This window comes from Dasypus novemcinctus (genome assembly GCF_030445035.2).
Source record: "Dasypus novemcinctus isolate mDasNov1 chromosome 19 unlocalized genomic scaffold, mDasNov1.1.hap2 SUPER_19_unloc_1, whole genome shotgun sequence".
Taxonomy (NCBI): domain Eukaryota; kingdom Metazoa; phylum Chordata; class Mammalia; order Cingulata; family Dasypodidae; genus Dasypus; species Dasypus novemcinctus.
Genome location: NW_026688134.1, coordinates 658,969 through 879,470, shown reverse-complemented (window position 1 = coordinate 879,470; position 220,502 = coordinate 658,969). Strand labels below are relative to the sequence as shown.

Genomic DNA, 220,502 nt, shown 5'->3' with positions numbered 1-220,502 from the left:
GGTCTCATTGTAACACTTTTATACACTGCTTGCTGTGGTTTAATATATGAGACACTGCGTCATAGTCTGGAGGTTCAAAATTACCACGAAGTAATCATTTCCTAGAGGGCTGGTAGTAAACATTCTGTCACACAGCTATAGATTGTCTCCTGTCATCATCAATCAGCCCCCAGAGAGATATTAGTGGGCAATCAGGAGAGAATTGAGAACCAGTGAGTGCACGCATCTGCAGGCCTGTGCCGACAGAAGCAGGCTTGGTGGCCTGTGGTGGGCTGGCTTTGTGGGTGGTGGGCTCCGTCTGCACCAACGAGCCCAAGGGGGTGGGTTTGAGCCCTGGGTCCAGGCTCCTGGATCCTTTAACCCTACCAGAGCACTCAGATATCTTCCCGACACACTTTGTGTTTGTAAAGTAGTGATTGTTGCTATTTGTGAGTACTCACCCTGCCTCAGGGTGTCTGTGACTTGTTTTCATGCATCATCTTTTAATCCTCAGAGTGACCCAAAGTGGAGTTACTATATTAGACTTATTTCTCATCTGAGGAAGTGAAGCCTCAGGGATGTCAGGTGTCTTGGTTTCCTAGGGCTTCCATAAAAAAGACGGCTTAAAACAACAGAAATTTATCATCTCAAAGTTACGGGGGCTGAAAGTCCAAATCAAAGTGTTGTCAAGGCCATACTTCCTCTGAATTCTTTAGGGTTCTGGTAGTGGTTTTCTGATAATCCATTAACATACTCACCCTCTATCACGTGGCTGTCTCCCCTCTTTGTCTGTCTGTGTCCAAATTTCCTCTCCCTTTAAGGATACTGGTCATATTGGATCAGGGCCCAACATAATTCAGATTGGCCTCATCAGAGTTCCTGTTTTCAAATAGGATCACATGCAGAAGACCTGGGGTTAGGGCTTGAACATGTCTTTTTGGGGGACACAATTGGATCTATACCATTGGGTGGCTTGTGTGGTCACCCAGCACCTCAGAGTGAACCCAGTTGCCCGGTATATTCTGCCTTCAGAGGCTAAGTGCTGAGTCACTATACACAACCTCTCTGTTGAACATCAAGGTCTGTACGGCATCCATTTGCTCATGTCCTCACTAAACTTATAAGGATTCTGTTTTTGCTTCCATTGTACAGATGAAGAAACCGAGGCCCTGAGAAGGGCAGCTGTTCATCCAAGTTCAATGAGTGGGTGGCATTGCTGAGGTTCCACTCGAGTGCTCTCTGGTTACACCTCTAAATACCCTGGGAAGGCAGAGAGAGTGTAGATAAGATATACCTAACTTCAGAGCTGCAGGATGTGTGCAGGTTCATCTAGCGGCTCTAATGCCCAAGTCTTCTATAGGGGGTAGATTTGGATTTGGGAGGCACCGAAGCTTATAAAATTTAAGGGGACCTCCCCAAAATGGGAGGAATGTTTTAGGAGGGATGTGTTCAAGTGAGGGGTCCTGAAACATGCCTCATGAACCTCATGGTAAATCTGCTCTGGTCCCTAGTCTCCTGTGGGGTCCCACACTGCATGCCAAATCTCTAACAACCAGAAGCCTTTTCTTGATGAAGGAAGTACAGCAGTATGACTATTGACTTTGGGGAAGCTGAGAATGAAAAGAAACATGATGTGGATGATCTGGGGATATGCAGGGTCTCGGCATCATTTGCAGTCTCTTCCCCTGGACTGCAGCTGTGAGGGGTGAGGGCCACTGCCTGACTCTAAGCCAGTGCCCCTCAAAATGTAGTCTGCTGAGCTGTTCCAGTCTGTGACTGTTACCTGTCCAGGACAAGATAAGTCAAAACCTGAGAGCTAGCAGTTAGAACCTTTTATAGCAATTCAATACCGCACAACATCCAAGGGCACAGTCAGGATACCCGTTTTGTTGAACCGGGTATAGAGCAGTTCAGGAGTTGCTGCAACTCAGTAGAGAGCTGCTTGTGGTGTGAGCTAGCATTAATCATGCTCACTAGGACCACAAATCCATCTAGGATGTATTGGAAAGAAAAACAGAGCTGGCCTTCACCATAAACAGTTTCAGCACTGGTCTAAGCCTTAGCAGGGATGTTGCTATTTGAATATACCTAGTAATCAGCAATTCATTTCTCAATTAACCTCAATCTAAGCCAGGACAACAATAACAACACAACCCTAAGCCTATCTCAATAATAATTTTTTGAGGCCTGGTTTAGTTTTGATCTGGTTAATTTCATTGGCTCCCACCTCCAAACAGGCTTAGAGGAACGGAGTTCCAGTTTCTCTCAAGTAGGGCCCAAGGAAAATTGCATGGAAAGCCATGTTAGTTTCTACCACATTTCTACCACAAATTACCACAAATTTAGCTTAAAACAACATTAATTTATTAACTCACCATTTCCAAGGGGGCAGGAGTGCAGGAGTCTGGGCACAGGTTAGCTGGGTCCTGTGCTTTGGGTCTCACTAGACTGAAATCAAGGAGTGGGAGTCTGCTAGAAATGAGTCTCACATGAGGTTTGGGTTCTTCTTCCAACCTCCTGGTTATTGGAAGTATTCATTTACTTGAAGTTGTAGAACTAAGGCCCTCAACATCTAGCAGCCACTTGCTGTTCTATGCCTTGTGTACCTCTTCATAGCATTACAGTGTTTTTTCAGAGCCAAGTTCTTCTGTCTGTGACTTCTAGGCCCTTTAGTATAAGACCACCTGGTTAGGTCAGGCCCACCCAGGAACATCTCCTCTTAGATTAACTTAAAGACACTTGATTAGGCATCTTAATTATATCTGCAAAATTCTTTTACCTTTGCCATATAAATATAACCAAATCACCAGGGTGAATAGTCATCTATTCACTTGTTCCATCCAGACTCTAAATGAGTGGACTATGTAGGGTGTATACATCAGGGGCTGGGGATCTTGGGGGCCATTGTAGAATTATGCTCACCACAGAAGCCAGTTAACAAGACAGGTTTATTGTTCCGTTCCCTAGAGAATTGATTTAGTAGGCTTAGTGGGACCCAGGAGTGCACATTTTTCAGCAAGCTTCCCAACTACTTTGAGACTCTTGAGTTACACAGATCTTGCCTTGAATCCCAGCTTTGCCACTTTCTAGCTGGAAAGCCTCCAGACAAGTATTCTTTGTCCCCTAGACCCAGTTTCCTCATCTGTAAAGTGCAGTCGTTAAGGCTGACCATATAGGATTATAGAGATGTGGTAATGTGATAATGCAGATTGGTGTTTCCCAACACTGGCTGACATCTGAATCAGAATCTCTGGGATGGGCCTAAGCATCAAAATTTTAAAAGATCCCTAGGTGATTGTGATGCATGGTTGATGTATTAGTCAGTTCCTGCTGCAATAATGCTGTGAAACAAATAACTCCCAAAATAAATAACAAACATTTCTTCTTCTCACTCCTGTGCCTGTAGATGGGCTAGGGTTTTACTGATCCTAATTGAACTTGTTTCCAGGTTGTGGGTCTGTTCCATGTATCCTGTTCTGGAACCACTAGCTTTCTGGAGCATGTCCTTGTTATGGTGAAGGCAGAAGTGCAAGAGGGCATTTGCCAATATGTGACACCTCTTGAAGCTCAGATTGGAACTGTCACACTATCACTTCCTCCCACATTCCAGTGACCAGTGATCATAGCAAGTCACATGACCAATTCCAAAACCAATGAGATGGGAAGTAGGCTGCATCTGTGTGAGAAGCACTGCGAAGTCCCATGGCAAAGAATACATCAGTATAGTTTTGTTGAGGGAAGAGGCGGAATTGGGAAATATAGTCTAATTTGCCGCAGCTGAGAACCATTGATTAGGAAGAGCACCTAGCAGGTGCCTGGCCAGAGTAGATGCTCAAGAAATGTCACATATTCTCTTAGAGAGCAGATCCCAGAATTGCTCTGAGACTGCTGTGTGAGACCAGTCCTTCCTCCATGTTTGATTCCCAGGGTGAGTTCACGTTCCACCCTGACATTAAGTCATTCTCCAGGGGAAAAAGACTGTACCATAAGGATCCAAGGGCTTTGAGTTCCTAGGAAGAAAGATCCCAACTGGAAGCCACAAGAAATATTATCAGCCATTTAAATATCCATTTTTCCACCTCCCACTCACAACATGTTCTATTTATTTGCACACTCACAGTAATACAGTAGCAGAGAGAGAATTCATTAAGGCAAATTGTGAAGGTAGTTTTAAAAAATCATGTCTCTTTTATGCAGTGCGTAGTTCTCTGTTTAATGAGAATCCAACAAGTCCATTTTCCTTAAGGGTTTAATAAAAGTATAATTTAAAAAATTAAGACAGATGGGGAAAGTGCCGAGGAAAGTTATTTCCCCCATTAACTTGCACAGCAGACCTTCTCGATACTGCAAGATGGGTGGGGACCAAAAAAGACTCCAGGAACTATCAAGAGTCCTTTAAGGTTCCATAAACCTCCAGCCTGTGTTTATGTGACCCGGGGATTCCTACCGAACAGATAGGAAGTAGATTTATCGGTTGAATAATGGGAGTGTTACAAGCTGGCAGTTTAATTAATGCTGATATAGGAGCTTTGCTTTTTCTTAGAATTTTTCCTACAGAGTACTGGAGAAGGAGACATTTACATTTTTAAAGCTTCTGAATAATCTTGGTTGCCTTTGGAGGAGAGAGGAGAATGGGATGTTTGAGGGAAGCAGAGTCTTGTGGTGGTAGCTGATATCCAGGCAACTCTCAGCTCAGCACACAAAGTAAATTGTATTTTTATTAATTTCCACTGGGAGCCTGGTAGTGTTATTATCATTCTCATTTTATAGACCAGGAAACCAAGGGTTAGTCACACATACAGAAAATGGCAGCGCTGGGCCTGAATCCTCTGTCTTTGTTCTTAAATCTTGTGCTGTCCACCCATGAGACAAATGGGCCAACTGAGGCTCAGAGAAGTGAGTAAAATTCCCATGGCTGAATAGCAAGTGAGTGCAGAGTAGGGACTTGGTTTCTTATCTAGCAGCTTTCACCACTACAACTCTAGCATTTGATATGGGGCCTGCTGACTTGTTTCCTTATTAGTCTGCGTAACCCTCATTCAGGAAGGCAAATATGCTTCCCTCATCACCAGTGAGAAACAGAGCTCCTGCTGATAGTGGACTCACCATATTGCAGGCCTTCTGCTGGGTACTATCTCTTCATGGTTTCATTTAATCCTCACAATAAGTGCTAGGAACAAGATATGGTATGAGCTCCACTTTATAGATAAGGAATTTGAGGCTCAGGAGAGGTAGAATGACTTACCCAAGTTCACACAGCAGGAAGAGGGTGAGACAGGGTTTGGAATAGGTCTGTCTGAAACTCCCAAGCCTTTGCAGAGAACTCCAGGCTAAAAAGGAACAACTGTTGGATTTCTTCCATTTGCTTTAGCTGTGTCCCAGGCTGCCTCCATCTGTGATAATTGAAGTTGACTGATGCAGTTTATCCTTTCACATGTGGAAATTATTTTTGGCAAGTACCTGTGTAAATCCTTCTTCTCCAGGTAGGAAGGAGTCTGCTTTCCCCAGCTGGCATCTTGTTTTATGGTCTCTTTGTTATGCCGTGTTGTAACTTATGAGGTTCTCAGAACTTGTTGAAATGGAAGGGTCCCTAAGTGTGAAATGTGTAGGTCAGCAGTTTGGACAACACTCTTATCTGCCTTTCTTGGCTGGCCATTCATTAAGTGATTCTCAAGAAAACCAGATTCCTTGCTAACTAGGGAATTGTCTCTTTGGTTTCCTGCTATGTTCAATTCAAAAGTTGTTGAAAAAAATTTTTTTTGTTTCTTTGCCATATTGTCAAAGATACTTGCGATAATGGATAAAGGCCAAGTACTAGCTAATGTCGAAAGAAGGAAAGAATGAAGAATGAAGGAAAGAAGTTCCAGTTTACATTATCTAAGTCAGTAACTGGTTTCAAGTAAATTGCTTTCTACCTTGATCAGAGAAAATAAGTGAACATTTTCTGTATCCATTTAAGTCTAGCAAAAGTTACTTTTGCATCACAGAGGGCTCTGCTCTCCACATCTTCATCCACACCAGACAGCACTAGTAGATCATGGCACAATTGCCTCTTCAGACCAGATGTCATCTTAAAAACCTTTTTCAGTGGAGGGCTCCAGGCTCCCATTGCCTTTGGTTTTTCAGAATTGGATTGGGAGGTACAAACTTTTTGCCAAGATTGACTGGATGATCTTTTACATCCTTTTTGAGCCTAGGATGCTGTTTTATCCCAGCAGACAGGCTCAAATAACAGCCCAATTGGATTGAATTAAGATGCTAATCAAGTCTAAAGGGAAAACAAATGAGATTCCAATTCTTCGATAACTGGAAATGAAGGCTTAGAGCATGTCTTGCCAAAGGTCACACAGCAAGTAAATGAGGGTGGAAGTTTCATAGATTTAGGAGTCAGGTTCATATTCTGGCTATACCACTTCCCAATATAGTGATTTTGGACATGTTACATCAATTTCCTGAGCCTTAGTTTCCTCACCTGTAAAATGAGAATAAAATGTCACCTACTCATTGAGGTATGGTGAGGATTAAATGGCACAATGCATATAAAATGCCTAAGAAGGGCCTGGTAGGAACTAATGCAAGTTAGTCATTATTTTTTCAGTTTTATTAAAGTTGCATCTTATACTCAGACAAGGCTCTGCCATCCTGGTGCTGACCATCTAGATGGATTAAATACAAAATTGGCAGCGGATCAAACTGGATTAAACTCCCACTGCAGCCACCTGTGAACATGAAAAAAACCTACTGAACATTCCTGGACTGGATATCTCAAATGCGAAGTGAAGTTAATAATAATATTAATGATTATTACTAAATAACAATCAGATGAAATACAGCTAATATAGGTCAAGTGTCTTACCACATGTTAAAATATAAGGTAAAAAGGAATAGTCATAGTAATGATAATGGCTGCCATGTATGGAATGCTTAGTATGTGTCAGGTCTTTACATTCATTCTCAATTAAAAAGAAGAATGAAAAAGAAAACTCTTCATTCAGAAAGTACTTACCAAGTACTGACATGGTGCTCATCATGTGCTCAACATTGTTTTAGGCTCTTTATCATATTAACTTATTTCATGCTTACAGCTCCCTTATGAATTACGTATAATTATCACCCCTCTTTTACAAAGGAGGAAAGAGAGGCTCTGAGCAAGTAAGCAACTTGTTGCCTGAGGTCACACAGTAATTGGCAGCGCTGGGATTTGAGCCCATGTTTGCTTGGCTCTGGGCCTGTGCTGTTTAACTGCCATAATATGTGGCTTCCAATGGAGAGAAATGGCTATGGAACACACAGGTAATTGACGGAGAGGATTATGAACCCAGTGAAGCCTTCACCCAACATACCTGCAAACTGAAGATCTCTGTGCAAATTCCCCTGTGACAAAAAGATGTCCAGACTTGCCTAATTCCCACTGACTCCACACCCAGCCAGCCTTACCAAGATTCCTACAATGCAGGAATTTGAAGAGCCCCTTGGAGAGATTTTTTTTTTTTTTTTTTTTTTTTGGATGGGGGAAATTGTTTTCATTTTATTCTTTTTTTTTTTTTTTTTTTTAATTTTTTTATTTTTTATTGACTTTGTAATAATATTACATTAAAAATATATATGTGAGGTCCCATTCAACCCCACCCCCCCACCCCCCCTCTCCCCCCCCCCCCCAACAACACTCGTTCCCATCATCATGACACATCCATTGGATTTGGTAAGTACATCTTTGGGCACCTCTGCACCTCATATACATTGGTTCACATCATGGCCCATACTCCCCTTGGAGAGATTTGACTTCTCTAATCTCGCCAGGCACAGGGAGAGTTTGGGAGACATGAAAGGCAGCAGTTATTTATTTCATGAATAGATAAAGGCAAGCCATTTAGAGGGAGCAGTGGCAGGAAGATGAAAAAGCTATTAATACAGTTGGGAAGCTCATTTCTTTCAGAGTGGCCAGCAGCAGCAAGAGAGGACAAAAAATGAGAAAATACTGCAATGGACACTACTGACAACACAAGTTATTCAAGAGATATTAAAGTGCCTTGTTCACCATCATAAACATTTTTTTATGTTTATGAGATCTGTTCAAAGGCATCTTGATGGATGATGCCCAATAACATTTATAGGGGTTTATGTGTGTGTGCATGTGTGGGTGTGTGGATACTAACAATTCTTTTGTTCTGGTGTCCTTTGTAAATCATTTCTTTCAGCTGATGCACTCAACAGTGACTAGCCTGGGCTTATCTAATGCAAAAAGAAGTCCATGTCTCTCTGGTTCCCTGGGTAATTGTACTATTCTTGGTGTCTGCTGTGCTGCAGATGGGCATGCTGGTAGCTGATCAGACTTTGACAGATGGGGACAAAAGAAATGCTCTAATTCAGGGAAGAGAGAAACCAGGAGGATTATAATGGTGAGAACGACACTGCAGTATTTCCCAGCATGTGTTCTCAGGAATAGAGTGTCCCCACTCAAAGAGGGGCTCATGGGGATGAATATGAGGGGCAAGATGGCAGAATGAGATGTTCTAGAATCCTGTTCCTCTACAGAAGATTTAAACAACAAGCAAAATCTAGCAGAACCACTTCCTTAGAAATCCAGAAAACAGTTAAATGGTTTCAGTAATAGGGTAAGTGCCAAATCAAGAAAAAGTCAACTTAAAACTGGTAGGATGTAGGAGGTCCAGAGTTCAATCCCCAGGGCCTCCTGGTGAGGGCAAGCTGGCCCGCGTGGTGAGTTGGCCCATGCAGATTCCTGGCCCACTCAGGAATGCGGCCCCACATGGGAGGGCCACCCTGCATGGGAATGTTGTCCCATGCGGGAAAGCTGTTCCACGCAGGAGTGCCAGCCAGTGCAGAGAGCTGACGCAGCAAGATGATGCAAAAAGAGACATGACGGAGAGAAGGTAAGAAGACATAACAGAACAGGGGAACTAAGGTGGCGCAAGAGAGTAATTGCCTCTCTCCTGCTCTGGAGGGTCCTGGGATCAGTTCCCAGAGCGCCTGATGAGAATACAAGCAGACACAAAAGAATGCACAGCAAATGCACATGGAGAGCAGACAATGGGGGGAAAGGGGAAATGGGGGGGAGAAATGAAAAAAAAACTTGTAGGAACCTTCTCCTACCCACTCCCTAGTTCTGTGCAGAGCTGGCCTGCTTTCCTAGTGGGTCCATGCGGTCACCCCTCAGGCTGAAGTGTGGTTTGCTGGCCTGGTGGAGGAGCAGCCATGGCAGGCCAAGCCGCTGCCCCCATAATAGGGTGGCTGGTCGGACTCACCGCCACCCCTGAAGGAAGCTCGGCATGGGCGCAGAGTGCCCTCGGGTCTCCCCTTCTCGACAGCCATGCTTCCGTGGCCGCCCCTCCTCCCAGATGGCGCCACACGATGCCTTGTGGGGCGGCACCCTTCTTCTTCTTTCTCCCTGCGCAGGCGCAGAGCGGAAAAATCCAGTCTGCCCTTTTCCCCTCCCCCGACAGCAGCAACAGCCAGGCGTGGGCGGGAATCTCAAGTCTGCCCTCTACCCCAGCAACAGCAGCCACCAATCCCTAAACCCTGCCCCTTCCCCCAGCAACAGCGACAGCCAATCCCTAACCACCACCCCTCCCCCGTCCAGTACCGCCCACTGACCTTTCTCTGGCAACCAATCAGAACAGGGCGGGGCTTCGACCAATCAGCCTTCCCCAGCCCCTATAAGACTGTTGCCTCTCCCTCAATAATGTGGACTTGCGTGTTTACCTTGTCTCCGCGGTAGTTCTTCTGCCGTGCGCCCTCCAGTCCTGAGAGCCCCCGACAAGGGCCTGGCCTCCCTTGTCCCCAGTTCGTCGCCTGCTTCTCCGGGCAACCCCATCAGCCGAACCGCGCAACCCCTGTGAGACCGATCCCTCGTCTGCTGCCGGACCGACCCCTCGTCCCAAGCGGGACCGACCCCTTGTCCAGAGCTGGACCGACCCCTCGTCCGCAGCCAGACCCCACCTCTACCGACCGAGCAAACCGCCGCAGGTCCACAGTCCTAGTTTTGTAGGAAACATGCTAACTCTTGTGCACATACTCCAATGCATGTATGTCTTTGCTAGTCTCTCTGATGGCAGACTGAGGGTCTGAACCAGGACACTTGTTTCAGCTTCACCATCTCAGGTCTGGCCCTATACATAGAGGTGGCTCTCAGGGCAGCTAGTCTGTTGCAGGAGAACAGTGAAATCACAGCATCCTTGGGTAAACATTTTCCAGCTGTGGAACATATGGTGCAGAACCTGGGACTGGGAGGAAAGACTGTGTCCTAGGGGAAAAGGGACATTTGGATCCATGTAAAGGGAGAATTCCTAGGACCACAAATGTATTCCCAGGATAAGATCTAAGTCAGAAAAGACTAAGGAGGCTGTTCTTTAAACTTATTGTAAGGCAGGCTAAGCTCTGAAGGAAAGCACTTGCACAGACTAATCTGCAAAGACTGGGAAAGCTGTTTTCTTTTTCTTTTTCCCCCTGCTTTTCCTGGTGTTCAAGGAACTCTCTGTAATAACACTAGCTGGATACAAACTAAAGGGACAGATGCTTCCGTGACTAAATTTCAGAAATAACACATTAAAATGTCAAAATATCCAGGGTGCAATAAAAGATTGCAAGACATACAAAGAAACAGGAAATGAGGATCCATGCAAAAGAGCCAGATAAAGCATTGTAAATCATAAGTGAGGAGTACCAGATTCTGGGCATACCAGAAAAGACTTTAAAAATGTTCTAAATATGTCCAAAGAAATAATGGAAAACACCAACAACTGAAGGCAAGCAATAGAGGGACATAAAGAAAAGACCAGAAAAGAGATAAAAATCATAAGAAAGCAGCAAACACAGCTGAAGACCACAGTAACAACAACAACAAAATATTCCCTAGAGGGGTTCAGAACAGATTGTAGTAGGTAAAGGAAAGAATTAGTGACCTTGAAGATTAGAAAATTGAAATTATTCAGTCTGAGGAGCAGAAAGAAAAAAGAAAAATGAAGAGAAGTGAATAGAGCCAGAGAGACCTGTGGGATACTATCAAGCATACCAAGATATGCTTTATGGGAGTCTAAGAAGGAAATGAAAGGGAGAGGGGCAGAAGAAATAATGACTGAAAACTTGCAAAATTTAATGAAAGACATAGTATACGCATCCAAGAAGTACAACAGACTCCATTCAGGAAAGCCCAAATAGACACACACCAAGATACATTATTATCAAACTGTTAAATACCAAAGACAAAGACAAAATGCTGAAAGGTTTAAGAGAGAAATAACACCTCATGTACAAGGGCCTTCAATAAGATTAAGTGCTGATTAATCATCAGAAAGCACAGAGGTAAAAAGCAGTGGGATGACATATTTAAAGTGCTGAGAGGAAAAAAATTGCCAACCAAAAAGTCTATATCTGGCAAAACTGTTTTTCAAAAATGAGAGAGAGATAAACAAAAGCTGAGGGAATTTGTCACCACTAGACCAACCCTGCAAGAAGTGTAAAAGGGAGTTCTTAAGTTGAAAGAAAAGGGCACAATGGATGTAATCTGCATGAAGAAAAAAGATCAGTAAAGGTAATGGCATGATATACTATAAATATAAATGCCAATGTTATTTAAATTTTGGCTTGTGACTCTGCTTTTTACTTCTTACAGGATCTAAAATGCAAATGCATAAAAAATTATAAATCACAGGTTTGGGGTGTATGAAAATAAATATGTAATTTGTGAGAACAACATAAAAATATGACCCAACAATATGCTGTCTATAAGAGATTCACCTTAATTCAAAGACAGAAGTAGATTAAAAGTGAAAGGATGGAAAAATATTCCATGCAAATATTACAACTAAAAGGCAATGGGGTGGTTATATTATAATAAGACAAAATAGTAAAAAACTATTACAAGGGACAAAGAAGGGTACCATATATTTATAAAAGGGTATTCATCCAGAAGATATAACAATTTTAAATATATGTGTAACTAACAACAGAGTTCCAAAATATATGAGGCAAACACTGACAGAGATGAAGGGAGAAGTAGAATTCTATTGATATAGAATTATTATCAATAATATAGTTATTGATATAATTGTATACTCAAGAATTGATAATACTTGGATATATCACCTTCAATAGTGGGTTAAACATCTATACATAAGTTCAAGGGGGAATAGAAGACGTGAACAATACTATAAATCAACTCGACCTAAAGGACTCCTGTAGAACGCTTCACCCAACAATAGTAGAATGTACATTCTTTTTAAGTGCACATGCATTATTCTCTAGGATATACCATACAGATTACAAGTCTCAGTAAGTTTAAAAAGAGTGAAATCATACAAAGTATCTTCTTTTACCATAGTGGAAGGGAGCTAGATATCAATAACAGAGGGATGACTTCAATATTCACAACTACGTGGAAATTAAATATACTCTTAACCAACCAGTTGGTAAAAGAAGAAATCGCATGGAAAATTAGGAAATATCTTGAGCAAATAAAAAAAAAATACCAAATTTTATTGGATGCAACAGAAGCAGTGCTCAGAGGTAAATTTATAGCTATAAATGCCTGCACTGAAAAAGATATCAAATCAGTGACATAACTTCACACCTGGAGGAATTAGAAAAAGAAAAATCTAAACCCGAAGTGAACATAAGGAAGGAATATTAAAGATTAGAGCAAAGATAAATGAAATAGAGAATCTAGAGAAAATCAACAAAACTGAAAACTTGAAAAGAGCAATTAAATTCTGTATCATATATGTCTTTGTATTTTTCCCAGAAACCTTCCAGTTCTTTCCCCTTTTAGTCAGCATTTCATTTCTTAATAATTACACAGCAAGCCTTGAGAAATAACTGTTTGTGAACTTATAACTGATAAAGGATGCTTAGACCTCTCTCCCAGGAAATATAAGAATAATCTGATTTGTGAACTGCTTGATCGCTTTTGTAAATGCTCATTTTACATAATTACTGTGAAAGTGCCTGCTGGGGAACACTGTGAATGTCCCATCTTTGATTATCCTCCCTGAGCACTGCACTTTCTAAATCATGCTCCCCCTTCACGTGCCCTCCCCATCCACACATGGACATGAGGCATAAAAGAATCCTCTTGCTTTGTGGCAAGGGTGGTCTTGAACCTTGGGAGTCCCACATTCCCTGCCCAGTGCCACAGAAAGGTTTTAGGCCATGACCAGGCCTGGATCTACCACTGTGTGATATACCACTTAAGCCCCCTATTAAATGTTCTTTTGCTCCCCAAGCTGTACTTGTCTGAGTCTTTGTTCTGACATAACACTCTGTTTGGTGGGAAGCTGTCATTTTTACATGGCTCCCTGCTCTACTCAGAAGAAATTCACAAACCTTTATCTAGACTGACACAGGGAAAAAGAGAGAGAACACAAATAACAAAAATAAGAAAGAGGGAATATTACTACCTACCTTAGAGAAATAAAAGGGACTATAAAAGAATACTATGGGGAAGCAGACTTGACCCAGTGGTTAGGGCGTCCATCTACCACATGGGAGGTCTGCAGTTCAAACCCTGGGCCTCCTTGACCCATGTGGAGCTGACCCATGTGCAGTGCTGATGTGTGCAAGGAGTGCCGTGCCACACGGGGGTGTCCCCATGTAGGGGAACCCCACGTGCAAGGATTGCGCCCCTTAAGGAGAGCTGCCCAGCACAAAAGAAAGTGCAGCCTGCCTAAGAATGGTGCCGCTCACATGGAGAGCTGACACAACAAGATGATGCAACAAAAAGAAACAGATTCCCATGCTGCTGACAAAAACAGAAGCGGACAAAGAAGATGACGCAGCAAATAGACACAGAGAACAGACAACTGGGGTGGGGGTGGGGGAAAGGGGGAGAAATAAATAAATAAATCTTTAAAAATAAAAGAATACTATGACCATTTGTACACCAAAAACTAGATATCATAGATGAAATACATAAATTCCTAGCAATATGCAAATTACCTAAACTAACTCAAGATGAAATAGATCTGTATTAGTCAGCCAAAGGGGTACTGATGCAAAGTACCAGAAATCTGTTGGCTTTTATGAAGGGTATTTGGGTAGAAGCCTACAGTCACAAGACCATGAAGTGTAAGTTACTTCTCTCACCAAAGTCTGTTGCCACATGTTGGAGAAAGATGGCCGCCGGTCTCTGTGAGGGTTCAGCTTTCCTCTTCCTCTTAAGACTCCATGGCCCCAGCTTCTTCCCATCTCAGCTGTGGGCTGACATAAGGCTCATCTCTCATCCCAGGGCTTGTCCTTCCAGGCTCAGCTGCTCTGCTGTAAACTATCAGGCAAATGGCTCAGCTCTCTCCCTCATGCTGCAGCATCAAAACACAGCTCTCTCCTCTGCCATGTAGTTTTCTGTGTGAGTGTCCGCCTGCCAAGGGGGTGGGGACTCAACATCCTACTGATGTGGCTGAATCAAAGCCCTAATCTTAATTTTACCAAATAAAAGTGAAACCTGAATGTAATACAATCAAAGGATTATCACACCCAAAGGAAAAGACGAGTTTATAAACATAATCTCTCTTTTTGGAATTTTTTAATAATATCAAACTGCCACAAGATCTAAACAGACAAACAAATAAAGAGGCTAAATCAGTGTCTAAATGCCTCCTGACAAAGAAAAGTCCAGGACCAGATAGTCTGACAAATGAATTCTAACCAACATTCAAAGAAGAATTAACACCAATCCTTCTGAAAATCTTCCAAAAAATAGAAGAAGAGGGAACACTTCCAAATTCATTCTTTGAGGCCAGCACCACCCCAACGTCAAAGCCAGATAAAGAAGTCACAGGAAAAGAAAATCATAGACCACTATCCCTTATGAATATAAATACAAACATCCTTAAGAAAATACTAGCAAACTGATTCCAATAGTGCATTAAAATGGTTGTACACCATGATCAAGTGGGATTTATCACAGGAATACAGCTGTGGTTCAGTATAAGAAAAACAATCATGTAATGAACTTCATTAATGGAAGGGGAAAAAAGCTACATAATAATCTAAAGTGACCCAGAAAAGGGATTTGACAAAATCCAGTACTCTTTCTTCATAAAACACTCAGAAAACTAGGAATAGAAGGGAACTTCCTTAACATGAGAAAGGGCATGTATGAAAACCCACAGCTGACATCATACTCAACAGTGAACAGCTGAAAGCTTGCCCTCTAAGCTAAGGAATGAAAAGGCAAGGATGTCCACTTTCACAACTCCAACTCAATGTTTTCTGGAAGTGCTAACCAGAGCAATTAGGCAAGAAAATGAAATAAAGGTCATCCAAATTAGAAGGAGATAATATCCCTTTTTTGCAAATGGCATGATTCTATATATAGAAAACCCCATTGAATCTATAAGAAAACTAATCAATGAATTCAGAAAGTGAGAGCATACAGGATCAACAAACAGAAATCAACGGTTTTTCTATATACTAGCAATGAGCAATCCAAAAAGGAAGTCAAGAAAACAACACCATTTACAATAGCAACTAAAAGAATAAAATATCTGGGAGTAAATTTAACCATGGATGTAAAGATCTTATACACAGAATACTTCAATTCATTACTGGAACAAATTTTGAAAGGTCTAAATAAATGGGAAGATATTCCATGATCAAGGATTGGAAGATTTAATCTCATTATGATGTCAGTACTACCCAAAGCAATTTACAGATTGAACACAATCCTTATCAAAATTCCAAAAGAATTTTTTTAAAAAATGAAAAAGTTAATCATCAAATTCTTATTGAAGGGTAAGGAACCCCGACTAGCCAAAAACACTAAAGAAGAACAACAAAGCTAGGGGACTCATATTTCCCAATTTCAAAACTTATTAGAAAACTACAGTAATTAAATAAGTGTGGTATGGGCACAGGGACAGCCATATAGAGCAATGGAACAGGACTGAGAGTTCAGAAATCAACCTAGTTGATTTTTGTTGTTGTTGTTGTTGTTTAGGAGTTACCGGAGATTGAAACCAGGACTTTGTATATGGGAAGTAGGTGCTCAGCTACTCAGCTACATCTACTCCCCCCTCCCCAATTATTTTTTTAAAAAGATTTATTTATTTCTCCCCACTCTTCATTGTTTGCCCTTGCTGTGTCTGTTCGTCCTTCTTTGTTTCTTTATGAGGCTCCGAGAACTGAACCTGGGAGCTCCGATATGGGAGGGAAGTGCCTAATTGCTTGAGCCACCTATGTTCCCTGCTTTGTTGTGTCTCTCATTATATTTTTCTTCTTGTGTCTCTTGTTGTGTCATCTTGTTGCATCAGCTTGTCATGCCTGCCTGCCACACCAGCTTGCTGTCTTCTTTAGGAGGCACTGGGAACCAAACCATAGACCTCCCATGTGGTAGGTCGGAGCTCAGTCGCTTGAGCCACATCCACTTCCCCCCTCAGTTGATTTTTGATGGGTGTGCCATGTCCACTTAATGGGGAAAAAATAGTCTCTTCAACAAACAGTACTGGGAAAACTGGATATCCACAGGGAAAAGAATGAAAGTAGACCCCAACTACCATTGTATACAAAGATTAACTCAAAATGAGTCAACAACCTTTAAGAACTAAAACAATAAAACTTAGAAGGAAACTGATGGAAATATCAAGACTTGTGTTAGGCATTGGATAGACTTGATACCAAAAGCGTGGGCAACAAAAGAAAAAGAAATAGATCAATTGTACTTCATTAAAATGAAAAGCTATTGTGCATCAAAGGATGTTATCAAGAGAGTGCAAAGACAACAAAACAGAATGAGAGAAAATATTTGGAAGCCACAAACCTGTAAAGGGTTTAATATCCAGAATATTTATATTTAAATACTACTCAACAACAGAAAGACAAACAACACAATTAAAAAATGGCAAAGGTCTTGAATAGACATTTCTCTAAAGATATACAGATAGCCAGTACATCCATAGCTATGAGGGAAATGCAAAACAAATGAAATAGCCCCTCTCCTCCACTAGATCAGCTGTAATTAAATAAACAGAAAATAACAAGTGCTGGTGAAGATGCTGAGAAATAGGAGCCTCATTACATTGTTGGTAAGAACCGAAAATTGTTGAGCCACTTCTGAAAACAGCTTTTAGTTCCTCAGAAAGTTAAGTCCAGAGTTATATGAACTGGCAACCCCACTTCTAGGTATATACCCCAAAGTATTGAAAGCAGGAACTCAGATATTTATACATCAGTGATCATTATGGCATTGTGCACAATAGCCAAAAGATGGAAGCAGCAAAAATGATCATCAGTAGAAGAATGGATAAACATAATGCATTATATACATATAATGGAATATTATATATCTATAAAAAGGAATGAAGTTCTGATACGTGCCACAACATGTATGTACCTTTAAGATATCATTTTGAGTGAAATGTCATACCCAAAAGGATAGATATTTTTGTATAATGCCACTTATATGAAATAACTATAAATGCAAATTCATAGAATTGGAAAGTAAAATACAGGTTACCAGGGGTTGGGAATAAGGGAAAATAGGGAGTTCATGCTGAATGGCTGCAGGATTTCTGTTGTGGCTGATGGAAAAGTTTTGGTAGTGGATGGTGGTGAGGGAAGCAAAGCATTGTGAATGTGATGAATCTCACTTAATTGTATGCTTGGGAGTGGCTGGAATGGAAAATTATATGTTGTATATATTTTTCCCAATTGAAAAAAGAGAGAGACTGAAGAGACAATGAAAATTAAATGGAATACATGATGGATCCTGAACTGGATCTAATAATATCTAATAATATAGGAGTAATGACCTAGAGGTCATTACCAGGACAATTGAAAACATTGGAATATAAACTGTATAGTTTACATGAATATTAAATTCCTGGGTCTTGATAACTATGTTTTATGTGGTTATATAAGTGAATATCCCTGTTCTTAAGAAATTTACATGGAATCATTGAGTGTTCAAGGAGCATGATGTATGCAACCTATTCTCAACTGTTTAGAAAATAGATGAGATAGATAGATGATAGATATAACATGTGGCAAAATATCCCTATTTTTAAGAAATTTACATGGAAGCATTGAGTGTTTAAGGACCATGATGTATGCAACCTATTCTCAACTGTTTAGAAAATAGATGAGATAGATAGATAGATAGATAGATAGATAGATAGATAGATAGATAGATAGATAGATAGATGATAGATATAACATGTGGCAAAAGGTAAAGAGTTGATAAATCTGGGTAGGGGGTATATTGGAGTTTTCTGTATTAATTTTGTATTGTTTTTGCACCTGTCATGTAAGTTTGAAATTTGATATTATTTCACAATAGTAAGTTAAGAAGGTTCCCATGGGGCAGAATTTTGGGGGTCCTTGAACCTCTGAGGCTTGTGGGAGATTCACAGTGTATAGGGTCATGTTTGGGGCTGTGCTATTGAGAGGCAAAGCCGTTCCTTACATGGCTTTGGTCCTCTTTTCCCAATCGCTGACCATGGTCCACCGCCTACAGAGCTCTGGTTTCTTAGAGAATGCTTCCAGGAATACACCTTGGAAGTGATAAAATTAGGCAAAGCTGTTAAGCATTGTAAGTCAGCAGTGGTATCTACATACACAACTAACTTGTCAGCTAGTTAATTAACTGACCAAATTAAACAATATATTGTTTTGACAGATTTCTCCCCCTGAACTGGTTCATTTTTGATCTGGGACTTGTGCACGTAACAGTCTTAACTATTAGGGATGAATTCATTATTGAGTCTATTAACCAGTTTTGTAGATTGATTAGAAATACCAGTTTGGAAGTCAGACACACTAGGGTCAGATCCTGGCACCTTTACATTCTCGCTGTGTGACTGGGAAACCACTGAACTTCCTTATTTAAACTTAATTTCCTCATCTGTATAATGGGAACAATAACAATTGAAACTGTTTTATTGGGTTGTGAAGATTAATTGAAATAATGCAGATTGCATGGACTGGCACATAGTGAGTTCTCAATAAATATTGGTTTGTAGTAGAAGCAGTAGCAGTAGCAGTAGTGGTAGCAGTAGCAGCAGTAGTAGTATAGGGAAGATGTAACAGCTGGACTGTAAATCTTTCTTCCATCCTCAAGGATGCTTGAGGAAAATTCGACCCTTTGCAATATCAACTAAAGGAATGCATTCATTAGAGATAAATGACAGTCTTCCTGGGTCGGTTTTATGCTGATTACTGACCCAAGAATTTCTCCAAATAGGCTGTACTTGTTGTTGGGTTTGTTTATTGCAAAATCTGTCGCTGTACCAAAGGATGGGGGTTTGGCACATACCCTGCAGGCATTACATCATTAGAAAGGTATTTAAGCTGAGGAACCCAGGACCCCTAGCTACCCTGTGCTGATGTGATGCTTGGACACACAGAACTCATCCTTTATGGCCAAAACTGTCACTGGGACATTGAGTCTGGTGTGCAAGGCCTTCATGTTGCTGTTAGACCAACCTGCTGTTTTACTCCATTCTGCACCCTTTGTAAAGTGATGTAAACCTGTGCTGGTGAGTTTCAGTTACACTCCAAACCTGAAACCTAGTCCAGTGGCTTGAAATTCTTGGACTTGGATCAGCTTTTCCACTTAGTTGCTACATAACCTTAGACAAGTCAGTTAATCTCCCTGAGCCTTGGGTTCCTCTTCTGTAAAATGGGGATAAAAATACTTCATAGAGTTGTGATTTAATTAAGTGAGCTTATGTATGCCAAATAGCTAGAATAGTGTCTGGTCCCAAAGCTTCAACAGTGATTGATGTATACTCAACACAGTGCCTTGCCTGGGTCTGGGTAAGGGGATTTTCTAGACTTCTGCCCTGCTCTTGAGGGGATCTTCTGGGCCAGGATTCAAAACCCCAATTAGTTAAAAAGTTGTCCCTTGCCCAGCATTTAGCTCTCTGGACTCTCAATGGGGGATATGTCTTACACTTCAAATTGAGTGTGAATTATTTGAAGTCAGAGAAAGTCTAATTCATGTCAGGGTCCTGCTAGTGTTTGGTAAAATGCGGTAAATACCTACATTTTTTGTATGGTTGAAATGAAGGACATAATGTTGGAGAGCTGAAGAAATAAGACTTGTATAAAGGCAGTGGGGAGCCATGGAAGGTTTTTGAGTATGGGAGTGCTATGATCAGAACCAAAAATTTTTATAATAAAGATAATGATAATGACAGTGGCACTTTGACCTCTTACTTTGTAATAAGAACAGTGCTAAGTGCTTTACCTCCATCATGACACCCAGTCCTCACAGTGAACTAGAATATTGGCTAATTGGCTGTGTGCTGGATGCATTGAAAAGCAGACTTATTAGAGTCTTTTGAGACTTGATATAATCCTCATTTATGGGAAAGCAGTAAAAATGACCCCAGACACATAGCACATATTTGTCAGTTTTTTCCTGCTCAAACATCTCCTTAGTTCAGGAAAAGTTCAAGCAAATCCATTTAATCCCTTGGGGTCAGAACACCTGAAGTAGTCATGGCTTGTATAGAAAAACCTTCATTAAGTTTAAAGGGAATGATGGGACTTACTTGTAGCTGGGTCATAATGTGCCCAGAAAGGACATTTTAAGAAGTGTCTGAACGGGCTTTGCCCTGTGATGCATGAAGGAGCTGATTTAGGACAATTTCCTTCCAGTTAGAAGCCGTACTCTCCTGACTTGACATTTCACTTTCTCTGTGAAAACTTGCTTGGAGACTATACTGAGAATTCCAGTTGGCCATTGAATATATTGTTTCTCTTCTCCAATTCCAGTTCTATATGCTGCCGCCTTTCTCTCATTGACTTAAGTCAGAAACCGCTGCCATCCTAGCAGCCATTTCTGTCCAGTTCTGTTACCCAGCATGCCGATACCAATTCCCTAAGAGCTCTTCCATCAGTCACCCCTCCTCTCTGCATCCCACTGCTGCCCCATCCAGGGTGCCATTATTGTTCATTCCAAGGACTGCTTCAGCCTCCTAAACTGCTCTCCTTGTCTGTTGTTTTGCCTTTCCATACTCTTCTCCACACTGCAGCTAGAGTGCTGTTTCTCAGATTTAAATCTGGAGTACCACTCCTTTGCTTCAAAGCCCAAACTGCGCATCCTGGGATTCAAGACTGGTTAAAACCTACCCGTTCCCGGCTCCTTATCCTCAAGCTCTCGGCCTGAGCCTGTGAATCCCTGTAAGGTGACCCCATATCTCCTCAGGCTCTGTCCTACCTCCCCTTCCCTTTCTCATGCACCCATCAGCCGGTGGGAGTGGTAAATGAGAACTGAATTTCCTTGGAAGTCTCCTCAAGGGTATCTCTACAGTTCCAGCTGAGATTGACGAACTTTCAAATGATGAGGTTTCTGAGGGCATTTGTTGACATATAAATCAAAATCCAATTTATGTGAAGTTTACATGTATGGTTTACATGATGTGATTATGAAACTTTATTTTTTCCTCGTGCACAGCCTTTTTTGCAGTGTGAAATGACTTTACCTTCCATGAGGAGGCTTGGCTTTTTGTCTTTTGCTGGCATTTTCCTCGGATGACCCTGGTTCTTGGCTGCTGGCTTTCATTTGAACCCTTCCCATATGCATGTCATTCTGAGGTTACCAGCTTATGACACTGGGTTAAGTGAGGGGAGGAAGTGGCCTAAAATTTGAGTACCTACTGTGTGCTACCATATCCCTACAATATCCCATTTTAACTCTCAAAGCAGCCTGTGGGTACTTGACATTATTACTGATGGCCTTGCTCTCAGTCACATGTTTGTCTTTTCATTCTTTTCCTCTGTTCCTCGAAATTAGGAAGCCTTTGACTGAGAGAATGCATTTGTTGTCTTTGCTGCAAAACAAATTACCACAAATGTAGCAGCGTACAACAGTTCATTATCTCCGAGTTTCCATGGGTCAGGAGTCTTGGTCCTCTGCTCACGGATTCTCTAGGTTGTCCTCAAGTTCTTGGCCAGGAGTCTGATCTCGTCTGAGGCTCAACTGGGGAAGGATCTGCTACTAAGTGGGTGTTGGCAGCAGTCCATTCCTAGTGGGCTGGTGAGCTGAGGATCTCAAGTTCTTGCTGTCTTTTGGCCAGAAGCCACCTTCAATTTCTTGCCAAATAGGCCTTCCCAACATCGTCACTTTCTTCTTCCAAGCCAGGTGGAAAAAGAGAATCTACAGTCAAGATAGATGTAACCATCTAATGTGACACTATCCCAGATGCCATAGTACATCATTTTAAAAATTAATTTTACTTTACACATACTCCATAGGTACCAAACATATACTTCCCCTTCCCTTTCCCCCCATGCCCTGGTAACTTCTAATTAATTTTCAGGCTCTACAGATTTGCTATTTCTAGCAAAATTTATACGTGATATCGAACAGTATTTGTCTTTCTATGTCTTGCTTCTCTTACTGACCATAATGCTTTCAGGCTTCTTCCATATTTCAGCATGTCTCAGAACTTCATTTTTTCTTATTGCCAAGTAATATTCCATCATGTCTATATACCACAATTTGTTTATCCTTTCATTTGTTGATGGATACTTGGGTTGTTTCCACCTTTTAGCTATTGCATTCCAACATTTTTGCCATATTTCTATTGGTTATAAGCCAAACACAGGTCCTGCCCACACTCAAGAGGAGGGACTCACAAGACATGAGCACCAGAAGGTGGGGATCATGGGGTCTCCCTTGAATCTGTCTACCATAGAGGGGCTAAGACACTCAAGGTCACTAAGCTGGTTACTTGTGGAGCTGGAATTTTACTTCAGAACTGACACTTAACACTATGCTGTCTTGTCAACTGATTTCACAGCCTGTGAAATCCAAAGCCTTTTCTGGGAGACTTACCCTGACCATTGAAGCTTGGGTCATTTATCTGCCTCTTTGTCCCATCCCTGGAACTGCTAAAGCACCTAAATCATAAAAACTGAGAGTGGAGGTGAGGCATTTCTTCCAAAGACAACTGGGATGCCCACTCCTGATGGAAAGCTCCAAGGGCTGACATTCTCTGATGAACAAGCCCACGTGACCATGATCCAGTATGACCTTTGGGGAAAACTCACTTGGCTGCTCAGGGCTGAATGCTGTCTCAATTCTCACTCCTCGCTGCCATCCTTCACAGAAGAGGCCTGTACCAGCTGGATTATTTAACAATCTTGTCATTGTGTTTTCATTTTTCTACCAATACCAGTAGCCTCCAATTTGAAGTTTGGAATTCTTCCAACTCTTAAATCGCAACAAGACCTGTGATAACTCCTGCGTGGCTTCCATATTTAGTTGTATCAGTTGTGCATTGTACGAGAGGTGCCTGGCTAGGAGGGTGAGTGGATCACATTAGACAGTTAGAATTTCTTCCCTTCTTTTAGTAACAACATCCCTATTTTTTGTTTTGTTCTGTTTTAGGAACCTTCTCCCTCTACTCTCCAGCCTGCATACCACCCATCAAGCCAGGCTGAAACAGGGCTGTTTCTGCTTGATGGAAGAGACATTCTTTTCCAGTTCACTTGTAGATGCCCATCAAAGCTTGCAGCAACCTTGATACTATTTTCAGGGCACAGAGCCTTCTGCTGGGTGGGTAGTGGTATAATCTGTCCAAGCCAACTTTGAGAGCAAGCGAGTAACAATTTTTAAAATGAACTGACAGCTACCCAACATCCTGCTCCTAAACTCTTAAGTCCATGTGTAGAATCATTTAGCTGAAGAAGGAGCAGTTCCTGCTGTTGTGTGTCTTTAAACCTTACAGTCGACAGCCAAGGTTGGGCTCAATGCTGATTTTCAAACAAAGGCTGTGCTAGGGGAGTGAGTATTGAAAAAAAAATGCATTAAAAAATATGCAGTCAACACCAGCTGTGGTCCAATTAAATTCAGCGATCACAGGTATTTATAGAGATTAGCTACACATACACATACAACTTTACCTAACCAATCACTTCCTTTGAAATGCAGTTTGGGAAACACAAGGAGAGTCTATAGATCATTTAGAGAGACTCACCAGAAGTTTTAAATAAAAATGCAGTTTATTGGTCCCCACCCCAGACCTAATGAATCCAAATGTTTTAGGAGAGGGAGGCCCAAGAATCTGAATTTTAACAAGCACCCAAAGCAGTTTTAGTGTCCAGTACCATTGAGGGTCACTGCTATGCAAGGCTGGACGGTATTTTTCGAATTCCTGGAATCCTGGGGTGCAACTGTTGTTAACTCTTAAACTAGAGTGAACTGTTTTGACTGGAGCAATCAATGTTTTGGTGTCCTAGGGAGATCTGTGCATACCCTGAGATGTACTACATCAGGGCACTTGCATTTCTGGCTGTATATCAGATTATGAGAAACATTTACAAGTGATACCTACCTCGACCCTGGATTTGGAGTTAGCCGGTGCATCAATTTGAATGCATTTGGCTCTAAGTAACAAAGAACATAACAGTGGCTCAAACCACTAGCACAGTTACCTCCGTTAGCAAGAGTTCTGAATGGAGATGGTTCCAAGATTCATTCCTGATTCTGGAGTAAGACCTCTATAATTCTCCAGCTACTCTCCAGTCTCCTTCTCATAATGGTGAGCTAGCTGCAGCAGCACCCTAACCTCATAGCCTCATGCAGCTGCTTTCAAAGGTAGGCAGCAGAGATTGAGGAAGCAATGGGAAGATGGTGACCATGGTAGTAAAGGGCCTTCCTGGGACCCTCTCTCCTTTTACTAGTAAGGAAAATTTTTTTTAGGAATCATCTAGCAGCCTTTAGTCTGTCTCATTGACCAGAACTGTGTCACATAACCCCTAGCTACAAGGGAATCTAGGAGAGTAAAGATCTGTCAAAGGGCCATGGGATTGCCTTGCTTGGCTTCAGCCAAACAGACACCAACTTCTGGGGCATATCCAGACAAAATTGGGTTTCTGCTAATAATGAAGAAAAGGGAATGCCCCAGTTGCCTTGGGATGGGACCAAGCTCCCGATGATTCTGATAGTCAGTGATGGTGAGGGGAACCTTTAGTCTAAATGCCATACGATATTTTTTTATTTTTTTTAAGATTTACTTTATTTACTTCTTGCCCCATTCCCTGCTCTCTGTGTCCATTCGTTGTGTGTTCTTCTGTGTCTGCTTGTATTCTCATTAGGCAGCTCTGAGAACCGATCCTGGGACTTTCTGGAGTGGGAGAGAGGCAATTACTGTCTTGTACCACCTCAGCTCCCCTATTCTGCTATGTCTTCTTATTTTCTCTCTTCTTTTGTCTCTTGTTGCGTCATCTTGCTGTGCCAGCTCTCCATGTCAGCTGGCACTCATGCACAGGGTGGCTTTTCCCACTCAAGGCAGCATTCCCACTCAGGGTGGCTCTCCTGTGCAGGCCATATTCCCGCATGGGCCGGCACTCCGCGTGGGCCAGCTCACCACATGGGCCAGCTTACCCTCACCAGTAGGCCCTCGGCATTGAATCCTGGACCTCCTATATGGTAGATGGGAACCCAATTGGTTGAGCCACATCCGTTTCCATCCATACATTTTTTAAGTCCGAGGTCAAGGTCAGAGTACCATCTCTTTCATGAAGTCTCTAACAGATTATCCAACAAGAAGTAATTTTCCTCTTTGCTGTCCCCCTAGCACAGTGATTCACAGTCCTGGCTACAAATATGATTCACTTTTTTAAAAGCCAGCAATGCTTAATGTCCGACTCTAGGCCATTTGAATTGGAATCTTTAGGAGGGGGCCTAAAGCATTTGTGGTTTTTTTTTTTGGTTTTTTTTTCTCTGTATTTTTTTAATGTTACATTAAAAAAATACGAGGTCCCCATATACTCCCCACACCCCTCACCCTACTCCTCCACCCATAACAACAACCTCCTCCATCATCATGAGACATTCATTGCATACATCTCTGTGTACCGCTGCACCTCATGGTCAGTGGTCCACACCATAGCCCACACTCTCCCACAGTCCACCCAGTGGGAGGCCATGGGAGGACATACAATGTCTGGTAACTGTCCCTGCAGCACCACCCAGGACAACTCCAACCCCCAAAAATGCACCCACATCACATCTCTTCCTACCACTCCCTACCCCCAGCAGCCACCATGACCACTTTCTCCACACCAATGCTACATTTTCTTCGATTACTAATCACAAATATTTTTCATGAATAAAATATCAGTAAGTCCACTCTAATCCATTCTCTATTCCTCCATCCTGTGGACCCTAGAATGGCCATGTCCACTCCACATCTGTATCAAGAGGGGGCTTAGATTCCGCATGGATGCTGGATGCAATTCTCCTGTGAAGCATTTGTTTTTGAAAATATCCCCAGCCTATTTGAATGCAGAGCCAGAATTGAGAGCCACTTTCCTAACATGTTTTATCTCATTGCTTAAAAAATAATGATGTTCTGGTTAGTAAAATTATGATTATGATGCAGCAACAAGCATCCCCAAAGCTCAATGGCATAACACTCAAATGTTTCTGTCTTGCTTATGTTACTTGTTACCTTGGCTTGGTTGGTGAATGATGCTCTGTTAATCACTCAGTGCCTCAGATGACAGAACCTTTCTCTCCACACACGTTTCCACAGTCACCTCAGCAGTGAGAAGGGATGGTTGACACTGAGCACTGGTGACTAAATTCTTCCATTCCAAAGAGATCTATCACTTTCACTCCCATTTCACTGGCTACAAAAAGTCCCATGGCCATTCCTAACTTTACGGAGACAGGGAAGTATAACCTTCCCTTAAAGGCAGAAAGCTGGAATTACTTTATGGCCAGCACTAATGACTGCCAACATAAGGTTCATGAAATGAACAGTTCACTTGTATAAGAAATAAGAAATACAAATATAAACAAGTGATAGGAATTCATTGTAAAAAGTTCAAATTGTGCAGAAAATAAAAAATACATTGTTTTGTGCCACCACTGCTTCCCACCACTAGATACGACTTCTCTCAATGGTTGGTGTGTATTCTTTCAGAGATTTTCTGTACATATAAAAATACACACACATAGTTTTTCCTTTTCCCAAAATAGGGAATTCTTTATGAGTGGTCAGTATTTTTTTTACAAGATCCAGGTGATGCTAATGTGCAACCACCAGTAGAATTTTGATGAACATGGACGTGGAGCTCAGTGCATTACTGTTAAAAACTGACCTACCCAGTAAGCTCCTCCAAGGCAGACACCATGTCTGATTCCTTTTGTTTCTCTAAAGCTCAATAAGGGTTGAATGAATGAATGATATAAGTAATGAAGTGGAAGCCAGTGCTCATTTGTTAGAACAGACCAGCTGGTACATATTCTAGATTTTGTAGATAGCTACACATTCTTTGTCATGCCTCCCACTGAGAGGTGGAAACTAACTCCCCTCCTTTTAGATCTGGACTGGGTCCTGTGACTTGCTTGGCCTACAGAATGTGCTGGAAGCGATGCCATGTGGTTTCTAAGACTAGGTCATGAGAAGTTTACCATTGCTGCCTTGGGCTCTTGGAATGCTCACTCATAGGCTACTCCCTCTGGGAAGCCACATTTTTCTTTTTGTGAAAAGCCTGAGACACGTAGAGAGGCTCTATGGAGGCAGCTAATCAATGCCCCCACTGAGTTTCCCGCTAACATCCAGCCCAAACTCCCTTGTGAGTGGGCCATCTTGGATGGTCCTGCCTAAATGAACCTCTACATGAGTGCAGCCACCCAAAGAGCTGACCTCACGTGGAGCAGAAGAACCACCCAGGGAGGTTTAAGATTTAAGCCACTAATTTTGGGGGTGTTTATTATGCAGCATAGATAACAAGCAGGCCTCCAGGATATTGGTGTTTGGAAACCTTTAGATGATGAAGGAGGTTCGCCAACTTCTTGCAGTCATTGGTTAATAACTGTTCCTGGGACAAGTGAGTGGGTGTTTATTCCCTGGTATTTTCTAACTGCCCTGCAATGAGACTGTCTCCACAGGCAGAGGGAGGCGGCACACAGGAAATCACAGGTGCAGGCGGTCAGGAGTTGCTGGGAGGTTGGCCTGAAGTAGGCCACAGTCTATGGCAATTGTTAGGGGGTGTAGCAGTTTGATATTGTTTATGAATTCCAAAAATAGATATTTGATTATGTTTGTGAACTGGTCTGGGCATATTAGATTGTACTGGATTCAGAGGTTTCACTTTTACTTCATTGATTTGTGATTAGGGCTTTGATTGGGCCACATCAGTTGTGGGCAGGACCTCACAGAGAAAACCACGTGGCAGAACAGAGAGTGGAGTTTTTGAGTTTTTGATGTTGGAGTTTTGAGCTGGAGCCCAGGAAGTGAACACACAGGAGAAGAACACAGAGAAATGGAGATGGTTTCTTAGACGCAGCAGAAGCTCTGGTGAGAGAGACAGAGCTGGTCTCCTGATAGTCTACAGCTGGCCTTATGGAGAAATCACAGCAGCTGAGCCCAGAGAGAAACAGAGCCCCGGGAAGAGAGGAACCCAGGAGGCCTGAACTCTTGGCAGATGTCAGCAGCTGTCTTCCTCCAACATGTAGAAATAGATTTGGTGAGGGAAGTAAATTATGCTTTATGGCCTGGTAACTGTAAGCTTCTACCCAAAATAAATAACTTTATAAAAGCCAATAGATTTCTGGTATTTTGCATCAGCACCCCTTTGGCTGACTAATACAGAGAGTAGAGGGAGATGGGGGAACAGCAGCATCTACTGTGCCTTGTTTACCAAGAAGCAGCCACTTAATTCTGGATCGTTGTAGCCATGCAGGAATATGGGCCTAGTGTACAGAATCTCAATCTTTATATCAAATAAATGAAATAAGTCTGACCTTTACATAAAATTTCATTACTTTTGAAAGTTGGCAACTTATTCAAATTTAAAATAATATTTGTGTACAGCTAAATCATGCAGGCTAAACAAAATATGACTGTGGGCCAATGCAGTCTAGCTTAAGACAAGAAGGAATGCAGAGAGCATTGAGCCCTATGACCATGTGTTCTCTGTGAGTCCACTGCTCTGCCATAGGCTGTGGGAGGTTGTGGTGGAAAAGATGCCCTTGAATCTAGACACGCTTGTATTCAAGTGCAGGCGTTGGGATTCATGGACTGTGTGGCCTTGTGGAGGCCGCTTTCACTCTCTGAGATATGGGGAGCTGCCCATGCCTTTACCTGTAATGTGGGAATGTAGGATCTTGGGGGTCTGAAATCAGGCAGGCACAGTGTAAATTCTGCTCCTCTACTCATGGGCTTTATGACTTTGGGCAAAGGATATAACCTCTCAGAGCCTCAGTTTCCCAACCAGAAAATGGGATGATGATAATAAAAGAACCTACCTCAAGGAGTAGTTGTGAGATTGAAATGAGATAATTCCTATGAACAACTAAGTGATGGGCTCACAGGAAGTCCTCAGCAAGCAGTGACCACCAATTGCCCTGTTGAGGAGTTGTTTTCAGAATTAAAGTTAATAAACAGAAAGAGACCGAGAGTAGATACACATACAAGGAATAAGACTAACAGACCTGAGACAATTAAAATGCCAGTGCCTCTGATGGCATGTATATCTCACAGAGACACTGGCACAGGGGAGGTCCCCAAAGTATATATGGAAGTAAGAGAGGGAGGAAAGGAGGAAGGATGGATTTATTCCAGACAGCAAAATAAATGTAAATTCTTACAAACGTGAGTTGTGAGATTTTCTAGAATGGGAAGATACAGTAAGAGAGAAGGCAGTGGGTCCTGAACTTGACCTTAAATGGCAGATTTGGATGGGGTGACTCTCTGATAAGGGAGCTCAGGAGGTGGTGAAGTTAGTAGGACTGCAGGGAAAGTGTCTCATTGACAGTGGAGGGTAGTTAATAGTAGAAACTAGTAGAGAAGTGTTGTGCTAATTGGCCACATTAAATGCATGTTTAATTTTCCCTTCTTTACTCTTAGGAAATAGAATGCTTATGTCTTGGCAGAAAATGTGCATTGAAGATCACAATCTTAGAAAGAAAAGAGAAAAGAAGCTGTATGTTTATTGACTGGAATCCTGTTTGTTCTTATACTGACTAGGCTAATCTTTTAAATGTGATACTTTATCTTTATTTGAATCCATAAGTAAACAGAAATATGTTAAATGAGGTACTTTTATTTAATTTCCTTCCATTTCATAGCAGGGGATCTGGTTAGGACTATATAGCCTACACTCAAAGCATATGGTTTTACTTAACCTAGCACACTGGCTGCATGACCTTGACAAATTACGTAACCTTTCTGTGCCTTTGAATTCTCACCTGAAAATTGGAGATGATGATGAAACCTACTTTATTGGGGAGGATGAGAGGGTTAAATGAGAAAAGAGTTGTAAAGTCCTTAGTATGGTGCTGGCATGCAATAAGTCTTCTGTAAACAACGGTGCTTATTATTGGCTCCTAACAAATCTCACCCTTGGTAAGTGAAGTCTAATTGGAACCACCAATTCATCAATTTTCTCTTTGTGCCTTATGCAGACCCTTACTGTTCATCTTTGCTTCTAATCCCAGAAGATCGTGTGAATTGTTAATATTTGAAAATGGGAACTGGTTCTCTCAGTTCTTTCTATGATTAATTCTTAGAAAGGACTGCTTAGTCTCTCTTTTGATTTAACATGATTGATTCATCCATCTATCTATCTGTCCTCCGTCCATATCCATCTGTCCATTCTTTCCATCAACCAATATTACTGAGCACTTAAAATAAGTCAAGACCTGTGGTAGGCACAGAGATGAAAGGAGTAGCCCTTGCCTCATAGATCTTATGGTCTAGTGGGGAGAGGGTGGACAGAAATGGGCATTGACACCTCTCGAGGTCATGGAAATATCCAGGGAGCTGAGGACTGCAGAGCAGATGCCTCCACTTCACACAACCTGGAGTCAAGGGAGGAGATCATGATATCTAAGATAAGTCCTAAAAAGAGGAAGAGAAATAGGCAGGCCACAGGACAGGGAGCAGGGAGACTATCCCAGCTCAAGATTGTCCCATGCCTGGGGAGCTGTAAATGTTTCAGTATTGCCAGAAAAACTATGTTTTGATAAAAGCTGGGAACAGGAAGAAATGAGGTGCAAAGTCAGCAGAGGACACATGGACCTTGAGCCCCTGTTCAGGAGTGTACCTCTGATTCTGAGGACAATGACAAGCCATTGGAAGCTAGCACAGGAGGAACACTCAGATTGGTGTTTTGGAAAGATTGCACTGGCTGCTCTGGGGAGAGTGGAGTGGAGAACATGAGGCTAATTAGGAGACCAGATGTGATCATTCAGGTTTAAGCTACTGTGTGGCAAAATAGATTGAAGATATATTTACATGCCCAAGGAACAGGGCACGGGGATTGAATGAGGGGGCAGAATGAAGATGGGATGTCAAGAATGACACCAGGATTTTAGGTAACTGTTCAAATGGTAAACAGTTCAATTTTGTGGGGCAGGAAGTATGTGTGGTAGATATTTTAACTATTATTTGGCTCTTCTTAACCAGGTCACACATCTCTTGAGGCTCAATTCTATGTGCTCATGTGATCTTTCCAGATACTCTTACTGAAGCTAGAATGAGGGTGATAAGAACTCCAAGAGACAAGTTGGGAAAAATCTCATGAAGGCATCCTTTTGAAGATGCGCAATTTTCTGCCTCATATTCAAACTTAGTGCAAAATTTATGGAGCCCCTGCTTTGTGCCATTTTCTGTGCCATAGGATTTAACCAGGAAAACATGGTTTCTGTCTTCCTGGAACTTATACTCCAACATAGAGTTCTTATGTCTTCTCATCAAAATGCTCAATGTCCTCCTGTCCTCTAGGGGTACTTGAACAAGAAGAGGAGTGCATCAGGTAGTTATTGCGGTGTAACAGAACACCCTCAAAACTTAGTGGCCTAAAATAACCATTTATTTAGCTGCAATTATACAATTGGTAGTTTAGGCTGGGCTCAGCTGGGTGTTTCTCCTTTGCCAGGCACATTCATGCATCTTTGTTTAGCTATAGGTTGGATAGTAGCTGTACTGATCCTTCTTGACTCCTACATTGCTGAGGCCTCAGCTGGTAATAACTGGTCTCACGTGACTCTAGTCCATGTGTTTCTCATCTTCCCACAGGTGAGTCCAGGCTGTTCATGTTGTATATGGGAGGCCTAGGCTTAGAAGTGGCACAGTATCACTTCCACCACATACTGTTGGCCAAAGCTACTCATGAAGTCCTATCCAGATTCAGGGAGTAAGGAGATAGTTTCCATGCCTTGATGGAAACAGCACCAAAGTCTCATTGCAAAGGAGTATGGACACAGGAAAAGGATGAATCGAGGTAATTTTGGCCATCTACCTGAAGGATTTAGACATTCCTAATTCTTACCAGGTATAAAAGTAATCATAAAAGAGAGCTCTGGTGAGCAGAAGATGGCAATGGTCCTAGTTTTTATCTTTCCAAGCCAAAGAACAGACTTACTGAAATCTGCCCTTTCCCATGAGGGAACTCACTCAGTCCCCTTTGACTACTGTGTCAATCAACTTTTTCTGTTTTAGTTTTCTGAGAGCAGAGATCCTCTCCTTTTCATTTCCTAGGACAACAGCCTGGATTCTCTGCACAGATGTCAAAGAAATGAAATGTCAGCAGAGTTCACTGTGACCCTGGAGGCTACGCACTCCCCCTCGCTCTCCCATCTCCTCAGAGTTGCCTTTGGCAGCTTCGTCTGCACTATTAATAAACCTCGCCCTCAGCACTTTCTCTCAAGGGGATGATATCAAATTGGTTCCATCTATCTCCCAGCCCCAGTCACACAAAGCTGGAGAGAAGATCTCCTGGTGTGGAGATAAGAAATCCCAGACACAACTGCCATAAAGGGGGAAGCTGGGGGTTCCATTTTCCTTATGAAAGGTCAAATCACTTCTTTTCCAGTGTTTGGAAAGAAAAGAACCAACATAATGTGCTTTCTAAATGCCAGTGGTCTTAACTTTCTTGATAAGGAGAAGTCAATGAAAGAGAAGAATGGCTCAGGAGGAGAAATGACTTCTAAGTGGCAGTGGGAGAAGTAAAGCATTTTTAATAACTCATGTTAAATGCTGTTACTAATTCAATTGTGGGTTAAGGCAATGCAATTATTGCTGCTTTAGAAAAAATCCAGCCTTGTTGCGTTGAATACAAGCAACCATGATGTTTCCCCCTTAAGAGGTTTGGGAGGTAGAACTGGCCCTTCATAAACTCACCCAACCTATTTTTCATTCGTACATTCATTCATTCATCAAATGTTTATTGAGTGGCCAGTGTGTGCCAGGAACTGTGCTGGGTGTAGGGCATACAGAAGTAGTGAACGACACAACTTCTTGATCTTAAGGAACTCACAGTCTAATCAGAGCAGATAACAAGTTGACAGACAACTTCTCCAGAGAGTGATGGGTGCTATCCATCACTGTTATGGATGTTATGGGAGCATATCCAAGGGAAGATCGGGGGGAGGAGGCATGGCATCTCACCTCCTTAAGTTCCCAGTAGAGGCTCCAGGAAGTTATGCGTGTCCACTGCTGTATCCCCAGTGCTTAGCACAGTCCCTGGCACTTAGTAGGGGCTCATTACCACTTGTTGGTTGACTTACTGGCTTGAGTCCCATGAAGTCATCATCCCTTCTACAAATACCCCATGCATTCCTAAACCTGTGAGCCTTGGCAAATGCAGCTTCTTCTGTCTGTAATCCTTTCCTCACCATTTCCATTTACCACCCAGAAAACTCTTATGCATCCTTCAAGACCCAGACCAAATGTCTTCTCTTCTGTAAACCTTTTCTGATATAAAGATGTAGAAGCCACTCCCTTTCCGTAATGTCCCTAAGACCCTTCTTTATATATGAAGTTTCGTCCTTACTTAAGAGCTATTTTGTTATAACATTATGGTTTTCATATGTTTCTATCTCCATCAGACCATGAGCTTCTTTGGGGAAGCTTCTAGATTTTAAGTACCTTTTATCATCTGTGCCTGGCCCATGATAGCAGCTCAGTAAAAGTTTAATGTATGAATAGAAGAATGCATGTTATGTTTCGGAGCATGGATCTGTGACAGTCTCTTTTTTTAATTCCTGGGGAAAATGGGACAGAATGTTTGACATCTGGTCTAGAAATTCCAGGATATGTGGTTGCTGCATCTAACCCTGAGAGGAGCACTGGTAGGAGAACCATCAGTAGAGCCTCCTTTCCTTTGTAAGAATGGTATCTCCTATCTTGTCTAGTCTTGGGGCCAGAGGGGAGACCAGGGCTCATGTCTTAGTGCTATGGCCCAAGTCCAGAAACTGGTGCAACAGTACCCTCTGCATAGACTGCGAGAAATCCTTGTTCACAGCATACCAGATCTCCACCCTTTAGCCAGGCTCGATGGTAGCCATGTGTTTTGTTTGCATCATTCTCACAATGCACATTAACAAGACCTGTCCACCCTTCTTTCATGATATTTCCAGAACACCACCCCTTCTCACCCCCTCTGCTGGTGCTGCCTGGTCTAAGCCCCATTACAGCTGGCTTGGATGATTGTAATAGTGCCCTCATTGATCTCTCTGCCCATGTCCCCTCCACTCCTTTCCCCTTCCTTCTAACCTAAACCTAGCAGTCAGAGTGAACTTACGAAAATGTAAGTCAGCTCAGGGCCTTCCTCTGCTCAAACTTTCCCATGGCTCCCATCTCAAACAGGGAGAAAGCCCAAAGTCCTCACAAAGGCCCTCAAGGCCCTGCATGTCAGCCCTCCTCCTGGTCTCAGTTCTGATCATCCTCCCCCTCATTCACTCTGCTGTGGTCACACTGGACTTTGTGCTGTTATTCCACTATGTCAAACATGCTCCTGCTTTGGAAACTTTATACTTGCTTTTCCCATGCCTGATGAACCTTTGCCCAGCTGCCCACATGGCTCATCCCCTCATTTCCTTCAGGTCTCTAGAAAGATCATGTTATCGTATAAGCCTCTCCTGAACACCTTGTGGAAAATAGCATGCACATATACATAATCCCATCTCTATCCTCTTAATCTGCAGTATTTTTAATCACAAGGCTTATCAGCACAGGCCTGCCTATGTACTCTTTTGTTTGTTTTTTGTCTGTCCCCTCCCTCTAGGGTGTAAAGTTTACAAGAGATGTAGCTGGGGTAGGCCTGTCCACTGTTGGATCTCTTCCACCTGGAATAGCACTTGGCATGGAGTAGGCACTCACTATTTGCTGAATGAATAAATGCATGAATAAATGAGTTCATTGAACATTCACATGGCTATTTAAGGAGATACGGGAATTATCTTGCCATTTCCTCAAGGAGGAGGCAATGGAAGCTCTGGGTTGGAAAGGCTGGTTGGAGCTACTATCTTTGTCAAAATGAGCTGCCAGTACTGTAGGAAAGAATTCATTCAGTTTGACTGAAGCAAATGTGGGAATTTAGATGGAGGCATGGCATATCTAATAAAGCCTGGATCATGAAGGAGAACTGGAAGCATGAAATGTCTGTCAGGAACCTCAGAGAAGGGCTGCCTCTGGGATTTGCGGGGCCTGGGATAATGTTTTCTGTGGGGCCCCACCTATATAATTATGTGAGTCACCCCAAAACAGTGTGTTGGTACTATTCTGTGAATCAATTTCACACAGTATCATGAAAGAAAGACTGATCCTGCCTGTAGAATTATCAACTCACCAGACCACCCCAAGACAATCCCCAATGCTTGGGTCATCTGGTCAACCACAGGCATGGGGTAGCGGGTGTGAGAGTACCCTGAAGGAGAGACACAGGGGCTGGGCTGGTTTTAGGGTACCTCTCCTTGATGGCACTGTCAGCACTGGCAGGTTCTAGACACCAGAGAGGGGACTTAGAATATTTCCAGGAAGGTGCTCCAAAGTCTAAAGCTCTCTGAGGCATGGGGTTCAGCAGAGGCCCAGCTACCTCAGCTCTAAGGGTTGTATTAGTGAGGAGGGGGGTCTCTCTTTCTCCATTTCTCCGTATCTCTGCAAGATGCTTCTGGGTCCTGTCTCTATTTCCTGCTTCATTTGTTCATTTTTTCTCTCTTGTTCTGTCTCTTTCTCCTGGCAAACTTACTTCCCTGTGAAAGATATCCCCTCTGCTCTCCACAGCAGCCTCAACTGCCCTGCTTGTGCCATTGCCAACACACAGCACAGACTAACCAGCATCTGTCAATCTTAATTCCAACCTTCTGGGATGGACAATCTGATTAGCCAAACTGCGATCTGGTGTACACACCTGGTCCAGTCGCCAGTGGCAGGGGGCATGACATGGTGCAGAATAACAGCCCATACATGAAGGAGGCAGTTCTCAGAAAAGGGAGGTGATGGGTGGGGCAGATGCCCTTAAGGTGTTCACTGTATTTTATCCAGTAAAAGTGAGGCCCCACCCTGGATGATCCAGCATCCAGACCCCCATAAACAACAGTGGAGTGTGTGAACATCACCTTTCTTAGACCTACCTGAAGGCCTGACAGGACCACAGGATCCTGATGGCAGCAGCTTTAAGGGACTTTATTAAGGGAGAGCCACATACTGGATTGCACATCTCCTCAGCTTCTTCCCTGGGAGTTGGAATAGAAGCTCTGAAGAAAGTGGGAGCATTCTTTCTGTTGACAAGCTGACAAGAACTGCTCGTTGAGCACATACACCTGCACTTTCATAAAAATGGGCAAATTATGCTGAGACAAAAGCAAGTTAATTGGGTTCTTTGCTCTCCTAGGCCTATTACAGACTCCTTCTTGCAGACTCTAACTGGGTGGGACTTGGAATGGTTAGAACTGAACATCCAGATGTTGTCATTATCCCAGACTCCTGTCTCATCAGATCCACCTCAACCTCTGTGGGCCACATGATGCTTAGTCAGGATGGGCCGATGTAGCACAGGATCCCCAGGGTAACTGGGGTTGACTGAGCATCTGGTGGGTGTTGAGTCTGAAGATGCGGTCATTTGTGTGGGTGGGGAGAGTTAGCTTTAATTGACTGAAGGGCTGCCATGTGGAAAAGGCAGCAGAAATACGAATAGAGGTGATTGTTCCAAGAGAGAAGACTGAGTCTAATGTAAGAAACGTTTGAAAACCAGGTTCTTATAATAGAGGAAATAGGTGATAATACAAAGTTATGAGTTCCTGTCACTTGTAAGTATGTCCTCAGAATGGCTCAGGGTAGGTAATTCTATTTCCCTGAAACTGTGAAAAAATAAAGTCTTCATCAAAATAGAAGTAAAGCTACAGCAACAAGAAATACAAAAATACCCACGTGTACATTGATATAGCTTATCCAATGGCGATGCTTACTTCCTACCATCGATAGCAGGCTGCCTTTCTGATGTCCTCTGTCTCTTTCTTTCACTCTTCTTTTGCTCCTTCTCTTCTGTTCTCTACCGTCCCACCTCTCCCCGCATCTCATTCAGATATGCTAAGCGAGTTTGGATGAAGTCCCCAGAGTCTCAGTGTTAGGAGGGAAAAACTGTGCTCAGTGATGATTTTGGACCATGGATATTCATGTTTACCTCCCCCCAAGGGCTCAGGTTACACTTCGTCCCAGGTTATCAGGGGCCAATTTTAAGCAGAACTTGTGTGGCCACCTGCCTTAAGTGATGCACCTGGGTGCCTAATATTCACCTACTCACTTATTATTCATCCTCTCCATTCATTCATTCATTCATTCATTCATTCATTCATTCATTCATTCATTCATTCATTCATTCTACCATGTGGCTCCAGAGAGAGGAAGAGAGTGGAGGAAGAATGGAAAGCATAGGTATATGATGACTTCTAGTTCTTACAAGGTCCAGTGGTGCTCTTCACCTTTGAGATCTACGAAATTTCTCTTTACCCTTCCGATGAACATCTTTTCATATGAGTCAATAAAGGTGGTTTCCTTTCCTTGCATCCAGCGATTCCTGAGAAAGGTAGCATCTTTGGATTAGAAATCCCCATAAAAATGTGACCAGGCTTGTCTTTCAGCCACACACAGGGCTTTGGACTTGTCCAAATTCTGATAGCATGGATGAAGGGCAGAGTGTGGCCACAGACAGAAATGGGCTTGCTTTTTTCTGCCCATGTGGGCAGAGGCACACCAACACTTTTGGGAGACACATGTCAAGCAGCACCTATAAATTGGACCCCAATGGTGCTTGCTTTACTAAGGCCCTGAGTTTAATGAGTCTTGCTTTGACATGCAAAATTCTACTTGCTCCATCAGCAATTGTTTGGTGTGAATAATTCAGTGTTTTGCAGGGGTTCTGACTTCCACTGAGAATGCAGCCCTGTCAAAGATTGTTAACTAATCCTATGGAGGAGAACTGACTTCTGGTTCACCTCTGAGCCAGAAAACACTTGGGAGAACAGTAAAAAGAAAATTAAAAAGAAAAATACTTCCCCAACTAACAACAGAAGCTCCTCCCCACTGCTGCAACACACACAGAAAACCTTAAACCTATTTTGGGGAGATTTTGGTCCCAAAGAAATTTCTAAAGATGCATTTGCATACCATACAGGTGATTTTCAGTGGAAAAGTCCAGCGCTAGATGAATGCATTGGCTGTTTCTGGGAAAATGAGAGAGGTGTAACAACTCACAGCCCAAAGAGGGGTTCCCTTTCCCTTCTGTCTTTCTAGTTGTGATCTTGGGCACATTTTCCCTTTCTGGCCACAGGTTGTAAAATGACAGACTTGGATTAGAAATCAGTGATTCTTAAAGAGACCTTGGAATGGTCCATGTGTGGTCAGTGAAGTTTTTGAAATACTTTTCAAGTGAATGTGTGGGGAAAGGGGGAGGCTCTAGAAGCTTCTATCAGATTCTCAAAGGTGTCTGTGACTCCCAAAACTAGAGAACTCCTGGGTTAGATGATTGTTAAGTCTTGGTTCAGTTCTGCATCAGGCTATGATTCTGATCAGCCACCCTGAAACTGGATAGTTGTGTTTCTGTGCCTGGAGTATTGCTAAGGAGAGCTGTCACTGTTTCCATCTTTCAAGATTTAAAGCCAACTTAGGGAGCTCAATCATTGGATGAAGCATGTACGTTCTTGTGGTTAGGCTTCTATGTGTATGTGTTTGAGAGGGGTGAGGATGTTAATGAATTCTTTCATTTATTTATTCATTCCACATATATTTATTGAGGCTTTGTGTTTACCAGGCCCTCTACTGCCGACTGAATATAGAGAAGAGAACAAAGGGGACATTGTTCCTGCTCTCCTGGAATTTGCAGTCTAGGAGAGAGACAATGGACAAGTAATTGTGATTACAAAATTTGACAAGGGCTCTGAAGGGTCAGTAAAATATGTTGATGAGGGATTATATAAGGGACCCCCATTTTCTTCACCTCCACACCCCATACTTCCAGTGACCAATACTACAAAATAGTTCACCTCTCCTGGTCACCTCTTGCCACTACCCTAGCCCAAGCCACTGTCATCTCACGCCTGAACCCCTGAAACCCATTTCTCCTTATTTGCATTCTTGCCCCTTGAATGGAATGAGAGGAACGACGAAGGGGGGTGTGGGGATGAGTAGGATCCAGTCATATGCTACGTGTAAGGATATAAATTAAACCAGCACAATTCCTCCCTAGAAAAACCCTCAGGCTCTCATGGAACGAATGTTGCCGGGATGCTTCATGTACTCAGAGAAGAGTGGTAGGAAAAACTTGAACCTTCCTAAGATGAGAACTTTGAAAATGCTCACTTGTTGAAAAACCAAAATTATTCCATTGGATTCATGCCTGGAGTTCCATAGAACACAATAGAATAGAGCAAAAGTAGTTAGGCTGAGGTTGTTGACTCTCAGCCCTCAACAGGATCGCTAATAGTCTAAATAAAGCAGGCAAGCAATCCAAACCCATAAACCAGGAAAATTAGGGGGTGATTACATCCATTTGTGTTTCAAAAGCACTCTTTGGTTTACAAAGGGCTGCCTTTAAATAGCATCATTGGAAGGTTTACAGATCTGTAACTGCCTGCTGGAAGGGCTGTAAGATGGGGAGGGAAACCTAAAGCAAGAGGTTTAGAATCTCTGGCTGGATGAAGGTCATTCCAAGGAAAAGTGTGGCCTGACTTAAAGGTACTGATGAGGAAAAATCTATCCTTTATGCAAAGAGAAATAAGCCTCCTGGGAAGGGGTGGGGTTTTGGGTTCTTATCTGAGGAAATGCACATGAAAGGCCTCATATGCACCTGGCACATAGTAAGTGCCCAATAAATGTCAGCCACCATCATCATTCCCTCTGGCATTCTGCCTCCTGTAGAATAAGGTTGACAGGAGACCTGAGAGGACAAACAGTCCATCCCTCTGCCTCCAGGTGAGCCTGTATTCTAATCGTTGAAGAGAGTTGACTATTCTTTTCAGGAAAAATCAGCAACAAAATCTCACAGGCTAAACAGTCCCCAGTCAGTTCACTGTGATCACACATTTCCAGGGTCTCAGGAAGACCTTGCAATGGGGAAGCTCACAGTGAAGACTGGCCATTTCCTTCCTCCAGGTCTTCTGTTTTGCTTAAGCCTCTCAAATCTCCCCCATCACCAAAAAGAATAGTAGACACCAACGTGTTCATTCTTTGGAAAAATCCCAGACACGCAGGAAGGTGGTTCCAAGCTTCCATTGCATTAGGATACAGGTCTCCATTGTACGTGGTTTTGGCTGTTCCTAGGATGCTTCACACCCATGAAGGTCTGTGTCTGGAAGGGTTTTGGATTTATTACTTCTGCTGAAGGTTTCTGCCCATACTTGAATGCACTTCACTTTCTTAACCTGTAATTATTCTGAAGTTGTACAGTCAGTGGTGCATATAATCACAGTACTGTCACCCACAGGCTCCTCTCGACATTCTCAAGGGGCTTACTGGTTAGGGCCTTCTCTCACTGGAAAGCTTGTTTTCCCTTAAATTTTCTTCTTATATATTTTTTTTCATTTATTCATTCAGTCATTCACCCCTGCCTTTCCATGAACTACTCTTTTCACATTGTCTAACTGGTAAACTCCTACTCAGCCTTCAAGATCCAGCTTAAATGTCACCTCCTCTGAGAAGCCTCCCCTGATTGCCTTCAAGTCCTTCTTCCATGCTTCATCTGTGAATAAGACATCAATCTTTACCTCTATCACAACCTATGATTATGTTTGATATATGTTTGACCCAGTTCTACTGGATTGAGAGTCTTTTGGGAGTAGGCTCTATGTCTGGTTCCTTTGATGCCATAGTGCCTGTTGTGGCATCTGGCACTGAGTAGTTGTTCCAGAAATCATTCTTGAGAGATTATGTTGAAGAATCTTGACCTACATTAAGCATTACCCATTCCTTCTGTAGCAGACAGTTGGTTTCCTACTGAACAGCTACTTCTCCCTTCTTTCTTGCTAACAGAGCCCCAATTTAGATCAGGTCCTGGGCATTGATGTGTCCCACGGACCCCTTCCCAAACTCCCGGGTGATGAATGTTGGTTATTTCAGTACAACCATGATCATTTCAGTTCTCCTGCCAGTGACTGGTTTAGGTGTGGGAGCAGGGGGTGTGCACATCTGGGTGGGAGATCTGGGGAAGGGTTTCCTTTTTTGATAAATGAGTTGCACCATGAGACATGCCTTTTCCTGCCTTTGGATGGAATTCCGGGAGGCATAAGCAGTCATCCTGAGGCCATGAGAGTGACAGCATAAAAAGATGGAAAGCACATGGGATCTGGATGCTGCTCCTGTGCCACTGGGTTAGCACTGGGCCTATCACAGTGCATAGACTTATGTTCTGAATTTGGTCTCTTCCTGAAGGGGTAAGTTTCAGGTGTCTGTGGAAGGGGGACAAGACCTTGGAAATTTCTTGCACTTAAAAACAAACCAAAACAAAAAAAAAGCCAGTAAACTTATGTGAATGGTTTCCCTCTGGAGACAAAGCACATATTTCCTTCTTAGATTAATTCTTTTGGGACAGTATCACTCACCATGGCAAGCGCTTTAAAAAATAGGGTGATCAGAATTGCCTGAGTCCCCCTTGTCTGGCTTATACTACTTCCTGGTGCAAGAGAAAAATATACTTTGCAGTGCCTTACCATGTGACCAACTCTAGACAGTGAATTGTCTAGGTGATCAGGTGGACAGGTAGCCAGACTATCCAGAGGAGGCAGGGAAGAGGGGAGGCCTGGGGAGCAAGGATGAGAACCTTCACTACAAGCGGTGAATGCTCCTAAAATAGTATCATTGACGGCTATCACCCTCATGGAGAACTTTGGACAAATTGAAAGCCATAGGGAAGTGGATTTGGCTCAACTGATAGAGCATCCATCTACCATATGGGAGGTCCAGGGTTCAAACCCAGGGCCTCCTGCCCCGTGTGGTGAGCTGGCCAATGCACAGTGCTGATTCATGCAAGGAGTTCCATGCCATGCTGGGGTGTCCTCCGTGTAGAGGAACCCCACGTGCAAGGAGTGTGCCCCATAAGGAGAGCTGCCCCATGTGAAAAAGTGCAGTCTGCCCAGGAGTGGCGCCGCACACATGGAGAGCTGACGCAGCAAGATGATACAACAAAAAGAGACACAGGTTCTTGGTGCTGCTGACAAGAATGCAAGCAGACACAGAAGAACACACAGGAAATAGACATGGAGAGCAGACAATGGGAGGGTGGGGCAGGGAGAGAAATAAAAAATAAATCATTAAAAAACAAAACCAAACCATATTTCTATCTGGGAGCGGCTGTTATTTTGTGCTTCATATAACTTTGCCTAGAGTTTCCATGTTCTTTCCAATAAAAGAGATTTTATATTCTTCTGCTGGACCAGTTTTGTCTTTCCATCAATGAGAATGCATTATTATTCAAAGATGATCCTGTATGAGGCATTCATTTTCTGTAGTATATCTTTTCATAATTTCATAATTTACAATTATGCCATAGTATTTATCCTATATTTATAAAAATGGAATCATATTGCCCATGCAGTTCCATAACCTGTTTTTTTACTTACAATATTATGAACTTCTTTCCATGTCATCAAACATTCCACAGTATCCGTCTTAATGCCTGCCTAGAATCGCAACATCTGGATGTATCTCATTTATCTGACATATCCCCTGCTGCTGGATGTTTAAGATGTTTTCAATATTTCATTATTGTAAACAGCACTGTAAAAATGTTCTTGTCACTAATCTTTGCCCATATCCATTATTATTTCTTTAGAATAATCTTTGAAAGTGGATTCTTCCAAAATGTGTACAAAAAATTAAAGCTTCTGATCCATTTTGGTAACTTGACTTTTCTAGAAAAGTTGTACCAGCCTACAGTCCTATAGCCAAGAGTGTCCTTTTTGTGACTCCTCTGCATCACCTCCTTAAAACTGGAACACAGAGACTAAACAGGTGATAATACAAAGCTTACCACATAAATCACCTTCATGTGGCTTTGTTACTTGTGATTAATGCTTAGCAGCCACTGCTGACTTCATTTTTCTTTCCTTTATTTTACTGAACATACACAACAACCTCAAAGAGACTTTTTAAAAAGGTCTCCTGCATATAGCTTCTGTGGTTTGAAATCTTTCATTAGTTGTATCTGTGATTCACATGGGCACTTGGTTTCTTTATAATTTTTATCTGTGGACTCATCATCAGTGGGAATTTTACTTTGGGATTCCCAGGGGCTCATGACTGAGAAAGCTCATGATACAGTCTTGATAGTTGAATTTTTCCCAGTGATTCATTTTCCACCCATGGTCTGGGGTGATTGACCCAGTGGGGGAAACTTTCTTTTGGCCCTTTCATGAATGAAAAGCCCTTTGTGGTTCCCTGTGTTGGGAAGGGAGCCCTTCATCAGCCCCCTTCCTGTGGCCTCCACTCTGCTCCCCAGACATTGAAATTCTGACCCACTAAGTTCAGCAGTTCTGTAGCACATGGACTATTTCGCTGATTTAGTTTTCTGTTACTCTCTGATACCTGGGTCCTCTTTTCCTTTTTCTATTTTCACTTTTGAGCCAACCTATGCATTTGATGTTTTCTGTGTTATATTTTATCCATTATATCTCTGCCTGCTCAGCTACCGTGTTGACTGGAGTTCTCTGAGCTCTCCCTACACTCTCAGGATTGCTTTGATACTCTTTGGTGATGGCCAGAGGCAGGGGAGCAGTACCTTCTTAGCTGCAATTGCTAAGTCAACTCAGGTAGAATACTTGCTACTACATGGGCTCGTGAACATGGAGCTTATTTGCAGAGTTTCTACCATTCCATTGGGGGTAGAAAAGAAGCAGACCCTGTGTCAAGAAATCTGTAAGCTCCTGGTTCAGTCATGCCTTTTTACTTGCCACCTTGTAACCCAAAACAACAATTAATATAGCTACCCATTGCTGAGTGCCAGACATGGCTGTAAATATCCACATGGATAAACTCATTTGATCATAACAACAGCCTTGTGAGGTACATGCTGTTGTTATCCCCATTTTGCAAATGAACAAACTAGTCCAGAGAGGTTGAGCATTGTGCCTGAAGTCCTGTAGCAATGAAATGTGGAGTTGGGATTTGATCCCAGGATGTCTGTGATGGTTTAGAGCCGTATAGACCTCAGAAAAGTATGTTTTTAAAGTTAATCCATTCCTGTGGGTGTGAACCCATTGTAAACAGGATCTTAAAAATGTGACCCACCTAATTCAGGATGGGTCTTAATCATCTTACGAGTCCTTTATAAAAGAATGAAGTTCAGACAAAGAAAAAAAGCTGCTGAACTAAGAAGCTGAAAACAACAAAATCCAGAAGAGAAGGGAGAGACCAGCAAACACCATCATGTGCCTTGCCATGTGACAGAGGAGTCCAGGATCACCAGTAGCCGGTCTTCACAGAGAAAGCATTGCCTGATGATGCCTAGATTTGGACATTTTTCTCAGCTGCAAAACTGTAAACTTGTAGGTTAATATTAATAAAATTCCCACCTTAAAAAGCTGACCCATTTTATACCATTTTATGGTATCTACTTCAGCAGCTTTAGGAAACCAGAACAGTGTCCAACTCCAGATTCCATAACCCTGACTACTGTGTCTCTGGAATGATCTTCCCTTGTATCTACATAATATCCTCCTAAATTCCACTCTAGACCCCCCTTTCCCTTTATTGTCGGGCCATTTCATCTAATTCTGCTGATCCAGTGCATTCTGTTCAAAAGATAACACAATCACACACTCACATCTCCTCTTCTCCTCTCCCCTCCACTTCCCTCCTCCTCTTCCTCCTCTCTCTCTTCTACAGAGCTTCCTATAAGGTCTATAAGGTACTTTCCCTATGCTTATTGTTTAACTCAATACATCCCCTCCCCTTGTAATATGTTAATTTCCCCTCCTAAGGAATACACCCATCAGCCTCTACAGAAGCTGGTTGAACCCCAGCCAGGCTAAACTATCTGGCTGAATTTCTTTTTTTAATCTTTATATTTTTATTTATTTATTTATGTTTTAAATTAATTTATTGAAATATATCACCCCCACACAAACATACATAAAAAGTAAGTGTATAGTAATAGTTGTGAACTTACAAAACAAACATATATAACATCATACAGGACTCTCACAACTCACCCTACCACCACCTTACATTGTTGTTAAACCTTTTTAACTAATGATTAAAGAGCATTGTCAAAATATTACTACTAAACAAAGTATTTTCCCCAACGATCCCTATTGTTATTATCTTCGTATCATTTATATATGAACATACATAAACAATTAACTGTATAGTAAAACTTGTGAACTTACAAAGCAGACATGCATAACATCATACAGGGGTCCTATACGTCAACCCTCCACCAACACCTCGCATTACCTTGAGACGTTTCTTACAAATTATGAAAGAATAGTGTCAAAATCTTACTAATTTATTTTATTTTATTTTATTTTAATTTTTTAAAAAAATATTACATTCAAAAAATATGAGGTCCCATTCAACCCCACCGCCCCCATCCCCCACTCCCCCCACAGCAACACTCTCTCCCATCATGACACATCCATTGCACCTGATAAGTACATCTCTGAGCATCACTGCACCCCATAGTCAATGGTCCACATCATAGCCCACACTCTCCCACGTTCCATCCAGTGGGCCCTGGGGGGATCTACAATGTCCCATAATTGTCCGTGAAGCACCACCCAGGACAACTCCACGTCCCGAAAACGCCTCCCCATCTCATCTCTTCCTCCCATTCCCCACACCCAGCAGCCACCATGGCCACCCTTCCCACACCAATGCCACATTTTCTCTGTGGACATTGGATTGGTTGTGTCCATTGCACATCTATGTCAAGTGGGGGCTTAGATTCCACATGGATACTGGATGCACTCCTCCTGCTTTCAGTTGTAGACACTCTAGGCTCCATGGTGTGGTGGTTGACCTTCTTCAACTCCATGTTAGCTGAGTGGGGTAAGTCCAATAAATCAGAGTGTAGGAGCTGAAGTCTGTTGAGGCTCTGGGCCTGGGTGTCATATTATCAGTCCAGAGATTCAAATCCCCTAGATATATCTTAAACCCCAGCACCAACTACAATTCCAGTAAAGTAGCATGCAAGTCTTGTGAAAAGAGATCCCCTCTGAGTCCAGTTCCATCATGCAGAAACACCAGCTCCAAAGAAGGGCCATCTGACATGGCAGTGAACCCCATCTGCCATGACCGTAGAACCCATGGGTCTCTTTATCCCTCAAAAGAACCAATACCTGGGGTTGTATCTACTTTATCTGTCTCTTAGACTCTGCTCAGTTGTGCATAAGGGCATTCCTTCTGACAACCTCCAGACTCTTTTTTAGAGACTTGTAGCCTTATAAACTCATTTCTCCTTTCCATTTCCCCCTTACATTAGGTCAAACAGCATTTTGAAGTCATGTTATTATATGTAGACAGGGATATTCTGCTGATCTGCATTGAACCTTTAATTCAAGGTCATTTTCTAGTTGCATCTTCAGCTGGTATGTGGTAGTGATCCCTCGGTGCCAGGGAGGCTCATCCCCGGGTGTCATGTCCCACGCTGGGGGGAATGCACTGCATCTACATGCTGAGTTTGGCTTCGAGAGTGGCCACATTTTAGTAACATGAAGGCAGTCAGGAGGAAACTCCCAGGCACAATGCTACTCTAGGCCTTGTTCTTATTGCAGGTGTATAGGCTCACAAGCATAGCCATTAGTATCAGGAGCCCACTATTGGGCCCTCATTCCTTCCTGGTCCCTACCGTTGCACCTAGGGGACTGCCGCTGCTCCCCCAGGGACCACGACAGAGCACCCCCGGCCAGGAACCCAGTACCCCCCCAGCTGTTGTTTTTAATTGTTTCCACTATGAGTATATCTAAACATTACCATGTACCCTGGACATATGCCCTGTATAACTCCCTGTCAACCATATATAGCCTGTCAATAACATCCCATATCAGTATTCCTCCACCGCCATTGTTGAACCACTCTGTGATCCAAAACTTCCTGTAAAGTGAATCCCAACATAATGTCAGTTTCCCTTTCTAGTAAAATGGAATATAGCAATGAGTTTAAAGGTTAGATCTAGAGTACATATTGATTTGGAAAAATTTCTACATCCTATCTTTTCTTTTCTTTTTTTTTCTAATTATTGAGCTTCTCTTCACAAGAGTCTTAGATCACAGTAATTCATATATACAATATACAGTACTCCCACAGATTCACCATAAAACCTTTTCCCTTCCACAGCGATAATCTTTTAACTTATTCATATCATATTTCCTGAAACTGATGTACAGATTCCGAAACAATAGCTTTCAAACAAGGTGACATCTGTGCTTACAATGTGGTCCATACTTTAGGATGTACAGTTTTCTAAATTTTTTAGTTATCCTATGTTTTGCATTATGGTTTACATTATTAGTCTGTTGTCCCCTATATGTTTTTGGTGTAATATTACATATTTTATATTCATCCTCGTGTACTCTCGCAAAACTCCTCTCTTGCCCCCACATTTACCTTGGTTCCATCCATTCCACATCAATTTTCCCCTGCCCTTGGGGCCCACAGTGCCAGCTAGTCTCCATTTCCCGAGAAGCCACGTCCAGAGATACTTGCAGCAGTATTCAGGGCCTGACTTTCTCAACTGCCATAATGCCCTGGGAGCCACCCTTTCTCACAGGAGATACAGTTTTCTCTATTTGATGGTATTAGTCCTCCCCAGGATGTGGGTCCACCCCCACTCTCACTTCTTGGGTCTCTACCCAATGGTACAACCCACCCTGGCAAAATGAGCCTTCAGCTATTCCCCCGGAGTCCGTCCCGCATCAGACCATCCCCCCTGAGCATCCTAAACAGGTAACCCTCCTAATTATATTTTGATGCGATTTTCTCAGCATTTTACTCTCAACGAACACCTGACACTCTCCTATGTTCGTATGTTGCCCCTCCCTCCCCCCAATTTTTGGACAATATTACCCCTCCGCCCATCCCCAGCCCCCCTCAAACCCGCAAAGCCCCACCCGAAGGCAACCCCTTGCCCCCATTTTGTCCCTTCTTTGTACTCATACTTAATGCCAGCTCATCATAGATTCCACCCCTGCAGACGTCGGCTTACATCCTTCCTCCACCCCCCGATTTCCTGTAAGCCTATCGTTCAGTCTCTAGCTCTCTGAGGCAGGTTGCTTATTTCATATCATTGAGGTCATGTAGTATTTGTCCTTCAATGCCTGGCTTGCTTCACTCAACATAAGGTTCTCAAGATTCATCCGTGTTATCACGTGTGTTTGTAGTGTATTTGTTCTTACAGCTGAGTAGTATTCCATTGTGTGTATATACCACATTTTATTGATCCACTCGTCTGTTGATGGGCATTTGGATTGATTCCAACTTTTGGCGATAGTGAATAATGCTGCTATGAACATTGGTGTACATATATCGGTTTGTGTCCTTGTTTTCAGTTCTGCTGGGTATATACCCAGCAGTGGTATTGCTGGGTCATATGGCAAATCTATGGTTAGTTTTTTGAGAAACCGCCAAACTGCCCTCCAGAATGGTTGGATCCTTCTGCATTCCCACCAGCAGTGGATGAGTGTTCCCCTTTCTTCACATCCTCTCCAGCATTTGTATTCTTCTGTTTTTTTCATAGCTGCCAATCTTATGGGAGTAAGATGGTATCTCATTGTAGTTTTGATTTGCATTTCCCTGATAGCTAGAGATTTGGAGCATTTTTTCATGTTCTTTTTAGCCATTTGTATTTCTTCTTTGGAGAAGTGTCTGTTTAAATCTTTTTCCCATTTTTTAAATGGGTTGTTTATCTTTTTATTTTCAAGATATATAAGTTCTTTATATATGCAAGTTATAAGTCTCTTATCAGATATATGGTTGCCAAATATTTTCTCCCATTGTGTGGGTTCCCTTTTTACTTTCTTGACAAACTCCTTTGAGGTGCAGAAGGCTTTAATTTTGAGGAAGTCCCATTTATCTATTAGTTCTTTTGCTGCTCGTGCTTTTGGTGTGATATTCATGAAGCCATTTCCTATTGCAAGGTCCTGTAGATGTTTCCCTACACTGCTTTCCAAGGTTTTTATGGTCTTGGCTCTTATATTTAGGTCTGTGATCCATCTTGAGTTGATCTTTGTATAAGGTGTGAGGTGGTAATCCTCTTTCATTCTTCTACATATGGCTATCCAGTTCTCCAGGCACCATTTGTTGAATAGGCCATTCTCTCCCAGTTGAGAGGGCTTGGTGGCTTTATCGAATATTATATGGCTATATACATGAGGTTCTATATCTGAACTTCCAATTAAATTCCATTGGTCTGTGTGTCTCTCCTTATGCCAATACCATGCTGTTTTCACTACTGTAGCTTTGTAGTATGTTTTGAAGTCAGGAAGTGTGATTCCTCCTATTTCGTTTTTCTTTTTCAATATGTCTTTGACTATTCTGGGCCTCTTTCCTTTCCAAATAAATTTCATAGTTAGTTTATCTAGTTTCTTAAAGAAGGCTGTATTGATTTTTATGGGGATTGCATTGAATGTGTAGGTCAGTTTTGGTAGGATAGACATCTTAATAATATTCAGTCTTCCTATCCATGAACAAGGAATATTCTTCCATTTATTTAGGTCTTCTTTGATTTGCTTGAACAGTCTTGTATAGTTCTCAGTGTATAAGTTTTTTACCTCTTTAGTTAAATTTATTCCTAAGTATTTGATTTTTTTATTTACTATTGTGAATGGTATTTGTTTCTTGATTTCCTCCTGATCTTGCTCATTATTGGTGTACAGAAATGCTACTGATTTTTGCGCATTGATCTTATAACCTGCGACTTTGCTGAACTAATTTATGAGTTCTAGAAGCTTTGTTGTAGATCTCTCAGGGTTTTCTATGTATAGGATCATGTCATCTGCAAACAATGAAATTTTGACTTCTTCCCTTCCAATTTGAATGCCTTTTATATCTGGTTCTTGCCTCAGTGCTCGAGCAAGTACTTTCAAGACAATGTTAAATAGGAGTGGAGACAATGGGCATCCTTGTCTTGTTCCTGAGTTTAGAGGGAAGGATTTCAGGTTTTCGCCATTGTAAACAATGTTGGCTGTAGTTTTTTCATATATACTCTTTATCATGTTCAAAAAGTTTTGTTGTATTCCGATCTTTTGGAGTGTTTTTATCAAGAATGGGTGCTGTATTTTGTCAAATGCCTTTTCTGCATCTATAGATATAATCATGTGATTTTTTTTCCTTCAATCTGTTTATATGGTGTATCACATTGATTGATTTTCTTATGTTGAACCATCCTTGCATACCTGGAATAAATCCCACTTGGTCATGGTGTATAATTCGTTTAATGTGTTGTTGAATACGATTAGCAAGTATTTTGTTAAGTATTTTTGCGTCTAGGTTCATTAGAGAAATTGGTCTGTAATTTTCCTTTCTTGTGGTGTCTTTGTTCGGCTTTGGTACTAGGATAATGTTGGCATCATAGAAGGAGTTCGGCAATGTTCCTTCTGTTTCGATTTTTTGGAATAGTTTCAACAGGATTGGTGTTAGTTCTTTCCGGAATGTTTTGTATAATTCACCTGTGAAGCAGTCTGGCCCTGGGCTCTTCTTAGTTGGGAGATTTTTAATGACTGATTCTATCTCTTTGCTTGTGATTGGTTTGTTAAGATCATCAATTTCTTCTTTCATCAATATGGGCTGCTTATGTGTTTTTAGGAATTTGTCCATTTCCTCTAAATTGTCATTTTTGTTGGAATATAGTTTTTCAAAGTATCCTCTTATGATAGTCTTTATTTCTGTGGGGTCAGTGGTGATATCACCTTTCTCATTTCTTATTTTGTGTATTTGCATCTTTTCTCTTTTTCTCTTTGTTTGTCTCGCTAAAGGTTTGTCGATTTTGTTGATCTTCTCAAAAAACCAGCTCTTGGTCTTGTTTATTTTTTCAAGTGCTTTCTTATTTTCTATTTCATTTAGTTCTGCTCTTATCTTTGTTATTTCCTTCCTTCTTCTTCCTGTTGGGTTACTTTGTTGTTGTTTTTCTAATTCCGTCAAAAGTGCAGTTAGTTCTTCAATTTTTGCTCTTTCTTCTTTTTTGATATGTGAATTTATGGCTATAAATTTCCCTCTCAGTACTGCTTTTGCTGCATCCCATAAATTTTGGTATGTTGTGTTATAATTATCATTTGTTTCAAGGTAGTCATTGATTTCTTTTGAGATTTCCTCTTTGACCCACTGTTTTTCTAAGAGTGTGCTGTTTAATTTTCAAATTATGGTGTGAAGTCTGGGCCTCCGTCCCTTGGAAATTTCCAGCTTCACTCCACTGTGGTCTGATATATTGTTTTGTATGATTTCGGTCTTTCTGAATTCATTAAGCCTTTCTTTGTGGCCTAGCATATGGTCTATCTTGGAGAATGTTCCAAGTGCGCTTGAGAAAAATGTATATCCTGCTGTGTTTGGGTGTAATGATCTATATATGTCTATTAGATCCAGCTCTTCTAATATACTGTTCTAATGTTTTGTTTCTTTAGTGATTCTCTTTTGAGATGTTCTGTCCAGAGTTGAGAGTGGTGTATTAAAATCCCCCACTATAATTGTAGATGCATCTGTTTTTTCACATAGTTTTTCCAGCGTTTGTCTCACGTATTTAGAGGCACCCTTGTTAGGAGCATACATATTTATGATCGTTCGATCTTCTTGACAGATTGTCCCTTTCACTAAAATGTAGTATCCTTCTTTGTCTCTCACAATTGTTTCACATTTAAAGTCTATTTTGTCTGATATTAATATAGCTACTCCTGCCTTTTTTTGGTTGTTGTTTGCTTTTATGATTGTTTTCCAGCCATTCACTTTCAACCTCCATGAGTCTCTGGGTCTAAGATGTGTCTCTTGTAGACAGCATATAGATGGGTCATATTTCCTTATCCAGTGTCCCAGTCTGAATCTTTTGACAGGTGAGTTTAATCCGTTGACATTCAGTGTTATTACGTTGAGAGAATTATTTGTGGTAGCCATATTTTGGTTGGATTTGTTTTTGTTATATTTTGTTTGTATTATTTTATTTTCCCCTTCTATTTTTGTCTTTTTTGTTGCTCTTACACTCTCCTCCATCTCTGACTGTCCTGTTTTTTCCTTTCTTCCTGCAGAAGTCCCTTAAGAATTTCTTGAAGGGGAGGTTTCTTGTTGATATACTCTTTCAGTTTCTGTTTACCTGTGAGTATTTTGAACTCTCCATCATTTTTGAATGGTAGTTTAGCTGGATAGCGTATTCTTGCTTGGAAATTTTTTTCCTTTAGTACCTTGACTATATCATACCACTGCCTCCTTGCCTCCATCATTTCAGATGAGAAATCAGCACTTAATCTTATGGAGCTTCCCTTGTATGTGATGGTTTTCTTTTCTCTTGCTGCTTTCAGAATTTTCTCTTTGTCTTGAGCATTGGATAATTTGACAAGTATATGTCTTGGCGTGGGCCTGTTGGGGTTTATGACCAGTGGAGTGCACTGTGCTTCTTGGATATGTACATCTGTCTCTTTCAGTAGATTTGGGAAGTTTTCAGTTATTATTTCCTGCAACACTACTTCTGACCCCTTTCCCTTTTCTTCTCCTTCTGGAATGCCTATAATACATATGTTTGAGCGTTTTGCATTATCACTCAGGTCCCTAAGTCCTATCTGGATTTTTTCTACCTTTTTATTGACTACTTCTATTTTCTGTTTGATTTCCAGTGCACTGTCTTCCACATCACTAATTCTCTACTCTGCCTCTTCTAGTCTGCTGATATTTGCTGCAAGTGTATTTTTGATTTCTTGAATTGTGGTGTTCATTTCCTTCATATCTGTTATTTTTTTGCGCATTTCTGCAATTTCCCCTCCAAGTGTTGTCTTCATGTTGTTAACCTCTTTCATTACTTCATCAAATTTGTCAGTGATAAATGTTCTGAGATCTTTCATTGCTTGTTCGAAGTTCTGCTCCCCTTCCTGATTTTTAGTTTGTTGATTGGATTCAGCCATGTTTTCCTGATTACTGGTTTGGTTTGTAGATTTTTGTTGCTGTCTTGTCATCATTTTTTCTTGACGGGTTTAATCAGTTCCTTAGCTTCTTTGTCTAGTCTTGGGGATTAATTAGCTGTTGTTTTTGCGTAAGTGTTATATCTTCTCTTTGTCACTTTGTTCTTCTTATTCCAATTTCTTACTGCTGGTTAAGTTCACTTTAAAGGAAAGTATTAGTGCTGGGGAAAGGCAATTGTGTAAGGAAGAAAAAAGTGTAAAGTAGTATTGGTGATATATGTTAACAAAGCAACAATATGAGTTCTGGGAGGATGGAGGTTAGATCATGTAAATTGTGTAGAGTTATAGTAGTAGGAAAGTACCTATAATGAGGTAGACAACTGAATATGGAAGGAATATGGTACCTACTAACAAGCTATTGTTTTCGTGAGAGAGGGACAGAGAAAAGAAAGGTAATAGTTTCAAGGACGGATACCAGATGGAAAACTAAACAAAGGTATTAGAAATTAAGAGTTAGACACTTTGTGGATCAAAGAAAGGGAAGTGGAATATAGGAGAGATAGCAGATGGTGGAGGATATCAAGTTGTAGGGGAAAGGGGATAGTGTAGATAGTCTAAATCTATTCACAGAGAAATGAGGCAGTGGAGGATGAGGAAACCCAGCAAATGTGAGGTGTTTCCTGGAGGACCTATTGTATTGTTAAGATAAAATAGAATAAGAAGAAGATCGAGGACAAGAAGGAAAGGATTAAAAAAAAGAGAGAGACTTTGGGGGATACGCTAGGAGAAAAGACTAGTTGATAATGCTATGCCAGGAATCAGAACATTAAAAAACTAGAATAAAAAATAGAAATAGAATAAAAATAAAAACAAAACAAAGTAAAACAAAGAAGAAAAAACGCAAACGTTGAGGGCTAGGACATTCAAGGGCCTCAGATGAACCTCAGGGCGTGGTGGATTCAGGGAGGGACAGTCTGAGGTATTGAGGCCTCAAGAGGTGTGAGTCTCTGGCGAGTGGGCCGCCAGAGTCCAGGGAACTGAGACCTGGCAACCTCGAGTCCAGTTAACAGGAAGCCTGGGAGCACCACAGTGCATCACAGCCTTCAGGGATCCCCGCAGCTGGGTGCCAGCCCTATGGGTGAGGTCTCTTCCACAAGCTCTATCCTGTGTTCTGTGTCCTACAATTCACTCACTTACTAGGGTCTATTGTGTGGATATATCACCAATTGACTTCAGGAACCCTCCCACCCTGTGGTCCCTGGGAGCGTCCACCTGGGGGCTCCTCTAGGCTGCAGCCAATTTAATGACTGAGATCAATATCCAGGTCCGAGGGAGGGGCTCAAGCCAGAAACGCTAATAAGAGAGTCCAAACCCGAAATTCCCACGCTTCGCAAAATATTCCCCTAATCAGCTTCCAAACGTCTACCACCTCGCGAGACCCTGGTAGCGTCTCTTTGTTGCTATCACTTTGAGACTGCTGTAGGTCAGCAGCCGGGCTTGGGGGTGGGGAGGGGCGTGGCTCTAGGCGGAAACGCTATTGTTTGTGTCCGCAATAAAAAATTCCCCCCGCTTTGCCCTAAAACCCCCGTCTGTCTGCCCAAATGGGTCTGCAAGCCCCTCCCTTCCCACCAACCCCCCAATAGGCTGCCCAGGGTCCTCGAACTCCCCAGTACTGCAGAGCCTCCAAAAAAAAACACCAAAGAACAGAAACCCTGCCGCCGGGCTCTGCTCGGCTCTCCCGGCCGCCGCGGCTCGGCTCGGCTCCCCCCGCCGCCGCGGTGCTAGATGCCTTGGCTCCGCCTACCCAAGGAGGGAATCCTCCACACATAGCTAGGATCTCCGTGTATATTTCACAGACGGATCCTCTCTGTTACCTTCCCTCCAAATCGATGTCCAGACAGCTCCGGACCAGCAAAAATCCCGAAACAGCCCGGTCCCAAAGAGTCTCCAACGCCGCCCATCCGACTCCCTGCAGGAGATACTAACAGTGAAGTTCAATCAGCCGCCGTCTTGCCCCTCGTCCTCCCTTGAACAGTCTTGTATAGTTCTCGTTGTGTAAGTTTTTTACCTCTTTAGTTAAATTTATTCCTGAGTATTTGATTTTTTTATTTACTATTGTGAATGGTATTTGTTTCTTGATTTCCTCCTGATCTTGCTCATTATTGGTGTACAGAAATGCTACTGATTTTTGCGCATTGATCTTATAACCTGCGACTTTGCTGAACTAATTTATGAGTTCTAGAAGCTTTGTTGTAGATCTCTCAGGGTTTTCTATGTATAGGATCATGTCATCTGCAAACAATGAAAATGAAATTTTGACTTCTTCCCTTCCAATATGAATGCCTTTTATATCTGGTTCTTGCCTCAGTGCTCAAGCAAGTACTTCTAAGACAATGTTAAATAGGAGTGGAGACAATGGGCATCCTTGTCTTGTTCCTGAGTTTAGAGGGAAGGATTTCAGGTTTTCGCCATTGTAAACAATGTTGGCTGTAGGTTTTTCATATATACTCTTTATCATGTTCAAAAAGTTTTGTTGTATTCTGATCTTTTGGAGTGTTTTTATCAAGAATGGGTGCTGTATTTTGTCAAATGCTTTTCTGCATCTATAGATATAATCATGTGATTTTTTTCCTTCAATCTGTTTATATGGTGTATCACATTGATTGATTTTCTTATGTTGAACCATCCTTGCATACCTGGAATGAATCCCACTTGGTTGTGGTGTATAATTCGTTTAATGTTTACTACTAATTTTAATCCTTATCTTACATTTGGTGTGTTTCTCCCCCCCAACCCATCCTATTATTTTTTAAATATATTTTTTATGACAGAAGTTGTAAACTTATACAACAATCATGTACATGTGCAGAATTCCCAAACAACACCCCTCTGTCAACATACCACACAGTGGTGGAACATTTGTTGCAGATAAGATAATATCATCTGATTGTTACCACATCCATGATATATATTTGGCTCACATTTTCCATACTGCCCCATTATCAACACAGTACATCTTTGGCATAGATGCAAGAATATTATATTATTACTGCTAACCACAGTTCATAGGTCACTCCAGTTGTATTTTCCCATGCATTCCCAGCACCCTGCGGTAGTGATGTACATTTGCTCTAGCTCATAAAGGACACTCTTGCATCTGTACCATGAACCATAATTCTCATCTACCTCTTGGTTTACTGTGCTATTCAGTTCCTAGATTATTCTCTATTATTCTGTCAATTGGCATTCACATACCTGGACTATCATTTTCAGCAACCTCCCCATTTATAAACCAGCTATTACTCACTATTTGTTATACCATCCATTCTATACATTTCCACACTTTTACAGTAAAGCTAATTAAAACTTATACATACATTAAACATCAGTAGTCCATCTCAGTCCTTCTCTTATATCCTTTAAGAATCCACCACCTACCAAGAGGTCTTGAAGATATTTTCCTACAATTCTTCTAGAACTTTTGTGGTTCTTGCTTTTATTTTTAGGTTTTTGATCCATTTTGAGTTAATTTCTGGATAAAGTGTGAGAGAGGTGTCCTTTTTCCTTCTTTCAGCTATGGATACACAGTTCTTTCTGCACCATTTTGCTGAATTGACTGTTCTGCCTGAACTGTATGGGTTTGACAGGCCAGTCAAAAATCACTTGCCATACACATGAGGGTCTGTAACTGAACCATAAATTTGGGTCCATTGGTCTAGTGTCTGTCTTTATGCCAGTACCTTGGTGTTATTACAACTATAGCTAGGTAATATGATTTAAGTCTGGAGATGAAGGTTCACTTTTCCTTTTTATGATGTTTCTAGCTATTCAGAACTCTTAACCTTCCAAATAAATTTGATAATATGTTTTCAATTTTTTTTAAATGCTGGTGGAATTATCAGGGTTGCTTTGAATCTGTACATCAATATGAGTAGAACTGACATCTTAATGATATTTAGTCTTCCAATCCATGAGCATGAATGATTCTTCCAGCTATTTAGGACTTTATTTCTTCTTACATTGGGTTGCAGTTTTCTGAATACAAGTGCTTTACATTGTTGGTTAAGTTTATTCCTGACTATTTGAGTTTTACCTGCCCTAATTTATTTTCACCACTCTTTTGACACTTGTAGTTACTTTTCTTAATATAATCTTCATTTCTAGACTCTCTTCCAGGTCTCTCTCTCCTGTCTTTTCTTTTCAGGCTCTAGCACACCCTTTAGTATTTCCTGAAAATCTGGTCTCTTGCTTAGAAATTCTCTTAGTTTCTGTTTATCTGTGAATATTCTAATCTGACCCTTATTTTTGAAAGACAGTCTTGTTGGATATAAAATTCTTGGCTAGAAATTTTTCTCTTGTAGTATCTTTAATATACCAGACCACTGTCTTCCTGCCTCCATGGTTTCTGGTGAGAAATCAGCACTTAATCTTATTGGATATCCCTTATATGTCATGCATTGCTTTTCTCTTGCTGTTCTCAGAATTCTCTCTTTGTCTTTGGCATTTGACATTCTAGTTAGTATGTGTCTTGGAGTTGGTCTATTCAGATTTTTTCCAATGGGAGTATGTTGTGCTTCTTGGAGATGGATATCTATGTCCTTCAATAGGGTTGGGAAATTTTCTATCATTATTTCTTCAAAGATTCCTTCTGCCTCTTTTCCCTTCTCTTCTCTTTCTGGGACACCCATGACACGTATGCATGCCTTTTGCTGTCATTTAATTTCCTGAGTCCTTGTTTAATTTTTTCCATTCATGTCTTCATCTGTTCTTTTGTATGTGCACTTTCAGAGGTCATTTCTTCGAGCTCACCTGTCTTTTCTTCTGCCTCCTCAAATCTGCTATCATATGATTCCAGTGTTTTTTTTAATTTCATTTATTGCACCTTTTATTCCCATAAGATCTGCTGTTTTTCTGTGTATGCTTTCAAATTCTTCTTTGTGCTCATCTAGTGTCTTCTTCATATCCTTAATCTCTTTAGCCATCTCATTGAATTTATTAAGGAGATTTGTTTGAACATCTATGATTAGCTGTCTTTTTTTTTTAAAGATTTATTTTATTTATTTATTTAATCCCTCCCCCCCCAGTTGTCTGTTCTCTGTGTCTCTTTGCTGCGTCTTGTTTCTTTGTCCACTTCTGTTGTTGTCAGCGGCATGGGAAGCGTGGGCGGCGCCATTCCTGGGCAGGCTGCACTTTCTTTCGCGCTGGGCGGCTCTCCTTACGGGTGCACTCCTTGCGCCTGGGACTCCCCTACGCGGGGGACACCCCTGCGTGGCAGGGCACTCCTTGCGTGCATCAGCACTGTGCATGGGCCAGCTCCACACGGGTCAAGGAGGCCTGGGGTTTGAACCGCGGACCTCCCATGTGGTAGACGGACGCCCTAACCACTGGGCCAAGTCCTTTTCCCTGATTAGCTGTCTTAACTCCTTTATGTCATCTAGAGGCTTATCCTGTCCCCTTAACTGGGCAATATCTTCCTGTCTCTTGGTGTGGATTGTAATTTTTTTGTTGGTGTCTTGGCATCCGACTTATGAGAGTATTCTGGGTGCAATTTTTCTCTTTAGTTTAGGGCTTCCTGCCCTTTCTCCCTGCTGGTAGTGGAGTAGGAGCCAAGCACCAAAGTAATTGGTGCTTTAAGCTGTGGAGGCTCAAGCTGCCTTCATTGTCCCAGGGACCAAAGAAGCTTCTCCCAACTTTGTCCTTTGCCAGAGGTAGGGATAGCATCACAGCTGTGTGGAATAATCCAAGTCATGCAAGCCTAGATTGTAGTTGCCCAGAGAGACTGATGAAACTTCACATCCCTCTCTCCCCTGCCTGGGGTAGGGATGGAGCTGCAGGTGTGCAATCTATATAGTGCGGGTCCAAGATGACCGCAGTTGACCCAGTAGACTTCTGATGATTCAGTTTGTGCCCGCCAAAGGTAACCACAGTTAACCTGGATAGGCTGATGCAGGGCTTACCAGCCTCGTCCCTGCCAGAGGTGGGCCTGAGGCCTAGGCTAGGGCTGCAGGCTGATCTGGGTCAAAGACATCAGTTCCTACCCACACTGCAATTTTCTTTCAGTCAGCTGGGTTTCCCCTCATGCTGGGGTGTAGTCAAAATGGCAGCACAGCCTTTTTCCAGCTTGGGCAGATTCATACCCCAGCTGTTCCCAGGGTTATATTTAAGCCAGCTGAGTCTACCAATCAGTAGCCAAAATCAGCAGCCAACCATCTCCTCCCCTGTTTTGGGGAAATGGAGCTTCCAATTCCAGCCACAGAATAGCTCCTGGGGCGGTTCGTGCTACCAGAGTAGGATAATCACCAGTCTCCAAGGCTTGTACAGGTCCCCACAGCTTCTACACTCCATGCCTCCCTGTTCCTGCTTTCCTAACTTGCCCTTGGAGGTCTTGTTCAAATCCTTCCTCCATCTGTCCTTCTAGGACTAACCCAGCTGAGTGGCATCTCTTCCCTCCTCTGTGCTCCAGAGCGTTCCTTTGCCTCGGCACCTCTCATGATAGTTGGTTACAGGTTTAGACTTGGAAAGATGCTCATGGTCTAGCAGTTTAAAACCTTATCTTTCAACTGCTTTTTCATTCAAATGAAATTTTATTCCATGTTGCAATATTAAAAAAATAGAGAGGAGGTGGGGTTAGGAGAGTAAAAACTTGATTGCTTGTTTTTCCCTCTGGAGTACTGAGGTACTTTGGGAAACCACTTGGGTCTTGGGGAGTATATTAAAGATCACCCATGTCTGAGCCTCATTTCATGAGGTTCAGATGAGGAAACTGAGACTCAGAGAGGTGAAGTGATGTGTCCATCCACTGAGTAGTGTCGACCACCACCTCTGTGTCAGGTGCAGTGCCAGATCCTGGGGATAGTGAACAGAATGGATGTGCCCCTGCCCCCATGAGTTGTTATTCCAGCTAGGGAGACAGTGAATAAGTAAACATAGACAAAATGATCACAGGTTGTGATAAGAGCTAAGAAGGAACCCAAAAGATGCTAAAAATCCTATGAGCTCCAGGAAGGCCTCATGAGGTGACCTTTGTTCTGAGTCCCAGAGTAAGAAGAAACCAGCTATAAGAGCAAGGTGGAGCACTTCTGGCAGAGGGAACAGCAAAGGGCAAAGGTCCCAAGATGGGAAAGAGCTTGACATGCAGGATGTCAACAGGATCATGAGCCAAGGAGAGGATGGCAAGTTCTGAGGTTGGAGAGGCACACAGGAACAGATCCTACAGAGCCTTGTTTGTAGCTGCAGGTAAGAGTCTAGATTTTATTCTCAGTGAGATGGAAAACCATTGAAGGGATTTAAGCAGGGGAGTGACAAGATCTGATTTCATTCCCCCTGTTATCTCTCTCCTTGAAGAGGTGGACGGGCATCAGTCTTCTATTTTTCACGATTGCAGAGGAGGTACTTGAGTGCTGAGAGCTGGAAGTCAACAAGGGTTTTTAAACCATTTTCTATGTAGCTTCCCATCTTCTACACCAGTGTTTCTTAACTTATTTTGGATTTAGAACCCCTTCAAGTGTCTGATCAGAGCCAAGGACCTTTCTTGAGAAACATTCATGTGTGCTATGGTGTTCATAAGAATTCATGAATGCCCTGAAGCCCATCCTAGGCTTCTACAGCGGGATCCCCTGCTGTAGAAGCTGTTGTCTGGATAGGTTTCCACAGAAAACCAGTGCCTTAAATGGTGATGATTGTTATCCAGGATTGAGAGTCAGAATAGCTTGATATCTTTAAACCCCAGTTTTCATTCTGGGCTGATGCATATGTTATAGTAGGACTTTAAGAATTAAATGAGATAAGATGGAAACCTGCCTATCTCAGAGGTGCCTGGTTGATATTACTTTCCCTCCTTCCTTGGAGAGAAAGAAAATACCCTTTGTGAGTCAGAATCACACTGTTTTAAAGAACCTGGGCTCTCGTGGTAGATAGATAGGGATTGAATCCCAGCTCTATATTTTACTCGCAAGAGAACCCTGGACAAATAATTTATCCTCTCTGCACCTCAAGTTTTCTCATGTGTAGAATGGGGATAAATATGTAAAAACACCACATACTTCCTGGCACCTGGCAAGACAATTAGTTTCTGCTAATTTTGGTAATGATGACATGAACTTGATGCCTTCTTGGGGAAGGAAGAGCAAAGCTTTAGGACAAATTGAAATATATTCTTGATGCTAAGGAGGTTAAATTTGGGGGGAGCTCTGCTGTTCTGTTGAAAACCCTCCCAGAGTGTTGGCTAATTAGAATTACCTTAGCTAAAGATGATCTGATGCTCTTGAAATTCATGTCCCTTGCACACCTCTACCAGCTTTCTGAACCAGGGAAAATCAGAGTGGAGAACAAAATTCCTCAGACATGAGAGATGGAACTGTTCCCTACTAGGTATACTTGGTAGCATGGAAAAGCTACAGCACCAGGAAGAAGCATAAAGACCAATGAAATGAGGCCAGTGCATAATGCAAGAGCAGGCTTCCTCCCTAACTTAATTCTATTTTGTTAAGTAATGAAGGAATAAAAATTCAGGATGGTGGAAGATGAGATTTGTGACTCTTTTTGATCAAATGCCTATTGCTGTCAGTTTCAGCCAAACAGGTTTCTTCATAAACAGATAAATAAATCAGATGTCAATGGGAAATGAAAAGTCATGGTCAAGAATGAAATGAGATATCAGTCCCAGCCGTGTTGTTCATTTGGGGCATCTCTGATGGAGAAGTCACACCCAGGCTGCAGCAGGAGCCCCAAAGTGGCCAGCTTTGTGCTTACTATAGACTGAGGATCCAACCCTGATAAGCAGTCCTTTATTAGGGAGCACTGCCTGCCTACGTCAGGATTGTCCCGGGGATTGTGAAAAGCCAACAACTGATCCTCCATCATGAATGCTCCACTTGAAGGATTTGCTGGGCCGTGTGGATAATAATTTATGGGGAATCATTAACCTAATGATATTGGTTCTCTATAAACTGCTTTGTCTGTCTCAGGGAAAATGGATTTCATAAATCTAGGTGGCAAATTCTGAGCAACTCATGGAAGCCTTGTCGGTAGAGTGGGGATGGGTCACCAGACAGCAAAACTGTGTGTTCTCGGCTTGGACAAAGGGCCTTGAAGTTGTCCCTTCATTTTCTTTTAACTGTCAGTCCAGATAGTCACTCAGATGGAAGCAGGATGTTCTCAGGGTTAAAAAGTACAGGAGAGAAAAGGGTGTGTGGATTCCCCTTGTTTTGAGCTTTAGCTCCTGCATGCAACCTGGTCTGTGGACTCGGGAAAAGGAAAGAAGCTGGTGTTCCCTGTGTGAGGAATTCCTTGGCCACAGAAATCACATCTTTCCACATCTGGAAAAGAATCAACCTTGTTTAATCAGGTGAGTTTCTACATCTTCCTTGTGCTAGGCTGGAGGTTTCACCGCTTTGCACAAGAATGTCAGGGAAGCCTCTGAGCATGTGACTTAAGAGACTGAAAAGGAAATGGACCCAGCCATGCTAGATCTTGGAGAAGGGCATTTTGGAATAGAAGAAAGAGTAGGGCAAGTGCACAGACCCTGAGATGGTAGCAAGCTTGGCCTGTTTGGGGAACAGAAAATTTATTACTCTAGTCTTGGTGGGTAGGTATGTTTATCCCATTTGAGAGATGAGGAAACTGAGGCCCAAGGCAATTAGGTATCTCCATCCTGCCCCATCCTGTCCTAGAAGATGGGTGAGCTGGGGCTTGCAGCTGATGTTGATGGATGCCAGCTTGTATACCACTAGGCCAGGCATCAGAAAACTGTGGCTCAGAAAGCAGATGTTGGCTCAAGTGATAGAGCATCCGCCTACCACATGGGAGGCCCAGGGGTCAAACCCAGGACCTCCTGACCCATGTGGTGAGCTGGCCCATGCGCAGTACTGATGTCCACAAGGAGTGCAGTGCCGCTCAGGGGTGTCCCCCACGTAAGGGAGACCAACACGCAAGGACTGAGTCCTGTAAGAAGAGCCACCCCCTGCGAAAAAAGTGCAGCCTGCCCAGGAGTAGCACCACACACACAGAGAGCTGATGCAGCAAGATCAACAAAAAAGAAACGCAGTTTCCCAGTGCCACTGACAAGAATACAAGCAGACACAGAAGAACATACAGCGAATGGACACAGAGAGCAGACAACTGGGGTGGGGGTGGGGAGGGCAGGAAGGGAAGAGAAATAAATAAAAAATAAATAAATCTTAAAAAAAAAAAAGAAAAAGAAAAGAAAACTATGGCTAACGTCCCAAATAGGGCTGGCACCTGCTTTTGTGGGTAAAGTTTTATTGTAACACAGCTATTCATTTATGAATTGTCTGTGACTGTATTCATGCTACAGTGACAGAGTTCAATACTTGCCATAGAGATTATATGGCCTGAAGAGGGAAAATATTTTCTGTTTGTCCTTTTATGGGTAAAGTTTGCCAAGACCTCCCTTCACTAGGCAATAATGCCTCTCTTACCTTCTTTTGCCCTTAATGGGAACAAGAGACAGTTAATATAGCCCCTGGGTGTATGCATGTCCAGTCCATTCTGTGCATCCCAGAAGGAAAAGCAACACCTCTGAAAATTACTTTCATAAACCAGGGAAGAGAGCTGGTTGAGGGAAGGAAATTCCCTTTCAAATGGGCAGAAGTTATTGATATCCAAGGAGAAGCATGTGATTCTTAGGCTCCTGGGGTTATCTCTAGTATGGCCAATACAGGATAGCTACTTTAAATCATACTGGGTAAGAAATAGTGTTTGGGTTGAGCAAGCCAGACAGTGTCTCCAGCAGCAGCAGCTAGGTCTGTGGGGTCTATCCCTGCACACAACACATGCAGCATCTTGACATTTCCCCCAAATATTGTTGGGAGTTGTTTCACATTACAGAAGCCACCCTCTTTTACTTCCCAAGGCAGGCTGATAGGGAAGCTGTGATTTTCCCCAAATGCATAGGAGCAAGGCTGAATTACTGGGTGGACTGAGGGAGAGTGTAAACTATAATGTGAACCATTGACCATGTGGTGCAGCAGTGCTCAAAGATGTGTTCACCAAGTGCAATGAATGTCCCATGATGATGGAGCAGGTTGTTGTTATGGGAGGAGTGGGGTGAGGGGGGTGGGGGGGTTAATGGGGACCTCATATTTATTTAACATAACATTTAAAAAAAATAAAGACAAAGAAATTAAAACAAATAAATGCATTAAATAGTAAAAAAAAATAAAAATATAGATACCTGTCCCATAGCGAAGGCCTTGTTTAGCAGAGGGTTCTCTCTCCTGCCCTCTGCTGGTGTTATAGCACCGAATAAGGAGGAGAAAGCATAGATTGAAAGAAAACCCATCTCTGCATGTACTGGCTATCCTGATTTCAAAGCAAGCTGTGTAACTCTTCTTCGTCTCAGCTCCTCATCAGTAACATGGAGATATTAGCCCCCGCCGTTGGTAAGATTAAGTTAAATGAGAAATAATAAAGCACCTGGCACTTTTATGGCAAAGGCTATGAGTAGGTCCTCATTACTCATTCGTCCTGACTTCTATAATAAGAGAATCTCTGAATTTGAATTAGGACTAAGGACTGTATTTCCCAGTCTCCCTAGCTGGACATGATTATATGAGTAAGTTAACAGCCAATGAGATATAAAAGTAAGTGAATATAAGAGAATACTCTTTCTTTTACTTATTCCCAAAGACTAGGATGGTATATATGATGGCTGGAGTGGGAGCACCCATTTTGAACCATGAAGTGAAAGGATTCTGATGAGGTAGAAATCAACAAGCCAGAAGGACCCTGGGTGTCTGAACTGCTCAACCCTAACTATTGAGCCATTTAAAATTGGGGGGCTTTCTTTTTTTGGAGATTAATTTTCTCAGAATTAATCCTGACGTAGTGGTTATGTGACCTTGAACAAGTTTTCTTCTCTCGGACCCTCAGAACCCTCATCAAAAGATGGGTATAAAAATCTCAACCCTCAGGGAAATGGACTTGGCCCAGTGGTTAGGGCGTCTGTCTACCACATGGGAGGTCCGTGGTTCAAACCCCGGGCCTCCTTGACCCGTGTGGAGCTGGCCCATGCACAGTGCTGATGCGCAAGGAGTGCCGCGCCACGCAGGGGTGTCCCCCGCGTAGGAGAGCCGCACGCGCAAGGAGTGCACCCCGTAAGGAGAGCCACCCAGCGCAAAAGAAAGTGCAGCCTGCCCAGGAATGGCGCCGCCCACGCTTCCCATGCCGCTGACAACAACAGAAGTGGACAAAGAAACAAGACGCAGCAAATAGACACAGAGAACAGACAACCGGGGGAGGGGGGGTGAAGTAAATAAATAAATAAATCTTTAAAAAAAAAATCTCAACTCTCAGAAATTTTGTGAGAATTAAATGACATAGTGTGGTGGTTTTCTGCTGCCTTCAAAATGTTTTTATCACACCTTATTGCAGTGTCTGAATTAATAGGTCTAGGGATGTGCATTTTTGTCAAGTCTCCTAGGTGATGTGATGCTGAGCCAATTTGAGGAAGCACAGAGACAAGAGATTCAACCTTTTTCTCTGCTTTCAAAATTACAGCAAACAAAATGAGATGTGGTGTGCACACATCTCACAAAGAGGCTCACCCTCTCAGAGGCGGTATTGCAATGTCACCGGCCTTTTGCAAACACCCCTCAGCCCCGACAGCATGGCATGTGCCATCAGCAACCACCAGCTGCTCCATCTGAATCATTTGCCTTGATTTCTGTTTAAAATGCAATGGCGTCTGTGGATTATAGCTCTCTGGTTTACATGCTCCTGATGGATCTTTTAATCTAATTACGGGAAAGCATAGATTTTTCCCTTGGGGCTTTCAGCTGCAAAGAACTCTGATTTTAGCCATAGTGTTATGGCCAAGAGGCTGGCTTTTGGGTCAGGAAAGCCTGATGCTGGCTCTGTGAACCTAGAGAGATCACTTGACCTCTGTAAAGACACAGTTCCCACTTTTGACTGAGCCAAGACCTTTGCACGCACAGAAAATCTTCCAACAATCTAATGAGGTAGGTGGCTTCATCATCCCCATTTTATAGGTGTGAAAACTGAGGCTAAGAGGCTAACCAACTCACCAGATCTCACAACTAATAAGTGGTATGCATTTGATAGAACATCTGTCTGATGGACTGTTCTGAGGATGAAACAACTGAGTGATTTCAAGGCCGGTACACAGGAAATGCACCACTTACTGTTTTAACAGCAGCTGCTTGTTATTGTCATGCTAACTGGTATTGCTGTTGATGGAGAAGGCAGGGGAAGCAAGGAGCATGGGGCTGCACCCTGAGAAGCAGCACTCCTGTTGCAGGTTAAGAATCCCTGATTGGCCAATCGTCAGATCCTTCAGGCCACCCAGAATTGTCTGTCTTGGTGTGGACATGAGTTGTTTCAGGTGACGGACATGTCATCACATTCCATCTCCTGACCCTAAAAGGCTTGGCAGTGGAGACCCTGGTTTCTCGACATCCTCCTCAGTTGCCTTGTTTGTTTCTTTTCAGGCACATTGGATTCCCCTTGTTGATTCAGACATGTCCATTCTCTCTTTGTTGCTTATTTTCTAGTCAGGAGTCTCAGGGGAGGAAAAGAGAAATACTGGGAGAGGGACTCTGAAGAAAGAGTGGGGACCTCAGAGGACCTAGTCATTTCCTGTCTTTCTCTATGAAAAGTTTCAAAGTTGAAGGAATGTTACAATGAAAGACCATAAACCCACCACCTAAATCCTACCATTAGTATTTTACTATACTTGCTTTAACATACCTATCTATTTATGATGCATTTCAATATAAATTTCAACCATGAGTAACAAATACTGCAGCACTTTCCTTTTTTAAGCTTCAGAATCATTTGTGCAAATGAAACCTGTCCTGTTGCATTTTTTAAGAACACTGAGCCCCTAGATGGACGTGGATGTGAGCATCTAGGACCTTTCACAACTGAACCACCTTCTCATCTTCTAAGTCCCCAGGACTTAAGACTTCAGAGAGTATAATTGTAAAATCATTACTGTGGTCCAAACTGCTCATTTTGTGAAAGAGGCTTGGTGAAGGGAAGGGACCTGTCCGAAAGCATTCATTCATTCATCAAATATTTGTTAAGCACTGACTTATTGGAGGTCACTGTCCCCTTTAATAATTTGGTAGACGTAAAGGACCTTCCTCTGGAAAAATGCACGTATGAACCTCCAAGGACCCAGTGGACTAGGGCTGGATCTTTCAGCCATGTGGCCTCCCTAATATGCAAGGTAGAGGGGAGGGTTGCTGATCTGAAGGTCACTCAGGCTCCTTGCTGATGAGAATGTGAGATGAGAGATGGAGAGAAAAGAGAAAGGGGACAGAGAGTTAAGAGAAAGAGAAAACAGAAAACAGAAAAGAAATACAAAGAGATATCAAAGAGATTGGAGGTAAGATGAGAGAGACATGGAGAGAGAGCAAGAGAAGCCTCCCTCTTGCAGGAGACTTTGGTCTGGCAGGGAGGAGCTGGGCTCACTTGGAAAGCAGCTGCCTGTCTAGCCTGCTCCTAGCCCTCCTCTGAACCATGCACACACTGCCAGCTTCCTGCAGATGCCAAAGTAAATATTGTCAGGAGAGTGCTTGAAGCCTGTAAGGAGGGAAGAGAATGCCATCTCCAGTAGCAGCCCAGCCACTGCTGAGTTCTCAGAAGCATCCTCAATTTCTCAACTCTCTCCATCTTCCATCTACACTTACCTCCCTTGAATCTAGGGGCTCCCAGGGAAAGTGGACTTGTCAATGGTAGAGGCACTGACCTGTCACTGGGGGGCTCTGCTCCAAAGGGCAGAGGCTGAGATAGCAGGTGTTTCTTGGCAGCCCTAAGTGAGACACATGGAGAGAAGGTGTCAGGGTTCAGGAGACCATGGGGATATCCCACAGCCTGGGACCAGGATCCAAATTCCAGAAAAACAGGTGAGATCAGGGGCAGTAAACAGGCTTCTGGTCTGAGGAGCTCTGCCCTCTCAAGCTGAAAAGCACAGAGGATGGAAGAAAGGGATAGAATGTAAGAGCGGTAATGAGAGAGCAAGAAAATAAGGAAGAATCATGAAGGACAGGGAGGTAGTTAAGACTTGAGCTGTGGAGTTCTTCCATCCTTCCACCCATCTATCCATTTATCTGTCCATCTACCTACCTGTCCATCCAGTCATCCACCCATCTGTCCATCCATTCACCCATCCATGCATGCATCCACCCATTCATTTATTCATCCATCCATTCATCCACTCATCCTAGGCAGGTAAAGTGCCTCATCACTCTATCCATCTCAGTGTTTTTTAAATCATCAACGAATATTAAACAACCTAAATGGTCCACCAAAGGGAATTGGTTAAATAAATAGAAATATGGAAAAATGGGACTAGTATGCATAATCCTGCAAAATAAATTACCAAAAGCAATGCAAAATGTTGCTGGAGTCTCTCAGAGAACATCAAAAGGGACTCAATTTTGTAATCCTTAGCAACTCTTCCCCAAAAACTCTTTTTCCATTACTGTTTTTTCATGTCCCTGCAGTTTTCCTGAACCACTCCCTGTCCATGCTTCTTAGGATCTTGACTCTCTCCCCCTAGCCATTTCTTTCCATCTTTTTTTTTTTTCTTTTTACAAGACCAAGAATCCACTGTCCTCATATATCTAATTTTTTCTATACCCAGTTTTGCATCATGAAAGCTCTGGAACCAAGATAAATAAGACAGAATTCTCCCTATTGTGGGTAAGGAGAATGCTAAACAAGCAACCACGGAATTATCTTCAGCAGGTCGAGGAAGGGAAAGTTATAAACAATCAAATGTGTTTTTGTTTTGTTTTTTGTCCTCCATCATGCTTACATTTTAAAAACTTAGTTATTTTTGAAGAAAGTATCTTTCATAAAATGTGTGACAAAATGGCAGTCCTGTAGCCACATGAGCATGTCAGGAATCCTCTCTGATTTTTAAGGCTCTCGGGATAGATGTTTCTGAACTAGAGAAAGAATTCTGAGAAGATATGAAGTTAGTTGCCCTACCATTGGCTTTGAGAGAGAGTTGGAAAGAGCCATGTCCCAGACTGCTTCCCTCCCTTTGGAAGAATTGAATGGGAAGAAGTTTTCCTGGGTTTGGCTTCTAGATGAATGAAAATGAATCATTTTCCTGTGGCACCTGCTACAGGAAGGAGGGGCTCCGTGATCTTTTCTCTATTCAGAATCAATTTAACAAGTTATTGACATCCCTGGGTGGAGGGAAGTGAATGAAGCCAGATTGACTCAGCAAGCTCTAAGGAAGACTGCAGTTTCTATTTCAAGCAGTTGCTGGGGAAGGGTGCTCAATGGTTTCATCCACATCTGTCTTGGGGAAGGTCTGAAAAGTGGGGTTTTAAGACGTGTTTCTATTGGAAGTATACCAGCTCTCTTCTTTTGGCATCTAATCCCATTTCATGCGGCTTGGTTGGGGGCTGACTCCCCACTCCCACCAACCACAACTGTGGACATGTAGCCATGTGTAGTTAATCAGGATGTCTCATCCTCTGGTTGTAGTGACTGATTAGATGGTGAGTTCAAGAACCACGGTGGGGAGGTTGATGTGACTCAAGCGATTGGGCTCCCGTGTACCATATGGGAGGTCCAGGGTTCGATTCCTGGGGCCTCCTGGTGAAGGCAAGCTGGCACGCACAACATTCTAGCCTGAGTGGAGTGCTGGCCCACTCAGAGTGCTGACCTGCGTGATGAGCTGGCCCAAGTGGAGTGCTGACCCATGCAGGAGTGCTGGCCTGTGCAGGAGTGCTCGCCCGCTCAGGAATGCTTGCCCGTGCAGGAATGTTGGCCCGCATAGCAAGCTGGCCTGAGGGGAAAGCTGGCACAGCAAGATGATACAACAAAAAGAGACACAGGGGAGGGAGAGACAAAAAGAGATGCAGCAGGACCAGGGCGCTGAGGTGGCACAAGAGATTGAGCACCTCTCTTCCATTCCGGAAGATCCCAGGATCGGTTCCTGTTGCCACCTAAAGAGAAGAGAAGCAGACACAAAAGAATGTACAGCAAATGGACACAGAGAGCAAACAACAATGGGAGTAGGGGGTAGATAAATAAATAAATAAATCTTAAAAAAAAAAAAAAAAGATCCAAGCTGGCCAGTCAGAACCTCTGTAGCAGTTTGATGTAATTGATGAATTCCAAAAAGAAATATTGGATTATACTTGTAATCTGATCTGTACCTGGGCATGATTGAGTTATGATTTAGGGTGTTGAGTCCCCACCCCTTGTTGGGTGGGGACTCATGGATAAAAGGCATGGCAAAGAACAGAGCTGAGAGCTTTTAATGTTGGAGTTTTGATTTTGGAGTTTGATGCTGGAGACTTAAACTGGAGCTCTGGGAAGTCAGCACACAGAAGAAAGAGAAGCCAGCCTCAGGAAGGAAGGAACCTTGAAGTCAAAGTAAAGCAAGCCCCAGTGACATAGGAATCCAGGAAGCCTGACCCCTCACAGATGTCAGCAGCCATCTTGCTCCAAATAGACTTTGGTGAAGGAAGTAACTTGTGCTTTGTGGCTGGGTATCTGTTAGCTCTCACCCCAAAAATACCCTTTCTCAAAACCAACCAATTTCTGGTATTTTGCATCAGCATCCCTTTGGCTAACTAATACACCCTCCCTGGAATTTTTCTACTGGAGCTCTTGGGAAAGATGTCTTCTCTGATGAGGTGGTTTAACCGGACATTGAGAGTTCAGAGCTGCCTCTGGCCATGTTCCCGTCACATTTTGATAGCCAAACAGAGAAGAGAGATAACAAGACAGAGTTCCTGGACAGAGTTCCATCTGAACTCCTGGATCCAGCTGTCCCTGAATCCCAGATCCAGCTGTCCCTGAATCCTGAACTCACCCTGGAATTCCCTATTTCATGAGCCAGTATATTCTTATATTTATTGAAGTACTTTTGAGTTAGGTCTCTCTCTATCACTTGCAACCCAAAAGAATCCTGATTAACACAAATCTAATATGCAAGGGGTGTGCTTGCTTCAGCAGCACATCAACTAAAATTGGAAAGATATAGAGAAGATTAGCTTGACCCCTAAGCAAGGATGACACACAACTTCATGAAGTATTCCATATTTTTCTTGGTGGTTGCCATGCATCCTGAGGGGAGAGGAAGGGGGATATAGAATAGATGGAACATGGGGACCTTTGGGGGTGATGGAAATGTTCTACATGATCTTGCAGTGATGGATACAGGCAATGTTAAATTTCATCAAAATCTATAGAAGTGCATGTTCCAAAATGTAAACCATAATACAAATCATTGACCATAGTTAATAGCAATGTTTAAATAGTTATACATCTATTATAACAAGAAGGGGAAAAGGGAGAGGATGTTGGGTATATGGGAATACCCTATATTCTGTACGAGACTTTTCTGTAACCTAAAGCTTCTTTAAAGACAAAATGAAAAAAATAAGACACTAGGGGAATAAACAGAAGAAAATGTCACTGTACATACAAGATAACATCTTACAGTGATGAAAGACAAAATGTCAAAAAATTAATTTTATATTTTTAATTATTTTTCCAAACTTTTTAAAGTTTTTTGTATTTTATTTGTTATTTTTTGAACTATCGTTATTTCACTTTCTTATTAATAGTAATTGGTTATTTCCTTAGCTTCATTTTTTAAGAAGTTTGGATGACAGAAGGTTTACAGTTGTGGGAGGGGAGGACCATTTATGTGGGGTATCAGTGATGGGAGATACATGGGAGGAAGTTCATGTGGTCATACATATAAGGCATATAAATGTGTTCACATGTTCATGGGACATTGTCACAGCAGGTGGAGATTCACACAATAACCAAAAGAAAATCTAGTTCCCATCCTGGGGAGCTCTGCCACATTCTCTAATGAGACAGCAAGAATCCCCTGAGTACAGGGGCAGTGACTAGAGAAGGAGGATGGTCCATTGACAGGCCCTTGATACTGATGAATGTACTTATGAAACTTTCCTTTTGAAATTGAAATTTAGCCTAGTATTAAAGGGTGCCTAAGAGTTACCTCCTGAGAGGCTCCTTGTTGCTCAAATGTGACCTTTCTCTAAGGGAAACTCAGCATATAAATGCATCACCTTCCCCCCAGTGTGGGACATGACTCCTGGGAATGAGCCTCCCTGGCACCAAGGAATTACTACCAAGCACCAACTAGCAATTCAACTGGGAAAAAACCTGGACCAAAAGGGGAAAAGGGTAAAGTAAAGACAAATGGGTTTTTCTGGCTAAGAGGCTTCAAAGTGAGTCGGGAGGTCATTCCAGAGGTAATCCTTATGAACATCTCAGCAGGATCTCATTGACTGCTAAAGTAAATATTGCCTCAAATAGCAGAGACTTCCAGACACTATAAGCAGGGCAGACAGCTCAGGAGTTTGGTGCCCTGCTAGTGGGCCCTACTTGGGAATTTATGTTTTCCAGTGTGACAGAGTTGGACTCAGTTGTAGTTTCCCTACACAAGGCTCTTCTACCCCTTCTATTTGAACCTATGATTAGTAGTAGAGTTGATAGGTGTATGTCCAAGAGACATAAATCTTTGGTCTGTCCATGTGCCAGCTGTACCCTGAGTCTCAAGAGAATTGCAACAACTACTCTTCAGTTCATTGGATTCACCCAGACAACTAACAAGGATATGATGATGGACAACGACCATCATCTGCAACTGCAAGCAAGATAGTCCCATCCATCTGTCCCACGGGATCTAAGCCCCCTCTCAATTAAAGGTGGAGTGGTCATCACCATCCCAGAATCCTCAGGATTAGGGAATGAATGATGGACTAGAGTAGATTACTGTTATTCTACTATACAGGTATTGTGATTCTAGCAATGGAAGAACTTTTATCATGGATGTAAAGGCATTCACTACTGGAGGTTCTGAGGGGAAGGAGAGGGAAAACAGGTGTAATATGGGGGCATTTTTGAATTGTCTTTGAATTGAATGGGGGGACTTTAGAATTGTCCCAAATGACGTTGCAATAACGGATACAGGCCATTATATATCTTGTCATAACTACAAAATTGTGTGGGAGAGAGTATAAACTACAATGTAAACTATAATCCATGCTTATTGGCAGTGTTCCAAAATGTCTTCATCAATTGTAACAAATGTTTCATACTACTGAATGATGTTGTTAATGTGAGAAAATGTGGGAGGGGTTGAGAGCTGGGCATATGGGAATCCCCTATATCTTTATGTAATTTTATGTAATCCAAGTATCTTTTAGAAAAATTAAAAAGTGTATTTAAAAAAATAAGAAATAAATAAAAAATGAAAGGAAAACATGCAAGGGGTGATAGTGTTTTGTGCCATCTCTCTGAGCCATAATCTCAGCCTCTACTTGGTCAGAGTTCAGCTCAATTCCCTTAAATTCATTTAAATTCAATTTGGTTCTGTTTGATTCTCTTTCATTCCAGTTGACTCCTTTCAATTAGATTTTATTCAATTCACCTAACTTGTGTGAAGTTACTGCTATATATGGGGCTTTTACTAGGTTCTAAGGATATGGAAGAACTGCCTATCTTTGCTCTTCAGGAAATTAGAGTGACTTATAAACTGTCATTGACCAGTATGATAAATGCTCTTATGTACCAAATGCAATGAAACCAGAGAGAGACAGAGCGTCTTGCAATTTTGGTTTTTGTTTACTTTGTGTCTTTGTACTTGAAGTCGAAGACTCTGGGATTGGACAAATTAATCTTCTACCATTTTTTAGCTGTGTAACTTTCAGGTAAGAGGCTTCACCTCTTTGACCTTTAGTTTCCTCATCTGTAAAATGGGGATGATAATAGAATCTCTACAGGCTTGTGAAAAGTCAGTGGAAGAATGGGAGGTAAAGTGCCTAGTTCAGTGCCTGACACACAGCAGGTCTCAGTAAACGATCATTACCCTCATTTTCTCTGCCTGAGCCTGAGTGAGACAGAGGGTGGGGATCAGTAACAGAACTCTCCTCACACCTCCTTTGACACCACAGCCCTGGGACCTTGGGTACCGGCCAGCATATGAAAGGTGCTTAAAACAAATTTAATGAGTATATGTTGAATGAAAAATGTAGACTGGCAGCATTGAAAACAGACTGAGGTCCAAACCCTCTACAGTGGGCTCAGGGCTAGCTTCAGAATTCCTTTTGGGGAGGGACTTAAGGGAGCAGTTGCCTGGAAGGTTGGACTAAGGTATAACTGGAAGCTGCACAATGGACAGAATAAACCTTCACCTAATTTAAGAAAATGTTAATTTATATCAACAAGCAGATTCAGGTGATGGAGAGTTATGTATATGGTGGTGGGGGGCATCTAAAGAGATTTTGGGGACTTGGTGTTGTCCTAAATGATATTGCAGGGACAGATGCTGGACATTATATATCCTGCCATAACCCACAGAATAGTCTGGGGGAGAGTGTAAACTACAATGTAAACTATAATCTATTCAGTGCAGCAGTGCTCCAAAATGTATTCACCAAATGCAATGAATGCACCACAATGATGAAAGAGGTTGTTGATGTTGGAGGAGTGGGGGGTGGGGTATATGGGAACCTCTTGTATTTTTTAACTTAAAATTTTTTGTGATCTATGTATCTTTTTAAAAAAAGAATTAAAATAAATGGATAAATAAAACCTAAAAAAAAAGTTCCTAGTTGATTGGCATGTACAGTTATCTTCTGTTTTGCTAATAAAAGCCATTTAGTCTTGTATAACTTTACATCCTTCCTTGTAGATGTGCACTTAATTTCTCATCAGTCAAGGTACATAAATACATAATAAAATTGTTGGTTCTAATGAAAAAAAAAAAGATATTACGGAGGGTCGCTCTGTCCCTCTACAGAGCTCAGAGACCTCTGGTTACTCAGCCTCCTCCTTGGGATAAGTGACAAGTAGCTATAAGGAAGCTCGGAGGCCAGTTACCCAGTGCAGCAACTTCACTTTACAGAAGGGGAAACTGTGGCACAAATGAACTTGTCCAGGCTGACCTATCAGGTTAATGGTGCTGGGCAAGGACCCATTTCTCCTGCCCCGCATCCTGGTGCTCTTTCCACCCCACCTCCACTCTCAGATTTTCATGAGAACCCAGTTCATTTGCATTCGAGGTGGGGGAAGGTTGCGACCCCTCTGATTGGTCTTTCCCTCATTCCCCATGAGGCCTTCCCCTCTACCTGTGGTCTCCTCTTCTTCTTGAGAGGTGTCCCCTTTGGTCTCACCGCCTCTGAATGGTCTATGGGCCATTGCCTCAACTTCCTGCCTCTTCCTTCATCGCCTCTCATAGCCAGTCTTGCCTCCACTGACCCACTCCCTGTACTAGGGGACCAAAACTCAAGTCTCCCAGGGGCCAGACCCATCATAAACAAGAAAGCCAGGCACAGTACAGTAGGGCCTGTGGCAAACTGTGGGGCCTGTGGCAAACTGAAGGGTCCTCACCTGTCTGAAGGGGCAGCTTCTATACAGTTTATTCTGCTGCTGCCTGAAGAAGTGAGCTCAGTGTGACCAGATCTTGCAGTTTTCAAGAAAAGCCAGAAATGGAGGCTTTGCTATGCAATCCCCTGCTTAGAAGGACACATTTGCTAAGGGGGGGAGGGTAAGAGGGGGATTTGCCTGGGGCCCTCAGTATATAGCCCTTTGTGGTATCTCCAGCCCATTTTTTGCCTGAGGTCTTGTAGCATGTAGGTCAGCCTGAGGACAGAATGGGAAAAGTGGAGCCAGTCAGAGACCTTGGCATGAAATCAGCAACTGAGAGGAAGGGACCTCGGCAAAGTTGCTGAGTTTCTGAAATCCCAGGCCCTTGCTGGTGTGATTTTTTAATCTTTCTGCACAGAGCAGCCCTCTTCCTGGCTCCTGGATGCTGACAGCCTGGATGTGAAGTTTATTTTGAAAAGTTAATCATGGGGGATAAATGATATTGATGTTGCCAGTTAATGAAGGCCTGGCCTGGTTTAAACTTCTCAGGGCTCCTGCCTGACTCCCACCTTGGTGGGTGATGGGAAGGACGCCACTTTTATTAAATCTGAGAGATGGATCAAATGGCCTAAGTGGACAGGGAAGTAAAGGGTGTAATCAAAATAGTGTGGAGACCTGTGAGTTCTTCACAACTCATTTGTGGGCATGGCAGAGACATGGGTCTCAGATCATTAGCCCCAGAGCTATCCGCCTTCTAGAGTCGCTGATGGTGGCTGGGGAACAGTGTAATGGGTCGGGTGATAGGGATTGGCTTTATTGGAATTGAAAGCGGCACAAGCTGCCTGATTAGTGTGGTCAGCTGTGATTTACAGAAGGACTCATTTGCAGATTCTCTCTTCGAGGTCTGAATTACACTTGGAGACTGTACAGAAATAGTAGCTGCCAAGACAATGGCATTTACAGTCTCTGGAGGCCAGTGCCCTGGGAACAAGGAACACAGGGTCTCAGGGCCATCTCCCCACTGCCTGTGCACAACTGATGGTCTCTGGATCCCTAACGACAGCTGAAGCTTCACTGCAGGCTGGGAAGATGATGCACTTACCATTTCATTTGACACATGAGGAAACCTTGAGTTTGAGAAGGTCACAGAGCAAATGAGTGGCAGAGGTAGAATTCTCACTGCAGGATTCAAGGTCATAACCCCTAAACTCTGCTGCCTCTTGATCTCTGCCCAACGTCTGGCACAGAGGATATGCTGAACACATCCATCCTTTCGTTTTACTTGTGTATCCACTAATGCATCCATTCATTCACTAAGTTGTGATGAATAAGTCATCGTATCTCCCAAGGGCGTGGCCAAGGAGTCTCCTTCCCATTCTGCAGATGATTATGTTGAGGTTGAAGCATGCTGACTCAGCTGCTGAAGGTCACCAGAGGTGTCAGCATTGGAGGCAGGCGTCACTCCTCAATCTTCTGGCCCTGATTCCAGTATTCCTACTACTTCAGAGTGTTGTGAGAAAAGCCCAGAAGGCAGGGATAGGATGTCATACTGATGTTTCCATTCCCCAGGGAGCCTGATACAAAGCTGAGCGTGTTCATTCATTCATCAAACTTGTGTGAAATGAATTTGTGTCTATCCGAGTTGGTGGCACAGCTGTGAGCCAGGTAGACATGACCCCTGCCTCGTGAAGCCCTTGTTATGGTAGAGATGACAGATGGGCGAACAGGTGATTACCAAAGTGAGGGACAGCACTGTGACAGGAGTAGGACGGGATGATGAGACCCACAGAAGGGGCTTTCAAATGAGCTTGTAGGCCCCTCACACCCAGTGCAGTGGTTAGAGAAGGTTGGAGAGAGGATTAAATTAGGCCAGCTGGAACCCAGGCCAAGGGCACAGGAGTCTGAAAATCAGAGAAATCTCCCAGCATATTAGAATGGTTACAAGTATAGACTTTGGAACCAGACTGGCTTGATGGGGATCCTAGCTTCTCCATGTCCTCAGGAAAGGGCCCTCCCCTCTTTGAGCCCATGTCCTCCTCTTAAGCATGAACATCTTGATACCTACCTCCTAGGACTAAATGAGCAGAGGTATATGATATGCCATGGACAGGACCTGGCCTGTCAGAAGAGCTGTAAACTACCACTGGTGCTGTGGTCCTCATTGTCACTGTCACCTGGGCCTGTTATGATACATCCTTTATTGATGCTGCTGACTACAAGCCTACAGCAGCAGGCCTTGGTTCTTCTGCCTTCTTCCAGCACCTCACCTCCATCTGTGTACATCATCTGGACGCCCGTCTGTGTCTGGCCCCGTGCTGGGCCCAGTGAGGGCCAGATAAAGAATAAGCCAAGGGTCTAAGTCGTGACAAAACTTCTTTTAGATTGTGCTTTAATGAATTCTGGGCCCTAGCACAAAGTAGGTCTGAGCCAATGTGTGTTGCTTAAAGGAAAATATGAAATACTTAATACATGAGAAACATTTTTTTTTTAAAGCCCTTCAAAGTGGCCTCTAACCCTCTGGTAAAGGAGGGTGTGCTGGGGGCGTTCAACCTCCAGAAGACATTGGAGGTCTAGGCGCTCAGAGGAAAGAGAAGCCAGGGAGGGCTGGGGCAAGTAGAGCAGGCTCCCTGGAGGGAGAGGGGGAGATTCCAGACCTGGAAGAAGAATTGGGAGTGGGGAGGGCTTTCCAAAAAAGGGGGAGCTTGAAGGAAGCTCACGTGGAAGGCTCCTGGTGCATTTGCAGAGCTGTGAGGCTGTGGGCCTGTCTAGTGAGGAAGGCGTTTGTGGGGAGTAGTGGGAAGTGCTGAAGGCTGGGGCAGGCAAGGTCAGGTCCAAGAGACCTTGAGGACTGGACAGATACTGGGGTGGGGACATACATAAGGAAGCTAAAGCCTCAACTTTCAGGGCAGAGAGTCAGTAGGTATTTCTAAAGCTATAAAGTCAAGAAACTGTGGTATACTTCTGTTTTTTAGACTTGTGGAGGTAACCACCACAAGAATTAAAAACTTCTGGGACATGGGATTGGGGATGAGGGAGAAGATGCTAGTTTCTCATCATAAGCTTTTCTGTACTACTTCATGCTTACATTGTATGCATATTACTCTGATAAAAATAAACCAGTTAAACAACACACACACAAATTTACTCTTTCTCCACATTATCTTTTTTCTCTCTCTCTCTCTTTCTTTCTCTCACTAACTGCCTGTTACTCTTCTGTGTTTCACCCTGGGTAATAAACTCTCTGAGGCAGGCACCACATAGCCCCATCATATCTTCATGCTGTAGAGGAGGCTCAAGACAAAAAGAAAGGGTGTGTGTATGTGTGGGGAGCTAAATGCCAAACACATGGGTTCAGGTCTTCAAAATGAGGGGTCGGCTCAGACCAGCATCTTTTAAATACATTTCTTAATGTTTACCGTATCCATGCACCACCTGAACCATCACTCTTCAGTATTTTTCTTCATGGTAATTCACCTTTGAAAAGCTCAAATACATTTATTTAAAAATAAATCTCTGCAATATCAATACTCTAAATGAAAAACCAGCATCTGTTGCTATAAATGAAAGGGCACCATAAAAACAAATGAAAGGAAAACAAAAAAGTTACTCAATTCAGGCTAGGGACTGTTTTACCAGGTTGGGAGTCTGACCTGGGGCCTGGTCTTTCTTGCTTAAATTAGGAAAAGTTAGCAAGTGTTAGATGTTGAAGACCTGTTATCACCAAATAGAGAATTCCTCCGGAATCAGGAGGATTAAGGGAGTTAACAAAGGAATGATCCTCTCCAGACTATTGAACCCTGAAAAGGAAATGACTTTCTCTCATTGTTATTTAATTCCCTGCTCCTGAAGAACCACCTAAGTGTGAGCAGGGCACCCAGGAAGGATCTCCTGTAAATTCTAGCACACTGTGGCTATTGTATTTTTTGGGGAGTGACTCATTTGTATGTCTGACTCCTACTGCCCTTAGAATGACTGTCTGCCCAGCCTCTGAACTCTCCATCTGGGATTCCCTGCCTTCCCTTCCCAGGACTTCCACTCAGGAGGCAGAGGATAGTATTTTATGGCTCAGTGGCCAGATGGAACTGGAATGGTCTGTAGCTGAATTTAGTGGCCAGTGAAAAGTCAATGGGGCTCAGAGTTCGACAAGTGTCATTGAAATTGCAGTTTTGTTGCTCTTGTCCCACAATAGATATTTCCATTTTGTGCTAATTACATCAGTTTCCTGTGAATGCACCCACTGGCTCCTGCAGGCAGGAAGACAATTGGTTGCACTGGAAAGAGATGTGCTCATGACATTTCCAAACCAGGAACATAACTCAACCATCCAAGCCATGCAAAGGATGAGGGCTTTTGGGTTTGGGCATCCTCCCCATCTTCCCTCTCTCCCATGCTGGACAATTTTCTCTTGAAAATACATGCCGGATATGAATGATGAGGATCGTTCCCTATCTCCCTGCTGCTTGGGCCAGACACCTTTTCTCAGCAGTTGGGAATGGGCTCCCAATGGAAATTTAATCGCAAGACGTGAAAGGCATGGCTTTTCAATGCCATTGGGGATATGCTAGGGGTCTGGCTTGGGCAAAATATTTCTCTTTCAAGGTGGGTTCTCTGACATCCTCTCCCTTAGGTCATGCTTTAGGTCAATTTGTAACTTATTTTCCTTTAAACAAAGTTATGTCACGTCAACATGAACTTTACTTTGATTGACAGAGATCTCTGCTTGAGCCAAGGTGTGACCCCTAACATCATGCAGACTCAGAATGAACTGAGACTCAGAGGGAGCCTCTTAAGTGAGGACTGCCACGAATAAAAAATCAATTCTGTGCTGGGGTGATGGAAGGAGAACTTTACCAGCTCCAGCTGCCATGTGCTTAGAACGCTTTCCAAACCCATTCCTGCTGCTAAGCATGGAGCGTCTCCCCCAGACTGATACACCATACTCTGTCAGGCACTTCCGCGGTCTCAGATCACATCGTTCACCTCTCCCTGGGGTCATGGTTAAGAGGCAGTGCTTCCTGGGTCCAAATCCTCTTTCCACCTTTTTTCTAGCTTTGTGATTTTAAGCTTCAGAAAGTGGAGGATATAAAATGGAGTTTAGGATTATCTACCTCAGAGGGCTGTGAGATTTAAACAAGGTAATGCTTGTAAAACATTTTGAACACTACCTGGTGCATCATAAATAAAGATTCAAGAAACAGTAGCTGATAAGTATGGTTAGTTGAGGTTGGCGCTCATTGCTCCTGGCCAGTTACTTTTGAAATTTTCTTGTGGTTCTTTCAGACTGGGGAACTGGAATGCCTTAATTTGTGTCTCCTTACTTGCAACTCTGGCCCGGATCCTCAACCACTGTTTCTGGGTGGCAGGAGGGTAAAGTTTTGAAATGCCCACACACTTTGATTTCTCACTAGAGAGGCCGCACAGATTTTGGGAGGTCAATGTCAAGATTTCAGGAGGGTGTGAAGCATGGCTTTCCAGGGAGGTTCACATCCCAGGTCCTGGCACTGGCCAAAGGCCACAGAGAGTGGGGTCAGTTTCTGAATATCTTTTTAAAGCTGGATTCTTTCCTTGAGTCTGAATATAAAAGCCCACTCAGCCGGCCAGGTTTGTAAACACAGTCTGGGTGGCTGGAGGATTGCATCAGCCTGAGCAGAGGAGGAGGTACATCCACTTCACTTTTCCTGCTTCAGCCTTGAGGGAGAAGGGCTGCCCCCTCACCTTGCCCAGGTGGCAGTGGCTCATTCTCTAAAACGAGAAGATTGTGGAGGTTCTGTCAGTGTGTGTGCTGTGGATGGAAGGGTGCTTGGGACATGCTACTTGCCAAAAGTACAGAATTGTCCCAGTGGGAGCGTAATTGAGAAAGAAATGAATTTTATCTTCCTACTGTATTTCATCAGTTCTAAGATGTGCATTTCCCCCACATCCTAACATCTCTGAAATCAGGATGGTTCTTACTGTCAACTGACCTGAAAGTGTTATATCATTGAGTAGTTGACAGCATATTTTTCTTTCTTAAGGTTCAGGAAATAATGATTTGTTTTACAAAGAAGGACATTTCAGATTTTGTTTTACAATCAGTGGCATCTCAGATTTGATGAGATATAGTGGGGTTTTTTTTGTTTTTTTTTTTGTTTTTTTTTTAAACAGCTCACATTTATATAGATTTACTCTGTGCTAAGTCCTATTTGGGCTTTACATGGATGGTCTCATTACAGAGACTCTGGGAAAGGAGTACTAGTATGATCCTCATTTTGCAAATGACAAAACCAAGACCAGAAAGGGTTGAGGTCATTTGCCTAAGGTCACAGAGCAGTGTAGTGTAGGGCTGGAATTCACACCCAGGTGTCTGCCTCCAGAGTCCCCTCCCTTAAACATGCTTCACTCAGAGGGCAGAGTTAGTGGAATGATGGAAATGTAACTTATAGTTTCCCCTCCTCCAATTCATTTAATCATCATCATAATCGTCCTCACTCTCATCACCATTACCATCATCACCATCATCATCACTGCTCCTATTTGTTGAATGCTACTACCTTCCAAGCACTTATCTCCTTTAGTGCTTACAATGCTACAAAGTAAATGTTATTGATATAACTATGCAACTTAGAAAACTGGTATTCAGAGAGGCCACAAAGTTGTCTTAAGCCACAGAATGACCGGAACTTGAAACTAGGTCTCACAGACTAATCAAATGTAATGTCCTCAACTAAAGGTCTAAAATTGGTTCAGAACAATTTTTAATTTGCGCAAAAATATTACTATTTTCAAATTAAATTTATTTTTCACATGAAAGTTGATGTGCTTTGAAGGAAAGGAGAAAATTAAAAAAAGGTAAAATATTACATATCATTGTACCATTTCCCAATGGCAACCTTTGTATTTCTAAAATACCTTTCGTTCCATGTGAAATGGAAAGTTTTCTCCTCCCTCCTTCCTTTCTTCCTCACTTACTTTCTTCCTATCCCTTAAAAAGTACTTATTATTGTGAGATGCATACGGAAAAGTTCATAAAAACACTAACACAGCTTAATGAATAATTACAAAGTGCACACCCACCTGGTTCAAAAAACAGAACATATTCAGCAATCCCTGGAGCCCACCATGCACCCTCCCCAATCATAATCTCCTTTCTCCCTTCTAAGCGCAGCTATCCTGACATTTGTGATTTCCATTTCCTTGTTTTTCCTTAGAGCATCACCTTCTACTGTTGATGGACATTTGGGTTGTTTCCAGAGTTTTTCTTGCATTAAAAATTTCTGTGGCAGTGGACTTGGCCCAGTGGTTAGGGCGTCCGTCTACCACATGGGAGGTCGCGGTTCAAACCCTGGGGCCTCCTTGACCCGTGTGGAGCTGGCCCATGCACAGTGCTGATGCGCACAAGGAGTGCCCTGCCACACAGGGGTGTCCCCCGCGGAGGGGAGCCCCACGTGTAAGGAGTGTGCCCCTTAAGGAGAGTCACCCAGCATGAAAGAAAGTACAGCCTGCCCAGGAATGGTGCCGCACACACAGAGAGCTGACACAAGATGACGCAACAAAAAGAAACACAGATTCCCATGCTGCTGACAACAACAGAAGCGGACAAAAGAAGATGCAGCAATAGACACAGAGAACAGACAACCAGGGTGGGGGGGGAAGGGGAGAGAAATAAATAAATCTTTTACAAAAATTTCTGCTCTGAACTTTCTCAGCCTTTCTCACATTGCACACACACAAGATATGGGCAAGAGTGATAGGACTGAGTCATGTCCCTCCAAGAGTCATGTCAAGCTGTAACTCCTGTCTCATGAATGTGATCCTATTTGGAATAGGATCTTTGAAGATAGTTAGGATGAGGCCAAACTGGATTAGGATGGGGTCCAGTCCAATAAGTCTGATTATAAGGAGAGAAAATTTGATTTAAAAATACTTTTTATTAGAGAAGTTGTAGATTTATGGAAAAATCATGCAGAAAATAACAGAGTTCCCCTAGTACCTGCCCCCATTATTAACATTTTGCAACAAAGTGGTACATTTCTTACAATTCATGAACCATTTGTATTATAATTGTGCTATTATCTATTGTCAAGTTTACATTAGGGTTCACTGTGTTGTACAGGCCTATGGTATTTTTTAAAAAATTATTCTAACACGTACAACCTAAAATTTCTTTTAACCACATTAAGATGTATAACTTAGGGGTATTAATTACATTCACAGTGTTGTGCTACCATCACCACCATCCATTTCCATCCCCCAGTCAGAAATTCTGTACCAATTAATCATTAACTATCCATTCCTTACCACCACCCCAGACCCTGGTAAACTATAATCTAGTTTCTGACTCTATAAATTTGCTTATTAGTATTCCATATCAGTGAGATCATGTATTATTTGTTCTTTGGCTTATTTCATCAACATGTTGTCTTCAAGGTTCATCCATGTTGTCACATGTATCAGAACTTCATTTCTTTTTATGGCTGAATAATATTCCATTGTGTGCATATACCACATTTTATTTGTCCTTTCATCTGTTGGTGGACACTTGAGTTGTTTTCCACCTTTTGGCTATTGTAAATAATGCTGAAGTGAACATTCGTCTGCAAGTATCTGTTCAAGTCCCTGCTTTCAATTCTTTTGGGCATATACCTGGCAGTGGAATTGCTAGGTCATGTAGTAATTCCCTGCTTAGTTTTCTGAGGAGCTGCCAAACAAGGAAAGGAAATTTGAACATAAGCAGACAGGGAAAGAAGACAGCAGAGACTGAGCTATGACACAAGCCCTAGAATGCCAAGGATTACTATTCCCTGCCAGAAACGTACAGACTTCGGAGGTACACAGCCCCACCAGCACCTGGATTGCAGGTTTCTAGCCTCAAGAACCATTCCACAACACATTTCTGTTGCTTTAAGTCACCCAGTTTTTGGTACTTCATTACAGCAGACCTAGGCAACTCAAAAATAGTCAAGCAAGACTGGAATCTCAGAAAACTTCATTCTGAAGGCCTCTTCTCTTTATACCTAAATGAAGACATTTCTGGAACTTGTTACCCCATGAAGATATGGAGTAATGAGATAAAATATATGGAAAGATCTGAGGATTTGGGTGCTGTGAGGAGCCAGGCCTTCCCCTTTGGGGGCAGGTGAGAGAGGGATTAACATCCCATTAGGCCTCACTCGGGGTGGCACCCTGGCTTAGAGGGGAAGGATCTGACTTGGAGTTATCTTTCCAAAATATATACCCCATCATTTCCAACTTCCAGCCTTGCCTCTCTACCCCTCTGCTTAGGCTGGCAGACAGCTCCTGTTGAAGAACTGCGAAAACTCTCATCTCCTTTGCAAGCAGTAAACACAGCCCCACTGAGAGGCTGGGAGGGACATGTCATGAGGGAAGAAGATCACTGACATTCTGCTGAGCCACAGCCTTGACCACATTGGGAGTCTGTTTGTGCTCTCTAGGAGTGACAGCAATAATTTGTGAGCCAGGCCTGGCAGGAGTCAAGTTCTTACTGTCAAGCTTTAAGTCTGTTTCTTTTACTCCCTTCAAAGGTAGTAACTGAATATCTCCTCCAACCTCTCTATGGAACTTGTTTCTGAGCCTGGGGCTTCATGGACTACTCCTTCCTTCTGACATCAACACCCTCTTTCCACAGTCCTGGAGGCTTGAGGAGCTATCGGGGAAGAACAAGAGCAACCATGTCCATTTCCTGACTCATTTATCCAGTTTCCAACAAATTTCTTGAAGCCAGATGTCATTCCCACTGCTGGGGATTGGGAGAAATGGTAAATCAGAAAAACAAGGGGCCTTTGGATTTAGTGTCTGATCTTGGCCAAACTGAGGGAAATTTTTGTACTTGCAGAACCTCTCCGAGCAACCTCTCACATTTCTTCATTCTGTGCATTTGCTACTTCCAGAAGGAGAAAATGAACATCCTTTTGGAAATTTTCACAAGGGTTTACACCATCAACAGATTCTCATGATGGCTGGGTGGAGCCTCACAGAGCCATCAAGAACAGTGAAAGCCCCAGGAACCAATCAGCAGCAAAAGAAAGTTGGAGAAGAATCCACATTTGGTCCCCAAAATTGTTCCAGGCAGCAATTTTGACAGAACCTAAGGATGTGCAGTGGAGAAAGAAATGCAATTGACTGTGGTTTACGTCTTCTTATATTTTTTATACTGCGTTAGAATTAGCTTCCTTTGCCCCTCTCTCACTCACTTGAAGAGAACTAAACTCTGATAATTAAGCTCCATGTGAGCTTGATGGTCTCCGCCACATCATTTAAGAAAATTTCTGGCTCTTGCTTCTGTTATTTAAGATAAGTGCAATTATTTATATTAGATGATAATATATTTCTTTGTTCTCTGATGCCTCTTCAACCCTAAAGCAGAAAAATTTCTTTAATCAAAATTGGGACAGTGCTCCCTCAAAGCTGAACAGCTTTATTATTAGGAATCATAGAGTGGTTGAAGTTTGGAATGTTCTAATGACTCGCCTACTATTTCTTTTTGTGGGACACATGTGATTAGTAAATGTCTGTTCAATGAGAAAGTTTGTTTATTTCCTAATTAGGTTTAGGATTGGCTATCTTGTTGTTATAGAAATTATTGTTTGATTAATGTGTGGGAATGTACATTTTCATTACACTCTTGAATAAGTTCTGTCCCAATTAGCCCCATGCCAATTTGGGGCACTAGAATTGCAATTTTTACCCATTAAGTAATAACTGTTATATTGATTGGTGATAATTGGGTGTAGATAGTAAACAAACATTAGCAGAATTTAAATTATATATCAATGGGTTTTTTCAGTTTCCATCCAGCATAGCAAAATTCTAGATATGGGCACCCATTGGTTTGGAAGGAGTGGGACCTTACATACTTGTTTATGCTTTTTTTTTTAAAAAAATGATTTATTTATTTATTTAATTCCCCCCCCTCCCCTGGTTGTCTGTTCTTGGTGTCTATTTGCTGCGTCTTGTTTCTTTGTCTGCTTCTGTTGTCGTCAGCGGCACGGGAAGTGTGGGCGGCGCCATTCCTGGGCAGGCTGCTCTTTCTTTTCACGCTGGGCGGCTTTCCTCACGGGCGCACTCCTTGCGCGTGGGGCTCCCCCACACAGGGGACACCCTTGCGTGGCACGGCACTCCTTGCGCGCATCAGCGCTGCGCATGGCCAGCTCCACACGGGTCAAGGAGGCCCAGTGTTTGAACCGTGGACCTCCCATATGGTAGACGATGCCCTAACCACTGGGCCAAAGTCCGTTTCCCTGTTTATGCTCTTTTTGATCTTCCAAGAAGAGCCCTAAAAATCAGCCATCTGCTGGAATTGGATGCTTGAACTTGAGCCTGAGTGCCTCATTTGTCTCTAGGTCAGGCCTTTTTCCTTATTAAGAATCCACAATGGCTCCCTCATTGTCTGCCAGTTAGGTGTAAATGCTGCTGGCTGGTGCCCAAGAATTTTTAAAATACAAAGTACCTTCATATTCATCCATTTTTTTAGGCTTTCCTGATGTGAGTAATGAGACCCAATCAAGTCGGGTGGGTATCTTGAGTGGGTATCTCAGGGAAAAATCAGTATCCATCATAAGAACATATGTGGACTGGATGTAGAATCAGGAAGTGATCACGGATGTAGGAAACTCAGGGCATCTCCATCTGTTTGTTTCTCTCTCTGTCTTTCCACTTCTGTGTCTATTGCTGTTTCACTATCTCACTATCCTCCTTCATGAACATTTATTTAAGTCTTCTATCTTACCACCACCCATTTCTCTATATTCTTTGTTATTCTCTCTCCCTCACAACTGCAACCAGGATATGGCTTTGATTTTCTGTGGTTCCAATTCAACTCCAGGCCCTTCACCCTCAGCTTCTCAGCAAATTACCCACCCTCTCCTTTCCCTTGTTTCCAATTCCTGAGAGAGGAAATATGATCTTAACAAGAGGTGTCAATCATTAACCTGCCACCCATGCAATATTTGTCAAAGACTTATACAAACTGGGCAAAAATTTACTTAATACATTTTAGATCAATTAACTGGAAGTTTTAATGTATTTAATAATCAAGTGAACTTTGTATCATACCTGGAAAACCAACATTTTTCTGATATACCTTAAAATAATAGCATAGCTATTGGAAGACAGTTTGGTAATTTCTTTTTTTTTTTTTTAAAGGTTTATTTTTATTTATTTAATTCCCCTCCCCTCCCCTCCCCCGGTTGTCTGTTTTCTGTGTCTTTTTGCTGCGTCTTGTTTCTCTGTCCGCTTCTCTTGTTGTCAGCAGCACTGGAAGTGTGGGCGGCGCCACTCGTAGGCAGGCTGCTCCCTCCTTCACGCTGGGCGGCTCTCCTTATGGGTGCACTCCTTGCACGTGGGGCTCCCCCACGCGGGGGACACCCCTGTGTAGCACAGCACTCCCTGCACGCATCAGCACCGCGCATGGGCCAGCCCCACACGGGTCAAGGAGGCCGGGGCCTGAACCGCGGACCTCCCATGTGGTAGACGGACGCCCTAACCACCAGGCCAAAGTCCGTTTCCCGGTAATTTCTTACAGAGCAAAACATAGGCTTACCCTGGATGGGATCCAGTAATCACATTCCCAAAGGAGCTGCATAATTATGTTCACTCAAAAACCTGAACATGAGTGTTTATAGCAGTTTTATTCATAACTGTCCCAAACTGGAAGCAACTAAGATGCCCTGCAATAGGTGAGTGGATAAACAAACTGGTACATCCATACAATGGAGTATTATTCAGCAATAATAAAAAATGAGTTATCAAGTCATGAAAAGACATTGGTAAGTGAAAGAAGTCAGTCTCAAAAGGCTGAATCACTTGTATGATTCCAAGTATATGACATTGTGGAAAAGGCAAAATACAGAGACTGTTAAAAAGGATGGAGGAGGAAGGATTCATAGGTGGGGCACGGAGCATTTTTAGGGCACTGAAACTATTCCGTCTGATACCATAATGGTGGATACATGATCTTAGGCATTACACTTAGAGCTGTACAACACAGAGAGCAAACCTAATGCAAATGGTGGACTTTAGTTATTAATAATGCTATTAATATTGGTTCACCATTTGTAACAAAGATACTGTTAGAAAGAAAGGTACACCTGTAAGAGAACAAAAGCTCACCTGATTGTGGAGGAAAAAAGAATATTATTAACAATCTTGCAAGAATGGGTGCACAACCTGGATAAAATGGCTGGTGTACCAAACAACAAGAAACAATGACATTTATACCCTAAGCTTAACTCGCAGATCCCACTCCTGTTCCCCATTGATTGGGTACTTCAGGGGATACAGCCTATCCGAGAAGTCTAATTAACTTATGTGGGTACCCTCTCTGAGTTGCCGCTCCCATTCCCTGCATTCTGGTGGATTGGCACCACTTTCAAATTGGGTGCCACTTTTCACAATTGGCCTGCCCTCGCTTTGGTGCCACCTTCGGCTTGGTGCCACTTTCAGATTTTGGCAACAAAACTGCTAGAACTCCTTTCCCTCCTTCCTCCAATTGCAGAGCCAGTTTCGGCTTCACCTTCATGTGAAAACTAAACCTAACCCTTTTCTTACAAATCCCGCCTCTTTCTTTTAGACTCTAGTTTTTACAATTTAGTTTCTGAAATCTACTAAGAGCTTCCTCACATTCTTCATCATAGAGATCTCCGTCTTTAAGGGGGCATGAGTTGTTTCACTTATTCTGTATAGGTATCTGTTTGATTACGGCCATTTCAGTAAGTTTTTGAGCTAACTCTCGGGCACATGGCTTGATGCAACATCCAACTGCTGTGAGTAACCCAGCCACGACGATAAGGGAAGTCAGGTCAGACAGTGCCACTGCTTTCCATTTTCCAAACCAGCTCTCTAACCATCCCTTGAGTGGGTTGTCAATGCCAGATTTTTCTGCCAACTCTTCAGATAAGGCTGTTAAGTCTTGCAGGGCTTAGGTGATAGTCCCATCTGTGACTGTATTATTGGGGATGAACGTATAGCAACTACCTCCAATCATAATTCAGATGCCTCCTTTTTCTGCTAGCATCATGTCTAAAGCTATCCTGTTTTCCCAGGCCATTCGGTTAGTAGCAACCAACTGTTCTGCTATTCCCTTAACTGCATCCCTGGTGTAATTGATAAATCTTTGTTGATTATAATATATATGATTAATCCGACTCACATTTTTTTAATGGTAACCCACCAGCACAAGAATGACTCAAATCCCTCAGCTACCTGATTTCTAGCTTTAAATTCACTCCCCAGGAAACTCCTATATTATCTAGATAAATTTGGTCAGCAAAGGAATCAGGTAAACTTCTTTCCTTTCTCTTTCCCTGGTTTTGTTTCTTCCTCTTTTTCAAATGCCAGGGGAAAAGGAATGGCCAGTTGAACCAGAGCACAGGTTCCTCCCCACTTCTCAGGTAACACTGGTCGGAGGACATCCTTTCTGCAGTACCATCAAAGATCTCCTCGGGTTATGGCCAAACTGGAGAAATTGCCAGTACTGTCCTCACTCACATTTCATACTTGTGTATGCAAGGCCATGGTCTCAAGGTCCTGGAGTTCTTTTCCCCATCTAGAGAGATAGGCAGAGTGACTTCCTGGACCAAAGTGGGAATCCAATGTGGCTTTGATGTTTCCCTTTTGAGAGGAGGGAAAAGAGAGGACAATGTACTACATTCTGGAAAAGGAACACCATGCACTGACTCATTTTCAGGTTCTTCCATACTTAATGGAAAGGGTACGATATGAGCAGTGGGCCACTCTGTTACACAAGCCTAAAGTTGCTTTTGTTCAGACTCTGGACTCTATATTTGACCCATTCTACCCAGATATTTACATCCCCATATCCTGTCTCAATTTCTATGGTTGCTTTAAATCTTCTCCTTAAGTATTCTGACTGCTTTGGGATCATTCTGAATTGGGGAACTGGCCTTTGGTTGGTTTTCCCTGGTATCTGTGAAGGGTAGGCTGGCAGGGGCACTGTTTATGTCATATCCACAGGGGTAGGAAGGACTCGAATATGGAACCTCCCCAGAGGATCTTTACCTGTAATGTCCACTGTCAGGGGAAGAATAATGGTTGTTGTTGCTGAATTTGTCTGCCTTTTTAATGGTTATTACCACCGGGTTACACTGGTGCTTTTTCTAGTCTCGTACAGTATTACCTTTCTAAAAGGTTGTTTTGTCCTCCACTGGTTTCCACAGAGTATGGCCTCCACCGTTCCTGGTCATCCACCCCTTGTGCTTGGTAGTCCCCCACACAAAGTTCCAGTTGAGATGGGGGGGGGGGGAGGTTGAGATAACCTCTTGGTGACTCTAGGCATAAATATATATTTTGCCTACTCAGCCACCACTGATGTCCTAAATCCCCACATTTTATCACTTGGCCAGCATCAAACTACACAGTCTGGACCCTAGGCCTTCAGTTACATTTACTATCAATTTAATGGAGCTTGGCATACCTGATCCTGAAACATCATAGTCAGTATACTTATTCTCATTTTCAGAAACTTTAAAGCCTTTATTTGCTAATCTCTCAAGGCACTAGACAAGGTGGATATGGGTAATAGCCTGCTCTCTAAGGGGAGGGATGCCTTCCCACAAAGTTCCCTGATACAGAGTCCGACCAGTCCCTCCCCCTGTCCTGCTATGCCTTCCCAACTATTACCTTCTCAGAGTGATCCTTAAGGGATCCAAGGTTGGAGTTATTTCCCAGGATTTAGATGGTATTGTTGGGTACTTGTCATCCATTTTGGGCACTGGTTCTTTTTTTCACTGTGGTCTGTTGGGTTCAGCCTCTTTCTACTATCTGGACTGCAATATTAGTTGTCAACAAAACTTGACAGAGTCCTTCCCAGGTTGGCTGAAGTTTGGACTCTTTCCGCAACTTGATTAGGACACAACTACTGGGTCGGTGTGCATGGACAGTGAATTCAAGTGTCAGGATCTGGGCTAGCAAACCACGATGCTAGAGGGATGGCAAAGTAGAGGACAAAGCCAGTATATAATTCTTAAGGAAGAGCTCCTTTGACTCTGAGGAAGGGAGGTGTCCAGTCCTCCTAGAAAAAGGCATTTCATAAGGGGAGATTCCAGTTCTTTCCTATGGGCAGTTCTAATCCTCAGTAGGGCTATGGGTAAGCACTTAACCCAGGTTAACTTTGTTTCTAACAGCAACTTAGAAAGATGCTTCTTTAAAGTTTGATTCATTCTCTCCACTCTCCCTGAAGATGGCAGCTACCAAAGTGTATGGAAGTTCCATGCGACACCCAGGCTTTGCATAAAATTCTTCAGTACACAGGAGGTAAAGTGGCTACCATTGTTTGAGTCTATATTTTGCACTAACCCATAATGAGTAATGATTTGTTCCAGGATAATTTTATAAGTTCCTGATGCTGTAGCTGAGGCCAGAGGATATGCTTCCACCCATCCTGTCAGATGGTCTATAATAACCAGGACATACTTTAGCAGACCCACTAGGACATTTCTGTGTAATCAACCTGAATACCCTGATGGCCTGAGGCCCGCTCCCTTCCCCCTTGTTCTTGCTTCCTTAATACTGTCTTATTGACCTTTTGACAAATTATGCATTGTTCACTTATATGTTTAGCTATAGTATAAAGAACATTCAAAATATTTAAGAACCAGATCACACATGGCCTGTCCCCTGCAATGACTCCCTTGATGTAAGGCTCCTAATACCTCTCTCATCACTTGTTTATTCAACATTTGCCTACCATCTGGGAGGAGCCATCTCCCTTGATCATACAGGGTCGCTCCTAACTGCTCCAGCTCTTTCACCTCCTTTTCAGAGAATGTGGGGACCCCAAATTCTTTGGGAATAGAGAGTATCGGGACCATCAACTTTAGAGGGGACTAAGGGAGGTTTCCCTAGCCTCTTCATCTTGCTAACCTATTGCTCTTAGGTCACATGCCCATCCCTGTCCAGTCAGCTGTGTCTGGGGTGAGGGCCGGGTCACGTGATCTAGGACAGTTCCTCAGGTGCAGGGACTCCCTGCAGGTGAATTAGCAACAACTGGCCCCTGCAGGCATGTGGTAGACATGTGCCACCACAGTTCCTCCTCAGAGCCACTCCATGAAGAGGACATTAGCAGCACCATTTTTCTGTCCTTTAAAGCCTAAAAGAGCAGAATAGCCTCCCCGAAGAGTGAAAAGGAGGCTGGACTTGGGGTCCCGGGCAAGATACTCCATTTTGGACCATCCACAGAGAGTTCCATCCAGGCCTGCATTGCTCTTCCCCACAACCCAAGGTCAGCCCCAATGGCCTCCCAAAATGCAACTCCTCCTCTTTAAATTCCTGAAATGTGGAACTGCAGTGAGTGAGGCCATTAGCCATCTGCCATGGAGGCTTTTTGCTGAGCGGAGAGGAAAAGCATTTGGGGAGTGCTGAGAACGCTGGGAGAACTGCCTCACACAGAGAGCTGCCTCAGTTCCTGATTGCTAATGACCACGCAGTCAGGATTGCAGCAGGCAGGAGGGCTGCCCAGATTCTGGCCAGGGGAGCCAGGAGGCTGACTCAGCTGCAGAACTTGCTGCCTTTCCTCCATCTGTGGCGGGGCTGAGTCCAGCGCAGCTATCTGTCCACTACATTTAACCTCCCACTCTTCAGATTATATGGAGAGTGTTTCCTGCCCACCCTTTTTTCTCCCCCTCAGCCCCCAAAGTTTAAGAATGTGATGCTTTGGGAAGCGAAGCGAAATTACAGCATAAACCTTCTAGAATCTGGAGTCCTGAGGAAGAACTCTAGCTGTGTTGCTCATTGCAGTACCCAGTGTGGGACACAGCACTTGACTCTACCTGGGTCCTCAGTGATGGTTCCTGAATGGAAAGATGAGACAGAATGGGAGGTGTAGCTAAATCAAGTACAGCCATGATAGCCAATGGGAGAGAGGATCTTTCATTTTTAGTAAGAAGATGACCAGAAAGGAAGGGGGTCCAGAATGGAACAGAGATCACAACCAAACATCTTTTCTGATGGTAAAAATATCAACTATCCCTGACGGAAACAAGAATCTTTTTTAGTTTCAGCAGAGATGCTCTCTTGGAGGCTCAGCTAAGAATGGTATAGCATGATGTTGTTTTCCAAGAGAAAGAAATTCCTAATTTCCCTTAGTGTATCTCCTAATGGTCCCCAGACTCATGGGGGAGGGGTGATGACAGTGGGGGTGTGATGGTGGCAGCGGTGGTGCTTGGCCCCACGCAGTGTGGAGTACAGGTGAAGAGGAAAGTTCTGCAGTCAGACTCCCTGGCTTGAATCCTCCTGGCTCTGACAGTAGCTGGCTGTGTGAGCCTGACTTATGTGACTTCACCTTTCTGATCCTCAGTTTCCTCTGTCAGTACATGGGGGCTATAATAGAAATTACTTCATAGGAATATTGTGAAGAATAAATGAGGAATGATTCTGTGTAAAATATTCAGCCCATGTAAGAGCTTGATCACTGATGATAAATTCCTATTTCTCCTTCTGGTGCCTGTGTGAATTTCTGGATTTGATGTACTCATCTAGGGGAGGAGAGTGTTATACTGTAATGCTGCATTGCAAGGTCACTGGCTTAAATGGGGGAGGGAGTTAGACATGGTGCAATGGGAGGGTAGAAATAAAGTTCTATGCTGGTTTGAGACTGCCTGGGCCCTGTTCCTATACAATCCAGGCAACATTGGTGAATAAGGGCTATGAGAGAAGCCCAGTGTTGGATAAACAGAGCTGAACAGAGTGTCTCTGCCTTCCAGGAGCACAGTCTTCTAGAAGCAGAGGTTAAGCTTCTAGCGTCTTGTGATTAAGCAAGATGGTGACCTTTGGATAGTCCCAGCATGCTGGGCCACCTTATAATTTAAGGTTTGACAGTTATACAATACCTAATACCCCACCCTCATATTAGAAGCAGCCTTTTGACTCATATTTGGAGTGAAGGTGACTTTCTAGGAAGAAGAGGACAATTCCCCTTTAGGAAAAAGTGGTCGGTTTTTGTGTTCCTAGAGACTGGGCCCTCCCTGGCTTGTCTTGGCATGGGTTTCTTTCAACGTTTTATTTCTGATGTGCCATTAAATATTATTGTAGCATAAAGGAATTTTGTGTGTGAGCTTAAAGATGGAAGTGGCAGAACCCAGGACAAGAAAAAGGATCTGGGGCTGGAGACTTGAAAGCTTGTGCTCCTTTCCTGAAAGGATCATCATAGTAATCAGTGGGCAGCAGAAGACCAAGCTCGTGGCCGTGAGGGACAGTGTTTAAACCCAGGCACCCTGGGGACTGACCCAGTGTTTTGGGGTTGGCTCATGCTCACCCAGCCTGGATATCCTGCACAGAAAGGTAACTAGCCCCTTCCTGGGCATCAGGACCTTTGTTGCATCAAGGCCATCCTGGTCATCCACCTTGTGAGGTTCTCTCCTGGAACAACACCTAAGGTCCCTCATTAACCCTCATCAGACCGTCTGAAACTCCAGAAATGGAGGCATGGGGCCTTCTAACCAACCACTGAAGCTGGAATGAGCACCCTAAGCCATTCTGAAATGGGAGCCATTGACAGGAGCCACTCCTGTTACAAACATAACATTTACTCACTAAAATCAAAGAAATGTATGGGCTAATGTAACCCAAAAGTCTAACATTGAGTGTGAAACTGGGTCAAGTAGCTGTACATTGTCACCAAGGATCTTTCCCTCCCCTTCCTAGTTTCTCCTCTCTCTCCTTTTCATGTGTTGGCTTAATCTGAAGTCTGCTTTCCCATATTGTAAAAAAAAAGATCTGTCAAAAACTGTCCTGTGGACACAAACTTCCTTATTCTCCTTATTCACGCCCAAGGGAGAAAGAGGAGACTTCTAGAGGTATCCATATAAACCTTGAGTCTTGCTCTCTTTCATTGACCAAATTCTATGACATGTCCATCTTTTAAACAATTCCTGAGGGTGAGGAGATGGGATTCATTGATTGGCTCAACCAATCCCCACCAGATCATGTGATTGCTACATAATGGGGAGGAGACAAATCACCCCCTCTCAGAAGAGAATTCAGGAGGAAAGAGGGCAAAGCAGGTATTTAGGGAGGTGTCTTTGTTTGGGTTCCCCCAAAGGCTTATCCTGAGACAAGGATTTCAGTGCAGGTGGTTTATGCAGAAGGCAGCCAATCAAGGGAGTCTAATCAGACAGCTCTAACAAAGGGCAGCTGGAGCCTAAATCCAGGGGAGACCCTGGGAAATGGTGTAGAACCCACAGTTACTCCCCTCAGGGACAAGAGAACTGGGAGATTTAGACATCAGCTCCCCTCAGGGCTGCTCCCCCATGAATTATCTCTAGTACTTCTGGCCAGCAGCAAAGCAGCCCTGAAGTTCAGGAGAGCCCTGGGGTAAGTGATGCAGATGGTGGCATGGGAAATCATGGGGAGCAGATTGGAATGGTAGGGTGGGAGGGATGTTGGTGGGGGGTTGAGAGCATCTGCTGCAGGAGGCAACCTGGAGGCACCCAGTAGAGTCTCCCTCCTGCACCTAGTTCAGCTGAAGAATACAATCTTTATCTTGGGGGCAATAGGGAGCCTTTGAGAATTTTTTAAGTGGATGGCAGAGTGAGCTCCGAATTTCAGGACTGTCACTCTAGAGACTGAATCAATCTCAAAGTGTGTATCAGCCTCCATTTGTGCAGGAATCATGTGTGCTCCTTGCTATGTGGTAGTTTCAGAGACCTCTGAGTGATGATCCAGATTAAGAACAAGGGAGCTGATGTGGCTCAAACAACTGGGCTCCCATCTACCATATAGGAGGTCCAAGGTTTGATTCCCAGGGCCTCCTGGAGAAGACAAGCTGGCCTATGCAGAGTGTTGGTCCACGCAGATTGCTGACGTATGCAGCATGCTGGCCCATGCAGGAATGCTGGCCCAGGATTGGTTCCTGGTGCCGCCTAAAGAGAAGACAAGCAGACACAGAAGAACACACCAGTGAATGGACTCAGAGAGCAGACATTGGTGGGGGGTGGGGGATGAAATACATACATACATACATACATACATAAATAAGTCTTTAAAAAAAGAAAAAAGATTAAGAACATGTTTTTCTGGAGTGTATGCTCCAAACCACCATACCAACTAAATCTGCAACATCAGGTATGTATTTCACACTTATAGCACATCTCCATTCAAATTAACCACATTTCAAGTGCTCTGTAACCATGTGACCAGGGGCCATTTTATTGGGTGACTCGACTCCAGGGCAACACAGGTCCTTGAATTTAGATCATGGGTTTCTAAGATGGCCTGTACTTTTGTTGCAGCAAGAGAGATGTAGAGTAAATACGGCAACATCTCCTTGTGAAGGTGGGTTTTTCATATGTGGACATGGACTCTCCAAAGAGGCTGTGGAATTTTTATCCCACTGGAGTCAGACAGAGCTGGGTTTGCATCGTGGCTCCACCACTATTGGCCAACAGACTTTGGGCAGGTCACTTTAGCTCTCTTAGTCTAAATTTCCTTATGTTTCAGATAGGTTTGATGATACCTTAGGGCAGCAGTACAGATTAAATAAGAGACTACACATAATCAGTGCCTGGCATGTTTTAAATACTTAATTATGAGAGATACTCTTATTCCATTGAAGCAAAAGAAAAATCAGAATTTGGTGTAGAAAAATAAATGTTTCTTCCTTTTTCTCTCTGTAATACAAGATATTATGGGTTCTAGCCCTTAAAACAAGGATGACAAATTTGTGGTACTTGAGTCTCATCTTTTCATGTGCTTGCAGACATCACTAGTCAATCACAGATTCTCTTTAAGCTAAGCCCTGATGAAACCTCAGGAGCATTCTCAACCCAGGCAGCCCCTACCCATCAATCTGAACTGGCAAAAGGATGAAATTTATGTGCAGTCCTGCCTTGGATCATTAGTGTCGTGATAAAAAAAAAAGGTGTCAGAACCCCAGAAACTCCAAAATGATAGAAAATGGCAAGGAAAGAGAGAAGAAGAGCTTGAGAGCAGAATTTCCAGCAGGCGGGGTTAATAGGGTTAAAGTGACAGGTCAGATATGGGACTTTTTCTTCTCTGAGTGTTTCTTTCCTCTTGGGGGAGGGGCGACTGAGCCCGCACAAATCCTGTTTTGGCTGGAGCTGAACACTGGCAATCTCACTAGACGGCCTTCCAGGGCTATGCCTCTAGGCTGGGATTGAATCCTGGCTATTTCACTCTGGGAAGCAGGTTTATTTAGAATTCCAAGGGCCCAATTTATCTTGTGCCATGCAGCTGGCCTCCTCCACGGGCTGTAACGAATTGCCAGCCATCTCGCCAACTGCCGCGCTTCCCAGTCATCACTCTCAGCCCCTCCGTCGTCGGGGAGGGTCTCTCACTGGAGCGTGGACAGAAATTCTCCTCGCCCCAGCCCCGAGGCATCTCTCACAAGATAATGGAAGAAGAGCACAGGTGACAGTCCTTTCCCTCCAAGATGATGCAGCAGAACCAGGAGGAAGTTTAAGATGAATTCAAAGAAACAAGTCCATCCATCTTTCCTTTGTTTCTTTATTCATTCAGCAAACATTTGTGGGGCCCTGGGCAGTATCTTAGACCCTGGATGCAAGAGGTTGAAAAGATGAATCAGGTATGAATTCTGCTCTCAGAGTTTACAGGAGAGAGAGGAGGCTCAGGCAAGTAACTGTAACTGCTGATAAAAGTGATGGAAGTCACTTCACCTCCTCTTCAAAATCCTCCAAAGGTTTCCTGAGTCCTTTGGATCAACTTCTGACATTGGCTCATAAAGTCTGATATACTTGGCTGCAACTATCCCTTTGACCTCACTGTGATCCACCTTTGGTAGTGGCCAATGGTCCTTGGTTACTCCACATTCCAACCTCAGGGACATTGCACCAGCGGCCGGCGCCCGAGGATACCCTCATCCTGATCTACTCTTTGTTGGCTCCTTCTTATTGTTCAAGTCTCAGCCTGATACTTCTCCCTCAAGAGGCCTTGTTGACCCCCTATGGACAACTACCTCTCCTCAGCCTTTATCACACTGCCCTATTTAATTCTCTGCACAGCACTTCTCCCATCTGAGATTTCCTTGTTTGTTTGGTAGAGCTGTTTCCCCTCTAGAATGGAGACTCCAGGAGGGCAGGGGGTTTTGTGTTATGTTCTGGACTGTGACCTCATGCCTGGAACATTGCCTGACACATAGTAGATGACCAGTAAATATATGTTTAATGAATAAATTAAGCTGACAGGTAATGTTTTTGAGGACCTACCAGGCTCAATGAAGTTCACTTGACATGAAGTATTTTCTTTTGTTTCGTAATGACCCTAAAAGGTAGGTGCTATTATTATCTCCATTTTGCAGTGAGGAAACTCTTAACTTGGGAAAGGTTGACTCACTTACCTCAGCTCTCAAATCTTGAAGTCAGGATCTAACCTAGGTCTGTGACAACTCAAGCCTCTACCACGCTCTTCCTTTTCATGTAGATATATGTATGTTTTCACTCAGTCCTCAACCTTTCACTTGCTCAGGAGCTCCTGCCTTCCTGTAGCCTCAGCCACCTGGAACTCTAGGTTCAAGTCCTGACTAGGGTAAGAAGATGGGGCTTAATCTCTCTGTGCCTCACTTCCCATAAAATGAGGAGGGGCGGCAGCTCTGTTTATCTGGGCTTCTGTGTCAGCCCTCTTTTGAAGAAAGGGCTCCATGCCAGTCTGCATGAAAACCCCAGCCTTTGAGATTCCTCTCACCCCTCACTTCCCAGCATCCTCTCCGTTCTGTTTTGCATCATGAACATAGCAGTATAAGAACAATCCCATCTATAGGAAGCTTTATAGTTTAAAAACCAAAAAATTTTACAAACTTTATCTGAGTTAATTCTCAACAAAAAATAGGCAGTGTTTTTTAAGTTCTTTATTTAATCTCAGTTAAAAATTCTTTTTCAAATATTTAGAGAGTAGGTCAAGATGAAGGACCTATACATTTCCTTCCCTCTTGCCCCAAATTCCATAAAAATAAAAGGAACATGGCTTACAAATTATCCTAATCAATCTACAACTTTGGTGGTATTGGAGGGGGATGTCATTCATGGACCAGGCATTTTGAAGAAAATCAGAAAGATTTCATTTAGATACCTGATGTAAGGAGAAGAAACTCTGGAGGAAATAATATCCCCAAACCCAGCTCCAAGCTTAGAGGAACAGACAAAAAGTGATGATCGGGATTATTCAGGGGCTATGTTCTGCCCAGCAAGGCTGGCTGGGTCCTCTCCTCCCACTATGTAGAGGGGAGAAGTGTAGATGTTTGGGCCCAAGTGGAAGGCTGCTCCCTGGGGAGCTTCTGGCCCCAGAAGGGATGGGAAACCAGAAGCCAAGCTGCTGACACTCTTCAGCCTGTAGCACAGTCCTCAAAGACAGGCAACAATCAATAGAATTATCACTCATAGGCCTCAAACACAAAGATGAACACAAACCAAGAATCATCAAGAAATAGAAAATAAAAACCCATTCCAAAAGAGAAAAATGAATACCCAACTATGCAGAGATAAGGGAGCAAACAGAGGAAAACTAAACATGATGAATATATTTAGAAGGGGATGAGAGGATATTGCATTCATAAAGCAAGAGCGAGGTTTTACAAGATAAATGACAGTGTGTAGAAATTTAAAAACATGGCAAAAATATTTTTTCTCTTACAAAAGCATATATGCTAATTGTAGAAAATATGGAATAGCAGAAAGAAGAAAATTAAAATCATTTACAGTCACAACATTGAAAGAAAGCTTTTATTTTAATCTATTTTCAGTCTTCAGATCTATGTACACATCATATTATTTTTCAATTTTTTTTTTTTTTTTTGTAGAGGGGACAGTCTGAGCACTGCCTGCTACTTTTCCTTGTGCTTTGGGTTAGATGTTAGCCTGGTTTCTAGGAATGATGGTAATTGTGAATTGACTCCCTTCCCATGCCTGGAGATAAAAACACATCCCCTAGTAGACAGCAGCCTATTGACACTTTCCTTCTCCTTTTACCCTGAGAGTATTTAAATATTCCCTGGAGACTTAGCTTGGGGTGAAGAAAGGGCCTTTAAGGCACCTGGCTCACCCCTCTGCTCTATCTGTTCCCAGCTGGGAGTGAGTGGGGTCCCTGACCTGGAGTGTATGGGAGAGGGTGTGTGTAGACCACCTCCCTGCACCGGCTGCTCCCGAGGCCTGCTGGCCATGGGGGGCTGATGCCCACTAGGGAAGCTGACCTTGCCTAGTCCCTTCTCTATGTGAGCAAATGTTGTTCCGTCCAGCAACTCTGTAATTCACGCTTTCGTGATGACCCTGACACCAGTATTGGAGTGGGTTGACATCCCTTTGCTGTCCCCATTCTGTAGGACCCCTCCCCTGAAGGCTGTAATGGCTGTTTCTTCCAGACATTTTATGCAAACACTGTTCTGTTGGTAACCTCCTTTAAATAAAAAACAAAAACAAACAAACGAAACAACAAAAAACAAAAGAAACCTCTGAAACCTAATGATATATCCTGGATTTTCATCCGTACCATTAAGCACTTACCTACATCTGGTTTTCAACACATGCATGTTATTACACTGTATGGATCCACCATCATTTATGATGTATTACACCAGTTCCTTATCTTTAGGTATCTAGATTGATTCCAGCTTTTCACAATTATGAATAAATAAGGCTGGGATAAATGTCCTTGAATGTGAATCTTTTCCCATATCTCTGAGTGTTTGAAGTAAGTAGTCTTATTAAGCCCATTTTAATAATATCAGTAATAGTTAATGTTTATTGAACATTTGGGCAAATGACTCTAAACTACTTTCTCTGCCTCCAAATTCTGTTTTTGGTTTGCTCAGTGGTGTTTCTTTTATCTACTATTTGGAATCTGGATTCCTGGTTTTGCCCCCCACCAGCTCAGTTTCCTTACCTGAAAAGTTGGGATATTCACACTGCCTAGCTCATAAGGTTATTGCAGGGAAGAAGGAGAATGTACAAGCAAAGGGCACAATGCTTGGCACATGGTAAGAGCTCAGTAGGTATTATCTACTCTTAATTGTCTCACTGTGAAGCTAATCAGTAATTAGCATTACTCTGTTATACAGACAGGAGGAGTTGCTCAGCCAGCCAGTCCTGTTTGCCAACCACCCTGCAACTGAGATTTTGTGGCCTTTTAAGTGCATCTAATCTAAGGAGGGAGTTGGGGGATGAGAAAGACCCCAGGATTCCCTCTGGCCTCCTGCTGGTTGCAAAAATCCCACAGTAATCTGCTTCTGAAGGGGTTTTCCATCTGGCTGCAATCACCCACCCGCCTGCCACCCAAAGTGCCAGCACCTCACAAATTAGGGAAATCAGAGGCAGCCACTTCAGACAGTGCTCAGGCAGCAGGATGCCAAGTGGCGGCAGAACCACTTGCCACAGCTAAAATTAACAAGCTTCTTGGGTGGAGGTTTTAATTAAAAATGCTAGAGAATTATTTCCTTAATTCAGATACTTCTTCTTAGTAATCACTTCTTCCTGTGCTGCCCAGAGATTTTATCTACAGCTCATTTAATGGATGGTCTCAGCAGCCCGAGTGCACTGGACCAGAGGCTAGAATTTGGGGAGGGTGCGTGGAAGGTGGCTGGCTGCGACGGTCTGGAGGCACTCTTCAGGCTCTGTCCTAGGGCCCATCTCTTCACGCTGCTCCTCTCTGGGCCATTGTGTCCTCTCCCATAACTTTAGGCACCAGCCGTATACTGTTGGCTCCTGTATCCTCATAGCCTTGTCTCCCACATGATCTGCAGCCCATATGCCAGCCAGGTCCTGGGAATCACCCTCAGCACCAATGGATCTAAAGCGATCTCTTGCTCCTCCTTTCATCCTTCAATTCAATATGTCTGGATACCCAAGCCACAAAGCTGGGACATGCTTGATTCCCATGGGGAAATCTGTCTGTGCTCTGCCCATATCCCTCATCCTTGCATGCCAGATGGACTTCCATCTGCCAGCACCTGTGTTTTATGACCTGAAGTCTTGTCTTATCATTAGAACCCACTCTGCCACCCACATGGCGGCTCAGAAGTGCTGGGGAAGTAACGCCCCCAGGAGCAGCCTTCAACTAATACTGCCAGGGGTTGATGAGTAAATACCCCAGCGCCCTTGCTGCTCGGGTGGGTAACTTTGAAGCATATCTTCTACACTGTCTCGCAGAGCTCCCTGGCAGGATTAAGCTCCACTTGTCCACAGTGGTAGCTAACCAGGTAATAGATCCTTTATTGGCTGCCTTCCCTTCCTGCTTCACTTTCCCACTCTTCTACCTCCCCCTCCTAAATGAATTTCTCAATCTCCAACTCCTATCTCCTGAAACAGTTTTCCAATCTGATCCCCTCTCTTCCTTCCTGTGGCTACTGGCTGAGTCCAAGCCACTACCGCCTCTTCCTTGGACCACTCCCCAGCCTCTTAAGTGGTCTCCCAGCCTCTGATCTTGCCTCTGAAGTCTATCATTTGACTGTAGCCAGGGTGATCTCTATAAAGTGAAGCCTGATCATGCCACGCCTCTGCTTCATCCCCCCAGTGGCTCCCTATTGCCTCCAGGAAAGACCACATTTTCTAATTTGGCTCACAGGTTCCCCATGATTTAGAACTTTGATTTTCTTTTCCTTGTCGTTCCTTGACTCCTCCTACCCAGGTACTCTCCACAAAACACTAGTCTAAGGACTTTGCACATGCTGTTCCCTGTGCCTGGAACCTTCAGCCTCTCGCCTCCCCCTTTGTCAGGCTCTCTCCTACACATGCTGAGCCTCAATAATCACCCTTCTGGGAAGTATTCACTGACTTGTCCTCCCAGTCTAATTAGGTGACCCTTCTTTTTGTACCAGTAGCCCCCACCCCAGCTCTTTCCTCTATCTCATAAATGATCACTTTCTACAAAATTGGATGGATATTTCTCTTTCTCCCTAATCAGACTGCACATCTGAGGGGGCCGGGACTAGATCATGGTCACTGCTCTATCCCTAGAATACTGCCTGCCCCATAGTAAGTAGGTGACAAATATTTGTAAAGTCCATGAATATAGGTGCTCTTTTGGCCACCCATAGAATTAAATGAGGTAAGAAGGAAGACTCACGCTCCGCTGGAGGCTGACCTGTGGCTGGAAGGTGGAGGGGGGCTGTTGCTGCTCAGTTACGGCTTTGGAACCTCACTCCTGGGCTTTCTCTTCCTTAGCTGGCCACCCTGCCCTCCCCGTGCTCACATCTCGCTCAACCAGCCTAGGGGGCTCAGTGTATCCAGCAGGCCTCGTCATCTCTGCCCTACCAACAGGCTTCCTTCAACCATAACCATCTCAGGCAGCTCAATAGGGACCCTTTGCTTAGCAGTTTCAAGGAAAGGAGCACTTCATTTTGTCCAGGGTGGGTGGCTCATCCCTAAATTTAAAGATTCGGGTAGGCATGGTGACATCTATATTGTTTCATGTCCAATTTTGGCAAATCAAGTGATATTTTCTGAACAACTTAATGTGAACATTTCAGAGATGACTTTTTTCCCTCATTGATACTCTTTCCAGCTGCCACCACCCTTTAATTATAATTCCCCCTTCCCCCAGCATCTCTGACAAATAGATAATAATGACCTGTAAACAAACATGTACGTGCTCTTGGGAGCAGCTCTTGAAAAGAGCTCTGCGTGGCAGGAGGTAGGCAGGCAAGCAAAGCATTGAAGTCACTCAGACCCAAGTCAGAACCACGGTTCTTCCTCATTGTAGACCAGCTCCAACTGATAGAGCATTCTGTGGTGACAGACACGTTCTATGTCTGTGCTGTCCAATAGCCACTAGCCAGGTGGGGCGATTGAACACTTGAAATATGGTGTGTGACTGAGGAGCTGAATTTTTAATTTACTTAAACTATAATGAATTTTAATTTAAATATCTGCTTTTAATTTAAATAGCTGCACTTGGCTAGTGCCTACTTGTCCTGGCTAGTTATGTGACCTCTGTAAGCCTTAACTTCCTCCCCTGTAAATGGATGTAATAATCTCCATTGCACTAGCTCAGCACTAGCTGCTGTCACGAACGGACTTCACAGTGCAGTGCCTCCAATAAGTCAGAAGTTTCTTTCTTACCCATAATAACAGTCTAAGGAATGTCCCCTCCATGGAATCATGCAGGGATTCAGGTTAATGAACTCTGCTATCTCCAACACATGTAGTCACTCCAGTCATCTCCATCATAGTCAGCAGAGTGGGGAAAAGAGCAGAATTCTGGGACTGGGGATTTTCCCTTAAACAATCGAGGCAGAATTTGCACACATGATTTCTGCTCACATTCTCTGGGCAAGAGCTCACTCATATTGCCACACATAACTGTAAGGAGAGCTGGGAAACTTAGTCCCCTGCTAGGCAGCTGTGTCCCAACTAAAACTCTATTGCCGTCGAATAAGGAAAGAATGCTTTTTTTTTTTTTTTTTTTTTTTTTGAGGACAGATAACTGATTCCACCACACCTACTTTGGAGGGTTGTTGAATAGTTTTAATGATATTATGTCTGTAACACAGTCCTTGGGTATCAGTCAGCTTTTGCTGGGTAAAAAAAACAACCCTCGTACTTGGTGTCTTAAAACCACCAGCTAAGCTCACAATGCTGAGTTGGCAGTGTGGGCTGGGCACACCGGAGTCCTTGTAGTCTCAGCTGATCTCAGCAGGACTTACCCGCTGCAGTCAGTTGTGGGGTTGGCTGGGGTCTGGTTGATCTAGGATGAACTCAGCTGGACCATCTTACCCCTACTCCCCATAGTTTCTTATTCTCCAGCAGGCCACCCTGAGCTGGCTGGTGACAGGGATCCATGATGGTGAGGAAGGCACACAAGGCCTTTTGAGGCTCGGGCTTGGAATGGCACCCCACCACTCCCAGCACATCCTATTAGCCAAAGCAAGTCAAGATCCAAGGGGCGGGAAAACAGATGCCACTTCTTAATGGGAGGAGATGCAAAGTCACATTGCAAAGGGGCATAGATACACGGACAGTCTTCCAAAACATGTTACACAATTTACTCAATAAATGGGACCTAGTATTATTAATCGATGAGGGCAAATATATTTTTCTATATTGCCCACCCAATTTATTCATTCAGAAATATATGTTGAGCATTCACCTTGTGCCAGGATCCATGTTGAAAAGTTTGGTGTGCTGGGCATTAAACTACTACAAAGAAGTTGTGTTTAATTTCTGTATCATATAAAGGGAACAAATAAATTCCAGAAGAGATGCTGGTTTTCCACCCTTCAGTCCTTAACTGGTGCTGGTGTCTTCTCGCCATTTCCTCGGTACCTCTGATGTAAAGGTACCTTGTTCACCACGACTCTGTTACTTTGACTGGTATGGCCTTCTCCCTGTACTTGTGTGAATTACTGGCAGGGTTAGCAGCAGCTTGCGGCCTTGTCTGCTGGACGAGAAACACTTTGGGATGAACCTGGACGGATCCCACATTTTCTGCCAGAAGCCTTTTGGAGAGGGAAGAGACAGTCCACGGATTCAGAGGGCTACAAAAGAAGTCTTTCTTGCTACAGCATAAAACGGTTTATCTTGCCTGCAAATTGAATCAGAAACATAAGGGGTGAGGAGTAGACATGATTTCCAAAGCCGTGAGAAATATAGCAGGCCCCACGGTGAAGTCACATCTGGTGGCTGCAAGACACATCTTGTGCCCAGTGACATTCATCTCTGTCTCTCCCCCAAGCACCACAGCCCTGCTCCCCCTATCATACCACCAGAACCAGCACTCTCAGCAGAGAACCCTGTTGGAACACCCTCTCTTGGCCCGACCACTCCCAAACAAAATACAAAGAGAAGACTGAAATGCCCAAGACAGGGTCCTGGCAAGAGATGCATTTCAGGCCCTTGCTTTCTATAGCGTCTCCTCTCCTCTGTTTTGGGCATCAAAGTGACTTGTGAAAGATGCAGACAGGAACTGTTTGCAACACGAAATGTGTCAGAAGACTTTTTCCTCCATTTTATTATGAAAAGTTTCAAGCCTATAGCAAAATTGAAAGAATTTTTTCTAACACTAGATTCTACCACAAGCATTGTATTTTCTTTTATTTTTGCTTTACCACTTACCTATCAATCAACCCATGCTTGCTTATGTATGTACGTATATATGAATGTATATGTATTTATTTTTGGCACACTTCAGAATATACTGGCGGCATCAGTATGTTTTGACAGGGGATGTTTTGAAGAATGCACATGTCAGGAACACACATCCAAGCCCCTGAATCACTAGCCAGATAATTTGTCTTTTAAATAATTTTTAACTCCATTTTACAAATGAGAAAACCGAGGCTCAGGGAGGTGACGGAATCTGCCCAAAGCCACACAGCAGGTAGGTGCTGAAGCTGGGATTTGAACTCGGAACCTTGGTTCTCTGAGCTCTACTAGGCCATCTCTGCTCATGTCTCCTGCTTCAAAGGCTGCCCCAGCCCAGAACTGGTTGTGTTGGAGGAGCTTGGGGCACCCCATCCTGAAGGCTGTGCCTCTCAATCCCCTCAGTGCTTCAGCTCAGAGCAGGGGCTTTAGCCAGCCCCAGGCTTAGAGTCAAGATAATAAAGGAGTCAAGTTCCTGCCTCCTGAATTTTGAAGTCTGGACCCCCTGAATCAGGATCTCTAGACAGTTGGCCTGAGAAAACCTATAGTTATAGGTTATTCAGTTCCTCAGGTGATTGTGATGTATGCAAATATTTGTGTAATCCTGGAACTGAGAGTCAATCAGTGAATCACTTGAAACCTATAAAATGGGGATAACAATGGTTTCCCCATTGTTATGAATCACTTGAAATCTATAGAATGGGGATAACAATGGTTTCTGATTCATGAGTTTAATAAGATCAAGGAAATGTACAAGTGCTAAATAGAAGTAGCTTTTAGTATACACACTAATAACAAGTGATAAATCTCAGTCTGTAAACTCCGACAGGCATAAAAATGTAACTTAAATTTTTTTTTTCTAAAACTAAACGTTCCTGTTTATATTGGATTCCCCAGAAACAAACACTGAGATGAAGACTCACATCAAAGTGACTTATAAGGAAGTTTTTCCAGGAAAAACTGATTAAGGAGCAGGCAGGTGAGACCAGGAAGGGAAGTGGCCAAGCCAGGTCCCAACGAGGGTCACCTTCATTCAATCCTGATTGGGAGCAGGATACAGAAGCTGGAGAATTTACATTCTTCTCCCCCTGAAACTGTCAGGCATGAGTTAAGGGTTGTCCTGTGGGGATGTGAACCCCTAGACGTTTCAGGCTTAAAGGAGGTTCTGGAAGGCTGAGGGCAGCATCCCTATCTCAAGAGAGGTCGGTGCTGGCCATCGGGAGTTGGCGTGCGTGAGAACGGTAAAGGGTCTGAGAGTTGTCGGTGCTCCACATCCCATCCTATCTCAGCAGAAAACGAGACTAAGTCCAATTGGTGATTCCCTGGGGTGTACATCTTATCAGAGTAGGCCAGTGGGGTGGGGACCAGTTCCTTCTGTCCTAGTCCAGTCTCTCTGGCCACAGCTCAGCATTCTTGACCCGGCTACTCTTCGTGCATCAGTGTGTAGGTTTTCATTGAATGAGTAGATATTTCTGGCCATAGGAATCCTGCTGCTGTTCTCAGTCTGGTATTTAGAAAACTATCTCAAGGAGCCTCTTGGGAGTGTAGATTCTTCTTCTGTTCCCATGCCATGGTACAGCATGGAGGTCTCAGAGGGATGGGTCTCAGGGTCACCTATCAGAAGTTTCGCCACCTTTCCTCCCAGGTTCTACCCAAGGGTAGAGATGGCCCAGGTGCCTGCTGCTCTCAGATGCCCAGCCTACCTGAGGGTCCTTCATCACCCCCAGAATCAGGAGTGGGTGGGTGAGTAGCATGCTTTCTCAGGGCCCTATCACCATCAGAACACTTTGATGGCCTCTTACAACTCTTCTTCCTCAAATTCTATTTTCTCAAAATAGAACACCTAGCTTTACTAATAACATTCTTCCAAACAGTTTATCTGCAGCACAAACTTTAGAATACATCAGAATCACCCAAGGAACTTAATAAAACTACAGATTTCCTCAGGCCAAATTTCCCAAGATTCTGATTCAGATGGTCTAGACTTCAAATTTCACAAGGCAGGCAGTTGACTGTTTTATCATCTCGAATCTTCTGTTATCAATGGCTCCCTGGTTGTGGGGTGGGGGAAGGTCCTGAGCTATGAGGAAATGCAGTGGGGAAAACAACTTCAGCTGATATTCCAGAACATTATGTTATTTCACAGGTCTTTATTCAAATTTCTGTAGCCCCTTTGAAAACTTACTCTAAACTCTTAGACTGTTTTTAGTCTCTAGGTGTCCTCCTGACTTCTGTTTATGTGTTCTCATGACAGATACCCATTATGATCTCTGTAATTTCGGATGAGTCTTCTCTTCCTGTAGCAGTCTCTTGTCACCAGTTCCTCCCTGGATATTTTTTCCTATCTTTATGATGCACATAGGGATAGACAGAGATCTACTTGGCTATGGTTACTCTTAAAATTCAAATTGAAAGAGTGTTGTGTATAAAACAGACCACTTGCTTGGGGCTTGGAGGCAGCGGAGTGCTGTGGTCAAGCCTGTGGACTCGGGTGGTGTCTTGTTTCTGATACTCATTAGCTGTGTGATTTCCAAGCAGATACTTAACTTCTCTGAGTTTTCATTTCTTAAACTGGAAAATGGGGATATAATAATCTACCAGGGAGGGGGGCTGTGAGATGAGGACTAAATGAGCAAAGGTATATGAAGTGCTTAGTACAGGAAAAGCTATGGCTGTTACAAGCATCTACAACAGCAGATGTTTGAGACCAGGTCTTAGCTTAGAATTTGTCCTGGAGACTTTCCTAGTAACTACCAGCTTCATTCATTTGGGTACTATTCATTCCCGTTGGGCTGCAGATGGGGAAGGAGGGATTGATAGGGTTTCAGTAGCCGTGGGGGTTGGATAAATGTGAGAATGAGGGTTCTGAGCTGTTGTAGGAAACATCTGCTTGATATTACACCGGAGGCATCTTTTGATCCCACATTGGCTTTGAACTGGCTTTGTGAAAAATGACCCCAAGAGGTTGTTGATGTGGGAGGAGTGGGGTAAGAGGGGAATGGGGGGTACATTGGAACCTCTTATATTTTTTGAATGTAATATTTAAAAAATAATAATAAAGAGATCATAGAACCAAAAAAAAACCCCAAAAATAAAAAAACAAAACAAACAAACAAAAATGACCCGTGCGAGGAACAGTGAATAGTGCAAATGATAAAGGGTGAGCTTAGGTGCTTTTTAATTTTACATTTAGAGCAATCCCAGTTTGGGATTGGGAGAAGAGGGCTAGAGGATAAAGAAACCAACTTTATAGCAGCTATGATTCACCGAGGGCATCCTCTTCTCTAAACTTTACACATATTATCTCATTTAATCCCACAATAACAACTCTATAAACTAGATATTATGTTGGCATCATTTTAGGGACAGTGACTTAATTCGCTGAAGTTTACACTGCTATTTAATGGTGGAACTTGAATTTGAGCCTAGGTGTAGCGCCATATCCCACATCCTGCTCACTGCATTATGTAGCACTTCCCATCAAGATGTGAACCCCTCTTCTTCCCCCAAACACACGTTAAAGCAGTAGGTCTTACTACTTGGAGAGTCTGACAAACACTGGGGATCCTCTCCTCTGAAAGCACACACAGTGCCAACTCCAGGTAGGAGCACCCTGGTCAATGCTGGGTTCTTGCAGCTCAGATGTATCTCTTGGGGGGTCATCCTTGCCTTACAATCCCTGGGGCATGTGTGGGAGAGAATCAGCAACAAACTATATGTACAGGAAAATTCACAATCCTCCATTCACTGGGGTTGGCCCAGTAACTTCAGCCAAGTCTTTTTATCTCTCCTAGCCTCACTATCCTCATTTGTGAAACAAGACGGTGATAATCACTATTTCTAGGGTTTTATGAGGCTTTAAGGAAATCCTGAATGTACAGCTCTTGAAACAGTACCTGGCACATTGTGCATTTTTCACTGAGTATTTGTTGTAATAGTATTAGTCCAGACAATAGACCCACTGGCTTTCTCCCTTGTATTTATCACTACATTTTTCTTGGGTATGTTTCTTGTCTCTTCTACAAGGCTCTTGAGAGCAGCCAGACTGCTTGGGACTGAATCCCAAAAGTACCCCCTTCTCAGCTGCGTGGCCTTGGGCAAGTGCCTTCATGTTTCTGAGCTGTAGTTTCTTCTCATAAAGTGGGAGTAAAATAGAGTCTACCCTTCAGTATTGGTAGTGTCTGAGCAACATGCTAGTATATGCACAGTGAACACAGTAAGGGCTAAGCCATCATTAGCTGTTATTGTTGTTATGGTTACTGGGATTATCAAGAATAATTTCCCCCCTGAGAGCAGAGCCCACATATGGAGCTCAATAAAGGATGCTCAATTGACAGTTGACCCCTTCCAGGTCAGATAATCAAATTACAAGCAGTGGGTTCCTCTTACCTGGAAGGAATGCGGGTGCCGCTGTAATAGGTAAAGCGGCCGATCCAACACCCCGCCACGGCTGATCTGGGAACAAGGATCCCGGGTGGAAACAGACACTGAAATATGATGCTCCCGGCCCAATAAAATTGTCAGATGTGCTGCTCTGAGCAAGTGCCTGATTAAGCGAATCTAACTCCAGCGTAGTTTTCTTGGCGGTAGCTTTGATAAGCTGAGAATTGATCGTCCCAGCTGAAAGCAGAGGTGGTGTAGGGAGCTGAGGGTGTCCAGGCCAGGAGACAGTTGGCAGAAACAAATGAATTGTATCTCTAGGGCTGCCCGACAGAAAGGCCATAAATCATGGCAGCAGTCACTTCCTTGGGGAGTAGACAACCCTGAGCGGGGTGTGGGGGTTCCAGAGGAGGTGGAAGGACCCTGTTTCCAGCGGAACCATATTGAAACAAGCCAGACAGCCCGCAAGATTGTTCAGCTCCTTCTAATTGTGTGAGCTTGGCCAAGTCACTTAACCCTGCAGAGACCATTTCCTCATCTACAAAACAGGATTATTAACACCTCACGGGTCTACTCCATTGCACTGTCCACTGCAGAAACGTGGAGATTCCAAAGAGGTTGAAATGTGCTGTAAGTGTAAAATTAAACACCAAATTTTGAAGACTTAGTATGAAAAAATGAACATAAAATATCTCATTCATACTTTTTTCTCTATTAATTGCATTTTGAAATAACGTTTGGATAGATTAGGTTACATAAAATATAGTATAAATTATAAATTACTCTCAACTGCTTCTTTCTACTTAAAAAAAAAATGTGACTACAAGAAAATCTAAAATTACCTCTGTGGCTTTCCTTAGGTTTCTATTGACTGGTGGTCTCTTTCTTGGGAACCTGAATGTTGAGTGGCTACAGAGAGGGATGGAAAGCGTTTGTTTATTTGTCCATAGCCAGCTCATCCTCCTGCTGCTCAGGTCCTAGGCGCTCTGCCTGCTGGCCTGTTGAGGTCCATTGTTTAGCTTCTGCTTCAGTTTGGTGAGCTACCCAGTAATGTTCCAATTTACCCTCCCCTTGCTTAAGTTAAATTCAGTCTGTTTTTGTTTCCTCATTGAAAGGCTCCCTAATGATACAGAGCTGGCCATCGGCAGGGAGGATGTGCCCCACGTGTCTGGAATGTCTGCCTTGGGAGGAGGATTTGAAGGGGGGATTGGGTAATTTTACCAAAATGCTAGCTGAGCAATGGCCTGAGGATTTCAGAGTCCTCTTCAAGACTTCTGCCAATTATCAGAAGGATTTATGATTCCATGGTCCTTTCTTCCATTCTTTGTGGCCCCACATCACTCCAGATGTGAAACCTGGCTTCCTCTTTGAATTCCATTAAAAAAAATAGAAAGAGATCTAATTGTGCTAATCATTTGTGAGGATAGCATAATTGTCTGCAGATTTCAGGACTGGGGGTATATGTCAGAAGGGGGCTTACTTGCTTTAACACAAACAATTCAAAATGGAGCACTAGGCTCCATGGTTCTTAAAATGTCCTTTGATTAATACTCTTTGAGGTTGGTGGTGACAATGGCGTGATTCAACACCTGATTCCCTCACCTACTTCCTGTGTCTTGCCATCTTGCTTGTTTTTCTCTTCCTTTCCTCTCTCCAAGCTTTTCCAGTCTCCCTTCCCCAACTTCACCCTCGAAGAAAAAATAAATTATTCTGTGTCTAATACAGAGCTGCTGCATCCTTTTCACTAAAGCCTTTAGGAGGTTTGGCACCCAGGACCTTATAACTTACCTTTGATTCCTAACCCTGAGATTTCAGAGGCCAGCTGTTCAGATAATGGTACTTTATCTGCCTTGTCGCAACGATTATTTTTGGACATGGCCACAGGTCAGCACAGTAACTGCTCCCAATGACTCCTTTCCTTGCCTTCCAAGGCCACCATCCCAGGAACCAGGTATCTGCCCACAATTCCAGGCATCTGCTAAACACATGGTAGTTGATGGTGTTCAATGGGAGGTAGGGAAGGTTTGGGTCCAAAAATAAAATAGAGTGGCTCCCATTTAATTGAGCACTTATTCTGTGCCAGCCCCTGAACCGAGTGCTTTACTGGCCTAGGAGGTAGGGCACCAAATGTGCCCCCCAACCCCCCAATTTCCAGACATGGAACTGACATTTGGAGAAGCTAAGGGGCATCACAGTTCCCAAACCGCCATGACCTTACCTGACCCAATGCCTTGGCTTTGGATGAAACAGAAGTCTTTCAGTCCCTCAGTTCAACCCCCCACCCCTGACGTGGCCTGGCCTGCATTTGTTAAGTCCATTTTTGGATCCTTTTTGCCTTCCAAATGGCTTGGTAACAGCGAGAACCTAGATTCCTGTTCTTCACGCTCCAAATTGAATTACATCCATCAGCCCTGGCGCCAGCACTATTGTTCCCAGGGCCTTCCCAACTTTAATTAGAATATTTTTATTTTCCCTGGGAGAGGGAAGACAACTGAACTCTGCTTCAGTAACCTTGCCGGGGGCCAGAACCTGGAACTGCAGGGCTGTGAGGCTTCAGATGGAGCAGCCAGCAGGGGAGGGAGAAGAGCTGAGTGACTCTGTGCTTGCATGAGGGGCCTCTGCCTGTTTCCCCTTGCCACTGATGTGGTATGATGTTAAAAGTGGTCACAGCAGGAAGAGATGAGAGGTGGAGGGGTCTTTGGGACATGGAGCTGCCCTGGATGGTGCTTCAGGGGCAGTCACCGGACATTGTAAATCCTCACAGGGCCCACTGGATGGAATGGGGGAGAGTGTGGGCCATGGTGTGGACCGTTGACCATGGGGTGCGGGGGTGCCCAGAGATGTACTTGCCAAATGCAATGGATGTGTCATGATGATGGGAGGGAGTGTTGCTGGGGGGGTAGAGGTGGGGTGGGGGTGGTAGAGTTCAATGGGAATTCATATATATATATTTTTTAATGTAATATTATTACAAAGTCAATAAAAAAAAAACATTAAAAAAAAAAAGTGGTCACATGGGAGCCCAGCAGGAAATGTCTTTGAAGAGGACACATACTCATTCACACACACACACACATCCTTGTATACACTCAAGTGGGCATGAGAAACAAGGGAGTCCAAACAAAGAAAGGACTGGGAGCAAAGCGGTCATTGTGGTTTTCGGGCAGCGCTGTCCAGTAGGAATAGAAAGCAAGTCTCAAGTGCAATTAAAAATATCCTCATGGCCACATTTAAAAAAGTAAAAAAGAAATGGGTGTCATTAATTTTAATCTTTTATTTAACCTGGTATATGCGGGCACTATTGCGTTGATGTGTTATCAAATCAATATGAAAAATTATTAATGAGCTATTTCAAATGAAGTCTTCAAAATTCAGTGTGTATTCTATACTCACAGCACATCTCAGTTCGGACTCCACCCTCTCATGCTCAGTAACCCAGGGTGGCACGTGGCTGGGGCATGCACCGCGAAGCCTGAGTCTCTAGGTTCAGACCCTACACTGGACATGTTGTGTTTCTCTCTTCTGTCAATTAAAACAGCAAATCCAAAAAGCAGTTTTAATATATGATCCTACATGTAGGCTGAGATATTCTGCTGGTCTGAGTTGACCCTTTTATTCAAGGTCTTTTTTAGTTACATCACCAGCTGGAACTTGGTAGTAATCCCTCAGCACCAGGGAGGCTCATCCCCAAGAGTCATGTCCCATGCTGGGGGGAAGGTAATGCATTTACATTCTGAGTTTGGCTTAGAGAGTGGCCGCATTTGAGCAACATGGAGGCTCTCAGGAGGTAACTCTTAGGCACCCTGCAGCTGTAGGCCTTGTTCAAATTTCAGGCACACAGGCTCATAAGCATAGTCATCAATATCAAGGGCTCACCATTGCAGGATCCTTCTTCACTGGTCTTTGCCCTTGCACTTGGGTGATTGTTACTGTTCCATTGGGATCTCAGCACTGTTCCATTGGGATCTCAGCACTCTCTCAGTTGTCGTTTGTAACTGTAACTACTATGTAACTACTATGAAAATACCTAACATATATCCAAACACTTTAATGTACCCTTTACTCATGCCCTGGAGAAATCCCTCCCAATCATGTGCCCCCCATCATTAACACCCCACACCAGTGTTCCTCCCTGCCTTAGTTGAACCTCTCTGTGGTCCAAAACTTCTTCAAAAATTGAATGAAAGGGGGAAATGGCAAAGACAAATGAATTTATATAGCTAAGAGTCTTCAAGAAAGAGTTGGGAGGTCATCAGAGGAGTTGCTCTTACACATGACTCAGCAGGACCCGAGAGACAGCCAAAGTAGATACAACCCCAGGTACTACTTCTCCTGAGGGCTACAGAGACCCCCAGGTTCTATGGTGATGGCACATGCCTCTGGAAATCAGTGCCATGTCAGTTGGCCCTCCCTTGGAATTTGTGATCCTGAGTGTGATGGAGTTGGACTCAGATGTCACTTTTACTGAACCTGTGGTTGGTGCTAGGGTTGGTGTATACTCAGGAGACTTGACTGTCTGGACTGTCCATGTGCCAGCTGGGCCCTGAGCCTCAGCGGACTTGCAACTCCTACCCTCTGGTTCATTGGACTTACCCAGGCCCGCTAACAGGGAGGTGAAGGTGGTCAACCACCACACCAGGGAACCAAGAGGGCCTACAACTGCATGCAGGAGAATTGCATCCATCATCCATGTGGAACCTAAGCCCCCTCTCAGTATTGAGGTGGAATGGACATCACCATCCCAGGATCCACAGAATGCAGGAATAAAATATGGATTAGAGTGGACTATTCATATTCTACTATGGAACTATTGTGACTAGTAATGGAAGAAAATTGTAGCATTGATGTGGAGAAAGTGGCCATGGTAGTTGCTGAGGGCAGGGGGAGGGAAGAAGAGATGTGATGTGGGGGCATTTTGGGGACTTGGAGTTGTCCTAAATGATATTGCAGGGACAGATGCTGGACATTATATATCCTGCCATAACCCACTGAATGGACTGGGGGAAAGTGTAAACTACAATGTAAATATTATCCATATGGTGCAGCAGTGTTCCAAAATGTATTCACCAAATGCAATGAATGTGCCACAATGATGAAAGAGCTTGATGTGGGAGGAATAGGGTGTGTGTGGGGGTAGGGTATTTGGGAACCTCTTATATATTTTTAATGTAACATTTTAAAAATCAATTAATTAAAAAATAAATCATAATTCAGTCACAAACAAAAAATAAAAGCAAATCCAGACTTGTAAGGAGAAACTATATTTGAAAGGATTATTGCAAAGGGGCAAGGAAGGGAGGAGGCTGCTGCATTAAGGGAGGAAACTGTCACAATGCAGGGACAACTCTGACCAGAAGCTCAGCAAGCTCTCAAGGGCTGGGCTAAAGGGGTTTTTCTTTTATAGAGAGGAGTAAAGAACCAGGTGAGAGGAAGTGGGGAAGTGGGATAAAAGGGTGGCTTGATCGGATTGTAGTTTAGAGAATGTTTCAAGCTGAGGCCAGCCTATTTTCCAGGAGGCGCCCTTCATGGGAGGTCTGTGTAGTAGCTCAGACTGAGGGTGCTCTAAAGTTCTGGGACCTGGAGGAAGGAGAGAAGCTTCACCAAAATTTGATAACTTCATTTTGACTGATCACTGGGACAAACAGTTCAGCTTGAGGGTCTGCGTCTGTCCTTGACATAGGTAAACAAAGGGGCATCTGTGAGTCTTAACTAAGTCATGTGGGCCAGGCAGTGGGGTTCTTTGCAGTAAACCATTTTCCAGAACATGAAGGATTGGGGGTTTTCTCCACCACACTTTTCCAGGATCAGGGCTGGGGTAAAATTCAACATGGCCTCTTCCTCACTTCCTGGCCTGTGGGAAGATGGTGATGCTAATGACACCTAACTCGCAGGCTGCCTTGTGATATATGCAAAGAACCTTCAGCAGGCCCTCCTATGTTAGCTATGACATCCTTATTGCCATAGAATAATAGTAGCTAATCTGCAGGATGGCTTAATACATCCAGGCCTTTTGCTGGGTGCTGTACATTCCTCAACCACTCTGAGCCCTGTTAGAGCTTCCGCCTTACAAGGTTTGCAATGGTTAACAGGTGATAAGGCTGTGATTCCATTCTGAATCATTAAGCAAGATGCCTAGGTGCAGAGGACAGCGTGTTTCCCCCAAGAATGGCCATATCACATGGGAGTGGAGCAGATAAGGACCCTCATCCCTTCCAGACCACCAGATGCCTACATTCCAAAAATACCCTACCTCCTAGCCCACTACCCCCAAGCCATGCACGAGAAGAATTTACTTTTACAGCCCCTTATTATCCACGGGCTAGACTCGGACTCTAACCCCCACCCCAGAGACTAAAGTTTTGCCACCCATTGGAGTACTATGTAAAGTCTTATCCACCACCTTCCACAAGCGGGCTCAAGTCCATTCTTCAGACCCCCTCTGTTGGGAGAGCTTCCCAATAAACCTCCTGCCTGCCTGCATCGTGTCAGTCTCTGTGTCCCAGGGAAGGCCATTTTCTCTAAGAAGCCCCTTAACGATACTTTAAGGTAGAAACTTTTGACACCCAGGCTTTGTGTGAGGAAACTGAATCGCAGAGGGAGTGGAGGAATACCCATGACCTGTGGGATGAAGCCTATTATGGCTGATTAGTCCCTTTGAGATCTGGCCTTCCTCACCCACTGGTTGTGCAGCAGAATCTCTGCGAGCACAGGTTCTAGATCAGCTGACCAGGGTTCAACTCTTATCTCTCCTACTTACCAGCTGTGTGATCTTGGACAGGCTACTTTGCCTCTCTGAACCTCAGTTTCATCTTCTGCAACATGGGACAATAATATTATCTACTTCATAGGATCCTTGTGAGGATTTAATCAGTTAATAAATGAAGCATGCTTGGCACAGAATAAGTGATGTGTAAGTGGTAGCTACTTCCATTATTTTTATTAGCGGCCCCTCTCATTACTTCCTATCCCCACATTAAGGACCGGATTAGTTGCAGTTCCTTCCCTACATGTACCACATTCTCTCTTTCCTCACTTTGGGTCTTTGCCCATGCCATTCCTTATGCCTGCCTATGTTCCTTCCTTCCCTTGTTTCCTTCTAGCTTCACTGCTTCTCCTCTAGAAAATCAGAATTCCATTCCCCTCCATGAAGTGTCCACTTAATGTCACATGCTGCCCTGGAATGTCTGCTTGTCCTTCTGTCCCCCAGGCTAAATGCTTCTTTGGGACAGGGCCATGGTTGTCCTGCCGACTGCTACACCACCCCAGCGCCGGGACTGACGCAGGGAGCATGCTCAGGAATACATGTGTCCGAATCCTTGGGAAAAGGTTTTCCTTTCACCACTTGGTTCAGGCTGGCTGTTGGTTGATGGCACAGCTTAGTCATTTTTAAGGTGTTTGATGGGGCAAGTCATTTCACCTCTTTATATAGTTCTCCCTTCCTTATATAGGTTCCCCTTTATATAGTTCCCCATAATATTCTATTATGGCATAATTTACAGACAGCAAAATGTACCAATATTAAACCTATAGTGAAATTAATTTTGCCAAATGCACACACCCTTGTATCACCCATATCAACCTATATGACAATTTTATAACTCCAGAAGCTTCCTTCTCCTCCCAAGTGACTGCTCTTCTGATCTCTATCACCGTAGATTAAGTTCGTCTGTTCTTGAACTTCAGATGAATGGAGCCCTACGGCACATATTCTTTTGGTTCTGGCTTCTTTCACTCAGCATAATTTCTTTGAGCTTCATCAAGCTGTTGCATGTATCAGGGATTCGTTCCTTTTGATTTCTGAGTAGTATTCCGTCCATCCTCTTGTTTATTGACATTTGGATCATTTCCAATTTTGAACCATCATGAATAGAGTTTCTTGGCTATTCCAGTACAAGTCATTTTGTATACATTTGTTTTCATTTCTCTTGGGCAAATACCTCACACTAGAGTTGCTGGGTCGTACAGTAAATGTGTGTATTACTTAATTAGAAACTAATGAGCAGAATTCCAAAGTGGTTGTACCATTTGTCTCAGTCTTCTCTCCTGTAAAATGGGGATAATGTATGTAACTCTCTCACAGGGTCATTGCAAGGAGGAGTCAGGTGTTTTTATGTGGGGTGATTGAACTTTAATTATTGAATTTTTTTTCATCTCCTCCCCTGATTTGCACCAGGATAGAGGGGGAGAAGGAGGGAAACTGGCTCAGTCCCATGGACACCTGCAGGCAGCGATCAGGATCCAGGGGCCCAGCACTTCAGTCTTGCATAGAATAGTTCACCTTGGAGGTGTCCTTCCTTGCTGACTCCTCAGCAGGATGTCATTTTCTCCTCGCTCTGTGAGGTGATTCAAATATCCACGATTATTTGCACAACTTCAGAGCCGGAGAGGGAAGAAGACAAATGGTCTACCTTGGGGAGGGTTGATCGGATGTCCTCTCTAAGCTGAAGCAAACCTCCCTCCCCCCACCAGGTCTAACGTGGAGGGGAGGGACCTTCTAAAGGGAATCTGTGGCCTGTTTTCCTGCAGCCTGCAGAAGTGGGGTTCCTTGGGCTGCTGTAATTAAGACTGTCACAGCCTCGATTGCAAATGACTGTTTCCTGGGGATTTGGATTCACTTGTCAAAATGGCTCCAGTTAGTCTGGAGGCTGGCAGAAGGATTGCCCTCATGCACAACTGAGCAGAGTCAGAGAGACAGATAAAGCAGATACAACCCCCAGATATTGGTTCCTTTGAAGGCTAAAGAGACCTATGGGAGTTATGATCATGGCCGATGGGGTTAACTACCAGGGCAGATGGCCCCTCTTTGGAAATGGTGTTTATGTGTGATGACTCTGGACTCAGATGGGATCTCCCTTCATAAGACTTTCATGCTAATGTGCTGGAGGTGCAGTTAATGTTGGGGTTTAAGATATATTTAGGGGATTTGAATCTCTGGACTGACAATGTGATAGCCAGGTCCTGAGCCTCAACAGACTCCAGTACCTACAATCTGATTTATTGGACTTACCACACTCAGCTAAGATGGAGTTGAAGAAGGACAACCACCACACCATGGAGCCTAGAGTGATTACAACTGAAAATGGGAGGATTGCATCCAGCATCCATGTGGATTCTGAGCCTCCTCTTGACATAGAGGTGCAATGGACACAACCAATCCAATGTCCACATAGAAGAGGTGGCATTGGATTGGGAAAAGTGGACATGGTGGACGATGGGTATGGGGAAAGGCAGGAAGAGATGAGAGGTGGAGGCGTCTTTGGGACATGGAGCTGCCCTGGATGGTGCTTCAGAGGTAATCACCGGACATTGTAAATCCTCACAGGGCCCACTGGATGGAATGGGGGAGAGTATGGGCCATGATGTGGACCATTGTCTATGAGGTGCAGAGGTGCCCAAAGATGTACTTACCAAATCCAATGGATGTGTCATGATGATGGGAACGAGTGTTGTTGGGGGGAGGGGGGAGAGGGGGAGTGGGGGGGTGGGGTTGAATGGGACCTCACATATATATTTTTAATGTAATATTATTACAAAGTCAATAAAAAAAAATATGAAAAAAAAAATGGCTCCAGTTTGAAACTCTGTATATAAATCCCAGCCCTGAAGGCTGTGACTTTGAAGGTGCATCCCTGTGGGGTTCTCCTGTTTGTGGAAGTTCCCATCTATATCTTCTTATATAGATTTCAAAAGACCCAATGGCTCAGAGTCAGACAGACTTTGGCTCAAATCTTGACTCTGCTACCTGCTATTCGGGTGGCCTTTGGCAAGTCCCTTTCCTGTCTCTTAGCCTCAGTTTCCCTATTTGAAAAGCAGGATTATTATTAATAATAATGGCACAGTGGCCAAGATCACAAGGGTCCTCATTCTACCCAATAGGCCTTCCCTTGTTTTCTTCCCTGGTTTTTCGTTGGACCGTGGATGGTGTCCTGTACTGAAGTCTTCATTTCCCAGCACTCCTTGCAGCTAGGGTAGCCACAAGCCTGTGTTCTGCCCAGGGGTACATAAGCATGTTTCATGTGCAACTGCCTGGAAGTACTTGTATTAGTCAGGGACAGCGGCTAGACTGGGATGGTAAGTCTACCCCTTGTCCCTGTTTGTTCAGCTAGGACTTTTTATCTGGCTGCAGCAGACCCCACATCCTCAGGCAACTCTGCTTTACATTTGGAATCCCATTGCTGCACTTTTTTTCACAGGGCTGGAGCCACGGTCTGGAAAGTGTAGGCTGCACTATACTTCCCTGTCATTTCACCATTACACAGGGCTAACACTGATGAAATTGGCCCAGATGATCATTCACCCTCTATTTTATGCAGGAATTAAGCTGTGGAGGAGGCTGGGGAAGGACGAAGAGCCAGCCACCCAGCTTTAATTCTTTTAAAGTAGAAAACTGAAAACAAAAGCCCTGTGGTACTGTGTGCAGTCCCGCCTCGTGCCTTTGTCGCTGCTATTCCCCTCACCCGAGGTGCACCCCTGCCCCCACCCACAAGAACAAGAGTGTTCCTTGTTGAGCACCTGCTCTGTGCTGCGCACGGCACTTTCTGTGCATTGTCTCATTTAATCCTGATGAGATAAATAGCTGGTACTATGGCCAGGGTGGATTGAATCACGTCCCCCAGAAAAGATGTGTTCTTAATCTTAAAATTCATGTCCCTGTGAGTGCGAACCCATTGTAAATATTATCTTTAAATATTTCAAGATGGGTCAGGCTGTGGCCCCCTTTTTCAACAGGGTCTTTGGAGGTATGGCCAGGTCCCACTGCATCAGAACCATCCCCACTCTCTGCTTGGGATCAGTTTTGAAAAGGTAAATTTTCAGTATTCTGATGTAAAGGGCCTAATAGCTGTGCAGTGTCGGTTACGTCTTCAGAGTTACTGGCCTGTCATCCTGGTTGCCCTTGCTTGACTAGGTCATCCAGAAAGTCAACAAAGCAGGAACCGTCAGTAGACCTGTGCTTGAATCCTAGCTCTGCCAGTTACCAACTGTGTGCCACTGGGCGAGTGGCTTCACCTCTCACAGCCTGAGCATCTTCATCTGTAAAATGGGAACATACAGGACAATGTCCTGGAAATGGAATTGTCCTACATGACATTGCAATGACAGATACAGGCCATTAAACATTTTGTTATAACCTATAAAATTGTACAGGGCAGAGAGTAAACTATAATGGAAACTATAGCCCATGGTTAGTAGCAATGTTTCAAAGTGTGTTGTTCATCAATTGTAACAAATGTACCACACTAATAAAAATTTGTTAATGTGGGAAAGTGTCAGAGGGGAAGGGGTTGCGGCATATGGGAATCCACTATGTTTGCTATTTTTTAAAGATTATTTATTTATTTCCCCCACCTGGTGGCTTGGTCATAGTCTGTTCTCTGTGTCCATTTGCTGCAAGTTCTTCTGTGTCTGCTTGTCTCCCTTTGTTGCATCATCTTGCTGTGCCAGCTATCCAGGGGCATGGGCCATCAGCTTACCATGGGTGCGGGCCATCAGCTCTCCATAGGCGCGAGCCAGCTTGCCTTCACAAGGAGGCCCTGGGACTCGAACCCAGGGCCTCCCGTATGGCAGATGGGAGCCCAATTGGTTGAGCCACAGCTGCTTCCCTCCCCTATGTTTTTTATGTAACATTTATGTAATCTAAAGCTTCTTTTTTTTTAAATTTATTCCTCCCCCACCCCCAATTTTTGTGTGTGTGCTCACTGCTCTCTCTGTCCATTCATGTGTGTTCTGCATCTGCTTCTCTTGTCTTTAGGCAGCACCGGGAACCAATCCTGGGACCTTCCAGAGTGGGAGAGAGGCACTCCATCTCTTGCGCCACCTCAGCTCCCTGTCTGCTGCATCTCTTATTGTCTTTCCTCTGTGTCTCTTTTTGTGGCATCATCTTGCTGCACCAGCTCTCTGCTCAGGCCAGCACTCTGTGTGGGCCAGCACTCCCTGTGGGCCAACTCTCCATAATGCTTCTTTAAAAATAAAAATAATTTTTTAAAAAATGGCAACATAATAGTAACTGCCTGATGGGCTCTTGTAAGAACTGAGTGAGATCCTGCACGAGGACCTCTTAGCGCCATGCCTGGCACTACATGCCAGCCATTCTTATTGCTGTTGATGTTGATATTGATAATGGTTGTGATAACAGCAGGAACAACAGAGCTCCGAGTTTGATCATCGACGATCCAGTGATAATTGTGGTGGCATTATTGACTGACTGCCTTTCACCATCCCTGCACCTTCACTGTACCACCTGGAGGAGGCAGTGTTCCGTGATGGACCTGTGGTCTGTGCAGTGGCTTTCAGAAGATTCATCCAGTCTCCTCTGCTGAATCTCTTTCTATGGGTTCAAACCATGCATCTTCCTATTGGATTTCTTTTCTATGCTTTCCCCTGTCCTTGCTGCTAACATTTTCAAAGGCTGATGAGTTGACCAACACATTTTCTTCAGCAAGTGCCAGTCTTTGATCTAACTCCACCAGGTTTTAGCTAGGTTGACATTTATATTTACACTCAGTTTTCATTGTTTGCCATCCATCTAGGCCTCACTCTTATGAAACAGTATATCTCACTTTTATGGAATGGCTATATGACTGACTGTGGATTGACTTTTCCTTAAATCATTTTCCAAACTGGATCCAGGTTTTAGTATAGTCATGTATTGGTATATTCAACAAATATTTGTTGTGCAACCACTATGGGCTAATCTGGAATAAAACACATACTATTCTGAAACTTATAGAACACAGGGAAAGAGAGATAGTGGACAACTAATTACACAAGTAATAAGTCGACTCTAATGGTCATAAATGTCTTAAGAAAAGTGAGTGTCATGATGGATTACAAGGGCAGCTGTGGTTAATGATATACTCACATAAATAGTATAGAAGGAGATATTCTAAATGTGAATGTTGATTTTCTTTGACTGATGGGTGCCTCGGATAAGAATATTGGAAAAGTCTAGGGGTTATGACTTCAGGTGTAGTTGGATCTGGGTTCTCAGCCTATGTCAGAAATCCTTCTCTCTACATCCCTTAGCTTTCCTTTCTTCTGTAGAGTTGGCTTTATTCTCAGGCAGGTTCTCCTCAGGCTATGGCAAGAATGGCCATCATCTGTTCCCGGACTTTGCAGCTTAGGAAAAGCAGAGGGGGAAATCCTCTTTCCCAGGGACTGCAGTGCAAGTTTTGGCAGGGCTGTTATGGGCTGGCGTGGTCATGTGCCCTTCCCTGAACGTCATGGAGGCAAGGGCTGGGATGCTGTAATGGCCATTTCTGGGTCATGTCCCCCACCACCACCACCAGCCTGGGGGTGGGGTCAACCCTACCCTAATTCACAAGTGAAGAGTCAGGGGTGTATGGTTTCCCAGAGCAAAATTCGAGTACTGTTTCTAGATGTAGGGGGAAGAGCTGTTGGTAGGGATAAATCTGACATGTCTACCTCAGGGAATTTTTGGGTGATTCTTAATATTCTTTTTATTTATTCATTTATTTTTTGCCTCTCTGCATTTTCTAAATTTCTACAATGAACATGAATTACTTGCAATTTTTAAAAAGTTATTAAAAAGAAACCCAAACCTATTGAGAATGGAATTTGGACATGAATGTGGCCTGGCTTTATTCCAGGCTGATAATGGCTTTCTGTGTTATCCCTTCCAGGGACGATTTGCATTTTAACCAGAGTCAAAATGCTGTGCCTCCAAGGAGAGTGTAATGAAGGAATTTAGGGCACTGAGTAAGCCATGAGGTCCCAGGGCTGTTGTCTGCTTCGCTGAGGCTACATTGCCATGAAATCTTGTCAGCCTCAGAGTTTTCCTGAGGATGAAATCAACACCCTTGCAAGGGGCATTTCTGCTCTGAATCTCAGTTTCCTCACCTGTGAAGGAGGGGTGCTCACAGAACCTTCTTTACAGGGCTGCTGGGGGCACTAGTCAGATAAAACCAGGACAGCAGTGCATCCCATGCAACAGTTACCCCCTTCCCTTCCTTCACGAGGGCACTCTTCCCAGACAGGCCTTGTGGGGAAATGGTTTTGGGACTGAGACCATCTCAATTCAAAGCCTGCTCTGCCATTTACTAGCTGTGTAGATTCAGACAAGACATGCAACTCTCTGCGCTCCAGTTCTCTCTTCTGTAAAATGGGGGCAGAATTCCCTATCTTGTAGAGATGTTGAGAGGCTCTAATAGGATAACATTTAATCAAACAACTTGATGTTTAATGCACACTAAATTAATACTTGTTCTCATTCACGTTCCAGTTGGTTTTGTCCCAATGCTTTCATGGAGGCATCAATAGAAACCACAACCATGTATTTCAAAACTGTGAATTTCATAAATATATTTACACGCATAATTGTAATCATTACATAATACAAGGTGAAGAGATCAAATTCTCACAGTCAGCGAGTTCTTAGCCTATGAGTTTTTAAAATACTGATTGAATTATTTTCTATTTAAGACAATATAATACATCTGGCTATGCTAAATTACCAAAGGTGTTCACTGATGGAAATTTTCTTATCCATGACAAGGGGCTGACACTTGACCATGATTGGTTTGTCTGTCCATCCATCCATCCGTCCAATATATAATGACCACTGTGTGCCAGGCCATTGTCCTGGATCCTGGGCACACAGTCAGCCCCTTTGTTCTAGAGAACAGAGATGAAAGAAAGTTACTTTGCATAGCTCATAATAGAATGATCATGAATATTCCCCTCCCCCCGGCTGTGCCTCCATTGGGGTGACTGCACTGGCGACAGCCTGGAGTGGGGCCGTTTTCTGCAAACAGATTACATCGTGACTGTGAGAGAGGTTTGAGTCGTGAGGATAACAGTTTTACGGCCCATAGACCCCCCACAACTGGAACCATTTGGACTTTTAAAAGCTTGGTAATGCGGCTTCGTAAACAACCCTCCACATGAGACACACAGGGTGCTGAGATTTAGAACAGACATTTGCCGTGGGGAGACAGCAAGGTCCAACAGCGCCTGGGTGTCCTGAGGTCTCAGACTAGGTGATTATGGTGATTGCTGTGCAACCCCAGGCAGGTGGCTCCCCTTCTCTGTGCTCACCTTTTCTACCTTAATGACCCTGGTTTTCCCAGTGCAAAGCAAAGGGAAACTTGGAACTAGAGATTGTCCACGTTCTTTGATAAATGCCACCCCATGTTCTTTCAAACTCCTCGAGCTTCCTGCTGTCCCCCATCCTACCTGCAATGGTGGAAGAGCAGGCTCACCAGTGACCGGGGCACAGTGTGGTCAGAGTGACAGGAGTGACACCAGTGACAGGTCACAGTGAAGCCCTGCTTGGAGGCCCTAAGTGATTTGTGTAAAGGGAAGAAGCATCTGCAGAAAGGCTGAGGCCCACCAGGGGCATGAGCAAAATATTCTCAATGGCCGCTTCTGTCTTGCCTCCAGCTCAGGTTTTCAGTATCTGACCTGTGAGAGAAGTTGTGACTGGGAAAGACATAAAGAAGGTCCAAGGACCTTTCCATCTGTGGCATGTTGCAGTGGGGGCTGGGGGTTGTTTCAGAGGTGAGCTCATGGAGGGAGGGGGCTTAGGGGTGATAGATGTAGTTGATATCATTGAGCTCAAGCGGCTCTATGGCATCACTCCACAGAGAAAGCAGATTAAAAAGAATAATAATATGAACTCAGGCAATTGCACATACATGGCCACTCCCGTGCTCTCTTCTGAGTCTGGTAGGGAAATTTTGCAATATGCATAGAAAACCTTGAAACATACATAGACTTTGATCAAACAATTACATTTCCAGAAATTCATCCTTGGGCAAAAATTGGACAAGTGTAAAAATTACATATGCGTGTCACTTATAATAGTGAAAACTTGAAAATAACCCAAATGTCTGACCAATGAGACTAGTTGAGTAAATTACAGTAGAAACCCCATGCTGGGATATATTAGCTATTTTTTTATAAGCATGGGATCCAGTCAGAAAAAAGATAAAAGGCTATTTTAGTTTTCAGAAGTGGAATAAAATATCAGAAAACTAGCTTCACATTCACAGAATTCCTTTTTCTTTTTTTCTATCTCTGTGTTTTTACCCTCAGTATAGGGTTTCCTGTTGTTTGTGGACCTCATTTTGCACAATGTCAACATTTCCACATCTTTCTAGGGTTCCAAGCCCAGCTGGAAATCAGTGCTCTGTCTTCTGAACTGTGCACTCTTTTATATTGTTTTGTTTTTTTTTCATTGTCTGCCAGGTATTAGGGTGAGCTGTGCCTGTGATTTATGTAACTTCTTGGACTTGGAACTTCCTGAGGGCTCTGTCTATGTATTCATGTCTGAGCCCAAAGTATGGGTGATGGTGGGGGAGGAAGTGAAGTGATGTCTGGTAAATTCTCTAGATGAGAGAGAAGTTTATGTGAGGCACTGCAGCCAGTGTCTACAGCAAACATGTGGCCCTTGCTCTGATGTTCTGGCTGATATTTCCTTGTATTCACTTTGTGTGCTGATCAAGGTCAAGGTCAGCACCACCACCAGCTCAATCTCTAGGAACAAACACCCTCCTAATGCCAGGTCTTGGGCTCAAGGAAATTATCACTAAGGTGGCCTCAAGGCAGGGAGTAGGGATGATGATTTAGAAGTGTTGGTTGAAAGTGAGAGAGAACCCTCTCTGTCTGCTTAGATGAAAGTCTTGAGTCCAGGCTGAGGATTCACTCCCAAAGACCCACCAAGCACCAGAAAAAGCCTCAGAAGATTCCAGAGAAGCAAATGTGGTATCTCCAGGTTGGAGATGGTGTGTCCCTTCTGCAGGGAGGCAGAAGAGGAGTGAGACACCCCCTCTGGGCTGGGTGAGGGGCAGATGCGGGGCAGTACCCTTGGGGGAGAGTGGCAGATGTCTCCAAGCCCCACAATAAACTCTTACTCATCTGAAGACAGTTCCTAAATCCATTCCTGCATTCTTTTTAGTTGTGCTCTGTCATGTTTATATTCACTGTAGAAACTTAAGAAATCACAGAGAAGTAAAAGAGGAAATTTTTAAAAAATCATAATCCTATCACCCAGAGCCAACATTCTATTTCATTTTCTCTACATGTTTATATACACAGAAGTATTTACATTTTATGTAACCAAAATATTCCCATATTGAATCTAGTCTTGCTCTTTATTTACTTTAAAATACATTATGAACATCTTTTCATGTCATCAAGTATATGTCAACACATTGGTTTTAATGACTGGACGGTGTTCTCTTGAAGCCAAGAGGAGACCCTGAGCTCTTTGCATTCCAGGGAAGATGCCCCATCCCCAGTCTTAATCACCATGGGCAGGAGTGAAGAAGGGGCCTTGGAACTCTGCATGCTCCCAGCAAGACCCCCACCCTTTTCTTCTGCCCCATTCCCAGTGTTCACAGTCTCATTACCAGTCTCTGCCTTGAGAATCTCAGAAATAATTTCATTTTTCCCTTTATACCTTTTCACATACCCTCTTCCCTGAGAAGCCCAGGCAGAACCCTCATGCCCTGCTTTAATCCCACACGTCTGTGAACAGGGAGGCAAAGCACCCATCAACCATGTAGGCATTGCCTAATGCCCTTCTTGCATTATTTTCTCCATAGTTCTTATCATCATCTGAATATATGTTGTATAAACGTGTGCATATATATGTGTGTCAACCATTAAGATATAAGCCCCACAAGGGCAGAAATTTGAGTGTGTTTTGTCTAGGTTCTGTGTTCCCTGTATCTAAAACAGTGCCTAGTACATGGCAAATGTAAAATAAATATTTGTTGAATGGATGGATGATTTCACTATGATAAATAATGTTGCCATAAACATCCTCATCGCAAAATCTTTGCACTTATCTAGAATTTTGTCCTTTTGATAATTTTCCAGAAGTGGAATTTGCAGGGTCAGAGAAGAAGCATCTTTAAAAAAAAAGGGGGGGAACATTTGAGCCATGGATGGGCAAAATGAAACATGCAGCATAACAGATGGCCTATTTGTTCATATCCTCAATAGTACTAATAATTGGCATTTAAAATTTCAATTGCCCACTCTGGAAAAGTAAAAGTTATAGAGATATTAAAATGAATAGTGGATGCTAGGGACTTGGGAGGAAGAGAGAGGATCAATAGGTGAAGCATGGAACCTTTTTAGGGCAGTGAAATTATTCTGCATGAGACTGAAATGGTGGATGCAAGACATAATGCATTTGTCAAAATCCATAGAGCTGTACAGCACAAAGAGTGACCTTAATGAATGCAATAAAAAATCATTTAAGAAGGAATGCAAACTGTGACAGGAGAACCTAAAAATATGAACCAACCTTACGGAAGGAGGTTGGGATAAAAGGTGCTGACCTAAGTAACTCTGGAAATAAGTGAAGTTTGTAAGACTAAAGGCACATAAGCACTGTACTCTAGTTGATAGAGTTGTTTTGAGCAGAAGTAGGGTTAGCAATTATAATACTGTTAAATGTATATACTAAGGTAGAAAAATTAAATAAATGATTGGCAGATGGTGGGAGCCAAGTTTTTCACTGTTGGATTGGGAGTTTGCATATAAGCAAGGGAAGAGGCAAGAATGATCCATGTTGCAATGGATTAGAGTTGGAGACATCAGTATAAACTGCTGTTTAGCTTAATATCGATACATGTTGTTACATATAGAAATATGTATAGATATGTGTATATACATATGTGAGTACAAACACATTTTTTGCCCGGCCACCTGAGAGGATCTAAATGAAATAACATCCCAGTGTGAGAAGCCCAGATTTTGGCCTAATGCTATTCTCCAATAGAAGAAACCAGTGCTCCTTGGAGAAATGGCTGATTCTATGGGTCAGTAAATATATATACAAGGTAAGCCTGAAGCATCTTATAGGGCTACTAAGTAAAGAAATAGGGAAGGAAGGAAGTGCTTAAAACAAGTGAAGGGGGTGTGTTTTGTTTCCCTAGGCTGCTCAAGCAAACACCATGAAATGGTTTGGGTTAAACAATAGGAATATATTTGCTCACAGTTTGAGGCTGGGAAAAAGTCCAAATCAAGACATCACCAAAGTGATGCTTTGTTCCTGAAGTCTGTGGCCTTCTGGGGCTGGCTGCTGATGAATCTTGGTCCTTAGCTAGTCACATGGCAAGGCACATGGTGGCATCTCTTGGTCTTTACCTTCTCTTCTGGGATCTGTTGATGTTCAGTTTCTTGCTTCTTCTGTGGCTTTCTGTCACTCTGTCTGAAATTAATTCTACCTAAAAGGACTCCAGTAGGGGAGCAGACTTAGCTCAGTGGTTGAGCACCTGCCTTTCACATTTAAGGTCCCAGGTTCAATCCCCGGTACCTCCTAAAAAAAACCACAAATGGAAGTAGAATCAAGACCCATCTTGATTGGGCTGGGCCACATCTTAACTCAAGTAACTTTATCAGAAAGTCCTCCTTACAATGTTCACACCCACAGGAATGGATGAATTTTAAGAACATGTTTTTTGGGGTATAGGTAGCTTCAACAGGGTGTTTGGCAAAGGAGCACAGGCACTACACGAAAGAACTACCAATGGCCAAAGCTGGAACAATTTGAAAACAAAATAAACAAAGTAGCATTTGATTATAACCCAAAGTCTAAAATAAATATCCATGAGTCTATGCTGATACAATACATGACTGAAAAATTAATGAGTGGGGAAGAAGAGACTAATCTCCCATGCAGAAGGATTCCAAAGAATTTATGTAGATTTCCCACACACAGAAGGGAGCATAACTCCCATTCCTTAGGTGTGAGCTATACCTAGGGTCTTCCTTCCAAAGTATATGGTATGGGGAAGGGAGGAGAGTAATGTTACAGTGGAGAAACCTGAAAAACACTGCCTCAGCCAGATGATAAAGGCCAATATCAACAGTCACAAATCATGTTGATAGTATGTACTCTTGATATGTGATGAAAATTACATTTTACATCTCTAGTCTTCCTCCCCAAAATCTGTAACCACAGTCAATTTATGGGGGAAAAAATCAGACAATTCCCAATAGAGGGACATACTACAAAACCCCTGACTAGTACTATTCAAAATTGTCAAGGTCAAAACAAGGAAATCTATGAAATTGTCACAATCTAGAGGAGCCTGAAGAGCTTGACAACTCTTTGTATGTGCTGGATAGGATCCTGGACCTGAAAAAATACATTTGGTCAAAAACTAAGAAAAAATGAATAAAGATTGGACTTTAGTTAATAATAATGTGTCAATATTGGTTGATTAGGTAAGATGGAACTAACAGGAGAAAGTGGATGTGGAATATATGGGAACTCTCCATAATAGCTTCTCAATTTCTCTGTCACTCTAAAACTGAACTAAAAAATGAAGTCTCTTTTAAAAATGTCATTTCCAATTGGATATAGTTGAAATATGGTATCTTGAGATTTCCTTAATTTCCCTTTCTTTGTTTACTAAAACATTGAAGCCTTTTTATGTTCTTGTTGGCTACTTGTATTTTTTCTTGTGTGGATTGCCTATCATCATGTTCCAATAATGCTTTCTGATTATTTGTTATGTGGCACTATTTTAGTCATAGCTAATGATACAATCTCATTGAATTATCAGTCTTGTGACGTGAGTACTATTTACTATCCATTTTACAGATGAGGAAATAGAGGCTCAAACGGGCTAGATATTTACCCAAATTCACAGAATCAGTGAGTGGGATGCCCAGGCTTTGAACACACATGTTTGGCTCCAGAATTCCCTAACCCCATGCTATACTGTGAAATTGCAAGTGATGACATTGGCAGTAGTCGGGGACAAAATTTGGGCTCTTAGCTGGTGTCTGGTTGTGACAGTGCTCCAAAGAGGGGCACCATGGGCAACCAAACGACATGCTGGCCAGGTTCATCCCAGCAATCCAAGCAAGCCATAGCCAGCGGGCAGAGAAGTCCCCCGAGTGGCCGCTGTGAGAAATGTCTTGTGAGGGCACTAAACTTCTTGTCCTGAGCTGAGGGACTCGAGTAGGTCACTCCAGACTCTGCCGAGAACAGCAAAATGGGTTCTCTGGAGTCGTGCCTGGAACAAATGTAATTGGCAGGGGCTAGAAGGCAGCACAACCCCGTGTCATTCATTATCATAATTTAATGTTGATGCTGTGATAACTGAAGCCAGGAAGGAGAAACTCCTGTCTCCAGAATGCTTAAACAGCATCCAAGCATCACCAGTACCTGCCTGATCAGCCTTGACTTCAAGGAGCTGGGGTGTAATCCAAAGGCTCTGGAGTCAGGCAACTGGGCTTGACCTCCGGCTCAGCTCCTTACTGTTATGCCACTTAGACAAGTCACATCACCCCTCCGGGCCTTAATTTGTTCTTAACTAAATAGGAACCATAGTCCTTGCCCTACTGACCCTACAGACTTTTCCAATGGATGACTAATAGTCCTGATGGCTCTTAGTTACTGTGCATGCTCTACAGGCCAGGCACTCAGCATGCCCCATCTTGTTTAATTCTCACAATGATGTCTGTGGGCATATACTCACATCATCCTCATCTATAGATGGGAAAGCAGGTTCAGACAGATGATGATGCTTGTCTGAGGTCACCCAGCTCACAAAGATTAAGCCTGAACTCAGAGCCTGTGTTGTTCACCAGTGCATTCTACCCTTAACCACATTCCAACTAGACACTAGATGGAAAGAACATTGTGAGGCATTTCAGTCTTCTGGGAAAGAGTTTTAGGGGCAGGCTGGAGGAGCTGGACATAGATGGGTTTGTCTAGTAGCTGGGGATTGATATTGCCGGGTGGATGGGCATGCTGAAAGCACACGGGGAGGTCAGGTGGATGAGTAAAGGAGAGAGAAACAAGGTTGACTGGAGGAGGCTGGGCAAGAGAAAGAAAAGAGTGGAGTCTCTCTCTTTCTGCCAAAAGAAATGGAAATCTGGGGAAGACAGACACTTGAAGGGGATTTTTAGGAAGCTTTGTTCTCTGATGCTTTTTTTTTTTTAGTTTTCTTTTTTTATTTTTAAAGGAACTTTACATTACATAAATGTTATATAAAAATTATAAGGGATTCCCACATGCGCTACTCCCTCCCTCTCCCACACTTTCCCACCTTAACAACATCCATCATTAGTGTGTTACATTTGTTACAATTGATGAACTCATATTGAAGCATTGCTACTAACCATGGACTACAGTCTACATTATAGTTTATACTTTGTCCCATGCAATTCTCTAAGTAATGATAAAATACACAGTGACCCATATCTGTCATTGCAGTGTTATGCAGGACAAATCCAGTGTCCTGGAAATGCCCCCATATTACACCTGTTCTTCCCTCACCCATCCCCCAGGACTTCTGGTGGCCAGTGCCTTTACATCAATGATAAGAGTTCTTCCATTGCTAGAATAATAAGTCTGTAGTAGAATAATAGTAAGTCTACTTTAGTCCATTTTTCAGTCCCAATCTTGAGAATTTTGGGATGATGATGCCCACTCTGCTTCTAATTGAGAAGGGGCTTAGATCCCATGGGGCAGATGGATGGAGCTGTCTTCCTTTCAGTTGCAGATACTCTCTGTTCCTTGGAATGGGCGTCGTCCATCATTATCCCTTGTCAGTTGTCCTGGGTGAACTGAAGAGCAGGTGTTGCAGCTCCACTGAGATTTAGGGCTCACCTGGCACATGGACGGACCAAAGATTTAAGTCTCTGGGACATGTATTTATAAAGTATAGTGCTAATTATTGGTTCAATAAAAAAGGGCAGAAGAGCCATGTGTAGAGAACCTGTAAATGAGTCTAATCTCCATCCTTTGGCCCCCACTAAACTTTCAGTAAGATCTAGGTCATCTGCCAATGCCCTCAGAGATAGGTTCGGGTATAGTTTGGAATTTCATAGCCCAAGAGGCTGGTCACAAGGAAGGCAGTGGCTGAGGGGCAGCTAGCCCAAGGAGACATCTCCATTCTGCTTCCTAGGCTCACACCAAGCCTGGGGCCAAGGCTGCATTTTCCAGGAGCTCTGGCTTTGGGTTCCAGGGGACCACAGCTTTTAAAGGGCGTTCACTGTACAAGGTGTAGTGTTCTAGCTTGATTCTTATACAGGTATCTTCTTAGTGATTTAAATGGAGGCAGAATCATCCCTTCCTTCCCTTCTTGCTTCTCTTTTCTCTTTCCTTCTTTCTCTCTCTTCCTGTCATTTTCTTCCTTTCTCTTTCTCCCCTCCCTCCTTCCTTTCTTGTCTCTCCATCCCTCCCCCCGCCCAACCCCTTCCATTATTGATCTTTCAGTCACTCCTTGTGAGATACTGTGCTCTGCATGGTAATCAGGGGTGGGTGGCACAGACATCCTTTCTTCTCCACCAGGCAACAGGGCTAAGGGCTAGTCATAAAAAGAATATGACACAGTCCCTGCTCTCCAGTGGTCCAAGTCTAGTGGGGAGACAGACATGCAGGCCGATTACCACAATACGGTCCCCTCTGGATTCAACTCAGCTGCACTCCAACAAGGTAGGCTGTGAGTGCCCCTGGCCAACTTAGAAGCAGCAGGCCTGACAGATTATCCTGGCTCCCCACCCATGCATTTACCTGCGATTTCTGTCTTCCAAAGGACTTTGAAGGTGACAGCCACCAGCCCCAAGCATGGTCAAGGGGCAAGGAGCCATGGTGTGTCCCTAACAAGGTTGAGATACCCGATCCCCCAGGCTTGGGGCCATGCATAGGACGCCACAGCTCCCTGTCCCCAACCTTGCCCCATTTTAACCTTCTACTAAAACAATATGCAAATAAATGAAAGGAAATTAAAATAGAGATAAAATCACCTTGATCTCACAGTGCTGAAAGAACAGTTACTTTTCAAGATCCTACCTCATCTATCAACTTCTGTCAGGTGCAGGAATAGATCATTTTCAGGTCCTCTTCAGATTTATTCCATTTTATCCTTTGATAAAATGTGGTTTTTTACCTTCCATTCCTGGCATTATTTTGTAATCATCTTTTCCTGCCTTGCCCCACAAGCTTCAATGGCTGCCTAATGTTCCACTAAGTAGCCTAGTTTATGTAACTGGCGTCCTATTGTTGGACATTAGGAAAATCCTTGCTCTCACTTTTATAGATAAAACTATTAGTGTTTCAGGGCCTTCCCTTTCTGTGGGGCTCGTGGGCCCCATTTAAGCAGGAGGATGGGAGGGTTTGCATGTCATGGTTTCTCCTGGGGAACCTTCCTGCCCTTTTCTGTCCCCAGGGCAGCTGTGCCTATACAATAATTGCTTCCTTCTGGCTGCCTGAAGGATGCCTGTTCAACCTCTATTCTAGCAGCTTCCACATGGCCTCAGGACTCTCTATTAATGTTTTGTCTCCCCTACTAACTCCTGACATTCTTGTGGCCTTTTCCTCTCTATACCCCAGTGCCTGGCACCAAGAAAGCCTTCAGAAGTGGAAGGGAAGGAGGAAGGAAGGAAACAAAGAAAGGAAGAATGGGGTGAGAAAGAGGTTTCCTCTTTTACTCTGGCCACCCCCTCCTCATAGGGTCTGGATTGCTGTGGGGCATCAGTGACTGAACATGTTGACATTTTGTAATTTATTGTCCTGAACTATACACATTACACCTTTCCCCCCAGGACTCACCCACAATGGAAGCTGCTTTTCATGAGTATATCCTGGGACCTAAATAAATAGGCAGAGACAAAAACCTCATTAATTTTTTAAAGCACTTATTGGAATCAGGGGGGGAAATCCTGCCATTCTGAGTTAAGAAGTATCCAGTACATGAGCGTTCATTGCTCTTTACTCTCTAATCTTTTTTAATCCTCTTGCTTGCTAGCATTAATCCTTGTATTCCCCCTCAATTCCCCTCTACTTCAGATGATCACAAGAGCAATACCAACCCACGAAAACCCTCTGCCCGCAGCCCCCATTGCACTGGAGGAAGCAGGGGGCCCAGCTCCAAATGAAGGTTGGCCCTCAGAGCTCCAGAGGTGCCTGAAACTCATTCCTCTGCCTGCACCTGTTTGGGGGTGAGATTAGAAGTGTTGGATTCACAATGCTGTCCTCTTAAATGAAAAAAAAACCTTCTGGGCTGTGAGCAACACCCAAGCTTATCATCCACCAAATGGCAGCCTTGCTGAAAGTTAAGCGCTTTACAAGGTCTTGCTGAGAAATTCCATGTCCTAGAAGCTAATAGAAGGTCAGCATTTTCCATTTCAATGTTTTCCCTTCTCACTGCCCAGGGTCTCTGTAATGCTCCCTTCAGCATTTTGAAGAAGTTCCTACAACTTCTGACAAGGTTGCTAAGCATTTGATGTAGTGTCGTGATTTTATCCTTCCCACAAGCTTGTGACTTGAAGCTTGTTGCTATTCTCATTTTGTAGACGCAGAAATTAGAGTATGAACAGGGGAATATCCCCCTCTCCCCAACCAGGTTCCCCCTATGCAGATTCCAAGTTGAAGAATGGGGATCCTGTGTAAGTGCACTGTGAGAGTTCATCTTTGCTTCCTCTGATTTCCTAGGGCAGAGGTTAGCAGACTACAGATTGTGGGCCAAATCTGGCCCACTGCCTGGTTTTATAACAAAATTTATAAATACAGCCATGCTCGTTCATTGACATCTTGTTTATGGCTGCTTTCACACTACAACAGCAGAGCTGAGTAATGCAACAGGCAACATATGGCTCCCAAAGGCTACAGTAAATACTACCTCACCCTTCAGAGAAAAAGTGTGCTGAGCCCTAGAATCGGGGATAATCGTTACCCAGTACCCCAGAATCCAGGGTAACAGACAACAACAACAAGAATAGGCATAGTTCACATTTATCAGGTGCTGGCTATGAGTTAGCCAGTTGTTGAGCTAGTCACTCTCTGTGGAATATCTCATGGAAGCCTCTAAAAACATGATCAGGCAGGTGCTCAGGGAGAGGAGTAACTCTGCCACAGTCACGGATGGTGCTAGAAAGTGGATCTACTAGAGCTGTCTGATGAACAGTTTATAAACTGCAGAGTGTGCTGCGATTTTAAGGGCATAATTTTTAACCAGGCTGTCTACCCAGTGCCTGGCTTTGTGCTTCATGTTGGGTTGAGAAGTGATAGCAAATGAGGAAGGGACAGTCTCAATCCTCAGGAAACTTGTGGACTTGTGGGAAAGACAGACCTCGATCTAGATCAGACAGTGAGATGGGCTGTAATAATGGTCAGAGAAGAGAGGAGTGGGGATTGGGGAAGGGGTCAGAAGGCAACACTTGAGTTGGCTCTGTAGTGAGGAACATAATTTAATAAGTGAAATGGAAGGTGGGGAAGAGCGTCTCAGTCAGCAGGAACAAGTTCAGCCAAGGCCTGGAGGCAAGCAATTCCCATGTACCCGAGTCTGGGTGTGAAGTGGGAAGGAAGCTGGAGTTTGTGGTAAATGACAACAGAGGTTCGTTCGAAGCCAGAATGAGAAGAGCCTGGGATGTGAGGCTGAGGGCTTTGACAGTGTATTTTGTTCCCTTAGGCAGACAGAGCCTCTGTTTTCTCCTGCCATCCCATTTCTGACTGGTAGTAAACAGGTACTCAGTAAATGCTTGCAGGAACACAGTGCCACCACCAGCAGTAGGGAGTGAGCTTGCTCTTGGCTGCCCCCTGAAGGATGCTCACATAACAGCAGCGTGCAGACTTGTCCAGGACGACAATGACGCATCTGTGGGAACCGCTTCCAGGCCTTCTGAAGAGCTTCAAGTCTGAGGTTGGCTCCACTGGCTCTCTGGAGAGAAGCATTCCGGAGTAGGCTGCAGTTCCCCCTCTGGTGCTCAGATGGCAGAGCAGGAATCACACTTGGATTTTTGATCACTTAACTTCAGTAAAGCAGAGAAGAGGGAAAGGCCCAGCCTCTGGAGCCATTCAAATCTGAACTCTGCAGCTTTCTGGTTATGTGACCTGGGGCAAGTCTCCTGATTCCTGAGAGTCTCAATGTTCTCGTCTGTAAAATGGGAAGGATGATTCCTGTCTCATGGCGAGTGCAGCCTTCCACATAATTAGTGCCCATTGACTATTGTTTTTTTTTGTTGTTAATGACAAGATTTGTGTATGAGTTGGTTTTTGCTGCAATAATGCAAAAAATGACAGTAGTTTACACGATCAAACATTTATTTTTCTGTGTCACATGTCTGTGGGTCAGCCATGGGTGGCTCTGCAGGTCAGGTTTAGTTGGCTCCCCTTGCTTTTCATTCTGGGACCTGTGGCCCCCGAGAACATGCCATTCTAATGGCTGGGAACATAAGCATCAAGAGGGGTGAGTGGGAACATGGAACATTGCTTTGTTTAAGGCTTTGGCTCAGAACTGGTCACAGTTACTTCCTTCAACACATCTCCTGGCCAAAGCAAGTCACATGGGGTCCAGTCCGGTATCAGTGGGGCAGAAAGTGCAGCCACCCTGAGCCATAGTAAGGGTGGAGAGGGAAGGAAGAACGGTAAACAAATCACACCAATGCCTCAGTTGCCAAAACTTATAGCAAAAATGTGGGCCATACAATCCTAGCATCCAACCAACATTGTCTTCCATGGTTCACATAGTTTAGCAAGTCACCTGAAGGTTTCAGTGGCTGATACTGAGATAAGCCCATTTCCATGGTTTGTCTCCATTCACAGAGGGTCTTGGTGAGTGAGGGGGAGTTCCAGTAAGATTCTGTGTTTCTTTATTCCCTTAGGGTTCAGCTCCCTATCCTCCAGCAGGAATTCCCAGAGAGGGCCTAATTTATTGCTGGAATGGGAAGGCAGTCCCCCCTCAGGCCCACTGAGGCTCCAATGTGAGAGAAAATAGCCAAATGGCCCCCCATGTTGGATAGCTACCACTCATAATCTAATTAGCAGTGGCCAACACTGCCTGTTCCCATTTACTCTGGTAAAAATTTCTGAGTGTTCCTCTGCCAAAACCATATTTGGGACACCAATGGTAATTATTAACCATGTTGATAAACAAGGCTTCCAAAATCATCTCAGAACCAGGAACTGTCATTGAAAACAACAGCAGCCCACAAGAACATGACAACAAAATTGCCCAGTGGTCATGCAGTGCCCCCCTATCCCAGGGGAGCTGGTGGAGGCAGTTGATTAGTATTTTTTGGACATAGGGAACTTAATCCTGGCCCAGATCCACTCATTTCTTCAGCAGAATATTCTGGGGAGTTCAAATTACTTCTTCATTTGTTCCAAATACATGATCTTTTTTGACTTTTCTTGGGCATTGAGGTCATTGTGAGGTTATTGAATTGGGCAATGGAGAATGTGAGGGAAGGAAAGAAACCCTTCCAGATATTCACTCATTCACTCACTCACATGCTGACTCACCAGGTGTTGAGTCTCTGCAGTGCCTTAGCAGCTGGGGACTCAAAATTGAAAAAGACAGAGATGAACCACTGTTTGGCCACGTAACAGAGCAGATTCTCACTAAATGTATTCTTTCAAGGTCACACTGGGCTTCCCATGAGCCATTGCACTGCAGATTATTAGTTTAAGCTAATCACAGAAATCCTTTTCCCCTTGCAATGATTGGCTTAGGGGTGTGCATATGACCTGGTTTTGCCCAATAGGATATGGAGGGAAATCTGTTAGCACTCCTCTTCACTGCTTGTAGCTGTGTGTAGCTGTGACACCTGCAAATTTAACAGCCACCTTGCTACTTGCCAGAACAACGAAGTCATTGCTAACAGCTGCTTTACCTGGGGCAACTTGGTACAGCGAAATAACTCTCATTTTCAAGTCAGGCAGACTCAGTTTCTCCCTGCTCCTTCCTAGCTGTGTGACTTTGGATATGTCTGGTCACCTCTCTGTCTCAGTTACCTCATGTGTAGTTGTTGTGAGAAGCCAACAGTATGATGCCTGCAAATTGCTGGACATGGAGAAGGTGCTGTCTAGGTGAAGACTACCATGATGATAATTATGCTGGTTAGAAAGTTATGTAGTATAAATAGCTGATCTGACGGCAAGAAGACCCAGGTCCTAGTCCCAGCTCTGCCATGATGTGCTGTGTGACTTAAGCAATTTTAAGTCCTCTCTGGGGCCCATCAGTTGGCTGGGCATGACTGATGGCTTTCGAACTGAACTCACTGGAGCTTGAGATGTGATGGAACAAATTCTGTAATGAGGAGACATAGAAGCAGGGACTAGACTGACCCCCACCCCCAACTTCAAGTACAGCAACTCTTTTGTTATTTCTTTTATAGATTGGAATTTTCTGTTAGATATTCTTTGAAGAGAGTTTTCTGTCCTAGATGGCTAAGTTCCTTCCAGTTATTCAGTGGTTAATAGCACGAGCTTTGAGCTGGATCCTCTAGGTTTGAATGATGAGGCTACCATTTACCAGCTGTGTTAACTTGGGCAAGGCAGATGACTTCCTTAGGCCACAGTTTCATCACCTTCCAGCCATTCATGAAAGTCCCCTTTCCCCTCATCCCTGCCAGTAGGAGGTGTTACAGCGCTTTAATTTTTACCAGTTCAGTGAGTATAATATGGGGTTTCATTGTTACTTTAATTTGCATTTCCCTAACTTATAGAGAATTTGATCATCTTTTACTATATTTACTTGTTGGCCATTTGGATTTCTTCTGTGATTTCCTTCCCTTTTCTCCTTTTTCTCTTGGATCATTTGTCATTTTTCTTGTCAATTTTGAGAGCTCTTTAATATAGTATGGATATTATCCTAATATGGCATCAATGTTTCTCTTTTACCTCCATTAAAGTTTTTTTAAATAACTATATTTTGTCCTTTTTCATTTTCTTGTGAGGATTACCTAATGTATGTAAAACATTTAGCAGAATTCCCAGGATACAGTTCAATAAATCATTTCTATTATCGCCAAGTCTTTAGGGTGAGTACGTGGTTCTGGAGTTATTTGGAAGTGTGTTTGCAGATGACTTTAGTTCAAGCTGTAGGGCCCGAGAGGGAGTAGTTTGAATTTGTACCTGTGAACTCCCAGGAGAAGGGAGAAAGAATGTTGCTGTCAGTGTCCACGTGAGGGGGCAGGGCAGGAGACCTTGTCACCAAGGTCAGTTCTAATATGTGCCTGACTGATGAGTGGTGGGATTGACAGGGCTCCGTCATTTCCTCTGTGACAGAAAAAATAGTACTCACACTTGGGAGATCATAAACACAGAAGGTATCTGATACATCAGAAAAATAACTAAGGTGGGGGCTATGAGCCAGTTCCACTGGAAAATCCTGCTAGGAATATCCCTCTTGTCGGAGACAGACTCCCCCCAGAGATGAATCCGAGTCAGGGGACTCCACTCCTAGCTAGTTTCCTGGAAGACACTTGCATGAACTGGTCCACACTTGTATCATTTACTTATGACCAAAATCATGCCACATAACAAACAACCTCAGTAACATAAAGCAAGTCAGAGAGAGAGCAAGAGTGAGAGAGAGAAAGAGAGAGCGAGAGAGAGCACTGTAGTCACATGCCAAGGACATGGACACGGGGAGAGGTGAAGAACTGGGGCCATGATTCCAATCTGCCGCAACCGTCCATGTAGAGGTTAAGGTTATGGGCTTTGTAAGCAGAAAAACCTGGATTTTGTTGCCTCCTGTGCTGGGATTTTCCTTACTCCCCCCATTCTCCCTCAAGTGTCTAAAGTGGCTTTTCCCCCAAGGCTTTGCTCTTAGCTAGCTGCCACAGCCAAAACTCCCATTTCAATGTTGCCCTCCAGCTGTTTATGCCCACCCCGCTCCAAGAATATTTGCATTAAAAGATGCTCATTGCTTGTTCTGGTTACATGGGAACACACGCTCTTTACACACTATAAAGCAATACCGCTAGTCATGACCAGCCTCTGCAGCTCCCCTCTGAGTGGGAACTTTCCACTGTTAACATATTTATCCAGATTTTTTTCTGTGCCTATTCGAGATCTCTTCTCTTTGTCAAACATGGGGTGATGCTTTTATCACTTAACAACAACCGACAATGTGAGTATTTCCATTAATGACGAAGTCAGTGGCTTGTGAATCAGAATCACCTAAGGAGGAGAATATTAAAATGCAGATTCCTAGGCCTTGTTCCTAAAGAGTTGGTTTTAAAAGAATCTGCACTTTTCACTTTGTAGATCCATGGTATTTGAACGGGGTCTCCTTGTCTGATGCTGAATTTGCATGGTGGTGGTAGAAAAAGAAAGACCCAAAGAAAGGAATGAATAATTAAGGGATTCCAGGCATTTTGACAGCAGTGGGAGAAGAAAACCAGCATCCAATCACATGCCCTGAGGAGGCCTACCTTGCCCAGAGAAAAGAACCCACATTGGTTATAATCCTCAGTTTCTTTGGAACCTGTGCAAGGATGGACCTTAGTTAACCAAGTAACCATTAACCTGGGCTTTGGAACTTTCCAGCTCTGTATCCTTGTGCAAGTAACTACCTTTCTGAGCCTCACTTTGCTCATTTGTAAAATGGGAATCATAATATCTACCTTGCAAGACTGTTGAGAAGAGCAATAGTTTCACACACATCAAACACCCACCGAAGAATTGGGTACATAGTAGGTCTTCAAGAAACAGTAGCACACTTTCCCCCTGGAGATGAGGAGGCAGGGACTCACTGGGTAGCTTGGGAGAAAGCCAAACCTACACCCCCCCTGCCCCCCACCACCGAGAGCACCAACCACATCAGGTGTTTTGACTAGTTAATTATGGAAAAATTAGGGCAAGTCAGGTCTGCCTCCTGGATTCTCATTTTAAGTTCTGGACAACAATGAAGACTTTTAATCATTCTCCAGGGTTGGGAACAAGAAAGACTCTTCCTGCTGGGGTGGATGATAAGTAGGGGAACCAATCAAAATGTGTAAATACAGCAGAGGAAGAGGCCAGAGCTTTTTCTGGATGCTGGCTGTCTGGGACCCTTTCCTGGGCAAGCCCTGAATGGGGCACTAGGGTCTTCTGGCTTCATATGTGTATGGTATATAGCAGGCAGAAGCACAACTGGCTGCAACCCTCTACTCTTCCCTGTATCCACTCTCTTTTCAACGTCACTTTGTTGCTTCTCCCATTTAAGGGATTCGAAATCCCTTGAATCTGTACTGGCCTTGTCTCTTGTTTGGGGCTATAGAGTGGGGCTGAGACAGTTCCTAGCTGAGGGATCAAGGGGACTAGGGTACTTTGCTTTCTCTTTTGAATCTTGCCCAGCCGCCATGAGGAAGACCCCAGGCTAGCCTGCTACAGAATGAGAGACCCTGTGGAAGACACCTAGTAGTCTCAGCCAAGACCAGCCTAGACCAGCCTAAACCCAGTCGACCCCCAAATACGTGAGAAAGCCCAGCTGATACCAGCAGAGCCACCTACCTGGCTGCTAGCTGCAGTCAGATGCATAAGTGAGCCCAGCCAAGGCCGTAAGAACCAACCAGCTGTGTGACCCGTAGACAGTGAGCACAGTAATTGTTTATGGTTTAAGCTATGAGTTGTGGATGGTTTGTTAGGCAGCACTAGCTAAATGATACAGTGTGTGCCTGATGATAATGATATGAAAATAATAAAATCATAGTAGCAGTAAGAGCTACCATTCACTGTGTTCCAGGGACTAGGAAAAGGATTTTATATGCTTTACCTTATTTAATTCCCACAGTGTCCCTCTGTGGTAGGTATTATCACCCCCATTTTACAGAGAAGGACACTGAAGCCCCGGAAGGTTTATATTGTCTAATGCAGATTGCTTTTGTGTGGGGAGAACAAGGTTGGAACTCAGGCCTGTCTGATTCCAGAGTTTGCCTTGTACTGCCTCCTGGAGAATCTCACCTGATGTGCAGGGAAGCATGCTCAGAGTAAGGCCAGATTCCCCAGCCTGGCATCACAGGCACTCTCCTGGACTTCCTGCCTGGAGGTCTGGACCAGTGTTCCCTTGGTGACACTTCTCCAAACACACCCATGCCTTTGTCCAGAATGTGTCCAACCCTCCCCCTGGGTTGGCTTTTCCTCTCTTTACCTGGAAAGCTCGTTCTTATCCTTCAAGACCCAGCTCAGGTTTCACCTGTATCAGCTTGTAGCAACAGATAAGAGAAACCCCTGATTCAAATTAGCACAACCCATAAGAAAATTCAATATATTGTAAGTGGAAATCCAGAGGTAGGGCTTGGGGGAGGAGAATCCTGGCTCTGTTGAGGCAGCAGTCCAATGGTATACTCAGGGACCCAGATTCCTTCCCCTTCTTTGCTTTGCGAGCTTCATCCCAGATGGGCTGTAAGGTGGCTGCAATAGACTTGCCATCATATCCAAACCCAGCCACATCCAGAGAAATAGAGTTTTTTTCCTTGCATCTCATTTTCAGACTCAAGGAAACCTTTCCCTGTAGCTTCCCAACAGACTTTCCTCATGTCTTCCTGGGTGGGATTGAGTCACGTGCCCCTTCCTGAGCCAACAGCTGGAAGTAGGAGGATTATATCACCATCCTTAGCTTTGACAAATCCAGTCATCTCTGGTGAGGTGGATGTGGGAGGGTCAACTACCATGACATGGCACACCCCCTCCAGGAAGATGCCTCTGACTTTTCCAGGCAGGATCAGCTGCCTCCTGTGGGTTCACACAGATTTCTGAGCTTTCCCATATGCGTCACCATGTGTTATAATGGCCGGTTCACTAGTAGACTTCCCTTCCATCTTAGCTCTTTCTGTTATTCTCACCCACTGTTCCCTTCACCACCCCAACACTCTCCACACTTAGGATTACTTCTTTTTTCCACCTAGAACATGAACGTCTCAGTTCTGCTCCTCTCACTGTCTGTGTGCCCCTGGGAAAGTTACTTCCCATCTCTGAGTCTCTGTCTCCCAAGTTGCACAAATAATCCCTGTATTATAGGGGTGTGGTGGTGATTGGAATGTGAGTGGACCTGAAGAGTTCTTGGAATTCATAGGTACTCAGTAAGTCTCTTCTGTGCTCCTCACTCAGTCCTTTCTAATTATTATAGCAGTAAAATATATACTTGAGATTTTGTTACATTTTTCAATGACAAGAGGATTTATTTTTGTTTGTATAAGATAAAATCATAGAAATAAATATCACATCTGACATCAGTACTGAAACTGTTTATGTTTTTTATCTGACCTTTAAATGCTGAATCTAAAGTGGATGAATAAAAACAGAATATATGGCCTCTTTGCTTCTCTCACCTGTGGTGATGATGATGATATCGGTGGTGGTGGTGATAGCTCCCATTTCTTGAGCACTTATTACGTGCCCGTGACTTATCTGTGCTTTACATGTCTTCCCTCCTGAAACCATCACAAAGCTACAAGGTAGTTCCCACCAGCACCTCTGCTGTGGACAAGGAGTGGTGAGAATCCCTGTTTAAACAGGGAGGAGAACTTGTGACCAGGGATCAGACAGGGCCACAGGGTAGGAAGGGGCAGATCCAGAAACAGAAGGCCCTTGATGCAGCTTCCTGCGGCTGCTGCAACCAGTGAGCACTAACTCTGTGGTTTAAAACTGCAGAAACATATTTGTGCACAGTTCTGGGGGCCGGGGGTCTGGAGTCACTGTCACTGGGCCATATTCAAGGTGTTGGCAGGCTCTGTTCCCCTGAGGCTGTAGAAGAGAATCTGTTCCTGCCTGTCCCAGCTCCTGGTGGCTCTGATTGTGTAACTCTTCACATCAAGGGTGGCATCTTCCAGTCTCCCTCTCCCCCATCTCCACACCTCCCTCAGCTCTGTGGCAGACCTCCCTCTGACTCTCTCCTATAGGTACACTCTGCTCTGTAAAAATATGTAAGATTTTGTATTGGTTTTATAATTTTTCTGATGATTTAAGTATAGCAGGCCTGGAGAAATGTGCAGATGAGGCAAACTCTGGTGCTTTCGTTTTTATTAATTGGAGGACTCTAAAGGGTTCAACTAGTTGCTGTAAATAGCTGCACATAACCCTAGAGTAATGAATTATTTTCCCAGTTTTATGTAATACGCTCCCAAATTTCAGCTCCTTATTAGAGCGAGACTTTGCAAAGTGGGTGGCAGGAACCAAACCATCTGCCCAGGAGTCACCATCTATAGCAGCCAGTCCGGGTACTGACAGCTCAGGGTGGAAATGCCTCCCAGGCCCCTCCTCCTCCACTGATGATTGGCAGTGATTTCTGGATCACTGAGGACTGCACCGTGCCTCTTCGTTGGATTGTCTTTCCGATTTTACTGAGAGACATGGCCTTGGTTCTCACTTGCATAGAGCTTTAGAGCAGAGTGCTGTAAGTTTTCCTGTGTAGGGTAAAATTCTGTCTCTGCTAGTAAAAGTTTCAAAGTCAGGAAAATTCATCTTTTAATTTAGGCCTCCTATTTTATCATTGAAACCCTACTATTCGGATTCTCCAGGGCCTAGTGGCTCAGTGCACAGAGCTTTGAGAACCTGGCCTCAGCCTCTGAGGAGTAGTGGGGTGGCTGGGGGGCACCTCTTTGGGTGTGGCCTCCTGCTACTCAGATGTGGGGAGGGGGTGGCGGGCGGTGCCACCCTTGGGCACAGCCTTCCTAAATAGCCAACCTGCCTTACCGCGAGCTACCAGAGAGGGGGCTAGGGAACCGCCCTTCCAGGAGGAAAACGGTTTCCCCTCCAGGAAGTGGGCGGGGCCCCCCACTGTCAGAGGCACTGGCCGCCTGCAGCAGGTTGGGGGCGGAGCCTACATGGGGTGTGGCCAGAAGCTGCCTCGGTTCCCATGATGCTTAGGGGCAGGCTGCAGACTTAGGCCGTTGGAAGCTGTTGGCGGTCGTTGTCGTTCTTCAGGTGCTCGGCCGCCTGGAGCTCTGTGGCCTGGGGGTGTTTGTGGAGGGTGTTAGTCCTGTGCACTGACGGGGGACTGACCCCTCTGCTGAGTTTCTGACTCTTTAATCCACTGAACCTCCCCACGCTCTTGGCTGGAGTAGGAGGTGGTGGATTTGTGTGCGGTGGACCCAGGGGAACTTCAGATCACAGATTTGTAAGTTAACGGGCTTCCCTGGGCTGGATGGCAGTAAAGCTGTGACAAAGAGTGGTTAGTTCCAGGGTGACTGCATGTTCCCATTTGTCTGCAGCAGTCCTGGGTTATATCTGTCGTCCTACCTTTTAATGTCACCCCCTTTCACTGAGTTTCCTGATGTGACTTTATGTTATATGGTCATGCTCTTAGGTCTGTTGTGGAAATTTCTCTTAAAAAGTTTGACTGAATAACAATTGAAGTCAAAAATTTTAAAAGGCACACAAAAATAGGATGTACAATCAGACGTAGACATTCATGCTTGTACCTGGGCCTCTTAATGCAGTGATATTCAAGCAATTGGCAAGTGGGTGCCTGGGAGGGGTAGAACTGAGGGAACGGGCTGGATGAGAGGGAGGCACACCTCGAATTGTGTACCTTTTTCAAATATGGTTTGGCTTTTATTCATATGAGCAAGTGTGACTTTCCAACAAAATGCACTTTAATTATAATGATTATGTGGATGGATCAAGACAGGCTTATGAACTATAGTGTGTTATATGAATTTTCCTTTCAGGAGGCCCCTAGTCAGCTGGACTTTACCAGTCAATGGGACAAAGTTTTGGTTTTATGTTCACGAGACATATTGGTATGTAATTTTCCATTCTTTTACTATCTTTATTTGATTTTGTATTAGGATAATGTTGGCCTTAGAGTTTGTCAAGAAATATTCCCTCTGCTTTGTTTTCTGAAAGAGATTGTGGAGAGTTTGTTTCATTTCTCCTTCAGTGTTTGGTAGAGTATGCCAGTGACACATCCAAATGTGGAATGTTACTAATTATCGGTTCAAAAGTTTAATGGTTATAAGGCTATTCTGATTATCTATGTTTTTGTGTGTTTTGAGAGTTTGCATCTCTCAAGGAGTTGGGCCCATTACATCTCAGTTATCTAATTATTGGCAATAGGGTTGTTCCTAGTCTGCTTTGAGTATCCTCTTATTTTTACTTTTTTTATTTTATTTTGTTTTTATTTTTTATTATCTCTTAATGTCTGTGGAACCAGGGGTGATGACCCCTCTTCCATTCCTGGTAGTGCTCATTTGTATCTTTTGTGTTTTATGTTTGGTTAGCCTAGCTAGATGTTTATCAGTTTGATAAATCTTTTCAAAGAACAAACTGATGCTTTAGTTTGGGCATAAGTTTTCACTTCTAACTGATTGATGTGCACGAGTGTACTTGCTGGGTTTTATGGTAAGTATATATTTAGTTTTATAAGAAATTGCTCAAACTAGTTTTTAGAGTGACTGTACCATTTTACATTCCCTCGAGCAGTGTATAAGAGATTCAGTTTCTCTGCATTCACACCAGCATTTGCTATTGTCACTTTTATATTTTAGCTGTTTTAATAGGGTTTAGTTAATAAGTTGTATATATATTACTAGAATAAAAATTCTAAAGGAACCATAGAATTGTACAATACAGAGTAAACCCTAATGTAAACAAAGGATGATAGTGAAGAGTGCAAGTATAAAAATGTTCTTTCTTCTCTTGTAAGAACTGTAGCACACTAATGCAAGGTGTTAATAATAGGATGGTATAAGAGAACTCTGTATTTTATGTATGATTTGCTTTAAACATATGTTTTCTCTAATAAAAAATAAGAATCCTTTGCCTAATACAGTGTCCTGAAGATATTTCCCTATGTTTTCTTCTAAGAGTTTTATGGGTTTAGTTATTACATCAAGGTTGTTATCTGTTTTCAGTAGATATTGTGTTTTGTCTGATCACATTTATTCTTTGCCATATGGATATCCAGTTTTCCCTATACCATTTGTTGAAGAGAGTGTTCTTTCCCCTTTGCGTGGACTTGGCACCCTAGTCAAAAATTAACTGGAGGGAAGCAGCTGTGCTCCCATCTGCCATGTGGGAGGCCCTGGGTTGGTGTTACAGGGCCTCCTTTTGAAGGCAAGCTGGCCAGGAGAGCTGACATAGCAAGATGATGCAACAAAGGGAGATAAGCAGACACAGAAAAAATGCACAGCGAATGGACACAGAGAACAGACAGGAAAAAAAAAAAAAAAAAGCAAGAGGGGAATAAATAAATAAATACATAAATATTTTTTAAAAAATTAATTGGACATTGATGAGTGGGTGTATTTCTACCCTTAGAACTCTGTTCCATTGGTCTTATGTGTATGTCTGTCCTAATCCAGTATTATATATTTTTTATTACTGCAGCTTTAAGGTTTGAAATTTGCAAGTGTGAGTCCTCCAACTTTGTTCTTTTCAAAGATGTTTTTGATTATTCAGTGTCCCTTGCTCTTCCATATGAGCCTGATGATTAGCTTTTCCATTTCTGTAAAGAAGGCTGTTGAAATTTTTATTGAAAGTCCTTTAGATCTGCAGATAGCTTTGCATAATAATAACATCTTAATGATAGTAAGGTTTCCAGTCCTTCAGCACAAAATATCTTTCCACTTATTTAGGTCTTCTTTAATTTCTTTTAGTAATGACTTAACGTTTTCTGCATATAAGTCCTTTATATACTTTGATAAATTTATTCGTATTTATTTTATGTTTTGGTTGCTACTGTAAATGGATTTTTTTTCTCGATTCCCTTTTTGGATTACTCAAATCCATGTGTAGAAACAATGCCGATTTTTGAATATTCATTTTGTTCTCCACCACTTTGCAGAATCTGCTTCATTCTTGAAAGACAGTTTTCCTAGATAGAGAGTTCTTGGTTTGATTCATTTTTCTTTCAGGATTTTATATATAATTCCACTCTCCTCTGGCTTCCTTGGATTCTGATGAGAAATCAGCAGTTAATCTTATTTAGGATCTCTTGCCTATGATGAGTAGCTTCTCTAGTGTTCCTTTCAAAAGTCGTTTTCATTTTGGTTTTGATCATTTGTCTGCAGTCTGTTTAGGTGTGGATCTCTTGTAATGTGTCCTGCTTGGAGTTTGTTGAGCATCTTGGGAATGTGGATTCATGTCTTTCATCAGACTTGAAAAGTTTGGGCCATTATTTCTTCAAATAATTTGTCTGCCCCTTTCTTGCTTCTCCTTCTGGGACTCTTATGATGCATATGTGATGAAATGCTTTAAAAGAATTGCATTTTTAACTAGTCAGTGTAGTGGAGACACTACACAGTATGTCATTTGGAATCAACCCAACTTGGATGAAATTAGAATTCTTGTGACTTGATATTTGCCATTCTTTAGAGTAGAGCCCAATTTATCTGTATCTAGGATTTAGAATTTACTTGTTTAGTAACTTTATACAAATTGCTTAAAATCATGGTACCTATTCCTCACTTGTAAAAGTGAAAATGTTTTTTGAAAATACCTACATCAGAGGAAAGTTGTGAGATTTATAGTCTTTTTAAAAATTATTAACTAAGTTTAGCTTGTTCCTCCCACCCAATGGTCCCCATCCATCTATATTCCTGACAAAACAAAGAGCTGTATTCATGGCGTCATGCTTTTTTTTTAAAGTAGGATGACAAGAATTGCTGAGGAATAAGAATTGTCATTTTCCTTTGTTACAGAGAAGTGAGCTTACTTTCCTTATTTGTATCAGCCCAGGAATCTTGATGCCAGTCCCAAACTCTCTAGATGAGGTGCAGTGTTTTTGGATGATTTTCTAGGTCCAAAATAAAATGAAAACAACCTCCCCAATAAAAGTGAACCTATCACTTTTATTGATACATATTACTAAAGCATATAATCTATGCAATGTGTATAATCAACGTTATTTGGAAGAATTACACAGTTGTTCATTCATCAATTCAATAATTTTATTTTCATTATACAAACATTAATAGTAATAATAAGCAAAAAACCTAGACAAAAAAAAAAAATACTGCACCCCTTAGTATTTACATCTCAATCTAAGCTTCCCCAGTAGTACATTGCTATTTCATTTGTCTCTCTGATTTTATTTTAGCAAAATTTTTTATTATCTTTTTTGAAATGGTACATAGATCACACAATATGTTACATTAAAAAATATGAGGTTCCCATATACCCCACCCCACCCCCACTGCTCCCACATCAACAACCTCTTTCATCATTGTGGCACATTTACTGCATTTGGTGAATACATTTTGGAGCACTGCTACACTGCATATAGTTTGCATTGTAGTTTAAACTCTCCCCCAGTCCATTCAGTGGGTTATGGCAGGATATATAATGTCCTGCATCTGTCCCTGCAACAGAATTCAGGACAACTCCAAGTCCTGAAAACGCCTCCATATCACACCTCTTCTTCCCTTTCCATACCCTCAGCAACTCCTGTGGCCACTGTCTCCACATCAATGATACAATTTCTTCCATTGCTAGAGTCACAGTAGTTCTATAGTAGAATACCAGTAAGTCCACTCTAATCCATGTTTTATTCCTCCATCCCGTGGATGCTGGGATGGCAATGTCCACTCCACCTCTAATTTGAGAGAGGGCTAAGAGATCACATGACTGATGGATGTGATTCTCCTGCTTGCAGTTGTAGACCATTTTCAGTTCCCTGGTGTGGTGGTTGACCATCCTCACTGTCCAATTAGGTGACCTGGGTAAGTCCCATGAACAGGAGAGTATGTGTTGCATCTCTGCTGAGTTTCAGGGCCCAACTGGCACATGGGCAGTTCAGAGATTCAAGTCTCTTGAGCATACACTGACCCCAGTGCCAGTCACAAGTTCAGATAGAAGAGGTTTGTGTAGAAAGGTCACACCTGAGTCCAACTTCATCACACTCAGGAGCACAAATTCTTAAGTAGGGCCCACTGTTAAGGCACTGAACTCCAGAGCCATCTACCATGATCATAGAACCTGTGTGTCTCCATAGCCCTCAGAAGTACCAGTACATGGGGTTGTATCTACTTTGGCTGTCACTGGGATTCTGCTGAGACGTGTGAAGCATGACCCCTCTCATGACCTCCCAACTCATTTTCAAGTCTCTTAGTCATGTAAACTCATTTGTTTTTACCATTTCCCCTTTTATTCCAGGTCTTTTTCTAGTGGTATCACCAGCTGGTGATTGGCAGTAATCCCTCTGTGCCAGGGAGGCTCATCCCTGGGAGTCATGTCCCATGCTAGGGAAGGTAGTGCGTTTATATGTTGAGTTTGGCTTAAAGAGTGGCCACATTTGAGCAACGTGGAGATTCTCAGGAGGTAACTCTTAGGCACCCTGCAGCTGTAGCTCTAGTGGAAATTTGAAGCATACAGGCTCATAAGCATAGTCATCAAGATCAAGGGCCCATCACTGGACCATCCTTCTTCACAGGTCTTTGCCCTTGCTCTTGCTGGATTGTTGCTGTTCCATTGGGGAATGCAACAGAGCTCCCCCGACTAGGATCTCAGCACTCCCTCAGTTGTCATGTGTGACTTTATTTACTATTACAATACCCAGTGAATATCTGAGCATATTTGTATATCCTATATACATGCCCTGGAGAACTCCCTCCCAACCATGTGTCCCCCATCAATGACACGCCACAACCGTGCTCCTCCCCTGCCATAGTTGAACCCCTCTGTGATTCAAAACTTCTTAAAAAATGAGCCTAATATATTGCCATATTCAATTAGTAGGAAAATGAAATCATAACAATAGGTTTAAAGATTAGGAATAGAATATATAATAATTTAGAAAAACTAAAGAAGTAAAAAATAAATTGGGGTATTAAAAAATGGAAAATATCATGAAACTTTGCTTTTGATGTTTTTCCTTTCATCACTGTAATAGGTATTGCCCTGTGTGTCCATGGCAAGGAAATCTCTTCCATTCCTTCCTCAGTGTCTAGATCATATTTTAAAACTTTTTAATTTTGTCTTCAAAATAGTTTTTGATCACAGTAAAGTCACATATATAATATAGGGGATTCCTATTTACCCAGTATCAAACACTTTTCCCCCTTTCCCAGTGTATTAGTCAGCCAAAGGGTTGCTCATGCAAAATATCAGACATGGGTTGGCTTTTATAAAGGATATTTATTTGGGGTAGGCGTTTACAGATACCAGGCCATAAAGCATAAGTTACTTCCCTCACCAAAGTCTATTTGGAGCAAGATGGCTGCCAATGTCGGCGAGAGTTCAGGCTTTCTGGGTTCCTGTGTTCCTGGGGCTTGCTTTTCTCTGGGTTCAAGGTTCCTTTCTTCCTGCGGCTGGCTTCTCTTTCCTCTGTGAACTTACTTGCCAGGGGTCCATCTCAAATCTTCAGCATCAAACTCCAACATTCAAACTCCAACATCAGAAACCCTCAGCTCTGTTCTTTGCCATGCCTTTTATCTGTGGGTCCCCACCCACCAAGGGGTCTTGAGTCAACACCGTAATCGTAACTCAATTGTGCCCAAGTATAGATCAGATTATAAGCATAATCCAATATCTATTTTTGTTATTCATAACCATATCAAACTGCTACACCCAGCAATGATCTTTTTCCATATGGATTTTATATTTGCTACAGCTAATGTACAGATATTGAATCATAGCTACTAACCATGGTTGCATTATAGTTTACATTATGGTTCATATTTTAGACTGTACACTTTTCTAAATTTTTGGTTACATTATGGTTTACATTTTAGACTATACACTTTTATAAATTTTTGGTGATATTTAACATGGCCTATATCATCATTGCATGATCTTGTGGAACACTCCCATTGCCCCACAGTTACCCCCTCTTCCATCTTTTCTATTCCTCTCTCCCCTTCCCCTCAGGGCCCACAGTGTCAACCAAGCTTCACTGCTTGAAGGACAAGATTCATAGATACTTGCAGCAATGTTGATGGCTTGACACACTAGTCTGTCCTCCCCAGTTGGGGGCCACCCATGCTTTTGAGAGACACCCTCTCCTCTGTTTGAGAACATCCGGCCTCCCCAGGATAGGGGTAAAACACCTTCCCACTCATTGTATGGATCTCCACCCACTGATATAACACATTATGTCAACTTGAGCACTCACACACTCCCTAGAACCTGTCCCAGGTGCACCCTGTGCCCGATGCACCCTGTCAAACAGCTTACACAAGTAACCCTTCCTTGTCATATTTTCTAAAGAGTTTTCTCAATATTTTCTCAATATTCAACCGTGTACCTGACAATCTCCCATGTTCGCCTGCTTCCCCCAAACCCTCCCTCCAATCCATGGGCCATCTGACCCATCCTCCCAACCCTAGCCCCCGCCGAGCCTGCAAAGCCCAGCCCAATATTATCCCTATGCCACTGTCTTATCCCTTCACTGCACAACTATTCAACTCCACTTTATCATAGGTTTCTCTGGTGTAGGCGTCAGGTCACAAACTTCCTCTCACTCCCAATTTCCTGTAATTCTATCGTCCAGTCTCCAGCTTTCTGAGAGAGCTTGATCTGCTTACTTCATATCAGAGAGGTCATGTAGTATTTGTCCTTCATTGCCTGGCTTGGCACTCTCAAGATTTTTCCATGTTATCTTATGTGTTAGTATTGTATTCCTTCTTACAGCTGAGTAGTATTCCATTGTATGTATATACCACATTTTGTTTATCCATTCATCTGCTGATGGGCATTTGGGTTCTATGCAACTTTTGGCAATAGTCAGTAATGCTGCCTTGAACATTGGTGTGCATATATAAGTTTGTGCCCTTGTTTTCAATTCTTCTGGGTATATACCCAGCAGTTGAATTGCTGGGTCATATGGCAAATCTATAGCTAGCTTTGTGATGAACTGCCAAACTGTACTGCAGAATGGCTGGATCTTACAATATTTCCACCAGCAGTGGATGAGGGATCCCATTCTTCCACATCCTCGCCAACACCTGTAGTCCTCTGTTTGTTTTTTTTTAATAGCAACCAGTCTGTTGTGTGTAAGATGGTATCTCCTTGTAGTTTTGATTTGCATTTTCCTAATAGCTAGTGATGTTGAGCATCTTTCCATGTGCTTCTTGGCCATTTGTATTTCTTCTTTGGTGAAGTGTCTGTTGAAATCTCTTGCACATTTTTTGAATTGGTTGTTTGTCTTTTTGTTTTCGAGACACAGGATTTCTTTCTATATGTTAGGCATTAGGCTCCTATCAGACACATAGTTACCAAATATTTTCTGCAACTGGGTAGGCTGTCTTTTCACTTTCTTGATAAACTCCTTTGAGGTACAAAAGGCTTTAATTTTGTTGAGGTCCCGCTTATCTATTTTTTCTTTCACTGCTCATGCTTTGGGTGTGAAATTCATGAAGTCATTTCCTATTACAGTGTCCTGTAGATGCTTCCCTACATTGTCTTCCAAGGTCTTTATGGTCTTGGCTCTTATATTTAGAACTTTGATCCATTGTGGGTTAATTTTTGTATAAGGTGTGAAATGGTAATCCTCTCTCATTCCTTTGCATATTGATATCCAGTTCTCTAAGCACCATCTGTTGAAGAGGCCATTCTCTCCCAGTTTAGTGGGCTTGGTTGTCTTGTTGAATACCAGAGGACTGTATATGCAAGGATCTATATCAGAACGCTTAGCTTGGTTCAGTTTGTCAGTATGTCTATCCCTGTGCCAACGCCATGCCATTTTAATCATTATAGCTTTGCAGTATGTTTTAAAGGCAGGTAGTATGATTCCTTTGATTTCATTTTTCTTTTTCAGTATGTCTTTGGCCATTCAGGATCTCTTGCCCTTCCAAATAAATTTCATAGTTTTTCCAGTTCATTAAAAAATGCTGTTTTGATTTTTATTGGGATTGCATTAAATCTGTAGGTCAGTTTGGGTAGGGTAGACATTTTGGTGATATTTAGTGTTCCTATCCATTAACAGGGTATTCCATTTATTTAAGTCTTCTTTGATTTCCTTTAACAGTGTTGTATAGTTTTCTGTGTATAAGTCTTTTACATCTTTAGTTAAATTTATTCCTAGGTATTGGATTTTTATATTTACTATTGTAAATGGAATTTCTTTCTTGATCTTCTCCTCAGATTGCTCATTATTGGTTTACAGAAATGTTACTGTTTTTTAAAAATTTATTGAAGTATATGCACTCATACATAAACAATAAGTGTATAATAGTTGCAAACTTACAAAACAATCATACACAGGATCACACAGGACTCTCATAACACACCCTACCACCAATAACTTGCACTGTTGTCAAACCTTTTTAACTAATGATTAAAGAACATTGTCAAAATATTACTACTAAACAAAGTATTTTCCCCCAACCAATCCTGTTATTATTATCTTTATATCATTTGTATATGAACATAAATAAACAATTAACTGTATAGTAAAAGTTGTGAACTTACAAAGCAAACACGCATAACATCATACACGGTCCCATACATCAACCGTCCACCAACACCTTGCATTGTCATGAGACGTTTGTTACAAACTATGAAAGAACACTGTCAAAATCTTACTATAAATCATAGTCCTTATCTTACATTTGGTGTGTTTTTCCCCCAACCCACCCTATTATTATTTTTAAAATATATTTTTTATGACAGAAGTTGTAAACTTATAAAACAATCATGCACATTGCAGAATTTCCAAACAACACCCCTCCATCAACATACCACAATTTGGTGTGTCGTTTGCTACAGATAAAATAATATCATTTGATTGTTACCATGTCCGTAGTGTACATTTGGCTCACATTTTCCATACTGATTCAGTACCAACACAGTACATTTTTGGTATAGATGCAAGTATACTATATTATTACTACTAACCACAGTCCATAGGTCACTCCAACTGTATTTTTCCCATGCTTCTCCACATTCCCAACACCATGCAGTAGTGATATACATTTGTTTAGCTAACAAATTACACTCTTGCATCTGTATCATCAACCACAATTCTCATCCACCTCTTGGTTTACTGTACCATCCAGTTCCTATATTATTCTCCAGCATTCTGTCAATTGGCATTTACATAACTAGACTACCATTTTCAGTCGCATCCCCGTTTATAAACTAGCTGTTACTCACTGTATGTTACCATCCACTCTACATTTCCACACTTTTACAGTAAAGCTAATTTAAACTTCTACATACATTAAACATCAGTAGTCCACTCAGTCCTCCTCTTATCTCCTTTAAGAACCAGCTACCACGAGGTCTTGAAGATATTTTGCAATAATTTCTTCTAGAAGTTTTATGATCCATTTTGAGTTAATTTTTGGATAATGTGTGAGATAGGGGTCCTCTTTCCTTCTTTCAGCCATGGATATCCAATTCTTTCAGCACCATTTGTTGAATGGATTGTTCTTCCTAAGCTGTGTGAGTTTGAGAGGCTAGTCAAAAATCACTTGACCATACCTGTGAGGGTCTGTTTCTGAACCATCAATTTGATTCCATTTGTCTATTGTGTCTGTCTTAAGGCCAGTACCATGCTGTTTTTACCACTATTGGTAGTTATTATGATCTAAAGTCTAGAGATGATGGTTCATTTTTCCTTTTCATGATATTTCTGGGGAAACGGACTTGGCCCAGTGGTTAAGGCGTCCGTCTACCACATGGGAGGTCCACGGTTCAAACCCTGGACCTCCTTGACCGGTGTGGAGCTGGCTCATGCGCAGTGCTGATGCACGCAAGGAGTGTTGTGCCACGCAGGGGTGTCCCCCACGTAGGAGAGCCCCACGCGCAAGGAGTGCGCCCCATAAGGAGAGCCGCCCAGCACGAAAGAAAGTGCAGCCTGCCCAGGAATGGCACCGCCCACACTTCCCGTGCCACTGACGACAACAGAAGCAGACAAAGAAACAAGATGTAGCAAATAGACACAGAGAACAGACAACCGGGGGAGGGGGGGAATTAAATAAATAAATAAATCTTTTTTTTAAAAAAAGATATTTCTGGCTATTTAGGACCCCTTACCCTTCTAAATAAATTTAATGATCATGTTTTCAATTTTTTCTTTAATGCTGGTGGAATTTTTGTTGGGATTGCATTAAATCAGTGTATCAATTTGAGTAAAATTGACATCTTAATGGTATTTAGTCTTCCAATCCAAGAGCATGGAATGTTCTTCCATTTATTTAGGGCTTTTAAAATTTGTTTTAACATTGAGTTGCAGTTTTCTGAATACAAGTGCTTTACATCATTGTTTAAGTTTATTCCTGACTATTTGAGTTTTATCTGTCCTAATTTATTTTCACCACTCTTTTGCCACTTGTAGTTATTTTTATTGATATAATCTTCATTCTAGACTCTCTTCCAGGCTTTTCTCTCCTGTCTTTTCTTTTCAGGCTCTAGCACACCCATTAGTATTTCCTAAAAGTCTAGTCTCTTGCTTAGAAACTCTCAGTTTCTGTTTATCTGTGATTATTCTAATTTCACCCTCATTTTTGAAAGATGGTCTTGCTGGATATAAGATTCTTGGCTGGAAGTTTTTCTCTTGTAGTATCTTAAATATATCAGACCATTTTCTTCATGCCTCCATGGTTTCTGGTGATAAATCAGCACTTAATCTTATTGGGTATCCCTTATATTATTATGTATTGCTTTTCACTTGCTGTTGTCAGAATTCTCTCTTTGTCTTTGGCATTTGATATTCTGATGAGTATGTGTCTTGGAGTTGGTCTATTCAGATTTTTTCTGAGGGGAGCACATTGTCCTTCTTGGACATGGATATCTATGTCCTTCAGTAGGGTTGGGAAATTTTCTACCTTTATTTCTTCAAATATTCCTTCTGCCCCTTTTCCCTTCTCTTTTCATTCTGGGACACACATGACACGTATGTTTATATGCCTTTTGCTGTCATTTAATTTTCTGAGACATTGTTCAATTTTTTCCATTCTTTTCCTCATCTGTTCTTTTGTATGTTCACTTTCAGAGGCCCATTTCTTTAAGCTCAGCAATCCTTTCTTCTGCCTCCTCAAATCTATTATGTGATTCTAATGTTTTTTAAATTTCATTTATTGCACCTTTCATTCCCATAAAATCTGCTATTTTTCTATGTATGCTTTTAAATTCTTCTTTGTGCTCGTCCAGTGTCTTCTTAATATCCTAAATCTCTTTAGCCATCTCACTGAATTTATTAAGGAGATTTGCTTGAACTTCTATGATTAGTTGTCTCAACTCCTTTATGTCATTTGGAGGCTTATCTTGTTCCTTTAACTGGGCCATAGCTTCCTGTTTCTTGGTGTGGATTGTAGTCTTTTGTTGGTGTCTTTGCATCTGGCTTAGTGGAGTATTTATTCTGGGTACAGTTTTTCTCTTTAGTTTAGGGCTTCCTATCCGTTCTCCCTTGCTGGTTGTGCAGTAGGAGCCAAGCATGTACTTGGCACTGTAAGTTGTGGAGGCTCAAGCTGCCCTCACTGCACCAGGGACCAATGAAGCTTCTTTCAACTTTCTCCTTTGCCAGGGGTAGGGACAGAGTCACAGCTATGTGGAACAATCCAAGTGCAGGCCTAGATTGTAGTTGCCTAGAGAGACTGATGGAGTTTCACATCCCTTTCTCACCTGCGTGGGGCGGGGATGGAGCTGCAGGTGTGGGTAGCAATCTATGCAACGTGAGTCCAAGATGCCCGCAGTTGCCCTGGTAGACTTCTTCTTCTTTTTTTTTTTTTACTTTTTTTCTTCTTTATTTTCTTTTAAATTGTTACATTAAAAAAATATGAAGTCCCCATATACCGCCCCCCACCCGCACTCCTCCCACATCAACCTCTTCCATCATCATGTTACATTCACTGCACTGCATTTTGGAGCACTTCTGCACCACATGGACAGTGGTCTACATTGTAGTCTACACTCTGCCCCATTCCACCCAGTGGGCCATGGCAGGACACATAATGTCCAGCATCTGTCCCTGCAGCACCACCCATGACAACTCCAAATCCTGAAAATGCACCTACATCATATCTCTTCTTCCATCTCCCTACAATCAGCAGCTACCATGGCCACTTTCTCCACATCAATATTACAATTTCTTCCCTTACTAATCACAATAGTTCCCCAGCAGAACACCTGGTAGACTTCTGATTTTCAGTCTATGCCAGCCAAAGTTACCTTTCGTTACCTCTATGGGCTGGTGCAGGGTTCCTCAGCCTCCTCCCTACTAGAGGCAGGGCTGAAGCCTAGACTAGAGCTGCAGGCTGATCTGCATGAAAGAAACTGGTTCCTGCGAACACTGAGAGTTTCAGTCAGCCTGGCTTCCCCTTAGGCTGGGGGTGGAGTCAAAATGGCGGCTACCGGCCTCCTTCTGACTGGGCTGGTTCATACCCCAACATTCCCAGGGCTATACCTCAGCCAGCCAAGTACACCAATCAGTAGCTGAAATCAGCAGCCAACCATCCTGGGGGAGCTCATGCAGCCAGAGTAGGGCAATCACCGGCCCCCATGGCCTGGCTGGCAACTTCCCGGAGAGGCTGGTGGAGGTCCTTGCAGCCTCTGCGTGCTGGAGGTGGTGCTGGGGTCTAGGCTAGATCTGCAATATGATCTGGGTGGAAAGAAGCCAGTCCCCACCAGAACTGGAATTTTCAGTCCACCCTCCTTCCCCTTGTGCCAGGTGCAGAGTAAAGGTGGTGGCTCCTGGCCTCTTTCTGACTTGGACAGGCTCAACCTTCAGCTGTTCTCAGGATTATACTTTAGCTGGATTTACTCCTCAGTAGCTGAAATTGGTGCCCAACCATCTCTTCCTCCCCTGTTTTGGGGAAGTGGCGCTTTCAATTCCAGCCACAGAACAGCTCCCGAGGCAACTTGTGCCTCTAGTGGAGGATGGGCACTGGCATCTAGTGGAGGATGGAGCACTCTACTTATGAGTCTTCTCTGCACATGGGCAGTCTTCTCCTTCCACTGCTTCAGGGATGTTGCAGGATGCTCTTCTGGTCTCCTGGAGCCCCCAAACAGGTGCTTGGGATAGCTCCAAATTGCTCTGGGTATTTGCTAAATACCCTGTAGCAAGAGCTGACTCTAGGAGCTCCTTATTCTGCCGCCATCTTGCTGGTTTTCCCCAATGCTACTGATTTTTGAACATCAATCTTATAACTTGCAACATTACTGAACTTATCTGTATGTTCTAGAAGCTTTGTTGTAAATTCTTCAGGACTTTCTTGTATAGGATCATGTTGTCCGCAAATAGTGAAATTTTGACTTCTTCCTTGCCAATTTGAATGCCTTTTATATCTAGTGCTTGCCTCAGTGCTCGAGTGAGTACTTCTACCACAATTTTAAATAGGAGGGGTGATAGTGGGCATCCTCATCTTGTTTCTGATCTTAGAGGGAAATATTTTAGGATCTGACCATTGTAATGATGTTAGCTGTGGGTTTTTCATATACAGCCTTTATCATATTCAGAAAGTTTCCTTCTATTCCTATCTTTTGCAGTGTTGTTAACAGGAAAGGTTGCTGTATTTTGTCATGCTTTTTCTGCATTTATAGATAAGATCATGTGATTTTTTTCCTTCAATCTGTTTATGTGGTATATTATATTGATTATTTTCTTATGTTGAACCATTCTTGCATCCCAGGGATGAAACCCACTTAGTCTTGGTGTATATTTCATTTGATGTGTTGTTGAATATGATTAGCAAGTATTTTGTTGAGGATTTTAGCATCTAGGTTCATTAGAGAGATTGGTCTGTAATTTTCCTTTCTTGTGGCGTCTTTGTTTGGCTTTGGTATTACTGTAATGTTGGCGTCATAGAATGAGGTATGCAGTGTTCCTTTTATTTTGATTTTGTTTGAAAGAGTTTAAGCAAGATTGGTGTTAATTCTTTCCAGAATGTTTGTTAGAATTCACCTGTGGGGAAGTGGACTTGGCCCAGTGGTTAGGGTGTCCGTCTACCACATGGGAGGTCTGCGGTTCAAACCCCTGGCCTCCTTGACCCATGTGGAGCTGGCCCACGCGCAGTGCTGATGTGCGCAAGGAGTGCTGTGCCACACTGGGGTGTCCCCCGCGTAGGGGAGGCCCACGCGCAAGGTGTGCACCCCATAAGGAGAGCTGCCCAGCGTGAAAAAAAGTGCAGCCTGCCCAGGAATGGCGCCACACAAACGGAGAGCTGACACAAGATGACACAGCTAAAAGAAACACAGATTTCCGTGCCGCTGACAACAACAGAAGCAGGCAAAGAAGAACAAGCAGTGAATAGACACAGAGAACAGACAACTGGGAGAGAAAGGGGAGAGAAACAAATAAATAAATAAATAATAAATCTTTAAAAAAAAAAAAAAAGAATTCACCTGTGAAGCTATCTACCCCTGGGCACTTCTCAGTTGGGAGGTGTTTAATGACTGTTTCTATCTCTTGTGATTCATTTGTTGAGATCAACAATTTCTCCTTTCATCAATGTAGGCTGCTTATGTGTTTCTAGGAATTTTTCCATTTCCTCTAAGTTGTCCTTTTTTGTTGGCATATGTTTTCAAAGTATCCTCTTATGATAGTCTTTATTTATGTGAAGTCAGTGATGATACCCCCTTTCTTATTATGTGTATTTACATCTTCTCTCTTTTTTTCTTTGTTAGTCTGTGCAATCGTTTGTCAATTTTATTGATCTTCTCAAAGAACCAGTTCTTTGTTTTATTTATTTTTTCTAGTGCTTTATTATTTCCTATTTCATTTAATTCTGCTCCGATCTTTGTTATTTCTTTCTTTCTCCTTCCTTTTGGGTTAGTTTGTTGTTTTTTTTACTGATTCCTTCATGTGAGCAGTTAGGTCTTTGATTTTAGTTTGCTTTTCTCTTTCAATGTATAAATTTATGGGTATGAATTTCCCTCTCAGTACAGCTTTGCTCCATCACATAAGTTTTGATATGTTGTCATTTTCATTGGTTCCAAGGTAGTTACTGATTTCTTTTGAGATTTCCTCCTTGACTCACTCTTAAGAGTATGTTCCTTAACTTCCATATCTTTCTGCCTAATCTGGTTCTCTGGCTCTTGCAGAATTTCAGCTTCATTCCACTGTGGTCACAGAAATTATTTTGTAGGATTTCAATCTTTCTGAATTCATTGAGAGTTTATCTGTGGCCTACAATGTGGTCTTTGTTGGAGAATGGTCCATATGCACTTGAGAGGAATGTATATTCTGCTGTATTTGGGTGTAATGTTCTGTGTTTGTCTATTAGGTCCAGATTCTTTATTATTCAAAGTCTTTGTTTCTTTATTGAGTCTCTGTTGAGATGTTCTGTCTAATGGTGATAATGGTGTATTAATGTCCCCCAGTATATTTGTAGAGGTATCTATTCCTTCCTTACATGTTTGGGGCCCATTTGGGTGGGGTTGGGGAAATCTCCTGTTTGTTTCTTGTTGGTTTTTTGTTGGAGGACTCCATCCTATGCTTCACCCAGACTGTTTACCACTCTGTCTTAGCCTTCACATACTGCTTAGGTAGAGCCTACAGGTTATCCAGATGTGAGCATTTAGTGTTTTCTCAGGTCTTTTCCAGCATAACTCAGTGACCTTCTTGATTCTCAGCTTCCTTAGCTATATGGCAGAGCTTTTCAAAGCCCTGATTACCCCATGTATATGCCCCTTCCAGAGTCTTTCTTTCTTCCAGTGCATTTGGTCTGTCTGTTTCCCCTGCCTATTAGGCCTTGTCACAGGCAGCTATGGATACTGTATTTGCCTTATATGCTTTCAACAAATGTGATTTGGGAGGCTGTTCCAGTTCTGAGACATGTCCAAAGTGGGCAAAACAAAGGCAACTCCCTGAGGCATTCCCTCAGGGAGCCACCACACAGGTCAAAACACACAACTGCATTTCTTTGAGACAACCTCCATATTTCTTCCTGTGGCATTAACAAGCCTCCACAGAATATGGGCCACTGTCTCCATGACTTTTGCTGAGTTGAGGCATGATGTTGATAGGTGGGTATGTTAAAAAGACACAACACTGTCTTACTGAAAGTTAGCTGCTGCTTTATTATGGATTCTTTTGGTTGTTTTAAGTTTTCGTTAGATTCTCGAGCTCTGAAAAAGGTATTCTGACTGTAGTTTTAGCTTGATCATTGCTTTAGCAGAGGAGTTTCAAGGTTTCTTACGATGCCTTTTTTTTTTAAAGGCAAGTTTTGTCCTCTTTTTTTTATTAATTAATTTATCCCCACCCCCTTGATGCTTGCCGTCTGCTCTCTGTGTCCATTCACTGCGCTTTCTTCTGTGTCTGCTTGTCTCCCTTTGCTGCATCATCTTGGTGTGCCAGCTCTCTATGGGCAGGGGCATCAGCTCTCCATGGGTGTGGGCCAGCTTGCCTTTACAAGGAGGCACTGGGAAGTGAACCCAGAGCCTTCAACATGATAGAAGGGAGCCCAACAGGTTGAGCCACATCTTCTTACCCCTACTATGCCATTTTTGGTGACAACACCAGTTCTCAATAATTTATATTTTTAAGTCAAATGATTTACTTGAAATATGTCATCATGCTTTTTTGCCATGTATATGGCTACTCCAGTGATTGTGTAATAGTCATGGAGGACTGGTTGCCATTATGTAATTTTTCCTTTGTTTACAATATAAGTATGTTTAATCTTGGGCATTTTTTCAGATACCAATTGACTTGTCTATTTTGTGAAAATTAATTTAATGCACTTAGATAATTAAAGCTGTAAATCTGGTTTGGATGTACTACCTTTTCTTTCCCATACCATTTGATGGGTATTTGTATTTTTTCCCCCAGTTCTGGCTACTGTGAACTTGCCACAGAATTCATTGCATGGACATGTTTTTATCTATCTTGGAGAGATTTCTCAGTGTGGAATGAGCAAGAATTTTGGTAAGTTTATATTTCTGATAGACTGACAAAATGTTTCCCAATGTGGCAGCATCATTTTGTATTCTCACCAGAAATCTCTGAGGGTTCCAGTTTTTCCCTATCTTCTTTTTTGTTTGTTTGTTTTTTGTTTTTTTTTTTTTATTGATTTTATAAAAATATTACATTAAAAAAATATGAGGTCCCATTCGACCCCACCACCCCCACTGCACCCCTCCCCCCCCCAGCAACACTCACTCCCATCATCATGACACATCCATTGCATTTGGTAAGTACATCTCTGGGTATCTCTGCACCTTATGGTCATTGGTCCACATCATGGCCCACACTCTCCCCCATTCCATCCAGTGAGCCCTGGGAGGATTAACAATGTCCGGTGATTGCCCCTGAAGCACCATCCAGGGCAACTCCAAGTCCCAAAGGCGCCTTCACATCTCATCTCTTCCTGCCATTCCCCATACCCATCAGCCACCATGTCCACTTTTCCCACTCCAATGCCACCTTTTCTCTGAGGTCCTTGGATTGGTTGTGTCCATTGCACCTCTATGTCAAGAGGAGGCTCAGATTCCACATGGTTACTGGATGCAATCCTCCTGCTTTCAGTTGTAGGCACTCTAGGCTCCATGGTGTGGTGGTTGTCCTTCTTCAACTCCGTCTTAGCTGAGTGAGGTGAGTCCAATAAATCAGATTGTAGGAGCTGGAGTCTGTTGAGGCTCAGGGCCTGGTTATCATATTGTCAGTAAAAAGATTCAATCCCCTAAATATATCTGAAACCCCAATACCAACTACAATTCCAGTAAAGTAACATGATAGTCTTATGAAAAGAGATCCCCTCTGGGTCCAGTTTCATCACGCAGAAACACCAGCTCCAAAGAAGGGCCATCTGACATGGCAGTGAACCCTATCTGCCATGACCATAGAACCCGTGGGTCCCTTTAGCCCTCAAAGGAACCAATACCTGGGGATTGTATCTACTTTATCTGTCTCTTAGACTCTGCTCAGTTGTGCATAAGGGCAATCCTTCTGACAGCCTCCAGACTCTTTTTTTTTTAGAGACTCATAGCCATATAAACTCATTTCTCCTTTCTATTTCCCCCTTACATTAGATCAGACAGCATTTTAAAGTCATATTATTGTATGTAGACAGGGATAGTCTACTGATCCGCATCGAACCTTCAATTCAAGGTCATTTTCCAGTTGCATTATCAGTTGTTAGTTGATAGTGATCCCTCGGTGCCAGGGAGGCTCATCCCCGGGTGTCATGTCCCACGCTGGGGGGAAGGCATTGCATTTAGATGCTGAGTTAGGCTTCGAGACTGGCCACATTTGAGTAACATGAAGGCTGTCAGGAGGAAATTCCCAGGCACAGTGCTACTCTAGGCCTTGTTCTTATTTCAGGCATATAGGCTCACAAGCATAGTCATTAGTATCAGGGGCTCACTGTTGGACCCTCATTCCTTCTCGGTCCTTGCTGCTGTACTTGGGGGACTGCCGCTGCTCCCCTAGGGACCACGGCACAGCACCCCCAGCCAGGGACCCAGTACCTCCCCAGCTTTAGTTTTTAATTGTTGCCAACAATTAAACATTACCATGCACCCTGGACATATGCCCTGTATAGCTCCCTGTCAGCCATATATCCCCTGTCAATAGTATCCTATACCAGTATTCCTCCGCTGCCATTGTTGGACCACTCTGGGATCCAGAACTTCCTGAATATTGAAGCCCCAATATCATGTCAGGATCTCTTACTAGCAAAATGGGATATAGCGATGGGTTTAAAGGTTAGATATAGAATACATGTTGACTTGGAAAAATTCTACATCCTATCTTTTTCTTTTCCCTTTTTTTTTTCCCCCCTAATTATTGAACTTCTCTTCACAAGAGCCCTAGACCACAGCAATTCATGTATGCAATATACAGCACTCCCACACATCCACCACCAAACCTTTTCCCTTCCACAGCGATACTCTAACAGCCTATTCACAGCATATTTACTTGAAGTGATGTACAGAGTCTGAGACAATAGTTTTCAAACCAGGTGACATCTGTGCTTACATTGTGGTGCATACTTTAGGACACGCAGTTTTCTAACATTTTTAGTTATCCTATGTTTTACATTATGGTTTACATTATCATTCTGTCGTCCCCTATATGTTTATGATGTAATATTACATATTTTATATCCATTCTTGTGTACTCTCACGAAACTCCTCTCTTACCCCACATTTACCTTGGTTACACACATTTAACATCCGTTTTCCCATCCTCTTGGTGCCCACAGTGACAGCCAACCTCCGTTTCCCGAGGAGCCACGTCCAGAGATACTTTCAACAGTGTTCAGGTCCTAAATTGCTCAGCTGCCCCAATGCCCTGGGAGCCACCCTTTCTCTCGAGAGATACAGTTCCCTCTATTTGATGGCATTAGTCCTCCCCAGGATGTGGGTCCACCCCCACTCTCACTACTTGGGTCTCTACCCAATGGTATCACCCACTCTGGCAAAATGAGCGTTCAGACATTCCCCAGGAGCCCGTCCCGCATCGGACCATCCCTTCCGAGCATCCTAAACAGGTAACCCTCTTAATTATATTTTGATACGATTTTCTCAGCATTTTACTCTCAACCAACACCTAACACTCTCCTGTATTCGTATGCTACCCCTCCCTCCCCTCACTTTTTGGGCAATATTACCCATCCGCCCATCCCCAGCCCCCCTCAAACCCGCAAAGCCCCACCCAAAGGCAACCCCTTGCCCCCATTTTATCTCTTCTTTGTGTTCATACTTACCACCAGCTCATCATAAATTCCACCCCTGCAGACGTCGGCTCACATCCTTCCTCCACCCCCCGATTTCCTGTAAGCCTATCGTTCAGTCTCTAGCTCTCTGAGGCAGCGTGTTTATTTCATATCATTGAGGTCATGTAGTATTTGTCCTTCAATGCCTGGGTTGCCTCACTCAACATAAGGTTCTCAAGATTCATCCATGTTATCACGTGTGTTTGTAGTGTATTTGTTCTTACAGCCGCGTAGTATTCCATTGTGTGTATATACCACATTTTATTGATCCACTCATCTGTTGATGGGCATTTGGGTTGATTCCAACTTTTGGCGATAGTGAACAATGCTGCTATGAACATTGGTGTACATATATCGGTTTGTGTCCTTGTTTTCAGTTCTGCTGGGTATATACCCAGCAGTGGTATTGCTGGATCATATGGCAAATCTATGGTTAGCTTTTTGAGAAACCGCCAAACTGTCCTCCAGAATGGTTGGATCCTTCTGCATTCCCACCAGCAGTGGATGAGTGTTCCCCTTTCTTCACATCCTCTCCAGCATTTGTATTCTTCTGTTTTTTTCATAGCTGCCAATCTTATGGGAGTAAGATGGTATCTCATTGTAGTTTTGATTTGCATTTCCCTGATAGCTAGAGATTTGGAGCATTTTTTCATGTGCTTTTTAGCCATTTGTATTTCTTCTTTGGAGAAGTGTCTGTTTAAATCTTTTTCCCATTTTTTAAATGGGTTGTTTATCTTTTTATTTTCAAGATCTATGAGTTCTTTATATATGCAAGTTATAAGTTTCTTATCAGATATATGGTTGCCAAATATTTTCTCCCACTGTGTGGGCTCCCTTTTTACTTTCTTAACAAACTCCTTTGAGGTGCAGAAGGCTTTAATTTTGAGGAAGTCCCGTTTATCTATTAGTTCTTTTGCTGCTCGTGCTTTTGGTGTGATATTCATGAAGCCATTTCCTATTGCAAGGTCCTGTAGATGTTTCCCTACACTGCTTTCCAAGGTTTTTATGGTCTTGGCTCTTATATTTAGGTCTGTGATCCATCTTGAGTTGATCTTTGTATAAGGTGTGAGATGGTAATCCTCTTTCATTCTTCTACATATGGCTATCCAGTTCTCCAAGCACCATTTGTTGAATAGGCCACTCTCTCCCAGTTGAGAGGGTTTGGTGGCTTTATCGAATATTATATGGCTATATATGTGAGGTTCTATATCAGAGCTTTCAATCCGATTCCATTGGTCTGTGTGTCTCTCCTTATGCCAATACCATGCTGTTTTCACTACTGTAGCTTTGTAGTATGTTTTGAAGTCAGGTAGTGTGATTCCTCCAATTTCGTTTTTCTTTTTCAGTATGTCTTTGGCTATTCGGGGTCTCTTTCCTTTCCAAATAAATTTCATAGTTAGTTTTTCTAGTTCCTTAAAGAAGGCTGTGTTGATTTTTATTGGGATTGCATTGAATGTGTAGATCAGTTTTGGTAGGATAGACATCTTGATAATATTCAGTCTTCCTATCCATGAACAAGGAATATTCTTCCATTTATTTAGGTCTTCTTTAATTTCCTTGAACAGTCTTGGATAGTTCTCAGTGTATAAGTTTTTTACCTCTTTAGTTAAATTTATTCCTAAGTATTTGATTTTTTTATTTTCTATTGTGAATGGTATTTGTTTCTTGATTTCCTCCTGATCTTGCTCATTATTGGTGTACAGAAATGCTACTGATTTTTGCGCATTGATCTTATAACCTGCAACTTTACTAAACTCATTTATGAGTTCTAGAAGCTTTGTTGTAGATCTCTCAGGGTTTTCTATGTATAGGATCATGTCATCTGCAAATAATGAAATTTTGACTTCTTCCTTTCCAATTTGAATGCCTTTTATATCTGGTTCTTGCCTCAGTGCTCGAGCAAGTACTTCTAAGACAATGTTAAATAGGAGCGGATGTCAATGTTAAATGGGCATCCTTGTCTTGTTCCTGAGTTTAGAGGGAAGGATTTTAGGATTTCTCCATTGTAAACAATGCTGGCTGTAGGTTTTTTGTATATACTCTTTATCATGTTCAAAAAATTTCCTTGTATTCCAATCTTTTGGAGTGTTTTTATCAAGAAAGGGTGCTGTATTTTGTCAAATGCTTTTTCTGCATCTATAGATATAACCATGTGATTTTTTTCCTTCAGTCTGTTTATATGGTGTATCACGTTGATTGATTTTCTTATGTTGAGCCATCCTTGCATACCTGGAATAAATCCCACTTGGTCATGGTGTATAATTCGTTTAATGTGTTGTTGAATACGATTAGCAAGTATTTTGTTAAGTATTTTTGCATCTAGGTTCATTAGAGAAATTGGTCTGTAATTTTCCTTTTTTGTGGTGTCTTTGTTTGGCTTTGGTACTAGGGTAATGTTGGCATCATAGAAGGAGTTCGGCAATGTTCCATCTGTTTCTATTTGTTGGAATAGTTTCAGCAGGATTGGTGTTAGTTCTTTCCGGAATGTTTTGTAGAATTCACCTGTGAAGCCGTCTGGCCCTGGGCTCTTCTTAGTTGGGAGACTTTTAATGACTGATTCTATCTCTCTGCTTGTGATTGGTTTGTTAAGATCATCAATTTCTTCTTTCATCAATATGGGTTGCTTATGTGTTTCTAGGAATTTGTCCATTTCCTCTAAATTGTCATTTTTGTTGGAATATAGTTTTTCAAAGTATCCTCTTATGATAGTCTTTATTTCTGTGGGGTCAGTGGTGATATCGCCTTTCTCATTTCTTATTTTGTGTATTTGCATCTTCTCTCTTTTTTTCTTTGTTAGTCTCGCTAAAGGTTTGTCAATTTTGTTGATCTTCTCAAAAAACCAGCTCTTGGTCTTGTTTATTTTTTCAAGTGCTTTCTTATTTTCTATTTCATTTAGTTCTGCTCTTATCTTTGTTATTTCCTTCCTTTTTCTTCCTGCTGGGTCACTTTGTTGTTGTTTTTCTAATTCCTTCAAATGTGCAGTTAATTCTTCAATTTTTGCTCTTTCTTCTTTTTTGATATATGAATTTATGGCTATAAATTTCCCTCTCAGTACTGCTTTTGCTGTATCCCATCAATTTTGGTATGTTGTGTTATCATTATCATTTGTTTCAAGGTAGTCATTGATTTCTTTTGAGATTTCCTCTTTGACCCACTGTTTTTCTAAGAGTGTGCTGTTTAATTTCCAAATCGTGGTGTGAAACCTGGGCCTCTGTCCCTTGCAAATTTCCAGCTTGACTCCACTGTGGTCAGAGATATTGTTTTGTATGATTTCAATCTTTCTGAATTCATTCAGCCTTTCTTTGTGGCCTAGCATATCGTCTATCTTGGAGAATGATCCATGTGCGCTTGAGAAGAATGTATATCCTGCTGTGTTTGGGTGTAATGATCTATATATGTCTATTAGTTCCAGCTCCTCTAATATACTGTTCCAATGTTTTGTTTCTTTAGTGGTTCTCTTTTGAGATGTTCTGTCCAAGGTAGATAGTGGTGTATTAAAATCCCCCACTATGACTGTAGATGCATCTATTGTTTCACTTAGTTTTTCCAGCGTTTGTCTCACGTACTTAGAGGCACCCTTGTTAGGAGCATAAATATTTATGATTGTTCGATCTTCTTGACAGATTTTCCCTTTCACTAAAATGTAGTATCCTTCTTTGTCTCTCACAATTGTTTCACATTTAAAGTCTATTTTGTCTGATATTAATATAGCTACTCCTGCCTTTTTTTTGGTTATTGTTTGCTTGTATGATTGTTTTCCAGCCATTCACTTTCAATCTCCATGCGTCTCTGGGTCTAAGATGTGTCTCTTGTAGACAGCATACAGATGGGTCATATTTCCTTATCCAATGTCCCAGTCTGAATCTTTTGATAGGTGAGTTTAATCCGTTGACATTCAGTGTTATTACTTTCAAGGAATTATTTGTGTTAGCCATATTTTTATTGGATTTGTGTTTGTCATATTTTGTTTGTATTTTTTTCCCCGTCTAGTTTGTCTTTTTTTGTTGCTCTTATACTCTCCTCCAACTCTGCCTGTCCTGTTTTTTCCTTTCTTCCTGCAGAACTCCCTTTAGAACTTCTTGAAGGGGAGGTTTCTTGTTGGTATACTCTTTCAGTTTCTGTTTATCTGCAAATATTTTGAACTCTCCATCATGTTTGAATGTTAGTTTAGCTGGATATAGTATTCTTGGTTGGAAATTTTTTTCCTTTAGTACCTTGACTATATCATACCACTGCCTCCTTGCCTCCATGGTTTCAGATGAGAAATCAGCACTTAATCTTATGGAGCTTCCCTTGTATATGGTGGTTTTCTTTTCTCTTGCTGCTTTTAGGATTTTCTCTTTGTGTTGAGCATTGGATAATTTGACGAGTATATGTCTTGGGGTGGGCCTGTTGGGGTTTATGACCAGTGGAGTCCCCTGTGCTTCTTGGATATGTACGTCTGTCTCTTTCAGTAGATTTGGGAAGTTTTCAGCCATTATTTCCTGCAACACTCCTTCTGACCCCTTTCCCTTCTCTTCACCTTCTGGAATGCCTATAATACGTATGTTTGAGCGTTTTGCATTGTCATTCAGGTCCCTAAATCCTAGCTGGATTTTTTCTATCTTTTTATCGACCCCTTCTATCTGTTTGATTTCTGATGTACTGTCTTCCACATCACTAATTCTCTGCTCTGCCTCTTCTAGTCTGTTGATATTTGCTGCAAGTGTATTTTTGATTTCTTGAACTGTGGTGTTCATTCCCATCATGTCTGTTATGTTTTTGCGTATGTCTGCAATTTCCCCTCCCAGTGTTGTCTTCATGTTGTTAACCTCTTTCATTACTTCATCAAATTTGTTGGTGATAAATGTTCTGAGATCTTTCATTGCTTGTGCGAAGTTCTGCTCCCCTTCCTGATTTTTAGTTTGTTGATTGGATTCAGCCATGTTTTCCTGATTACTGATTTGGTTTGTCGATTTTTGTTGCTTTCTGGTCATCCTTTTATCTTGACGGGTTTAATGAGTTCCTTAGCTTCTTTGTCTAGTCTTGGAGATTAATTAGCTGTTATTTTTGTGTAACTGTTATATCTTCTTTTTGTCACTTTGTTCTTCTTATTCTAATTTCTTGTTGCTGGTTAAGTTCACTTTAAAGGACAGTATTAGTGCCGGGGAAAGGCAATTGTGTAAGCAAGGAAAAAGTGTAGAGTAGTATTGGTGATATATATTAACACAGCAAGAATATGAGATCTGGGAGGATGGAGGTTAGATTCATGTAGATTGTGCAGAGTTATAGCTGTAGGTAGAGTACCTATTATGAGGTAGATTACTGAATATGGGAGGAATATGGTATGAGCTACAAAGCTATTGTTTTCGTGAGAGAGGGAAAAAGAAAAGAAAGGTAACAGTTTCAAGAGTGGATACCAGACAGAAAACAAAACAAAGGTATTAAAAATTAAGAGTTAGACACTTTGTGGATCAAAGAACGGGGGGTGGAATATAGGAGAGACAGTAGATGATAGCGGATATCAAGATGCAGGGGAAGGGGGATAGTGTACGTAGCCTAAATCAGTTCACACAGAAATGAGGCAGTGGAGGATGGGAAAACCCAGCAAATGTGAGGTGTTCCTGTAGCACCTATTGTATACTTGAATTAAAATAAAATAAGTGGAAAATGAGGGACAAGAGGGAGAGAGAAAACCGAAAAAGAAAAACTAATAATAATAAAGAAAAAAAGAAAGACGAGAAGAAAGAAAGAAAGAAAAAGAGGGTGGGCAAACGGTGGGGAACAGGTAAGGGGAAGAGAAATACAGGTATACACGAGCCACAATTGCAACACTATCTAAAACAACAACGAAAAAAACCCCTAAATAACTGTATAAAGAAAGGACTTTGGTGGACACGCTAGGAGAAAAAACTAGGGGATAATGCAATATTAGCAATCAGGGCATCAAAAAGAGTAAAAAATAAGATAAAATGAAAATAATAACAAAACAATATGAACCAATAAAGATAAAATGCAAACGTTAAGGCCCAGGGCACTCAAGGACCCCAGGTAGACCCCAGGGCGTGATGGATTCAGGGGTGGCAAGTCTGAGACACTGAAGACTCAAGAGGTGTGAGTCTGGGGTGTGGACCACCAGAGTCCAGGGGACCCAGACCTGGCAACCTCAAATCTGGTCAACAGGAAGCTTAGGAGCCCCGCAGTGCAACACAGCCCTCAGGGATCCCTGTAGCTGGGTGCCAGCCCCATGAGGGAAGCCAGATCCGCAAACTCTATATTTAATGTCTGAACCCTGCAAATCACCTACTCCTCAGGGTTTCAGCCTTTGGACAGCTCCCTCCCTGTGCTCCCACGCAACGGCCACTAGAGGGCGCCTCTACACCACAGCCAGTTCAATGACCCAGATCCCAAGCCCCGCCGGGTGGGCTGGGCTTAAGCTGGAAATGCCGAAAACAGACTCCAAAACCGGAAGTCCCAAACTTCGCAAAATATTCCCCAATCGGCTTCCGGACGTGTCCCCCTCCCTCACTGGACCCTGCAACAGTCTCCCAATTGTGTCCCCTTATTGCCAAAAATCCAATTCCATTGCAGATCGGCAGCCGGACCTGTGGGGATGGGGCTCCAGGCGGAAGCGCTACCATCCCTGTCCGCAACCAAAACGTCCCCCGCTTCACAACAAAACACCGTCTGTCTCCCCAAATCGATCTGCAAGGAGTCCTGTCCCATCAACCCCTCACCAGTCCACCTAGTACCCGCAAATTCCTCAGCACTGCAGAGCCTCCAAAAAAAGGAAAAAAAAAAAAAACCCCTGGCCGCGGCGGCTCCCCGAGCTGCAGCAGCGACCGATACCGCGGCTCTGCCCACCCAAGGAGGGAACTTTCCGCGCCGAGCTGGGACCTCCGTTTATATATTATAGACGTATCCTCTCTGTTACCTTCCCACCAAATCGAAGTCCAGACACCTTCCAACCAGCAAAAATCCCCAAAACAGCCCGGTCCCAAAGAGCCTTCAATGCTGCCCAGCCGCCCCCTGCAGAGACATTACCAGGCAAGTTCACTCAGCCACCATCTTGCCGCAATCTCTAATCTTCCCTATCTTCTTTAACACTTGCTATTATCCCTCTTGATTATAGCCATTCTAGTGTGTGTATAGTGGTAGCTCATAGCAGATTTTAATTTGTATTTCCCTAGAGATGAAAAGTATTGAGCGTTTCTACTTTAGCGAATGTCTATTCACATGTTTTCTCATTTTTAAGTGTTGTCTTCTTATTTAGTGATAAGAGTACTTTTTAAATTTTGAATACAAGTCGGCTTTCTGACATATTTGCAAATATTTTCTTCCAGTATGTGGCTTGTCTTTATTTTAATGAATCATAGACCTAAAATGATAAAGCATCTAGATTAAAATACTGGCAAAAATCCTTGTGACCTTGAGTTATCCAAAGAGTCTTAGATGTGATTCCAAAAGCACAAGACATAAATTAAAAGATAAACTATTGAACATCATTATAATGAAACATTTTGGTGCCTTGAAAATACCATGCTAGAGATGTTCCAAAACAAGAAAGTGGTGAAAATTAATCAATGTAATAAATATACTCAAATGTTGAAATGTCCATTTTCAATGGGTGAATATATGGTATGTAAATTACACCTTAATACAGCTGTAAAAAAGAAACAAAAAACAAACTCAATCAAAGCAGTGATTACCCAGAAAATAAAATGAAGAAACTAAGGAAAATTAATGGGTCCTAAAAGAACTAATGACTACAGAGGTCTCCAGCAAGATGATCAAGAGGAAAAGGCATCAATAAATCACATTCAAAATAAAAGAGGCTAAAATTAGGCATAATATATATTTTTAGTAATTCTGTGAGATTTAGGTAAATATCTTGATGCCACATCCTTGGAAACATAGATGAAATTGTTAATTTCTATGAAAACACAAATTATTAAAATTGATGCAGTGCATCACTTCAACATGTGGACACTGAAGGTGTTGAAGGATGAGGCTGCAGTGTGGATGCCACATGGACCAGGTGGTGGTCCCAAATGGCATTAGGCGTGGTGTTCCTGAAGACCAAGAGAGTAAGGTCAGAGAGTGAGCTAGGGGGCTGCATCATGCAGGCAGCTGGGAAATGGAGACCAGATAGAGCCTGGGAAGGAAGATGAGGGGACAGGATATGGAAGAGTTGAGGTGAGATCTTGAATTGCCAGACCCTGCTTTGTGGCCTGAAGTAGGTGATGTCCAGGGAATGAGGCCCTTCCTTTCTCCACAGAGTGGACAGACAGTTCCCAGCACGCTGTGGTGACAGTTGCCCTACTTGAATGGGCATCAGAATAGTCAGCCCCTCTGAAGGGCCATTTGGGCCATCTGTCAGCATTGAACCCTCACACTTCCACAGAAAAGTTTTATACACATTGACGTTGTTATACTCTTCTCTGTGTGTAAGAGACCAGGTCTTTAAGGTTGAGAACGATGAAAAGACGGAAAGGTGGAATGGGAAAATGCTTATGAATAATAAAGAGAGAAACTTTAGTGAGAGATGGGAGTGGATGTGGCTCAAACATTTGGATGTGGGAGGTACCAGGTTTGGTTCCTGGTGCCTCCTAAAAACAACAACAAAAACCAACAACAAATGAAATAACCAACATGGGGAGCCAGTGTGGCTCAGTATTTCAGTCCTGACTTCACAAATATGAGGTCCAGAAATCAATGCCCCATCATGGTTCCTCAAACAAAAAAGAGAAAGAGAGAAGAAATGGCTGCTTTCTCTTGTTTGGAATCCGCTTATTCTGAGACGTTGACTTGTGCATGGGCCAGAGCAGCAGAAGGGATGGGGAAGCTTTGGGGACAGTGGGGATAGAATTAGGGTTGAGGGAGACCTTGGGCTCCTGATGTTCATTGCATGATGTAGCCTGACCCCAGGGTCCAATTCTGTCCTCACCGCTATACTTCTCTTCCAGGATCTCAGTCAATTCATCACTGCAATTAATGGGTCTAGGAGTTCCAGCATCCCTTTTCCAGCCCTCCAATATTTTAACTGTGGCCAAGGATGTATGCCTGTGTCTTGTTCTTTAAGAAGACAGTCACTGTCTCCATGTCTTTCTTTCCTGGCATTGTTTGGTAGATGGCCCGATATTACATTTGCCTTGACATTGGGGAACACCTGGAGGGCCTTGAATGTCCTAACTAAAAGTTCACCTCCCTGTTCTGCTCTCATATAAGTCTCCTAACCAAGTGATCCTCCTTTTCATGGGCACCAGGTACAATTCCTGCTCACCCCTCAGGAGCAGGCTTTAGGTCCATCTCAGCCTCCATAATCACTCAAACAAATCAATCCCATCTTCATGCCAAGAACCAGGAGTCATCTCATCCTTTTGCTCCCTTTCACAAAGCCTGCCTCCCACAGCCACTCCTTGTGTGCCATGTGATCTCAAGTGCAACACTAGTGTGACCCTGCATGGCATCCTGTGTTCCGTTCTACAGGTTGTTGTGTATGTATGATTACCCATCCGCTGTTGATCTCATCTCTCAGTGGCAGGTGTTGTGTGTTTGGCCCTCCCCCAAACCCTAGAGGGGAATCCCTGCCTTATCAGTGGAGTGAAGGTGAGACTATTGAAACATTTCTTCCTTCCCTCATCTCTTCCCTGCCTTTTTTTTCTAATGACTGCTCATTTCCTTTCTCCTTGTCACCTTCCACCAATCACATTGCTCTCTGGTATGGGAACATTGGAGGACTGATCAATTCTACACTACCACCATCTCCCATCAATTGATTGATCAATGAATCAATTCATCCTATTCAAAGGACATGTGAAAGGGGCCTGAGGTTGTGTTGGGCTTTGATTCAGGAAGAGCTCTTGATTCTTTCTTCATTTTACAAGGTGTTTCTTACCCCTACCCCACAGAAACCATGGCTGCCATAATAAGTGCTGAGAGAATTTCCACATGACAATGGCATTTTCTATTCTTGGTAACGTTATCTTAAGTGCAATTTTAGGCCTCAGTTGGTGAAATGTGGAGTAGGTATCCCCCAGCTATACCTAGAGGTGTCTCCTTACTCAGATACCTCTCAACTGGGTGTGGCATGTACCTACACCAGGAGCTATGTGCAGAAAAGGAGCCAGCCCTAGCACTCCAAGCTTTGAAGATGGTGAGAGGGTTAATTCAGAGGCCACTGTAATAAAACAAGTTTGGCAATGAGGGAAGAGGTAGGAGTGTCCTATCTGTGGGAGACATATCCATTCAAATGCCAAAAGCGTTTGAGAGAGTAGGGACTCAGTGATTACTGCAGTCTCATATTGGAAATCAAAGGTCTTGCCTGAAATCTCTCAGCTTAGGAAGTCTCAGAACTGGATTCAATACATGCGTTGGAGCTTTCAGACCAGTGCTGTTTCCACGAGGCACAGCTGCTTTGTCTGAAAACAGCCACTCCATTTTAACCCACACCCAGTTTTGAATGGATCACTCCCTGGTATCAAAAAGTTCTGTTGGTGACTGCCTGAGTCCGTTTTCTGGAGCCACTTCCATAGAAAGGGGCAGGATTGTTCTCGAGTGAACCAGTTGTCTGACCTGTTCTCAACAGAAACAGACCGAATGAGTTTTACTACATAGAGGGTCATTGTCTGTTGTAACATCTGTGTTCTGCCATCTGTGAAAGAAGACCATCTTGTATCATTTATTTTCTTAAGTTTAAGTGCTTCAAACCTGAGACAGTTGCCAAATCATGTACGTGGCCACAGCTTAGCTTTGGGCCTGAATGAAGCATCAGGAGAACCAATTTCCAATGGTGGCACTATCTGCAATGTAGAATGTTTCCTCCCAATGTGTTTTGTAGGGGGTGAGGAAGGAGATTATGTAGATTCTGAGGGGGTGATTTTGAAAGATGTAAGAAGGAACCTGACCAATGTGTTACCATATTACACTCCTGAAAACTAGGATATGAGATGGATGAAAAGTGAGATAATATTTACTGAATGGAGAATTATCAAAGGGCCCCAGAATTAATTGGAAAAACTAAAAAGAAAAGAATGGAGGAGCACAGTAACTATTTATTATTATAACGTTCTAAATTTTTAAGTAAAATATGAAGAGGGAAAAGAGAAAAGCAAGAGACAATAGTAGGCAAAACCCAAAACATTCACAATAAAATTGGCACAAACTCTTTTGGGAAAAGGAAATTTAATTAGACTTGTCTAGGAATGAGAAGCCCTTCCCAATCGAGAACAGTGCATATATAGAGAAATACGTTTTTACTTCCATATACCAGCTGGCAAGGAAATTACAACAAGGATGATGAACACCAAGCTAAAAATAAAGTGGTCTTTTGAGTTCTTCCTTGTCACTGTCTCTCAGGTGTGTGGCTCAGAGTATTTGATATTTCTAAAGCTCTTCATAATGCTATCAAATACCACTAAAATATCTTCCTGGTTCTTATGCTTTATGTAAATTCTGAGGAGTGACCCAAGTGCTGGCAGGGGTTGATGAAGTGATGCTTTGGTACTTCCCAACTGTCAGCATCTGTGAACTGACTAGAATCTCTGCACTTCCTTTGTGCTTTTTACACATCCACCAAAATGGCCAAAGTGAAAGTCAGAAGATACCAATTATTGGTGAGGATGGGGTTGAACTAAACTCTCTTGCATGGTTGGTGTGAGCATAAGGTGTGCATTCCATTTGGAAAACTCTTGGTCAGTATTCACCAAAGGTGAACTTAAGCATCTCCCATGACCTGTTGATTCCTCTGTATGAAAATACCCAGTAGAAATGCTTGCACAGTTCCAGGAATACACATTTCCAGGAGTGTACATGACAGCATTATTCATAATTTCCCAAACTGATAAACTATCCAAACACTTATCAACTGTGGAAGGTATAAATTCTAGCATGTTTCAACAATTGTAAGCTTTTTCTCTGTAAGTACGAATGATCCTTAAGTACATACACCTATATGGTGAATATTACAAAAAGTAAAGCAAAAGCAGCAAAGTACAAAGGAATCACGATTTCATTTCTTGGAGCACAAAACCAGTTGAGATTAATTGATGTTATGAACAGACAGGACAGTGATGACCCTTAGGGATGTGAGCTTCTGGACTAGAAGGGGCCACGAGAGAACTTCTTGGGTGCTGGGTTCCGGTAAAATTTTAGAAAATTTCTTAAGTAAAAAAGTTACTTTTTGTCCAATATGTGAATCTCAGTAGTGCTGTGTGCTTGCAAATATGGTAATCGAATACTCCATCATAAACCCCAAAACACAGAACTTTACACAAAGCATGGAAGGTACATTAAGATTTTTGGGACAAGTTTTTTCACAGCACTGAAAAGCCCCTGTCCAAGCAGAAGCGTCCAAGCATTCCAGTGAACCACATGGCTGGGACTACCCACAGCAGCACTGTCTCACACTCCCCTGAGTGATCTCTGAGATAATGGCAGCAGAGTCATCTGCCACTACTCCTGTGCTGAACATCTCTCCAGTCAGTTGAAAGGCTGTGTGTTAAAAGTATTATTGTATGGGGAGCTGTTGATTTTTGTTGTTGTTGATCTCAATCTATGCCCTCTCTGTCAGGGACCTGTTTGCTTCACTGAAAAATCAAATATTTATAGGAAATGCCCAAATTCTTCTTTAGTATGGACTGGAACTCCTTTAATTCCTCTGACTCTTTCTCACATGTATAACACAGATTGTGTCCAGCATTAATTATTTCAAATATGTGTGAAACCTGACTTTGTGGTACCTTCCACTGGTACCACCCTGTTCCAAGCCACCCAGTTGACTCTCACCTGAACCCTGCAATATCCTTCTTCCTGCTGTCTCAGGTGCCCTGTTTTTCCTGTAGTCTATACTCATCCAACAGAAAGGTAGTGTTAAAAACCAAATCAGATCATGACCCCCTTTACTCTTTGCTGTCCATACCTGGATCATTCAGTGAAACCTAGAGTTCTTAACACTGTCCAACACAACCCTCCCCAGTCTGTGCCCCACCCCCCTTTTGTCAGGTCCTTGTTCCCACCTGCTGACTCCATTCCAACAGCATTATATTCCTAACTTTTCTCAGGCACCATTCGTTCTTCCTTAATCAGAAGTAGAAAACTCAAAAATGAAGGTACAAAAGTCTGGCAAGTTTTAGAACAAAATGGAAAAATCACTTCAGAAATGAAATGTAAACTAGGAGAAGCGCAGCAAGAAATAATACCTTAGGAAGACCTGAAGGTGATAAAGAAGAAATTATTTAGAAGATCTGAGATAAAAATTATTCAAGGTAAACATTAGTATTTGAGAAATTTGACAAAAGTAAAGGTCTACAGAAGACATCTAATATATGAATGATTCTAATGCCTGAAAAAGAAAATCAAAGAAAAATCAAAAAGAAAATATAAAGATTACAATTTATTTTTATGTGGAAATAAAAAGAGAAGCTTTGAAATTTAAAGAGAACCTGAGCATAGACTCAGAATGACTTATGTCAAGACATATCCTAGTAAAAGTACTGGGTTTTAAAACAAAAAATCCTTTGTGCATCTGGAGAGAGAGGGAAAAATGATAGATAAAGAAAACTAAAATAGAATCTCATGAACCTTTTTTACAGTAATAATTTGTTTTACATGTTTAAGACAATTGAGGGAAGAAATAGTGAGCCATAAATTTCACATCGAGCAGAAACTGACTTTGAGGTCTGAAAGGCACTGACATCCAAGTCATCATGTAAGATCTGGGGACCTATTCCTTCCAGGATCCCTTCGGGACAAGTGAGCCAACTCAAGACAACAGAATTCTTATAAAGAATTTGACACTAGTACAAATGGTAAGATCTAAATATGCAGTTGCTTTGCTCAACTAAGAGAAAATAAGGGTTCCCCGAGAGAGGACTTGAATGTCTTATGATAATTCATTAAGTTTTTTTTTTTTGTTTTTTTTTTTTTAATTTTTTTATTTTTTATTGACTTTGTAATAATATTACATTAAAAATATATATGTGAGGTCCCATTCAACCCCACCCCCCCACCCCCCCTCTCCCCCCCCCCAACAACACTCGTTCCCATCATCATGACACATCCATTGGATTTGGTAAGTACATCTTTGGGCACCTCTGCACCTCATATACATTGGTTCACATCATGGCCCATACTCTCCTCTATTCCATCATGTAGGCCCTGTGAGGATTTACAATGTCCGGTGATTACCTCTGAAGCACCATCCAGGGCAGTCATTAAGTTTTTTGTTTAGAGTCCTTTCTATATATGTGCTTTATTTTATAGAATAGCTATTTTAAAAATGACTAGTAGAAATAAATATTGTTTAATGTAAAAATCACCAATATTAAATATAAAGCATGTCTCTAAGACTGATGGTAAATCTCTGCTAATCACAAATTAAATAACTGGTTCCAAGTCATCTGGCTGACAGAGGTGTATTCATTGATGAGGGGTAGGGAATGTCTTGTTCTTTGGTGTCATGTCTGATTTAAGGCTCCCAACAGTATCCAAGCTCCAGCATCTTGGCTGTCAGGACCTCAGTGGTGTGTCTGGTCCACACAGCATCTCCGTGTGCATGTTTTGTCTCTTTCCCTCTTCTTAGGACACTAGTCATTTTGGTTTAGCACTTTCCTTGTTTCCCTATGACCTTGTCTTAACTTGGTGGCAATTCTTAAAGTAAATCTTTCCAAATAAAGTCACATTCACATGTAATAGAGATTAGGACTTCAACAGTTATATGGGGCAGTGTGGCAGTATATAACAGATGTGCTACTATAATGGTGGATACAAGGTATGCATTTGCAAAACCATGTAGAATTGTAGAATACTAAAAGTGAACTTTAATGTAAATCCCGAACACTGATAATAATGTATCAATATTGGTAAATTAATTTTAGCCAATACTGAATTGAATGCATAGTGTTATTGATAAGACAATTGTAGGAACACTGTGCGGGCTGGCTGCTGGGTGTGTGGAAACGTGTTGTACTATCTGTTCAATTTTTATGTTAATCTAACACTGTCCAAAATATGGAAGTGTATTAATTTAGAATAATAATAAACTGGGGACACTTTTCCATGGATTTATCTGTTTTACTTAGTGTTAACAAATGGCTAAACTAGCTAATAATCATTAGCCTGCAATGCTGTCTACATTAAATGTGAACCATACTTTTGTTGTAAATGCAACGGTAATTCTGTGCTTGTAGCATAACTGTGTGAATTAGTTAATTTAGTGTTTCACAGATGAAAAAGGAATTTTCTCCTAAATACTGTACACTGAATAAACCTCAATCATTATTTTTGAATGTACATGATGTTTTACATTTCCAGAGTACCTTCTGTGGACAAGGTGGTTGGAGATATCCAGTTGTGCACCTTTTCTTCAGCCAGTATCCCGTGTTGATGCTACTGTCCTGACAAAGCCTGTGGGATGCAGATATTTTGATCAGGGAACTCCTCTGTGTTTTCTGTTCTTGTGAGAAAAGAACCTCAGAAATGTATGTATACTAGAGAGAGCTTTTGAAATCTTGTTCACAGACAACCGTGGGAAAGTTATATTAAGTTATTCACAGTTCATACTAGAACTTCTTATTCATCAGTTGCCCAGGTGACACTATGAAGCAAACTTGGGCTTCAGGAAGATCTTCCAGTTTTGTGTGCTCTTAATTGCTCAAGAAACATATGACTGGGAAGATAAGTTCACTTAGACGGGACAATGTAGCAAAGTGGCACAGCACAGTGACCAAGAACATAGCAGATGCTGCCTGATGACCTAATTCCCACACAGGCCACCTGAGCCAGGAAATGTTATGTCACCCCTTTGTGTTCAGTTGCCTGTTGTGTGATGTGGAAATATTAAGTGGGCTTCCTTATTAGTATTAGTATTATTAGTATTATTAGTGTTATGTTATGAGGTATAACATATGAGTAAATGTTCCATGTTTTCCATTATTAAATGTCTAAAAGTATAAGCAGGAACTGTGGCTGTGGTCACCTCCAGAGAGGGTACTTGCATGGCTTCAAGCCAGATGAATATGGACACTACCTTTTTGCCTCCTCAGTCTGGATGATTTCAATTGTCTTATCTTTAAGTTCACTGATTATTTCTTCTGCTTGCTGCAATCTGCTGTTGAACTGTTCTAGGGTATTTTAAATTTATGTTACTGTGATCTTCACTCTTCTTTGTTGACCTTTCCTAATTTCCATCTCTATTGTCATCTTCCTTGTGTTCCTCTATTGTGTTACTGATTTCCTTTAGTTCTTTTTCCATGTTTTCCTTTAACTCTGAGCATTTTAAGGACTACTACACAAGGTCTTTTGTTTCTCATGCTTTGTACTCCTTTTTGCTTAGTTCATCACTTCCTGTTTCTTTGTATGTTTTGTCATCATCTTGAAACCTGAGTATTTTGATATATTAAAGTGCTATCAATGGAATTTAGACTCTTCAGCATCTATCCAGGTAGTATTCTGACAGTTTTCCTTGAATGTCAGGAAGTAGCAAACAAAAGTAAAAGTAGGAAAAACAGAAAACACCTTTCCTTGTCTTTGCATGTTGGTCTGCATGAGTGCACTCCTTCAGAGCTCATCTATACAGTGAATTTAAACAGTAACTTTTTAAAAATAAAGATTTATTTATTTATCCCCCCCCAAGTTTGTCTGCTCTCTGTGTCCATTCACTGTGTGTTCTTCTGTAACCGCTTCTTTCCTTATCAGCGGCACCGGGAATCTGTGTTTCTTTTTGTTGCATCATCTTGTTGTGTCAGCTCTCCATGTGTGTGGTGCCATTCTTGAGCAGGCTGCACTTTTCTTTCATGCTGGGTGGCTCTCCTTACGGGGTGCACTCCTTGCATGTGGGGCTCCACTAGCGGGGGCACCCTGCGTGGCAGAGCACTCCTTGCGTGCATGGGCCAACTCCACATGGGTCAAGGAGGCCTGGGGTTTGAACTGTGGACCTCCCATGTGGTAGATGGATGCCCTATCCATTAGGCCATATTCTCTTCCCTTAAACAGTAACTTGAAGCTAAAGTATAGGGGCCTTGCTGGTCCTTTCTGCACACACATATTGTGTTGGAAGTATGTGCACAGATATCAAGGTCCCCTTTTCTCGAGGAAACAATTTCCACATGATCCATCATGCTTCATTGTGTCTCCTACAATGAGCAATCCCTGGTTCAGGCAGCCACTTGACTTCTCTCCCTCAGGATTCTGTATGAGAGCTCTGTGAGCTAGCTTCAACACACAGGACATGGTCTGGGACAGCAAGTCACTCAGGTAACTATGAGATAGATTGGTCCAGACATAGATACTCACAGTATGCACACAAGAGTTACTCAGCTCCCTCCAGAACTGGAACCAGGATCAGGGATCCACACTGTGAGCCAGAGTTCTCTGTGCCAAGCCGTGGAAGGGGTGGTAAAGCGGCCAGCCCATGTGCTACAAGATCGTACCACTTTCAAGTAGCCATTTTCTTGATTTGGTCTTATCCCTAGTCCTGCAATCCTTTAACTCTTTCTAGAGCTTCGATAAAGATGTTTCTGCCAGTTCTTGCTGGTTGTTCAAATTTTCTGCAGGGGGCTGTGAACTGAAGCTTCTCATCCTGCCATCTTGATAATTTCAGGGCACAATGATTTTTTATTTTGAATGTTGACACTGACAGTTGTGCCGTTTCATGTGACATATGTCAAGATGACAAACAGTGACACATTCATATCCTAAATCACACTGCCCAGGCACACTAGCTCACATGACCTAAATAGAAAACATTTGATTCAGTGATGGTAGAAACATGGTAAGTGTTTTGTCTGGAAAGAATTTCTTTTACCTTACACCCTATCCTTGATCCCACATGCAAGTGGTAATCAGTGTACCCCACTATACTAAATCCCATAAGAAAGCCATGACTTTCTGTTCATCTAAATTTTCCCTTAAGAAGTGAGTGATTCTATAATGCATACCTTTCTGCTTGCTCTTTGAGTCACCTGCAATTACAGAAAAGAAAACACTATGGAATAATGCTGTATAGGTCCTGTGTACAGTGTTTGCATGGGTCTTTTGCTCCCTTGGTGCTTTAGAAAAGCAGATGGGAAACAGTGATTGATCAAGCAAAGGAAAACTGATATTAAGGATGAGGCTACCTATATATAGTTTGTGCTTCTTATTATGAGTGCCATCTAGAAACAGGTGTCAGTTAGTAGGAGACCCCCATTTTACACTCCCCCAGCGAGGATATTATATATATCTTCTATTGTATAAATGGTCAAGTTTTCATATCTGAGTATGATTTAAAATAAATATATCAAAAAAGCTACATTTCTACCTCATACAAACCAAGGCAAACTTATCTTGGGATTTAATGGGACCTTCATGTTTGTCCTGACACCTGCAATCACATCCAACTGGTCCTCTAGGGAAGGTAGGGGACAGAGTGACTGTCAGTACATTGGGTTGCTGATCATGAATTGCTCAGGGAACTTTGTATGATTCAGACAAGGGATTTGAGTGAATGGACATGGTTGCTTAACAAGGATGCAGTGAACTGCTGCAGAGCCAACCTCCTTGGTGGAAGAAGGATGGTAAAGGACAGGAGCAGAGGGTTGTGGGGAATGGAGTATATGGGAACCTCTTATATATTTTTTTAATTAATTTATTTATTTTTAAATTTACCCCCCTTGTGGCTTGCTTGCTATCTGCTCTCTGTGTCCATTCACTGCACATTCTTCTGTGTCTGCTTGTCTCCCTTTGCTGTGTCGTCTTGAACCTGGGCCCTCATACATGGGAAGTACACCTTCATTAACACATGATATTATGTGTCTTCTTTATAGCCATACTAGTGTGTGTGTAGGGGTAAATGCAATTTTAAATTGCAATTTTAATCTGTATTTCCCTAAGGATGAACAGTGTTGAATATCAATTTTTTGTGTTCTTTAGCCAGCCATTTATCTTTTTTGGTGTAATGTCCATTCAAATATATTGCCCATTTTTAAAGTATTGTTTCTCTCCTTGTTATTGAGTTATAGGAATACTTTATATGCTTTAGGTACAACTCTTTTATCAGCCATATGGTTTGAGAATATTTTCTCCTAGTCTGTGGTTTATCTTTTTACCTTTTTTTTTTTTAAGAATCATGGACCAAATAGTAACAGCTAAAACTGTAAAATATCTAGAAGAAAACACAGGAGAAATAATTGTGACCTTGATTTAGGCCATGAGTTCTTAGATATGATTCCAAAAGCATGTTCCATAAGGAAAAGAAAAATTAGACATCAAGCAATTGTCCAAAATGTCTCAGATGTGGCATACTTTTATTTATTATTACAGAAGTTTTTTTCTTTGTGGGCTTCTTTAAAATTAAACAATTTTGCACTTCAAATACACCAGGATAGAAATGTTCCAAATCTGGATTGTGGTGGTGGCCAACCAACCCAATAAATATACTAAAATTATTGAATTGTATATTTCTAGTGGGTAAATATACAGCATGTAAATTCTGTTTTGGTAAAACTATAGAAAACAAAAGCAAAAACAACCTCAACCTGAACAATCATTGTCCTGGAAAATAAAATGGGGTGCCTCAACAAAATAAAAAATGGTGAAAGAAAGACATAGAGAAATGTCCAAAAAGACTATCAAGAGTGAAGTAGACATGGCTCAACTGATAGAGCATCTGCCTACCATATATGAGGTCCAGGGTTCAAACTCAGGGCCTCCTGGCCCATGTGGTGAGCTGGCCCATGTGCAGTGCTGCCTCACACAAGGAGTGCCATGAATCACAGGGGTGTCCCCCACATAGGGGAACCCCATGCACAAGGAGTGTGCCCCACAAGAGAGCCGCCCTGCATGAAAAAAGTGCAGCCAGCCCAGGAGTGGTGCTGCATACTCGGAGAGCTGACACAGCAAGATGACACAACAAAAGGAGACACAGATTCCCAGTGCCACCGAGAATGCAAGCAGACACAGAAGAATACACAGCAAATGGACACAGGAGAGCAGACAACAAGGCCAAGAGTGGGAAGGGGAGAGAAATAAATGAAACAAATCTTTAAAAAAAAAAAAAGACTGTCAAGAGAAAAAGGCATTAATATTAGGAATAAAAGGCTGAAATTAGGAATAGTTTTTTTCACAATTAGTTATTAAGCAGTTGTATTGAGATTTATTCAGATAACTTATGAACTAAAGTATATAATCAGTGGCTTTTAGTATAATCACAATGTTGTACACTCACCATCACAAAAAATTATTTTCTAATAATTATGTGAGATTAATGTAAATGACTTTGCCAGTGAATTTAGAAACATAGATGAAATCATTCATTTTTATCAAAATACAAATTGCTAAAATTGATGCAGAGTCCTGCCTCAACATTGGGGCAGTGAACGATTTAAAGGATGAGGCTGTAGTCAAGGTGCCACGTGAAGCAGGAGCTAGTCCCAAATCAGATAAAGGCATAGTGTCCTTGAAGACCAAGAGGGTGGAGAAAGGGAGTCCACCAGGAAGCTGCAGCAAGCAGGCAGCCAGGAAAGGCAACCAGATAGAGTCTGGAAAGGGAGATAGGGAGGCAGGACACAGAAGGTTTGAGGTAAGATCTTGCAAGGCCGTATCCTGCTGTGTGGCCTACAGAGGAGGTGTCCAGGGAACGAGGCTCTTCCTTCCTCCACAGAGGAGACAGACAGGTTACAGCATTCTGTGGTGACATGCCCTGCCTGAATGGGCATCAGAATGGCTAGCCCCTCTGAAGGGCCATTTGGTCCATCTGTCAGCACTGAACCGGCACACTGCTACAAGCCCAGTGGTTTCACATCCAGGAGAGTATCCACTGGCCTGGGATATCCAAGATCTAGTTTTGAGGAGTTGTCCAAGATGCTTTGCTCAGTGAACAGAGCAGCATCAAAAACTCTGTATCATAAACCCAAAATAATAACAAGGCCTAGAGCAACTTTGTGCCTGGGAATTTCCTTCTGTCAGCCTTCATGTTACTCAAATGTGGCCAGTCTCGAAGCCAAACTCAGCATGTAAATGCAATGCCTTCCCCCCAGCGTGGGACATGACACCCGGGGATGAGCCTCCCTGGCAACGAGGGACCACTATCAACTACCAACTGATGATGCAACTGGAAAATGACCTTATACGGAAGGTTCAATGCGGATCAGCAGAATATCCATGTCTACATAAAATACCATGACTTTAAAATGCTGTTTGACCTAAAGTAAGGGGGAAATGGAAAGGAGAAATGAGTTTATATGGCTACGAGTTTCTAAAAAAGAGTCTGGAGGCTGGCAGAAGGTTTGCCCTCATGCACAACTGAGCAGAGTCAGAGAGACAGATAAAGCAGATACAACCCCCAGATATTGGTTCCTTTGAGGGCTAAAGAGACCCATGGGAGTTATGGTCATGGCCGATGGGGTTAACTACCAGGGCAGATGGCCCCTCTTTGGAAATGGTGTTTATGTGTGATGAATCTGGACTCAGATGGGATCTCCCTTCATAAGATTTTCATGCTAATGTGCTGGAGGTGCAGTTAATGTTGGGGTTTAAGATATATTTAGGGGATTTGAATCTCTGGACTGACAATGTGATAGCCAGATCCTGAGCCTCAACAGACTCCAGCACCTACAATCTGATTTATTGGACTTACCACACTCAGCTAAGATGGAGGTGAAGAAGGACAACCACCACACCATGGAGCCTAGAGTGATTACAACTGAAAATGGGAGGATTGCATCCAGCATCCAGGTGGAATCTGAGCCTCCTCTTGACATAAAGGTGCAATGGACACAACCAATCCAGTGTCCACATAGAAGAGGTGGCATTGGATTGGGAAAAGTGGACATAATGGACAAAGGGTATGGGGAAAGGCAGGAAGAGATGAGAGGTGGAGGCGTCTTCGGGACATGGAGCTGCCCTGGATGGTGCTTCAGAGGTAATCACCGGACATTGTAAATCCTCACAGGGCCTACATGATGGAATAGAGGAGAGTATAGGCCATGATGTGAACCAATGTATATGAGGTGCAGAGGTGCCCAAAGATGTACTTACCAAATCCAATGGATGTGTCATGATGATGGGAACGAGTGTTGTTGGGGGGGGGGAGAGGGCGGGTGGGGGGGTGGGGTTGAATGGGACCTCACATATATATTTTTAATGTAATATTATTACAAAGTCAATAAAAAATAAAAAAATTTAAAAAAAAAAAAAAAACTCTGTATCAAGTTCACTAAGGGAGGTCTGTGTTTTAACATTGATTGTAAGTCTTATGAGCAGATAACACTAAATAAAGCAAATATCTTGCTTAGTTTTCAAAACTAATCTCTATTGTGTTTCACAGTTCACTAAATGAGTTCTAGGTTGTAACAATGATTGTAAGTCCCTACTAGCAGATAACACTGAATAAAGCATGTACCTTGCTTAGTTTTCAAAACTAAAAAAACAAAAACATAAAACGCTCTAAAATCTACAGGAGAACTGAATAACCATATACAGAAGAATGAAAGAGGATTAGCATCTCACACCGTGTACAAAAAAAATCAACTCAAGATGGATTAAAGACCTAAATATAAGAGCCAAGACCATAAAGACCTTGGAAAACAATGTAGGGAAGCATCTACAGGACCTCGTAATAGGAAATGTCTTCATGATCTTCACACCCAAGTCAAGAGCAGCAAAAGAACAAATAGATAATGGGAACTCATCAAAATTAAAGACTTTTGCACTTCAAAGGAGTTTGTCTAGAAAGTGAAAATACAGCCTACTCAATGGGAGAAAATATTTCGTAACCATCTATCTGATAGGAGACCAATATCCTGCATATATAAAGAAATCCTATATCTTGAAAAGAAAAAGAAAAACAACCCATTTTTTAAAATGGGCAAGAGATTTAAACAGATGGTTCTACAAGAAGAAATATAAATGACTAAAAAACACATGAAAAGATGCTCAGCATCACAAGGTATTAGGGAAATGAAAATCAAAACTACGAGATACCATCTTACACCTGTTAGACTGACGGCTATTGAAAAAACAGAGGACTACAAGTGTTGGAGAGGATGTGGAGGAATGGGAATCCTCATCCACTGCCGGTGGGAATGCAGAAGGATCCAGCCATTCTGGAGGACAGTTTGGCAGCTCATCAAAAAACTAGCTATAGATTTGGCATATGACCCAGCAATTCCACTTCTGGGTATATACCCAGAAGAGCTGAAAACAAGGACACAGATCTATGCACATCAATATTCATAGCAGCATTATTCACTATTGCCAAAAGTCGCAATCAACCCAAATGCCCATCAGCAGGTGAATGGATAAACAAAATGTGGTATATACATACAATGGAATACTACCCAGCTATAAGAAGGAATACAGTACTAACACATGGGATAACATGGATGAATCTCGAGGACCTTGTGTTGAGTGAAGCAAGCCAGACATTGGAGGACAAATACAACATGAACTCTCAGATATGAAATAAGCAAATCTAGCTATTTCAGAGAGCTAGGGACTGGAGGATAGGCCTACAGGAAATTGGTGGGGAGAGAAAGGTTGTGAGCTGATGTCTACATGGGTGAAATCTATGATAAAGCAGAGGTAAGTAGTTGTGCAGGGAAGGGATAAGACAGGAGCATAGGGATACTCCTGGGTGGGGCTTTGCAAGCTTGATAGGGGCTAGAGTTCGGAGGATGGGTCAGATGGCCCAAAGAATTGGGGGGAGGGTTGGCGGGAGCAGGTGAACATGGGAGATTTTCAGGTATGTGGTTGAAACTATGATGTTGAGAAAACTCTTCAGAAAATATAAGGGTTACTTGTTTAAGTGCTTAATGGGGGGCATCTGGCACAGGGTTAGGCTTCTAGGGAGTGTGTGAGTGCTCATCTTTTCATGGTGTGTTATATCACTGGGTGTAGATCCATACAGTGAGTGGAATGGTGTACCCACATCCTGAGGAGTCCTGATGTTCTCAAACAGGGAGCGGTGTCTCTCGAGAGCATTGGTGGCTCCTAGTGGGGGAGGACACTTTAGTATGTCAAGCCCTCAGCATTGTTGCAAATATCTGTGAATCTGGTCATTCAAGCAGTGAAGCTTGATTGTCACTGTGGGCTCTGAGGGAAGGGGGAGAGAGAAAGAGAATAGATGGAAGTGGGGGTAACAGGGGGTTAATGGAAGTGTTCCACAAGATCGTGCAATAATGGATATAGGCCATGTTAAAATTCACCAAAAATTGATGAAAGTGTGTAGTCTAAAATGTAAGCCATAATGTAAACCATAACGTAATAAAAATTTAGAAAAGTGTACAATCTAAAATAGAAACCATAATAGAAACCAAACTGGAAGCATGCTTGTTAGCTATGTTTCAATATCTATACATCAGCTGTAGTAAATATAACATGAACATGTAAAAAGATCATTGCTGGGGAAGGCAGAAAAGGCTTTGATGTTGGATATATGGAAGTCCCCTATTTTGTATATATGACTTAAATGTCATCTAAAAATTTTGTGGAGACAAAATTAAAAATAAAAAAGGAACAAAAAGGAGGAAGTGGATGTGGCTCAACCGAGTGGGCTCCTATCTACCATAGGGAGGCCCTGGGTTCACATCTCAGAGCATCCTTGTGAAGGCATGCTGGCCTGTGCCCATGGAGAGCTGATGGCCTGTGCCAGCAAGCCCCAAAAGGGGGGAGCTATAAAATAAATAAATACATATATAAAATAAATCTGAAAAAAAAAAAGGATTTGTAGACCTTGAGGAATGAATGAGATTGCCTTGCCACTGTACATGCAGGGCAACACCTATTACAGTGAGGAAAGGCAAAATGTCAAAAACAAAGTTTTATGATAATTTTCATTTTTTAACACCCCAATTTATTTTTTAGTTTGTTTTTCTAAGTTAGTATATATTCTATTTTTAATATTTAAACCTTTTGTTACTATTTCATTTTCCTACCAATTGAATTTTGCAATATATTAGGCTTCATTTTTTAAGAAGTTTTTGGATCACAGGGGGTTCAACTATGGTAGGAGAGGAACACTGGAGTGGGGTGTTATTGATGGGGGACACATGGGTGGGAGTTCCCTGGGGCACATATATGGGGTATATAAAAATGTTCAGTTATTCATTGGATGTTGTCATAGTAGGTAGAGTTACAAACGACAACTGAGGGAGTGCTGCTTTCCGAGCCAGGGTAGCTCTTTCACATTCCCCAATGGAATAGCAACAATCCCCCAAGTGGAAGGGCAAAGACCAGTGAAAAAGGATGTTCCAGTGATGAGCCCTTGATCCTGATGACTATGCTTATGAGCCTGTGTGCTTGAAATTTCAACTAGGTCTAGAGCTGTAGGGTGCCTAAGAGTTACCTTCTAAGAGCCTCCATGTTACTCAAATGTGGCCACTCTCTAAGCCAAACATAGCATGTAAATGCATTACCTTCCCCCCAGCATAGGACATAACTCCAGGGGATGACTCTCCCTGGTACCGAGCTATTACTATGAATCACCAGCTGGCGATGCCACTAGAAAAAGACCTTGAATAACAGAGGAAAATGGTAAAGACAAATGAGCTTATATGTCTAAGAGACTTCAAAATGAGTCAGGAGGTCATCAGAGGTGTTGCACTTATGCACATCTCAGCAGGATCCCAGAGACAGCCAAAGTAGATACAACCCCAGGTACTTGTGCTCCTGAGGGCTACAGAGACACACAAGTTCTGTGATCAGGGCAAATGGCTCTGGAGTTCTGTCAGTGGGCCCTACTTAGGAATTTGTGCTCCTGTGTGTGATGAAGTTGGACTCAGATGTGACCTTTCTACACATGCCTCTTCTGTAATTTTTACTGGACCTGTGGTTGGTGCTGGGGTTGGTGTATACTCAGGAGACTTGAATCTCTGTACTGTCCATGTGCCAGCTGGGCCCTGAGCTTGAGCAGAGTTGCAACACCTACTCTCCGGTTCTTTGGACTTACCCAGGTTAGCTAACAGGGAGGTGAGGATGATCAACCACCACACCAGGGAACTGAGAGTGCCTACAACTGGAAGCAGGAAAATGGTATTCATCCACCTGTGGGATCTATGCCCTCTCTCAATTTAGAGGTGGAGTGGACAGCAACATCCCAGGGTCCACAGGATGGAGGAATAAAAAGGGAATTAGATTGGACTTGCTGATATTCTACTATGAATCTACTGTGACTAGTAATGGAAAAATTGTAGCATTGATATGGAGAAAGTGGCCACAGTAGTTGTTGAGGGCAGGGAGAGGGAAGAGGAGATGTGATGTGGGGGCATTTTGGGGACTTTGAGTTGTCCTAAATGATATTGCAGCGTCAGATGCTGGACCTTATATATTCTGCCATAACCCACTGAATGAACTAGGGGAGAGTGTAAAATATAATGTAAACTACAATCCATGAAGTGCAGCAGTGCTTCAAAATGTATTCACCAAGTGCAATGAATGTGCTACAATGATGAAAGAGGCTGTTGATGTGGGAGGAGTTGAGGGGGATGTGTGGTGTGGGGTATATGGGAACCTCTTATATTTTTTAATTTAACATTTTGTGTGTGTGTGATCTCTGTATCTTTTAAAAAAGGTTGAAAATAATACCTAAGGATTTAGTTATAAGAAAGAAGTATTAAAAGATTGAAAGAAAAATAAATAAGAACCCTAAAGATTTGTAAAAACACTAAAAAATAATAAAATTATAATTGTATCAAAATACAAAAAGTAATAGAATAAAGTAATTTTTCATTGCTTCTTTCATCACCATAAGATAAGTTCCCTTTCTTGTACACTGACTATTTCTTCCATATGTTTCCCCAGGGTCTTATTTTTTCACTTTATCTTCAAAGAAGCTGTGGGTTGCAGAGAAGTCACATGGAAAATTTTAGGGGCTTCCATATACCCAAATTCTTCCCCCTTTCCCAGACTCCCATACTGATAATATTTTGCCTTGGTGTGGTGCATTTGTTGCAGTTGGTGAATATATAATGAAGCATTTGCACCATACACTTTCATAGGTTTGGATGGAGTTTAGAGTGTCCTGTGCCTTTCATTGCGGGGTCATGCAAAGCAGTTCTGATGTCCTAAAGTTGCCCTGTTGTTACCAGATTTTATTTAGGTTCTTGACTTATGCTGCAGAAATGAATTTCAAGAGCATGTTGGTTGAGTTAGACCAGTAATTTATTCAGGAAAGGAGAGAAAAGAAATGGGAGAAAATAACAGAGCAGGAGGTCCCAGGTAGAGAGTAAGGGACTGCAACGTGGTAAAGAGGGCTACAGGGCGGTGGACTTGGCCCAGTGGTTAGGGCGTCCGTCTACCACATGGGAGGTTTCGGTTCAAACCCCGGGCTTCCTTGACCCGTGGGGAGCTGGCTCATGTGCAGTGCTGATGCGCACAAGGAGTGCCCTGCCACATAGGGGTGTCCCCCGCATAGGGGAGCCCCATGTGCAAGGAGTGCGCCCCGTAAGGAGAGCCACCCAGTGCAAAAGAAAGTGCAACCTGCCTAGGAATGGTGCTGCACACATGGAGAGCTGACACAACAAGATGACGCAACAAAAAGAAACACAGATTCCTGTGCCACTGACAACAACAGAAGCGGACAAAGAAGATGCAGCAAATAGACACAGAGAACAGACAACAGGGGTGAGGGGTGGGGGGGGGGAGAGAAATAAAGAAAGAAATCAACATTTTAAAAAAAGAGGGCTACAATTCCCTATTATGGATTAGAAATGCCCAGGTTTACTTGTGTGGCCACGTGGCAGAGGAAAAATGGTGAGAGCAGTGCGTGGAGGGCAGGAATGGGTCCAGAGGCAAGAGAGCAGAGCACAAGAGTGCGCTTAGGCTCCGTGCCTACCTTTTTGAACTTTTAATTATTCTACCCCTTTGCTAATGGCAGGGGAGGGGTTCCAGCTGTTTGCTGTTTTGATTGATTACCCCACCCATCAATCCCCCATGAGGGCCCAATGATAAAGTCCTTGGGGAATATCTGGGGCTTCTCATGGCTTTCAGAAGAAGTCTTTGTTCTGAATAGAAGAATCTTGGGGGTGCAGGTCTTCCGGCAGCCATCTGGCGAGTTATTGATGTCCACATGGACTCTCTGCCAAGTTCCAGATCCAGCTATTGATTCCCTATCTTACTAGCCTGCTTCACTATCTCCTATTCTATTCTATTCGATTCAATTCTTCCCTTTCCTCCCCTTGGAAACTATGGTAACTACTAAGTTTCTATGTTTGAAGAATGATATTCATTCCAGAGGTTACACTGATTCATGTCTCAGCAGGATCTCTTTGACTGCCACAGTACACCTTGCCTCAAACAGTGGGTCTTCTGAGGGCTCTAAACATCAAAACGCTACAGGCAAGGAAGACAATCTCAAGAATTTGGGACCCTGCCAGTGAGCCTTATTTTTGAACATATGCTCTCCAATTTAACTGAGTTAGATTCATGTATAATTTCCCTACACATGACTCTTCTGCCCCTTTTATTTGAACCTATAATTAGAACTATACTTATTAAGTCTATGTCCTAGAGACTTAAATCTTCAGTCTGTTCATATGCCAGTTGAGCCCTGAATCTCAGCAGAGTTGCAACACCTACTCTGCAGTGCATTGGACTCACCTCAGACAACTAACAAAAGGATGATGATGCACAACACCTATACCAATAATTAGAGAATATCCACAACTGCAAGTGAGACGGTCCTATCCGTTTGTCCCATGGATTCTAAGCTCTCTCTCAGTGAGAAACGGGCATCACCATCCCCAAATCCTCAAGATTGAGGAACTAACATAGGGATGGAAGCAACTACAGAGTAAAGTAGACTCATTATTCTAGCAATGGAAGAAACTCTATCATTGATAATAAAGGCAGTTTATATAAAGGGTTCTGAGGGGAGGGAGAGGGAAAAATGGGTGTAACATGGGGGTGTTTTCAGGATGTTGGAATTGTCCTGCATGATGTTGCAGTGACATATACAGGCCATTGTACATTTTGTCAGAACCTAGAGACTTTTATGGGGCAAAGTGTAATCTACAATGAAAACTATATCCATGTTTAGTAGCAATGCTTCACTGTGTGTTCATGAATTATAGCAAATGTACCACACTAGTGAAAGATGTTGTTAATGGGGGAAAGTATGGGAGGGGTGGGGATGGGGTATATGGGAATCCCCTATATTTTTTATGTGGCATTTGTGTAATTTAATAATTCTTTAAAAATCAAAACTTAAAGTAAATAAATACATTTTAACATTCTGGATTGGATGATCAAAGCTCAAAAAGGACATTATTTGAAAACACTGGTGAAAAGTGAATAATTCTTTAGTTTAGTACATAGTATTATAATGAAATAATGATGTAGATTTATCATTTTTTACAAATAAACCATGGTTATAAGTAATGTTAACATTGGAGGATGCTGTTTGAAGGGAAGATGGGACTGCTGTATGATCTTTACAATATGTACTATTTGTTCTATATTCTAATATTGTTTCAAAATAGAAAGTTTTTCTTTAAGAAATAGGAAAAATAAGCATGTTCCAAGATTATGAATACAATGGAGAGCTTTTTTGCAAGACTTCTCCTACAAGAAATATTAAAGAAACTCATACATATGAAAGGAAATGGCATCAAATGGTAGCAAGAGCACTGGATAGGAACCAATTTCTTTCATGCAGATCAGCCTGTAGCCCTAGCCTAGGCTTCAGCCCTGCCTCTGGTGGGAAAGAGGCTGAGGAGCTCTGTACAAGCCTATACAGGTAACTGCAGGTAACTGTGGCTAGTATAGCCTGAAAATCAGAATTCTACCAGGGCAACTGTGGTCATCTTGGACCTGCACTGCATAGATTGCTGCTCACACCTGAAGCTCCATCCCTGCCCCAGGCAGGGAAGAAAGGGATATGAAGCATCATCAGTCTCCCTGGGCAACTACAGTTTAGGCCTGCACATGGATTATCCCACATAGCTGTGACTCTGTCCCTACCCCTGGCAAAGGAGAAAGTTGGCAGAAGCTTCTTTGGGCCCCGGTGCAATGAGGGCAGCTTGAGCCTCCACAGCTCACAGCACCAACTACATGCTTGGCTCCTACTGCACAACCAGCAAGGGAAAAAAGATAGGAAGCCCTAAACTAAAGAGAAAAACTGTACCCAGAAAAAATACTCTAGTAAGCCAGATGTGAAGACGCCAACAAAAAATTACAAAACACACCAAGAAACAGGAAGCTATGGCCCAGTTAAAGGAACAGGATAAGCCTCCAGATGACATAAAGGAGTTGAGACATGTAATTAGAGATGTTCAAACAAATCTCCTTAATAAATTCAATGAGATGGCTGAAGAGATTAAGGATATTAAGAAGACATTGAATGAGTACAAAGAAAAATTTGAAAGCATACGTAGAAAAACAGCAGATCTTATGGGAATGAATGGTGCAATCAAAGACATTAAAAAACATTGGAATCAGCAGATTTGAGGAGGCAGGAAAAAGCATTGGTGAAGTGGAAGAAATGGTCTCTGAAAGTGAACATATAAAAGAACAGATGAGGAAAAGAATGGAAAATAATTTGGTGAAAAAGCAACCTTGAGTTAAGCACTCTATGGCCTTTTACCTGTGAGCACTTAACCTAAATAAATACCCTTTATAAACCCAACAGCTTAAGTTAGCTTAATGGGTGCTGATGCACAGATCCAGAAATCTGTTGGCTATTATAAAGGGTACAACTTTGGTGATAAAAAGCTTACAGTTTCAAGGTCGCAAAGAGTCCTACTCGAGGTACCATAGGAGGTAATTTCTCATCCAAGTCTGTTCCCATGTGTTGAAGCAAGATGGTGGGCGATCTCTGCCTCTTCCCTTGGACCTTCTTCCACTTAAGGCTTTTTGGGCCCATCTTTTTCTGATCTCTGCTATAGGCTTGCATAGGGCTCATCTCTTTTCCTGAGACTTCAGCTGTTCGAGCCTTCTCCTTTCTGTCACATGGCAGAATCGAAATGAGCAAATTCTCTCCTCTTCACATCTTTGAAGCTCTCTCTCTTCTCCCTCTGTCTTCTGTGAATGTACATTTACATTAGCCCAAGAATGGGGCAGGGACCCAACCCTGATTTTAACAAGTAATTTAATCAAACATCTCATCTGAACCAAATACAACTAACTGGGACCATAACCAGAGGAACAGGTCAGTTAGTAAACATAATCCTACTTTTATGGAATTTGGTACCAGGAGAATGAGGGACAGTTTGTTGCAATTACCAAAAATGCTTCTTTCTTTTCCCCTAAAGAGTTGGAAAGTAGCTGCAGATCTGGAACATATTTTTATAAATGGGTAAGGGTTTGTTTTTGTTTTTGTTTTTTTGGAGGAATTGTGGAAAGCTTCATGGAAAATGCTTATGTTGCTCTGAAGAGCTTCTTGGGAGGAATATGGGGCCTAAAGTTATTTCTAATAAGGCTTTAGAAGGAAATGATAGAAGTATTATTGCAAGGTAGAGGAAAGTTGATGTCTGTTTTCAAATTGCAGAAAACTTAGCGAGATTGACCCCTGATGTTATATGGAAGTCAGAATTTGAAAATGGAGTGCCTGGCCATTTTGGTAAAGAGCTTTCCAAAGTAAACTCAGAGAATGAATCTTGGCTTCTCCTTGCAGCTATAGGAAAATGCTAGATGAATTAGTTAAGCTGAGAACTGAATTGTTGGGCACAAAGAAACCAGAAACTGATTTCAGAAATTCCAAACCAATGGCATTCAAGATCCCAGACTATAATACCCCATTTGAGGAATTATCTAACCTTGGACCTTGTGAACCAGGATTGAAAATGCAATTATTCGGGAAAGACTTGTGGAAAATGTTACTGTCTGATGACTGGATCCCTGCTTCCTGCATGCTAAACCAACAAGTTTTGTGCAAGATCTATATGAACATTACCACGTTCAGACTGGAATAAAAGAGAATGGAGGGGAAAGATGGAAGGGAAAATGTCTTTAAGAGGAAAACCATGGAGGCTGAATTCTGGAATTAAGACATTCCCTTGGGCCAAGAGAGGAACCCCAGCCATGTACTCAGAGTGAGTGAGTTTGCCCAAGCATTTGACGAGCATGGATGTTCCAGCCCACTGTTCAGGGAATTTTTCCACCCCAGGCAACAGAGAGGGTAGAGCACAAACCCAAGTGTTTTCTGAGAGTCAGGTCACCACCCCACTGTGCTGAGAAGGGTGAGCCTGTTCCCCATGGGTTGGGGAGAGTGAAGTCAATAATACCTCAGTGCTCTGAGAGGGTGGGCCTACTCCCCATAGATTAGGGAAGGCCAGGTTGCCAATTCAATGTTCTGATTGGTTTGGGCCCATACACCAGAGAGTAGGGAGAATGCTACCACCTCATCACTGTGCTAAGGGGGCTGCAACTCTACCCCAGAGATTGGGTGATGTGTGGCCATCACCCCAAAGTTCTTGGATGGTGAGGTCTGAAGCTCAGTCCCTAACCAGATGCTTCATGAGAGTGGAACAAAGAAAATGGTAATTGGGCCAGCCTGTGGAAAGGGTGGGGCCCCATTTGGCCCCCAAAATGAGAAGAAACCATCATCTTAAGGATGATTCTCAGATGCAGAAATCGAATGGATTATGCCCCTGCAGGGTTTCAGAACTGTTGGGGACCAGTGACTCATGTTTCCCTCCAAAATTCTCCTTATAGCAAAGGAAATGTTTCTCCTATGTCTGTCCCTTAGTATATTAGAAGGAGATAACTTGTTTTGTAAGCTTCACAGGTGCATATCTAAAGAGGACTTTGCCCCCAAGGCAAACTGTATTTCTGTAAACTGATTGTGATGTGAGTTTGTATTTAGCATTGCTAACTGCAAGGATTTAAAGTTTTTTTAAATTACCATAATCTCTTTTTGGAGTTCAGAGGGTAGAGTGAGTTTATTTATGAATCTCAAAAAGAGAGATTATGTTTGTAAACTAATGCATTTCTCTGGGTATGTTACCCTTTGAACACACTAGATTCAGCTGACATGTCTTGATTAAATTACCTGTTAGGATTGGTGCTTTGATTTGAGCATTCAGTAGGGCAGACTCAGGATTGAGTCACCAGCCCTTTGATGGGCTGATAGAAGTGGACACTCAGTTGAGAAGACACCCAGAAGACTCAGGAAGAGAGCAAGAGCTCCAAGGACACAGCAGAGGAGAGAACTGTGATCCCACAGCCCTAGGAAGCCCAAAAAGAAACAAGCCCCATGCCAGGATATAGCTGAAAGAGAGGAAGGCTGAACCCTCTCATAGATGGCCTGCTGTCAATCTTCAACATGAGGCAACTGAGTTTGGTGAGCAAACAAACTTGAGTTGGACTCCTTAGGGCCTTGTAACTATAAGATTTACCCCAAATAATTTCCCTTTATAAAAGCCAACAGATTTCTTGTACTTTGCATCAGCACCCCTTTGGCTGCCTAATACACCTGGCATCACCTGTCTTTCTCCTCCCCTACCACTCACCTTTGCCTATAAAATCCCTCATTGACATTCTTACTTGGACCTGGTTGTGGGCAGTTTCCCCAGTTCCTTCCTTGGGTATGCAGAGTAAATCACCTTCTCAATGAGGGACATTTTTCACCTTTGTGTAAAAGATAAGGCTGGCCCTTCTCTTGGAAATAGCCGTGCTTATGGTAACACTATTAAACATTTTTCTGCTACTGTGAAATGAATCATATGTAAAGAATGGTTCATACAATGAATATTTACAATTTAAACAACTGTTTAAATGGAAAAACGTCCACCCGTTCCTACATCTCTAACCCCAGCTTCAAGCATATCCATCTGTCCATCTCCCCACATAATCAGCATCCTGACCACGGCATAGAAAATTCCATTGTTTTCCACATGGGTGGAAGCCTCTTTTACTTAGATGAAAGATCCTTGGAAGTGTCTGTGCCAAGCAAGTACACCGAGGTTGTGTTCCAAGCGCCTGGGTATGGTTAGCATGCAGAATGTATTCTCTATCCTCATTCTCAGTGATTTCAATGAAGTTGCACAACTAGATCAATCCTGGGTACAAATAATATTTTTTACTGTTTCATTGTAAAATATGTTTCTTTTAGTTCTTTACATTTTATTTTTTAGCATAAACTTCACAGAATGGAGGTAAATCTGAAGTGTGTTTCTAGAGGACATCTTAGGGAAACAGATATAGCTCAAGCAGTTGGGCACCCACCTACCATATAGGAGGTCCTGGGTTAGATTTCTGGTGTGTCCTCAAGAGGATGATCAAGACAGTGATCTGACACAAGGGCTAGTATGGCAAGCTGATGCAACAAAAAGACATAGATGATGCAACCAAGAGACACAGTGAGGAAACACTATGCGAGACACAACAAACAGGGAACAGATGTGTGTCAAGTGATTGGGTGCCTACCTCCCACAGGGAATGTCTCAGGTTTTATTCCCAATACCTCCTAAAGAAGAAGACAAACAGAGAGCAAACAATGAGTACAACAATGACGGGGGAGGGATATAAATCTTAAAAAAAAAAGACAAAGAGGAAGGGATTTTAGAGTTTGGAGGTAGGGATTTTACTGGAGACCTCTACATGGCAGCACCAGGAGACATACTTCCATCCCATCTCCACAACCAGGCCCACTCCCCAATGTGCTGGCAACTGAAGAGCTCACCTGCTCTGCCGCTTCATTAGTGAGGTTTCCATTTGGGTGATGTGCTACATGGAAGGACACCTGTAAAAATATAATGTAAACCATTATCCACATGGTGGAGCAGTGCTCCAAAATGCATTCACCAAATGCAGTGAATGTCCGACGATGATGAAAGAGGTTGTTGATGGAGGAGCGGGGTGAGGGGGTGCGGATATATGAGGATCTCTTATATTTTTTGAGTGTAACATTCAGAAAAATAGAGAAAAAGTTAATGAGAAAAGTTCATGGAGATCTGGAAGAGTAAAGGATGTCCTCTTAGCTTCTATAGAGAAAGCACACAAGCTCTGTGTCTGTATAACAAACATTTCCTCCTCATCAACCCTAGTCCTCACTGTGAATATTTGCTGAGTGACCTCAGAACCCTTCTCACCATGGTTTACAGACCACAGGTCTTAAGCCTCAGAAAGGTGGAGCTGTGGGGTGGGCTGTTATCGCAAAAGATCAACCTCAGGTAGTGGTCATCCCCCTATTTCTATATCCATCCACCTATTCTTATTGGAGTCAGGTTGATGAGCACTTTCCCATTCATTGTAAGATCTCACATCTCTATTTAGTATTTTGACCTTGCATCATTTTCTAGGAGCCTCTTGAAACCCAGTCTTTGCTTGGAGTCAAGAGAAATTTACTGAGGAATGAGGTGAGCACAGAGCACAGGCTAAAAGGATGTGCAGAGCCCACTGTGCACAGTACAGAGCCAGTGTCCTCCTCTGTGAGGAGAAGGAGGCCAGTGTGAGGAAAGCCCCTGGACAGAGGCCTCAGGGAGAGAGGATGTCAGCTGCTCTTCATTCTCAACCTCATCAATATGACACAGGAGCAGATGTGACCCTGTGGGATTCACTGAGGTTTCCCCTCTCTCCACAATGAACACTCCTTGGGTTTCTCTGCAGGTTTTGCTCCTTCAATGACTTTTCCAAATCCCTGTTCACTCTTCTTGCTCTCCCACCTTCCTCCAGAGCTCATCCCCTGTCTAATTTACCCTTAGAGGAAGTTTGCCACCAGGGGTCATGGTGAGACCAGAATTGGCTGCTCAGAGTGTCCCACAGAAAAAAGGTGGCTCTGGGAGTTGGGTGACAGTGAGCCAGAGGGAGGTAAGGAAGGTCATGGAGAGGAAGAACATAAGAGCAGGGATAGTGGTTTACTAAGGAAAAATTCAACTGTGTACATCAGTCTGAGATATGAACTGAGGAAAGTTTTCAAATTCTGTGGGGTTGCTTGGTGGCCAGAGTGTGTGACAGAGATGAGGAGGAAACTCAAGACCCTTGTGGATGCTTGAGGATGGGTCTGTGACTTTAGTCATTACAAGAGCAGGGCCGTGCCATTGAACAGGGCTGATGTTGACAGAACTGCCCCTGGGGAAATTCCTTTATCTAATGGAGGCATCTGTGGATGGACGCTGATTAAGACATGATAAGATGTTTGCATTTTGGCACCAGGTTCACTCACCCCAGTTCAGGGACTCAACAGGGACAGCCTTGAGCAGAGGTCAAGGAGGGCTGTGGACTTCTCTGAGGGGTTGTGGTAAGAGCAGGGCTCACTGGTGGAGTCATCCACACACACATTCAGCTGCACTGTGTTCACAGAGACCATCCTGAGAGCTCCTTGCTCACTGCCCAGGTGAGACACCCTTTAACGGAGAATGGGTGACCCCTTCCTTTACTCCTCTCCTGTCCCAGTCCCATTGGGAACCTGGTCCTGAACTCACCATCTTTCTTTTCCTTTTCAGGGTCCTGGGCTCAGTCTACCCTCACTCAGCCCTTCTCACAGTCCAGGGCTCCAGGACAGATGGTCACCCTCTTCTGTGCTGGAAGCAGCAGCGACATTGTTTTTGGATATGTGTCTTGGTATGAACAGCACCCAGGCAAGATCCCCAAACTCTGCATTTACGAAGTCAGCAAAGGCCCCTCAGGGATCCCTGATCACTTCTCAGTCTCCAGGTCTGGTAACATGGCCTCCCTGAGCATCTCCAGGCTTAAGCCCAAGGACGAGGCTGATGACCACTGCATGGCTTACATGAGCAGCCGCACTTTCCACAGTGCTCCAAGTTCACGGGCAAGTGAGACCAAAACCCATCCTGAGCCTTCCTTGCTAATTAAATCTCTTATTCATTTGATCTCTTTTTTCTTTAAAGATTATTTATTTATTTCCCCTTCCCGCCCCCCACCCCGATTCTCTATTCTCTGTGTCTATTTGCTGCGTCTTCGTTGTCCACTTCTGTTATTGTCAGTGGCATGGGAATCTGTGTTTCTTTTTGCTGTGTCATCTTGTGTCGTCTCTCCATGTGGGCGGCACCATTCATAGGCAGGCTGCTCTTTGGTGCTGGGCAGCTGTCCTTATGGGGCGCACTCCTTGCGCATGGGGTCCCTACTCGGGGACACCCCTGCATGGCATGGCACACCTTGCACGCATCAGCACTGCGCATGGGCCAGCTCCACACCGGTCAAGGAGGCCCGGGGTTTGAACCGTGGACCTCCCATGTGGTAGATGGACGCCCTAGCCACTGGACCAAGTCTGCTATTTTATTTTGAAATAATTACTAACTTATCCAAAATTACCAACCAAATATAAAACAACTCCTATATTTCCTTCAGTTTTATAAGTTTTTAACATTTTACCACCTGTCTTATCATTCTTTCTCTTTTTCTTTGTGAGTCTCTCACTCTCACCAAATATTTATCGATAAACACAAAGTATTCAGTTTCTTAACTACTCCAGACTACCTTCTATACATCATGACAGTTTCCCAGTAAAAAGTATTTCTGTAGGTAATTCACAAAGATAAAGTCTCTTTTTTTCAAAAAATGATCTTTTTAAAGGGCATAATGGAGTGATTTCACAATATCCACAGGCAGTACAGCCATTGCCACTATTTAATTTTAGAACATTTCAACACCCCCCAAAAAAGACTCCATCCCAAATAGTGGTCATTCCCCATTTCCCCATCCTTCAGCACCAGGGGATGTAAATAATTCATTTTTTGTCTCTATGGATGTGCCTTTCCTGAACATTTGTTATAAAGGTTTTATACAGTATGTCATTCTTTGTGTTCCTGTTCCTTTTCTTAAGACAATATTTTCTAGACTTCTCTATGTTGTGGTAGGAATGAATTGTTCATTCTGTTTTATGGTCCAATAATATTCCATTTTATGGCTATGCCATGTTTGTTAACCCATTCACCCATTGATGGCCTTATTATTATTATTTACCCTTTCATATAGAATCTTTGGATTCAGGAAACCTTTCTTATTGAGATATTGGAGATCTGATCACTACCATGACTTCACATTTGAAAAAGGAGGAAGCAAACCAGTACTTCCCTCTAGGGCTTTCTCTAGGAGAGGCCAAGGCTGCTCTGTGACACTCTTTGAGCCTCCCGAGGAGCCCCATGTTGAAGGCCTCTCCTTCCTTCTACCTGGTGTCTGGACAGGCCCTGGGTGTGTGGGAGGGGTCAGGGAAGGTGGTACTGGGCCTTGGTCAGTATCATCAGGTCAGAGTGAGACAGCTTGGTCATGCACTTGGCTTTGTTCTTTTATTTTCCAGTTTCTTTATTAATAATACTGTGACTTTGTTCCCATCACCTCCAAGGCCATAGAGGCTGCTCTTTCACCTTGTGCCGATCATTTCTCATGGAAACTTTCTCCAGTTCTGCATGTGTTCTGTGGCACAAGAGTTCTACATAAAGATGGAAATTCAGGTACAACTCACCTTTTAAATCATTTTTTATTATGAAATATATTCTATAAAAGAAAGTTAATGAAATGAACCTTGACAATTCACACAATTATCATATATGGAAACACATATCCCCATTCCTACACCTATCTCCCAGAGTCTCTTCCTGAACATATCCCTCCTTTTTCTCCCCAAGGATGCTGTATCTTGAATTTGGCACTTACCAATCCATTTCATTTCTTTACCTTCTTTCCACCTAGGGATGTCCACCCAAACCAATTGTTTATACTTTTGAATATTGTGTATCAACCAACAAACCAGCTGAGTAATCAAAGGCATTGTAACTTTAGGCCAGGTTCCCAGAGATATGAACCTCAACTGAGACTGTGGTCACAGTGACATTTGGGGTCCCTGAAATTAATATCTGCTTTGAATCAGTATCATGTTGTGGGGTCAGTGTCTGTCTGAGCTTCCCTGGGGTTTCCAGAGTCCAAAACCAGGGTAGAGTCAGGAAACTCCATAGGTGGACCTCAGGCTTGACTGGGTGGGGGCCTCCTACCTGGCTCCTGATGGGAACCTTTTCAGGACATCAGTTGCCCCATGTTTTATGCTCCTTCATTCTACAGGGAACCCAGGAAAAGTCTGAAACACTTCTGAGGAAGAAGAAAAGATGATATTTCATGGCCGAGGGATGCATCAGAGCATGAAGGGGAAGAAAGAAACTCTTCATATCATGGTCAAGACAAACCCAGTACAGACTGGAATGTTCTCCTAAGAATCTATGCCAGTCACACCCAGGAATTACATCCCATAATTACCTCCTCTAGAACTATCGTGCACACCACCCTTTGAAGAGACTGACCATGATTTACCAGGTGAAACAATGGACTGCCCGGAGGGAGTTGGCTTGTAGCATATCTCTATGCTCTCTCATAACCCAGCCCATGACACCCCTCACTTTCTCTGGATCTATAACATAGACTGACATGCCAGTAGCCCCCTTTGGGAGAATCACAGCAGAATCCTAGGTTTTTGGAGCAAAACCCTGCCATCCTCTGCAGATAAAGTACTCTCCTTTTGAGAAACAGTTTTTGTTATGTTCCTGGGCCTCAGTGGAAATCAAATGCTTAACCCTGGGACAGCAAGTCACCATGAGAACTGACTTGCCAGCATGAACTGGGTGTAGTCTGACCCACAAAGCCATAAAGTTTGGGTGTGCACAGCACTACCCCTTATGAAGTGGCAGTGTGATATACAAGACTGGGTTCAAGCCAGACCTGAAGGCACAAGTAAGTTATATGAAGTGGTTCAAATGCCCATGTTCCTCCCCAACTCCCACTGTATTACCTTCTCCTTCCCAGCCCAACGCTATGGCTTCTTGGAGAGTTCCAACAAGGAGTTGAGGAAAAGAATATTAAGGTCCAGTTAACAGACAGTTTTGTATGATATATAGGTAGCATCTATAAGTGGACAGTTGCAGCACTGCAGTCCAATTCTGGGACACCCCTGAAAAACAGTGTTGAAGGGAAATCCATCCAGTGGGCAGTAGTTAGAGCAGTATATCTGGCTGTTCATTTTGCCTGGAGGGAGAAATGGTCAGATTTGCATTTGTACAATGATTCATGAGCTGTGAGCCATGGTTTGGCAGAATGGTCAGGGACAAGGAGAGAGCACGATTGGAAAATTGATTCACACAGGGCATTCATTGCAGGATGAAAAGTGATAATGAAAGAGCAGTGAACCCAGACATGGAGGAGAATTGTGGTTAATAGTGCAATGGCAAGAATGTCCTTCTGCAAACTTGAATAGATGGATGTCTCTATTGCTGGGTGGTGAGGATGTGGAGAAGCATTGGATGAATAAAATTAATGTAACCTGTGAAGTACAGTTAAGAGCAATACTATAATATCCTTGTATCAGTGCCATAGATGTACTGCATTAATAATAGGAGACATAGGAAAAACAAGCCGGATGCATGCTATGGATAATCGTGATAATAGTCAGATGAAACTATCTCATAATCTGTAACACATGTTCCACAATGATGTGGTGTATTGGTGAAGGGGTGTTGCGTGGGATTTCCACATGTATGCCTGACTGTTTTCTAAGTTCATGACTTCTGTAATGACATTATATATTTTTAAAAGGGATTGTGAAAGAGAAAGGAGTGATGCAGGCAAAACAACAAATGTACAGAAATGAGAGATGTTGCGTCCATACCTATTAATCCCTTTGGTGGAAATGACCATATGGCAGGCCCAGAAGCAGGTGTTTGAGGGAATTGGTTCCAGATGGAGAGAACAGGTTGCCCTCAGTTTTATTGCCTGGCTAACCCTGGTTCGGGGCCTCCCCTTATCCTCCCTGGCTGCTCCTTCCCTCTGAGGGGGTCACTTCTCATTCCATTAGCCTCTGCTACCCTCTTCAGTTGCATACAGCTCCCCCTCCTGACCTGCCCCTGCCCCAAATCTTCCCATTACCATCTTCCCAGGCTCCTTCCTCCTTTACTCATGATCATCTGTGGACTCTAATATCCATCATCATCCTCCTTTTCTGGGCATTGCATAACCCCAACATCAGGCCCTCCACACTATGGTACTTTGCTCTGTTCCATGCCCAGGCCCAGCCCAGGAGGCCAGGCCCAGAGGCTCTGTCAGAAGCTATGGGGACATCATGGCCAACATCCTCTGAGGACTTCCTACCCTGGTCAGGCAGGTCGACTTCAGGGGACCAGACTGAGCCCTCTCAGTCCCCCTCAGATGCTCCTGAAATAGGCCAGTAGGACAACGTAGGAGACACCACAAAACCCAAGCCTCTGTTAAGAATCTCTGTTGAGAACCTCTGGAGCTTTTCTCAGGTATTTCCTCCTGGCTGGACCCCACCCCCTTGCCCAAATTTCCTTTCATGGGTAAAGGCCTTTATGACTCAATAGTATCAAATCCTTGCTGCCTGTTCCATTTATCATTTGAATTGGATGGCTGGGTGTGCCAAAGTAAAACTGAAGAGTCGATTTGAACATTGAGCAAAGACTTTCATTCATTCATTCACCCATTCATTCATTTCATTTATAATCCTTTTAAGGGAGCCAAATTTCTAGAAGAACTAGTTCAGTCTTAAAAAAAAAAAAAAAAAAGAAAAGAAAGAAAGAGAGAAAAAAGAAAACAGGTAATATCTAAAGAAGAAAGTCAGAAATTTCTGTTATTTTTTTCTCTTTGGTAAAAGTGGTTCTATCTCATTTGAATAACAAGCTGCCTACAGAGAGCAATGTTGCCATGAAATTGAGGTTGAGATGTCAGCACTTGGCCTGTAATGTGATGGAAGCATCCATTCTTTTTGGACAGGCTATGAAACTGCAGTTTGAAAGGCCCAGTCGCAGGGGAATGCTGTTTATGTCAAATGGGGGGTGAGAGCAGTGATGAAGCTCACAATGACAGAGGCACATGGGGAAGTGAAACACAAAAGCTGATCCATTGACTGTGTCTCTCACTTCCTTCAACCCCCAGGAGGATTAAAGACAGACATTGGGCAGATGTGACTCAGTTTGCCTAAAAGCAAGACTTTTAGGCTGACCATTCCTCCCAGCCTTCCAAAAGTTGTTCTTCAAAGGTGGGCTTTTGGCTGACAACACCTGCCAGCCCTGGTGTTTTCTGGGCTGCGTTAATCCACAGAAGGGTGCTATTTCAGGTAGGACCCTAAGACCCAAGGTTCATGGGCAAACCAGTGTCATGGACTCTGTGGCATCCATATGGCACATCTCTTCAGAGATGATACCCTCCTCCCTGCAACTCTGGGATCCCAAACCAGTCAAAGCATTCACCCTCAGTGTGCCCCATGGTTGCCCAAAACTGCATGCTAAGATTGGGGTCACAGTGACATTTTGGGTCTCTAAATTAATGTCAGTTCTGAGTCAGTGTCTAATAATCCCTGAGTGTCTGATCATTTCCTTTTCTCATGGGGAAAGCTGGGAGGAAGATGAACAGTATAAAGTTGGGGAAGCATAGCAGGGTGCCTTCTGAAGAAGATCCAGGCATCCCTTCAGTCAGGGTTTCCAGGTCTGTAAATGATCCTGATTTTGGAATTGACTGAGGGGGCATGACTCTGTTTTTTGGCACTTGATCTAAAATCCTTCTCTTATACAAATCAAGAAAGGATTGAGTAGATTTTCTATTTCACTTACACATATCCCACAATCCCCTACCCAATATCATAGGTTTCTGCAGGGCAGACTCTTGCGACTGCTGCTTTGCGTCTAGGGTCATTACACTAGCCATGCCTACTTGGTCTTTGTCAAGTGCTGCCACTTAGCTCCTGACACCCTGGCATTCCATCATCCCTGTTGTGTGGGAAAATTTCTTTCAAAAAAATCAAACACAAAGAGTTTCATAGATGCTATATAAAAGTATTAATAACCTGCCAATACTTGGAGACATTGCTGCCATGGATGACTCATTTTGGGCAAGAGGAATGTGTTGCCTTGGGCTTGACTCACCACCTGCTCAAAAGTCACACTTAAGAGTTCTCAATGAGGGGAAATTCTCAGATTACATTACCAAACTGTAAGGGAGTCTTGAGCTACTGTGGCATTTTGCTTTTTCCATTGTTTAGTGCTTGGTGTGTGAGTTGTTTGAGAAATAAATTATCATGAAAGGCAGTGGCTTGAAAGAAGAATAACTGTTTATTCCTAGAATCCATTCAGTTCATGTGGGAAAAATACCCTCTACAACAGTCTCCCGCATTTAAAATATCTCCCGAATATTGTTTTTTTTTTTCACTTCAACATGGAAAACCACCGTGCCTGGCAGCAGCTCACAGGGCGGAGAGGTGAGATAACAGATGACACAATCTGAGGAGACCTCAAAGTGGACTTTTTTTGGCCAGTGTTTTTGTTGCTTCTTCCTGAGGCCCCAGTCCCCACCTGGTCTAGCCTGAGGCTCAGTGCATGCATTCCCTGTAGCTAAAGCTCCCTTTTGGGAGCCGCTGAATTTGGAGTCTTTTTCTCCTCTTTGGGAGGGCATCCCAGGGGCTGGTCTTCCTCTTGCACCTTTCAGGGGTCCTTCCTGCCCCTTTGTCTTTCTCTTGTGTGTAATCCAATGAAGGGCCCTCCGTAAGATGTTTCTTCTGGGTTGCTGTGTGTTTTCCAGGCCTGATGGGATCATGGAAGAAAGTGTGTCAGGAAAATCTCTGATCTGGGTGAGGGGCTTCTCTTCCCTTGGCCTTGGGGATCCCTCAGCTCTTTCTCTGGTTGACATTTTCTAAGGAGGAGTTTAGATTGTCCTCCTATTGGAGAAGTGGCTGCAACGTGGTCTGATTATAGTGCTTCTTTGTACGGAGGGCTAAGAGAGGTCCTCCTGCCACAGGTGGCTCTCCCTGGTCTCCCTATAGGACCCACCACCTGAGAAGTGGCCAGGCCCCCACTGGCTCCTCCCTGGGCATGGCCTGAGAGGCCCCAGAAGCAAACCTACCTGATTCTAGGTTTAATTCCACTGGGCTGGCCTGGAGTTGTGGCTCTATGTCCATAGTGGTTTCAACCCCATAGGACAGGAGGTTAGTTGTGCTGCTCAAAGTTGTAGCAGCAGTAGCCAGGTGTGCAGGGGTCAGGGGTAGAGGGCGACTGCCCAGTACACCCCTGCACAGGCTAGGATTGGCCCTGATTTGACTGGGCTAAATTAAGGGGAGGGAGAAGGAACGTGAGTGAGGTAGAGGGATGCCTCTTGCCCATGCCCTCTGTAGATGTCCTAAAGGCACAGCGGGCAGAGGGGAGAGGCAAGGCAAGGCAAGGGAAGGGGTGGGCAGGGGCAGGGAGCAGGACAGGGTTGTGGGGGAGGAAAGGGAGGAACAGAGGGCTGGCAGGTGGAATGGGCCACAAGCCACCTGGGGCAGAGATGGAAGAGCTGCCGGTGGGGATGACAGGAACATTGGGAAGACAGAAAAAGAGGTGCAGAGTGGGGGAACCCAGGATGCAGGGGTGAGTGGGCCCGGGGTAAAGGTCAAAAACAAGGTTGGGAATGTGGGGGGCAGTGCCAGGGAGGATTGTGGAAAGAGGGAAATGGCCAGTGGTGGTGAGGAGGGGGTGGCCAGAGTAGAATAAGGGAGGAAGGAGTAAAAGGGAGGGAAAGAGGAAGGAAATGAAAGGACCAGGATGGTGCCTCCAAAGGGAGGGTGGGCTTCCCCAGACACCACCTGGAGGGAGGTTCTCACCCCCAGCAGTGCTGCTGGGGCCTCCCACAGAGGGGCAGGTGGTTGTGCCCCCGGAGGGAAGAGTGGGCCGCCAGAGGCAAGTCTCCCAGAGGACCCAGCCAGAGATCTCACAGGCGGGTCACTCTGTGGGTGTGGAGGTCGCCTGGCGGCCAGACACCAGGCCACCAAAGGGTTCCCAGATGGAGCAGCACCCTCCGCACAGTCCCCCTTTGGCGGGCGGTCATCCCGGGGAGGTGGAAAGGCCCACGGGTGACAGGTGACGCGACAGTGTCTGGCCGGTCCAGGTTCCTTGCGCAGGGGGCTGCAAGAAAGAAATCAGAGGCTTTAATTAGAGGAAGAAGGGGGCAGGGAGCCCTAGCAGGCCTGGCCGGGGAGGGGCTGCTGCTGCCTCCATCCAAACTGATTGCTTATGTCCCAGGGTTTCTTGTAGACATTTGACCCAATGCCCACAGCTTTCCTGTGCATTGTTCATCTCTATGGTCCCATCTCTTATCCACGTGAGAGTGCTCTGGGAACCTGGAGAGCACAGGCCATGCTCAGGAGGGGGAGCAGGAAAGAGGGAATAAACAGGAATCACCTTTTCCGAGGAGGACTCACACCTGGTGTCCCCACGGCGCCTCCCTGGCAAGCTCTCCAAGCTGGGAAATCAGGAGACTGGGTTATAGGTGGTGAGGGCAGGAGGAAAACACCTGCTCTGGGGCTGCATGCCATAGCCTGTTGGGTGAGGCTTCTAGAGAAATAGATTCTAGGAGATCCAAGACTGGGGAGATCATGTCCAATGGTCATGGGAAACAATGGAGGGGCTCACGCATGTTTAATGCAACCATTTCTCAAGGACTTTCCCACTAATTGTATCATGTGATCCCTACAAATGTCATGTTCATTAAACTGCAATAAAGCTATTTCACAGGAAGAATCTCAGGTTTAGTGCGATTAAACTCTTTGCCCCTAGCAGACCACACAATTCCTGCTTTCCCATTCCATCAAGATTTGTTGCACTGTATCGCACACACGTTGTATGTCCAGCCCCTTCCCTCTTTCTTTGTCAGGATGTGTGGAGGATGTGAGAGTGTCCCAAGGTCTGAGAGTCTTCCTTGTGTTCATGGCCTCTGGGACCTCTGCTCTCTGAGAGGGTCTTTAACAACTTTGACGGGCTCAGACTAGGAAGGTGACTTTGGCTGTGCAGGATTGAGGCTTTGGTTCACCCTTGGAGCAGGTGTGTTGGGAGAACAGAACCTTACCTGTTAATTCACCCTTTTCCTCGATTCTCTTGCCTCTGCGCTGACACTGTCAAACCAAAAAAGAAGATAGGATCTCATGGGATACAATCTCTGTCTTTTCAAGGAAACCTTCCAAACCCTATCCATCAATAACATATCATTTGTATTAGTCTGCTAAGCATTTTTAGGGAGTTAATTCCAATGATTATCTTTTCATCTTTGAATAACACATTTTTTTCTGGATGAGATATCGATTGATTTTGAGTCTTTTTTGAGAAGAGCCTCCTTCTGAAAGGACACAGAATCTACACCCTAGAGGAGCAAGTGTGGCTCCACAGAAGGCTGCTGGTTCCTGATGTCTCAACTTGGACAAGAACATCTCATTGAGCCTTCCTGGGGCTCAGCACTGCTCTCCACATCAGCCCTCCTACATGGAACCTGCTTGGCCAAGGGATACCTTCTGAGGGATATGGACAGTGAGCAAGTGTTGAGGGACTGTCTTTAGTTGAATACCCTGAACTTCTTAAAACTTACAATCCATAGCCACCAAAAATGTGTGAATTTATCCTGGAGCCCTCTGCCACACCCACATGGATGATTTATGAGTTTTGGAATGAAACAGTTGCCCCACTTCAAAATCGCCTTCCCCTACCTGCTCCCTAGATGATGGGCTCTTCTCTGTGAGAGGTTATTACTAAGGTGTCCCTCTGGGCCTACATAATGGGTGTAGAAAGTGGGAAGTGGGATAGGCAAAAACAGTGAGTCTCGACCATTAACTGATCCCAGGGTCCCTTACCTCACTCAAGTCCAGGTGTCTCTGGACTCCCCGAAATTTCACCTTCCTCTTCTTAGAGTGGGTCAAGATGTTTAAGAGCCCCTTTCCAAGGAAGAGGAAGAAGAGGGATCCTAGTACCCCTATGGCTGTGCTTTTGCTCAGCCACAGGATACTGAAAAGAATTACAATGAAAAGAAACACCTCCAAACTGCACACTCCACTGCTGCCTCAGGGAACTGGCACTGAGGAAGCACATTCCAGCCTAGAGTTCTGAGGTGACAGTACAGGGCTTCAAAGAGCCACAGTGTTTCAGTTGGTGGGGGAGGGGATGACCAGAGGAAGGTGTCCCCACAGCCCATCCCCCGCTACCTTGTTACCCTTTGACCCCACTGACACCCTTCCTCATCCTCTTGTTCTCTCCATAGTTTTCTTTGGCTTCCTATTTTACAAATACACACTTTACTCACTTCATTGGTATAATTTCAGTATAATTTTCCATTTCACTCTGGGCAGAAATATCTACTAACCAGTGTACTAATTCACCAATTCCATGACCATTGACAATGTGACTTTCTCCCAGAAATTTTGCTAAAACTCTTGATTTACACCTAGAGACTCGTCTTCTCTCAAGCCTAGTGGCCTGTTTTGTTGTTGTTGTTGTTTGCTTGCTTGCTTGCTTGTTTCTTTGTATGTGAGTGTGTGAAATACCCTAAAATATATCAGAGTTTCTCCCCATGATCACTACTGAAATTTTGGGTTAGATATTTCTTTTCTGTAATGTTTTTGGCCAGATTTTTCTTTTCAGTAGAGAATTTACCAGAATTGGCAGATCTTTTCTCCACCAGCTTTCTCCAGTTCAACTTCCCCATCAGCGTCTTGACCCAGGGAACTTACAATTCAAGCCATGTGCCTTATGTATTCTCCCTTGACTTCAGGAGCGTTCTTTGTTTTTCATTAAAGTCTCTTCAGAAAACTTGCCATTTAATGTTTAACTTAATATGATTAAAATTTTAATGTATTGAAGGATAACATTAGATTAAAATCAAGTATTAGAAAAATGAATATATTTATACAAATTTGGCATACTGAACACAATCATTTCCCACTCATAATAGTGTAAGCATAGAACCAAGATTTCACCAAAATTGTCAGAGACTATTTTTCATAATGATTATTGGGTGATAATGAGTTTGGTTGTGAAAGAAAAGTCCTTACTGACCACAGGAAAGGTCGAATTAAATGTCAAATTAATTATTCATGAAATCATGGGGCAATTAGTATTTTAAAGTATGGAGGTCAATAATGAGTGTAAGAGCTGATAGTTTGAAGAAGTTGCTTCTGGGAAGCTGTTCTCAAGAAGTAACTGCAGGCGGTGGACTTGGCCCAGTGGTTAGGGCGTCTGTCTACCACATGGGAGGTCCGCAGTTCAAACCCGGGCCTCCTTGACCCCTGTGGAGCTGGCCCATGCACAGTGCTGATGCGTGCAAGGAGTGCCTTCCCACACAGGGGTGTCCCCTGCGTAGGGGAGCCCCACGAACAAGGAGTGTGCCCCATAAGGAGAGCCACCCAGCGTGAAAGAAATTGCAGCCTGCCCAAGAATGGTGCCACACACACGGAGAGCTGACACAAGATGATGCAACAAAAAGAAACACAGGAAACGGACTTTGGCCCAGTGGTTAGGGCATCCGTCTACCATATGGGAGGTCCGCAGTTCAAACCCCGGGCCTCTTTGACCCGTGTGGAGCTGGCCATGCGCAGTGCTGATGCGCGCAAGGAGTGCCGTGCGACGCAAGGGTGTCCCCCGCGTGAGGGAGCCCCACGCACAAGGAGTGCGCCCGTTAGGAAAGCCGCACAGCGAGAAAAGAAAGTGCAGCCTGCCCAGGAATGGCGCCGCCCACACTTCCCGTGCCGCTGACGGCAACAGAAGTGGACAAAGAAACAAAAAACAAAACGCAGCAAATAGACACCAAGAACAGACAACCAGGGGAGGGGGGGAAATTAAATAAATAAATAAATCTAAAAAAAAACAAAAACTTGTTTTAAAAAAAAAAAAAAAAAGAAACACAGATTCCCATGCCACTGACAACAACAGAAGCGGACAAAGAAGGTGCAGCAAATAGACACAGGGAACAGACAACCGGGGTGGGGGAAGAAGGGGAGAAAAATAAATAAATAAATAAATTTAAAAAAAAAAAAGGAAGTAACTGCAACAGGAGACTAAGAGATTCATTGTTCTTTAAAACTTTTATTATTTTTATAGAAGTACTTGATATCTAAACATTATCTGAGTAAAATTAGTTATTTTAAAAAGTTATTTAAAAATTGAACTTTATTTTAAAATTTCTTTCAGCCCAATTCAAATAATAAATTCTTACAATTAAAATGTAATTTAAGATGACAAGGCATTCAGAAATGGCCTCCCACTTGAAAATATCACAATGCTGGATTATTTAGACTGAGCCTATTTTGAAAAATATTTCTGAGCTCTCCAGAATTTGTAATAAATCCTCAATGGATCACAGCAGCCACCGCTAGAAAAATCTCAACAAACAATGGAAATCAAAAGAGTATTAAACTTATGACTGAATCTGGAATGGAAAGACCACACTGGGTCCAGGTAGCCTTGGAATTGTGCCCAATGCATGATCCTAGTGGTTCACTGAATGTGAGCCCCACTGAGGAACTGCCTTGCAACTTGGCTAATTGGAGGGGCTGGATATGTAATCCCATGTAATCAAAATGTCACCTATCTGCTGCAAAAGATCTTTGTCTTTAATTGAAAAGAGGGACTTAGAAAAATGTAGATGATGCCCAAGTGAATGAAACATCTAGCTTTTGTTGGTACTTGGTGGGAACTTGATAATTACTATCAAAATCTTTCCAAATAGTTTTTAACTGTAGCCTCTCCCTCATATAATCCAAGTATTTGAATTATACTATTCTTGCAGAATGAGGATCCCAATGAAAGAAACAGCATGAAAATCCATCCAAATTGTTAAGTCCATAGCATCTGGCAGAAACCAAGTCAAATCACCTTTTGACATCTTCTGAAGATTCCTAAAGTTAAACTCAAACATATTGCTCCTATTTTATACTTAGAAAATAGATGAGCAAACCATTTACCCTGAGCAAGATTGAAAAGAAACTTTGAGCAAGCAGCAGAAATTAAGTATGAACTGGAGATACTAAAAATGTATGAAGCTGGAGCAGTCTGATATGGTTATGAATTCCAAAAATAGATATTGGTTTATGTTTGTAATCTGGGCATGATTAAGTGAGGAGTAGGGCTTTGAGTTGGCCATGTCATTAGGGCACTGAGTCCCTGCCTCTTGGTGGGTGGGGACTCACAGATCAAAGGCATGGCAAAGGACAGAGTTAAGTGTTTATGATGTTGGAGTTTGATGCTGAAGCCTTCAGCAGGGGCCCCAGGACATATGCTCACAGAGGAAAGAGAAGCCAGCCCCAGGAAGAGAGGAATGCTGAGCTCAGGAAGAAGCAAGCCCTGGGAAGAAAGGAACCCTGAACCCAGAGAGAAGCAAGGCCCTGGAAGGGAGGAACCCAGGAAGCCTGAACCCTCACAGTCATCCAGAGCCATCTTGCTCCAACATATGAAAATAGAATTTGGTGAGGAAAGTAAATTTTGCTTTATGACCTGGTATCTGTAAGCTCCTACCCCAAATAAATACCTTTTATAAAAACCAACCAATTTCTGGTATTTTGTACCAGCACCCCTCTGTTTGACTAATACAGAAGCAGTATACAAAGTAAGCATGATTAAAGAGTTTCAAAAGAATTCTCAGCTCTAGGCCTACTTTATATTTCAGGCACACAGTCTCATAAGCATAGTCATCAGTATCAAGGGCTCCTTATTGGACCATTCTTCTTTGTTGGTCTTTGCCATGACACTTGGGGATTATTGTTGTTCCACTGGGGAATGTGACAGAGCTCCTCTGGGTAGGAACTCAGCACTCCCTTAGTTGACGTTTGTAATTGTAACTACTATAAAAATACCCAACACATTTTTGTAAATTGTAATTTTTGAAGATACATACATCATAAAAAATGTTACACTAAAAATTGTACTCCCCACACCCCCTACCCCACTCCTCCCACACCAACAACCTCCCCCATCATTGTGGCACACTCATCACACTGAGTGAACACATTTTGGGGCACTGCTGCAGGTGGTAGATTCTTAAAGGAGATAAGAGCAGGGCTGAGATGGACTACTGATGTTTAATGTATGTAGAAGTTTTAATTAACCTTACTGTAAAAGGGTGGAAACATATAAAGTTGACGGTAATATATTATAGTGAGTCATAGTTGGTGTATAAATGGGAATGTGGCTGAAAAGTGTAGTCTAGGGATGTACATGTCAATTCACAGAAAGCTAGAGAATATTCTAGGGAATGAATAACACAGTAAACCCAGAGGTGGCTGAGCATTGTGGTTGATGGTACAGATGCAAGAGTGTCCTATGTGAACTAGAGAAGATATACATCTGCAGATATACATATTGCAGGGTGGTAGGAATGTGGAGAAGCATGGAAAATATACAACTGGAATGACCTACAGACTGTGGTTAACAGTAATAATGTACCATTTATGCATCTATGCCTAGGATGTACTGTTTAGATAATGGGGAAGCATGGAAAAAGTGTGCCAAATGTAAGCTATGGACCTGGTAATAATCTGATGACATCATCACATAATCTGTAACAAATGTGCCACCACAGTGTGGTGTATTGATAGAGGGGTGTTATATGGGAATTCTGCACATGTGTATGATTGTTTTGTAAGTTTACAACTTTGCCATAAAAAGTATTTAAAAAGTAATAATAGGGTATGTTGGAGCAATAACATACCAAATGAAAGATAAGGACTGTAGTTAGTAGTGAGATTTTGACAATATTCTTTCATAATTTGAACAAATGTCTCATAACAATGCAAGGTGTTGGTGTTGAGTTCATGTATGGGACCCCTGTATGATGTTATGCATGTTTGCTTTGTCAGTTCACAACTTTTACTATATACATTGTTTATGTCTGTAAATGTATAAATCATATAAAAAATAACAGAGTGGGTTGGTGGAAAAATATACCAAATGTAAGATACTTTGGTTAGTAGTAATATTCTGATGATGCTCTTTAATCTTTAGTTATAAATGATTCACAACAATGTTAGGCATTGGTGACAGAGTGAAGTATGAGAGCCCCATATGCTGTTATATATGTTTGTTTTGCAAGTCCACAACTATTACTATACACTTATTTTTTATATATTTTGTGTATAAGTGATATATTTCAATAAATTTAAAAAAAAGAATTCCACAAGTCAAAAAAATAAAAATAAAAATAAAAATACCCAACATATATGAGAACATTTTTATGTCCCCTATACACATGCCCTGGAGAACTACCCCCACTCACGTGCCCCCCCCCATCAATAACACCCCACACCAGTGTCCTCCCCTGCCAGAGCTGAACCTCTCTGTGGTCCAAAACTTCACAACAGTGAAGCCTAATATATTGCCAAATTCAATTAATAGCAAAATGAAATATAGTGATTGGTTTAAAGTTTAGAAATAGAATACATAACAAGTTAGAAATGCTACAATAAAGTAAAAATTAATGGTTGTATTAATAAAATGAAAAATATAATAATGATTTGTTTCAAACATTTTGATTTTCATCACTCTGATAGCTGTTGCCCTGTATCTACAGTGGCAAGGCACTTTCTTTCATTTCTTCCTCAGTATCTGCATCCTTTTTTTTTCCTAATTTTTAAATTTTGTCTTCAAACAAGTTTTAGATCACCATCATTCACATACACAGTATACGGGACTCCCATATAGCCAACATCAAACCTTTTTCCCCTTTCCCCAGCAATGATCTTTTTACATGTTCATGTTATATTTTCTGTAGCTGATGTACAGATTTTGAAACATAGCTATCAAACATGTTTCCATTTTGGTTTCCATTATGGTTTATATTTTAGACTGTATAAAATTCTAAATTTTTAGCTTCCTTGTGTTTTACACTATGGTTTACATTTTAGCTTACAGACTTTTATACACTTTTGGTATAAGTTAACATGTCCTATGTCCATCATTGCATGATCTTGTGGAGCACTTCCATTGCCGCCAAGTTGTCCTGCTTCCATCTATTCTGTACCTCTCTCCCCCTCCACTCAGGGCCCACAGTGACAATCTTCATTACTTGGGGTAGTAAACTAGGCCTAGACCTACAAGGTGTCTAAGAATTACCTCCTGAGATCCTCCGTGTTGCTCAAATGTGGCCAAACTCAGCGTATAAATGCATTACCTTCCCCCTAGCATGGGACATGATTCCTGGGGATGATCCTCCTTGCCACCAAGGGATTATTACCAATCACTAACTGGTGATGCAACTAGAGAGAGACCTTGAATAAAAGGGTCAATTCAGACCAACAGAATATCTCAGTCTACATGTTGGAACAAGTGCTAAAAATTGCTTTTTGACCTTGAATCAAAGGGGAAAATGGCAAAGGCAAAGGAATTCTTATGGCTAAGAGTCTTACAAAGAGAGTCAGGAGGTCATCAGAGGGGTCACGCTTAAACACACTTCAGCAGGACCCCAGAGAGAACCAAAGCAGGTACAACCCTAGGTGCTGGTTCTCCTGAAGGCTATGGAAATCCCCAGATATATATGGTCATGGCAGATGGATTTGGAGTTCTGTGCTATGTGAGAGGGCCCTATTTGGA

At 42.9% G+C, this 220,502-nt stretch overlaps 1 long non-coding RNA gene and 1 other non-coding gene across 7 annotated transcripts; both read left to right on the top strand.

The window, feature by feature from the left end:
* Nucleotides 1-60,021: 60,021 nt before the first annotated feature.
* On the top strand, nt 60,022-219,426 carry LOC101413383 (uncharacterized). 6 transcript variants are annotated; one of them, XR_011648166.1, is made up of 8 exons: nt 60,022-60,493; nt 62,475-62,603; nt 147,421-147,492; nt 164,403-164,498; nt 182,581-182,747; nt 203,625-203,950; nt 205,484-205,592; nt 206,197-219,426. It is a non-coding gene; the product is annotated as an uncharacterized lncRNA (long non-coding RNA). The 6 variants fall into 6 exon arrangements; XR_011648165.1 differs by having other exon boundaries at nt 62,469-62,603; XR_011648163.1 differs by lacking the exons at nt 60,022-60,493; nt 62,475-62,603 and adding exons at nt 146,654-146,867; nt 166,777-167,064.
* LOC131277432 (U6 spliceosomal RNA) lies at nt 71,212-71,318 on the top strand. The gene has a single exon (XR_009184610.1). It is a non-coding gene; the product is annotated as a U6 spliceosomal RNA (small nuclear RNA).
* Nucleotides 219,427-220,502: the final 1,076 nt, after the last annotated feature.